General features: G+C 38.6%; 8 protein-coding genes and 1 non-coding gene across 17 annotated transcripts in view; 7 read left to right on the forward strand and 2 right to left on the reverse strand.

Moving 5' to 3' along the window:
- Nucleotides 1–4411: 4411 nt before the first annotated feature.
- LOC6586325 (midnolin homolog) lies at nt 4412–61247 on the reverse strand. Its single transcript, XM_002011905.4, has 4 exons — nt 59784–61247; nt 28558–28645; nt 11398–13449; nt 4412–5643 (listed from the first exon to the last, which is right to left on the reverse strand). The coding sequence occupies exons 1-4, from the start codon at nt 60260–60262 to the stop codon at nt 5002–5004; spliced, it is 3261 nt and encodes a 1086-aa protein (XP_002011941.3). The 5' UTR covers nt 60263–61247; the 3' UTR covers nt 4412–5001.
- A 593-nt stretch (nt 61248–61840) lies between these two features.
- Nucleotides 61841–62644, forward strand: LOC26527244. The gene is made up of 2 exons (XM_015160526.3): nt 61841–62172; nt 62229–62644. Exons 1-2 carry the CDS (start codon nt 62146–62148, stop codon nt 62595–62597), a joined length of 396 nt encoding a protein of 131 aa, XP_015016012.1. The 5' UTR covers nt 61841–62145; the 3' UTR covers nt 62598–62644.
- A 1507-nt stretch (nt 62645–64151) lies between these two features.
- On the forward strand, nt 64152–65190 carry LOC6586327 (60S acidic ribosomal protein P2). 2 transcript variants are annotated; one of them, XR_006357002.1, is made up of 3 exons: nt 64152–64263; nt 64396–64801; nt 65020–65190. XR_006357002.1 is itself a non-coding variant. In XM_044008449.1 (2 exons), the coding sequence occupies exon 2, from the start codon at nt 64397–64399 to the stop codon at nt 64739–64741; it is 345 nt and encodes a 114-aa protein (XP_043864384.1). In that variant the 5' UTR covers nt 64152–64263; nt 64396; the 3' UTR covers nt 64742–64802. The 2 variants fall into 2 exon arrangements, 1 of the variants encoding a protein (XP_043864384.1); XM_044008449.1 differs by lacking the exon at nt 65020–65190 and having other exon boundaries at nt 64396–64802.
- LOC116804665 lies at nt 64849–64928 on the forward strand. Its single transcript, XR_004364666.1, has one exon. It is a non-coding gene; the product is annotated as a small nucleolar RNA Me28S-Am982 (small nucleolar RNA).
- Nucleotides 65191–66129: 939 nt separating the features above from the next.
- On the forward strand, nt 66130–66432 carry LOC6586328 (thioredoxin-1). Its single transcript, XM_002011908.4, has one exon. The coding sequence runs from the start codon at nt 66130–66132 to the stop codon at nt 66430–66432; it is 303 nt and encodes a 100-aa protein (XP_002011944.2).
- Nucleotides 66433–67240: 808 nt separating this feature from the next.
- On the reverse strand, nt 67241–68740 carry LOC6586329. Its single transcript, XM_002011909.4, has one exon. The coding sequence runs from the start codon at nt 68536–68538 to the stop codon at nt 67405–67407; it is 1134 nt and encodes a 377-aa protein (XP_002011945.1). The 5' UTR covers nt 68539–68740; the 3' UTR covers nt 67241–67404.
- Nucleotides 68741–69130: 390 nt separating this feature from the next.
- Nucleotides 69131–154226, forward strand: LOC6586330 (inositol hexakisphosphate and diphosphoinositol-pentakisphosphate kinase). Of its 4 annotated transcripts, none has more exons than XM_044009794.1 (14): nt 69131–69646; nt 74590–75022; nt 75078–75320; nt 77184–77682; nt 86534–86805; nt 86851–87034; nt 87108–87305; nt 104808–105828; nt 105901–106234; nt 124945–125178; nt 125917–126339; nt 130587–130662; nt 130716–130938; nt 153186–154226. In XM_044009794.1, the coding sequence occupies exons 1-14, from the start codon at nt 69482–69484 to the stop codon at nt 154095–154097; spliced, it is 5217 nt and encodes a 1738-aa protein (XP_043865729.1). In that variant the 5' UTR covers nt 69131–69481; the 3' UTR covers nt 154098–154226. The 4 variants fall into 4 exon arrangements, with proteins under 4 accessions (XP_043865729.1, XP_043865731.1, XP_043865732.1 ...); XM_044009796.1 differs by having other exon boundaries at nt 86866–87034; XM_044009797.1 differs by having other exon boundaries at nt 86866–87034; nt 105901–106219.
- A 10974-nt stretch (nt 154227–165200) lies between these two features.
- The window catches only part of LOC6586334, a 72230-nt gene continuing 19808 nt past the window's right edge, over nt 165201–217622 (forward strand). Inside the window, exons 1-3 of one of the 3 annotated variants that reach the window (XM_032733199.2) lie at nt 165201–165425; nt 180772–181768; nt 181854–181975. In XM_032733199.2, the coding sequence (XP_032589090.1) occupies nt 180800–181768; nt 181854–181975 (1091 nt within the window). In that variant the 5' untranslated portion in view covers nt 165201–165425; nt 180772–180799. The remainder of the gene's footprint in view (nt 165426–180771; nt 181769–181853; nt 181976–217622) is intronic. The other 2 variants (XM_015160529.3, XM_015160528.3) reach the window with 2 other exon arrangements.
- Nucleotides 207912–213129, forward strand: LOC26527912 (ribosomal protein S6 kinase 2 beta). 3 transcript variants are annotated; one of them, XM_015160532.3, is made up of 3 exons: nt 207912–210225; nt 212058–212697; nt 212791–213129. In XM_015160532.3, exons 1-2 carry the CDS (start codon nt 208167–208169, stop codon nt 212657–212659), a joined length of 2661 nt encoding a protein of 886 aa, XP_015016018.1. In that variant the 5' UTR covers nt 207912–208166; the 3' UTR covers nt 212660–212697; nt 212791–213129. The 3 variants fall into 3 exon arrangements, with proteins under 3 accessions (XP_015016018.1, XP_015016017.1, XP_043865738.1); XM_015160531.3 differs by having other exon boundaries at nt 212058–213129; XM_044009803.1 differs by lacking the exon at nt 212791–213129 and having other exon boundaries at nt 212044–212185.

A 217622-nucleotide genomic window follows, 5' to 3' on the forward strand; every position in this document is an offset into this window, starting at 1 on the left:
CCCACCATTAGCAAACAGCCATGCAACCCAAAACAATAAGTCCACTGCCGCCGTTCTTAAGTTGTTTTTTTATACCCTGAACCCATTGAAAATGGGAAATCAGGGTATAATGGTTTTGTTGAAATGTATGTAACAGGCAGAAGGAGGCGTGGCAGACCCCACAAAGTATATATATTCTTGATCAGGGCGACGAGCTGAGTCGATTTGGCCCTGTCCGTCTGTCATTCCGTCCGTCCGTATGTATGAACGCGTCGATCTCAGAAGATATAAGAGCTAGAGACTTGAAATTTTTTCCTAGGTCCGTGTATATCATGCGCATATAAAGTTTTTCTCTAAATATCGATAAATACTCTCGATATTTTTATCGATTAAAAACCTTATCGAAAGCTAGTTATTTAATTATATCTCCTACACCTTTAGAGCTAGAGCTTCCAAATTTTGAATGTAGACTTATATATATTTTATATAATTTCGATTTTTGTTTTTGGCGAAAAGAAGTGCACAGTGATTAGAATGTCAGATTGGAGGGTTCAGGGTATCTCCTAGTCGAGCAGTCTCGACTAGAGTCTTCTTACTTGTTAGATACTAAGGTGCATGAAAAATGATGTGGACTTTTGTAATTTTTAATTATAATATAAAATTAAAAAAAATGGAAATAAAATATTATTTAAATGATATTGAGTAGATAATAGAGGGCTGCATGAGTGCCAAAAGAAAACGAATCCGAATGAATAATGCTCATATTGAGATGTGTGGCCAGTGTTGTCATTTTAGCCTATTTATGGCTGGAGCTAGCCTATTTGGAAATGATATAGCCTCGAAAATTGTCAAAATGCCTATAGCCCTAAAACTAGCCTTTTCACATTTTAGATTTCTTATTTCTGCTATTTTATATAATCTTGTTACCTGTAGAAGCAAATCAAACCAAACTAAACTTTTTTTGGCCTTTTTGTTTAATATGGTATTTACCATTATATACCATGGTAAATACCATAAATTAATTGCAAAATATAATGATTCTTTTTAATATATGGCATATTTTTGTTGACAAGTTTTGGTCATCCTTTGATTCGTCGATCGCGCTCAACATTTTTAATGACCGAAAATGTTTTCAGGACGTCTGGCCCAAAGGGGACGAGTTCAAGGAGTGGCTGGTAAAACTACCTGCCGATCAAAATACAGATGATACTGTTCAATTTTGATCTGAGGTATTTGCTAAGGATGCTGGCAAGAACAATTCGTTGAATACAATTGCTACATTTGCAATAGAAATTTTGTCACTTCCGTGGTCGAATGCGGTGATTGAACGATTTCTCAGCCAAATGAATGTCAGAGACCAAACTTAGAAACAAAATGCAATTTTGCATATAAGGTTTGTTTAAAAAAATATATATATAAGTGTTTGATGTATATAAACAATATTCCTTACATTTATACAGATATGGATTGCGCCGTCATGGCAAATATTGTTTTAACTACAAATTGCCTGAAAAATATTTGAATCTTATAAGTTCCAGTGACAAAACACCTTCAGACTGTGAATTAAATAAAATAATTTCACAAATATATACAGAAGGAAGCGTGGCAGACCCCATAAAGTATATATATTCTTGATCAGGGCGACAAGCTGAGTTGATTTAGTGTTGTCCGTCCGCCCGTGTGTCCATCTGTCCGACCGTCAGTATTTTTGAACACGTCGATTTCAGAAGATACAAGAGCTAGAGACCTCAACTTTTTTTTTGTAAAATGTCCGTGTATACCACGGGGATATCGAGTTTTGCTTTAAAAATCGACAACTACTCTCGATATTTTTTATGGATAAAAAACCTTATCGAGAATCAGTTATAAAATTATATCTCCTACAACTTAAGAGCTAAAGTCTCCAAACTTTTAATGGATATTTACATGCAACTTATACAATTTCGGTTTTTGTTAAAATTTACCCCCCACCCCTATATTCACCCATGCATGCATGCATAATCATAATCTGAAAGTTTCATGCAGATCCTATGCCCACAAGAAAAGTTAATAAGCAATTAAGTTCTCATAGTAAGCACACACTACAGCCCATGCGTGTTTAGGCGTGGGTGCTTGTGTGCGTGTACGTGTGTGTGTGTGCGTGTGTCTTGTGTAAGTAGAGAGACGCGAAAAATGATTGAAGTAGCTGTTACTCCAAGGGTTCAGGGTTTTTTTTTTTTTTTTTTTTAGAATTTTTAGTTTATTCTAGTTTAGTATATTTTTGAGCAATTTGGCCTATTTTGTCGATCAAAAATCGAAAATTGTATGAGTGTGTAAGTGCGCTTGTATATGACTTAGAGGGACAATATTGTATTGAAAGAGAAAGAGTCGGATATATGTATATGAGTTCGGAGGTATATGAGTTACTTCGCCGCGTGTATGAGTTGCTTCGCTACCTACAAAGCAAAAAAATTAAGAAAATCACGAAGGGCAACGTAATTGTGTGTGTGCAGACCTGACGGCCGACCAACGGCAAATTTATCAATACAATTTCGTAGCGAAAAAATATTCTTTATGCGTACGAACGCTTTCATACCCTTCCCATAAATAAAGAGCATACGAAAGTCAATGTAATTTTGTTATACAATATATATATATATATGTTTAATTAATATTGAAATTTAGAATCATTATTTTATTTAAGTTGTCAGGATTAGTCATAGATAATGTCATGAAAATGCTAACATTTTGCATGAGCATGGCAGACCCCTTTCAAGAACTCGATACATTCTCTAAAGGGAAAGGGCATAAAAAGAGACAGAGTAAGAAAAAACTGGCGCACAGTTCGGCTTCATATTAAGATGCGTGCTTTACGCTTGAACGCTCGAAGCGCACTAATCTTGGCGTGAGATTTGTTCACTGCTAGAGGCAGTGTTGGCATGAAGATATACATATGCATGCAAAAACTCGAGTGCCTCGACACCGAAATGCTTTGGTTAACTATTGTATTGCTCTTTACGTCTTATTTATTCTCATTCTTTTTACTTAAGCAGTGAGATATAAGATATTGAGTCCATGCGATCTCCCACACTGTCAGCACATTCTATGCCCACTCACTCACTCAGTCTCAATTTGAGTGCACTCTATTTTGCTAGGTTATTTATTATGTTATCAACCTACATGAAAGCCTATTTGTATTATATAAAAATTCGACGAAATTATAGTATGTTTCGAGGAAATGTATCAGGGGTACTATTACATATTATTATATTTATATATATATATATATATATATATATATATATATATATATATATATATATATATATATATATTTATTTATTTATTTATTTATTTATTTATTTATTTATTTATTTATTTATTTATTTATTTATTTATTTATTTATTTATTTATTTATTTATTTATTTATTTATTTATTTATTTATTTATTAATTTATTAATTTATATATATATATTTGAGCTATTTATAAAAAATACAATTAAGTGAACAGAAAATTTAAATAAAAGTCAAAATGGTGAACTAAACCATTAACTAATCATTTATTGTAATAAAATAAGCATAGTGTCAATTATATTGATTTGATAAAATTAATTAGAGATAATAAAATTTCATGGGTACAAAAAACAACAGTTTTTTCGACTTTGCCGAAACTAAAATGACCTTGCAGCGATTTATAGCATTGTATAGCATTTGCATTGATTGCTCGAATTTATAATATATACTGCTACGGTACTGATTACTTTACCAAATCAACTGTCTGTCAACTGTCAGAATTATAGTGTTTTCTCGGCACATATATACGTATTTAGATATACATATATTATTATACGTGTAGATGAGAATCCATTTTGATTCAAACTTGTTCTTAATTAGTTCAGTTCCTGCAAGGCTTTTGCTACATTTTGTTAGAGCTCTTGTTATTATAGTTAATAATCAATATACATATCGGATTGAAAGAAAATAAAGCAAATATTCTATTTAGACATCAGTTTATCTTCTGCAATACGCAACAAACGTTCTAACAAACGAAAAAGTTATTTACGTTTGAAATCTTAGAATTAATTTAATAGTGCGAAGATTTGAAAAGATCTCTAATCGCTGAAGTCTTCATATTTCTATTTCAGCCTAATTTCAGCTTGACAAAAAAATATTTGTATAGTAATAATAATAATAAAAAAATGTTAGTGTTGATGTTTATAATTATAGTGATAATAATGATAATGATAATATTGCGTAATTTTAACACAAATAAAAAGGTGACTTTCTATTAAGGCAAATCAAGTTTACAGCGCCCAGTTAACAGTGCTGTTGAAATTTAGCCCAAGCGCTGTCATAAAGTTAACATGATATAAAGCTGCAATAGGATAACTTTGTATGTGTGCGTCTAAAATTAAATTCTACATTTATCTAAGTTTATAGTGCTACAAAAGTTGCCGCCGTTTTGGCTTTTACCTCAGAAGCGTTCAATATGCTTTCCATTTTTATTAAATTTTTTTTTTTTCTTTTAGTTTTGCATTTCACATTTTAGACCTCATTTTACATTCAAAATTTGCACTAAACTAAGTTTACAATAATAAAAATAAAAGATAATGAACGCTATCTCAGCGGAAGAGTGGTTAGAGGATGGGGCGGAGAAGATGTTGTTTTGCGGTTCAGCCGACTGATAAATAGTTAACTATGTTGATCATTTTGTTAATTACGATATTGTTAATAAACATGTAAGTATCTTAAAATTATTTTAACAGCTCAACGACTTTCTCTCCTTTGGATGAACATGTGAATTGGATCGGGATCGATTTGTAGTAAGTAGCAGTTCATAAAGTATTTTAGTTGGGATGGCGTACAGGTGGCACTGCCGCATTTCACACCATTTTTTTGTATACACAAATAAAAATAAAAAGAAAAAACAAAGAACTTAGATACTAATTACATAAAGTTTCTTATTTTTTTTGTTATTGTTTTTGTGTAACTGCAACATTAAACTAATAAATGCTATAAGGGGTGCACATTGCAGTTGTACTTATGCTGCCGTATCTACCTCCTCTACTATATGATTGGGTGAGACCTCGCTGGGCGATGCAGTGGTTGCAGCCGCAGCAGCTGTTGTTGTGTTGTTGCTATTGCTGCTGTGCTTGGTCTTGACTGACGGCAGCGGCGTCGTCACTAGCGCGCTAACAGCGCTATATTGCGGCGTTGCGTCCACAGTTGCCGTTAGAATTCCTGCATTGGCATCGTACGGCGAGCTCTTGAGCTTGCGCGCTTCACGCTTCTGCTTGCGCTGCTGCATAACTAGACGTAGTTGGTCTAGTTTAGACTTGGTCTTTAGATTGGCCAGGTCGGCAACGCACTTTTGGCACATGTGATCCCGTTGGCCATCGTTCAGCCTAACGCCGCCACCGCGATTACGGCACATGCATGCATTCGAGCTGTCCATCGCTGTGGCATTGCTAGCGCTGCCGTTGCTGGATATATCCGCATGGGTACAGCAGCCGTGTGTAGATGACTTGAGACTACTAGCGATTGCAGTAGAAATACCTTCCTTAGCCAAATAGTGGCCATTGCATTCGCCATAAGCACAGTTGCCAGCACTCAAAACTGCTGCTGCCTGTTGCCGTTGGGCGCGAGAGTTACATTTGGCGCAATTGTAATGTTTGGTCGAGTACTGAAACGGAAAGAAAGAAGTTAAATACTCAATTGATTAACATCACAAATACAAGATTCAGATTAATTTCAGGTTGCAATTGTTTTCCCTGCTTGCTTAATATACAATGGAGGGCAAAAGTATTTTGACAACTCATTGAAAAAACTTAATCCGCTTATTATTGTATGCTGAGAGGCGGTACCCATTACATTTAAAAAAAAGAAGCAAATATTAAAAGATTTAAGAGCCCAAAATATTGCATTGATAACATAACTCATTATTTTTCTATAATTATGTGCATGACAGATTTTCAATAATTTTAACATTAATGTTTATTAAATAAAGTGAGAGAAAACTCATCAACTTACTTAACTGATAATAATAATAATATTAATAACAAGTAAGAAAACTCTAGTCGAGAGTGCTCGACTAGATGCTACCCTGAACCAAACTAATAAAAATGCCCATTTGGTATGGCTAAAATTTCAATTTCGATATACTCATACTATTAAAATATAAATATTTTGAAAAAATTAATATCAGCAGCACGCTCTGGAGCTTGAACCCGAGACTTCTCGGGAAGCTGCGCTGGCAAAACTGAAATAGATTCACTGCTGCAGCGCCATCTAGCAAAACTAAATTAAACTAACTGCTGATGTGATTCTCAGAATCTGCTCGAATAACCAAACTAATAAAAACGTACGTAGGTCTACGTTTTTTGAGAAACAATTGGCTTAACAGGTAGCAGAAGGCCATTCAGGCAAGCAAAAGAGAATGCTTCTTAGAGTTGTGCGACTCGGCCGAATATGACCCTTGGGGCAGAGCATTCAAGATAGTAGTTAAAAAAACTATACGCAGGTAAACAGGTGCAGCCTACGGATCGCTTGGAGCTTAAATCGATTGTGGAAACGCTCTTCCCAGAAAGATTAAGCTCCATTCATACCCCTGAGTCCGAGTCTGCTGATCAGGGCTCAACTAGCACTCAAATTGTTTTAGTTACAGACGAAGAAATTTTAGTAGCTCTCAGAGGTCTTAGATCTAATACAGCTCCAAGGCCGGACGGGATACCAAATCGTGCGCTAAAGCTAGCCCTCGCCTTGCACCCTAGTACGTTTGCCGAATTATACAACGAAAGTTTAATTCACGGGACGTTCCCTACAGCCTGGAAAACCCAGAGCTTGGTATTGCTACCCAAGGCTGGCACACCACCAGAGGAGCCATCTTCGTATAGACCAATCTGTCTCTTAGACATCATGGGAAAGGTGTTTGAGAAACTGATTGGCTCTAGACTAGAGACTTCTATTGCTAGCGCCGGAGGCCTGTCACCTAACCAATTTGGTTTTCGGAAGGCCCGGTCAACAGCTGATGCACTAGAAAAAGTTGTTGGCCTGGCAACTTCCGCCATCCAAGGCACCAGATGGAGGTACGGAACGAAGCAATACTGCATCATCGCGACCCTGGATGTAAAGAATGCCTTTAACACAGCTAGTTGTGATATGATACTGGATGCGCTATCACAATATAATATCTAAAAGCGATAATAAAGAGCTACTTCAGAGGAAGAACACTGGTATACATCACGAGTGAGGGTCCCCAAACTCACACAGTGTCAGCTGGCGTACCCCAAGGCTCAGTGCTGGGGCCTCTTCTATGGAATATCATGTACGACGGCGTACTGCGCTTGGAACTACCAGCAGGTGCGCACACCATTGGCTTTGCTGATGATGTAGCTGTCGTAGCCATAGGAAAAGAGCTCAAAGATACAGAGGATATGTGCAGCGAAAGTATCAATCGCATACGAAGCTGGTTGACAGAACTGAAGTTGTCCTAGTCAGCAGTCGCAAGAGTGGAAACTGCCAATATAAAGATCGGCAGCGTCACCATTGCGTCAAAGAGGGCGATAAGATATCTTGGCGTCATGATAGACACAAGATTAACTTTCCGCGAGCACCTAGAATATGTGCATAAAAAGGCAGCTGATTCTTGTAGAGCTCTCTCGAGAATTATGCTTAACACGCGGGGACCTAAACAGCAGCGACGTCTCCTTCTAATGAGCGTCATTAGGTCCGTCATCTTCTATGCTGCGCCAATATGGGCAAGAGCGATGGCAACGCCGAGCTACAGCCGGGGCATTTGCGCGATCTACAGACTGAGCGCAATCAGTCAGCTGCGCTTTCAGGACTATCTCCGACTATCAGGACTATCTCGTCATAGCCGGTATGGTGCCACTGGAGTATTTGGTCGCCGAAGCCGTGGAGCGGAATTCGCACGGGCCTACGCGACTCAACGCTGTCAGGGCGAACAGCATCGCACGATGGCAAAGAAAGTGGTATAGCTCAGCTAAAGGGCGGTGGACACATACTCTCATCAACCGCAAACACGGCGAGGTTAATTTTTATCTTTATAGAGCGGACAACATGGTCAACGTTATGCTGGAATCGGATGCAGCTTGAAAACTTATAAGCATCTTCGCGGCCACAATTATGATGGAGCTTCGCAGAATCGAGCAAAGACGAGCTGTGCCAGGCTAAGGGAGTGTAAAGTGCTTGCGAAGCAATGCTTTACGGCCGTCCCGCAAGCATCGTGCGCTACCCTTAGCCACCTAAACACATAATGTATAATATAAGTAAAGTTGTTAATAAACGAATATAAACAAGTAAGAAGGCTCCAGTCGAGACTGCTCGACTAGGAGATACCCTGAACCCTCTAAGCTGATATTCTACTCATTCTCCACTTCTTTTATGCACACATACATACACATGCATCCACACGCACGCATAAGCCTGCGCTCTGCTAACTGCGCAGTAAGCGGCGACTGCGCAGTGTGGGCAATATTATGAGAATTTATTTGTTGAATAATTTCTTTTGTAGACACACAATCTTAATGAAACTTTCAGAGCATAATCATATGGCTAAAATGTGTGTAAATTTCAAAGCACAAGTCTGTAGTACTTGAAATACGTTTCTTACAAATTGGGGGCGAAGGAGGCGTGGTATCCAAAATCTGTAAATTACAAAATCTTTATATCCATTAACTTTATATACAACGCAAATTTGACGACTCCAGGTCTGAAAGTGTTCAAATTAGACTGAAAAAACAAAATCAATTTTTCGATTATTCTCGATAAAAAAGTCATCGAATGAGTTATCGAAAAAATAAAGCAAACTCGTACTGCGTATGGTATACACGAGTATGCATGCCAAATTTCAGCTCTCTAGCTCTTATAAGCTCTTATCAGCTCGTCGTGCTGATCAAGAATATATGTACTTTATGGGGTCTACGATGATTCCTTCTGCCCGTTACATACTTTTTCACTAAACCATTATACCCTGATTTCCCATTTTCAATGGGTTCAGGGTATAAAAACAACACACACACACACGCACACAAGCACCCACGATATTTAAAGCAAAACTCGATATCCGCGTGGTATACACGGACATTTTACAAAAAAAATTGAGGTCTCTAGCTCTTGTATCTTCTGAAATCGACGCGTTCAAACATACTGACAGACGGACATACGGTCGGACGGGCAGACACAAAGGCGGACAGGGCTAAATCAACTCAGCTCGTCGCCCTGATCATGAATATATACACTTTATGGGGTCTGCCACGCCTCCTTCTGCCTGTTATATACATTTCAACAAAACCTGATTTCCCATTTTCAATGGGTTCAGGGTATAAAAAATAACATTTTTTACTTAATTAACATCAAGCACCTTCTGTAAGCGTCTAGCGATTGATCTAACCAAATTTTGTAATGTTTCTAATGAAACATTCTGCCAAAGTCCTCAACCCTCAGCAATCAGTCTCCTTGGTCGTTCTTGATAAGTCTAAGCTACGGTTTACTTTTGCGTAAGCCTACACATTCTCTATAATATTAAGATCAGGGCGCTGAGGTGGCCAATCTAGTGTATATTCAATATCCCTCTAAAATGCAGCTATAATATGGGCCTTGTGGCATGGAGCATTATCCTGCTGCAGTACAAATGATTTTGTCCTTCATCGTTAATTTATCAAATAGGAGAGCCTATTGACCCATACAAAACCCCAGAGCATTACCGATTCTTCACCATGTGTCACACTTTCGTACGAATATTCTTTGGCAACCTGCTATAAATCGCTTTTTGTATCCGTGATACTCAAAAGGACTATCGTCAATCCATAATACTTGTCGTTAGAATAATTGCTGGCCCTGTCCGTCTGTCTGTCCGTCCGTCTTTCCGTATGTATGAACGCGTCGAACTCAGAAGATATAAGAGCTAGAGACTTCAAATTTTTTAAATGTCCGTATATATAGCGCGGATATCGAGTTTATCTCCAAAAATTGATAGCTCATCACGTTGTTTTGTTATCGATTAAAAACATTATCGAAAACCAGTAATAAATTTATATCTGCTACATCTTTAAAGCTAGAGTCACCAAATTTTTAATGTAGATTATATGTACTTTATAAAATTTCGATTTTTGTCAAAATTTACCCCCCACCACTAATTCACCCCCTCACCATCAAATTTGTAAAAGGCGTATTTTAAATATTAGAGACTTGTGCTTCGGCAAATACGTGCATGCCTATGTTATATAACAGATAAGATAGTCCATCCACAAAAAAACTTATTAAACAATTAAGTTTCCATAGTAAGCCACTACTGCAGCCAATGCGTGTTTATGCGTGCGTGGGTATGCCTGTGATTGCGCATGTAGAAATAATTATTGAAATATCAGTTGCTCGCAGGGTTTAGGGGATCTCGAAGTCGAGCAATCTCGACTAGAGCTTTCTTACTTGTTTTGAATAATCTTCCCGATCTGGACTTTATTTTGAGTGAATCAGTTTTTCTTTTGTTAATTCAAAAGTAAATTCCTCATAGAGGTACATTTTATAAGCTTGTAACGTATTCCACGGAAATACCTGCATTATTCTTCGAGATCGATTGATTTTTTAAAGATTTCATCTTATCATATGGGTTGCTTAGAATTTATCAAAAACTATGATCAAATAATTACTATTAATTACGAGGATACGAAAAATAACTTATACAATTATAATACGTATTTTTTTTTTTTTTTTTTTTTTTTACCTTGAACCCATTGAAAATGGGAAATCAGGGTATATTGGTTTTGTTAAAAGTATGTAACAGGCAGAAAGAGGTGTGGCAGACCCCACAAAGTATATATATTCTTGATCAGGGCTGAGTCGATTTGGCCCTGTCCGTCTCTCTGTCTGTCCGTCCGTCTGTCCGTCCGTCCGTCTGTCTCTCTGTCCGTACTCTCGATATTTTATTATCGATTAAAAACCTTATCGAAAGCTAGTTATTTAATTATATCTCCTACACCTTGAGAGCTAGAGCTGTTAAAATTTACCCCCCACTCCTATTTCCACCCCCTCACCATCACCTTTGTAAAAAGCGTATTTCAAATACTAGAGACTTGCGCTTTAGAATGTACATACATTTGAACATTATGATTATGTTCTAAAAGTTTCATTAAGATTGTACGTCTGTAAATTAAATTATTTAACAAATAAATTCTTATAATGTTGCCCACACTGCAGCGCAGCCGCTGCTTACTGCGCAGTTAGCAGAGCGCGTCCTAATACGTGCGTGTGTATGTATGTGTGTCGAAAAGAAGTGCTGACTGATTAGAATATCAAATTAGAGGGTTTAGGGTATCTCCTAGTCGAGCAGTCTCGCCTAGAGTCTTCTTACTTGTTTATATTTATGCCGCTTTTACAATTTCAGCGTCATTTCTAAAAATGTATATAATTTATTGCTTACCGATTTGCTACGCACGTTATGATGTAGTGCGACGGGCACTGATGTTGGTGCTGCAGTTTTGGCCGCGCCGGCGTTGCCACAAGAAGTATTAATGGAGCTGGAAATTGACGAACCGTTGTTGCTGCTGCTGCTAATGCTGGAGTTGCTCTTCATGCTGGTGTTGCTACTGGATGGTGCCTCAAAACTGATACGCGCGCCACGACTGTATTGGGGCGTGGCACTTAACAGATCGTTAAGTATATGTATTACCGTTGATATGTCGCGCTTTGGCCGGCCAAAGCGATCCTGCAGCGCCGGATTTAAAGTGCCTGAGAATGTGCCAGAGTAGATGCCCTTGCCGTGATTCTTCATCGATTCAATGACAGCGCCGGAGCCACTTTTGCGTGGTGTTTCTTCACCGCCCCCAATGTCGGCGCCAACACCCATGTTTCCACCGCCAGACAAGTCAATCTTATTAGTGAAAACCTCTTTCGAGAGCTTCCTCAAAGTCTGGGTCAGATTACGCGATGCCTCGGCTAGAGTTCGGGTATCCGATAATGTCAAGCCGGCATCGTCTAACTCAGCGGTGCTACTAGTGCGGGTGGTCCCAGCCGCAGCTGCAGTTGGGGTTCCACTTTTCGCGAGATTTGCCTCTTGAGACTTGAGCCTTGCGGCTGCCGCAACTGCGGCATGATGATAATGGTGATGATGATGGTGGTGGTGATGGTGGTGTCTATGCTTGGAGCGTGTAACGGTAATCGGATTATTAACCGTCTTATGTAACAAATTGTCCCCAACACAGCCGGACCCGGAGTTGGAGACAGTACCAGAACAAATAGATGCACGACTGAAATCTCCAATATTGAGATTGGGTAAAGCTCTTGAAGCAGCTGTTGTTGGTGGTGGTGTCGATGTTGGTGGTGATGGTGGCGGTGGTGCTGGTGTTGTTGTTGTTGTTGTGGTTGTTGTTGGTGGTAGAGGCGGTGGTGTTGAAGCTGCTGTAGATTTTGTATCTTCAGATGCTGCTGATGCTGTTGCCAGGCGTGTGCACAAGCACGAGGTGAGCTTTGCGGATATCGGATCCTGCTGGCAGCCACCGCTAGTACAACTGGTTGGCGATGCACGGCCAACAATACTGGGAGGTAAGTAGCTGGTACTGTTAGAGCCATGGGCAATGTGTATGTTCTTGATGGCTGTCGTTTTGATGGGAGACGAAACGAGATTGGAGAGCGACTTGATTGGAGATTGCTCCAATAACGGCTTTGATTGTGCCGTTGATGGTTGCCTGGACGTCTGGTTAGTTACAGCGGCAGCGGCCGCAGCTGCAGCCCGTGGTGCTATACTCTTCACAATATTATGCAGACTCTCGTAGTCGCGCTTGCTAAGGAACGAGCTGAGATCGGAAGTCTTAATGGCATGGTGTCCGCGACCATTTCCGGCCGTAGTACCAGCTATTAGGCTACCTCCGGCAGCAGCACTCAACCTGCTGCTACTGTTGTCGCTGTCACTGCTGATGGTAGTGGTTTCGGTGGTGGTGCTCCTTCTGCTTTTGTTGTTACCCGAGCGCTCCAGATCGAGCTTTCGTAGGTGTGTGCCAGCGCTACCGGCGGCCATCGCCGTGGCATTGTGATGGTGATGATGATAATGGTGGTGATGGCTATGGGTGTGCTGCAGACTCGGATGCTGATGGCTGTGCACATGGCCGTTGCTAATGCGTCCGCTGGCCAGTCGATGGCTGGAGGAACGGGTGCGCGCATGCGACACATGGGAGCCAACGCTGCTGCTTGGATAAACGCAGCCCAGGGCTCCGCTTGATGCTGAATGGGAAGAGCTAGTACTGCCACTACAGCGCCCAACAGAGCTATTACCGCTCATCACAGGTGGCAGGGCAGCCGTTGAGGCAGTAGTGCCGCCAGCAGGATTAACAGTACTCAGTTGCAACTGAATAAGCATCATGTGATCGCCCAGACGCATACTAAGATTGAGTGGAGTCTTGCCACTGAGAAAATCATTCACCTGCGAGTCGTTAAGGGATTCCAGCGCTTGCATAACTGTATTCTCCGGACGCTGTGCCTAAAGAAACGAGAAAAAAATTATTTTAAATTAATATATTTAATAATTTATAGATATGAATTATATACAAGTAAGAAGACTCCAGTCGAGACTGCTCGACTAGGAGAACCCTGAACCCTCCAAGCTGATATTGTGCTCATTCCGCACTTCTTTCATGCACACATGCATACACACACAGGAAATTTGATGTAGTACGTGATTCAATGCAACGTCTTTGTGTTGAAATTACATCACATACAATATTTATCTTGGTAAGACATATACATGCACACAAATATTCTCATATAAAAATATATAATTTATGTAGAACAGCGAAGAGATAGAGCTCGAGCTGACCAAAAGTATTCGAGCAAATGCAACGCATTCAATGCAACTCACTCTTAACGCCATAACCGCTTAGCTATGAACGCTTCCAATGAACACGGATCTTTTAAATTCCATATAATGTGATTCTCAAGAGAGCCTCATAAAAACTATCTTGCACTTCATACTAGGGTTGTCGAATATTTTTAAAATATCGTATGGATGATATTTTAAGTTTTGTAAAAGTATAAATATGATACTTGATATTCAACTTTAAAAATGTCGATACATAGATGTTTTTATAACTTTTCCCCCACAATAATTTTATAATCCGTCCCAAAAAACAAGAATAATAAGTGTCCAGCATTCGGTACTCAAAACTATTATGCTTTTTAAACCCTGAACCCATTGAAAATGGGAAATCAGGGTATAATGGTTTTCTTGAAATGTATGTAACAGGCAGAAAGAGGCATGCCAGACCCCATATATATTATTGATCAGGGTAACGAGCTGAATCGATTTGGCCCTAACCGTCCGTCTTTCCGTTTGTGCGTATGTATGAAGGCGTCGATCTCAGAAGATATAAGAGCTAGAGACTTGAAATTTTTTTCCTAGGTCCGCGTATATCACGCGCATATCAAGTTTTTCTCTAAATATCGATAAATACTCTCGATACTTTATTATCGATTAAAAACCGTATCGAAAGCTAGTTATTTAATTATATCTCCTACACCTTGAGAGCTAGAGCTTCCAAATTTTAAATGTAGACTTATATATATTTTATACAATTTCTTATATTATAAGAGCAAGAGACTTCGATTTTTTTTAGATGTTCGTATATATAGCCCACATATCTACACACAGTCTATCACAAAAAATCGGTAGCTCATCTTGTTATTTGTTATCGATAAAAACCCTTATTGTGCTTTGGCAAATGCAATCATATCCATGTTATAATCATAATCTGAAAGTATCATGAAGAAAGTACATCCAAAAGAAAAGAAATTAGACAATTAGGTTCTCATAGTAAGCGCACACTGCAGCCCACGCGTGCTTAGGCGTGGATGCTTGTGTATGTGTATGTGTGTGTGTGTGTGCGTGTTTGTGTGTGTGTGTGTGTGCGTGTGTCTTGTGTAAGCAAAAAGACGCGAAAAATGATTGAAATAGCTATTGCTCGAAGGGTTCAGGGGATCTCGAAGTCGAGCAGTCTCGACTAGAGCTTTCTTACTTGTTTTAGCCTGTTTTTTATACCCTGAACCCATTTTCAATGGGAAATCAGGGTATAATGGTATTGTTGAAATGTATGTAACAGGCAGAAAACCAGTTATAAAATTATATCTTCTATACCTTTATTGCTAGAGTCTCCAAATTTTTAATGTATGCAATTTACACAATTTCGGTTTTTGTTAAAATTTACCCTCCACCCCTATATTCACCCCCTCACCCACACTTTTGTAAAAGACGTATTTCAAATACTAGAGACTTGTGCTTTTGCAAATACATGCATATCTACGTTATAATCATAATCTGAAAGTTTCATGAAGATCGTATATCCACAAAAAAAGTTATTAAACAATTAAGTTCTCATAGTAAGCGCACATTGCCGCCCATGCGTGTTTATGCTTGTGTGTGCAATCAAATTACCGAAAATGAATTTGAAAGGGTATGTCAAAATACTTTTGTCCACCCAAACAATGATAATCCGCCATGCAAATAATTATAGAAAAATAATGAGTTATGTCATCACTGCAATATTTTGGTCACTTAAAGCCTAGTATGCTTGCTCTCTAATGGGTACCGTTAGCTCTCTCAGCACGCAGAAATAAGCGGTTAAAGTTTTTGCAATGCGTTGTCAAAATACTTTTGTCCTCCATTGTATATATGCTAGGCTCTATGCTGATGCCGAGATTATCCATATGATTCAAAATGGTTGTTTATTGTTTCATCTGACCATATTAACAGTTTCAAGTCATATGGACAATTTTAACATTGGCTTAAGGCTCCCACAGTCCAGTCTGTTGACTGTAACAGAACAGTAAGGCAAACTCTCAATCGCGGTGGCTGCTGTCTTTTGGTTTAGCGGAGAATAAACAAAGATTGTCCTGAACTCTTGGTTTTAATCGATGAAATAACGTTTCATGAGCAATACCTGATCACTTTACAAAAGAATTTGGGAGAATCAAGTGAACATATGGGTTTTACTACTGAAAAATGCAGAACAATGACTCATACAACACGTCTAATTTGGTCAAAAAGTGGATAATATGGCAAGGATTCAAGTCCATGAAGTGTCCTGAATATTCTTCAGACATGAATATCATTGAAAATATAAAAAGTCATGTGAAATCGCAGCTTGCAAATTATGGGTGGCTCCAAGTGGAATGAAAGAGCTGTGGGAGAGGAACAAGGACATTTGGTGCGCGATTCTTCCTGAAATGATGCGAGGGTACACAAAATGGATGGCAAATGACATTAATGAACTAAAAGAATCAAAATGGCCATGTATTCATTATTAAACAAGTAAGAAAGCTCTAGTCGAGAGTGCCCGACTACAAGATCCCCTGAACCCTTCGAGCAATAGCTGTTTCAATCATTTTTCGCGTCTTTCTGCTTACACAAGACACACACACACTTACAGGCATATACACACACATCATACACACACACACACACGCACACACACAGAGATACGCACGCACGCATAAACACGCATTGGCTGCAGTGGTGGCTTACTAAAAGAACTTAATTTTTCAATAACTTTTCTTGTGGATGTAGTTTCTTCATTAAACTAGATTAGATTATGATTATATCATATATATGTATGTATTTGCCAAAGCACAAGTCTCTAGTATTTGAAATACGCCTTTTACAAATGTGAGGGTGAGGGGGTGAATTAGGGTTGGCGGGTAAATTTTGACAAACACCGAAATTGTATAAAATGCATATAAGTATACATAAAAAATTTGGAGACACTCGCTTAAAAGATGTAGGAGATATATATATATATATTATATTTTTACTGGTTATATATATATATTACTAGTTGTCCCGGCGAACTTCGTACCGCCTAACAGTCCCTATATATATAAAACAAAGTAGAGTTTGTTACAAAACTTATAATTCGAGATCTGCTGCACCAATTTTCATGGTTTTTGATTTGTTGGATTTGTCTCTGCCCCGAATTGGAAACAGGCATTGTATTTTTGAGTGCTCGCTAGAAAAGTAGGGAACGCAATGGCTCTGGTGGCGGGACCACTAATGGCAATGTCACTTTACCACTAAGGCAGCACAAACCGGGCGTTTCACCAGCAAACTTCAATGCGCCACAATGCTGGCAAACAACGTCCATTGGACCAATGCAAACTAAACGATTCAAGCTCAAGTCAATGGTGCAATCATATCGAAACGCTTCTCGATTCAAATCAATCCTTGAACCATTTCTTATTGCCATTTCACGGGCTGCCTCTCTTTGAGAAGCACGAATTAAGGCCCTTCTTTGCTGGGTACTAACGCGGAGCCTTTCTCGGGCGATTTCTCGCTCTTCGTCAGATAATTGACTCGCGATATTCCGTTGCCTAATTGCATTATGGGTCCGCCGGGAAAGATTAGATCTTCTAGGACGCGGCATTTTTAATAATAGTATATATAATAATAATAATAATAATATATAATAATATATAATAATACCCTCGCACAAAACCATATAAAACAATCGAGAAATATAAATATAAAAAATTTACACAAATTTATGTTTGAGACAAACAAATACCTGAACATTCGAGATATTTAGCTTTTGTACGCACGCGCACAATTATTATTTATAAAGTTTAAAAGTCCAAAAATATAAAAAGCCAAAAATACACTTTTTAATAATTAACTTTTTTTTTAATTTCGAATTTTGAATTTTTTATTTATTTTTTGAACAGTCAGGCTTTAATCTTTTGATTTTTTTGAATTTTTGCAGATTTTTGATTTGAAATATTTTTTTTTTTGATTTGGAATTTTTTTTTTTTTTTTTTATTTATTTTTTTTTTTTTTTTTTTTTTTTTTTTTTTTTTTTTTTTTTTTTTTTTTTTTTTTTTTTTGGTTGAATAGTCTTTTTTTTTTTTTTTGTTGAATAGTCAGGTCTGCTCGAGGCTGTGCCGTAGACTGACGGACTACATTTGTTTATTTACTTCTATACAGGACCGAAACTGTCACTGTTGTCAAGGCTACTGAGTATAAATGGAAATTTGAATCTTTAGGGAAAAAACCGCGTTTTTCAAGTATTCGTCAAATTTTTTCAGTATTTTAAAGATCTACTGATCCGCCTCGTGGCGGAGACAAATCCAACAAATCAAAAACCATGAAAATTGGTCCAGCAGATCTCGAGTTATAAGTGCTAAGACACTTTTACACAACTCTCTTTTATATATATAGATTACTGGTTTTCGATAATGTTTTTAATCGATAATAAAATAACGGGGCAAGTTATAGATATTTAAAGCAAAATTCGATATGCGCGTGCTATACACGGACCTAGGAAAAAATTTTTCAAGTCTCTAGCTCTTATATCTTCTGAGATCGACGCGTTCATACATACGGACGGACGGACGGACAGAGCTAAATCGACTCAGCTCGTCGTCCTGATCAAGAATATATATACTTTATGGGGTCTGCCACGCCTCCTTCTGCCTGTTACATACATTTAACAAAACCATTATACCCTGATTATACTCATTCACGAAAGTGAATTAGTATATTGGTTTTGTGCAATGTCCGTCATGCTGTCCGCGCTATATATACGGACATTAAAAAAAAATGTTTTCAAGACTCTAGCTCTTATATCTCCTGAGGTCAAAGCGTTCATGCATACGGACAGACAAACAGGCAGACGGACAAGGCTAAATAGACTCAGCTCGTTGCCCCGATCAATATGATATATACATTTTGGAGTCTGCCACGCCTCCTTTTATTACATGCATGTCAGAAAAACCATTATACCCTGATTTGAAATCAGTGATTTCCCACTCAAAATGAGTTCGGGGTATAAAAAGCAAAAGAAGACACGATACAAACCACAGATTTTGGAAATTTATTATAAGCGTCTCGTATAAGTGTAAGTAAGTATAGTCAGAAAGACAGAATACATGAGTGACTTTGCAACAAGCAAAGTGGTACGAATCGCGTCAACAGCTTATATTATTAGAAATTTGGGGCGTGGCAGTTGTTTGCGTCCTCATGACCCTGTTGCGATTCAACAAGACATGTCTGACTGCTCGTTTGCAACAGTCACTCATAGTTCGTATTACTAAAAATGTACTAAACGGTTAATGAAACGGTTTGAAAGCATAAAGTAGAGCAAATAGAAACAAGTAATAAAACTCTAATCGAGAGTGCTCGACTAGATACTACCCCGAACCCAACTAATAACAAGTAAGAACGTTGCAGTCGGGCGTTACCGACTGCGGAATACTCATTCACATCCCATCAACAATTTAGTAGTTAAGTTTCGCTCTAATACTGTAGAATATACAGTTTTTTCCGATTTGCCACGCCCCAACTGGGCGTAGACAACTCATTTTTGGTCAGTTTTTAGAACGAGATAACGGTACCCTAACTGCAAAGTTTGAATGCTTACCCTCAAAAAAAGTGAAAATTACAGGGTATTTTTCGATATGCCACGCCCCTAAAGAGGCGTAAAAACTATTTTTTGGGGAATCGATAGAGGGGGCTACCAATAACTCAACTATCCAAATTTGAAGCTTCTAGCTATTATACTTTAGGAGATATAAGCTTTTGCGGTTTGCCACGCCCCCTATGGGCGGACATATATCCGACAAAGCTTTTTGGGTGATCAGCCCGAGTATATATACAAAATTTGAGGTCTCTGGCCATCAATAGTGTCCAAAATATAGCAAATATAAAAAATCACTATATCTTCAGGTCCGATTTGCCACGCCCCTAATGGGCGTAGACTTATAATTTTGTCTTTAGACTTTATAGAATCATAACATTAGCTGACGTGCAAAATTTCAGCATTCTAGGTTTACAACTTTAAGAGATACAGTTTTATCCGATTTGCCACGCCCCAATGGGCGTAGATATATCCGCCATAGCTCGTGATTTTGGGAGGTCGACGCGGACCTACATACCAAATTTCAGCTTTCTAGCTCTTTAACTAACATGATTTCTGGTATATCGGAAAATGCATTTTCCGATTTGCCACGCGCTAGTGGGCGGATCGGGAAAATTTTAGCACTTTATAAATCGGAGATATACACGAGTATGTGTTCCAAATTTCAAGTCTCTAGCCTCAATAGCGCCGAAATAGATTGCGTTCATACGGACAGACGGACAGCAAGACGGACATTGCACAAAACCAATATACTGATTCATTTTCGTGAATGAGTATAAAAATGCCCATTTAGTATGGCTAAAATTTCAATTTCCATGTATTTAAAAATATAAATGAAATACAAAACTCATGTAATAAAATATAATATATAATATCATATAAATATAATATAAATATAATATAAATATAATATAATATAATAACATTTTGAAACAATTAAAAAAAATAACATCAGTCGCATCGCTTGGGACTCGAACCCGCGACTTCTCGATCGAGCGTCACGCAGCTACTCACTACGCCACCTCACTTTCGGAAGCCGCTTTGCCAAAACTGAAATAGATTCACTGCTACAGCGCCATCTACCAAAACTAAACCAAACTAACTGCTGATGTGATTCTAAGAATCTGCTAGAATAACCAAACTATTAAAAACGCATATTTAGTATGTTTAAAATTTCCATTTCGGTGTATTTGAAAATATAAATTAAATAGAAAACTCATTTATCAATATATAAAAATATTTTTTAAATATATATATATATATATATATATATATATATTTTTTTTTTTTTTTTTTAAAGAAGAAAAGACATGAAAGGTGTGAACTGAAGCACACGATTAAAAATACTATTCGGATGATATGAAGAGAAAAACGGAGATTTAAAGACTCATAGTAGCTTCATAGTAGTTTCATTCAATAAACAATCATTAACATAACTAGCAATTTAAATTTGCATGTTTTCATCGAATGGAAAAAGTAATTATTATAAAATTTGCAATTTGCACGAAAATGTCCTCATTATTAAGATAAGAACGTAAGAATAAAGTTAGAAGTTTTAGTTCAAATAATTAAAAACGCTCTAGTCGAGACCGCTCGCAGTATGAGAACTCTATTGTTTAATAAAATATCTCGGCCCCATAACAAACAAATAAGAAGGCTCTAGTCGAGAATATTCGACTAGGAGATACCCCGAACACACCAAGCTGATATCCAAGCATCCTGCACTTTTTTTATGTACACATACATACTCATACATACACACGCACGCATAACTACGCGCTCTGCTAACAGCGCAGTTGGCAGCGACTGCGCTTGGGCTGCGCTGCAGTATAAGCAATATTATGAGAATTTACTTGTTGAATAACGTCTCTTATAGAAAGATTATCTTTATGACTTTCAGAACGTGATCATAAGATTCAAATGTATGGACAAGCACAAGTCTCTAGTATTTAAAATACGTTTTTATAAATTGGAGGCGAGGGAGGCGTAGTATCCAAAATCTGTAAACTATAAAATCTTCGTATTCATCAAATGTATATACACAGTAAATCTGAAGACTCAAGGTCTAATAATGTGCAAATTACAAAATCAATTTATTATTATTCTTAATAAAATAGGTGTAAATGAGGTATCTAAAAAATATGGTAAACTCGTACTGCGTATGATATACACTAGTATGCATGCGATTTCAGCTCTCTAGCTCATAACTTCTGAGATCTAGCATTCATACACAAGACAGAGCTCGTCGACCTTATCAAGAATATATACATTTTGTGGTCTGTCACACCCCCTTCCGAATGTTACATACTTTTCACTGAAAATGGGAAATCATGCTATAATGGTTTTGTTGAAATAAATGTAACAGACAGAAGGAGGCGTAGCAGACCCCACAATGTATATATATTCGATTTAGCCCCGTCTGTCTGGCTGTCCGTCCATCTGTATGTTTGAACGTCCGTATGCTTGAAATTTTACTTTGACAAATTTGAATCTTATGCATGCGTAAAGAAGTAAAATGATTATTATCAGTTCATTATTATAGGTCATGCTGGTTTATTGTGACGTTGCAAGTTCGATTGATGCATTTAAACCAGAGCTTGCAAATGAGAGTTGAGCGTTTTTTCGTTTATTCTCTTTCTCGCATCATACCCAAAAAAAAAATTGTGTAGGCACGTCTCTCTCTGAGCGTCACTCTCTGTTTTCTTTAGCATCTGTTTTGCTCAGACGCAATGCGATCACTCATTCGTGTGACGCTCTCACATGAGTGTCGCGTAAAACTAACACGATTTTCCCTCACACAAAGCCTCTCAGCAAAAAACACTTTGACTAACAAACTCAGCAGAAAATGTTTTTGCCTTCGTGTGCATGTAAATACACGCATACATACATACAAAAAGAACGCAGCAATCGCGCGTGATTACCCATACAAACGCAACTTACCGTTACTTCTTTAACTCAAGCAAACGAACAGAAACAACTATCTCCCTCAGAGCGCGAGAGAGCTAAGCCAGACGCGACAAAAACAGTTTCTGTCTGAGTTTTTTTGACTGTGTCACTGAAAGACACTTTTTTGCAGACAACGAAAAAGTGTTAACAGTTATTTGCGAGCTATGATTTAAACGCATTTTGAATCGAACATATTTATAAGTTGATATATACACACATGTATACATGCATACAAGCATGTACAAATGTTAGCTATGAGTACTTTCTGCATCTATGTATAGCATAGTATATTAAGCTTGAGGGTATCACATAGTCGGGCACCCCTGACTACAGTTTTCATGCATGTGATTTATACTCATTCACGAAAGTGAATTAGTATATTGGTTTTGTGAAATGTCCGTCATGCTGTCCGTCTGTCTGTCCGTATGAACGCTGTTTATTTCGGCGCTATTGAAGCTAGAGACTTGAAGCTTGGAACACATACTCGTGTATATCTCCGATTATAATATAAACTTTTCCCGATCCGCCCACTATAAACGTGGAAAATCGGAAAGAAATCATATTGAAGAGCTAGAAAGCTGAAATTTGGAATGTAGATCCGCATCGACCACCCAAGATTACAAGCTATGGCGGATATATACAATGGAGGACAAAAGTATTTTGACAACACATTGCAAAAACTTTAACCGCTGCGTGCTGAAAGAGCTAATGGTACCCATTATATTTTTTTAGAGAGAGCAAAGATATTATGGCGGATTATCATTATTTGGGTGGACAAAAGTATTTTGACATTCCCTTTCAAATTCATTTTCGGTAATTTGCTTGGATTCAAAAATACATATTTTTCTTTTTAAGTTATTTTTGGTGTCCTCTTTAAAAATAGCCATTATTTGATCATAGTTTTCATAGTTATGGGCAAACAACGTGATTAAGTGAAATCATTAAAAAATTAGTCGCGAACGAAGAATAATGCAGGTACTTCCGTGGAAAACCTTACAAGCTTATTTAATAAAATATAAAAATATTTTGACATCAGTTGCACCGATCGGGACTCGAACCACAACTTCTCGATCGAGCATTATGCAGCTAACACATTAGGCCACTTCACTCCTGCTAGAGGCGCTGGCAAAACTCAAATAGATTCACTGCTGCAGCGCCATCTACCAAAACTAAACGAAACTAACTGCTGATGTGATTCTAAGAATCTGCTAGAATAACCAAACTATTAATACGCACATAAAGTATAGTTAAAATTTCAATTTCGGTGTATTTAAAAATATAAATTAAATAGAAAACTCATTTATGAAAATATAAAAATATTTTGAAACAATTAAAAAAAATTAACATCAGTTGCATCGATCGGAATTCGAACCGCGACTTCTCGATCGAGCGTCATGCAGCTAACACACTAGGCCACCCCACTCATGCTAGTGGCGCTGGCAAAACTCAAATAGATTCACTGCTGCTGCGCCATCTACCAAAACTAAACGAAACTAACAGCTGATGTGATTCAACGAATGTTTCTAGAAGAAGTTTGAATGTATGTGTGCACACGCATACGATGCTGTTGTAGCTGCTGCACGTGCGTTTGTTAATTGGCCAAATATTTGATTATTTTTTATTAATTTTTGACTGAACGGAATTAAATGAAACTTTCAGCATATGATCTACATATTATCTATATATATAAAAGAGAGTTGTGTAAAAGTGTCTTAGCACTTATAACTCGAGATCTGCTGGACCAATTTTCATGGTTTTTGATTTGTTGGATTTGTCTCCGCCACGAGGCGGATCAGTAGATCTTTAAAATACTGAAAAAATTTGACGAATACTTGAAAAACGCAGTTTTTTCCCTAAAGATTCAAATTTCCATTTATACTCAGTAGCCCTGACAACAGTGACAGTTTCGGTCCTGTATAGAAGTAAATAAACAAATGTAGTCCGTCAGTCTACGGCACAGCCTCGAGCAAACCTGACTATTCAACAAAAAAAAAAAAAGACTATTCAACAAAAAAAAAAAAAAAAAAAAAATATTACAAAAAAAAAAAAAAAAAAAAAAAAAAAAAAAAAAAAAAAAAAAATAAAAAAAAAAAAAAAAAAATTTCCAAATCAAAAAAAAAAAATATTTCAAATCAAAAATCTGCAAAAATTCAAAAAAATCAAAAGATTAAAGCCTGACTGTTCAAAAAATAAATAAAAAATTCAAAATTCGAAATTAAAAAAAAAAAGTTAATTATTAAAAAGTGTATTTTTGGCTTTTTATATTTTTGGACTTTTAAACTTTATAAATATTTCAAATCAAAAATCTGCAAAAATTAACAAAAAAATCAAAAGATTAAAACCTGACTAATCAAAAATAAATAAAAAATTCAAAATACGAAATTCAAAAAAAAAAAAAGTTAATTATTAAAAAGTGTATTTTTGGCGATTTATATTTTTGGACTTTTAAACTTTATAAATAATAATTGTGCGCGTGCGTACAAAAGCTAAATATCTCGAATGTTCAGGTATTTGTTTGTCTCAAACATAAATTTGTGTAAATTATTTCTATTTATATTTCTCGATTGTTTTATATGGTTTTGTGCGAGGGCAGTATTACTATTAATAACAAGTAAGAAAGCTCTAGTCGAGACTGCTCGACTACGAGATCCCCTGAACCCTTGGAGCAATAGATATTTCAATACTTTTTCGCGACTTTCAGCTTACACAAGAAACACGCACACACACACACACACACACACGCACGTACGCAAACACAGGCATACATACACACACACGCATACAGACACACATACACACACACACGCATACATACACAAACGCATACACACACACACATACACACACACACATACACAAACACATACACACACAAGCAACCATGCATAAACACGCATGGGCTGCAGTGTGCGCTTACTATGAGAACTTAATTGTTTAATAACTTTTTTTATGGACGTACGATCTTCATGAAACTTTTAGATTATGATTATAACATGAATATGCATGTAATTGCCAAAGCACAAGTCTCTAGTATTTGAAATACGCTTTTTACAAAAGTGAGGGTGAGGGGGTGAATTTAGAGGTGGGGGGTAAATTTTAACAAAAACCGAAATTGTATAAATTGCATATAAGCATACATTAAAAATTTGGAGACTCTAGCAATAAAGGTGTAGAAGATATAATTTTATAACTGGGTTTCGATAAGGGTTTTTATCGATAAAAAAATATCGAGATGAGTTATCGATTTTTAATGATAAACTTGATATGCGCGCTGTAATTACGGACATTTTAAAAAAAAATTTGAAGTCTCTAGCTCTTATATCTTCTGAAATCGACGCGTTCATACATACGGACAGACGGACAGACGGACAGACGGACAGACGGACAGACAGACGGACAGGGCCAAATCAACTCAGCTCGTCACCCTGATCAAGAATATATATACTTTGTGGGGTCTGCCACGCCTCCTTCTCCCTGTTACATACATTTCAACAAAACCATTATACCCTGATTTCCCATTGAAAATGGGTTCAGGGTATAAAAATACCGCGTCCTAGAAGATCTAATCTTTCCCGGCGGACCCATAATGCAATTAGGCAACGGAATATCGCGAGTCAATTATCTGACGAAGAGCGAGAAATCGCTCGAGAAACGAGAACGCGGAGGCGTTAGTACCCAGCAAAGAAGGGCCTTAATTCGTGCTTCTCAAAGAGAGGCAGACCGTGAAATGGCAATAAGAAATGGTTCAAGGATTGATTTGAATCGAGAAGCGTTTCGATATGATTGCACCATTGACTATAGCTTGAATCGTTTAGCTTGCATTGGTCCAATGGACGTTGTTTGCCAGCTTTGTGGCGCATTGAAGTTTGTTGGTGAAACGCCCGGTTTGTGCTGCCTTAGTGGTAAAGTGACATTGCCATTAGTGGTCCCGCCACCAGAGCCATTGCGTTCCCTACTTTTCTAGCGAGCACTCAAAAATACAATGCCTGTTTCCAATTCGGGGCAGAGACAAATCCAACAAATCAAAAACCATGAAAATTGGTGCAGCAGATCTCGAATTATAAGTTTTGTAACAAACTCTACTTTGTTTTATATATATAGAGACTGTTAGGCGGTACGAAGTTCGCCGGGACAACTAGTATTGAATATTTGAGAAATTTAAAAAAAAGAAAAATCATTCACAATTAGCTGTAGTGGCATCTGATTTGAACTTGAATGTTTTTACTCGATAAAAACATAACGAGATGATTTATCGAATTTTAAAAGCAAACTCGACGTCCGCGCTGTATATACGGTCATTTAAAAAAAAAATTCAAGTCTCTAGCTCTTATATCTTCGGAAATGGACGCGTTCAAACATATGGACAGACGGACAGACAGACAGACGGACAGGGCCGAATCGACTCAGCTCGTCGCCCTGATCAAGAATATATATACTTTGTGGGGTCTGCCACGCCTCTTTCTGCCTGTTACATACATTTCAACAAAACCATTATACCCTGATTTCCCATCGAAAATGGATTCAGGGTATAAAAATAATGAGTCATGTCATCAATGCAATATTTTGGTCACTTAAAGCCTAATATCTTTGCTCTCTCTAAAAATATAATGGGTACCGTTAGCTCTATCAGCACGCAGAAATAAGCGATTATAGTTTTTACAATGTGTTGTCAAAATACTTTTGTCCTCCATTGTATATACGGTCATTGGGGACGTGGCAAATCGGACCTGAAGATATAGTGATTTTTTAAATTCTACTATATTTTGGACACTAATAATGCTAGAGACCTAAAATTTGGTATGTATACTCGGGCTAACCACCCAAGGCCAAAAAGCTTTGACGGATATATGTCCGCCCACAGGGGGCGTGGCAAAGCGCAAAAGTTTATATCTCCTAAAGTATAATAGCTAGAAGCTTCAAATTTGAGCGTAAGCATTCAAATTTTGGGGTTTCGTTTGCTCGTTCTAAAAACTGACCAAAAATTAGGTGTCTATGCCTAGTAGGGGCGTGACAAATCGGGAAAACCCACATTTTCTACAGTATAAGAGCTAAACTTAGCTGCTAAATTGCTGATGGGATATGAATGAGTTTTCCGCAATCGGTAACGCCCGACTGCAACGTTGTACTATACTGCTTTCCGGACTCATATACTTTCCTGACCAACCATCTCCAGGCGTTTTCAATGATATTAAGGTCGAGTGAGTATGGTGGCCACTCCATGAGATCAATTTTTTGGCCCTGAATCCAGGACTTTACGGATCGGGCGGTCTGAATTGGAGCATTATCATGCTGGAACATGGTTTTCAGACAGGGTTTAGAAATGCGGAACAGCAGTTTTAAGCAAGGTGTTATAATCCTATGCGTTCATGCGCGATGTCAAAAATTGAAGCTTGCAAGTGCTGTAGTAAGATATTGCCACCCCCCGCCGCAGCGGCTTGGCAACTGTTCCAAATAATGTTCTTCTATGAGTAGGTCATGGATATAATAATTATAGCCATCAGTTCCTTCCAAATTCAATTTTTCTCATCAGAAAAGACAACATGCTTCCATTGGGTAGACCACGTCATGTTCGCCCGGTCAAAATTAATGCATATCGACTGGTGTCTTTTTTTATTTTTAATTCTGTCTCTATTAGTAATTAACTTTCTTAATTACTCTTTGGACCGCTGATAAGTTCGTCTTAACACCGATTTTACCCCTAATCTTGGTAGTCAATTCGTAGCTTCCCGAACTAATTCTCTTCTATCTGATAGTGAAATCACTTGATTATTGCGGCCTATATAGTTTTTTCCATAGTTTTCCTTATTTTTATTGGTTGTTTGTTTTTTCATGTCTTTTCAGCAATTTTATGGTAGCTTAGTCCAGAATCAAAGTAGCCTTCAATCTTTGATACTATATACTATATACTATATACTATATACTATATACTATATACTATATACTATATACTATATACTATATACTATATACTATATACTATATACTATATACTATATACTATATACTATATACTATATACTATATACTATATACTATATACTATATACTATATACTATATACTATATACTATATACTATATACTATATACTATATACTATATACTATATACTATATACTATATACTATATACTATATACTATATACTATATACTATATACTATATACTATACATACAGAGAGATTTTCATACATAAATATTTTGTTATACATATGTATTAATGGGCTATAAGCTGCCACTTACCAGCAAACCGGTTTCCACATTTGGTATTAAAATGATCTTAGAGCCATCCATTAAGTTGTGATCTCTGAGAGTTCCATCCTGTAGCTCCCTGTAATAATCAGGATCAGAAATCACAAATCTAGCTCTAAAGAAGTTATATCTAATTGTCGATAAAGCTTTTAATCGTTAGCAAAACAAATGCGTGCTGCATATACTGACTTTTACATTTTCAGAAATCGAAGCGTTCGACATTTACCTCAGGTCGTCACCCTAAATACACTTTAATACTCCTCCTCCTGCTGCCTAACAAAACCATTTTCAATGGGTTCACAGTATAACAAGTTAGAAGGCTCTATTCGAGACTGCTCAACTAAGATATACCCTAAACCCTCTAAGCTGATATTCTAATCATTCTGCACGGACGGACGGACAGGGCTATATTGACTTAGCTCGTCAAAATGAATTTATTCCAGTTAGTGGATCTGTAATAAGAAATATTTATTATAAACATCTTACTAGCAATTCCCCTTAGAAAATGGATCGTTATTACATGGCTCTGGATGTCTCCTCATTAAGATAATCAACTAAGACACTTCCAATTTGCAGTTGGTTTCCTTGAACCTGTTTAATTTAATGATTTACCTGGCGTAATGACACCTTATTTAAGAAAAAGAAATGACAGAAGACATAGCAAAGCAAGTAAGAGGGCTCTAGTCGAGAAGGCTCCACTAGCAGATACATTGAACCCTCCAAGATCTAGGCGTTCATACGTACGGACCAGAGAACTGCAACAAGCCACCGGTACTCAAGGTGCACCGCAAGCTGCAAAAGTGAGTAGGTATTTCTTTTGCATATGTGTGTGTAACATATGCCGACGCTTGAGCGTCGCAAGAAAGTTGGGTGAAAAGAGATACACAAAAATTGAGGCATACAATGTGTGTGTGTGTGGCCGATGTTGAGGTTTTTTTTATGCACGGCTTCGGTTGAGTTGTTTTTCACGTACTTGTTTACGTACGTGCTGATGGAAATGCGTGCACAATAGGAACAAATAGAAAACAAAAAACAATATTGAAATCAAAAATAACTTTTTTACATTCATTTAATATATTAAATAAACATTATAATGCTGCAGTGCATTCATTTAATTAACAAAATGAAACACGAAGTAAACTAGGAAGCTAAGAAAGGAGCTAGTGCAAAATCAAAACAACCGTTACTTTGACACACACACCATGCTGCCTGTAAAACACTTGGGTGTCATACATGTGTTTTGTCTACTTGTGTTTGTTACTCATTGCTCTTTTCCATAGCTTGCAAAAAACTGTTAACACTTTTTCGTTGTCTGCAAAAAAGTGTCTTTCAGTGACACAGTCAAAAAAACTCAGACAGAAAGTGTTTTTGTCGCGTCTGGCTTAGCTCTCTCGCGCTCTGAGGGAGATAGTTGTTTCTGTTTTCGTTTCCTCAAGTCAAACACTGATCGTTTGCTTGAGTTAAAGAAGTAACGGTAAGTTGCGTTTGTATGGGTAATCACGCGCGATTGCTGCGTTCTTTTTGTATGTATGTATGCGTGTATTTACATGCACACGAAGGCAAAAACATTTTCTGCTGAGTTTGTTAGTCAAAGTGTTTTTTGCTGAGAAGCTTTGTGTGAGGGAAAATCGTGTTAGTTTTACGCGACACTCATGTGAGAGCGTCACACGAATGAGTGATCGCATTGCGTCTGAGCGAAACAGATGCTAAAGAAAAAAGAGAGTGACGCTCAGAGAGAGACGTGTCTACACAATTTTTTTTTGGGTATGATGCGAGAAAGAGAATAAACGAAAAAACGCTCAACTCTCATTTGCAAGCTCTGCTCTTTTCACACTCTCGATTTTTTTCTACGTTCGCTGTAAGTGTAAGTGGGACCGGCAAGCGTTGACGAAAAATACTTGGGTGACAAGCAAAAAGAAAACGACACATTGCTGTGAGTGACAGCAAGATATTGCCTACATGAGCAGCACTCATACAATTTTTATAAGTGTGTGTTTATGATTTGCTTTTATTGAGTGTGAGTAAGGTGGCAAAAATTGACACACTTGCAGTTCTACGGACGGACTGGGCTATATGGATTCAGCTCATCGCCTTGATCAAGAATATATATACTTTATGGGGTCTGCGATGATTCCTCCTGCCTGTTACATACTTTTCATAAAATCATTATACCCTGATTTTCCATTTTCATTGGGTTCAGGGTATAAAAAAAGCAAAATCAAGAGTAAAACAAGTAAGAAAGCTCTAGTCGAGACTACTCGACTACGAGATCCCCTGAACCCTTGGAGTAATAGCTACTTCAATTTTTCGCGTCTTTCAGCTTACGCAAGAAACACGCACACACACACACACACACACACACGCACGCACGCACGCACACACAGGCATACACACACACACATACATACACACACACACACACACACACACACACACACACACACACATACACAAACAATTACATACATATACACACACAAGCATAAACACGCATGGGCGGCAGTGAGCGCTTACTATGAGAACTTAATTGCTTAATAACTTTTTTGTGGACGTACGATCTTCATGAAACTTTCAGATTATGATTATGACATAGATATGCATGTAATTGCCAAAGCACAAGTCTCTAGTATTTGAAATACGCTTTTTACAAAAGTGAGGGTGAGGGGGTGAATTTAAGGGCGGGGGGTAAATTTTAACAAAAACCGAAATTGTATAAATTGCATATAGGCATACATTAAAAATTTGGAGACTCTAGCAATAAAGGTGTAGAAGATATAATTTTATAACTGGTTTTCGATAAGGTTTTTTATCGATAAAAAAGATCGGGATGAGTTATCGATTTTTAATGATAAACTTGATATGCGCGCTGTAATTACGAACATTTTAAAAAAATTTGAAGTCTCTAGCTCTTATATCTTCTGAAATCGACGCGTTCATACATACGGACAGACGGACAGACGGACGGACGGACAGACGGACAGACAGACGGACAGGGCCAAATCGACTCAGCTCGTCGCCCTGATCAAGAATATATATATACTTTGTGGGGTCTGCCACGCCTCCTTCTGCCTGTTACATACATTTCAACAAAACCATTATACCCTGATTTCCCATTGAAAATGGGTTCAGGGTATAACAAGTATGAAAGCTCTAGTCGAGACTGCTCGACTACGAGATCCCCTGAACCCTTCGAGCAACTGATATTTTAATAATTATTCGCACATGCACACACACACGCACACATACAGACATACGCACGCACGCATAAACACGCATTGGCTGCAGTGCACTATGGGGAAAAATCCAAATTATCGGGTATTAATTAACGATCCAGATTTTTTGATGCGGTTTTTGTATTATTAATATATATACCATTAGAAATATATTTTAGAAAAATGGGCGTGTCATCGCCCACCAAAAAAAAAAATGACTTAAAATTTTTTATTAAAAAAAAATTTTTTTTTTTAAAGAATTTTGCTTGTTTATACTTTAAATTAATAATTTTAATTGAAAACAATCGAGCTTTCATAATCATCGAAATTAGTTTTCTACAGTTTCGAGTTCCAGATCAGCCAGAAATATTGATCCGCTAAAGAAACTTCGGGTTCTTCAACTGATTTAATTGTGCCTTCAACTTTACATAATACAAGACGTACAACTTCATTAGACAGCGACCTTTATGCTTTCAAACTCGTTTCTAAAGATTTGCCGAAGAAATAATCTGATCAGATGTATCCATTGCTCTATTACAACCAGCGAAATTTGTCCTATTTATAGACCTGGTTGTGCAAATTAGACCCTTCTTTGCCAAAAATGCCTACAGGATGAATAATATTTTCCATAATCTGCGACGACTGAACAATTATTTGATAAACATTTGCTGTCATAGGCAGTCACTCATAGTTGTCAGCTAGTTTTTGTTCCTGCTGCATTTCTTCCATTTGGCATTTATATTTTGGCAAAAAAGCGGCTTTTGCTTTTTTAATATGATTAATAAGTTGAATCAATATTAGTCTTATTTAGTTTCGCCTTAAAAAAAAAAGTTGCCCTTTTCACTGAGCCAAATATCACACAGGTCAGCTCGTAGTCACCTGCTAAAAATTGATTTGCAAAAGTGTACATTGAGACAAAGGCATTGAAATCACAATTAATTGTCCTATGACATGCAATTGAAATTATACTTATGCGTCCTTATGGCTGTTTTATATGTCTTTGCAAAGTTTAATTTTATTTACAAGAAATAGCATTTGACAACACTTGCTAATTTTAAAATAAATGAATAAAATGAATTCAAACATCAAATGTTATTTAAGCCAACGCATAGTAGAAACCCTAATAATTCATATCCTTTTTAAATTTCTCAAAAATTATGTCTGGTCATTGAATAACGACTATTTGAAAATCGGCTACCACAAATTGTAAGCTGAAGGCACATGCTTTTCGAAGATACCAGCTGACTTTAACAGTTGTTAGGCTTAATAGTGGACTGTTATTCAACATTTTGGATACAGTAACTTAAAGTTTGAAGTTTTATTAAGACTGTGGACTGTTATTCAACATTAACAAAAACCAAAATTGTATAAAATACATATAAGTCTACATTTAAACTTTGGAAGCTCTAGCTTTAAAGGTGTAGGAGATATAATTAAATAATTAGCTTTCGATAAGGGTTTTAATCGATAATAAAATATCGTGAGTAGTTACCGATATTTAGAGAAAAACGACGCGTTCATACATACGGACGGACGGACAGACAGACGGACAGTGCCAAATCGACTCAGTTCGTCGCCCTGATCAAGAATACATATACTTTATGGGGTCTGCCACGCCTCCTTCTGCCTTTTACATACATTTCAACAAAACCATTATACCCTGATTTCCCATTGAAAATGTGTTCAGGGTATAAAAAAAAAGAAGAACAGAAAGCAAAAATGTATGAGACTAAAAGCAAAGCGAAATTTGCACGCATATAAAAGTCAATGCGTTTTTAGCACTTCAACAAGAAAAGAAAAAGGAAGCTATATTCAGAATTTATTCAGGTATAATGTACAAGTAGATATAAAGGAGGAGCGACGGAAGAAGATAGAAGCTCTTTCTCTGTCTAAAGAGAAAGAGAGAGGAGGAGGGAGAGAGGGAGAGAGAGAGAGAGAGAGAGAGGGGACTTTGTTTCGATTTCTCGCAATTTTCGATTTAACGGGGTACGAATTATGGAGACTCGACTGTATATTATATTGCAATTTTGGATTTTTTTTTTTTTTTTTTAATTATTTACATTTCCTACAACTGTAGCATTTTCATTTATTTTTTCCACCTTTGTTGTTCGGACAACCCAAAAGTCAAAAGCTAAGTACGGCTGATATACAGTATGCCACTAAAGTCACCGTACTCTTGTTATATTTGCACGAATCACCCTGAAACTTGGCCAAATTTTTGTCATATTAAATAAATTTTAATGCAGTATTGTAAGCTAATATATTTTCTTCTAAATTATAAAAGAAAAACATTTACTTTTAATTTTAGTTCCATAATATTACAGCGAATGTAAACATACCCAAATATTTGCGTCAACAAAAGTCTACGTACTCTTATTTTCTTGCACTGTCTGGCGTCAGCGTTCTTCTTAGAAATAACGGGGGTTTTCGAAAAATGTATTCAATAATGAGTAAATTCTTAATAGTTGAAGCAAGTCTACTATACAGACTGTCATTGGTAGATTCAAATATGAAGGGCGCATCCAAAACAACAAGAGATCTGGTCGGCCACCTGTACTATCCGATCGTGACAAGCGCACAATAAAGCATCTGGTGGACAAGGATCCTTTTTGTAGCGCAGTGCAGATTGCGTCAGAGCTGGGTCGAACAATTGACAAGGAAGTTCACCCGGAAACAGTCCGTAGAGTCATTAAAACCTATAACTTTAGGTCCAACACGCCTCGCAAGACGCCTCTTGTAAATTTAACAAACAGGAGAAAGCGCTTAGAGTTTGCCAAAGCCTACGTGGACAAGCCAATGGACTTCTGGCGAAAGGTCATCTTCTCAGATGAGTCTAAATATAACATTTTTGGCTCAGATGGGCGTCTCCACGTCTGGAGGAGACCAGGATAAGCATTGAACCCCAAAAATACAATAAAAACCGAAAAAAACACTGCGGCGGAGGTATTATGGTTTGGGGTTGCATAGCTGCAGCAGGAGTCGGAAGTTTGGAATTCATCGACGGAGTGATGGGCCAATATGTGTACATTGATATTTTAAAAAAAAATTTAAAGATCAGCGCCGAGAAACTTGGAATTGGGTCTGATTTCTGGTTTCAACAGGACAATGACCCAAAACATAAAGCAATGAATACTAGGTTGTATCTCGCGTACAACACTCCCACACTTTTAGAGACGCCGCCATAGAGCCCGGATAACAATCCAATCGAGCATGTTTGGAATATGCTCGAAAAAAAATTAAGGAAGCACAAAATCAGCAACAAAAACCGCCTGCGAGAGGCATTACACTAGGAGTGGTGCGCGATAGATCCCAAATATATCGAAAAATTGGTGCTTTCAATGCCAAATCGCCTCAGAGATATGATTAAGATGAAGGGTTATCCCACAAGATATTAAATTTGAAGTTTAATTAAAAATATTGTTCCTTATAGTTAGTAAGTTTATATTAGTTTGTAAGAGTACGTAGACTTTTGTTGACGCAGACATTGGAGCTCCTTTTGTTCAAATCAATATTATTATGTTAAGTTTGAAATTTCACTGTTTTTCTTTTTCAGTTTAGAAGAAAATATATTAGTTTATAATCCTGCATTACAATTTTTAATTTAACAAAAATTTGGCCAAGTTTCAGGGTGATTCGCGCAAATATAACAAGAGTACGGTGACTTTAGTGGCACACTGTATTTCTCTTAAATTCAGTGCTTTTGTAATTTTCGCCACTGCATTATGCAGGTGTTAAAAACAAAAACATCAGCAACAACAATACATACAAGTTTATTTGAAAGAGCCTCCGCTTAGTACGTCTCCGCTCTTCCCGAAGATTTTTTTTTTTTTTATACCCTGAACCCATTTTCAATGGGAAATCAGGGTATAATGGTTTTGTTGAAATGTATGTAACAGGCAGAAGGAGGCGTGGCAGACCCCACAAAGTATATATATTCTTGATCAGGGCGACGAGCTGAGTCGATTTGGCCCTGTCCGTCTGTCCGTATGTTTGAACGCGTCGATTTCCGAAGATATAAGAGCTAGAGACTTGAATTTTTTAATACAGCGCGGACGTCGAGTTTGCTTTTAAAATTCAATAAATCATCCCGTTATGTTTTTATCGAGTAAAAACATTCAAGTTCTAATCAGATGCCACTATAGGTAATTGTGAATGATTTTTCTTTTTTTTAAATTTCTCAAATATTCAATATAATATGTAAATCATATGCTGAAAGTTTCATTTAATTCCGTTCAGTCAAAAATTAATAAAAAATAATCAAATATTTGGCCAATTAACAAACGCACGTGCAGCAGCTACAACAGCATCGTATGCGTGTGCACACATACATTCAAACTTCTTCTAGAAACATTCGTTGAATCACATCAGCTGTTAGTTTCGTTTAGTTTTGGTAGATGGCGCAGCAGCAGTGAATCTATTTGAGTTTTGCCAGCGCCATCAGCAGGAGTGGGGTGGCCTAGTGTGTTAGCTGCATGACGCTCGATCGAGAAGTCGCGGTTCGAGTCCCGATCGATGCAACTGATGTGAACTTTTTTAATTGTTTCAAAATATTTTTATATTTCCATAAATGAGTTTTCTATTTAATTTATATTTTTAAATACACCAAAATTGAAATTTTAACCATACTTTATGTGCGTTTTTAATAGTTTGGTTATTCTAGCAGATTCTTAGAATCACATCAGCAGTTAGTTTCGTTTAGTTTTGATAGATGGCGCTGCAGCAGTGAATCTATTTGAGTTTTGCCAGCGCCACTAGCAGGAGTGAAGTCGCCTAGTGTGTTAGCTGCATGACGCTCGATCGAGAAGTCGCGGTTCGAGTCCCGATCGATGCAACTGATGTGAACTTTTTTAATTGTTTCAAAATATTTTTATATTTTTTTATTAAATGAGTTTGGTATTTTATTTATATTTTTAAATACATCGAAATTGAAATTTCAGCCATACTAAATGGGCATTTTTATTTGTTGGGTCCAGGGTAGTATCTAGTCGAGCACTCTCGACTAGAGTTTTCTTACTTGTTTTTTCATATCTTTGAGTCATTCACAGTTATTACGACGTGCCGAAATAAATGCGAAACAATGACAACAAATTTCAGCATAAAAAGACGCTGTTAGAAATGTATATACATATGTATGTATTTATCAATTATCAGTACCCTCGCTTCTGTGCGTAGCAGCGACACAAATGTCGCTAAGACAGAGAGAGAGACAATCTGCAATGCCGACGTCACACATATGTTTCTATAGTATAGAGAATCTATACCATATTATTGAAATAAATACAGTGTACCAATAATGTCTTCGTACAGCAATGATTTTTTTCTTTGGCAACGAATAATTGATGCAAAATGGGCAAAATAAACTGCGAAAGAAGAATTTTTTTTAACATTAGTATTTTGTGGGGTAGCCCTTATTCTTTATAACTGCTTCTAGTCTTTTTGGCATCGACAAAACTAACTTTTCTGTGTATTTTTTGTAAATTTTCACCCACTCCTCTTTTAGTACTTCTATAAGTTTGGATTTTGAACTAATGTGGTGTGTTCTGACCCTTTTTTCTAACATATTCCAGCAATGCTCGATCGGATTAAGATCAGGACTCTGTGGTGGTGTCTTTAATAAATGGGGAGTGTTGAATGCCAAATACATTTTGGTGTTATGTGCCATATGTTTAGGATCATTGTCATGTTGAAAATAATAAGACCGTGATAAACCTTCAACACTTGGAGCCAAACTCTTTTTTAAAATGTCAATGTATTTAAGGTGGTCCATCACTCCATCAATTATTTCCAAATTTCCGACGCCACCAGCAGCCATACAACCTCATACCATCACACCACCACCACCATGCTTTACTGTCTTAATTGTGCTTTTGGATCTAGTGCCTCTCTAGCTCTTCTCCACACACGCAGTCGTCCATCTGATCCAAATATATTATATTTTGATTCGTCTGAGAATAATATATCACGCCAGAACTCAATTGGTGCATTTTTGTACTGATGAGCAAACTCCAAACGTTTTTTGCGATTAGCGCAAAAATTCGCTAAAAAACCGTTATCATTTTCGCTTTTTGTCTGCAGCTAAAGTTCAAGGAAAGTACGCTGTACGAAGACTTTATTGGAGGCAAAAACGCGTTTTTTGTATGGTTTTTAGCTATACCTTTTATGCTAAAATATTGAAATTATCTTTTTTCTAAATTGTTGTTAAAATATTAGTTAATAAATCTGTATATTAAAATTTTTAATTTTTGCCCATTTTGCATCAATTATTCGTTGCCAAAGAAAAAAAATCATTGCTGTACGAAGACATTATTGGTATACTGTATATTAAATCTTTTTGTTTTGAAGCGCCAGACATAAAACCCAGCACACAAAAAGGTAAATGAAAACTACAGCAACAAAGCGTCACAGCATAAGTTACTTAACTTTACACTTACGCCATACGGCGGCAGGCAGGCAGATACCACGGTAATACATATACATACACACTGGGATGTCGCTTTCGCAGTCGCCTTGATGCATCAGTTAAGACGGCAGCAGCATCGGGCTTGCTGGTTTTGTTGCGAGAGAGAGAGAGAGAGGGACAGCGGGAGAGAGAGAGAGACAGAGAGAGAGAGAGACAGAGAGAGAGAGAGAGAGAGAGAGAGAGAGAGAGAGAGAGAGAGAGAGAGAGAGAGAGAGAGAGAGAGAGAGAGAGAGAGAGAGAGAGAGAGAGAGAGAGAGAGAGAGAGAGAGAGAGCGTATTGCACCGAATGGCTGTTACATTAACCCAGGCAACAAAAACAGTAAATGTACGACCGAACAACCGAATAAACGAATGAACAGTAAAGGCTGCACGCATGATTGATGAATTGAGAATTGACCGACGCTGCTTGGATACGAAAACGCGAAGCATATTTGGGTCAGATTCAAGCCTGGCCACCGCTCCACACACAAATTGACACAAAACGTATTCATTTTCATTCATTGCTGCTTACGTCAACGTACGGCACGTTGCTCAACACTGTTATATCGCTAGTCGGTAGCATGTTCAGAGCCAAGGCCTTCGCGTAGGCTGCATAACAAAGCTGAGAGAAAAAGACAGAGTCTGTATGCCAAAATAATCATAGCCTAATGGCAAAAGAAAGCTTCGACTACTTCGTCATAGCAACAACACGCGCTCATGAATGTACACAATACATGAATATACATACATATATACGTGAATGTACCAACAGGCAGTGTTGCCAGGTTTTGAGACATGAAAATAGCTAAATCGCCTCTAAAAAGTAGCTGAAAATAGGTTTAAAAAAAAAATAGCTTACAAAATAGCTGAACTCTTTATGCATTATGCATTAACTTAAAATTTTATTTTTAATTGTTATTCAATAGTGATATAATTTGGTCCACATCTAAATCATCGGTAGAATTGTATTTTTGGTTAAGTGGAATCATGTTTAAAAATTTTGAAGGCACGGTATAATCATGACAGCCCTAAGCCGCCAACCGCACTTTTATGCTTTTTTGTCGCGGCATGCATTTTAATATCATGTAATTTTGCAAATATACTACATTTGCAGTATATGCAATATGCCCGTGTGTTGTCGGACTCGTCCTCCCTTATCCAGTCTTTAAATTATGTTATTTTGGTCCATGACTCACGAAATTTTTGCTCATATTTCTTTTCCATTCTTAGTGCACTCGTTCATTCAATCAATACCAACCAGTAAGAAAGCTCTAGTCGAGACTGCTCGACTACGAGATCCCCTGAACCCTTCGAGCAACTGATATTTCAATAATTTTTCGCATATGCACACATACACGCACACACACAGGCATACGCACGCACGCATAAACACGCATTGGCTGCAGTGGTGGCTTACTATAGGAAGTTAATTGTTTAATAACTTTTCATGTGGATGGACTAACTTCATGAAACTTTCAGATTATGAATATAATATAGATATGCATGTATTTGCCAACGCACAAGTCCCTAGTATTTGAAAAACGTCTTTTACAAATTTGAAGGTGAGGGGGTGAATTGTGGGTGGGGGGTAAAAATTTTGACAAAAACCGAAATTGGATAAAATGCATATAAGTATACAGATATAATTTGGAGACGCTAGCTTTAAAGATGAAGAAGATATAATTTTAAAATAGATTTTTCGATAATGTTTTAATCGATAACAAAATAACGGGGAAAGTTATCGATATTTAAAGCAAAACTCGATATGCGCGTGATATACACGGACCTAGGAAAAAAATTTCAAGTCTCTAGCTCTTATATCTTCTGAGATCGACGCGTTCATACATACGGACGGACGGACAGACAGACGAACAGGGCCAAATTGACTCAGCTCGGTGCCCTGATCAAGAATATATATACTTTGTGGGGCCTGCCACGCCTCCTTCTGCCTGTTACATACATTTCAACAAAACGATTTTACCCTGACTTGAAAATGGGTTCAGGGTATAAAAAGCGCGCAATTAGAGATGGTGTAAATTCACCACTAGTGATGATAAAAGTACGTTAAAGTAGTGGTGATAGTATCGCGCAGATCATTACGTACAATTTAGGATTTAATGGAACACTGTTTTTTCCTTTAATACTAAAATAAGTGAAACAATATTAATTTGTAAAATAGTTAGATTTATAGCTAATAGCATTTTCAAATTTTTCATAGCATTTACGATTTTAAAATAGCTAGAAATGCTATTAAATAGCTAATCTGGCAACACTGCCAACAGCAGGTACATGGTGAACAACATGGCACTGCCATGATGGCAGCAGTAATAGCAGTGAGAGTAGACTGCTCTGTCTGCGTCTAGACCTAAAGTAACTAAGCTTCAAGGGCGACACACATATATAAATACACTTGTATGTATTGCATAAAATTATGCATGTATACATATCTATACGTTCGTATTGAGCGTATGAGGTGCAGTGTTGCCAAATCAGCTTTTTTCCCGCCAAATCTGGCATTTTTGAAAATCCAATTGCGGAAAAAATTCCAAAAAGCGGACAGCGGGAATTCTGGACATTTTATACCCTGAACCCATTTTCAATGGGAAATCAGGGTATAATGGTTTTGTTGAAATGTTTGTAACAGGCAGAAGGAGGCGTGGCAGACCCCACAAAGTATATATGTATTTTCTTGATCAGGGCGACGGGCTGAGTTGATTTGGCCCTGTCCGTCTGGGTGTCTGTCCGTATGTTTGAACGCGTCGATTTCCGAAGATATAAGAGCTAGAGACTTGAATTTTTTCCAAATGACCGTATATACAGCGCGGATGTCGAGTTTGCTTTTAAAATTCGATAAATCATCCCGTTATGTTTTTATCGAATAAAAACATTCAAGTTCAAGTCAGATGCCACTACAGCTACTTGTGAATGATTTTTTATTTTTTTTAAATTTCTCAAATATTCAATATAATATGTAGATCATATGCTGAAAGTTTCATTAAATTCCGTTCAGTCAAAAATTAATAAAAAATAATCAAATATTTGGCCAATTAACAAACGCACTTGCAGCAGCTATAACAGCATCGTATGCGTGTGCACACATACATTCAAACTTCTTCTAGAAACATTCGTTGAATCACATCAGCTGTTAGTTTCGTTTAGTTTTGGTAGATGGCGCTGCAGCAGTGAATCTATTTGAGTTTTGCCAGCGTCACTTGGCGAAGTGAAGTGGCGTAGTGTGTTAGCTGCATGACGCTCGATCGAGAAGTCGCGGTTCGGATCCCGATCGGTGCAACTGATGTTAATTTTTTTAATTGTTTCAAACTATTTTTATATTTTCATGAGTTTTCTATTTAATTTACATTTTTAAATACACCGAAATTGAAACTTTAACCATACTAAATGTGCGTATTTAAAAGTTTGGTTATTCTAGCAGATTCTTAGAATCACATCAGCAGTTACTTTGGTTTAGTTTTGGTAGATGGCGCTGCAGCAGTGAATCTATTTCAGTTTTGCCACCGCAGCTTCCAAAAGTGAGGTGGCGTAGTGAGTAGCTGCGTGACGCTCGATCGAGAAGTCAAAATATTTTTATATTTTATTAAATGAGTTTTGTATTTCATTTATATTTTTAAATACATCGAAATCGAAATTTTAGCCATACTAAATGGGCATTTTTATTAGTTGGATTCAGGGTAGTATCTAGTCGAGCACTCTCGACTAGAGATTTCTTACCTGTTTTTGGCAGGCTTTGATCTTCTCATTTTTCTTCGTTCTATCAAAATTGCTAATATAGCAACAAGAGCAGCTTTCGATTTTTGTGCAGACATAATATAAACACGTCATTAATCCTTGACTTTTTCAAAGCAACAGAACTTGCAAATGAGTGTCACTTGCAAGCAATGCAAACAAAAACAAAAAATGAAAACACGTGTAGACATTAATGCAATATATTTCACGAAATAGCCATGCAAAAGTTTGCGTGTAAAATAAAAATTGATTGAAGCAAGTAATTTGCTTGCAATATTCGCATTGGTGTGAACATTTGTGCAAACCTTTGCTGCAAATTATTTTTAACTTTGCATCGTGTGTACCTAGCTTTAGCGTCGTGCTTTTACGCAATAGACAGTAAATGCTGACGCTGACGCTGAAGTCTGACACACGAAGGCTAAACGAGATTCGTAACCAGGCCCGGCGCAGTCAACGAACGCCCAGAGAGACCCAAAGAGCACACCACGACAAGTAACCACCCACCCAGCCAACATATAAAGCCCAAGATAAAATTAAATTTTTGAATTTTTATTTCTCATATTTTTTTCTTTTTGGTTTTCAGACTCCAGTTGCCTGAAAACTGTGTGCAGTCAGCTGCTACGCTAATGTGCTCAAACTGTACAGGGACACTTGGACCAGCACCAGACCAAGGCATGAATGTAGACGTGAAACTTCCCAGTGACAAATTCCACCACCAGGCAACGCTTTAAGAAAGCAACCACCAAAAGCCAGCTCAGTCGTCATCTTCACATGTGGATCGATTTCATGAATGAGGCAAAGTAGCACAGTGCAATAGTCACGTGGAAAACAACGCATCAAAACAAAGTAAAAGAAAAGGAAATTTAAAGATATCCGAGAAGACCTCTGACGCCTAACTGAGAGGCGATGGCGAGCAGCGACTGACCAAGCTGCTGTCAAATGCAAGGCAACTATGCCACTTACTCCACAATCCGATAGACGCATCTGTAATTAGTCGAGACAATTTTAAACTTTTGTCCCTTTCAAGCAAGGGAATTCAATTTGGACACTTTGAATATCCATTTATTGATTATTCTAAAGTTAAACGCATCTGTAAAGCCATAATAATTCCGCAAATAAATTTATATGAATTTAAAAGAATAATAGATACCATATTCAAATTCGACCAAACTCCACTTTGAAGGTCAGTTGCAATTGTAGCTAATGGTCAATGAGTTTGCATTTTTATAAAATGTCAAATATTGTATTTGTATTTCCCACTGTTTTAGTTTTTTATTTGATATAATTTTCGCTACTATTTTTCCAAAATAATGCTCACACTGCAGCGCAGCCCAAGCGCAGTCGCTGCTAACTGCGCAGTCAGCAGAGCGCGTGATTATACATGCGTGATGCGTGTGTATGCATGTGTGCATAAAAGAAATGCTGGAGGTTTCAGGGCATCTCCTAGTCGAGCAGTCTTGACTGGAGCCTTCTGACTTGTTTATACCCTGAACCCATTGAAAATGGGAAATCAGGGTATAATGGTTTTGTTGAAATGTATGTAATGGCAGGAGGAGGCGTGGCAGACCCCATAAAGTATATATATTCTTGATCAGGGCGACGAGTTGAGTCGGTTTAGCTCTGTCCGTCTGTCCGTCCGTCCATCCATCTGTCCGTCTGTCCGTATGTTTGAACGCGTCGACTTCAGAGAGCTAGAAACTTCAATTTTTTTTAAATGTCCCTATATACAGCGCGGATATCGAGTTTATCACAAAAAATTAATAACTCATCCCGTTATTTTTTATCGATAAAAAACATTATCGAAAATCAGTAATAAAATTATATCTCCTACATCTTTAAAGCTAGAGTCTCCAAATTTTAAATGTATACTTATATGCAGTTTTTACAATTTCGGTTTTTGTTAAAATTTACCCCCACTCCTATATCCACCCCCTCACCCACATATTTGTAAAATGCGTATTTCAAATGCTAGAGACTGGTATATGCATATCCATGTTATAATCATAATCTAAATGTTTCATGAAATTTGGAACAGATATTCATGTATGTCCTCATGTATATCCGACCACTAGAGACGTAGCAATTTGGAAAACGCATTTCCCGATACGCCAGAAATTATATTAGTTGAAGAGCTAGAGAGCTGAAATTCGGAGTTCAGGGGATCTCCAACTAGAGTCGGGTACCCCGACTTGAGTTTGCTTGGTTAAATATATTTTGTTTTCCAAACATATGATGAAATGTTCTTAGGTTTGCTTTTGTTTGTTTTACAGATACAGATACGCAGACTGGTAAAAATACTGTCAAAGATACAGATGCAGTGACTATAAACAACAGGTATAGCTGCTTGAATCTAAACACTTTGCCCATATTTTACACGAAACGATCTTATGAGGCGCTCTGTTGATGGATACAGCTCTAGACATATGTATTTCCCTGTAGAGACTTGCCAATAAAAATTTTCGGCGCACGATTCAATGATACACACGATAAATATACGCGCAAAAATGCATTTGCCTGTAAAATGTGTATGAACATTTAAAGATAGGATACATTCAATACTTTTCGCCCACCTATTATGGATACAACATTGATTCATAGGGGATGCTATGACAGTTATTATTAAGGGACTATAAATGTATGTATCCATGCATACTTACACACACACAGACAACCACGCCAAACAACTACTACCACCACTAAGTAGCAACCCTAAGTGGTTGTAAAAAACTGCTATAAACTGAAACCATCCTTGATTGCCGTACGCACAACGTAAAGAAATCCTTCCAAGGATGAACATCACTAAAAGCTAATGCCTGCCACAAGATGCGTTTGCCGAAGTCCATCGTCAACACCAACAGACGGCCAGCACCACCGGCCAGCAGCCAGTACCACCACCAGCACCATTTCTGTCTCTGGCGTACAGACTGACGCAAGAGCGACCTGCTAGGCTAAGCTTTTAATTGGGGTGGCTCCCAGCAACAGCAGCTACAGCAGCAATCACCCACAGATGATGTTGTTCAATGACTTTTATTAATTTCAGGCGCAAAAAGCTACAGGCGCTACCTTTAACCATACGGTCCCCATGTACATACATATGTGGATTGTGAATCAGCCAGGCTAAAGAGCAACTGTCCACATGGTCAACTCCGAGTTTAACAAGTAAGAAAGCTCTAGTCGAGACTGCTCGACTACGAGATCCCCTGAACCCTTGGAGTAATAGCAATTTCAATAATTTTTCGCGTCTTTCAGCTTACACAAGAAACACACGCACGCACGCACACACACACATACACACACACAGATACACAAACACTTACACACACAAGCATAAACACGCATGGGCACAGTGTGCGCTTACTATAAGAACTTAATTGTTTAATAACTTTTTTGTGGACATATGATCTTCATGAATCAGATTATGATTATAACATAAATATGCATGTATTTGCCAAAGCACAAGTCTCTAGTATTTGAAATACGCCTTTTACAAAAGTGAAGGTGAGGGGGTGCATATAGGGGTGGGGGGTAAATTTTAACAAAAATCGAAATTGTATAAATTGCATATAAGCATACATTAAAAATTTGGAGATTCTAGCAATAAAGGTGTAGAAGATATAATTTTATAACTGGTTGTCAATAAGGTTTTTTATCGATAAAAAAAGATCGGGATGAGGTATCGATTTTTAATGATAAACTTGATATCCGCGCTGTAATTACGGACATTTAAAAAAAAATTTGAAGTCTCTAGCTCTAATATCTTCTGAAATCGACGCGTTCATACATACGGACAGACGGACAGACAGACGGACAGGGCCAAATCAACTCAGCTCGTCGCCCTGATCAAGAATATATATACTTTGTGGGGTCAGCCACGCCTCCTTCTGCCTGTTACATACATTTCAACAAAACCATTATACCCTGATTTCCCATTGAAAATGGGTTCAGGGTATAAAAACAACGGTAATCAAAAGCCACCACCGTACGAAAAGAAAATTTCTCGAATAGGGTTGCAGAGAAAATCGATGAGCGGGTAACTAAACGTTTCTTCTTCTACTTCTTGTTAATGCTGTTAGCATTAACAAGTAAGAAGGCTCCAGTCGAGACTGCTCGATTAGGAGATACCCTGAACCCTCTAAGCTGGTATTCTACTCATTCTGCACTTCTTTTATGTATACATGCATACACACGCATCACGCACGTATATCAGGCGCTCTGCTGACTGCGCAGTTAGCAGCGACAGCGTTTGGGCTGCGCTGCAATGTGGGCCATATTATGAGAATTTATTACAGTCGACTCTCGTTATTTCGAAATTCAAGGGACTCTTAAAATATTTCGAATTATCGGATGTTTGAAATATTAAATGGTTCGAAATTTTAAGAGAAAATAAATAAAACTTCGAATTATCAAGGGTTTTAATTTAACGTAATGTACATATGTATGTTCAAATTAATTCAGCTTTATAAAGAACTCATTTATACGGGTTTGCTTCGAAGCACATTGCTTCTGCTCAGACTTTTCAATAATTTTTTTAAAGACAAAAAGTGCTTGATATGCTGTTTCATCAGTTTCGTTTTGTAGACAAAAGCTTTGTAAGTTATCCAATGAGGCTCTTGCTACCTTAACTGACACCGTTGCCAAAGGTTCTGATGTATCGTCTTCATCTTCATCGATGCTCTTTTCATTCGTATCTGTCGCAGGAAAAATTTCGTCATCGGTTAGGGATCCTGAAATATCCACTTGAACATAGTCTTTTGCAACTACGCTTTTCTTCTCACCTCCTTCAACTTTTCCAATTAGTTTCTTCTTTTCAGCAATCGTCAAACTTTTATACTTTTTAGGACTCATTTAATAAAAAATTTTAATATGTATACTAACGAAGCGATTCGTGCGGAAGCGAGTATCAAAATGTGCCTATGTTTTATGCGTAACACACAACCACGCACAGTATAGTTAGTTTCAGGGGAGTCCCAAAATTCAAAAATTATAACATAAACCGAAATTGTAAAACTGAATATAAGTATACATTTAAAATTTGGAGACTCTAGCTTTAAAGATGTAGGAGATATAATTTTATTACTGATTTTCGATAATGTTTTTATCGATAAAAAATAACGGGATGAGTTATCGATTTTTAGTGAGAAACTCGATATCCGCGCTGTAAATACGGACATTTTAAGATGGACAGACAGACGAACAGGGCCAAATCGACTCAGCTCGTCCCCCTGATCAAGAATATACACATATACTTTATGGGGTCTGCCACGCCTCCTTCTGCCGATACATACATTTCAACAAAACCATTATACCCTGAACCCATTGAAAATGGGAAATCAGCAGCAGCCAAGCCGAGCACCAGCTTGTTTATGTGTGCGTGTAAGCAATTTTATTGGTTGACTATCTGCTGCTATCATTCTGTTTCCAGCCGCTCAGTGAGCCTACCCACACAATTGCCTAGCATTCACAAAAGCAAATTAAACAAAGAAATCAACGAGGTAAGGGCAACGAACAAGAGCAAACAGCAACAGCAACAGCGACAACACTACTATAATTGACAGCTACAGCAGCAGCAGCACCAACAAACAACAATGAGAAATCAAAGAAAGCTGTTAAAAATAGCAAACACCTCCTCCGACACCGCCTACACATCTCGAAAATTGCCAACCACTTCCTACCCCACCAAACAGAAACGGCACCATACACGGCTAGCGACCACCTATCAGGGACAAATTAAATAAAACAGCAACGGCGGCAGCAAGAACTGCTTTTAATTTGAAGCTATCGATTCAGCGACGAGAGCGCCAGCAGCAGCAGCACCGCAGCTACCGGAAGGCGTTTCGCAAAAGGGCAAACATTGAAATGTAAATAATCAGCAAAAGCAGTGGCAGCGACGCAGCAGCTGGCGCGCGGCACAGACGCTCAATGCACAGCAAGCGTCGTCAGCAGAACGGCCGTAGACAGATAGCGAGAGAGAAGGAGAGGGGGATGAGGAGGAGGAGAGTGAGCAAGTGAGAGTATGTGTATGTGTATGACGCGCGAGCTTTTCACTCAGCAAACAGTTGCCGGCCGGCCCCTGGCGAGATCACAGCTAGAACAGAACCAACAAGTAAGAAGGCTCTAGTCGAGACTGCTCGATTAGGAGATACCCTGAACCCTCTAAGCTGATATTTTAATCATTCTGCACTTCTTCTATGCACACATACATACACATGCATCCAGACGCACGTATAATAACGCGCTCTGCTGACGGCGCAGTAAGCAGCGACTGCGCTTGGGCTGCGCTGCAATGTGGGCAATATTATACGAATTTATTTGTTGAATAATTTAATTTGTAGAAGGACAATCTTATTGAAACTTTTAGAACGTAAACATAATGTTCAAATGTATGTACATTCAAAAGCTCAAATCTCTACTTGAAATGCATTTTTTACAAATTGGGGGCAAAGGGGGCGTGGTATCCAAAATCTGTAAATTGTTTTTATTCATCATATGTATACACACAGTAAATCTGAAGTCTCCAGGTCTAATAGTATTCCAATGAGGCTGAAAAAACAAAAACTAATTTTCGATTATTCTCGATAAAAAAGTTATCGGATGATTTATCGAAAAAATAAAGCAAACTCGTACTGCGTATGGTACACACGAGTATGCATGCTCTCTAGCTCTTATAACTTCTGAGATCGACGCACTCATACGGACGGACAGGGCTATACGACTCAGCTCGTCGCTCTGATCAAGAATATATATACTTTGTGGGGTCTGCCACGCCTCCTTCTGCTCGTTACATACTTTTTCACAAAACCATTATACCCTGACTTCCCATTTTCAGTGGGTTCAGGGTATAAAAAGAGCGGGGCTGGAGGTGAAGGAGGTCGGACATGGCATGGTAGTACATGTGTGTTCATACATCAAAACATGCGACATTTGCGTGTGCACATTACCAGTGCACACTAGGCGGAATTGCCAAAAAAGTGGCATAAAATCGAAAAACGCAGATATCGAGCTGAAACTTGGCATATTTGATAATAATGGCAATTTAAATATGTATAGAAAAGTTTAAGTTAATTTGACTACGCCTACCCAAATAGCCCATATATGGGAACTAGGCGTAAAGCGATCTCAAATGAATTTGTAAAAGCTTTAAAAAATGTTTATGAAAGAGACCAACAATTTTTAATAAGCATGATACTTTTGAATTTCTTATGTAATAAGCTAGTAAGGGAATTCATTATTTAATTAAATAGATACTTAATTAGATATTAAATTATATATTTGGCGTTGAAACTCATTCGACCAATTTATTGTAAAATTACTACAACTAATTCAAAAGCAGATCGATTAATATCAACCATATCTGCATAATCATTACAACTGTAACAACAGTTAAATGTTTAATATTTGAGAGGATATTTTTGAGGATCTGTGGAATACATTCATCATATTATTTATCCGTGAATTGTGTCGAGCATGCAGTAACCGGTCACGCTTGTAAATTTTTTTTTTGGCTTCAGACACATTTTCCCCAAGACAGCCTACCAGTGTTGCCAACTTTTGTTGAGCAAACAAAGCTGTTTTTAGTGGGACGATACTTTAATAAAAAGCTGAAATTTTCTGAAAAAAATGGACAAAAAAGCTGATGGTTTTTGCTTTGATTTGATTGATATTTAAATATATTTTTATACCCTGAACCCATTTTCAATGGGAAATCAGGGTATAATGGTTTTGTTGAAATGTATGTAACAGGGAGAAGGAGGCGTGGCAGACCCCACAAAGTATATATATTCTTGATCAGGGTGACGAGCTGAGTCGATTTAGCCTTGTCCGTCTGTCAGTTCGTCCGTCTGTCCGTATGTATGAACGCGTCGATTTCAGAAGATATAAGAGCTAGAGACTTCAAATTTTTTTAAAATGTCCGTAATTACAGCGCGGATATCAAGTTTATCATTAAAAATCGATAACTCATCCCGATCTTTTTTTTATCGATAAAAAACCTTATTGACAACCACCTCTAAATTCACCCCCTCACCCTCACTTTTGTAAAAAACGTATTTCAAATACTAGAGACTTGTGCTTTTACAATTACATGCATATTCATGTTATAATCATAATCTAAAAGTTTCATGAAGATCGTACGTCCATAAAAAAAGTTATTAAACAATTAAGTTCTCATAGTAAGCGCACACTGCAGCCCATGCGTGTTTATGCGTGGTTGCTTGTGTGTGTATGTGTGTGTGTGTATGCGTTTTTGTATGTATGTATGTGTGTGTATGTATGCCTGTGTGTGCGTACGTGCGTGTGTGCGCGTGTGTGTAAAGTTTTACACTATATAGGTTTTACCTCACGCTTAAAATTGAGTAAGCATATCAATATTCATTCATTCATTTTATTGTCAGATTATGTAAGAGACGAACGCTGAGCATTACAACCTCAGCGATAGGATAAGAATAGCTAAAAGACCAACGCGGAGTTTTACAAACTCAGCGATAAGATAAGAATATGTAATAGACCATTACTGAGCCTTACACACTCAGCAATAGACGCACTAGATTTAAGGGTTGAAATTATGCCTGAGTCTGGGTATATAAACCCAGGCTTATATCGGAGAAACACACAGAAGGTACAGTTCTACTCTACAGAAGATTGACACAATGCACTGAATTTCTATCTTTTCGTACAAAAAAAAAAAAAAAAAAAAAAAAAAAAAAAAAAAAAACAATATAAATATAACATATAGCAACACAAATTTTTTCTTTGTTATTTATTCTACATACTCTGGCCCTCAAAATCCAATTTATTTAATTTTGGCAAAATTTGGTAAGCGCGCTAATTCAATAAAAATTTTCCCGACAATTTTTGTTTAGGTATCAGCTAACTGATTACCGGACTTTGAAGCTTGATCACAATGACAGGGTTGCATTTTTAGCAAAACATTTATTGATTTTTCATATAAAGGGAATCTACTTTAAATATATTGGAATAGAATTTTTATTGCAACAATGAAATTTTCTACTTTATGCCATTTATTTGGCAATTCCGACCAGTGCGCAGTGTAAGCGAGTGTGAGGCAATCGAATCAAAAGCTTAGCAGCAGATGAATCTCCTAAATTCACATATGCGAGCTGATGTATTTTTGGTATGTTGTCGATAGGATAGACAAATGACACACATTACGTACATACATATGTACATGTTTGTGGGTCTTTATATATTGTGTATGGCCCACGCAAACTTTAAGTCTATTTTTGGCTGATTTTGGGGTCCGCCACTTTATCGGGAATGCAAATAAACGGCATGTACTTAAGACAAATATGACAACCAAATGCCTGCCAAAGGCCAAGGTTATGCCTTGGAGCACAGCAGCTGACATCTAGCAACTTGAGATAGGGTTGGGGGACGAGCGTTTGGTGAGCTTAGACGAATGGCAGGGTTAACTTCAACGAGAAATGAATAAATTAAGTAAAGCGGAGTCTCATTCTCTTTTTCTGTCTGATTCGCTCTCTATCTCTCTATCGTTCGCTATCTCTATGCTTACTTTCCAAGTTGCAGCTAAACGAGTTTCTCTCGTATAAAATCCATTATTTCCGTCCATCACTTGCTTGCTCGTTCACCACCTCCCTCTCTCTCTTTATCTCGCTCACCATCTCCCTCTCTCTCTTTATCTCTCTATACACTCCCTTTCTCTCATGTGCCGCGTGTTGTGCAAGCGGCAAAGACGGCGACAGCGACAGCGCGTCGTCGTCGACATTTTTTAAACAAGATCTCAGACAACGGCAGCCTGGGGGTCGCCAAGGGGCAATGATGCAGAATGCCCTAATCAAGAACAACTAAAAATTGCGCAGCGAAAGCAACAAATCTTGTTAAACTGTATTTGTATTTCTATTTTTATTAAATTTTGTATTGCATTTACTTTTGCAGTTGCTGTTGTTTGTTTTTTTATGTTTACTGATTTTCGATAAGAATTTAATCGATAAAAATATCGGGATGACTTATCGATTTTTTGTGATAAACTCGCTATCCGCGCTCATCGCCCTGATCAAGAATATATATACTTTGTGGGGTCTGCCACGCCTCCTCTACCTGTTACATACATTTAACAAAACCATTATATCTAGATTTCCCATTTTCAATGGGTTCAGTGTATACAAATAATAATAATAAAACTAAAACGCAGCGTATTGAACACGGGGCCTCAAAGAAATTCAACACACGCGACCAAAGCAAAGAAAGTCAACACTGTAATGAAACTCAACATGCAAACAAAAAACATACGACGCTTAGTAGGTGACGATGGCATTGAATTGTTGCTTTGCTTTGCGCTGCGACGCTACCGCCATGTTGACCGTGACGCCGACTTAGCAGTCAAACATTGTTATTTTTTCGTTTTAAATAGAAACTCAAATAAATTAAAACAAATTAAATTTATCTCCCTCTCTATTTTTCTCTCTCTCTCTCTCAAACACTATTTCTCTTTTACTCTCTCTTTATATATTTCTCTATCTCCCAATTTTACGATCTCTCTTTGTCTCTCTGTCGCTCACAGTATACAAAAAATCGACACACAGACAGTGACTACATGTGACTAAGCAAGCTTATGTCATAGTCGTCGCTGTCAACGACGACGCCAGCGTCAACGCTAACGGCCACGGCGACGACGTTTTGTATGATGGCAAACACTAAAACCAAAGCACCTTGGTAAAGGGGCCAGAGTCGCAGCATTTTCATTTAACTGATATGCGCAATAATCAGAGGAATATGGACAAGAACGCACACATATGCAACAATAGGGCACATGTGCGTTTTGGTCACAAAACTAAGTGATAATGTATACATATAAATGTAAATATGTATATATATACACTCATGATGAAAATAATAGGTACACCCCTTAAAATTAAACTTTTTTTTGGTTTAGTTTAGCAAAACATTTTTTCTACTGCCCTAAACATGAAAATTAAAATGCAATTCTGTATTAAGTATATATTAATAAAAATAAGTAAATTTGGAAAACAAGACTTATTTTCTCTAAAGTTACAAACAAATAAACAAAATTGGAGCTTTTTGTGCTTGACGAAAATAATAAGTACACTTTACTTTGGTAAGTTGTATTTTATTTTTATACTCATTCACGAAAGTGAATCAGTATATTGGTTTTGTGCAATGTCCGTCTTGCTGTCCGTCCGTCCGTCTGTCCGTATGAACACAATCTATTTCGGCGCTATTGAAGCTAGAGACTTGAAATTTGGAACACATACTCGTGTATATCTCCAATTTATAAAGTGTTAAAATTTTCCCGATCCGCCCACTAGGGGCGTGGCAAATCGGAAAATGCATTTTCCGATATACTAGAAATCATGTTAGTTAAAGAGCTAGAAAGCTGAAATTTGGTATGTAGGTCCGCGATGACCACCCAAGATCACGAGCTATGGCGGATATATCTACGCCCATTGGGGGCGTGGCAAATCGGATAAAACTGTAGCTCCTAAAGTTGTAAGCCTAGAATGCTGAAATTTTGCATTTTTAATTTTAAGTCTACGCCTATTGGGGGCGTGGCAAATCGGACCTGAAGATATAGTGCTTTTTTAAATTCTCTTATATTTTGGACACTATTGATCGCAGAGACTTCAAATTTTGTATATATACTCGGACTGATCACCCACGACCAAACAGTTTTGTCGGATATATGTCCGCCCACAGGGGGCGTGGCAAACCGCAAAAGTTTATATCTCCTAAAGTATAATAGCTAGAAGCTTCAAATTTAGATAGTTGAGTTACTGGTAGCCTCCTCTATCGATTCCCTAAAAATAATTTTTACGCCTCTTTAGGGGCGTGGCATATCGAAAAATACCCTGTAATTTTCACTTTTTTTTTTGAGGGTAAGCATTCAAACTTTGCAGTTAGGGTACCGTTATCTCTTTCTAAAAACTGACCAATAATGAGGTGTCTACGCCCAGTTGGGGCAAATCGGAAAAACCTGTATATTCTACAGTATTAGAGCGAAACTTAACTACTAAATTGTTGATGGGATGTGAATGAGTATTCCGCAGTCGGTAACGCCCGACTGCAACGTTCTTACTTGTTTGATTTTCAAATCATTCAAAATTTGTTGCTATTCTATTTTTGGATCAATATCCTGTATATCCTCTTTTATTTTCAAAAAAGTTTTCTATCCGGTTGGACATACACCTAATTAAAGCTTGGCAGGTCTCATTCGTAATCTTCCTCCGTGTTTCTTGGACACAGTCCCCGTTACCGTTACCGTTTATTGTCACACTTTTTCTTTACCATCTGCTTTTTCAATATACTATACACGTTTTCGATTGGATTCAGGAGAATGACTGGGCCAAGCGAGAATGTCCACTTTACTAACCTCAAACCAAGTTTTTACTATTTTAGACGAGGGTTTCGGGCCGTTATCTTGTTTGACAACCCGAGAATATCCCTGTAGTCTGCTACTCTCATAACGTCAGATATTAGGAAAATCAGACGATACAGAAGCAGCCCCACACCATAATGTTTTCACCGCCACGCTAGACTATTTTTTTTTTTTTTTTTTTGTGTAGCGAGGATCAAATTCTGTACCTTCAGGGAGTCTTACATGCCTGGAATAGTCATTTCTATAAATGAAAATGTTGGTTTCGTCGTTAAATAGAACAATATTATATATATATTATAAAATTTAGCATCATCATAAAATTTTTGGTGCACATCAAAGAAACCTGCCATGCCTCCTTCTGCCTGTTACATACATTCCAACAAAACCATTATACCCTGATTTCCCATTTTCAATGGGATATAAAAATGACGCCGAAATAAACTGTGTTCATACGGACAGACGGACGGACAGTAAGACGGACAACTAGGCTAGCGCAAAGGCAATGGGAACGGAATAGGATCCTTTCACGCTTGACTCGCTTTTGGCTTGGTTGCTTCAGAAGGACCTTTTACAGCTATCTTCCTTTTTTTCTGGTGTGATGCCGCTGAAGTCTAGTAGTGGTGCGTTTTAGGGACGTTATCAGAGGACAACCCTCAGTGCTCCCCAAACCCCACCACCAATTCGATATGGGCACTCGGTTATATGGCTTCCGCGAGTTAAACAACATATGACATTTGGGTGGTCGTAGAACTTTCAACACACAAAGAAAAGCCCGGCTCGGTGCCCAAAGACAGGGACAGAGGCAGCGGCAGTTGCAATGGCAGCGACGCCGATAAGCGCAGCGACAACTGAAACGATTTTGATTGCAGCCAAGAACAAAGAGCAGCGCATCAGCCTCGGCAACTTTTTTTTTTTTTATTATTAAAATAAAAAAGAAGATAACATATAAGAGTTCACAACTAATAGATACTATGAGAAAGAACTTTTTAGATTCAATACAAATACCTACAGTATATAGAGCATGCTGTAAATCTCTTACACAAAGCACACACACATTCACAAATGAAAACGTCTGTAAACAAATACATATATGTACCTATATACACACATATATGTATGTTGCTACGCAACAAATGTCGTCAACGTCGTCACATCGCGTCGTCATCCTCTATTTTCAAGCCAATATAGCGAACGAAAATTAACCAACGGAAGCAATACAACAAAGCAAAATAAATTTAAGTCGGATCAAAGTGAGTTGTTGCAGTTTACATACTTGCAGCAAAACGGCAAAGCACAAAAAAAGATTCAGCAACTGAACTGAACTGACGAAATAAGAACAAATTTCTTATCAGCAGGGTTCTTTTTGTTTTATTATTATTATTATTATTTTTTTTTTTTTTTTATAATGACGCAAATAGAGTGGGGCAAACCTGCAAAACGCGGCAACAAAGTAAAAAATGCTACTAAATTTTACAACAACAAAAAATAAATAAAGGTTTATTGTTTGTCGTTGGGTTGGAATTGTATTCAGTTCAATTCGTTATTCACCACTATTCACATTTCAATATTATTTTTTGGAAGCCCTTTAACTGTGTTCGCCCTGCCCACAGCACGAATTCAGTGTAGTTTAACTGTTAACCTGCAGTAAGAGCTGCTCTGCATACACACGACGCGTAAAACAGGGAGATGGAAACAGAGAGAGGAAAAGGTAGACGCAGAAAGAGAGAGAGAGAGAGGGAGAGAGAGCAAAGGCCCTAAAAGGCTAGCCAAGTAGTGCTGCCAACATTTCCGGCAATATGCCAAATTACACTTTCAAACCTGCTAGAAACGGCTAGATCAAATTCAAGAATAGCCAGAAATATAGCCATTTCAGTTTTTATACCCTGAACCCATTGAAAATGGGAAATCAGGGTATGAAAGTATATACATATATTCTTGATCAGGGCGACGAGCTGAGTCGATTTAGCCTTGTCCGTCTGTCTGTCCTCCGTCTGTCCGTATGTATGAACGCGTTGATCTAAGAAGATATAAGAGCTAGAGTCCATCCAAAAGAAAAATGATTAAGCAATTTAGTTCCAATAGTAGGTACACACTGCAGCCAATGCGTCTTTTATCTGTGCGTGCGTATGTGTGTGGGTGTCTTGTGTAAGCAGAAATACACGAAGAATTATTGAAATATCAATTGCTCGAGGGCTTCAAGGGATGTCGTACTCGAGAAGTTTCGACTAGAACTTTCTTACTTGTTATGAATTATATTTTTATTCGAAAATTGACTCAATAAAATCAATGACTACGAATTGTTTGTGCCAATAATTTTCAAGTACTTTGGAGGCACTTTAAATAATCGATTTTAAACAAGTAAGAAAGCTCTAATCGAGACTGCTCGACTACGAGATCCCCTGAACCCTTGGAGCAATAGATATTTCAATAATTTTTCGCGTCTTTCACAAGAAACACGCACACACACACACACGCGCACACACAGGCATACATACATACACAAACGCATACACACACACACATACACACACAAGCAACCACGCATAAACACGCATGGGCTGCAGTGTGCGCTTACTATGAGAACTTAATTGTTTAATAACTTTTTTATGGACGTACGATCTTCATGAAACTTTCAGATTATGATTATAACATGAATATGCATGTAATTGCCAAAGCACAAGTCTCTAGTATTTGAAATACGCTTTTTACAAAAGTGAGGGTGAGGGGGTGAATTTAGAGGTGGGGGTACATTTTAACAAAAACCGAACTTGTATAAATTTCATATAAGCATACATTAAAAATTTGGAGACTCTAGCAATAAAGGTGTAGAAGATATAATTTTATAACTGGTTTTCGATAAGGGTTTTAATCGATAAAAAAAAGATCGGGATGAGTTATCGATTTTTAATGATAAACTTGATATGCGCGCTGTAATTACGGACATTTAAAAAAAAATTGAAGTCTCTAGCTCTTATATCTTCTGAAATCGACGCGTTCATACATACGGACAGACGGACGGACGGACAGGGCCAAATCAACTCAGCTCGTCGCCCTGATCAAGAATATATATACTTTGTGGGGTCTGCCACGCCTCCTTCTGCCTGTTACATACTTTTAACAAAACCATTACACCCTGATTTCCCATTGAAAATGGGTTCAGGGTATAAAAATTCCAAATTTCCCGCCAGCAGATAGATTACAATTTTCCTGCAATTTGCAGTTGAAAACAAAAAAGAACGTTGCAGTCGGGCGATACCGATTGCAGAAGACTCATTCACAGCCCAAACGCCGCCAACCAGAGTATATAGTGCAATTTCAAGTCTAGTGCGCAACAAAAAACAGGGCGTGATCCCATTAAAATTGGAAAATCATCCATAGCTATTGCTATGATCATTGCATCATTGCATTCAAATTACGTACATATATAATGTATACAATTTTGATTTTTATTAAATATTTATATCCATATATTGGATACCGGCTTCAAGCTAGCAGCAGATCAGCGCGATTTTCTTATACATGTGCACACACTCATCGTCTATTCAATGCCTACAGACAGAAGCGCGCCTTTTCTCACGTTCTTAGAATTTCGATTGATTACTGGACTTTCTAGCCGTTACTATAGTTTTGTCTGATGACGCTCTGTTATTAAGCTATTCTATTTTAGCAACTTGGTGGTCAAGCAAAGCAGTGGCGCGGGTGCTAAGGGTGACGCAAATTATGTTAGAGGTTCGAAACCTCTTCGATGTTATTATTTTTATTTTTTTTCATACATATTTCGTTTTTTATAAAATAGATATTTTATTGGGAAGGTGCGAGCTTGAATGAATGGAAATTAATACTTTTATTTTCTTAGTCGAATAATTTTATTTTTGTTTCTTCTTAAATAGCCCTCAAATACATATACGCATATACATCTTTATTTTAGATATTTTGACATGAACATGCTATTCGGCGAGTTCAAATCCCGCGGAAAACTCTTTTTTGTAAATTACAAATCTTTGTTATTTTAGTTTTTTTTTTTTTATATTTAATTAATTTTATAAAAATGTTTCCTTCCGTGTTATCAATACTTATTAAGCCTATTTATGTGTACAAATACAAAAATAGATGGCTGACGCATATAAATGCCTTTTTTGCCACGCCCCAAGTGGGCGGATCGGGAAAATTTTAACACTATAAATCGGAGATATACACGAGTATGTGTTCCAAATTTCAAGTCTCTAGCTTCAATAGCGCCGAAATAGATTGCGTTCATACGGACAGACGGACGGACAGCAAGACGGACATTGCACAAAACCAATATACCCATTTCACTTTCGTGAATGGGTCTAAAGACCACGTCTGGCCGGTAAAAGGCTAAGTTGGCAGCCCTGAAGCCAAGTCGTTTGGGTTTTGTTTTTATTTTTATATCTTCTTTCCTTCTTTTCTTTATTGTTCGTTTGATTTGCTGCGAGAGCTCAATTTTTTTTTTTTATGCTCCGTCAACGCTGACGATGCACTGCTGCTGTAGTGCAACAAGTTGTTGCCAGCTAACAGCGCTGCCCACATTTACATATTTTTTTAAACTAAATTATTGTTAATAAAATAACATAAAAGCTTTGGGTTTCCATTTTAGTTTCCTTCACATGTACACAACATGAAATAATACAGTCGAGTCTCGATAATTCGTACCACGTAAATCAAAAATCGAAATAAAAATAAATAAATCGAAAGAAAAATAAATAAATAAATAAAAATAAAAAATACTATCCCCTTAAAAAAAAAAAAAAGAAAAAAATGTTCTCAATAATGATTTGAATTTCTGTCTAAATTGAAAATCGTCGGGATTGTACTGTAGTATAATAATTGCTCTTACTCTCTTGGGTGACATGATTACGCTTTCAAACTGTCTCTGCTGCACAATTACTTGACTTTAGAAGTTATCGTTATAACAAAACGGGAACAATACGCAGTCGCATAGAATACTTCGCAACAAAACATAAAAAGGCCTCTTCTCATTGAACTAAACAAACTAAACTCGTGAGAAGCGATTGTTGCTTTTGTTGCTGTTCAGTTTGATGTAGTAAAAATGTTGCTTCATTGATTTTAGCAACAGCTTGCATCAACCCCTCACGATGTCACGCCTCTGAGCAACTAAAATTTGATCAATTCCATATGTTAAAGGGGGAGAGAGAAACGTCAAATATAACATAATATACATGCGTATTTTTAGTTAATAAATTATATTGATCTCACAATTCACTCAGCAGACGTAATTATAACTAGAGATTTGAATATACAATTAAACATGAGCATAAGCACATACATGTGCACCTATAAATTTTCATACACACATTGATGCCAATTAAATTGTAAATTAATCTATGGCAATCCTCTTCTTGGGTACCCACAGCAGCAGGATCACAACAAAGACATTTTAACAGTATATGTAGATATATGCAATACTCACTTCTCGCGATGCAGCAAACATATGCGATCCTTGGCAACTTTCAGTTTTTTGGCTATAATCTTCTTCAAGCTTTCGATGCTAATGTGGGGCTCGACGCAGACGCTGAAATTGCCGCCAGTTGTCGTACTAACATTGAGGTTAATCATCATATTATTACGTTCCATTCCAGTTCCCGTTCCCAATCCAGTTCTGTTGGCAACTGTTGTCGAATTGTTGGTACTACTGAGCAACGCACTTGTTGTGGCCATTGCGGCTGCCATGGCCGCAGCCTGCGCAAACGTTTGCCTGCCAGCATTGTTGCTTTTATTGTCATCGTTCTTGTTGTTGTTGTTGATGCTGGTGTTACCAATGTTGCTGCTGTCGATGGCTCCACTGCTGCCACACCCTGCCCCATTTGTTGCTGCTGCCTCGTTTTTAACGTTGGCGTCCGTTGTGGCTTTCGCATTTGCCGTGTTCGTTGTGGTTGATTTATCCATCATTAAACAAATATATCTCTTTCACGAAACAAAAACAAACAAAAAGCAACACACTCAATCGGTCAAGGAAAATATTTAAAACAAAATAAAGGAAATTAACAATCAGCAATTGAAAACCCTGCACACAAAAAATGCGTCGAAAATCGCGTAACGGAGGCTGCGACGTCGATGACGGCGACTGTAGCGTTGATTCAATCGATTTTGTATACACACCACACCTTATATGCACGTACGTACACACAGCTACGCATACGCACAACCACACAGAGGGATAACGAACGTATGCACGCACAGCACGAAGAGCGAGAAACATCAACGTTGATAGGTGACGGCGGCTGCGCTGCTTCTAAATTTTTCGTCTATTTGATGTGTGGCGACTGAGAAGTGTCGCTGCTACTGCTGCCACCAAAGTATGGGGATGGTTGCGAGAGTTACGTGTATTTGGAAACAAGCTCAACGTGGCGAACGATGCGTGGTAGGTTTTTGTCGACCGATTGCGAAACCGTTTAGAGTTTGACTTGCACTGCAGTTGCTGTTCCTTCATCTACGATCTCTTGCTGGCTAGGTTAAAATGTTCGGCTTATATGTATTTGTGTTTATTGGAAAAATTTATTCCAATGCGGCGTATCTGGGCATATGGATCACTTGCTTTGCTTATTCATTTAGGCGCGAACACGCGGCAATTGTTCAGAATCTGATTTTATTTACAGCTACGAAATTGTAACGGATTCATTGCTTTGCTGTTGAGGGCTTTTCTAAATATGTGCTGTTAGCGCACACACAGCCACAATTTACCTTTATCTTTTGTAGCAATGGTCAAAGAATCAAATTACAAGCGGAGGAAACGTTGATGACCAACAAAATTAAAAAAAAAAAAACCTCAGCACACACACACCAGGCGTCAACGCACAGTCAGAAAAGTAAATCTCGCGTACCGAGCGTCGCACGTCCGCCTCGACCGGCTTTGGGTTTGCTTCTAAATTATCGATGATAACATTTTATTGAAAGGCTTGCAATGTTATCGGAATGCATCTGTTCACATAACATAGTTATGTTACTCAAGCCATTAATACACGGTTGAGTGTGTCACTACGAGGGCTGCCAACCCTCCGTCTTTTCACGTAGATCTCCGTATTTTAAAGGAGATCTACGAGCCTACGTGTGATGAGACTAAAACTACGTACTTTTAAAAAATATTGCAAAATACCCTAATATCAATATATTATGAATTAAACAAAAAAGGTAATAAGATTTATATTGGGTTAGCAGCACTAAATTCCGTTTTCGATATGTTTACGAATGCCAATGGGTTAGCAGCGCTAAATTGCAAAAAGATTGGCATCGCTTACTTTAGAATTTGTGCTTGAAATTGGAGGGAAAAAAATGAATGTGAATCACTAACCAAAGAACACATAGACCGGACAAGTAGTGTAAAGCGTTTTGCACACTTTTTTCGGGAGTTATCTCCCAGACCACTTCGTATTTGCTCGGCTCATCACTTTTTGGGTTCGGGCTACGAAAAAATACGAACGCACAATCATTTCGCTTCATGCGCAGTGTGACCGAATATGGTATTTTAAATACTTTTAGGTATTTAGTAGCATTTTTCTTAGATTTTATGGTATTATATGGTATTTTCGGCTTGGTCACACTTTAAGTCTTAATGAATCGAATGCTTAATGCTTAAGACTTGCTTAATTTTAAAACAAATAAATAGAAAACATGAGCAATAAGCAAAAATATAGAGCTGAGTGGGAGACTATGCCGGAAAATGAAAAATGGCTGGGCAAATAATATTGATGCGCACTGCAAAGCGTGCCAGACTGACATTTTGAGTAGGCTGGCGTCACTTAAGCAGCACGCGGCTACACAAAAACAAAGATAATATGAAATACTTCTGTGGAAAATCAAAGGTGAGTTCTTTATATGCTTTTAAATTATATGTAAATAATAACTATTCTTTTTTCAGATTCAATCGTTTTTTAAAGAGTCGGACAACACTCTAGCTACCTCTATCAAAAAGGCAGAAATTTTGTTTGCTGCAGCGATTGCTGAACATAAGATATCTATGAGAGCAATGGACCATATTAGCGATGTGGTCAAGCATGCGTTTCCCGATAGTGCCATTGCGCAAGGGTTTTGCTGCAAACGCACCAAAACAGCTTCGCTTACGTACAATGGACTGGCACCTGTGATGAAGGAGCAACTGATCTCTAGCATGAAACGGTGCGTTTCTGCAGCGGGAAGGCCTGTGTTCTCCATAATCATTGATGAATCGACTGATGTTTCGTGTACAAAGGTCTTGGCGTGTGTTTACCCTTATTTTTTTTATATATAATAAGTCTGGTATTATTTTTACATATTATAATTTGAATTTCCAGACGATTTATTTGTTATTGTATTTATAGTGGTATTTTGTAAAATATGAAATAGTATTTTATAGTATATTTTTGAGACCAAATTGGTATTTCTCGTTTGGTCCGGCGCGGTCACGCTGCGACTGCTGCCACGAACAGTGTTGCCGAAACTTTTTCAGCAAAAGTAGCAAAACCGAAGGCTGAAAGTAGCTAGAAGTAGCCAACTTTCTTCTAAAATAGCTGAAAAAGTAGCAAAAAAGTAGCAAAAAAGAAAACAGTGCTGTTTTTTCATAAAAAGTCAACTTTATTAATTTAATTCTGATAATATCTCATCTATGACCACCAGCTCGTCATTTTCACCATTGTCGCTTTTATAATTTGCCTTTTTAAGGTAGTTGGGTGGAACGCTATACTCATAGCAACATTTGCCATATCGGCGTAATCCATATGTTTTGTGGACATACAATCTTAATGAAACTTTCAAAACGTGATCATATGGCTAAAATGTGTGTACATTCCAAAGCACAAGTCTCTAGTACTTGAAATGCGTTTTTTACAAAATGATGGCGTCAATGGGTCAGGGTATAAAAACTGATAAGAAATGAATTTTGCATAGCATATTAGAAAGCTTACCTATTCTTCAGTTGTAGTATTAATTCTACACAAAGCTCAGTACATTTAAATCATTTACATTTAAAAAGTATCGAAGCGAATTTTGTTATAAATTCGCTTGCATTTTAGCTAAATTTAATATTTGAAAATAGCCAGATTTGTAGCTAATAGCTGTTTGAAAATTTTTGTAGCAATCGGCCTTAAAAAGTAGCCAGATCTAGCTACAAAATAGCTGATTCGGCAACACAAAACATATGGATTACGCCGACATGGCAAATGTTGCTATGAGTATAGCGTTCCACCCAACTACCTTAAAAAGGCAAATTATAAAAGCGACAATGGTGAAAATGACGAGTTGGTGGTCATAGATGAGATATTATCAGAATTAATAAAGTTGACTTTTTATGAAAAAAAAACAGCACTGTTTTCTTTTTTGCTACTTTTTCAGCTATTTTAGAAGAAAGTTGGCTACTTCTAGCTACTTTCAGCCTTCGGTTTTGCTACTTTTGCTGAAAAAGTTTCGGCAACACTGGGTCTATGTGTTCTCTGGTTAGTGATTGCGCCGTCTTGGCAAATGTTGCCATAATAATGAACTGCCACAAAAAAAATATATTAATCTTATAAGTTGCATCGATAAATATGCAACTTCTTCAGATTGTGACTTAGATAAAATAAGTGCACAATTAGACATTTAATATTTATGCTTTATTTCATGTATGGCCTTTTTTAAGCCTGTTTTTTAGAATCTTTAGCCCATTCTAGCTTATATTTTTAAGAAATTTGGCCTATTTTGTCGTTCAAAATCTGGCACCACTGGTTAGTGATACGACGAATATTTATATGCAACTCTGAGACTAAAGCGCCACCTACTTGAAGCAACATGGTTGCATTCGTTGTCAGCTGTCAGTTTTGACAAACGGAAGTGACTTTCTTGTGTCAAAACGGTGTCGAGTTCTTTTCGTTTAAAGGTCTCTTGTGCGAAAGTTGTGTTTTTCCGTGCATTTCACGTTTCGTGTCAAAAACTATAGACTTAAAGTAAGAGGTCTTGCAAACTATAGTGATGCTTTATACAAATTATTAAATAAGATAAATAAATGAAAAGCGCAAGCGATGCCTTATATACAAGAAGATTAATATTCGTATTATAACATGTTTCTACTCTCATAGAATGCGTTACGTGGCTGCATACCTGTTGGCTGTTCTCGGTGGTCAAGATAGCCCCGCCAATGCTGATCTGGAGAAAATTCTTAGCTCTGTGGGTATTGAGGCCGATGCCGAGCGTCTGACCCGTGTCATCAAGGAGTTGAAGGGCAAGAGCATAGACGATCTGATCAAGGAGGGTCGTGAGAAGCTATCATCGATGCCCGTTGGCGGTAGTTGTGCTGCTGCTGCACCCGCAGCCGGTGCTCCAACGGCTGCTGCTGGTGGTGATAAGAAGGAAGCCAAAAAAGAAGAGAAGAAGGAAGAGTCTGAGTCTGAAGATGACGATATGGGCTTCGCTCTCTTCGAATAATCCAACTTCTTTCAACATTCGTATGTACTGCGTAAAACATTTACAACAGCAGTACTTAAGGTACGTCGTATATGCAATAAAAAACCAAAAAGCTGGGGGGATAGGCAAACACCTGATGAACCGAACTTACACCATCTTTCGACTGATCACACACGTTGATGCCATACAAGTTTCACTGATTCATTTGCCATCCCGCTTCCACAGTAGTTATTTTCGCTATTTTCAACGAAACGTACTGTTTCATACTTTACTAATGTTTTTTATTTCATCTCTTGCAGAACTGGGCAGCACAATCATCGACTGCTTACACAATGCCACACATTGCTTAAAATGACGTTCAAATCTTGTTACTACCACCCGACAAATATATTAAAAAAAAAAAAGGAAACTTTAAAACGTTTATTTCTATGAAATAAAAATTTGCAGTGTTTACGCATCGTTCATCGTCATCTTTTTTTTTTTTTTTTTTTTTTTATTATTATTATTTGAGATGTGTGAATATGTTTTCTTATTCGTTTAATTTAGTTTTCAAATAGAGCAATTTCTTGTAAGCAAGAATTATAAGCCGCAGTTGCTGGTACCGCAGACCGAGTTTATGGAGAATCATTAAAATAGCAACGTACCAATCTAGGTACACCTAAAATGGTTATTTTTATTTGCTTGCGATGTATCTTGTTTTTGTGTAGAGAAAATGAGTATTCACGTATTCATAGGCATTCGCTATTTCGCGGTTACAATTTCCGATCAATTGAAAAGTCTCCATTAAATGCAATAAATTCGACTTATAGCAAATTGATGACAAGTCAGTTCACTTAAATTTATGGAATTTACTCAATCAAATTAGATGTTAATATTGAAATGGTCACAAAGCAACATTTTAGTACACAGTTGCACTTCTATTTTTATAGCAGCAGCTGCATATATACATATGTATGTTCATATATACGCAGATAGGTTACATGATAAAATTTTAATTGAGACTAACTTCGTAAATCCTCATTCACATAAATGAGCGGGACTTTTAGTCAAAAAAGTTTAGAATACTTTCCTTTCGGCAGAGTTTCATATAATTATCGCAATCTTGGTCTTTCAGGTAAGATTTCGTTTTGTATTATATTTGAGCTGTGTACGCGCGCGCTGTAATCGATCAAAGATGGCAACGCTCGAGTTCTGGATAAGTACTGTTAGATCTCTAATGAACCGCTTATCCGCGTGAACTCTACAAATGTGCGGAAATGGGTCTGGATTGCATGGATAGCTGCAGTCTTTGAGCTCTGTTCATTCGTTGAAGTCGAAATATTCGTGTCTAATATCTGTTTTTTTTTTTTGCACTGTACTCTACCATTTTGTTTTTTATTAAAAAAAAAAAAATGACTGCCATCCGCAATATGTCTGAGTTCCACAAGCGCTTCGAGGCGGCCGAACATAAAGTGATTGTTCTGGACTTTTATGCTACCTGGTGCGCTCCGTGCAAGGACATTGACAAGGTGGTGAAAGCACTCGCGCGCCAGTACGCCAACAAGGTGGACGTAATTAAGATTAATGTGGACCGATTCGATGATTTGGTGGAAACCTACAAGGTGCGCAGCATGCCTACATTTGTGTTCATCAAGAACAATCGAAAAATTGGCCGAGTCATTGGAGCAGATGAGCACAAACTAAAGCAAACGTTATCTAAAGTCTGCAAATAATTAGTAATTTAGTGACGCAGGCGTCGTCTTTGATTAACTGATTGATTATATGTATAACTGTGTAGCTTGTAACATGCAACGCCAGCCATTTTGAAAAAAAATTTGTTCAGACATAACCTTTAAGTTCCAATCTGATATTATTTTTAACTTATCAAAACATGTAATAAATATGTAGCTTTAGATATAATTAAATACATATATATTTCATATACATAAGTAAAATGATTTAATGCCACGAAAAGCATATACATGTAAGTACATACTTGTTGTTCTGTATTAACCAAATATCTAAATATAACAAATTACATACATATGTATGTATATTCGCTTCTTTCCTTATTTTATATATGTATACATATACATATATGTATGTATGTAATCAGAACGATGAGCAGAGTCGATCCGTGTGTACCATGTATGCCATACCCATTTGATATCGTTTTGCAAGCGTAGAATCAATACCATATCAGTGAGAGACTATCTTCCCCTTTATATATAATTATATATAACACCATGTATAAAAGTAGAATGATTGGAATAGTAACTCTCTTGGAATAGTCCCAGTCGAGTACGTCCGACTACAGCTCACTACTTGTTATTGCTTGAATTGTTTGTTTATTTTCTACAATTCTGATTTTAAAGATTTATGCACAGTAGTTAGTCATATACTTCTTCAAAATTCTTCAATGTTATCAGCAGATGATCTACAATATAATTCACTATTTGATAATAATTGGATATTTTAGCAGCTTTAAAGTAAATTTTGAACTGCTTGTGCTAAGCCCTTATAGGTTCTGAGACTGACGTATAGACAGGCAGATGGATAAGGTTATATTGACTGAGGTGGTCGTATGCATATTACATTCATTTTAACGAAAACATTATACCAGTTTTTCCCATATTCAATGGGCTCGGAGTATACTAAGAAAAACAGTGTGAAACAACTTAAATTAAGGTCTAGGAACTGCAGTATTACTTGTGGTCTTCGAGAATGTAATCGCTCTGGGTATATCTTTGGCGCTGATCTGGCGTTAGCGCCTGTAAATCATCTTCGTCCGTTGTTGTTTCGGCTACGTAATCCTCTAACTCCCGTTGATGCTTCTTGCGCTCAGGCGTTTGCTTGCGTTCTCGTCGATTAGCTAGAAATTCTGCAAAATGGTTGCTCTTCAAAGTGACCACGTTGGCCTCAACCTCAGCTATTTTATGATGCATGCATACCAGCTCCGGGATTAGCTGATGTCGATCTATTTGTTTATGCTGCTCCCAAGCACTCTTTGATTTGCGCATTTTGACCAGAATCTTGTCCATGATGAGGCGATGATCCAGGCCGAGCACATCATGTCGCATCTCAGAAAGCTGCGTTGTAGGCGACAGCGTTGCAGCATTACCATAAAACTCTTGACGCATTGTCTGGGCGGCATCGAAGCTGTGTTTTAGCTGTTGCTCCACTTGCATGCCCTGGCCATCAAGTTCATATTCAACTGGCTTGCTTAAATTGAGTGAACGCAAAATCCCCTCCACATTATTGATGCTGCTTCCACTTTTGTCGCGCACGAATTTGATGCGCGGCACCTCACCCATGAGCCGCAGCTGAGAGAGCTCGTGGCGAAGCTGCCCGCTGCAGCGTTGTAGGTCCGCTTCCAGCGAAATATCGCTGCCCAACCAATAGACATTAATGCAGCTGAAATCAGAGCAGATTTTCACGCGCGACACCTGCAGTCCGCGTCCCAGTATTGACTCCGCGGCCTGGCCCGTAGCTAGCAGGTCGGTGATATGGGTCATGAACAGTTTATTCAGCACAGACATTCGTCTCGTATTGTTCCTAGAGCCGCGGAGCTTGCTCTTACCAAACTGAGATGACTGAAACATCACACTGACCGATTGGAAGGAGCCGCTGCTGCTATTGTTGTTAGAGCTATTGCCGTTGGTATTGTGGCAAGGATACCAGTGCTTTTTTGTGCCTGTCAAACGACTACCAAAGAGTTTACTTATAATGTTGCTCTGCCTCGTTGCATTTGTTCTGATTGCGTTGTTGCCCTTGGCGCGTCTGCACAATGAAATTGGTGGCAGCTGTGGCAGCTGTGGCAGCAACCGGTTACGCAACATTTCATATTTTCCTTTTTGTATGATATTGTCAATCCTTTTTATTTTATCTGCTTTTTTATAGTTCTTATACGAGAATACGTATATTACCCGTTATGAAAGGAAAATTGCAGCTTCTTTGTATCCTGTGCTTCCACACAATTATCGATAGTTCATACGAGCAACATGAATGAGAGCAACAGACTTTTTGGTACGTGTCAAAACTATGGACTAGTGCTGCAAATCCATCGATGGAAATATCGATAGTATCGATGGACTTTCTTTTGTTATATAGATCGATGGAATTTTCTCGATGTCGATAAATCGCTACAGACGCCAAGCACTAACCAGAGAACACATAGACCGGACAAGTAGTGTAAAGCGTTTTGCACACTTTTTTTCGGGAGTTATCTCGTATTTGCTCGGCTCCTCACTATGTCCGGTCTATGTGTTCTCTGGTTAGTGATACTACTCAAATTTCATAAAATGTTCTCCTTCAGCTTTTTAAATTTTCGATGGAACCATCGATATACTCGATAGTTTTTTCCATCGATGGAGAAATTCTCGAGTGGAGCCACCATCGATGGATGTGCAGCCCTAATGCTTAGGTATTCATGAGACGCGTTCAGACACTCCATTTGGGTCTTTCGTAATACGGATAGTTCATATATAAATAAACGCGTTCGCGGATGAAGATTTCTGCCGTTTTATTTAGTTGCTTTATCATTTTGCATTAAATACTTATTATTTTTATTACTTATTTATTAATTTATATGCCAAGTGAATTTCTTGAAAATAAACCGGGATTTATTTACGTATTTGCATACACCACAGGCTCCCGGTATTCGTAGAGCCATATGTGTGGGTGTGTGGTTTCGCCGCTTAATTTTTGCTTAAATCAACAATAACTGCTAAACTAACACACGCAGCAAAAACATTACTAGGAACAATTAAAAAGGGAATTGACATGTCATATACGGAGCTGGAGTCTGGCTACCAGGATCTGCGTCAGTCCTCGCAGAACAACGTCGTAGCTTCGCATCAGCTTCACCAACAGCAAAATCCGCATACGCAACATCCGCAGTCGTCGCATTCGCACCGCGTTGGCTTCTACCTGGGCCACGATGGCAATGTATGCAGCAATCGAACGTTTTAGCTACTTAGTACAGATACGTATATAAATCTATGTACATATAAACATTTACATTTATCAGGCCATATCCATTTTATTAAATCTCGAAGCTATGCACAAAATCAATAACCTGCCGCCTGCTGAATTCGTTGTTTTTGTCGTTGACCCTGACTTTGGCAACTTCTGGTGCAAATGACAGCAACAGAAGCCGTTTTCAACAGCTGTTTGCTACTCGCTCATTGTCACGTTGCTTTTACTTTAAATCAAAAACATGTCCATTTTGTCTGCAGCATCTTTTTAACAAAGACGCATTTGCTAAATTAAAAATATCGACACACACACACACGCTCTAGATATGTATGAGTATGTGTACGTATACATATATATATAAGTTAAGCGCTCCCACACTAGTGTACTAGTGATTGGGGACGCTGTGTTGGGTTCTTGTGAATATATAACAACTTTGAGTTCAATGAAATAATATATTTTATATAATTTGGAACAATAGGTCTAAACTCTCTCTAGTCCGAATATAAACTGAACTAAATCTGTTCCACTGGTTAGGTTCTCCCCTTGAATGTCTGACTGGACTCTCCAGCCTCCTTAGATTGTCGATAGTATATGCGTATATGTATTTGAGGGCTATTTAAGAAGAAACAAATTTAAGCTTATAAAATTATTCGACTAAGAAAAAGAAAAGTATTAGGTGCCATTCATTCAAGCTCGCACCTTCCCAATAAAATATCTATTTTATAAAAAACGAAATGTGTATGAAAAAAAAAAAAATTACAATAACAAGAGGTTTCGAACCTCCCCTACTCTAACATAATTTGCGTCGCCCTTGGCACCCGCGCCACTGCTTTGCTTGATCAGCTACTTGCTAAAATACAATAGCTTAATAAGAGAGCGTCATCAGACAAAACTAGAAAGTCCAGAAATCAATCGATATTCTAAGAATGTGAGAAAAGGCGCGCTTCTGTCTGTAGGCATAGAATAGACGATCGCGCTGATCTGCTGCTAGCTTGAAGCCGGTATCCGATATATGGATATACACTTGCCAGAAAAACTATGCGTACAGGCCTAATGTGCGACTTTGATAGAGAATAAATATCATAAATAAGAGTATTTTTATAAATATTATATTTTTTAGTGAAAAACTGTTTAATAACACACATTTATCAACCATTTAAAAAAAAAATAATATTAAACAGTTTTTTTTTATATTTTAAGTAAGAAAAAAACAACGAAAATTCACTTGGAAAAAGTATGCGTACAAACTAAAAAACAAAACAAAAATAACTTTTTTTCAATGAAAATTGGAAAATTAATATAAGGTTGGCTACCCCTTTCGCTTCTTGGTCTCTTCCAACCGTTTTGGCATCGATGCCATCAATTTCCGGGTGAAATCAGCCGGAATTTTGAGCCACTTCTCCATCAGAACCGATTAGAGCATGTCCTTTGAAGTAATTATTCACTCTCTGATCCTGCGCTCCAAAAAATCCCATAACTGCTCTATGGGATTAAGGTCGGGCGACTGAGGAGGCGATGAAGCTGGTGTCTAGTATTGTAAAGCAACCAGAGCTTGACATTGTGAGCTGTGTGTTTGGGGTCATTGTCATGTTGGAAGACAAAGTCCTCCCCAAGACCCAATTGTCTGGCGCTTTGGTGTAAATTGGTTTTTAGTATATGGAGATAATCCATATTATTCAGTATGGACTCAATAAAAGCCAAATTGCCCACTCCACTTGCTGCCATACACCCCTACACCATTACGCCACCTCCGCCGTGCTAAACGGTTGGAGCTAGATTTTGTACGTCGAATGCAGTGCCTCTCTTTCGCCACACAAGCATTCTCCCCTTGATACCAAATATACAGAATTTGCTCTCATTACTAAATATCACTTGGTTCCATTACTCTGGACTGACTTCTAAGTATTTTCTGGCGAAATCCATCTGTTTGATTTTATTTGCTTCAGAGATAAGGTGCTTCCTTCGAGCAACAGGGCATTTAATTCATTTTTCTTTAAAAATTTTCTTACGGTGTCTTTGTGAAGCTCTTTTTTGTATTTCTCTTTAACTTCCTGATTAATCTTGGCTGCAGTTAATGCGGGGCTTAACCGCACCGTCTTCAGCACATCCCTCTTCTCACTCGGTCAGCTTTGAGGGCCTCCCAGAGCGTGGCTTTGACTTTACTGAGCCAGTCAAATTAAAGTTATTCACTACTCTTTGGACAGAAGAATGCATTCTGCCAACAATTTCGCCAATTTCCCTAAAAGATTTCCCTTCATCGGGTAATTTCACGATGAGTTTCCTCAAATCGGGATCAATCTCTTTAGTTTTCCTGCCCATGACGAAATCTATCAACTTAATGACAAAATTTGCAAACCAACACGTGATTGACATTCTTTAATGCTTTTTTTTTTTACCGTAATATTCTGTTTAACGGTACTAAAAGCTTCACACGATTATTAAGAAATGTGGGTTATTAGTTTGTACGCATCAAAGTCGCACATTAGGCCTGTACGCATAGTTTTTCTGGCAAGTGTAAATATATAATAAAAATATAAATTTTATAAATTATATATGTATGTAACTTGAATGCAATGATGCAATGATCATAGCAATAGCTATCGATGATTTTCCAATTTTAATGGGATCACGCCCTGTTTTTTGTTGCGCACTAGACTTGAAAATTGCACTATATACTCTGGTTGACAGCGTTTGGGCTGTGAATGTGTCTTCTGCAATCGGTATCGCCCGACTGCAACGTTCTTACTTGTTTAATTTTTTTTTTTTTGGTGTGCCAATAATTTTGTTCAGCTAAATCGAGGTTTATTTTTGGTTATTAAAATTTAAAAAAATGTACGTTGAAGTTTTTCGCAATTCTATTTAGTGCCAATAATTTAGTTCGTCAGTCTATGTACATGTAAATGTATGTAAATACAGAATGGGAAACAGTTCCGATAAGATTTCCCAAAATAACGGCACAGATAATGAAAGCAGGCGTCGCAGATGGAGTCGTAGTCGACGTCGACTCACGGCAGCAGGAGCGTCTTCAGCATCAACTGAAGGTACCACAGCCGCACCAAGTGTAGCTATACCAATCCGCGGGGGATACAATGTCAATGCGCCTCCCGCTTTAACGCACGTCAGTTCGACGCCAAATTTAGGTGGTGCGTGATTTTAAATTCTTGTACGCTGATAGTCTGTCTAAATGATGCACTGTGGCTGTGCACACAAATATGTTCTTGCTTTTTTGAGTATCCTTCTTTCTTTCCCTATATAATATTAGAAACACCAGTAAATGAGGCTCAGGAGCCATGCTCTTCATCATTCTCTTATGCGGTGAACATTCATTTGTATTTATTTCTTGTATGCATTGTGATTACGTTGCGTTTGTTTTAGTTTCATTTTTTTATTTTCATGTACGTACGTATGTATGTCTCTTGGTCTGCCTGCGACACCATTATACCAATATTCTTATTAATTGCTTTTGCATTTGTTTGCTTATTTCAAGGCAAAACTAATTAGTATTTGGTACATCTGCATAAATATGTACATATACATATATATGTGTTTATTTAAATTATGAAATTTTATTTGCTTTAAATTTACATATTTAATCGCTGTTCAGTTCGTTTTTATACCGTGAACCCATTGAAAATGGGAAATCAGGGTATAATGGATTTGTTAAAAGTATGTAACAGGCAGAAGGAGGCGCGGCAGACCCCATAAAGTATATATATTCTTGATCAGGGCGTCGAGCTGAGTCGATTTAGCTTTGTCCGTCTGTCAGTATGTTTGAATGCGTCGATCTCAGAAGATATAAGAGCTAGAGATTTGAAATTTTTTTCCTAGGTCCGTGTATAGCACGCGCATATCAAGTTTTGCTTTAAATATCGATAAATTGCCCCGTTATTTTGTTATCGATTAAAAACATGATCGAAAATCAGTAATAAATTTATATCTCCTACATCTTTAAGGCTAGAGTCGCCAAATTTTTAATGTAGATTCATATGTACTTTATAGAATTTCGATTTTTGTCAAAATTTACCCCCCACCTTCTAATTCACATATTTGTAAAAGGCGTATTTCAAATACTAGAGACTTGTGATTTGGCAAATGCATGCATATCCATGTTATCATAATTTGGAAGTTTCATGAAGAAAGTACATCCACCAGAAAAGTTATTAAACAATTAAGTTCTCATAGTAAGCGCACACTGCAGCCCATACGTGTTTAGGCGTGGGTGCTTTTGGGCGTGTATGTGTGTGTGTATGTATGTGTGTGTATGTATGTATGTGTGTGTATGTATGTATGTGTGTGTGTGTATGTATGTGTGTGTGTGTATGTATATGTATGTGTGTGTATGCGATTGAAATAGCTATTGCTCCAAGTGTTCAGGGGACCTCGTAGTCGAGCAGTCTCGACTAGAGCTTTCTTACTTTTCTTTTTTTTTTTTTTGACAAGCATGTTTGATTTTAGTTCAAAATCGAGTGACAGGGTTTTTTTTTTTTTTTTTTTTTTTTTTGGCAAAAACTTTAAGTGCCAATATACTATCTTATTTGTAGCCATACATGTGTAAATAAAAAAAGCCAGATCACTCAGAGTTCAGGAGATCTCCTAGTCGGTTCCCCCCGTTAGGGTAAACTTACTTGTTAACTTAGGTATTTATTGCAAACTCAATATATGTATAACGAACGCCTATTATTCGCTATGCCGTCTGCTACTGCTCACTGTTTGTACTATGCTCATATCATATCATTATGATCACCATGAAAAACATGTGTAAATAAATTTCATTTCAAATAACACAAACTAATATAAATTATAATAAACTAAAATAACCAAATTTAGGATCGAAATATGTTGAATTTGTTTTAGTATTATATATGTTGGACAAATTTGCAGTAGTTAAAATATATATCCTTTCACTTGTATAGGGCGACACGGATTTTGGTGACAGCAATGACGGCATGGACTCAGATACGAGCACCTCTTCCAGTAATAGTAAACAGGTTGTTGTGGGCATCTGTGCAATGGCCAAGAAGACACAATCGAAGCCTATGAAGGAGATATTGACACGACTTGGCGAGTTTGAGTTCATCAAGCTGGTTACCTTTGAGGAAAATGTGATATTGAGAGAGCCTGTGCAAAATTGGCCCATATGCGATTGTCTTGTGTCTTTTCATTCCAAGGGCTTTCCACTGGAAAAGGCTATCGAGTATGCCCAGCTACGCAATCCCTTTGTGCTCAACAATTTGCATATGCAATACGATATACAGGACAGACGACGGGTTTATGCCATACTGGAAAAAGAGGGCATTGAGATACCGCGTTATGCTGTGCTCGATCGAGATTCTCCTGATCCGAAACGTAAGTGATAGATTATCTAACTCAACAGTTCGTTTCAATGTAGATCAATTTGCAGATCATGAACTTATTGAGTCCGAAGATCATGTGGAGGTCAATGGCATTACATTCAATAAACCATTCGTTGAAAAACCCGTTTCGGCCGAGGATCACAACATCTATATCTACTATCCGACATCTGCTGGCGGCGGTAGTCAGCGTTTATTTCGTAAAATCGGTAGCCGTAGCAGCGTCTACTCGCCGGAATCGCGTGTCCGTAAAACTGGATCATTCATCTACGAGGACTTTATGCCTACCGATGGTATGCTAACTTGTTATCTGTGTTCTTAATATATATATATATGGCATATATTAATAATGCTATACAGATATTCCAAAAAAGTCCTACCAATTAACTGAGAAATATACATGTTTCGTGAATCCCTTTGAGCAATATCTATACCAATCATTTTTCGCGTCGTTCTGCACACACACACAGACACACACACACACACACTCAGACACACACACACACACACACACACACACACACACACACACACACACACACACACACACACACACACACACACACACACACACACACACACACACACACACACACACACACAAAAACAAACAAACAAACACACACACTCACACACACACTTTCAGATTATGATAATAACATGGATATGCATGCATTTGCCAAAGCACAAGTCTCTAGTATTTGAAATACGCCTTTTACAAATATGTGGGTGAGTGGATATAGGGGTGGGGGTAAATTTTAACAAAAAATTTTGAGACTATCTTTAAAGATGTAGAAGATACAATTTTATTTGATTTTCGATAAAGTTTTCCATCGATAACAAAATAACGGGATGAGTGATCGATTTTTAGTAATAAACTCGATATCCGCGGTGTAAATACAGACATTTAGAAAGAAAGAAGTCTCTAGCTTATATATCTTCTGAAATCGACGGACAGACAGACGGACAAGCCAAACCAACTCAGCTCGTCGCCCTGATCAAGAATGCATATGGGCAATTCTCTAGTGGCGAATGTGACAGTCGTACGTATTTGGGTTAAAAAAAAAAGCCAAAACATTTTTTTATTTTGACGAATAGTGAATCTTTTAGCTCTTGATTAGCTCTATATTAGGTGTTAAATCTCATTTTAGGCAAATGTTAGTTTTCAAGATAATTACAAAAGCCAAGAGGTTCGCAGGCTACAAAAAATGTAAGTCGCTTTTTAAATGAACAGTTCAACCAGAGATTTTAGCGAAATCTTAAGTGACAATTTATTACAAATAATTTTAAATTATTAGAAATTGGCACATCTTGTTTTTTATTTGATTAAAAAATATTGAATAGTTTTTTTTTATTTTTTAGTTTTAATCAGGGTCGAAGGTGACGTGTCGAATGAGACATTTTTTCCACCATACGTTTTTTTTCTCTTAATTTTTTAGTAATTGTACATGAATAAAAGCATTAGAAATGATTTTCAATATATTCAATTTATTAATTATAATAAAATAGAGAAAATTCGAAGTATCATATATCATTGCATAGTGTCTCAATAATAAGAATAAAATGTGCAATAGAAATGCTCAAAACAGAACTTTTGCGCTTGTTCGGCTTTGTGTCTCAATATTTCGAGATGTAGTATGATAAAATATAAAATTGGTTTATATTAGTTAAATTTGATTTATTAGTTATAAAAAATATGTTAGCAAAACATGCTTTCATTGACTTTGAATGTTTTGGCTGTGGTTGACCTTTCTGGAGAAATGCCCATATACTTTATGGGGTCTGCCACGTCTCCTTCTGCCATTTCAACAAAATCATTGTACCTTGATTTCCATAGCTCGCAAATAACTGTTAAAAGTTTTTCGTTGTCACTGACACAATAAAAAAAACTCAGACAGAAACTGTTTTTGTCGCATCTGGCTTAGCTCGCTCGTTCAGAGCTGAAATTACTGTTCTGAAATTACAAATGAGCTGTTAATGAAAAAATACCCACATCACATAATTAAAAGCAAACAAATTTCATCATTACCCATTTGTCGTGCGTCTCGCTCGCTCGTTCGCCGATCGCTGCTCGCTGCTCTCATTGCCGAAATCTTTAAGAAAAAAAGTGGCCGCCAGTCGAACGCACTGAATCCAGCATTACCTTTACAACTTAGTATACTTTTCAGGCACTGATGTGAAGGTCTACACGGTTGGCCCAGACTATGCCCATGCGGAGGCACGCAAAAGCCCAGCGCTCGATGGCAAAGTAGAGCGCGATAGCGAAGGAAAAGAAATCCGCTATCCAGTTATACTCAATCACTCGGAGAAGCTTATCTCGCGAAAGGTGTGCCTTGCCTTTAAACAGACTGTTTGCGGCTTTGATCTGCTGCGCGCCAATGGCAAAAGCTATGTCTGTGATGTCAACGGATTTAGTTTCGTAAAGAACTCTAATAAGTACTACGATGACTGCGCTAAAATATTGGGCAACATGATACTGCGCGAGCTCACACCGACCCTTCACATACCTTGGTCTGTGCCATTTCAATTAGACGATCCTCCCATTGTGCCCACAACTTTTGGCAAAATGATGGAGTTGCGCTGCGTGGTGGCTGTCATACGCCATGGCGATCGCACGCCCAAACAGAAAATGAAGGTCGAAGTGCGACATCCCAAGTAAGTTAAACCAAGTAGCTAAAATTTCGATTAATTAAAAAAAAGCTTACAATGCACTATGAACTATGGGCAAAAATACCGATAGTGCGGCATTAACTGTAAATTTAAAGATAGAGCTTTGAAGTCTTGCGCACACGTTAGTAATACAAAATTTCGGATTTTTTTTTTTTTTTTTTTTGCCACGCCCTCACCCTTGTCTCCATACATGTGATTTATTTACCGATGAATATCGGTACGATTGCAAGCAATTTCATAAATATTATAAGTTTTAAATTTAATATACACTACATTTGCATTTTAGTTGGCTGATTTCTGAGAAGGGAGGTAAATGTCACATCCATGATTTTTATTTAATGCTTTTATGCAGAGATATTTTTGGTTAGATAGCCCGTTTTCAATTAAAAACGCTAATGCCACCTTCAGCAGTTATGGGTACTGAGCCATTCAATGATAGCTAATTATCCATATCTAATAAATTGTCACTGCTCATAGTTTTTTGTAACACATACATGTTATCGGTTTCTTTGATGAAACTCAATCAGCATATAGCAATATGAGTTTTGAATTATTGCTCTCTGAGGCAAGTTCAGAACCTAATTTCCTCTTTAATCGGGGTCCTGGTTCGTTATAGCGTAAGGTCCTCCGACCCCCCATATTCATATTGTTGCCGTGGCAGTGTATCGTAAGCTTAACACTAGATGCTAGCCAAGGCGTATGTTTTTGCTTAAATCAATTCAGATTACGATTACATTTGCGCAAATTATATCTAATAAATGATCTAAAATTTTAGACTTTTTGCATAATAATGTCCAGTTGCACATAAGATATATTTTCGCTGTTTACATTTTTCAATATAAAATTTCTTTTTTTTTTTATGCATTTTTTATTTGCAATCTGTCTTGTACAGAACAATAAGCAAATCTTTAAACTATAACTAAAAATAACCGGATGGTTTGAACTCCAACGAGATCAATACATATATATACATATTTACATATTTATAGCTTATCTACTAGTAACTCTAACTAACTCTCTACTAGTCTACTCTCTATTTGGCAAATCTAATACGTGGAATCTTTTTAAGCGTCGTCGCTGTTATTTGTGTTGTCGAGGAGTCCAGAAGCTAGAGCATTGCAGTGGTCATGTAGCCTGTTTAAATACCTCTCTGAGGTTTTTTGTATTTCCTCTTTGATAAGAGGAAGTTTGAGGTCTTTATGGATGTCAAAGTTTGTCATATACCATGGAGCTCCTGTTATTGTTCTTAGTGTTTTAGACTGGTAACGCTGAAGAATTTCAATGTTTGATTCACTGGCTGTTCCCCAAAGCTGCAACGCATAAGTCCATATTGGTTTGAGAACAGCCTTAGATAGCCATATTTTGTTTTCAAGGCTTAGCTGCGAGCGCGGTCCTAATAGCCAGTACATTTTTTTATAAACTGAACCCATTTTCAATGGGAAATCAAGGTATAAGGGTTTTGTTGAAATGTATGTAACAGGCAGAAGGAGCCGTGGCAGACCCCACAAAGTATATATATTCTTGATCAGGGCGATGAACTGAGTTGATTTGGCCCTGTCCGTCTGTCCGTATGTATGAACGCGTCGATTTCAGAAGATATAAGATCTAGAGACTTCAATTTTTTTTTTAAATGTCCGTAATTACAGAGCGGATATCAAGTTTATCATTAAAAATCGATAACTCAACCCGATCTTTTTTAATCGATAAAAAACCTTATCGAAAACCAGCTATAAAATTATATCTCCTATACCTTTATTGCTAGAGTCTCCAAATTTTATGTATGCTTATATGCAATTTATGCAATTTCGGTTTTTGTTAAAATTTACCCCCCACCCCTATATCCACCCCCTCACCACCTGTTTGTAAACAGCGTATTTCAAATACTAGAGACTTGTGCTTTAGCAAATACATTCATATCCATATTGTAATCATAATCTGAAAGTTTCATGAAGATCGTATGTCCACAAAAAAAGTTATTAAACAATTAACTTCTCAGAGTAAGCGCACACTGCAGCCCATGCGTGTTTATGCGTGGGTGCTTGTGTGTGTATGCGTGTGTGTATGTGTGTATATGTGAATGCGTGTGTATGTATGCGTGTATGTGCGTGTATGTGTGTGTATGCGTATGAGTGTATGTATGCCTGTGTGTGCGTGCGTGCGTGTGTGTGTGTGTGTGTGTGTTTCTTGTGTAAGCTGAAAGACGCGAAAAATTATTGAAATAGCTATTGCTCCAAGGGTTCAGGGGATCTCGTAGTCGAGCAGTCTCGACTATAGCTTTCTTACTTGTTATTAGTTGGGTTTCGGGTAGTATCTAGTCGAGCACTCTCGACTAGAGTTTTCTTACTTGTTTGTCTCGATTTTAGGTTGTAATTTCTTTGCATTTATATGCTGCCTCCAGGTAAACCTCCGATCCATATGCACTCCCAGGTATTTAACCGTTTCGGTAGCTGGAATGGTGGTTCCATTGAGTAAGACTGTAGGACAGTTCCCGGGTCTGAGAGCGAATGTTACTTGCACGGACTTTTGGGCGTTCACCAAAATTCTCCATTTGTTCAGCCAAACTTCAATCAGACCAAGTTCTTCTTGAATAAGATTGGATGCAACTGTTGGGTCAGTACTGGTAGCAACGACTGCGGTGTCGTCAGCATATGTTGCTAGTTCTACAGCATTGGTAGAAGGCAAGTCGGCTGTAAAAACAGTATAGAGGACTGGGCCTAATACACTGTCTTGAGGGACTCCAGCGTTTACAGTGCGTATACTGGACGATTCATCCTGCTCTTTGACGAAAAAACTCCTGTTTTCCAAATAGGACTTGATAATCAGGAAGTATGGTGCAGGCAACCATTTCTTAATTTTATACAGTAGACCTGCATGCCACACTTTGTCGAATATAAAATTTCTGACAGTGCTTTCTTGCCTATTGTTGCTGTTCCAAACTTCTAGCAAAATGACGTATGTATCTACAACATACGATATTTGGCCAAATGGAGCAAAAAGGAGCAAACATCTGTTATAGCATTTGATTAAGGAACGTTTAGTGAATACCTAGCCTCTTAAACATTTCACAACGGACTCTAACATTATAAGTTATCTTCCACGAAACACATAAATATTTTTGGGGTTACGGCTGAAAATTCAATTAGCAACATATTGGAGTATTTCACACTAAATCACAAGGCACAGTTAATCTTTTGAAACATATTATTTAGCATACCTTTGGACAAACTTTCCGTAATTAAACTTTTTCGTAAATTTTAATTGCAATGGTCATTTTTTACGCCGAAAGATGGGCACGGCAACAATATGAATATGGGGGGCCGGAAGAGGGGTCTGAACTTGCCTCAGAGAGCAATAATTCAAAACTCATATTGCTACATGCTGATTTGGTTTCATCAAAGAAATCCAAAGAAACCAATGAAACTTATGTGTTACAGAAAACTATGAGCAGTGACAATTTATGGGTTATGGAAAATAAGCTATCATTGAATAGCTCAGTACCCATAACTGCTGAAGGTGGCATTAGCGTTTTTAATTGAAAACGGGCTATCTAACCAAAAATATCTCAGCATAAAAGCATTGAATAACAAATAACAAGACTCTAGTCTAGACTGCTCGACTTGGAGATACCCTGAACCCTCTAATCTGATATTCTAATCACTCTATTCTATTCACGCACGTCTTAGAACGCGCTCTGCTAACTGCGCAGTCAGCAGCGACTGCGCTTGGGCTGCGCTGCAGTGTGGGCAACATTATAAGAATTAATTTGTTTAATAATTTAATTTCTTGACGTACAATCATAATGAAACTTTCAGAACATAATCATAATTTCAAGTCTCTAGACCTTATATCTTCTGAGATCGACGTGTTCATACATACATACGGACGGAGGGACAGACGGACAGGGCCAAATTGACTCAGCTCGTCATCCTAATCAGAAATATAAAAGTACACTTTAGTCGAGACTGCTCGACTACGGAATCCTCTGAGCCCTTCTAGGAATTTATATTTTAATAATTATTCGCGTATTTTTGCTTACTCAAGAAACACACATACAGACACACATAGGCACGCATAAACACGCATGGACTAAAGTGTGGGCTTACTATGGGAAACTAATTGTTTAATAACTTTTCTTGACGATAAACTATCTCCTTGAAACTTGTAAATCGTGATCATAACATTGAAATGCGTGCATGTGCTAAAGCACAAGTCTCTAGTATTTGAAATACGCCTTTTACAAAGGTAAGGGTGAGGGGTGGATATAGGGGTGGGGGTTAAATTACAACAAAAACCGAAATTATATAAAATAAATGTAAGTCTACATTCTAAAGGTGGAGGATATATAATTAAATAACTAGTTTTCGATAACAAAACATCAATTTTTGGAGATATGTGGGTGGTATACACGGACCTAGGAACAAAATTTCAAGTCTCTTAGATCTTCTGAGATCGACGCGTTCAAATATACGGACGGACGGACAGACGGACAGAGCTAAATCGACTCAGCTCTTCGCCCTGATCAAGAATATATATACTTTATGGGGTCTGCCACGCCTCCTTCTGCCTGTTACATACATTTAACAAAACCATTATACCCTGATTTCCCATTGAAAATGGGTTCAGGGTATAAAAATCCGAAATTTTGTATTAATATTACTAACGTGTGCGCAAAATTTCAAGGCTCTATCTTTAAATTTATACTTAATGCCGCACTATTGGTATTTTTGTCCATAGTGCAGTGTACGGTCAAAATGATTGATTATTTAGCATAAAACCATCATTTTTAGGTTTACAAAAATCTAATTTTGGTCTTATTTTATTAATTGTAAATTCAAAAGATAAGAAGAATAAAACCTTTTTGAAAGTATACTACAACTAAATAGACTTTTCATCTCGTAAAGCAATAATTTACTCTTGAATGTTAACATAACGACGGTATTAAAAGCTCTTTGAATTTACATATTTTTGTGTAATACGCCTTTTTAATGAGTTTTTACTGATTGCTTAATTTGCTCAGCTAAACTATTCAGTTTACCAAGGATCGTAACGATGATTATTTTTTATAGAAACAAGAAATAAGAGTAATTTTTCAGCTATTTAAAATAAAGTACATATTTTTAATTATTCAAAGTGATTTAGATGTCAAAAATAATAATTATTATTACTAGAAAATTTTGATATAGAAATTAAATCAAAACTTTTAAATTAAATTTTTATTGTACATATAAATTAAAAATAAAGCTTATCTCTTAAATTCTATTATAACAAGTAAGAACGTTGCAGTCGGGCGTTACCGACTGCGGAATACTCATTCACATCCCATCAACAATTTAGTAGTTAAGTTTCGCTCTAATACTGTAGAATATACAGGTTTTTCCGATTTGCCACGCCCCAACTGGACGTAGACACCTCATTTTTGGTCAGTTTTTAGAACGAGATAACGGTACCCTAACTGCAAAGTTTGAATGCTTACTCTCAAAAAAAGTGAAAATTACAGGGTATTTTTCGATATGCCACGCCCCTAAAGAGGCGTAAAAATACACTTCGCGTCATCAGGTTAGCGCCCCCCCTTACACTCATTTTCTTTTACGTTTTTCTCTTTGCCTATTGCACGTAACTTCTTGGTTTTTTTTTTATTTCATTATCATCATATGAGATGTCTCTCATACCAAAAAAAAGCGCGAGTGAAAACCCGTTATGTTTTATTTTCTATTCTGCTCTATTTTCGCAAAAAATGTGTGCACTTATTTTGCGTCATCAGATTAGCGCCCCCAAATGCAATTGTAATTATCTTGCTTATTTTGGCAATTACGCTCACCAAATTTTTTGTGAAGCTTAAAGTATTCAATATATTTATAGTATGGGTAAAGAAACAGTTTTATCTTTGGTTGAAAATCAAAGATTGAGGCATACTTTGAATCTAGACTATGCAACCAAAAAATTGCTGAAAAAACAGGAAAAAAAACAGAAATCTAAGTGGCAATTTTCTTACAAATAGGGAAAACTATGGAAAAAACTATATACGCGGCAATAATCAAGCGATTTCAGAAGGAAATAGAAGAGCATTAGTTCGGGAAGCTTCGAATTCCCATGAATCGACCACCAAGATTAGGGATAAAATCGGTGTTAAGACGAGCTTATCAACGGTCCAAAGAGCAATAAAGAAAGTTAATTACCTAAAGAAACAGAATGTAAAAAAAAGACACCAGTCGATATGCTGAGAAAAGAAATACGCATTAATTTTGGCAGGGCGAACATGACGTGGTCTACCCAATGGCAGCATGTAGTCTTTTCTGATGAGAAAAATTGAATTTGGAAGGAGCTGATGGCAAAATTTATTATATCCATGACCTACGCATAGAAGAACATTATTTGGAACGGTTTCCAAGCCGTTGCGGCGGGGGGTGGTGTGGCATTGATGTAGGGTGCAATATCTTACTACAGCGCTTGTAAGCTTCAATTTTTGACATCGCGCATGAACGCATAGGACTATAACATCGTGTTTAAAACTGCTGTTCCGCATTTCTATAACCTGTCTGAAAACCGGCATTAGATTTCCCAGCATGATAATGCTCCAAATCCAAATCCTAATCCCTGAAGTCCTGGATTCAGGGCCAAAAAATTGATCTCATGGAGTGGCCACCATATTCACTCGACCTTAATATCATTGAAAACGTCTGGGGATGGTTGATCAGGAAAGTATATGAGTCCGAAAAGCATTATTGTGCAAAGATAGAGTTGATCGAAGGTACTGAACACGCTTGGTCAACCATATCCTTGAATAATATTGAACAACTTTATAATTCCACTCCTAATCGAATTTTTGAAGTAATTTCAAACAAAAAACGGCACTACGCACTACTAATATTACTTAAAAATAATAATAGCTTAAAATACAGGTGTTATTTTTGGTCATTAACTTAAATAAATTGAATTTAGCGCAGGGGGCGCTAATCTGATGACCAAATTTTTGTTACATGTTTTTTGTACATTCTACAAAAAAAATTATTTAAAAATAATCCTTATTGTTACAGTAGCCATTCTTTTTGTATTTTAAAGAGAAATAAATTGAGTATAATGTAAAAAAAATTCAAAGATGGAGCTCTGATGGTTTAGATTTTATTTAGCTTTGAGGTTGAGTGTAAAGGGGGGCGCTAACCTGATGACGCGCAGTGTATATATATATAATATATACATATATATCAACTATCCAAATTTGAAGCTTCTAGCTATTGTACTTTAGGAGATATAAACTTTTGTGGTTTGCCACGCCCCCTGTGGGCGGACATATATCTACCATAGCTCGTTGGACTTAGGTGGTCAACCTGCGTAAATATACCAAATTTCAGGTCTCTAGCGTCAATAGTGCCTAAAATATAGCAGAATTCGAAAAATCACTATATCTTCAGGTCCGATTTGCCACGCCCCTAGTAAGCGTAGATATAAAATTCACCCATCTTTATAGAATTAAAACATCAGCTTACGTGCACGGAAGGAAACATTTTTATAAAATTAATAAAATATAAAAAAAAAACTAAAATAAAGATTTGCAATTTACAAAAAAGAGTTTTCCGCGGAATTTGAACTCGCATCCAAGCGGAATAGCATGTTCATGTCAAAATATCTAAAATAAAGATCGCCGGCGCTTCTGCCTACAGCACCAGCGCATCGTTTCGAACAAAAGTAGTTAAAACGAAATCACTTTATTGTTATGACGCCACATAGCAAAGAAAAGCCAGTGTAGCGGCTGGAAATTCAAAAACAATGCAAAGACAAATCAATCGCAACGAGGTTCTTAGAATATGCTAGAGTACGCATTAATGTGTACATACATACACACATGCAAATGAGCGCGAGTATAAGGCTGGAATGCTTGATGCTATGCGTGCAGACTTACATATATACATATGTATGTACATATATGCGTATATGTATTTGAGGGCTATTTAAGAAGAAACAAAAATAAAATTTTTCGACTAAGAAAATAAAAGTATTAATTTCCATTCATTCAAGCTCGCACCTTCCCAATAAAATATCTATTTTATAAAAAACGAAATATGTAAAAAAAAAAAAAAAAAAAACATCGAAGAGGTTTCGAACCTCTAACATAATTTGCGTCACCCTTAGCACCCGCGCCACTGCTTTGCTTGACCACCAAGTTGCTAAAATAGAATAGCTTAATAAGAGAGCGTCATCAGACAAAACTATAGTAACGGCTAGAAAGTCCAGCAATCAATCGAAATTCTAAGAACGTGAGAAAAGGCACGCTTCTGTCTGTAGGCATTGAATAGACGATGAGTGTGTGCACATGTATAGGAAAATCGCGCTGATCTGCTGCTAGCTTGAAGCCGGTATCCAATATATGGATATAAATACATACATATATAATAAAAATCAAAATTTTATAAATTATATATGTATGTATTTTGAATGCAATTATGCTCGATGATTTTCCAATTTTAATGGGATCACACCCTGTTTTTTGTTGCGCACTAGACTTGAAAATTGCACTATATACTCTGGTTAACAGCGTTTGGGCTGTGAATGAGTCTTCTCCAATCGGTATCGCCCGACTGCAACGTTCTTACTTGTTATAATAAAAATTGAAAAAAGGTTTTTGATTTTTATTTAAAAATTTACGAATAATAATTATTTGTATTTTGATCATATATATGAATTTAAATAATTAAAAATAAATTTAAAATGACGAATTGCAAATAAAAGTTTATCTTTTTATCTTGTCTATTTTCCCCACACATGGAGATTTATTTGTGCGTCCATTTTTTTTTTTAAATTCATAGCTTTTATTTCCGTTCCGTGATTTTTACTCTTGCAGATTTTTTGAGATATTTGAAAAATATGATGGATACAAGCTGGGTCATGTGAAGCTTAAGAGACCTAAGCAACTGCAAGAGATACTCGACATTGCACGATTTTTGCTCAGCGAGATACACACGAAGGCGCACGCGGAAATTGAGGAGAAGGAGAGTAAGCTGGAGCAGTTGAAGAATGTTCTTGAAATGTATGGCCATTTCTCGGGTATTAATCGCAAGGTGCAGATGAAGTATCAACCGAAGGGTCGACCCCGTGGCTCCAGCTCTGATGATGGTAGGTACTTGCCTGTTCTGTTAACTAATCTAACCACACGCTAAGTCCTATCCATTCCAGCCGAAACACCCGCCGAACCGTCGCTGGTTCTCATCCTTAAATGGGGCGGCGAACTAACGCCTGCAGGTCGCATTCAGGCTGAGGAATTGGGTCGCATATTCCGTTGTATGTATCCGGGCGGTCAGGGGCGTTCGGATTATTCAGGAACCCAGGGTTTGGGTTTGTTACGGTATGTTCTAACTATAACCAAATTTCAAATGCCTCTTCGCCCCAAATTTCAAATGCCGCTTTCATATTTTTAGTTTGCACTCAACTTTTCGTCACGACCTCAAGATTTATGCTTCGGACGAAGGACGAGTGCAAATGACCGCAGCTGCTTTTGCAAAGGGTCTACTCGCCCTGGAGGGCGAGCTGACACCCATTTTGGTTCAAATGGTGAAGAGCGCGAATACAAACGGACTGTTGGACAATGACTGCGATTCGAGCAAGTATCAGAATCTGTAAGTTATCCGCACGATCCAAATGAATAACATATGTACATATGTAGCCTTTACTTGTTAGACAATTGATCGCTTACAAAAATAGTATTTTGATTAAATTGAAATTTATGACGGAATGAATGTCACTTCTATAAGTGTGTGTGCAGAAGCCACGAATGGTTTTACAATTAGATTATAATTTTCGTAGAATTCCAACAGTCTTTAAATAATAGAGCAATTTATTCTACAACCCATTAAAAATAGGAAATCAGGCAATAATATTTTAGTGAAAAGTATGTAAGAGGCAGAAGGAATCATCGCAGACCCCATTAAATATATATATTCTTGATGAGGGCGACGAGCTGAGTCGATGCAGCCCTGTCCGTCTGTCCGTATGACCAAGTCGATCTCAGAAGATATAAGAGCTAGAGAGCTGAAATTTGGCATGCATACTCGTACGCAGTATGAGTTTATCATATTATTTCGATATCTCACCCTATAACATTTTTTATCGAGAATAATAGAAAAACAAGTAAGAAAGCTCTAGTCGAGAGTGCTCGACTACGATATCTCCTGAACCCTTCGAGCAACTGATATTTCAATAATTATTCGCATATGCAACTTAACTTTTCTTGTGGATGTACTTTTTTCATGAAACTTTCACATTATGATTATAACATTGATATGCATGCATTTGTGAAAGCACAAGTCTCTAGTTAATGAAACACGTATTTTACAAATATGTGGGTGAGGGGGTGAATTAGGAGTGGGGGTAGATTTTAACAAAAATCAAAATTGTATAAAATGCATATAAGTAAATATTTAAACTATATATTGGAAACTCTAGTTTTAAAGATGTAGGAAATACAGTAGAATCCGGTTATAGCGACACTCGAGGGACCGTCGATTTAACGTCGCTATACCCGGAGGACGCTTTAACCAGAAAGAGTAAAAAATATTTGTTTCCATTTTTACGGTTGTCATGTTCGTAATAGCTTTTACTATAAAACAATTTAAATTTTTAATCAAAACAACCATTTTGTATAAACTTCTTTCAATAACATGGTTTAGAAACATTTTTGTGACGTCGGCATTGTACTTTGTCTCTCTCCCTCTCTCTGTCTTAGCAGCATTTGTGGCGTTGCTACGAACACAAGCAAGGGTACTGATCACTGATCAATATATACATGTATACATTTCTAACAGAGTCTTTTTATGCTGAAATTTGTTGTCATTATTTCGCAATTTTTTTTATCACGTAGTAATAACCGGTGATTGAATTAAAAATATGAAAAAAATTGTCGGCATACGCGGATTGTCGTTAAAAGTGGTGACGTACTAAGCGGAGGCTCTTTCATATAAGTTTGTATGGGGACCAACGAAGACATCGAATTTTCGTCGACATAACCGGTTGGACGCTTTAAGCGGAGTCGTTATAACCGGATTCTACTGTATAATTTTAAAATTTATTTTCGATAAGGTTTTCTATCGATAAAAAAAATAGCGGGATGAGTTATCGATTTTTGGTGATAAACTCGATATCTGCACTGTATATACGGACATTTAAAAAAAATTTGAAGTCTTTAGCTCATATATCTTCTGAAATCGACGCCTTCATACATACGGGCAGACGGACGGACGGACAGGGCCAAATCAACTCAGCTGCTCGCCCTGATCAAGAATATATATACTTTGTTGAGTCTGCCCTGCCTCCTTCTGCCTGTTACATACATTTCAACAAAACCATTATACCCTGATTTCCCATTTTCAATGGGTTCAGGGTATAATTATATATATGTATATATATATATATATATATATATATATATATATATATATATATACAGTAGTATATATATATATATATAAATTAATTATATATATATAATTATATGTTTAAACAATGCGGTTAGTTAAATAGAAAGATGACTTTATTTTAATAGCATTGGAGTTGAACAAGTTTCTTCTTGTGATGCAGATTTACAACTAAACTCTAATTCTAAGCTTACTGTGCAATGCGTCGGCGTTGGCAGCTATAAAGTTCCAGCATCGGATGACATTGCTGTTACAAAGCTCTAGGTGGCCTGATCATGCAGTTACCTTTCTTGTAAAAGCTTTAAGTGGCGTGATCCTCCGTAACTTCGCTTGCAAGCTTTGAGAGTCGCAAGATTAAGTTACAGAGTGGCTTAAGAGAGATTATGTATGCATACGAAATACTCTAGTTTGTTGGAGTATGATGAATACGTAACTCTTCCAACCCGAGAATGTAGCCTGTCCTCAGGCGGTACACTTGAACTATTACCATTCTACATAGAACATTTTTGTATCTTGAATTAGTTAACAATTAAGTAAGTAATTTATGATTTTTTTTTTTTGCAAATATTGATTAACATACTTATTATAGTTGACTATATTATATAGTGTGACTAACAATTCGTTGTTTTTCACAATTTTGTTTGTTTGTATTCTTTGCTATTTTTCTAATATTAGATATTAATATTTCGGATTATTTTAGACGTTCAAATATCAATTCTGAAAAGCTGATGTTAGGCTAAATAAATTTTCCAAAATGTTTTAATAATAGTAATAATAATGATAGCTCAAAAAATTTTGGTGGAATCAATTGTCATCAGTATGAGTCATACGAACAAGTTCGGAGGCCTGGTGTGATAGTTAGAGTCATTAATAACCCTCTTACGCATAAATTGATTTTTATGATGAATAAACTCCCTTCCTCTGTTTAATTCGCTAAGTGTCAGTTCTCATCAGCAGCCTTAATTTTGGCAGTTTTCTTGAATGGGTTTTGAAGTTTGCCTTTCAATATTGGTGCTTTTTATACCCTGAACCCATTGAAAATGGGAAATCAGGGTATAATGGTTTTGTGAAAAGTATGTAACAGGCAGAAGGAATCATCGCAGACCCCATAAAGTATATATATTCTTGATCAGGACGACGAGCTGAGTCGATATAGCCCTGTCCGTCTGTCCGTCCGTCCGTCCGTCCCTCCGTCCGTCCGTCCGTCCGTATGAGCAAAAGGATCTCAGAAGATATAAGAGCTAGAGAGCTGAAATTTGGCATGCATACTCGTGTATACCATAGGCAGTACGAGTTTGCTTTATTTTTTCGATATCTCACCCGATAACTTTTTTATCGAGAATAATCGAAAAATCGACTTGGTTTTTTTAGCCTAGTTTGAACACTTTTAAACCTGGAGACTTCAAATTTGCGTTGTATATAGAGTTAATGGACACAAACATTTTGTAATTCACAGATTTTGGATACCACGCCCCCTTCGCCCCCAATTCGTAAAAAACGCATTTCAAGTACTAGAGACTTGTGCTTTGGAATGTACACACATTTTAACCATATGATTACGCTCTGAAAGTTTCATTAAGATTGTATGTCTACAAAAGAAATTATTCAACAAATAAATTGTCATAATATTGCCCACATTGCAGCGCAGCCCAAGCGCAGCCGCTGTTTAAAGCGCAGTTAGCAGAGCGCGTGCTTATAAGTGCATGTGTATGTATGTGTGCATAAAAGAAGTCCAGAATGATTAGAATATCAGCTTGGAGGGTTCAGGGTATCTCCTAGTCGAGCAGTCTCGACTGGAGCCTTCTTACTTGTTTATATTTCGTATTGACTTCAAAAGATTTATCTATTTTCATTGACTTTATTAATTTTTTGTGTTTTTAAGATTTGATTACTGTATGCAGGGGTACCTGCAAAAATAAACAAATGGGCTGGTGTTCTACCTGTGCTATTGTGTTTAATTTTATGATTATAAATGAATCATTAGTATTTATTATTTTAATACGCTCGTTTAAGGTTTTGTGAAATCGTTCAATGTCAGCAACCCCTGTCTTTGTTGATGCTAATTCTAATTTAACCTCCTCCGAAGTCAACCATTGTTTAAATGCGTTACTTGTGAAAGCTGAGTCTCTGTCTGCTTTGAGTGTTATCGGCTTGCCCATTTGAGTAAATACTTGTAACAGTGCACGTTTGGCTTCCAGCCAGTCACGGCTTTTCACTTGCACTAACATGACAAATTTTGAATATATGTCGATACATGTTAGATAAGTTTTATGCTTTGAAATATAAAAGTCTATCATAAATATTTCGCGCGGATTGAATACTTCTGGTGTTAATTCAAATGGGGCGTTAGTATTTCTGTGTTCTGTTTTTGACAATTGGTAAACATCACATTGATTAGTAATGTTTTGTATCAATTTACCAGAATCTGGGAAATAATAACTTTCTTTGAAAAGTCTTAACATTTTTTCTATGCCAGGGTGGATAAGCTTAATATGTTGTTATACCCTGAACCCATTAAAAATGGGAAATCAGGGTATAATGGTTTTGTGAAAAGTATGTAACAGGCAGAAGGAATCATCGCAGACCCCATAAAGTATATACATTCTTGATCAGGACGACGAGCTGAGTCGATATAGCCCTGTCCGTCCGTCCGTCCGTCCGTATGAGCAAAAGGATCTCAGAAGATATAAGAGCTAGAGAGCTGAAACTTGGCATGCATACTCGTGTATACCATAGGCAGTACGAGTTTGCTTTATTTTTTCGATATCTCACCCGATAACTTTTTTATCGAGAATAATCGAAAAATCGACTTGGTTTTTTTAGCCTAGTTTGAACACTTTTAAACCTGGAGACTTCAAATTTGCGTTGTATATAGAGTTAATGGACACAAACATTTTGTAATTCACAGATTTTGGATACCACGCCCCCTTCGCCCCCAATTCGTAAAAAACGCATTTCAAGTACTAGAGACTTGTGCTTTGGAATGTACACACATTTTAACCATATGATTACGCTCTGAAAGTTTCATTAAGATTGTATATCTACAAAAGAAATTATTCAACAAATAAATTGTCATAATATTGCCCACATTGCAGCGCAGCCCAAGCGCAGCCGCTGTTTAAAGCGCAGTTAGCAGAGCGCGTGCTTATAAGTGCATGTGTATGTATGTGTGCATAAAAGAAGTCCAGAATGATTAGAATATCAGCTTGGAGGGTTCAGGGTATCTCCTAGTCGAGCAGTCTCGACTGGAGCCTTCTTACTTGTTTTAATATAAATTCTTTAAATTCAGCGTAACTTTCTATATCTTTTAAATATAATAATGCTCTTACAATGGAAGTTTTTTGGTCATGGACTATCTCCTTGTAAGCTTTTTGGATGATGAGAAAGTCGGGATCACTTTCAATATAGAGTGCACTGGATTTAGCAAAAAAGTGGTCTATTAATAACTGCTTTGCAGATTCGAATGTTATCTCTTTATAATTTATTATAATTTTTTTTTTTTTTTTTTTAAATAATGTTCTATTTTAACTGAATTATTGTCTGTTCTAACCATGATTACTTGTCGAGAGTAGTGATTTAGAGGTTTTTCCGTTAAAAGGATTAAAAATGAACTATCCTCTTCCGCACTATGTACAGTTGCACAAGTACTTCCTAACATTACTTCTTCGTGCTGTGATTGACTACATAAGCTACATAATTGGTTTTTCCTTGGATGTATTTTATTGTCAAATCGTATTCTGACAGACGAATTTCCCACCTTTGGAGTTTTATGTTGGGATCTTGTATTGAGTGGAGCCAAACCAATGGCTTATGGTCACTTAATACCTCGAAAGTCCTACCAAATAAATAGGGACGAAAGTATTTTGTTGCCCAAACAATGGCCAACAATTCTCTCTCAATGGTGCAATAGTTTTGTTCGTGATCGTTTAGTGATCGACTAGCAAAACAAATCGCTTTACCTTCTTGTGACAAAACAGCACCTATTGCTACATTACTAGCGTCAGTTGTGGCTTGAAAAAATTTTTTGATATCAGGGCAAACAAGTATTGGGTCACTTGAAATTTGAATTTTTAATTTCTCAAAGGCCTGGAGATAAGCTACGTTTCTTAAATCAATTTTATTTCATTTTTTAAGACAATTGGTAATAGGTTTGGAAATTTGTGCGAAATTTGGGATAAATTTCTTATAGTAGCCACATAATCCAAGAAATGATATTATTTCTTTTGGACTCTTGGGGAAAGGAAACTATTTAATTGATTTTATTTTATCTTCATTGGGCTTGATGCCATATGGGCTTATAATATAACCTAAAAACTTTGTTTCCCTTTTAAGGAATTTGCACTTATCAAGCTGCAACTTTAGGTTGGCTTCTCTTAATTTGCTAAACACCTTTCTTAACGATTCCAAGTGCTCAGTTAATGGTGTCGAGAATACAATGACATCATCAAGACATACTAAACAACATTTATTTATTACCTCTTTCAAAACATTATTCATGCAACGCTGATGCGTTTTTCAGCCCAAATGGCATTAGTGTGTATTCATAATGTCCACAATCCATAAGGGGCTGCAATATGACGAATTACTTTCCCTGATAATCCCTTGCTGAAGCATTTCAACTTGAGCGTCTATTTCTTGCTCGGCGGCGAACGGATAACTGTAGGGTTTTTTGTAAACGGGATTATTGTGAATGGTTTCAATTCTATGTTTGATTAGTAATATTTGGCCTTCGCGATACTGAATGTCAATAAACTGTCTTAAAAGCTTCAGCAAGTTTGCCCGTTCTACTTTATTGAGGTGATCGAGTCGGTATTGAGGCTCCTCGTCTATTGGATTTTCAATTGCGTAAGTAAGCTCTGGAGTAATTGTGAAATATTTATTGCTGTCAGGAAAATCAAGTTGGTGAGAAAATGTTTTTTTGTTTATTATAATTTGATCTCTGGAATAATCGATAATTGAATTAGTTGCTTTTAGAAAATTGCGTCCTAATAATATGTCGTAATAGTGTGAAAATGGAAATATGTAACAAGAAGGCTCCAGTCGAGACTGCTCGACTAGGAGATACCCTGAACCCTCTAAGCTGATATTCTAATCATTCTGCACTTCTTTTATGCACACATACATACACATGCATCCACAAGCACACATAAGTCTGCGCTCTGCTAACTGCGCAGTAAGCAGCGACTGCGCTTGGGCTGCGCTGCAGTGTGGGCAATATTATGAGAATTTATTTGTTGAATAATTTCTTTTGTAGACATACGATCTTAATGAAACTTTTAGAGCGTAATCATATGGCTAAAATGTGTGTACATTCCAAAGCACAAGTCTTTAGTATTTTAAATGCGTTTTTTACAAATTAGTGGAGAAGGGGGCGTGGTATCCAAAATCTGTAAATTACAAAATTTTTGTATCAAATAACTTTATATACAACGCAAATTTGAAGACGCCAGGTCTAAAATTGTTCACGAGTATGCATGCCAAATTTCAGCTCTCTAGCTCTTATAACTTCTGAGATCGACGCACTCATACGGACGGACGGACGGACAGACGGACAGGGCTATATCGACTCAGCTCGTCGCGCTGATCAAGAATATATATATATATATATATATTCGGCGTTATCTTCATCTGGTTGTTGGTATGGATGACTAAGATTCTGATGGTCGGTTTCGCAATAAGGTTCGTCACTATTATTTTGATATTCGCAACTTTGATTATAGTATTGATCAATCGGCATTTCCATATGATGGTAATTATCAATTTCCATCTTTTGATGGCCACTTGTACTTTCACTTTGGCGCTTTTGAGATTGAGTTAAATTTGGTATCGAAAATAACCTTGACTTGACTTTCTATGGGCATCACTTTATTGAGCTTGTACGAGTTTTTGTTGAAATTCTTTAAATATTTGTGGATTTGGTGATGGTAAAGAGGGTGGTAAAGAAGGTCGTCCCTGATTAAATGTGTTCTGTCGGACATGGTGCGGTATAAGATATTGATTGTTGACAATTTCGTTAAGTTTTTGCTGGGATGAAGTGTTATTGTGTGAACTCATTTTAGTATTATTTATTTCTTTATTAGAAGGCCTATCAGGATTGATATTTGAATTTGATTTCTTACTATTTTGTACGAGATTTAAGTTAACATTATCTTCATACATGCCTTCTTGTTGGGCAACACATTTTAACTAAGAAATACTAGATATATCATGACGTGCTAAAATCATGAACATACGATCGGGCAATTTTTTATTTATTACATTTTTTACTGTTTCGTTCAAAGCTTGTGTATAATAAAAGTTGTTTACTTCGTCATTTTGTGATAATTTGTTTACATTTATGCTGGCTTTGATTTCGAGCTCTTCTACAAACTTACGCAAGCTACCCTGGAAATTAGTATTATAGAGACGACGAAGCAGCTCCTCGAAAGATATGTGCGGTTTATACTCGTTGATTAAAGCTGCCCTTAGGGATTTACAGTTGCTGACACCTTGAAGTCCTACTGCCCTTTGTGTTTGGATACCCAGCAACACTTCTGTCGCTCCCAAGATTATGCTTTGCTGCCTGAGATCATGTGTTGGATAGAGAGCAAGTAGATAATCCAGTCGACGAATAAACGGCCCCAGAGTATCTTCTTGACCCTCAAATGTTGGAATTTGTTTTAATTGCATTAACAATTGGTTGAGTTGGCCATCAGTAAGCAGTTGAAGTTGGTTATGGTTTTCAGTCAGCGACATAACTTATTTCTGTTTTTTGTTAGGTGGTCAAATTTTCACTCGCGATTTAAATATGGTTCTTATGCGGATACGGTGGTTTCCACTAAATAATTTTTGTAATGTTTGTGGCAGTTGATTATAATTTAAATAACGCAATTTTTCACTGTCTTTGATTCCGCACTATTGGGTGACGGTACTAGTATTTGACCAATCAAGTAAAATGACTTTATAGAGTTTATGTTTCCCACGCGTATCCTACCGGCTGCGCCAATTACATGTTTAAACAATGCGGTTAGTTAAATAGAAAGATAGCTTTATTTTAATAGCATTGGAGGTGAACAAGTTTCTTCCTGTGATGCAGATTTACAACTAAACTCTAATTCTAAGCTTACTGTGCAATGCGTCGGCGTTGGCAGCTATAAAGTTCCAGCATCGGATGACATTGCTGTTACAAAGCTCTAGGTGGCCTGATCATGCAGTTACCTTTCTTGTAAAAGCTTTAAGTGGCGTGATCCTCCGTAACTTCGCTTGCAAGCTTTGAGAGTCGCAAGATTAAGTTACAGAGTGGCTTAAGAGAGATTATGTATGCATACGAAATACTCTACTTTGTTGGAGTATGATGAATACGTAACTATATATATAAATGAATGAATGAATATATAAATGAATTCGAAGATTTCGTAATTTACAGATTTTGGATACCACTCCCCCTTCGCCCCCAATTTGTAAAAAATTTATTTCAAGTACTAGAGACTTGTGCTTCGGAATATACAGGGTTGTCCGTATTGTACTGAGCCATGAACCCATTTAAAAAGGGAAATCAGGGTATAGTGGATTTGTGAAAAGTAGGTAACAGGCAGAAGGAGTCATCGCAGACCCCATATATTCTTGATCAGGCCGACGAGCTGAATCGATATAGGCCTGCCCTGTCTGCCTGCCCGTTCGTCCGTCCGTATGAGCATGCCGATCTCAGAAAATTTAAGAGCTAGAGAGCGGAAGTTTTGCATGTATACTCGTGTATACCGTCCACAGTAAGAGTTTATCATATTTTTCGATATCTCACCCAATAACTTTTTTATCGAGAATAATCGAAAAATTAATTTTGTTTTTTTTTTTTTTCAGCCTAATTTGAACACTTTTAGACTTGAAGACATCAGATTTACTGTGTATTATACTTAAAGCAGCCCATTGATGTGCCAACTCACTCATTGGCTCACTGGCTCACTTGCTGATAGATCATGAGCCGATATTGATCGCAAGCAAAATGAACCAAAATGAGCGAGTGAGCCAAAACGAGCTAGTGAGCGAAAGCACTTACCATAGAACACATAGACATAGTGTAAAGCGTTTTGCACACTTTATTTCGGGAGTTATTTCCCAGACTATTTCGAAATGTTTGTGCTTTCGTATATTTTCGTAGCCCGAAACTAAAGGTGAAGCCGAGGAAATACGAAGTGGTCTAGGAGATAACGCCCCAAAAAAAGTGTGTAAAACGCTTAATACTACTTGTCCGATCTATGTGTTCTATGGTTAGTGGCCAAAATGAGCGGGTGAACCAAAACGAGCTAGTGAGCGAAAACGAGCTAGTGACCCATAGACACATAGACGAGACATCTAGAACAAATTTTTTCAACGACGAAAAAATGCGCTGAAGAGACCAGACAACCTCGGCTCGGTCTTTTGAGGCTCAAGCAGTGAAAATAAGGCACGACAAAATCAGTGCGCTGCGACCGCTGCCACGAAATGCACTCTTTTTCCCTTACTCACTCTCTCCCTCTCTTTATGCTCTCTCTCTCTCTCTCTATAGTCTCTCAAATAGCAGCAGCGACCGTTAGTCGGTCTCGTGAAGTGAGCACATACATTTGCATATGAGTATGTATGCATGAGGTGGGATGATATTTGTCTGGCGATTCAGTAGTTTGTCAAGTTTGTACGGTTTGAATTGTAGAGCGACTGTCAAATGAGCCTTCATGACTTAATCAGTAATCTTGGCAATAAATATCATTTCGACATGTGTATTTCATTTTCACTTGAAGTTTTTATAGTCCACTAGCCAATATATTGCATAGCATTTAATAAACTTATTAGTGTAATTATAATTATATAATAAAAGTTTTTATCAGTACACGCATTTATAAACATGATTAGATATAATAGCATATAAATATACGTAACTATGTACATATACATCTGCGTGAAGTGGAAAAAAAAACAAGTTAGAAGACTCTAGTCGAGATTGCTCGACTTGGAGATACCCTGAACCCTCTAATCTGATATTCTAATCACTCTGCACTTCTTTTCGGCATACATACATACATACGCACGTATTAGAACACGCTCTGCTAACTGCGTCGAGACCGCCCGACTACGAGATCCCCTGAACCCTTCGAGCAACTGAAATTTCAGTAATTATTCGCATATGCACACATACACGTACACAGACAGACATACGTACGCACGCATAAACACGCATTGGCTGCAGTGTTGGCTTACTATGGGAACTTAATTGTTTAATAACTTATCTTGTGGATGGACTATCTTCATGAAAGTTTCAGATTATGAATATAACATAGATATGCATGTTTTTGCCAAAGCACATTGGGCCAGCGAGCCGATTTTTCGACGAAAATTAAAGTTTTAAAGCTAGGTTCTTGAAATTAGGTACATATGATAGTGTCGATGCACATACAAATTTATCTAAGTTTCAGACCGATCTGACCATGCCTTCTCCAGCCGCTCTTACGATATTAGTTTCCTCTAATTGATACTTTACGGTAATTAATATTGCTACCACTCATTAAATTCAAGAAATGTTTTTAATTCATTTTCTTAACCCTTATCCTTAATATTAATAAGTTATAATAAAACAAGTAAGAAAACTCTAGTCGAGAGTGCTCGACTAGATACTACCCTGAACCCAACTAATTAAAATGCCCATTTAGTATGGCTAAAATTTTAATTTCGATGTATTTTAAAATATAAAAGAAATACAAAACTCATTTAATGAAATATAAAAATATTTTGAAACAATTAAAAAAATTAATATCAGTTGTACCGATCGGGATTCGAACCGCGACTTCTCGACCGAGCGTCACGCAGCTACTCCCTACGCCACCTCACTTTTGGAAGCTACGCTGGCAAAACTCAAATAGGTTCACTGCTGCAGCGTCATCTACCAAAACTAAACCAAACTAACAGCTGATGTGAATGTTATAGAAGAAGTTTGAATGTACGATACTGTTGTAGCTGCTACACGTCCGTTAGTTAATTGGCCAAATATTTGAGAAATTTAAAAAAATTAAAAATCATTCACAATTAGCTATAGTGGCTTCTGACTTGAGCTTGAATATTTTTAATCTATAAAAACATAACGGGATGATTTATCGAATTTTAAAAGCAAACTCGACATCCGCGCTGTATATACGGTCTCTAGCTCTTATATCTTCGGAAATCGACGCGTTCAAACATACGGACAGACGGACGGACGGACAGACGGGCAGACGGACAGGGCCAAATCAACTCAGCTCGTCGCCCTGGTCAGGAATATATATACTTTGTGGGGTCTTCCACGCCTCCTTCTGCGTGTTACATACATTTCAACAAAACTATTATACCCTGATTTCCCATTGAAAATGGGAACATTACCGAACATTATCGAAAACCAGTAATAAATTTATATCTCCTACATCTTTAAAGCTAGAGTCTTCAAATTTTGTATGTATGTGTGTGTGTGTGTGTGTGCCTGTATGATGTGTGTGTGTATGCTTGTGTGTGTGTGTGTGTGTGTGTGTGTGTGTGTGTGTGTGTGTGTGTGTGTGTGTGTGTGTGTGTCTTGTGTAAGCAGAAAGACGCGAAAAATGATTGAAACAGCTATTGCTCGAAGGGTTCAGGGGATCTCGTAGTCGGGCAGTCTCGACTAGAGGTTTTTTACTTGTTTTTACATTAGTTTATATACACTTGGAACTATAAGGACACATAATTCCTTTTTGGCACAACTTGGCACAAAATTAGTTATAATCCAAAACAGACGAGATGGCAGGTTCGCTTTTTTCTACTTTTGGACAGCTCAAATAAACGCTCACAAAAAACACATCAACAAACTTGAACAAAATCTTAAAAAAAAAAAAAAAACAATTTTCTACATACCCTGGACTTTCTTTTCCATAATTTTAGTGAAAATAGCTAAAATAAAATAGGGCTGCCAAAATTTCACGGATGCATCAAAACAATTAAAATCTTTTGATTCATCTCAGTCAAAGTATATACTATTCAAGTTTTTTAATTAAAATAGTTTTACTTTCCATAAAAAATTTGAATTTTCGTCGAAAAATCGGCTCGCTGGCCCAATATGCAAAGCAAAGTCTCTAGTACTTGAAATACGCCTTTTAAAAATGTAAATTTTTAACAAAACTGAAATTGTGTAAAATACACATAAGTCTACATTTAAAACTTGAAAGCTCTATATAGATATAATTAAAAAACTAGCTTTCGATAAGGCTTTTAATCATAGCTCGCAAATAACTGTTAACACTTTTTCGTTGTCCTCAAATAAGTGTCTTTCACTGACGCAGTCAAAAAAACTCAGACAGAAACTGTTTTTGTCGCGTCTGGCTTAGCTCGCTCGCACTCTTAGGGAGACAGTTATTTCTGTTTTCGTTTCCTCAAGTCAGACACTGATCGTTTGCTTGAGTTAAATGAAGCAAACTGTCAGTTGCGTTTGTATGGGTAATCACGCGCGATTGCAGCGTTCTTTTTGTATGTATGTATGCGTGTATTTACATGCACACGAAGGCAAAAACATTTTCTGCTGAGTTTGTTAGTCAAACTGTTTTTTGCTGAGAGTCTTTGTGTGAGGGAAGATCGTGTTAATCTTTACGCGACACTCATGTGAGAGCGTCACATGAATGAGTTATTGCATTGCGTCTGAGCGAAACTGATTCTAAAGAAAACAAAGAGTGACGCTCAGAGGGAGTCGTGTCTGCATATGCGATATGCGCGTGATATACACGGACCAAGGAACAAGGTCAAGTCTCTAGCTCCTATATCTTCTGAGATCGACGCGTTCATACGTACGAACGGACGGACAGACAGACGGACAGGGCCAAATCGACTCAGCTCGTCACCCTGATCAAGAGTATATATACTTTGTGGGGTCTGCCTTGCCTCCTTCTGCCTGTTACATACATTTCGACAAAACCATTATACCCTGATTTCCCATTAAAAATAGGCTCAGGGTATAAAAAGCGAACGTTAACTTTATTTATTTTATTTCTTTACTATCTTTATTTCTTTTTTTTTAACTTACATTACATTCCTATTACTACTGTGAAAATTATGAATGAATCTATTTTGAAGTTGCTTTGTTGTTTTTTCGCTTTATATAAATACTAGTTGACCCGGCGAGCTTCGTACCGCCTAACAGTCGCTATATATATGTATAAAACAAAGTCGGGTTTGTTACAACACTTATAACTCGAGACCTGCTGGACCCATTTTCATGTTTTTTTTTTTTTGATTTGTTGGATATGAGTCCGCCCCGAATAGCAGAATATATCTTAAAATACTGAAAAATTGACGATTACTTGAAAAATGCGTTATTTTCCCTAAAAGTTCTTTAATTTCGGAGCTGTCCAATAAGTAATGTCGTGTTACCTTGAAGCTGAAGTAATTTTGGCTTTGATGAACGTAATACAACAGTTCAAAAGAATATTAATATAGATATAAATATAAAAGTATTTTATTATGACGAATGATGATGAAAACATACAAAATGAGAATAAAAATTTGAAAAAAAAGAAATAATTAAGTTTTCCAAACATAAATAAATCAAGTTGAAAACTGTTTGGTGATAAACAGTAACGTAATATTGTATTCGATTGCCTATTATTTGGCTTACCTTTCATACTAATAAAACACGTATGTATTTTATTAATCACGTTCAGGTATTAATAAAATGTGCATCAATAATTGTTTTACATGAGAGCATGACCGAAAACTGTCACTGTTATCAAGCCTACTAAGTAAATTCTCAATGACAATGCAAAGATCCTCAAAAGCAATAGGGAAAACAACGCATTTTTCAAGTATTCGTCAATTTTTCAGTATTTTAAGATATATTCTGCTATTCGGGGCAGAGACAAATCCAACAAATCAAAAATCATGAAAATTGGTCCAGCAGATCTCGAGTTATAAGTATTTGAACAAACCCGTCTTTGTTTGATATATACATATAGATATAACAGTTATAAGTGATTCCTTCTGCCCGTTACATAATTTTTACAAAACCATTATACTCTGATTTCCCATTTTCAATGGGTCCGGGGGTGTTAAAAAAAAAACAAGTAGGAAAGATCTAGTCGAGACTGCTCGACTACGAGATCCCCTGAACCCTTCGAGCAACTAATATTTCAATAATTATTCGCATATGCACATACACAGACATACGTACGCACGTATGGGCTTTGTTAAATGTATGTAACAGGCAGAATGAGGCGTGGCAGACCACATCAAGTATATATATTCTTGATCAGGGCGACGAGCTGAGTTGATTTGGCCCTGTCCGTCTGTCTGTCCGTCTGTCCGTGTGTATGAACGCGTCGATTTCAGAAGATATAAGAGCTGGAGACTTCAAATTTTTTTTCAAAATGTCCGTAATTACAGCGCGCATATCAAGTTTATCATTAAAAATCGATAACTCATCCCGATCTCTTTTTTTTTTGGTAAAAAACCTTATCGAAAACCAGTTATAAAATTATATCTTCTACACCTTTATTGCTAGAGTCTCCAAATTTTTAATGTATGCTTATATGCAATTTATACAATTTGGGTTTTTGTTAAAATTTACCCCCCACCCTTAAATTCACCCCCTCTCCCTCACTTTTTTAAAAAGCGTATTTAAAATACTAAAGACTTGTGCTTTGGCAATTACATGCATATCCATGTTATAATCATAATCTAAAAGTTTCATGAAGATCGTACGTCCACAAAAAAAGTTATTAAACAATTAAGTTCTCATAGTAAGCTCACACTGCAGCCCATGCGTGTTTATGCGTGGGTGCTTGTGTGTGTATGTGTGTGTGTGTATGCGTTTATGTGTGTATGCGTTTATTTATGTATGCGTGTGTGTGTGGGTATGAGTGTGTATGTGTGTGTGTATGTATGCCTGTGTGTGCATGTATGCAGTCTCGACTATAGCTTTCTTACTTGTTTTTACCTAAAGTTTTCTATATTTTTTTAGTTAGGCCGAGTTCCGAGCATCGGCTTATATACACATGTTAAGGAAGATGTCCTCTTTGATATTAAAAAAAATTTTGCTTCCCCTAGATTTCCCTGTGGGTTTCTATAGCAAAAAACTAACCCCAAATCGCCATTAAAACGCACAAAATGTACTAAAAAAGGTCACATTTGTCTGTAGCTGCTTGCAAAGCGAAAACTTTGGGTTTTTGGTAAATTTTTTGTTTATACCCCGAACCCATTGAAAATGGGAAATCAGGGTATAATGGTTTTGTGAAAAGTATGTAACAGGCAGAAGGAATCATCGCAGATCCCATAAAGTATATATATTCTTGATCAGGACGACGAGCTGAGTCGATATAGCCCTGTCCGTCCGTCCGTCCGTCCGTCCGTATGAGCAAAAGGATGTCAGAAGATATAAGAGCTAGAGAGCTGATATTTGGCATGCATACTCGTGTATACCATAGGCAGTACGAGTTTGCTTTATTTTTTCGATAACTCATCCGATAACTTTTTTATCGAGAATAATCGAAAAATCGACTTGGTTTTTTCAGCCTAGTTTGAACACTTTTAAACCTGGAGATTTCAAATTTGCGTTGTATATAGAGTTAATGGACACAAAGATTTTGTAATTTACAGATTTTGGATACCACGCTCCCTTCGCCCCCAATTTGTAAAAAACGCATTTCAAATACTAGAGACTTGTGCTTTGGAATGTACACACATTTTAACCATATGATTACGCTCTGAAAGATTGTATGTCTAGAAAAGAAATTATTCAACAAATAAATTCTCATAATATTGCCCACATTGCAGCGCAGCCCAAGCGCAGCTGGACTGACAGACGGACAGGCCAAATCGACTCAGCTCGTCACCCTGATCAAGAATATATATACTTTGTGCGGTCTACCACGCCTCCTTCTGTCTGTTACATACATTTCAACAAAACCATTATACCCTGATTTCCCATTTTGCGGTTTCCCATTGGATGCGGCATGGGTGTAGGTAGCAATATCTTACTACGGCATTTGCAAGCTTCCATATTTGACATCGCGCATGAACGCATAGGATTATAACACCTTGTTTAAAACTGCTGTTCCGCATTTCTAAAACCTGTCTGAAAACCGGCATTAGATTTTCCAGCATGATAATGCTCAAATTCAGACCGACCGATCCGTGAAGTCCTGAATTCAGGGCCAAAAAGTTGATTTCATGGAGTGGCCACCATAGTCACCCGACCTTACTATAATTGAAAACGTCTGGGGATGGTTGGTCAGGAAAGTATATGAGTCCAGAAAGCAGTATAGTACAGAGACAGAGTTAATCGAAGGTATTAAACACGCTTGGTCAACCATATCCCTCCTAAGGCGGCACTACGCACTACTAATATTACTTCAAAATAAGAATAGCTGAATACACAGGTGTTATTTTTGGTCATCAACTTAAATAAATTGAATTTATCGCAGGGGGCGCTGATTAAATTAAAGATGGAACTCTGATGGTTTAGATTTTTTTTTTTAGCATTGAAGTTGAGTGTAAAGGGGGCGTTAACCTGATCACGCGCAGTGTACGTGCGTGTGGATGCGTGTGTATGCATGTGTGCAAAAAAGTAGTGCAGAATGATTAGAATATCAGCTTGAAGGGCTCGGGGTATCTATATAAACATAAACGTTAAATATCTATATCTATATATGTATATGTATATAGGCATCAGCACCTTTAATTACTAAAAGCAAGCTCTTAATTTTATGTTTAACGTAGTGCCAAGGGTCGACTGCACGAGCTTATGCAAAACGATCGGGAGTTTACACAAGAGGATCGTGAGCTGATTAATCCATGCAATAGCAAATCCATAACACAGGCTATGGACTTTGTTAAGAACCCTGTGGACTGCTGTCACCATGTGCATTTGCTGATAAGAGAATTGCTGCACATAATCAGCATCAAGAAGGATGATCCGAAGACAAAGGATGCCATTCTCTATCATGGTGAAACTTGGGACTTAATGCGCTGTCGCTGGGAGAAGATAGAGAAGGACTTTAGTACCAAATCAAAACTATTTGATATTTCAAAAATTCCAGATATTTACGATTGCATCAAATATGATTTGCAGCATAATCAACATACACTGCAATACGATCAGGCCGAGGAGCTATATATCTATGCTAAGAATCTGGCGGACATTGTCATACCGCAGGAATACGGATTGACTCCCCAAGAGAAATTGGCTATTGGCCAGGGCATTTGCTCGCCGTTGCTGCGCAAGATCAAAGGCGACCTGCAGCGCAATATTGACGAGATCGAGGATGAGTTCATGAATCGTTTGAATCCCCATTATAGTCACGGTGTCGCCAGCCCTCAGCGTCATGTGCGTACCCGCCTCTATTTCACAAGTGAATCGCATGTCCATTCCCTGCTAACGGTATTGCGTTACGGCGGATTGTTAAACGTTGTTACGGACGAGCAATGGCGACGTGCTATGGATTATATATCGATGGTATCGGAGCTCAATTATATGTCACAAATAGTTATAATGCTGTATGAGGATCCGACCAAAGATCCCACATCTGAGGAGCGCTTTCATGTTGAGCTTCACTTTAGTCCGGGCGTCAATTGCTGTGTGCAAAAGAATTTGCCGCCGGGTCCTGGTTTTCGTCCACATTCGCATGGTGACAACTCCTGCAGCGTGAGCGTGCAGTCTAACGAGGACTCGAATCCTTCACGCATCGAGGAAGAAAACGATTCAGTTTCTGGAGATGAACAACACGGCAAGAAGCGCACCGTATGAAACTCCATAAATATTACAAGCAAAACAGTTGATTCTCATAGCTAAACTCTTTCAAAACAATTTCAGTGTCCGCTACGCAGCTCTACAAATTCCTTTGGCTTTAATCGACTGGAATTGCGTTCCAAACAGGGCAAGTCTAAGCCCATTCCGATTGGCGCCCATCATACAGTAAGCGGTCATGAGGCAATGGATCTGGCCAAGCGACTAAATGAGGAGCTTGCTTCGCAGCATCAACAGCAGCTGCAGATCCAACATCAACACCATCATCAGCAGCAATTGCGACCTATTAGTCCCGATATACGAGCTGTGAGTCCAGACTGTGAGCCGCGGTCACGCAGCTTTGATCAGCGTGGATCGCCGTCGGCTAATCGTGACAAGGAGGCGGGTATGTATGTGGGCGGTACGTGCGTTGCAATATAATATCAAAATGTGTTCGCCACTGCCAAATTGCCCGGCTATATTTTCCATTTCGATTTGAAACTTAATTTAATTTCAATATTCGTTACTGCTTTTGTAGTTCTTTTTATTATTGATTTTATTTTTAAAATTAATTTTTGTAAATTTAATTTTCTAAATTTAGTTTAAATTCATTTTCTATTGGTTCTGTTAACATACTGACTAAATCAATTGGGTATCAACTAATATGTCCACGTTATTCGTCCTCTCAGGTGGTTGATCAAACTTTCAATTAATATGTTGACTATATTTTTAATTTGTTGCTCTCCTTTGCATGCCAGTTGTGTGCGTATTTTAAAAAACTCAGTTTTCTAACTTTCGCAATCTCCCGTAAAAAAAATAAATAAAACAAGTATGAAGGTTCTAGTCGAGACTGCTCGACTAGGAGATACCCTGAACCCTCTAAGCTGATATTCTAAACATTCTGCACTTCTTTTATGCACACATACATACACATGCATCGACACGCACGCATAAGCCTGCGCTCTGCTAACTGCGCAGTAAGCAGGACAGCGCTTGGGCTGCACTGCGGTATGGACAATATTTTGAGAATTTATTTGTTGAATAATTTCTTTTGTAGATAGATAGATTATGAAACTTTAAGAGCGAAATTATATGGTTAGAATGTGTGTACATTCCAAAGCATATGTCTCTATTACTTGAAATACGGTTTTCACAAATTGGGGGCGAATGGGGCGTGGTTTCAAAAATCTGTAAATTACAAAATCTTATTATATATATAATTAACTGTATATACACAGTAGATCTGAAGTCCCCAGGTCTAAAAGTTTTCAAATTAGGCTGAAAAAACAAAATCAATTCTCGATTTTTCTCCATAAAAACGTTATCGGACGAGTTATTGAAAAATATGAAAATTTTGTGCTGCGTATGGTATACACGAGTCTACATGCAAAATTTCAGCTCTCTAGTTCGTGTAACTTCTGAGATCTAGACGTTCAGACGTCGGAGGGACAGACAGACAGGGCTACATCGACGAAGCTCATCGCCCTGATCAAGAATATATATACTTAATGGGGTCTGCGATGACTCCTTCTGCCTGTTACATACTATTCACAAAACCATTATACCCTGATTTCCCATTTTCAATGGGTTCAGGGTATAAAATGAAACAGCTAAATGTAATTTGTGCCTTACAATAATAACAAGTAAGAAAGCTCTAGTCGAGACTACTCGACTACGAGATCCCCTGCACCCTTGGAGTAATAGCTATATCAATAATTTTTCGCGTCTTTCAGCTTACACAAGAAACACACACACACACACACACACACACACGCACGCACGCACGCACACACAGTCATACATACACACACATACATACACACACATACACACACACACACATACACACACACACATACACAAACATTTACATACATATACACACACAAGCATAAACACGCATGGGCGGCAGTGAGCGCTTACTATGAGAACTTAATTGCTTAATAACTTTTTTTGTGGACGTACGATCTTCATGAAACTTTTAGATTATGATTATAATATGTATATGCATGTAATTGCCAAAGCAAAGCACAAGTCTCTAGTATTCGAAATACGCCTTTTACAAATATGTGGGTGAGGGGGTGGATATAGGGGTGGGGGGTAAATTTTAACAAAAACCCAAATTGTATAAATTGCATATAAGCATACATTAAAAATTTGGAGACTCTAGCAATAAAGGTGTAGAAGATATAATTTTATAACTGGTTTTCGATAAGGTTTTTTACCAAAAAAAAAAAGAGATCGGGATGAGTTACCGATTTTTAATGATAAACTTGATATGCGCGCTGTAATTACGGACATTTAAAAAAAAAATTGAAGTCTCTAGCTCTTATATTTTCTGAAATCGACGCGTTCATACATACGGACAGACGGACAGGGCCAAATCAACTCAGCTCGTCGCCCTGATCAAGAATATATGTATTTTGTGGGGTCTGCCACGCCTCCTTCTGCCTGTTACATACATTTCAACAAAACCATTATACCCTGATTTCCCATTGAAAATCAGTTTTAAAATTATATCCTACATATTTAAAGCTAGAGTCTCCTAATTTTCAATATATACTTATATGCAGTTTATACAATTTCGGGCTATGTTAAAATTTAAATGCATGCATATCTATGTTATAATCATAATCCGAAAATCTCATGAGAAAAGTAGATTCACAAGAAAAGGTATTAAACAATGAAGTTCTCATAGTAAGCACACACTGCAGCCTATGCGTGTTTATGTGTGGGTCAGTGTTGCCAACTTTTGTTGAGCAAAAAAGCTGTTTTAGTGGGAAGATACTTAAAAAAAAAAAACTGAAATTTTGTGAAAAAAGTCGGACAAAAAAGCTGATGGTTTTTGCTTTACTTTGATTGATATTTACTTATATTTTTAGTAACTAGAAGTCATGGCAGCATTTCTTAAAGCGTGGCAAGCCGTATCTGTAAAGTTTTACACTATATAGGTTTTACCTGACGCTTAAAATTGAGTAAGCATATCAATATTCATTTTATTGCGTAGTTATGTTTTTACAGCATTGACCTGACTAAGACTTCTTACCACGTGCGTGTTCGACCATGGCAAGGAAAGTAATGCCATTGCAAAAGTGGCCAAGTCCCTACATTTTTTATTTCCTCCCGAATACTTATCAGCACACCTCCCACCCTAAACTATGTAGAGTCTTAAGAATTTCCCCACTGAATTGGGTGAATATTCTTATATTGATGTTCAATACTTTCAATGTTCTTTGAATAGAATAACTCTAGTATTGGAACGATACTATTTTTGTTTACTCGCAATATATATACATATGCCTTAAAACAAATCAACATTCTTCATTATTTGAAAATTTGCCGGAAACCTATTAATTAAAACATATTTAGTGAACACATACATTTTTGTACTACATGTTATCAAATGAGTTGCATACATACTTTTTAATTGCTTTATAAGCTCCGTTAGAGAATTTTTACTTTTTATTATACCCTGAACCCATTTTCAATGGGAAATCAGGGTATAATGGTTTTGTTAAAAGTATGTAACAGGCAGAAGGAGGCGTGGCAGATTATATATTCTTGATCAGGGCGACGAGCTGAGTTGATTTGGCTCTGTCCGTCTGTCTGTCCGTCCGTCCGTCCGTATGTATGAACGCGTCGATCTCAGAAGATATAAGAGCTAGAGACTTGAAATTTTTTCCCTAGGTCCGTGTATATCACGCGCATATCAAGTTTTTCTTTATATATCGATAACTACTCCCGATATTTTATTATCGATCACAAACCTTATCGAAAGCTAGTTATTTAATTATATCTCCTACACCTTTAGAGCTAGAGCTTCCAAATTTTAAATGTAGACTTATATGTCTTTTATGTAATTTCGGTTTTTATCAAAATTTACCCCCCACCCCTATATCCACCCCCTCAACCTCACCTTCGTAAAAGCCGTATTTCAAGTACTAGAGACGTGTGCTTTGGAATGTACATACATTTTCACCATATGATTATGCTCTCTTTATTAAGATTGTACGTCTAGAAATTAAATTATTCAACAAATAAATTCTTATAATGTTGCCCACACTGCAGCGCAGCACAAGCGCAGTCGCTGCTTACTGCGCAGTTAGCAGAGCGCGTTCTAATACGTGCGTGTGTATGTATGTGTGTCGAAATTAGAGGGTTCAGGGTATCTCCTAGTCGAGCAGTCTCGACTAGTCTTCTTACTTATTTACATACATAGAATCAAGAAGTTCGATTGCTCACAATAAGTTGTATAGAATACAATATAAATCATATTTTAATTTAGTTAGTTCCACTCTATTATTGATTGGATCATTCATATAAAATTGACCTAATGAACTATTTTGTTTTAATTGAACTGCAATGACATCGCTACAAATTATGATAAATTGATCAGTAAAGAAACAAGTAAGAAAGCTCTAGTCGAGACTACTCGACTACGAGATTCCCTGAACCCTTGGAGTAATAGCTATTTCAATAATTTTTCGCGTCTTTCAGCTTACACAAGAAACACACACACACACACACACGCACGCACGCACACACAGGCATACATACACACCCACATACACAAACAATTACATACATATACACACACAAGCACTCACCCATAAACACGCATGGGCGGCAGTGAGCGCTTACTATGAAAACTTAATTGCTTAATAACTTTTTTGTGGACATACGATCTTCATGAAACTTTCAGATTATGATTATAACATGGATATGCATGTAATTGCCAAAGCACAAGTCTCTAGTATTTGAAATACGCCTTTTACAAATATGTGGGTGAGGGGGTGAATTTAAGGGTGGGGTGTAAATTTTAACAAAAACCCAAATTGTATAAATTGCATATAAGCATACATTAAAAATTTGGAGACTCTAGCAATAAAGGTGTAGAAGATATAATTTTATAACTGGTTTTCGATAAGGTTTGATTTTTAATGATAAACTCTCTAGCTCTTATATCTTCTGAAATCGACGCGTTTATACATACGGACAGACGGACAGACAGACGGACAGGGCCAAATCAACTCAGCTCGTCGCCCTGATCAAGAATATATATACTTTGTGGGGTCTGCCACGCCTCCTTCTGCCTGTTACATACATTTCAACAAAACCATTATACCCTGATTTCCCATTGAAAATGGGTTCAGGGTATAAAAAACACATATACACACACATACATACACACACACACACATACACACACACCTACTCGCGTATTGAAAATGGGAAATCAGGGTATAATGGTTTTGTTAAAAGTATGTAACAGGCAGAAGGAGGCGTGGCAGATTATATATTCTTGATCAGGGCGACGAGCTGAGTTGATTTGGCCCTGTCCGTCTGTCTGTCCATCCGTCTGTCCGTATGTATGAACGCGTCGATTTCAGAAGATATAAGAGCTAGAGACTTCAAATTTTTTAAATGTCCGTAATTACAGCGCGGATATCGAGTTTATCACTAAAATTCTATAAATCATCCCGATATTTTTTTATCGATAAAAAACCTTATCGAAAATCAGTTATAATTCAGATGCGGCTGATAGCTATTCCACAGCGCTGAGATCGGATTGCAGCCGCCGGCCAGCACAAAGGCCGATTGATACGGATTCGTTGTGTAACCGGCGGTGGCGGCTGTCAGTCCGAGCATGTGTATATCAATGGGCTGGTAATCCTGGCTGCTGGGCTCGGTGGGCGGCGGGAGCAGCGCAGAGCTGAGCGGAGAGCTGGCGCGGCGTGGTATCACTGGCGTCTTTAATAGATTGAGCACATATTCACGCTTCGCCGGCAGCTCAAAATCCTCGAATTCAATGTCACAGGCCTTGCGCTTGAGCGACAGATCCTGTGGCTGCTCCTCCTGGTATTGTGGCTGCTGCACCGGGGCGAACTGTGAGGTCTTGGTCAATGCCAAGGCCTCCATTTGTGGCAGCTCCTCCACAAAGACGATGGCTTCTTCAGCGGGCAGCTCTTGTAGTTGGCGGCCCTGTCGTCGATTGTGTGAGTGGTTTTGTGTAAAGTTAATGTTTGAGTTGTGGATATGATCTTTTTCGTAGCACTAGAGAGAGAGATTGATGCGAGATCGAGCGAGTTGTTTACTCAACGAACGATGAGGTTGCTGTGACAGGTCGAGGGCCGAGCGAGCTCTTTTATATGCTCGGGGCTTATCTGCTGCTGCTGCTGTTGCTGCCTGCCATTTGGTGGTGGTTCTTCTTCAGTTCGCACACTCATACACGCACACTCACTCATGTGCCGACTCAGGGCGCACGTGTAGGTCTCTAGGTAGCAATAGCAGCAGCCTACATCTTTGGAGCTACAGTCTCAAAATTTTGAATGTTACTTATATGCATTTTGTACAATTTCGGTTTTTGTTGAAATCTACCCTCCACCCCTAAATCAACCCCCTCACCCTAACCTTTGTAAAGGCGTATTTCAAATACTAGAGACTTGTGCAAGTGCAAGGTGCAAGTGCACGCATATTATTGTTATAATTACGATCTAAAAGTTTCATGAAGATCGTATGTCCACAAAAAAGTTATTAAACAATTAAGTTCTCATAGTAAGCGCACACTGCAGCCCATGCGTGTTTATGCGTGGGTGCTTGTATGTGTATGTGTTTGTGTGTGTGCGTCTTACTTGTGCAAGCAGAAATACTCAAAAAATTATTGTAATGGCTATTGCTCGAAGGGTTCAGGGGATCTCGTAGTCGAGCAGTCTCGACTAGAGCTTTCTTACTTGTTTTCTTTTATATTCGTTTGTTTGCAACTTTAATACATTATGTGTTTAGGTGGCTAAGGATAGTGCACGATGCTTGTGGGGCGGCCGTAAAGCATTGCTTCGCAAGCACTATGCGCTACCTTAGCCTGGGACAGCTCGTTTTCGCTCGATTCTGCGAAGCTCCATCATAATTGTGGCCGCGAAGGTGCTTATAAGTTTCCCAGCTGTCTCCGATTCCAGCATAACGTTGACCATGTTGTCCGCTCTAAGGGAGCGGCCAACTGCTTCTTCCAAACAACACCTCTCCTCTAGGAAGCGTCCACATTCGAATAAGACGTGGTTGGCGTCCTCCACTAGACCTCGTCTGCACCAAGAGCATTCGTCAGTTTCTTCGTGGCCAAAGCGCTTTAAGTAGCTCGGAAAGCACCCATGTCCCGAAAGAATCTGTGAAAGAGAAATTAACCTCGCCGTGTTAGCGGTTTACCCATGGCTCAAGCTCCGGGATGAGAGTATGTGTCCACCGCCCTTTAGTTGAGCTGCTCCACCTTCTTTGCCATCGTGCAATGCTGTTCGCTCTGATATCGTTGCGTCGTAGAGGCTCGTGTGCATTCCGTTCCACGGCTTCGGCGACTAAGTCCTCCAAAGGCACCATACTGGCTATGACGAGCGCCGCGTCGTCAGAGACTGTTCTGAACGCGCAGCATACTCTGATTGCGCACAGTCTGTAGGTGGCGCAAATGCCCCGGCTGTAGCTCGGCGTTGCCATCGCTCTTACCCATATTGGCGCAGCATACGCACGTAATGACGGACCTAATGACGCTCATTAGAAGGAGACGTCGTTGCCGTTTTGGTCCCCGCGTGTTAAGCATAATTCTTGAGAGAGCTCTACAAGAATCAGCTGCCTTTTTATGCACATATTCTAGGTGCTCGTGGAAAGTTAATCTTGTGTCTATCATGACGCTAAGATACTTTATTGCCCTCTTTGACGCAATGGTGACGCTGCCGATCTTTATATTGGCAGTTTCCACTCTTTTGCGATTGCTTACTAAGACGACTTCGGTTTTGTGTGCTGCTAGCTCGAGCCCAGCTCCTGTCAACCAGTTTCGTATGCGATTGATACAATCGCTGCGCATATCCTTTGTATCTTTAAGCTCTTTGCCTATGGCGACGACAGCTACATCATCAGCAAAGCTTTTGGTGTGCGCACCTGCTGGAAGTTCCAAGCGCAATACGCCGTCGTACATAATATTCCATAGAAGAGGCCCCAGCACTGAGCCTTGGGGTACACCAGTTGACACTGTATGACTTTGGGGACCCTCACTCGTGTTGTATACCAGTGTTCTTCCTCTGAAGTAGCTCTTTATTATCTCTTTTAGATATTTAGGGATATTATATTGTGATAGCGCATCCAGTATCACATCCCAACTAGCTATGTTAAAAGCATTCTTTACATCCAGGGTCGCCAGGCCAGAAACTTTTTCTAGCGCATCTCTTGTTGACCGAGCCTTCTGGAAACTAAATTGGTTAGGTGACAGGCCTTCGGCGCTAGCAATAGAAGCCTCCAGTCTACAGCCAAACAGTTTCTCAAACACCTTTCCCATGGTGTCTAAGAGACAGATTGGTCTATACGAAGATGGCTCCAGATGGTGGTGTGCCAGCCTTGGGTAGCAATACCAAGCTCTGGGTTTTCCAGGCTGCAGAGAACGTCTCCTGAATTAAACATTCGTTGTATAATTCGGCAAATGTACTAGGGTGCAAGGCGAGGGCTAGCTTTAGCGCACGATTCGGGATCCCGTCCGGTCCTGGAGCTGTGTTAGATCTAAGACCTCTGAGAGCTACTAAGATTTCTTCGTCTGTAAGTAGAACAATTTGAGTGCAGCAGACTCGGACTCAGGGGCATGAGTGGAGCTTAGTCTTTCTGGGAAGAGCGTTTCCACAATCGATTTAAGCTCCAAGCGGTCCGTAGGCTGCACCTGTTTACCTGCGTATAGTTTCTTAACTACTACCTTGTATGCTCTGCCCCATATTCGGCTGAGTCGCACAACTCTAACAAACATTCATTTTTGCTTGCCCGAATGGCCTTCTTCAACTGTCATCTAGCTGCCTGGTAAGCTAATTGTTTCTCAAAAAACGTAGACCTACCGCGAGCCCGTTGATAGCTTTTCCTCGCCTGGATGCATTTGCGTCGAATGTCACCTATTTGTGCATTCCACCAATACGTATGCTCTTGTTGTCGCGTGAATTGCTTGGGACGTAACATGCTCCTATTGTAGGCACTCTTAATTTGGGCTGCCATTTGGCATGCTCTGGCCTCAGCATTACCAATTGTGCACAGAGACTGAGTGGCCTCTGAAAATGATTCAAATAGCTATTGCTCGAAGGGTTAAAGGGATCTCATAATCGAGCAGTCTCGACTAGAGCTTTCTTACTTGTTAATGTTCGAATAATTCATTTTCGCCTTATTACATTTTTATATCCTGAACCCATTTTCAATGGGAAATCAGGGTATAATGGTTTTGTTGAAATGTATGTAACAGGCAGAAGGAGGCGTGGCAGACCCCACAAAGTATATATATTCTTGATCAGGGCGACGAGCTGAGTCGATTTGGCCCTGTCCGTCAGTCTGTCTGTCCGTCTGTCCGTATGTTTGAACGCGCCGATTTCAAAAGATATAAGAGCTAGAGACTTGAATTAAATGACCGTATATACAGCGCGGATATCGAGTTTGCTTTTAAAATTCGATAAATCATCCCGTTATGTTTTTTATCGAATAAAAACATTCAAGTTCAAGTCAGATGCCACAATAGCTAATGGTGAATGGTTTTTCATTTTTTAAATTAGTCAAATATTTAATATAATATGTAGATCATATGCTGAAAGTTTCATTAAATTTCATTAGGTCCAAATTTAATAAAAAATAATTAAATATTTGGCCAATTAACAAACGCACGTGCAGTAGCTACAACAGTATCGTATACGTGTACACACATACATACATTCAAACTTCTTCTAGAACATTCACATCAGCTATTAGTTTGGTTTAGTTCTGCTAGTTGGCGCTGCAGCAGTGAATCTATTTGAGTTTTGCCAGCGCAGCTTCCAAAAGTGAGGTGGCGTAGTGAGTAGGGGCGTGACGCTCGATCGAGAAGTCGCGGGTTTAAATCCCGAGCGGTGCAACTGATGTTAGTTTTTTTAATTGTTTCAAAATATTTTTATATTTTATTAAATGAGTTTTGTATTTCATTTATATTTTTAAATACATCGAAATTGAAATTTTAACCATGCTAAATGAGCATTTTTATACTCATTCACGAAAGTGAATTAGTATATTGGTTTTGTGCAATGTCCGTCTTGCTGTCCGTCCGTCCGTCCGTATGAACGCAATCTATTTCTGCGCTATTGAAGCTAGAGACTTGAAATTCGGAACACATACTCGTGTATATCTCCAATTTATAGTGTTAAAATTTTCCCGATCCGTCCACTTGGGGCGTGGCAAATCGGAAAATGCATTTTCCGATATGCCCGAAATCATATTAATTAAAGAGCTAGAAAGCTGACATTTGGTATGTAGGTCCGCGTCGACCACTCAAGATCACGAGCTATGGCGGATATATCTCCGCCCATTGGGGGCGTGGCAAAAACTGATAAACGGATAAAACTGTATCTCCTAAAGTTGTGAACCTAGAATGCTGAAATTTTGATATTTCGATTCTATAAAGATAATAATAATAAATATATACCTACGCCTACTAGGGGCGTGGCAAACCGGACCTGAAGTTATAGTGATTTTTCGAATTCTGCTATATTTTAGGCACTATTCATGCTAGAGACCTGAAATTTGGTATATATACGTGGGTTGACCACCCAAGACCAAAAAGTTTTGTCGGATATATGTGCGCCCTCAGGGGGCGTGGCAAACCGCAAAAGTTTATATCTCCTAAAGTATAATAGCTAGAAGCTTCAAATTTAGATAGTTAAATTACTAGTAACCTCTTCTGATGATCCAAAATAGTTTTTACGCCTCTTTAGGGGCGTGGCATATCGAAAAATACTCTAATTTTCACATTTTTTTAGCGTAAGCATTCAAATTTGGCAGCTAGGGTACCGTTATCTCGTTCTAAGAACTGACCAAAAATGAGGTTTCTACGCCCAGTAGAGGCGTGGCAAATTAATTAGGAAAACTCCATTTTCTACAGAATCAGAGCGAAACTTTGCTACTAAATTGCTGATAGGATGTGTATGAGTATTTCGCAGTTGGTAACGCCTGACTGCAACGTTCTTACTTGTTGTACTCATTCACGAAAGTGACGGAGGGACGGACGGACGAACGGAGGGACAGGGCTATATCGACTCAGTTCGTCGTCCTGATCAAGAATATATATACTTTGTGGGGTCTGCGATGATTCCTTCTGCCTGCTCACACAAGAAATACGCACACACACACACACGCACACACAGGCATACATACGCACACACGCATACACACACACATACACACACACACATACACAAACACATACACAAACACATACACACACAAGCACCCACGCATAAACACTCATGGGCTGCAGTGTTGGCTTACTATGAGAACTTAATTGTTTAATAACTTTTTTTGTTGACATATATATGATATGATAGGATATGCATGTATTTGCCAAAGCACAAGTCTCTAGTATTCGAAATACGTTTTTTACAAAAGTGAGGGTGAGGGGGTGGATATAGGGGTGGGGGGTAAATTTTAACAAAAACCGAAATTGCATAAATTGCATATTAGCATACATAACAAATTTGGAGACTCTAGCAATAAAGGTGTAGGAGATATAATTTTATAACTGGTTTTCGATAAGGTTTTTTATCGATAAAAAAAAGATCGGGATGAGTTATCGATTTTTAATGATAAACTTGATATGCGCGCTGTAATTACGGACATTTAAAAAATTTGAAGTCTCTAGCTCTTATATCTTCTGAAATCGACGCGTTCATACATACGGACAGACGGATGGACAGACAGACGGACAGGGCCAAATCAACTCAACTCATAAATAAAAACAAGTAAGAAGACTCTAGTCGAGACTGCTCGTCTAGGAGATACCCTGAACCCTCTAATCTGATATTCTAATCAGTCTGCACTTCTTTTCGACACACATACATACACACGCACGTATTAGAACGCGCTCTGCTAACTGTGCAGTAAGCAGCGACTGCGCTTGGGCTGCGCTGTGGTGTGGGCAACATTATATGAATTTATTTGTTGAATAATTTAATTTCTACACGTACAATCTTAATGAAACTTTTAGAGCGTAATCACATGGTGAAAATGTATGTACATTCCAAAGCACACGTCTCTAGTACTTGAAATACGGCTTTTACAAAGGTGATGGTGAGGGGGTGGATATAAAGGTGGGGGGTAAATTACAACAAAAATCGAAATTATATAAAATACATAAAAGTCTACATTTAAAATTTGCAAGCTCTAGGTCTAAAAGTGTAGGAGATATAATTAAATAACTAGCTTTCGATAAGGTTTTTGATCGATAATAAAATATCGGGAGTAGTTATCGATATATAAAAAAACTCGATATGCGCGTGATATACACGGACCTAGGAAAAAAAGTTTCAAGTCTCTAGCTAGGGCGACGTGCTGAGTCGATTTGGCGCTGTCCGTCTGTCTGTCCGTCCGTCCGTCCCTCCGTATGTATGAACGCGTCGATCTCAGAAGATATAGGAGCTAGAGACTTGAAATTTTTTTTCTTAGGTCTGTGTATATCACGCGCATATCGAGTTTTTTTTATATATATCGATAACTACTCCCGATATTTTATCGTCGATCAAAAACCTTATCGAAAGCTAGTTATATAATTATATCTCCTATACCTTTAGAGCTAGAGCTTGCATATTTTAAATGTGGACTTATATGTACTTTATATAATTTCGAATTTTTTGTAATTTACCCCCCACCACTATATCTACCCCCTCACCCTCACCTTTGCAAATGGCGTATTTCAAGTACTACAGACTTGTGCGTTGGAATGTACACACACTTGAACATTATGATTATGTTTTAAAAGTTTTAGTAAGATTGTACGTCTAGAAATTAAATTATTTAACAAATAAATTCTTATAATGTTGGCCACACTGCAGTTAGCAGAGCGCGTTCTAATACGTGCGTGTGTATGTATGTGTGTCGAAAAGAAGTGCAGAGTGATTAGAATATCAGATTAGAGGGTTCAGGGTATCTTCTAGTCGAACAGTCTCGACTAGAGTCTTCTTACTTGTTTTATACTAACTATTTTCAATCATTCTCTATGATATTTAAGCCTGGCAACGTATGCAGGACCTCCGCGTTTTAGGGTGCGTCTTGTATAAACATCTGTTCGTCCTAAAATAAATACTTCAATTTAAATTATTTTCTATTGAGAGTATTAAAAAACGAAACAACCTAAATCTTACAATATTTTCGAGATAGGGCTCCAAATAAGTATTATTCAGTCGGTAGGTAGTGCCCGACTGTAACATTCTTATTTATTATACCCTGAACCCATTGAAAATGGGAAATCAGGGAATAATGGTTTTGTGAAAAGTATGTAACAGGCAGAAGGAATCTTCGCAGACCCCATAAAGTATATATATTCTTGATCAGGACGACGAGCTGAGTCGATATAGCCCTGTCCGTCTCTCCATCCGTCCGTCCGTCCGTCCGTATGAGCAAAAGGATCTCAGAAGATATAAGAGCTAGAGAGCTGAAATTTGGCATGCATACTCGTGTATACCATAGGCAGTATTATTTTTTCGATAACTCATCCGATAACTTTTTTATCGAAAATAATCGAAAAATCGACTTGGTTTTTTCAGCCTAGTTTGAACACTTTTAGACCTGGAGACTTCAAATTTGTGTTGTATATAAAGTAATCGGATACAAAGATTTTGTAATTTACAGATTTTGGATACCACGCCCCCTTCGCCCCCAATTTGTAAAAAACGCATTTCAAGTACTAGAGACTTGTGCTTTGGAATGTACACACATTTTGGCCATATTATTACGCTCTAAAAGTTTCATTAGGATCGTATGTCTACAAAAGAAATTATTCAACAAATAAATTGTCATAATATTGTCCACATTGCAGCGCAGCCCAAGCGCAGCCGCTACTTACAGCGCAGTTAGCAGAGGGCGTGCTTATAAGTGCATGTGTATGTATGTGTACATAGAATAAGTGCAGAATGATTAGAATATCAGCTTGGAGGGTTCAGGGTATCTCCTAGTCGAGGAGTCTCGACTGGAGCCTTCTTACTTGTTCTTGTATGTTGTATTTAATGGCATAGTTTTTTCATTAATAAATTTTTATTGCAATTAAAATGCACTGAAATGATTAAAAAAAATTTTAACTATATTTTTTAAGCATCACAAAGTGAAATTACCAGATATATGAAAACAGAACCCAACATTTTTAAATATATATATATAAAAAAAAAAAAAAAAAAAAATATATATATATATATATATATATATATATATATATATACATATATATATATATATACATATATATATATAAAGAGGCTTTAGTATCAACCACTGCGTGGGTTACTCAAGCTCTCTCACTCTCTGTCTCTATCTATCTATCTTTTCCTCTGTCGCTCCACCCCCATCTGGCCCTCCCCTCTCTTACACTCTGCCTTTTATATACTCCTCTTCTGTCACTTGACTCTAATGCAAAAGTGCGCTCCAGAAAATCTATAGGCATCTGGCCGCGGAATCCCGTGTATTTGGCAATGCAGCTAAGCTGAATTGAACAATATTCATTAGCTACATATATTCATTTTCATCATTAGCTACATATACTATATAGCACCCATCATTTAATCATCAGCCCGACACTCCAAACAATTGTCCATAACTTAATATCTAATGATACTTATAATTGGAACGGTTGTGTAACAATAAAGAAAAAAAAAATAAAAAGAAATATATATATACAGTGGAATCCGGTTATAACGACTCCGCTTAAAGCGTCCAACCGGTTATGTCGATGAAAATTCGATGTCTTGGTTGGTCCCCATACAAACTTATATGAAAGAGCCTCCGTTTAGTACATCTTCGCTTTTAATGACAATCCGCTTATAGCGACGATTTTTTCATATTTTTGAGTCATTCTCCGGATATTACGACGTGCCGAAAAAAAAAGAGAAATAATGACAACAAATTTAAGCATTAAAAGACGCTGCTAGAAATGTATATATGCTTCTATTTATCAATCATCCGTGTGTACGTAGGAACGACACAAATGCTGCTAAGACACTGAGAGAAAGACACAAGCTGCAATGCCGATGTCACACAAATGTTTCGATACCATGTTATTGAAATAATATATAATATACTAGTTGTCCCGGCGAACTTCGTACCGCCTAACAGTCTCTATATATATAAAACAAAGTAGAGTTTGTTACAAAACTTATAATTCGAGATCTGCTGCACCAATTTTCATGGTTTTTGATTTGTTGGATTTGTCTCTGCCCCGAATTGGAAACAGGCATTGTATTTTTGAGTGCTCGCTAGAAAAGTAGGGAACGCAATGGCTCTGGCGGCGGGACCACTAATGGCAATGTCACTTTACCACTAAGGCAGCACAAACCGGGCGTTTCACCAGCAAACTTCAATGCGCCACAATGCTGGCAAGCAACGTCCATTAGACCAATGCAAACTAAACGATTCAAGCTATAGTCAATGGTGCAATCATATCGAAACGCTTCTCGATTCAAATCAATCCTTGAACCATTTCTTATTGCCATTTCACGGTCTGCCTCTCTTTGAGAAGCACGAATTAAGGCCCTTCTTTGCTGGGTACTAACGCGGAGCCTTTCTCGGGCGATTTCTCGCTCTTCGTCAGATAATTGACTCGCGATATTCCGTTGCCGAATTGCATTATGGGTCCGCCGGGAAAGATTAGATCTTCTAGGACGCGGCATTTTTATTAATAGTAATACTGCCCTCGCACAAAACCATATAAAACAATCGAGAAATATAAATATAAATAATTTACACAAATTTATGTTTGAGACAAACAAATACCTGAACTTTCGAGATATTTAGCTTTTGTACGCACGCGCACAATTATTATTTATAAAGTTTAAAAGTCCAAAAATATAAAAAGCCAAAAATACACTTTTTAATAATTAACTTTTTTTTTTTTAATTTCGAATTTTGAATTTTTTATTTATTTTTGATTAGTCAGGTTTTAATCTTTTGATTTTTTTTTTAATTTTTGCAGATTTTTGATTTGAAATATTTATAAAGTTTAAAAGTCCAAAAATATAAAAAGCCAAAAATACACTTTTTAATAATTAACTTTTTTTTTTTTAATTTCGAATTTTGAATTTTTTATTTATTTTTTAACAGTCAGGTTTTAATCATTGGATTTTTTTGAATTTTTGCAGATTTTTGATTTGAAATATTTTTCTTTTTGATTTGGAAAAAGAAAATTTTTTTTTTGTTGATTTTTTTTTTCTTTTTGAATAGTCTTTTTCTTTTTTTTTTTTTGTTGAATAGTCTTTTTTTTTTTTTTTTTTTTTTTTTTGTTGAATGAGTGCCGTAGACTGACTGACTACATTTGTTTATTTACTTCTATACAGGACCGAAACTGTCACTGTTGTCAAGGCTACTGAGTATAAATGGAAATTTGAATCTTTAGGAAAAAAACCGCGTTTTTCAAGTATTCGTCAAATTTTTTCAGTATTTTAAAGATCTACTGACCTACTCGTTCCGGAGACAAATCCAACAAATCAAAAACCATGAAAATTGGTCCAGCAGATCTCGAGTTATAAGTGCTAAGACACTTTTACACAACTCTCTTTTATATATATATATATAATATATATATAAATAATTGTTGTTTTGATTACAAGGCTAAATTTTTTATGTTAAACCCCTTTACGAACATGGCAACCGTAAAAAAAATTTGTTTTTTTGTTCTTTCTGGTTAAAGCGTCCTCCGGGTATAGCGACGTAAAATCGTCGGTCCCTTGAATGTCGCTATAACCGGATTCCACTGTATATATATATATATATATATATCTACACATATTCCTCTCTTGTCTCTCTCTCTATCTCTCTCAGTCTCTGGCAAAATTTTATATATAGACTTGTAACATTCTTTAATAATGAGTATACTATGTTTGCTATTCTTGGTGTTTTATATCTGTTCATTGCTTTGACTGTTTCTTCCTTCATTCGTTTGTTTGGTGTGCGCGCCAGGTCCCACTAACTCTTATTTATGCCCTTAATTGCGTACCTCGATGCTAACTCAAAACTAACCGTAAATATTCGAAACGCCTACTGTGGGTCTGCGGCGTCGACGCTCTGCCTGTATCAAATTTTTTTTTTTACAAGGCAACTGCAAAGCTAAATGTTAAAAAGAATATGAGTTTTTTTTAACGATCCTTTCCATGTAATATGGCACTATTATAATATAAAAATTGATTTATCTACCTTATTGGAAATCAATCATCGACATAATGAAGTTTATTAGAATATAGAAAGATATATATATATATATATATATATATATATATATATATATATATATATATATCCTTAGCTAATACTTATAGTTCCACATAAGAGAACAGAATTAAAAATTAACGTAAAAGTTAATTTTCTTTTAAATCGTATGCACATATACGTTACATACTTTATGGCTGTTCCTATTTCTATTCCTTTTCTTTTGCTTATTGTCCATTGTCAAGCCTTTTAAAAATACTTCAACACTTGAATTAGTAAAGAATTTTAAACTAATATAAAATAAGCTGACAGAGTCGAGCAAATATATAAAAAAATATTTGAATATGTATATGCGGATATATTTATATATACATAGCCTTCCAAAGCTTGCAGGTGCATTTTGTTTTCGGCATACCGAAAGCACTTGTTTTCCTCTCGTTCTACTTCTACTTTGATAAGTATTTCGGCTAATTAGTTTTATGTTTATATATGTATTCTACGACTAAATACACGTACGCACACATATATACACATCTCTTTAAACGCACTTCAAACAATACCAAAACTATTTATTTCCTTTGGTTCCACCCGTTCTTTGCCGCTACTAATCATAATCAGCAGTTCCTGCATCCACCCTTGATGAGATTACCAATGCAGGCATAGACGTGGGCGTGACGGGGGGTGGCGGCAGTAGTACCAGCAACAGTAATCGTTCTGCCTTACAAATACGCGTGACAGACAGATTGTCTTTCTTTAAGATCGATTCTTCGACTAATGAATTGCCGCTTTCGGATATTGATTTTTCATTGACGCCGGGCACACCAAAGTACATGAATATGACTTTAGCTTGCTGCAATGGGATGCACAAACGACATAATTTACTAAGCATGCGTAGCATGGTTAGCGGCGAGGAGCCTGAACTTGAAGGTCTGCAATTTCCGCAAATTTCCCCGCTGGCAACAAACGAGCGGCCCTTAAGCTGCAACTGCAACAGCAATTTCAATTCATTGGCTGATACGCATGCCAAAAGTCTGATGAAGTTGACTATAGTAGAGCCTTTGGCTAGCAGCACCAGCAACATGGCTATTACAGGGGCTGCAGCATCAGTTACTGTAACTGTAGCAACTGCCGGTAGTTTTGGGTATAATTCTCAGTTATCGAACTCGGCGCCTGCGGTACTGCTCAGTGGTGTATTTCAACAGCGCCACTTGAGTAATGTTAATCTACAGCCACTGGCCAAGTATGGTACCAGCTTGCCCACAGCTTCCACGCTGCGCCTCTGTATGGACATGGAGATGCACCAGTCGCATCATCGCCAATTAGAACGTAGCCAACGTAAGGTCACTAGCCTTTCGTGTGGCCAGCTGTCAGTATTGTTGCCGCCGACTCCAGTCATAGTACCAGTCTTGTCAGATAGGTTTGGTTTGACGGTTGCAACAGCTGCACCAACTGGGAATAGTTTTATCAACTGCTTTGCACCTATTACAGAGCATGTCACGCCTACGACCATGCCCAGTCAATCCCTTTTTGAGCCACAGCAGATTTATAATATACCCACCGTGTTAATAACAGCAACAGTTAGTTCGACAGCAGCAACTACGGTCATCACTGAGACAATAAGCAGACAAGCAATTGTTGCAGCTGCAGCAGCAGCAAGAACAACAATCTTGACAACAAAAACAACAACAGCACCACCAAAAGCCATAACAACAACTACTTTGCCCAACAATACAATACAGACAATGTGTTCTAATCAATCCATTACTAATCAATTGAAACCAATCGATTCCCTCTCAATTGACGCACCAAAACTTCTACACACCACCACAAACATTCACCCAATCCTGACGTACACAACCACAATGAACAACAACAACGTCACCACAACGTCCCCGTCTTGTTGTACCAATACCATCGTCACAGATAGCAACGTTTCGGTCTCGGTATCGGCGTCGGTATCATCGGCCAATTCGTCCACATCATCGCGTCGCCAAAGACACAGTATTGCCGGCCAGATGTCATATATGAAAATGTTGGGTTTCGGTGGTTTTAGCAAAAAGATGACAACCAGCGCGAATAGCCTTTTCAGTACGGCAGTTATAAGCGGCAGCTCTTCGGCGCCAAATCTGCGCGATATGATACCGGTATCATCATCCGGTAAGTACACATGCACATGCATACATACACACATACTCACATATTCACATATATAAATACCGAGGTACATCTAAAATCACACCTCCACTCCTACATGCTCACATATTCCCACACACTTAACTAACCACACCCAATTTCACATACATATATACGCACGTATACGCACACCTAAACACAAATATTTAATCCTCAAGCATGGCCACACAGAACCATCCACACGTAGACACATCATCAATCAATTTTCGTTCAATCCTATCCCCACACACACAAAAGCAAAGTTTGATATATATTTACGGTGCTATGCATAACAATTGAAATATTTTATTTTAGTTTAGAAATTTTTTTTCTTTTCTTTATGTATACTTATACTTTATTACATTTAATCTATTGGAATACGAAAAGAAAATTGTACATCTTATAAAGTAAAATGCAAATTTTGGTAAAGGCATTAAATGTGAGCTTTAGCATTCAGAGATTTATTCAGGAACTATGTGCTTCTCTGGCAGGATACAAATAAAACACCTATGAAATTTACACACATAGGCCTACTCTTTGTCTGAGACGTACTATATATATACACATTCCACTAATATTCACATATTGATATGCCTTAATCCTGTAGCTTGAATCCGTTTTCATATTTGATCCCATTCCTCCTTCTCAATTTTCTAATATTATATTGAACCGAAGATGAGAAATGTATTATTGGCTTATATGGTTTATGTGCCCCGCGTTTAGGATTTGGAGATGTACCACCGATCCGACCCCTGGAGACACTGCACAATGCTCTATCGTTGCGCAAGTTGGACAGCTTCCTGCAGGATATGGTCTTGGCACAGATCTTTAAGACACCAACAGGGTCTCCACCACGCATCCATGAGGGAGCTGCAGGCAGTAATTCGGTGTCGCTGTTGACACCTGGTATTGGTCAGCATGTATCGGTATCTATGCCCTCGGATTCCATGGCTGCATTTTCCTCTATCATTGAGCCAAGAGATGACAGCGTTTCAGCAACTCAACTAATTGGTCGAACCGCTCCCATTTCTGGCAAATGCGACCAGTCTAGCACTATCGATCTAAATGATGATCAAACGCAGTCTTCTGATTTCGATGATGCCAACGATGTGGTCATGAAGCATATACTACCGGAAGCAAAACAGCGTAAGTTCTGTAGGCGTAAGTCAAGGACCAGCTGGCGCAACTGAGACCCGCATCAACGATAATTCTCCCTAAAATTTAGATTAGTGCGTTCCAACTTCAAGCTTGCCATGTTTTAGCCTTAAGCTTTTTTATGCTCTTAATTATTTAGCTTTTCGAAATATCTATGTTTCAAGTCTACTGAAATCAAATGATATATGTGTACATTTTTTTCTGATTTAATTGTTATATTTTCGTTTGCTTTGATTTTTCAGTGGATTAAACCGTCGCACGATTGTTTGTTGACTACGATTTGAGTGCTTTATCAATGATCTTTAATCGTAAAGATTTTAAACATTATTCTATTGTGGTGTGGCGTAAAAGCATATTTATGCGGCCAGTATAATTTGGTTTTGTTAATATTGTATTTAAAAACTCAAGTTTTAATAATTGTAAAAAGTTGCATTAAGCAACATACAAAAATAAATTTTGAATGGTTTATCCTACTTAGGCGTACTATATGCTACATTTTCTTGCACGCTTTTGCCGCTCTTATGGGTTAACGTTCACATTTTCACACACCCCTTCGGCACTTTCTGTTTATACCCTGAACCCTGAAAAGGAGGCGTGGCAGATTTTCTTGATCAGGGCGACGAGCTGAGTTGATTTGGCCCTGTCCATCTGTCTGTCTGTCCGTCTGTCCGCATGTTTGAAGAAGAATTTAGAAGATTTATCCAATAAAAACATTCAAGTTCAAGTCAGATGTCAGTATAGCTAATTGTGAATGATTTTTAATTTTTTTATTTGTCATTTATTTGTCAAATATTCAATAGAATATGTTGATCATATGCTGAAAGTTTCATTAAATTCCGTGAAGTCGATCGACGTTAAAAAATAATAAAATATTTGGCCAGTGCGCGTAACTGATGTTAATTTTTTTCAAGTTTCAAAATATTTATATTTTTAATTAAATGAGATTTCTATTTTATTTATATATTTGGATACACCGAAATTGAAATTTTAACCATACTAATTGTGCGTTTTTATTAGTTTGGTTATTCTAGAAGATTCTTAGAATCACATCAGCAGTTATACTCATTTACGAAAGTAAATTATTATTCTCACGAAAGTGAATTAGTATATTGGTTTTGTGCAATGTCCGTCTGTCCGTATGAACGCAATCTATTTCGGCGCTATTGAAGCTAGAGACTTGAAATCTGGAACACATACTCGTGTATATCTCCGATTTATAAAGTGTTAAAAAGTTGAAGAGCTAAAAAGCTGAAATTTGGTACGTAGGTCCGCGTCGACCACTCTAGATCACGAGCTTGGCGGATATATCTCTGCCCATTGGGGGCGTGGCAAATCGGATAAAACTGTATCTCCAAGAGTTTTACAGCTAGTGTTATGATTCTATAAAGACTAAAGACAAAATTATAAGTCTACACCCATTAGGGGCGTGGCAAATCGGACCTGAAGATATAGTGATTTTGTATATATACTCGGGCTGACTACCCAAGAACAAAAAGTTTTGTCGCATATATATGTCCGCCCACAGGAGGCGTGGCAAACCACAAAAGTTTATATCTCCTAAAGTATAATAGCTAGAAGCTTCAAATTTCGATAGTTAAGTTACCAGTAACCTCCTCTATCGATGACCTAAAAATAATTTTTACGCCTCTTTAGGGGCGTGGCATATCGAAAAATACTATAATTTTCACATTTTTTGAGGGTAAGCATTCAAACTTTGCAGTTAGGGTACCGTTATCTCGTTCTAAGAACTGACCCCAAATTAGGTTTCTACGCCCAGTTGGGGCGTGGCAAATCGGGAAAACTGTATTTTCTACAGTATTAGAGCGAAAATTAGCTACTAAATTGCTGATGGGGTGTGAATGAGTATTCCGCAGTCGGTGACGCCCGACTGCAACGTTCTTGTAATTCAGTTTTGCTAGATGGCGCTGCAGCAGTGTATCTATTTCAGTTTTGCCAACGGAGCTTGAAAAAGTGAGATGGTCAGGGAGTTGGAGCGTGACGCTCGATCGAGAAGTCTCGTGTTCGAGCCCCGGGCGCGCAATTGATGTTAATTTTTTTTAATTTTTTCAAAATATTTATATATTTAATTAAATGAGTTTTCTCTTTCATTTATATTTTTAAATACATCGAAATTGAAACTTTAGCCATACTAAATGCGCATTTTTATTATTAGTTTGGTTCAGGGTAGTAGTAGTCGAGCACTCTCGACTAGAGTTTTCTTACTTGTTTTGTTTTTTCTCTTTCTCGTCCTCTCTCTCTCTTCTTATGCTCTTTCTTAACGTTTGTCTGAAACCCAGTGGCGGAAATGCTTTGTCCATTACTCATGGATTACTTGTCGCCTATGTGCATGAAAGGATCGATTACAAGATCGATTACTTTCGTAACAATAGGTCCCGTTTTCTACCGGGTGCATGAAATAAGTGAATTTTGTAATGCAGAAAGTAATGAAGTGATGAAGTTTCATTCGGTTCTCCATTACCCAAGCGTATATTTTTATACCCTGAAGCCATTTTCAATAGGAAATCAGGGTATAATGGTTTTGTTAAATGTATGTAACAGGCAGAAGGAGGCGTATACAGTATATATATTCTTGATCAGGGCGACGAGCTGAGTTGATTTAGCCCTGCCCGTCTGTCTGTTCGTCCGTTTGTCCGTATATTTGAACGCGTCGATCTCAGAAGAAATAAGAGCTAGAGACTTGAATTTTTTTCCTAGGTCCGTGTATAGCACACGCATATCGAGTTTTGCTTTAAATATCGATAGCTTTCCCCGTTATTTTGTTATCGATTAAAAACATTATCAAAAATCAGTTTTAAAATTATATCTCCTTTATCTTTAAAGCTAGAGTCTCAAAATTTTATATGTATAGCTATATGCATTTTATCCAATTTCGGTTGTTGTCAAAATTTACCCCACCCCTAATTCACCCCCTCAACCTCACATTTGTAAAGGGCGTATTTCAAATACTAGGGACTTGTGCTTTGACAAATACATGCATATATATATTATATTCATAATCTGAAAGTTTCATGAAGATAATCCGTCCACAAGAAAAGTTATTAAACAATTAACTTCCTATAGTAAGCCACCACTGCAGCCAATGCGTGTTTATGCGTGCGCATGTATGTCTGTGTGTGGGTGTATGTGTGCATATGCGAATAATTCTTGAAATATCAGTTGCTCGAAGGGTTCAGGGGATCTCGTAGTCGAGCAGTCTCGACTAGAGCCTTCTTACTTGTTTTAATATTGTAATACAGAAATTCCGTACCCTGAAGAAAACGTGTGCGTACATTACAACACAATATTCCCGCAACCCATTTTCCCACTATATAATATGGCTTACATCTATGCAATGTAATTGCAGAAATAATTGATTACTAATGGAAATAAAGAAACGACTCAGTAATGTAGCATTGTTTATTTAAATTGATAATAATTATAATTTATTATGTCGTATTAGCTAAATATTATTTACATTCTTAAAATCTAAATTCACTCAGTCTATATTTACATAACTATATACATTTATTGTTTTATTTTTTTGTCGTCAAATTTTTGCTTCGCCAGCCGACCTTTCTGAGCCCGTCGGTTTTAATAGCATCTGTTAATTAAACATTATTAATTTTTTGTCGTTAAAGATAAAAGTAAGATGATTTATACATACCAGATAGAGCATATTCATATTTATAGCTCACTGCGAAAATTGAATATGAAGCGATTTATTGCAATCAGTCTCGACCTAATTTTAGGTACCCTTATTCTTTAATTGAAGCCAAAAAGCGGCCTCTCTCTCAAAATTACGTCCACACAGCACAATAAAATCTGAAAAGTGTTGTGTCACATACATTCATATGTATACATTAACACTACACGCACAAATGGAATAGGCATAGACAAAGAAACCAAACGAAGACGAAAATCGTTTGTTGATTAGAGGGGAAGGGGCATACAAAAACGAAGGTGACAACAGCAAGATTCTTTCGTACGAGTAGTCGTTTTAATTTTGGTCATTACAAATACGCTGAAAAAAAATCTCATAGGTAATGCATTACTTTACGTCTCGTATGTAATGCCTTATTTCGACCGACCTCATTCAGCTCGTCGCCACTAGGAAAGTCTCTGACTACTGCGTGCAATATCCTGCATTTGTTTTTACTCTCCCTTTCCTTAACACTATGTACTCAAAAAACTAACAACTTAAACAATTGAAAACACGACGCCAATGAATCGCAAACAAGTTTGGAAACAACAAACACAGGACAAAATGTTGACAACACCGCGGCCAGAGAAAGAAGATACGGAGCAGCTCAACAGGTGTGTACTTCTTTTTGATCTCACATATCTCAATGCTTGTATAATATTTAAAGAAATGTGGATATTCCACTGAATGAGTGGGATGAGCTGCGCTGTTTTGAACCGATGAACCAAGACACACTCCCGCTGTGCAGCACTATTGGCGACATTTATTTGAACGTCTGCGACGAAGCAGAGCCGGCAAGCACTTGCCTAACTCCTGTCAGCGTTGGCATGGATAAGGACATGGACTTGAGCATGGAGGCTAATAAAGGCTCCATGACAATTTCCGTGGATGTAAGTCAGAGTTTGTCTTAGTCTACACAGAAAATATTTTTTATAGAGTCTATTGGCCTTGGCTTTAAATTTTTCGATACCTAACCGTCCTATATCTTGAACTCACTAAAAATTCAAAAACTCAAAAATTCATTGTATAATGCTGGTGTGCAAATACATGAACCTAGAGAAGAATGTATAAACGCTCCTCTAGAGTATACAACTTATTAATGACAAATGACATGCCAACTCGACCAAGTCCGTCGGACGATTCATCTGGACGGGGTTTGCTATAACCACTAACCACAGAACACATAGACCGGACAAGAAGTGTAAAGCTTTTTCTTTCCGAGCATTAGTTCCCAGAGCACTTCGTATAGTCGTATAGATAGTCGAGTGTTGAACAAAAGATCCTTCTACGCTGAATGTTTCCCTTGCTCTCTCTCTCTCGATGCTTTCTCCTCTCTCAAATATGTATATGTATGTATGCATGTGAGCACAAGCTCATGAAAAATGAAATTTCTTCGCGTTAGACTCCCGTTTCTTCCCTTCTGTGTGAAGAGTATACCTAACTCTTCAAATCGTTTGCCATGCTCATGCAAAATGTTTGCGTTTTCGTTATTATTTGTGGAAAGGGTAAGAAATCGTTGGTGCTCATAAAAATATGATTTTGCGACGGGCATGCACACACACACTGTCCCTTGCTACATGTACCATGAGCATTTGTATGCCTGTGTGCGAAGCTCTGGCTGCCTGTAGCAATTTTGAAGCCCAGCATTTGCATTTGGTCGATCTTGTGAAGTGCTCACATATATATGTATGTATGTATGTATATACATTTGATTGTGTGCACGCATGGGATGCGCTGCTCATGCCTGTGTGCCTCTACATATGCGTGTGTGTATGTGTTTGTATGTATGCATGGGAGATGAAGATTGGCGTGTGCCTCCCTCAACTTAGAATGGTGTGAACGATTTTGGATTTTAATTGAAGAGGCGCGTTTATAGTTAAGTAGATGATTTTATTTCAATGATCGTGGGCTTGCCTATCAGAATGAATTTGTATACCCTGAACCCATTGAAAATGGGAAATCAGGGTATAATGGTTTTGTTGAAATGTATGTAACAGGAAGAAAGGCGTGGCAGACCCCACAAAGTATATATTCTTGATCAGGGCGACGAGCTGAGTGGATAATATAACTACTCCCTATATTTTTTATCGAGAAAAAACGTTATCGAAAATCAGTTATAAAATTATATCTCCTATAACTTTCAAGCTAAAGTCTCCAAATTTTTAATGTAGATTTATATGCAATTTATACAATTTCGGTTTTTGTTAAAATTTACCCTCCACCCCTACATCTACCCCACACCCACATATTTGTAAAAGGCGTATTTCAAATACTAGAGACTTGTGCTTTGGCAAATGCATGCATATCCATGTTATAATCATAATCTGAAAGTTTCATGAAGATTGTATGTCATATGTGTATGTGTGTAAATTAATGTTTTTTTCATTCCCGCGTCGTCGCTGAAGTTCGTAAGAATTCTCAGGCGTCGTCGTGATGATCTTGATAAAGTAATCTCCTAAGTCTTCTTAGGATGTTTACGGTGGAGGCTTGACTTCACCTCAATCACTGGCCTTCTGGCTCAGTAATATGTTTAATATATGAAAACGATTATTTACGGCTGTCGCCGGAGTAGTATAGTTTATTTTGAACCTTGTCAGTAAACATCAAATACAAAACTGAATTCAGACAAAAGCAGAATATTATGCTAAACCTAAGGCTGAATTCATACGCTAAAAAACTACAGAGCTACAGCCGGCAAGCCGACTCAGCAAAAATGATAACGCAAACACTTGCAACATAGTCAAGTGTCATGTTACCATGGTTGGTCAGTCCACTGAACTTATGTGTTAACTACTCCGCCTGGCCGTCCTCGGTCACCTTATAGCTATCGATGATCCCTCGTGCCTTCCTTGACGTTCGCCATCTTTTGACGATTAGCCAGACGATAATGAGACCACAGAATGTAAGGCTGACGACGATGCCGATGGTAAACAAGTTCTTCGATGTTTCCGCAGATGCCAATTCACTCTTAAAACTTCGGATGACTTGGAGGTTGTCATTGTTCATCCGGTGGAGTTGAGGTATACTTAAGACCGGGTCGTGGCCAATGATGTTAAGCAACGATGATCCTGCAATCCCTGTTGCCTTTCGTAGGATCTCACGCTGGTTCACGTACTTCGTGCCATTAACAGTTGCGGAGAATCGAAAAGTGTCCCCCGTTGATTACAATCTCTGGGTCCTCGTCTGTGCTGACCCATGCAGTATTTTCATTGATAATAATAATGCCGTCATCCACTTGAGTGATCGGCTTGAGGTGGCTTGGCTGCGTTCGGCAAGAGGCTGTGCTACTGGCGTGTAGCGCTTGTGCGCAGGACTCTTGCACTGCTAACTTGCAGACCGAGGTGTATGTTGTTGCCACGCACTCATCGACCGCTAATATCTCGTTGTTACATTCGGCTACGGTGCTGTCTTGAAGCTGTAGTATGATGTGGGATACTAGATAGATGATTGGTGATTTTTTGGCAGACGAGTTTTACTCTGGGATAAGCTATTTGGATATGGATTACATTTTCGGACTGTAGGACCTTAATTTTAGACGCTTCAGTGAGACTGACTATGGGGAATTCTATTGGATGTTCATTTAAAAGTGTTTTCAAATCATTATGTTCAAAAATTGTTGGATTTATTATTCCAGATTTGGCTAATGTAATTGTGAGGATTAGGTTTGATATCTGGTTAATTAGTATTCTATTCCTTGCCAATAGTGTTTCGTACAAATGGGATGTATCGACTAATTCGTTTATTATTTTATTAACTACATAAGTGAGTTCGTTAATTTGCCTTTACGTCTCTGAATTGATAACTCTCTGTTTCTTGTTTGCATCGATTGATTGCGATTCGGTCCACCTAACCTTTTCAAAGTCGGAGGCATCTGGTGTGCCTGCTATGACCTTTAGTACTGAGCCTAGAAAATCTAGACTTCTGGCAATCCTATGGTGTATCTCGATAACGGACAATAAGCTCCTAATATGATCTACATCTGCGACTAATAATTTCCGCATATGAGATTGTGGGAATAACTCTACTAACTTTTCAGTATCATCTACGATGCTGTTAAATTCTGTTAAGTTACTCGAATGCCTTAAATAATTCCTTTGTTCCCATACTAATACTTTCCCATCTTTTATTGGAATGCGATTTGTCGACAATCCGACTCTGTATTATCCCTAATATTAACAGTATTGCGTATTGCATCCTGTAAAGAGGCAAATGGGTTTGTTATGCGATTAGTGATAGCAAGATTATTCTGGGTAGTTTCTTCTGCCCGCTACTTGAGGTTGTCTTTATGGACCATCCTCCCCTTAATAAGAACAGACGTTCCTATGTCTGCTTGGATATTTTCCTCTTTGCAAACCTGTGTTAACTTATTTCCTATCCTTTTATTGTTCTTAATATATACTTCTTCGCTTACCTCAAAAATTCTGTGCTGTCTGTCTGCGTTAAATCTTTGGAGTACCGCTTGCTGTGCTTTTTCTATTTTTTCTTTATATCTTGTCTAGATTCGATTGATGTGGCATGGATAACGTCAATTGGTTTCTGATTCGTTACTGAGTGGATTGATCTATTCTATTCCACCGTTGCCCTAATAATTAGTTCCACTGTATCGCTAGCCTTCTTATCCATTTTTAGGCTTCTTGCTATATCTGCTAGAGTGCTATGGAATCTTTCTACCTGGCCAGTGGAAACACTGTGTAGTGGCAGCGCATTGACAATGTCTATATTATAATTGTTTTTCAAAACAGTGATACTATTGTTTCCGAATTAAAAACTGCTTCGTTATCGCAGTATATTGTTTTTGTTGCGGGAAAAAATTAATTATTTGAATGATGGGCATTTTTAGATCTATTATCGGTCGCGATCGAATTGGTTGTACGATAGCGAACTTAGAGAATTTGTCTATGCAGGTGAGAAAAGGTTTAGTATCTGTTGAGAAGATGTCAATATGCAGCATTTCGTCAGCATATGAGGGAATTGGCGAGGCTCTAAGCTCTTGTTTTTTGCGGATGCCTATCGTATTTTGCTTTGGTGCAAACCTTGCAATTTGTGACGATTTCTTTTGCCAAGTTATATATTTTAGGAAAATAGTAGTCACGATTGTATTCCGCTGTCACAATTTCCACTTGCTCATTTTTGTCAGTAGTGTCTGACACATAATTTTTGCAATACCGTAATTTGGTGGCTGGAAAATTAAACAAGAGCTCATGTTGAAAGCTGGCTAAGGTGGGAAGGTCGCAATGAATTGCGTTGACTGCACCTGGAATGATGAGTGGTTATAGTGTTTCTATTTATTTATTTCGTGCCATATAAGTAATTTTGTAATTTCTCTAGCGCCCATACGATAGCTAACAATTCTTTTTCGTTTGTAGCGTAATGAGCTTTGCTACCTTTTAGGGTTCTAGAGATAATGGTTATTGGTTTACGTCCTTGAGATAAAACAGCACCAATGCCGTCCATAGACGCGTTTGTGGTCAAATCAAAGGCCTGTTTAAAGTCCGGGTACATGAGGATAACATGTTCTGATGCTAAGATATTCCTCAGATTCTCGAAGGCCCTGGCCTGAGTTTCATTAAACTCAATTTGGATCTTTTTGGACCTGTGCTTACTCACGGAACCATTTTCTCCATTGAGTATATTGGTCAATGGCCTTGCTATTACTGCAAAATCTTTGATAAAGACTCTGTAATAGCTTGCTGGGCCCAGAAATGATCGCAAGCTGAACAAATTTTTTAGCTAGAGATATTTCCGAATGGCTTTCACTTTTTATACTCATTCACGAAAGTGAATCAGTATATTGGTTTTGTGCAATGTCCGTCTTGCTGTCCGTCCGTCTGTCCGTCTGTCCGTCCGTCCGTCTGTCCGTCTGTCCGTATGAACGCAATCTATTTCGGCGCTATTGAAGCTAGATACTTGAAATTTAAAACACATACTCGTGTATATCTCCGATTTATAAAGTGTTAACATTTTCCCGATCCGCCCTCTAGGGGCGTGGCAAATCGGAAAATGCATTTTCCGATATACCAAAAATCATGTTAGTTAAAGAGCTAGAAAGCTGAAATTTGGTATGTAGGTCCGCGTTGACCACCCAAGATCACGAGCTATGGCGGATATATCTACGCCCATTGGGGGCGTGGCAAATCGGATAAAACTGTATCTCCTAAAGTTGTAAACCTAGAATGCTGAAATTTTGCACGTCAGCTAATGGTATGACTCTATAAAGTCTAAACATAAAATTATAAGTCTATGCCCATTGGGGGCGTGGCAAATCGGACCTGAAGATATAGTGATTTTTTAAATTCTCCTATATTTTGGACACTACTGATGGCAGAGACCTCAAATTTTGTATATATACTCGGACTGATCACCCAAGACCAAAAAGTTTTGTCGGATATATGTCCGCCCACAGGAGGCGTGGCAAACCACAAAAGTTTATATCTCCTAAAGTATAATAGCTAGAAGCTTTAAATTTGGATAGTTGAGTTACTGGTAGCCTCCTCTATCGATTCCCCAAAAATAATTTTTACGCCTCTTTAGGGGCGTGGCATATCGAAAAATACCCTGTAATTTTCACATTTTTTGAGGTTAAGCATTCAAACTTTGCAGTTAGGGTACCGTTATCTCTTTCTAAAAACTGACCAAAAATGAGGTGTTTACGCCCAGTTGGGGCGTGGCAAATCGGAAAAACCTGTATAATCTACAGTATTAGAGCGAAACTTAACTACTAAATTGTTGATGGGATGTGAATGAGTATTCCGCAGTCGGTAACGCCCGACTGCAACGTTCTTACTTGTTTTTTGTTTACTATAAAACCCAAGAATTCAACGTTTTCTTTGAAAAACTTAGTTTTTTCTTATGCAACACGCATGTTTTAAGTCTAGGGTTGTGAAACATTTTGCCTGTCCTAGATTCGCTATAATCATCGGAATGCTAGGCATTGGGTATCGATCGGCTATAGTGCGCTCATTGAGTTGCCTGAAGTCAATTACTAACCGCTTGTTTCTGTTGCCGTTACTGTCGAGCCCTTTTTTGTCGACGACCCATGAGGGGCTGTTGTACGGGCATTTAGATGGTCTAATTATGCCATATTTTAGCAGTTGCCTGATTTCTTTGTTTACGAAGTCTGAGACTCCTACGGGGTGGGGGTATAATTTTGAATATACCGGCTCATTATCTATGGTCCGAATGGTGTCAATAACGGATGTATTAATGGGTAGGGCCTCGTTAGAGGTCGAAAATGCCTTTAATCTCTTTAAAATTATAGCCTTAAACTCTTTTTTAATAAGACTGGGTACCATGATATCATTTACAACTATGAAGTTTACACTATCACAGTTATGGTACTGCAATTTCGATAGTTGAGCGTACTCTCTTGTAAGTTCAATGCCACTCCTGCTTGCGTTAGCAAGTCGAAGCCTACAATGGCATCAAAAAAGGTGAGAGTGTCAAGCAGAAAAAATGGGGAGATTTTGCCAAATATTTTCATAAGGCATTTCTACTTAATCTCGCTCGAGCCATGTATCGAGCTTACGGTGAAGAGGATTCGACCGGAACTACACTTTTTAACTCCTTTATGGGTTTGACGTAGTTTTTTGCCGCCCCTGTGTCTATTAGGATTTTTATGGTTCTCCCACCCAGCTGCCGCGTGACGAAGAGCAGCCGGAAGCGTTCCCTAAAAATATTGAGTGAGTCATTGTCATAACTTGCCTCACTGTCTCCCTCAATGTCGGCTACAGCGGCTTCCGCCGTGTTTGCATAACTGGGCCTTTCCCCTCGAGGCTCGTTCTGAATGATGTTGTTTAAATGTTGGCGTCTTTGATCTGTGGCCCGATCAGAAGTATTTGATCTTTTTTGGCCTGTTCCGTTGTAGCCTTTGATTTCCCATAGTTGGTGTGCTGTCTAAATTTGGACGATGAATCAATATACATTGGTTCATGGTTTTCATTTGATTACTCCCTTTTGTTCTTTTCTTGACCTTTGTTGGCTTGCTGCGTTTTTGTGTAATGTGGATTTTTTTCATGTCCACGCCCTTATCTACTATTTCTTCCCTGCCTTGCGCCTTGAGGGCGATTTTTATTTTCTTCCCTAGCATGTTGTCTTTCGGCCATAGCTTTAGCGTACGAGGCCGAGAACATGCTTCTTTCGATGCATGCCTCAGCCTCTCTGGCAAGCGCCAAGGCGGATGGCAAGTCTTTCGGCTGTGCCGGGAAAACTACTGCTCTAAGTGATTTCTTCATACCAGAAATGAATGCGTGAAGCGCATCGGACCTCTCCTCTTCGTTAAGCAATGTAGCTTGCTCGGTCTCATGTATCATAACTATCTTGTTTGTAACGAGGGTTAATTTTTTTTCGACATCATTATAATATTCCATAAGGCTTAAATCGCCTTGTCTGAACATTTCTAGTGCTTGCCTTAAAAGTCGTAGCGATGTCGTGTCAGAACGGGAACGGACTTAATGATATCAAGTGGAATGTCACATCTCTTCTCAGGTTGGATTGAAATTCTTTGGAAACTTTTTACTTGTGGAGCTTCAATGCACAAGCTGTCTATCTTGGCTGTCATTGTATTTAGTGTAGACTGAAACCTTTCCTCTTGCTGTTCCAGAGCTTGGCTAACAGCACTCTGTATTAAGGCTTGTACCTGGTTTGGGTCTATGGTTACTTGGTTGTGTGCTTGGCTAAGGTTGTGGCTCTGAACTTTACTAATATATTCTCTTTCCCAACCTTTTTCACTATCACTAGGGTACTCTATTTTATACCCTGAGCCCATTTTCAATGGGAAATCAGGGTATAATGGTTTTGTTAAATGTATGTAACAGGGAGAAGGAGGCGTGGCAGACCCCACAAAGTATATATATTTTTGATCAGGGCGACGAGCTGAGTCGATTTAGCTCTGTCCGTCTGTCCGTTCGTCCGTCAGTCCGTATGTTTGAACGCGTCGATCTCAGAAGATATAAGAGCTAGAGATTTTTTTTCCTAGGTCTGTGTATAGCACGCGCATATTATTTTGTTTTAAATATCGATAAATTGCCCCGTTATTTTGTTATCGATTAAAAACATTATCGAAAATCAGTAATAAATTTATATCTCCTACATCTTAAAGCTAGAGCCTCCAAAATGTATACTTATATGCATTTTATACAATTTCGGTTTTTGTCAAAATTTATCCTCCCACCCCTAAATCACCCCCTCACCATCACATTTGTAAAAGGCGTATTTCAAATACTAGGGACTTGTGCTTTGGCAAATACATGCATATCTATGTTATATACTTATAATATAAAAGTTTCATCAAGATAGTCCATCCACAAGAAAAGTTATTGAACAATTAAATTCCCATAGTAAGCCACCACTGCAGCCCATGCGTGTTTAGGCGTGGGTGCTTGTGTGCGTGAATGTGTGTGTGTGTTTTTTTTTTTTTATATTCGTTTATTTACAATCTTATTATACTACAAGTTGCAAGTTGAGTGGTGGCTCGGATAGCGCGCGATGCTTGCGGAACGGCCGTAAAGCATTGCTTCGCAAGCACTATGCGCTACCTTAGCCTGGTACAGCTCGTCTTCTCATTTGCTCGACTCTGCGGAGCTCCATCATCACTGTCGCCGCGAAGGTGCTTGTTAGTTCCCAAGCTTCCTCCGATTCCAGCATGGCGTTGACAATGTTGTCCGCTCTGATGGAGCGGCCCAGTGCCTCTTCTAGACGACGCCTCTCCTCCAGGAACCGTCCACATACGAAAAGGATGTGGTTGGCGTCTTCCACATGCCCTCGCCCGCACCTGGGGCACTCGTCAGTTTCCTCGTGACCAAAGCGCTTCAAATAGCTCCGAAAGCATCCATGGCCCGAGAGGATCTGCGAAATATAGAAGTTACCCTCGCCGTGTTTGCGGTTAACCCATGGTTCGAGCTCCGGGATGAGCTTGTGCGTCCACCGCCCATTAGTTGAACTATTCCACTTCCTTTGCCATCGTGCAATGCTGTTCGCCCTGATAGCGTTGTGTCGCACAGGCGCGTGCGAATTCCGCTCCACGGCTTCGGCGACCAGGTACTCCAGTGGCACCATGCCGGCTATGACAAGCGCCGCATCATCGGAGATAGTCCTGAAAGCGCAGCTGACTCTGATTGCGCTCAGTCTGTATATCGCGCAAATGCCCCGGCTGTAGCTCGGCGTTGCCATCGCTCTTGACCATATTGGCGCAGCATAGAGGATGACAGACCTAATGACGCTCAGTAGAAGAAGAAGAAGAAGTTGCTGTTTAGGTCCCCGCGTGTTAAGCATAATTCTTGAGAGAACCCTACAAGAATCAGCTGCCTTTTTATGCACATATTCTAAGTGCTCGCGGAAAGTTAATCTTGTGTCTATCATGACGCCAAGATACTTAATCGCCCTTTTTGACGCGATGGTGACGCTGCCTATCCTTATATTGGCAGTCCCCGCTTTTTTGCGACTGCTTACTAGGACGACTTCCGTCTTGTGCGCCGCAAGCTCGAGCCCAGCTCCTGTCAGCCAGCTTCGTATGCGATTGATACTTTCGCTGCACATATCTTCTGTATCTTTAAGCTCCTTGCCTATGGCGACGACAGCCACATCATCAGCAAAGCCGATGGTGTGCGCACCTGCTGGTACTTCCAAGCGCAGTACGCCGTCGTACATGATATTCCATAGGAGAGGCCCCAGCACTGAGCCTTGGGGTACTCCAGCTGACACTGTATGAGTTTGGGGACCCTCACTCGTGTTGTATACCAGTGTTCTTCCTCTGAAGTAGCTCTTTATTATCTTTTTTAGATATTTTGGGATATTATATTGTGACAGCGCATTCAGTATCATATCCCAACTAGTTGTGTTGAAGGCGTTCTTAACGTCCAGGGTCGCGATGATGCAGTATTGCTTCGTCCTCTCCATCTGGTGCCTTGGATGGCGGAAGTTGCCAGGCCAGAAACTTTTTCTAGCGCATGTGTTGTTGACCGAGCCTTCCGGAAACCAAATTGGTTAGGTGACAGGCCTTCGGCGCTAGCAATAGAGGCCTCCAGTCTACAGCCAAACAGTTTCTCAAACACCTTTCCCATGGTGTCTAAGAGACAGATTGGTCTATACGAAGATGGCTCCTTTGGTGGTGTGCCAGCCTTGGGTAGCAATACCAAGCTCTGGGTTTTCCAGGCTGCAGGGAACATCTCCTGAATTAAACATTCGTTGTATAATTCGGCAAACGTACTAGGGTGCAAGGCGAGGGCTAGCTTTAGCGCACGATTTGGGATTCCGTCCAGTCCTGGAGCTGTGTTAGATCTAAGACCTCTGAGAGCTACTAAGATTTCTTCGTCTGTAAGTAGAACAATTTGAGTGCAGCAGACTCGGACTCAGGGGCATGAATGGAGCTTAATCTTTCTGGGAAGAGCGTTTCCACAATCGATTTAAGCTCCAAGTGATCCGTAGGCTGCATCTGCGTATAGTTTCTTAACTACTACCACTGACCAAACAAGACATAGACTAGACATGTAGAGCAACGTTTTTCCACGCCGCAACATCTGTCTAGCAGGTCCCGGCCATCTTCGTATTCGCTCGGCTTGGGATTGGATGGCTCGGGTAATGAAAGATAGCACGACGAAATCACTGCGCTCTGAGCACGCAAACGAAATGGTCATCTCTCTAACTCTCTCTCTCTTTCTCTGTGGGCTCTCAAATCATGAAGCTCAGCAGCGCACAAAAATTGAAATTTCTTCGCGACGGTCCCAGCTCTTTTGTTGTGAGTGAAGAGTATACCGAGATCTTAAAATCGTTTGCGACATTCATGCAAACAAAATGTTAGCGTTTCGATATATATATATATATGGGAAGGGTATGAATACGTTGGGGCGCATGAAGAACATGATCTCGCGACGGGCATGCACACACACACTTGTAGTCCCTTGCTACATGTATGAGCATTTGTGACGTGCGTGCGTTACTCTTGCTGTTTGTAGCAATTTTAAAGCCCAGAATTTGCATTTGGTCGGTCTTACGGACTGTCATAAACACTTTACACAGATGTACTATGTATGAACATACATATGTACATAAGTACATTTATATATTATTATTGCTAATCATGTTTATAAATGTGTTTATATCCGTAAATATATACAATTAAAATTATTTTCTACACATTTTCAACCGAAAAAATTATTGTAAAACACTACTACCTTTATTAAATGCTTTGCAATATATGAAATACACATGTCATATTATACTCAAGCTTTACTCACTATTGTCAAAAATTTCTAATTAAGTCATAATGGCCCATTTGATAGTCACCCTACGAATCAAATCATACAAAATTTACAAACAAATGTATGTATGCTCGCACAATTAAAAGCCCGTGGTAGGCACAAGCCAATGTTCACGTATTATGAACACACATACTTACAATATTCCACAGGCAGCGAGAATAGTTTCCCATACTAACACATAAGGGCTCATACATGCATGTAAAACGGGACTGTAACTGATGATTGACGAAAATACTGAGAAAGAATTGAGTTTCGCGACGCACGCACACAAAAGCACATACACGTAGCAAGGATGAAAATGTGTGTGTGTATGCTCGTCGCGAAAATGTATTCTTTCTGTGCACAACAGCGTGTGCAAATTGTAAATTCCAAAATTTGCCGTTGGTCTGCCTTGTGAAGTTAAAATCTCCTGCTATAATGGCCTTCCGACCCCTAGCATCCTCGGCAAGCTCGTCAAGCGCCGTTGTGAAATCACTGAGCTGCATGCTGGGGGCCAGGTAGCAGCTGTAGAGCCATAGGCTACCGTATTGGCCACGTACGAACCCATTAAATGACTTAACATTCGAACGAACATTCTTTGTGTTGCCACATACCCACAACACCGCTTTGCCATTAGCATCTGTTGCCCATGTCCTAGGGCAGCTGGTTCTACAGTGGTGAGGCTCGCTGAGAAATGCTACGTCTATACATTTTTCCCCTATGGTCTGCTCTAGAAGATCTTGGGCAGCAACACAATGATTTAAGTTAAGCTGAAGGAACCTTAACATTTCATTTTACGAGCAGCCTCGCGGTAGGATGGGAAACAGCGTTTAGGCTGATCCACGGCGCGGTTACGGAATACAACCCATCCAATTCTGATTTTGGACAGCTCGAGCAGAGTTTTGGCATTTCCAATTGGAAGAGCAACTGTAGCTCTTTGCTGTCCACCAAAAGCCGGTCGAAGCGACTTGATAGCCTCAATGAGGAGTGTGCTATCCTTCAACTCCGCCCCAATTGACTCCAAGATCTCCTCTTTGCTCGCTTACTCATCTAGGTCACGAATCTCAATTTGAGCCGGTTCGGTAAGTGTTTTAACTACCGCTCGGTCGCCCAAGGCCTTGCCTACAACTTCGTGAAGGGCCTCAGCGCTATGCTCCGGCTTTCTGCTCAATTGCAACAAAAGGTACCCCTTAGCTGTCTTCCTAATGCCTTGAACGTCGCCGCTCAGATGCTTTAGATTTGGGTCGGTCTTGACTACACGAAGCATGTCCACATAGCTGCAACCACTCAGGCTTGAAATCGCGATTGCGTCACTTCTGGGTCGTTTTTGCATGGGCTTGCGTCCTTTAACGACTGTCCAGCTGTTCGGGTTTGTCTGTCGACCTGCCTGATTTGAATTTTCAGCTGTAGCCCGTAGAGCCGCTTTCTGGAGCGGCATGGTCTGCACCTCGCAGTTTTTAACCCGTCGGTTGCAGAGCTTTCCGGCCGTCTTATGGAGATTGACCAGCCTAGCCAGCTCCTCTCTCATTAGGGCATTAATATGCCGCTGACCCCCAAATAAGGCAGTCAAGCCCTCTAGCGTAACTCCTATTTGGGCTAACGCTTCTTTTAGTGAGCTGGGTGCCTGGCACTCAGCCACTGCGGACTGATTAGAGGTCGACGGCTGCGGCAGCGCCCTCTGTTGTTGCTGCGGTGATCGCTGCAACGAGGAACGACGCACGAAAGCTTGCAGCTCGTCCTCCATCCTGGCATCCATTTTTTGCTCCGACTACAACGACGTGAAGCCTGTAGTGGGCAATGGCTACTAATATAATTTGAGTTTACAGACCGCAGTATCTTAAACTCAGCCTGACTAAAGCAATAGCCCGAAAGAATGCACTACTTTTAGTAACTGCGTCTTCACTCCAGATGTTAGGTTGCTGTCTTTGCTAAGACTTAGCAACTCACCAAAGTTAGTGAGCAGCTGATTGTCCGCTGTAATTCCCAGCACTACTAACAGCTGTTAGAGTGAATGCACCTGATTTTTATTAATTGCGCAAGTGTGACGCCTAGTGACAAAACTTTTCGCGCTTGAAAAAGAAAAAGAAAGAGAAAAGCCCTGACGCCAAAACAATGACGCTATTGCCCCCCTGTCTTGCACCACTGGATTCTACCACCGGGGTACTCCACGAACCGCCGCGCAGTAAGTCTCTGGTAGCTGGGTCGCTGGGTACGTTGCGTCCACAGCATACACGTTTTCTTTAGATATTTCCACTTTCGCAGGGAAAAACTCGGAACAAGCTATAGTCAACGATGGATCACAATAACATCGACCGCACTCCACGAAAACGCAACTCCTGTGTGTGTGTGTGTGTATGTGTGTGTTTGTGTGTGCCTGTGTGTGTTTGTGTGTGCCTGTGTGTGTTTGTGTATGTGCGTGTTTCTTGTGTAAGCTGAAAGACGCGAAAAATTATTATACCCTGAACGCATTGAAAATGGGAAATCAGGGTATAATGGTTTTGTTAAAAGTATGTAACAGGCAGAAGGAGGCGTGGCAGACCCCACAAAGTATATATATTCTAGATCAGGGCGACGAGCTAAGTCGATTTGGCCCTGTCCGTCTGTCTGTTTGTCCGTCCGTCCGTCCGTATGTATGAACGCGTCGATCTCAGAAGATATAAGAGCTAGAGACTTGAAATTCCTAGGTCTGGATATCACGCGCATATCGAGTTTTTCTTTATTTATCGATAACTACTCCTGATATTTTATTATCGATCAAAAACCTTATCAAAAGCTAGTTATTTAATTATATCTCCTATACCTTTGGAATGTACATACATTTGAACATTATGATTATGTTCTGAAAGTTTCATTAAGATTGTACGTCTAGAAATTAAATTATTCAACAAATAAATTCTTATAATGTTGGCCACACTGCAGCGCAGCCCAAGCGCAGTCGCTGCTTACTGCGCAGTTAGCAGATCGCATTCTAATATGTTCGTTTGTATGTATGTGTGCCGAAAAGAAGTGCAGAGTGATTAGAATATCAGATTAGAGGGTTCAGGGTATCTCCTAGTCGAGCAGTCTCAGCTAGAGTCTTCTTACTTTTTATCTGTCTTCCTATGTCGAAACTACTCGTATGCTCGTGATTTTAAATATAACAGCGCAAAATTCGAAACAACGATTAGCAATGATTAAAATGAATTTTGAACGTGTTAACGTTTATAAAATATGACTCAATAATTATAATTTTCACAATTACACTGTTATCAACGATTTGAAAACTTGAAAAATGTGAGAAAAAATTCTAAAGGTGTGAATTCTGTTGTGTTGGGCGCCAATTAATGTTTTTCTCATTCCCGCGTCGTCGCTGAAGTTCGTAAGAATTCTCAGGCGTCATCGTGATGATCTTGATAAAGTAATCTCCTAAGTCTTCTTAGGATGTTTACGGTGGAGGCTTGACTTCACCTTAGTCACTGGCCTTGTGGCTCAGTAATATGTTTAATATATGAAAACGATTATTTACGGCTGTCGCCGGAGTAGTATAGTTTATTTTGAACCTTGTCAGTAAACATCAAATACAAAACTGAATTCAGACAAAAGCAGAATATTATGCTAATCTAAGGCTGAATTCATACTGAGTACTTCATACTCAGCAAAAATGATAACGCAAACACTTGCAACATAGTCAAGTGTCATGTTACCATGGTTGGTCAGGCCACTGAACTCATGCGTCAGCGGAATGTATTTAGAGCGAATGGATTCGTATGAATAATATTACATAGTTATACAACATTGCTATAAGTTATTGTGTGCGATACTTATGTGTTATGCGTGTGTGTGTGTTTGTGAGTGCATGTGTGTGTTTGTGTGTGTGTGCGTGTGTCTTGTGTAAGTAGAAAGACGCGAAAAATGGTTGAAATAGATATTGCTCGAAGGGTTCAGGGGATCTCGTAGTCGAGCAGTCTCGACTAGAGCTTTCTTACTTGTTTCTTATTAAAATGAACACAAATTGATTAAGCAAGAATTTTCGATGGTTAAAGCAAGAGTGGGTAGGGGAAAACCATTTATTATGAGAGACTGACTTAGCTGTAGCGTGCATGCAATGCAAACCAACTTTTTGTTTAAGTTTTACTATGAATGGCTTTTTGTTGAAAATTTTCTTGAATATTTCAAAATGAAGTTTTATTAACTCATAAAAATGGTCGGTAGTGGCTTTCAACTTAAGGTATTGGTTTATGCAATAAAAATTTTTATTGAGTATTAAATACTCAGAAGAACACTGCATTTCATCCGATGACTTTAAAAGATTTGAACAAATTCCGCAATCAGTTTTTTGTAATAATTTATAGAGAAGATACCCAGCAAAATATCGTAATGCATTTTCATTAAAAACATTCTGAATATTTGCAATGGTTGCATCTAATGACAATTCAACCTGGACTCATCTGGATCTAAAGGATCTTGTTCTACAAATGAATTCGTGGCACAATGCTCATGAAATACTGATAGATTAGATCCTCTATCCTTTATTATATTAGCTAACATGAGATCTTCATCTGGAATACAGAAATAGAAGTAGATGTCAAAATTTTCATTGAGAGCAACAATCAAATTATGCAAAATGCTTTTGAAAACCATTTTTTTAATAGTGCTGAAAGGTTTCTCTCGCAAAATATTAATTTTTACTCTGCCAGAGCGTATGATTATCTTAGGGACGTTCTTCATTTAAGAAATCATTAAATCGATGGGCACTGTTTAAGAACATAACAACTGGATTTAATCCAGAGTTGTTAGAAAATCTGCAGGGCATCGTAAAAAAATGAGTGATAAGCGAAAATACGCAGTATTAGTTTTGATGGTCAAAATTAAGAAAGGTATAAGTATAATTCATCTCTTGACGAGATACAGGGGTTTGAAAATTATGGCGAGAAGAGAAGTAGGTTTTTAGGTCAACAGGTCTGTGTTTTCCTTATAAGGGGTCTCTTTGAAAATTAGTTGTATGTTTTAAGCTATACTGTTTCAGCTAATGGCATAAAATACTCTGATCTTAAGTCTAAAGTTGAGGCAAATATTGGACTGTCACGAGCATTGGGGCTTAAAGTCAAAGCCATTGTTTGTGATCAGGGTTCCAATAATAGATGGGGCAACCCTAGTTTTTCTGTTAATGAGGAAGAAATATATGCGACATTCGATGCACCACATCTTGTTAAATAGCTAAGAAATATTCTTTTAAGACATAATATTTCGACACCTCAGGGCACAGTTTCATGAAATATAATGAGAAAATTATATGAAATTAAAACTAACAAAACCATTATACCCTGATTTCCCATTGAAAATGGGTTCAGGGTATAAAAAAAAGACTATTCAAAAAAATAAAAATAAACAAAAAAAAAATTTTTTTCCAAATCAAAAAGAAAAATATTTCAAATCAAAAATCTGCAAAAATTCAAAAAAATCAAAAGATTAAAACCTGACTGTTCAAAAAATATATAAAAAATTCAAAATTCGAAATTAAAAACAAGTAAGAAAGCTCTAGTCGAGACTGCTCGACTACGAGATCCCCTGAACCCTTGGAGCAATAGATATTTCAATACTTTTTCGCGACTTTCAGCTTACACAAGAAACACGCACACACACACACACACGCACGTACGCACACACAGGTAAACATACACACACACGCATATAGACACACATACACACACACACGCATACAGACACAAACGCATACACACACACACACACACACACACACATACACATACAAGCAACCACGCATAAACACGCATGGGCTGCAGTGTGCGCTTACTATGAGAACTTAATTGTTTAATAACTTTTTTTATGGACGTACGATCTTCATGAAACTTTTAGATTATGATTATAACATGAATATGCATGTACTTGCCAAAGCACAAGTCTCTAGTATTTGAAATACGCTTTTTACAAAAGTGAGGGTGAGGGGGTGAATTTAGAGGTGGGGGGTAAATTTTAACAAAAACCGAAATTGTATAAATTGCATATAAGCATACATTAAAAATTTGGAGACTCTAGCAATAAAGGTGTAGAAGATATAATTTTATAACTGGGTTTCGATAAGGTTTTTTATCGATAAAAAAGATCGGGATGAGTTATCGATTTTTAATGATAAACTTGATATGCGCGCTGTAATTACGGACATTTTAAAAAAAAATTGAAGTCTCTAGCTCTTATATCTTCTGAAATCGACGCGTTCATACATACGGACAGACGGACAGACGGACGGACGGACAGACGGACAGACGGACAGACAGACGGACAGGGCCAAATCAACTCAGCTCGTCACCCTGATCAAGAATATATATACTTTGTGGGGTCTGCCACGCCTCCTTCTCCCTGTTACATACATTTCAACAAAACCATTATACCCTGATTTCCCATTGAAAATGGGTTCAGGGTATAAAAAAAAAAAGTTAATTATTAAAAATTGTATTTTTGGCTTTTTATATTTTTGGACTTTTAAACTTTATAAATATTTCAAATCAAAAATCTGCAAAAATTAAAAAAAAATCAAAAGATTAAAACCTGACTAATCAAAAATAAATAAAAAATTCAAAATTCGAAATTAAAAAAAAAGAAGTTAATTATTAAAAAGTGTATTTTTGGCTTTTTATACTTTTGGACTTTTAAACTTTATAAATAATAATTGTGCGCGTGCGTACAAAAGCTAAATATCTCGAATGTTCAGGTATTTGTTTGTCTCAAACATAAATTTGTGTAAATTATTTATATTTATATTTCTCGATTGTTTTTATATGGTTTTGTGCGAGGGCAGTATTACTATTAATAAAAATGCCGCGTCCTAGAAGATCTAATCTTTCCCGGCGGACCCATAATGCAATTCGGCAACGGAATATCGCGAGTCAATTATCTGACGAAGAGCGAGAAATCGCCCGAGAAAGGCTCCGCGTTAGTACCCAGCAAAGAAGGGCCTTAATTCGTGCTTCTCAAAGAGAGGCAGCCCGTGAAATGGCAATAAGAAATGGTTCAAGGATTGATTTGAATCGAGAAGCGTTTCGATATGATTGCACCATTGACTATAGCTTGAATCGTTTAGTTTGCATTGGTCCAATGGACGTTGTTTGCCAGCATTGTGGCGCATTGAAGTTTGCTGGTGAAACGCCCGGTTTGTGCTGCCTTAGTGGTAAAGTGACATTGCCATTAGTGGTCCCGCCACCAGACCCATTGCGTTCCCTACTTTTCTAGCGAGCACTCAAAAATACAATGCCTGTTTCCAATTCGGGGCAGAGACAAATCCAACAAATCAAAAACCATGAAAATTGGTGCAGCAGATCTCGAATTATAAGTTTTGTAAGAAACTCTACTTTGTTTTATATATATAGAGACTGTTGGGCGGTACGAAGTTCGCCGGGACAACTAGTATGTAAATATATATAAAACACAAAACCTATGAAACACATTTCTTGTATTTATTTATTATAAACAGTTATGACATGTAACGGATGCCTCTTTTTGAAAGGGTCAATTTGGACTGTTTACGTATGCAATTTTTGTAAAAAGGGTAATTTTGACATTTATATGTACATATGCATCTTTTAAAAAAGGGTCAAATTGACCTGCATATTTATGCACATGTGAAAGGGTTAAAAATTCTCATCCCATTTTGCCCACTGGGATTAATCGAGTACCACATTAAACAAGTAAGAAAGCTCTAGTCGAGACTGCTTGACTACGAGATCCCCTGAACCCTTCGAGCAATAGCTATTTCAATCATTTTTTGCGTCTTTCTGATTGCACAAGACACACGCACACACATACACACATGCATACACACACACGCATGCACACACACATACACATACACGCACACAAGCACCCACGCCTAATCACGCATGGGCTGCAGTGTGCACTTTCTATGAGAACTGAATTGTTTAATAACTTTTCTTGTGGATGTACTTTCTTCATGAAACTATTATTATTATGATAATAACATGGATATGCATGTATTTGCCAAAGCATAAGTCTCTAGTATTTGAAATACGCCTTTTACAAAGGTGATGGTGAGGGCGGTGGGGGTACATTTTAACAAAAACCGAAATTGTATAAAATACGTATGAGTCTACATTTAAAATTTGGAAGCTCTAAAGGTGTAGGAGATACAATTAAATAACTAGCGGTCGATAAAGTTTTTTAATCGATAATAAAATATCGGGCGTAGCTATTGATATTTATCAATATGCGCGTGATATACACGGACCTAGTCTCTAGCTCTTATATCTTCTGAGATCGACGCGTTCATACATACGGACGGACGGACAGACAGACAGGCGGACAGGGCCAATCGACTCAGCTCGTCGCCCTGATCAAGAATATATATACTTTATGGGGTCTGCCACGCCTCTTTCTGCCTGTTTCATACATTTCAACAAAACCATTATACTCTGATTTCCCATTGAAAATGGGTTCAGGGTATAAAAAAATAAATAAAAATACATCGATGCATCGAAATTTCAATCCGATGTATTAATCCAGCATTGATGCTTGATTTTGAAAACATTGATGGACATCGACATCGATGTTTTCATTCAAATTTACATCACTAGTTAGCAGAGCGCGTGATTATACGTACGATGCGTGTGTATGCATGTGTGCATAAAAGAAGTGCAGAATGATTAGAATATCAGCTTGGAGGGTTCAGGGTATCTCCTAGTCGAGCAGTCTCGAATAGAGCCTTCTTACTTGTAATACTCATTCAGGAAAGTGAAATGAGCATATTGTCCGTCGGTCCGTCCGTCCATCTGTCCGTCTTTCTGTATGAATTATTTTCGGCGTTATTGAAGCTAGAGAATTGAAATTTGGACACACATACTCGTGTATATCTTCGATTATAATATAAACCAGAGCTTGCAAATGAGAGTTGAGCGTTTTTTCGTTTATTCTCTTTCTCGCATCATAACCAAAAAAAATTGTGCAGACACGTCTCTCTCTGAGCGTCACTCTCTGTTTTCTTTAGCATCTGTTTCGCTCAGACGCAATGCGATCACTCATTCGTGTGACGCTCTCACATGAGTGTCGCGTAAAACTAACACGATTTTCCCTCACACAAAGACTCTCAGCAAAAAACACTTTGACTAACAAACTCAGCAGAAAATGTTTTTGCCTTCGTGTGCATGTAAATACACGCATACATACATACAAAAAGAACGCAGCAATCGCGCGTGATTACCCATACAAACGCAACTTACCGTTACTTCATTTAACTCAAGCAAACGATCAGTGTTTGACTTGAGGAAACGAAAACAGAAACAACTATCTCCCTCAGAGCGCGAGAGAGCTAAGCCAGACGCGACAAAAACAGTTTCTGTCTGAGTTTTTTTGACTGTGTCACTGAAAGACACTTTTTTGCAGACAACGAAAAAGTGTTAACAGTTATTTGCGAGCTATGATATAAACTTTTCCCGATCCGCCCACTATGACCGTGGGAAAATGTGAAAGTGTATTTTTCGATATGCCAGTAATCATATTAGTTGAAGAGCTAGAAAGCAGAAATTTAATATGTAGATCCGCGTCGACCACCCAAGATCACGAGCTAATGCGGATATATCTACGCCCATTGGGGCCGTGGCAAATTGGATGTATCTCCAAGAGTTTCACAGCAACATTCTAGTTGAAATTTTTTTTGCACGTAAGCTAATGTTATGATTCTATAAAGAACAAGTAAGAAAGCTCTAGTTGAGACTCCTCGACCATGAACCCTTATAAGAATTGATATTCCAATAATTATTCACTTTTCTTGTCGATGGATCTCCATGAAACTTGTAGATCGTGACATTGAAATGCGTGCATTTGCCAAAGCACAAGTCTCTAGTATTTGAAATAGGCCTTTTACAAATATATGAGTGAGGGATGGATATAAGAGTTGGCGGTGAATTTTAACAAAAACCGAAATTGTATAATAAGCATATAAATCTACATTAAAAATTTGGAGACTGTAGACATTTAAAAAAAAGGCTCGACGCGTTCATACGGACAGGGCCATATCGACTCAGCTCGTCACCATGATCAAGAATATATATACTTTGTGGGGTCTGCCACGCCTCCTTCTCTCTGTGACATACATATCAACATAACCATTATATCCTGATTTCCCATTTTCAATGGAGTCAGGGTATAAAAACAAGTAAGAACGTTGCAGTCGGACGTTACCAACTGCGAAATGCCACTCACATCCCATCAGCAATATAGTAAGTCTAGCTCTAATACTATAGAAAATTCAGTTTTTCCCGATTTGCCACGCCACTAATAGGCGTAGACTCCTCATTTTAAGCCAGTTCTTAGAACGAGCTAACGGTAACCTAACTGCATACTTTTGATGCATTTGGGGGTTATTTAAGAAGAACAAAATATTAGCTTATAAAAAGTAAGAAAGCTCTGGTCGACATTGCTCGACTACGAGATCCCCAGAACTCTTCGCACAATTTCTATTTCAATAATTCTTCGCGTCTTTCTACTTACGCAAGAAACGCACACACACAGGCATACACACGTACTTTTTTTTTAAATATTTACTATTTTTACTATTTTGTCCAAAAATGCTAATGTATACATACATATATGATCTGCGCATTAATACCTTGTTAAATAATATATATGTAAATACGTACATGTGAATGTACATATGTATGTACATATATATATTTAATCATCTGTTTAGGCATATGCCCGGACCAGCGGGTAATGAGAATGCGTAAATTGTTATACTCATTCACGAAAGTGAATGTATATGTGCGTATGTGCGAATGTGTGTGTGCCAGTATTTATGATTCTTAGAATGATTAATAGAACAGGTTCCTGCAAGATATCTGTTGTCGGGTATTTCTAAAGCACTCTTGCTTATTACAAAATTATATTACCTCTTGCAGGGATTTGATGATGATGAAGCAACACTGTCAGCAGCAACGATACCTTCGCTGCCCATCGACTTGGAGCCAAAATTGGAGACATGCTTCTGCTGTCCGACGCATTCTGTTATGCCACCCGATGTGGCCATGGATGATCCAATATTCCGCTTTGCAATGCCTGTGCACATTACCCAGGCATCACAGGAGCACAATCGGCAAAGCGCAAGACGTGCTCACGATCCAATTTCCCCCCGCATTCAGAAGCAGATCAGTTTGTTTGAAGGTGCTGGCACCAGTGTGGAAGCCAGCGTACTGCATGCATCGATCAACTTGCCGGCGGCAGCACAGCAACTACGCCAGGATGCGCGCCTACGTAAATTTGAAAATTTAACGCAGTCCACTTCCAATTCTAATTTCCCTTTTGAGAGTAACACACTAAAACGTGTACCATTGGTAAGCACTAAGGATGATTATGCGAATGTTTCGCATACACAAAGCTGTCTCAACTTGAAAAGTAGTGGTGGAGCCGGCTCCGGCTATGGCTCTCTCACTTATGGCTCTCCGAAACATAAGCCCAATGCCACACTCTTAAAAGAACGACAAGAAATACCAACAGGCGGCTGTTACAAAGCTGGCCCGGCCAATTATAATCCGTTGCCCAATGCACTGTCCGTTTGCTGTTCTTTGGACTTGGATGCTGGATGTAGTACATCGACTCCAAATACTTCGGTGACTATGGCAGCACCACATTCCGGCGCCTTAATTGTGAAGGAACGCTTTATTGAGCCCCCCAAGAGGGGAATTGTGCGTGGCTATCACGGCAAAACGCAGTCCATGGACGCCGACTTTCTGTTCAACGAGTTTTTATTGCTGCCTGCGGCTGTACCGCAAATAGATGTGGCACAGGAGGCGAAACTAGAGGCGTTGGAATAAATGGTCACTTAACTAATTAAATAAAATTGTGAAATTTGTCATATAGATCTCTATCTCTAACTTAAACTTGTTGTAGCAACTGAATTGTCGTTTGCCTACTTAAATAAAAATTCAACTATTTTAGTGTTATAGCGCTAGTCGATCAAATTATTGAACACAATAAAAATAACTAAGAAAGCTGTAGTCGAGACTGAACGACTTCGAAATCCCCTGAACCCTTCTAAGAATTGATATTCCAATAATTATTCGCGCCTTTCTGCTTACACAAGACACACACACATAAGCATGCACGCATAAACACTCATGGACTGCGCTTACTATGGGAACTTAATTGTTTAATAAGTTTTCTTGTCGATGGACTATCTCCATGAAATGCGTGCATTTGCCAAAGCACAAGTCTCTAGTATTTGAAATAGGCCTTTTACAAATACATACATATGTATATGAGTGAGGGGTGGATATAAGGGTTGGGGGTGAATTTTAAAAAAGTTATTAAACAATTAAGTTCTCATAGTAAGCGCACACTGCAGCCCATGCGTGTTTATGCGTGTTTTTTTGTTTTTTTAATTTTTTTATATTCGTTTATTTACAATCTTATTATACTACAAGTTGCAAGTTGAGTGGTGGCTCGGATAGCGCGCGATGCTTGCGGAACGGCCGTAAAGCATTGCTTCGCAAGCACTATACGCTACCTTAGCCTGGTACAGCTCGTCTTCTCATTCGCTCGACTCTGCGGAGCTCCATCATCACTGTGGCCGCGAAGGTGCTTGTTAGTTCCCAAGCTTCCTCCGATTCCAGCATGGCGTTGACTATGTTGTCCGCTCTGATGGAGCGGCCCAATGCCTCTTCTAGACGACGCCTCTCCTCCAGGAACCGTCCACATGCGAAAAGGATGTGGTTAGCGTCTTCCACATGCCCTCGCCCGCACCAGGGGCACTCGTCAGTTTCCTCGTGACCAAAGCGCTTCAAATAGCTCCGAAAGCATCCATGGCTCGAGAGGATCTGCGAAATATAGAAGTTACCCTCGCCGTGTTTGCGGTTAACCCATGGTTCGAGCTCCGGGATGAGCTTGTGCGTCCACCGCCCTTTAGCTGAGCTATTCTACTTCCTTTGCCATCGTGCAATGCTGTTCGCCCTGATAGCGTTGTGTCGCACAGGCGCGTGCGAATTCCGCTCCACGGCTTCGGCGACCAGGTACTCCAGTGGCACCATGCCGGCTATGACAAGCGCCGCATCATCAGAGATAGTCCTGAAAGCGCAGCTGACTCTGATTGCGCTCAGTCTGTATATCGCGCAAATGCCCCGGCTGTAGCTCGGCGTTGCCATCGTTCTTGACCATATTGGCGCAGCATAGAAGATGACAGACCTAATGACGCTCAGTGGAAGAAGACGTCGTTGCTGTTTAGGTCCCCGCGTGTTAAGCATAATTCTTGAGAGAGCCCTACAAGAATCAGCTGTCTTTTTACGCACATATTCTAAGTGTTCGCGGAAAGTTAATCTTGTGTCTAACATGACGCCAAGATACTTAATCGCCCTCTTTGACGCGATGGTGACGCTGCCTATCCTTATATTGGCAGTCTCCACTTTTTTGCGGCTGATTACTAGGACGACTTCCGTCTGGTGCACCGCAAGCTCGAGTCCAGCTCCTGTCAGTCAGCTTCGAATGCGATTTATACTTTCACTGCACATATCCTCTGTATCTTTAAGCTCTTTGCCTATGGCGACGACAGCCACATCATCAGCAAAGCCAATGGTGTGCGCACCTGCTGGTACTTCCAAACGCAGTACGCCGTCGTACATGATATTCCATAGGAGAGGCCCCAGCACTGAGCCTTGGGGTACTCCAGCTGACACTGTATGAGTTTGGGGACCCTCACTCGTGTTGTATACCAGTGTTCGTCCTCTGAAGTAGCTCTTTATTATCTTTTTTAGATATTTAGGGATATTATATTGTGACAGCGCATTCAGTATCATATCCCAACTAGCTGTGTTGAAGGCGTTCTTAACGTTCAGGGTCGCGATGATGCAGTATTGCTTCGTCCCGTGCCTCCATCTGGTGCCTTGGATGGCGGAAGTTGCCAGGCCAACAACTTTTTCTAGAGCATCCGTTGTTGACCGGGCCTTCCGGAATCCAAATTGATATGGTGATAGGCCTCCGGCGCTAGCAATAGCAGTCTCTAGTCTAGAGCAGATCAATTTCTCAAACACCTTTCCCATGGTGTCTAAGAGACAGATCGGTCTGTATGAAGATGGCTCGTCTGGTGGTTTGCCAGCCTTGGGTAGCAATACCAGGTTCTGGGTCTTCCATTTTGTAGGGAACGTCTCTTGTAGTAAGCATTCGTTGAATAATTCGGCGAACGCACTAGGGTGCAAGGCTAGGACTAGCTTTAGCGCACGATTTGGGATCCCGTCCGGCCCTGGAGCTGTGTTGGTTCTAAGACCTCTGAGAGCTACTAGGATTTCTTCGTCTGTAACTAAAACAATTTGAGTGCTCGTTGAGCCTTGATTAGCAGACTCGGACTCTGGGGCATGAATGGAGCTTAATCTTTCTGGAAAGAGCGTTTCCACAATCGATTTAAGCTCCAGACGATCCGTCGGCTGCACCTGTTTACCTGCGTATAGCCTTTTAACTACTATCTTATATGCCCTGCCCCAAGGGTCATATTCGGCTGAGTCGCACAGCTCTAGAAAGCTTTATCTTTTGCTTGCCCGAATGGCCTTCTTCAACTGACTTCTAGCTGCCTGGTAAGCTAATTGTTTTTTCGAAAAACGGAGACCTACCCCGAGCCCGTATTTGTGCATTCCACCAATACGTAGGCTCTTGTTGTCGCGTGAACTGCTTGCGGCGTAACATGCTGCTATTGCAGGCACTCTGTATTTGGGCCACCATTTGGCATGCTCTGGCCTCAGCATTACCAATTGTGCCCAGAGACTGAATGGCCTCTGAAAAAGCCGCGGGATTAAAGTATCCAGGCGATACGATTCCCTCCACAAGGTTGACGCCCTGGCAGGTGGCTCACCTATTGTGAACAGAAGTGCCGTATGATCGCTGCCCGTATAGCTATCGCAGTGGCTCCATGTTGCTTCCCGAACGAGGGATGAAGTGACAAAAGTAATGTCAATTACAGATCCGTATCCAGCCCGACTGAAGTTGAACTCGTGGCCAGTGTTGAGCAGTGCAACATCTAGTGTCGCGAAAATCTCCAGTAAGATACGGCCTCTGACATTTGTTGTGTAGCTACCCCATTCTAACGCCCAGGAGTTAAAATCTCCTGCTATAATGGCCTTCCGACCCCTAGCATCCTCGGCAAGCTCGTCAAGCGCCGCTGTGAAATCACTGAGCTGCATTCTGGGGGCCAGGTAGCAGCTGTAGAGCCATAGGCTACCGTATTGGCCACGTACGAACCCATTAAATGACTTAACATTCGAACGAACATTCTTTGTGTTGCCACATACCCACAACACCGCTTTGCCATTAGCATCTGTTGCCCATGTCCTAGGGCAGCTGGTTCTACAGTGGTGAGGCTCGCTGAGAAATGCTACGTCTATACATTTTTCCCCTATGGTCTGCTCTAGAAGATCTTGGGCAGCAACACAATGATTTAAGTTAAGCTGAAGGAACCTTAACATTTCATTTTACGAGCAGCCTCGCGGTAGGATGGGAAACAGCGTTTAGGCTGATCCACGGCGCGGTTACGGAATACAACCCATCCAATTCTGATTTTGGACAGCTCGAGCAGAGTTTTGGCATTTCCAATTGGAAGAGCAACTGTAGCTCTTTGCTGTCCACCAAAAGCCGGTCGAAGCGTCTTGATAGCCTCAATGGGGAGTGAGCTATCCAACTCCGCCCTAATTGCCTCCAAGATCTCTTCTTTGCTCGCTAACTCATCTAGGTCACGAATCTCAATTTGAGCCGATTCGGTAAGTGTTTTAACTACCGCTCGGTCACCCAAGGCCTTGCCTACAACTTCGTGAAGGGCCTCAGCGCTATGCTCCGGCTTTCTGCTCAGTTGCAACAAAAGGTGCCCCTTAGCTGTCTTCCTAATGCCTTGAACGTCGCCGCTCAGATGCTTTAGATTTGGGTCGGTCTTGACTACACGAAGCATGTCCGCATAGCTGCAACCACTCAGGCCTGAAATCGCGATTGCGTCACTTCTGGGTCGTTTTTGCATGGGCTTGCGTCCTTTAACGACTGTCCAGCTGTTCGGGTTTGTCTGTCGACCTGCCTGATTTGAATTTTCAGCTGTAGCCCGTAGAGCCATTGGTTCTTTTGGGTTCGCTGCGCCTTTATTGGGCCTCGGCTTTTCTGAGGGTGTTTTCCTCTGATCGGTGGCAACTTCCTTCGACCGCTTGGGCGTATTGCTAACTGAGATCGCGCTAGTGCTCGCATGGTCTGCACCTCGCAGTTTTTAACCGGTCGGTTGCAGAGCTTTTCGGCCGTCTTATGGAGATTTACCAGCCTAGCCAGCTCCTCTCTCATTAGGGCATTAATATGCCGCTGACCCCCAAATATGGCAGTCAAGCCGTCTAGCATAACTCCAATTTGGGATAACGCTTCTTTTAGTGAGCTGGGTGCCTGGCACTCAGCCACTGGGGACTGATTAAAGGTCGACGGCTGCGGCAGCGCCCTCTGTTGTTGCTGCGGTGATCGCTGCAACGAGGAACGACGCACGAAAGCTTGCAGCTCGTCCTCCATCCTGGCATCCATTTTTTGCTCCGACTACAACGACGTGAAGCCTGTAGTGGGCAATGGCTACTAATATAATTTGAGTTTACAGACCGCAGTATCTTAAACTCTGCTTAACTAAAGCAATAGCCCGAAAGTATGCACTACTTTTCGTAACTGCGTCTTCACTCCAGATGTTAGGTTGCTGTCTTTGCTAAGCCTTAGCAACTCACCAAAGTCAGTGAGTTTATGCGTGGGTGCTTGTGTGTGTATGTGTATGTGTTTGTGTATGTGTGTGTGTGTATGCGTGTGTGTGTATGCGTGTGTGTGTGTGTGTGTATGTGTGTGTATGCGTGCGTGAGTGTGTGTGTGTTTCTTGTTTCTGAAAGACGCGAAAAATTATTGAAATAGCTATTGCTCCAAGGGTTCAGGGGACCTCGTAGTCGAGCAGTCTCGACTATAGCTTTTTACTTGTTATACCCTGAACGCATTTTCAATGGGAAATGAGGGTATAATGGTTTTGTTGAAATGTATGTAACAGGCAGAAGGAGGCGTGGCAGACCCCACAAAATATATATATTCTTGATCAGGGCGACAAGCTGAGTCGATTTGGCCCTGTCCGTCTGTCTGTCCTTCCGTCCGTCCGTCCGTCCGTATGTATGAACGCGTCGATCTCAGAAGATATAAGAGTTAGAGACTTGACATTTTTTTTCCTAGGTCCGTGTGTATCACGCGCATATCAAGTTTTTCTTTTTATATCGATAACTACTCCCGATATTTTATTATCGATCAAAAACCTTATCGAAAGCTAGTTATTTAATTATATCTCCTACACCTTTAGACCTAGAGCTTGCAAATTTTCAATGTAGATTTTTATGTATTTTATATAATTTCGGTTTTTGTTGTAATTTACCCCCCACCCCAATATCCACCCCCTGACCCTCACCTTTGTAAAAGGCGTATTTCAAGTACTAGAGACTTGTGCTTTGGAATGTACATACATTTTGACCATATGATTACGCTTTTCATTAAGATTGTACGTCTAGAAATTAAATTATTCAACAAATAAATGCTTATAATGTTGCCCACACTGCAGCGCAGCCCAAGCGCAGTCGCTGCTTACTGCGCAGTTAGCAGAGTGAATGCATTTAATTTTCGTTGGCATTACCGGTTGGACGCTTTAAGCGGAGTCGTTATAACCGGATTCTACTGTACCTGTCAAATTAAATAAATTTTAATGCAGTATTGTAAGCTAATATATTTTCTTCTAAATTATAAAAGAAAAACATTTACTTTTAATTTTAGTTCCATAATATTACAGCGAATGTAAACATACCCAAATATTTGCGTCAACAAAAGTCTACATACTCTTATTTTCTTGCACTGTCTGGCGTCAGCGTTCTTCTTAGAAATAACGGGGGTTTTCGAAAAATGTATTCAATAATGAGTAAATTCTTAATAGTTGGCGTGTTTTGCTTGAGCTGGACAAAATATTTGAGTTTTGCAGTAAAAATGCCACGAAAAGAGTTATCGCTTGAAGATCGTGGAAGGATTTTGCATCTCCACACAAAGGAGCAAAAGTCGTATGCAGAGATAGCAGAAATCATGTCCAGAAGCAAGTCTACTATACAGACTGTCATTGGTAGATTCAAATATGAAGGGCGCATCAAAAACAACAAGAGATCTGGTTGGCCACCTGTACTATCCGATCGTGACAAGCGCACAATAAAGCATCTGGTGGACAAGGATCATTTTTGTAGCGCAATGCAGATTGCGTCAGAGCTGGGTCGAACAATTGACAAGCAAGTTCACCCGGAAACAGTCCGTAGAGCCATTAAAACCTATAACTTTAGGTCCAACACGCCTCGCAAGAAGCCTCTTGTAAATTTAACAAACAGGAGAAAGCGCTTAGAGTTTGCCAAAGCCTACGTGGACAAGCCAATGGACTTCTGGCGGAAGGTCATCTTCTCATAACATTTTTGGCTCAGATGGGCTTCTCCGCGTCTGGAGGAGACCAGGAGAAGCATTGAACCCCAAAAATACAATAAAAACCGTACAACACTGCGGAGGTATTAGGGTTTGGGGTTGCATAGCTGCAGCAGGAGTCGGAAATTTGGAATTCATCGACGGAGTGATGGACCAATATGTGTACATTGATATTAAAAAAAAAATTTAAAGATCAGCGCCGAGAAACTTGGAATTGGGTCTGATTTCTGGTTTCAACAGGACAATGACCCAAAACATAAAGCAATGAATACTAGGTTGTATCTTGCGTACAACACTCCACACCTTTTAGAGGCGCCGCCACAGAGCCAGGATATCAATCCAATCGAGCATGTTTGTAATATGCTCGAAAAAGAAATAAGGAAGCCCCAAATCAGCAACAAAAACAGCCTGCGAGAGGCATTACACCAGGAGTGGTGCGCGATAGATCCCAAATATATCGAAAAATTGGTGCTTTAAATGCCAAATCGCCTCAGAGAGGTGATTAAGATGAAGGTTATCCCACAAGATATTAAATTTGAAGTTTAATTAAAAAGATTGTTCCTTATAGTTAGTAAGTTTATACTAGTTTGTAAGAGTACGTAGACTTTTGTTGACGCAGACATTGGAGTTCCTTTTGTTTTTAATTAATATTATTATGTTAAGTTTGAAATTTCACTGTTTTTCTTTTTTAGTTTAGAAGAAAATATATTAGTTTATAATCCTGCATAAAAGATTTTTAATTTAACAAAAATTTGGCCAAGTTTCAGGGTGATTCGCGCAAATACAAAAAAGAGTACGGTGACTTTAGTGGCACACTGTATGTACATATGTACATATGTGCATATGTTTTACATGCTCGAAGGGTTAAGGGGAGCTCGTCGAGCAGTGTCGACTAGAGCTTTCTTACTTGTTTTATTTCCATATGTACATACAATAAATACAATATGTATTTCAAAAACTTGTTTGTTGAAGCAGACCCAGCACCCGCACAATAAAAATTCAATTCCAGTGGGGCAACTGCTTTTTTCTGCCGATTAGATGATGGCAATGATTTTTGCAAATGTGTGTGTGAGAGAGAGAAAGAGAGAATGAAAGACACAAAGTGAAAGACATAAATAAAGAAATGAAATATGTATGTAGATATGTAAATAAAGAGGAGACAATCGCTGACTGTTATCAGCGTGCAGCTACCCGCTTTTCTACATTTGCTTCGACACGAGCTTCTCATGTGTGAGGATCCTCTCCATAATTACTTAGACAATGTTCATTAGTCATCATATACAAGCAATTGTGTAACTTCTTACGGCTTGTTGCTTATGCCACTTGTTAACTAATTACATATGGAAAGACGATTTAAGCGTGTTTGATGGAGACTGCAAATCGAGAATATGTTCCATGTGCGATCGAAGAGAAAGAAAAGTCAAAGCTGTGTCGTTTCTTATGAGTTAACTTACTTTCTCTTTATTTATGTATGTACATATGTATGTATCTCTGTCTTTGGCTGTTAAACTGACCGTCTGCCCGTTTTGCGCTTGTGTGTAAAATATAATGAAGGAATCCAGTGAAGAGTGAAAGCAGATAAACGTACACAGTCAAAAGTGTAAGTCGTCTGTGGTGCTGCGTCAGCTAAAGATCATTGACATATTTACATGAATTACTAGCTCAATGTGCGCGTGTATGTATGTATGTAAATGAGTGTATTGTAAGTATGCGAGAGTGTGTTCCACTGCTTTCCGGTAGGGCTTGACTTGCCAATCGATTAATCAACATTAACTGAATTTGAGAGGGAGACATTTTTTCATAAGTAGAGATTGGATCATGATTAGTAAGCCGCATGTTTCATTGAATTAATTGACTTCTCAATAACAGGTCTATTACGACAGCTTGAATTTTTCTTCCTTATTTTAAGATTGAACTGTCACAAAGCATGACCAAGAGGTACGACGTACATACATATGTATGTATGAAAGTCAATATTTCGATACTGCCAGTTGTATGTGGAATCTTCGCCAATAGAAATTCCACTAAATCCTAGCAGTTTACTATATTACCACTATTATAATCACCCAACGAGGGTCTGATAACTACTATATGAAAGCAGATAATTTCCAGTTGCGATTGAGCTGACCAACTTTGCTTAACCTATGACTGGTAATATTTATACCCTGAACCCATTGAAAATGGGAATTCAGGGTATAATGGTTTTATTAAAAATATGTAACAGGCAGAAGGAGGCGTGGCAGACCCCACAAGTATATACATATATTCTTGATCAGGGCGACGAGCTGAATCGATTTGGCTCTGTCCGTCTGTCCGCATTTTGAACGCGTCAATTTCAGAAGATATAAGAGCTACAGAGTTCAATTTTTTTCAAATGTGCGTATATGTATGTAGTGCGGATATCGTTTATCTTCAAAAATCGATAACTCTTCCTATTATTTTGTTATCGATTAAAAAGATGATCAAAAATAAGCTATTTAATTATATCGCCAATATCATTAAAGCTAGAGTCGCCCAATTTTATATGTAAGTTCATATGTATTTTATAGAATTTCGACTTATGCTATAATTCATCCCCCACCCCTATATCCACCCCCTCACCCACATATTTGTAAAAGGAGTACTGGTATTTCTCGTATAACGTGGTCTTATACAAAGCGATTACGATATAACGCGATTTGGAAAAATTAGGTTTCAGTACAACTCGAAATTTAGGCTTATATAACGCGAAGAGGAAAATACATAATTATAACGTGCAAAGATCTTTGAAGACAGTGAAACAAATTCATACCGTATGAAGTTTGAAGAATAACAATAAAGTTTTTAATAAACCTTTAATTTGTTTTAGTTTGTTTTTAATTTTTTTAATGTTCACATAATTATTAAAATTTTGTTTTTTTGAATTTTGATATACATACAAATGTATTATTATTCATATCTTGTATTGAGTTGAAATATATGTGCATCTGTTATTTTGTATGTATTTTATTGAAAAAAAAAAAACCTATTGGAACCTAACCCCCAAATTTATATGAAAACTATGTTTTAGATAACGCGGATTTACATAACGCACAATTCTTCTGGAACGTAACTATCGCGTTATACGAGGGATACCTGTATTTCAAATACTAGGCACTTGTGCTTTGGCACATACACGCAACTTAATGTTATAATCACGATCTGAAAGCTTAAGTCTCCATGAATGATCATGATCATGATCATAAATGCGTCCATGTGCCAAAGCACAAGTCTCTAGTATTTGAAATACGCCTTTTACAAATATGTGGGTGAGAGGGTGGATATAGAAATTATATAAAATACATATATTTATATTTAAATTTTGGAGACTGTAGCTCTAAAGGTGTAGGAGATATACATAATTAAATAACTAGTTTTCGATAAGGTTTTTAATCGATAATAAAATATCGGGATTAGTTTTCGATTTGGGGAGAAAAGCTCGACATGCGCCTGATATTCAGGGACCCAGGAAACAAATTTGAAGTCTCTAGCTTTTATATCTTCTGAGATCAACGCGTACATACGGACGGACGGACGGACAGACGGACAGGGCTAAATCGACTCAGCTCATCGCCCTGATGAAGAATATGTATACTTTGTGGGGTCTGCCACGCCTCCTTCTGCCTGTTCAACCACTGCAGCCAATGCGTGTTTATGCGTGTTTGCGTATGGCTGTGTATGTGTGTGTGCTGAGCGAATAATTATTGAAATATCAGTTGCTCGAAGGGTTCAGGGGATCTCGTAGTCGGGTAGTCTCGACTAGAGCTATCTTACTTGTTCTAAGCTGCGAGTGTACCTGAAAACCACAGCATGGTGGAAATAATTTATTGATAAAGAAGAAGCGAATAAAAATAAGAGCCCAAAATATTAAATTCGAAATCAGACAATGTTTATGATACTTACTGTTGCTGTTGCTACACGCTCATAGCCGTTTGTTATCGACACTTTTTTAAACACAGTTTTCCGCGAACAGGTTATAAAGCCAACGTCAACATAAGTAGCAACAACAATGCGACCATATGCACATATACTCCAACATGTATGTATGTATATATGTGCGTATGCCGAAACCCAACTAAAGCTCAAAGCGCCAACTTCAATAGCGACCACGGCGACTAGGAAAAACCGAAAATTAACTACGTTCGCTCAGTCGCAGTTGCCGCCTCAGCTCAGTTACCGACGAATGCGCTAAGCGACCGCAACGATAAACGGTAAACGTTAAGACAGTGAACAAAGCAAGAAGAGAAAGAGCAAAGTTAAAGCGAACAAGTGTCGAGTGGGTATTGATGTCTTTGCATGTCTGACTGCTCGGCTTAACGGTAGTGTGTGTGTCTGTCGGTCTGCATCTCTTTCTCCCGTTCGGGTTTCATTGATCATCTCTGCGTGTGCTTACATGAGAGAGTTGATTTCTTTTACTTTTTTTTTTTTTTTTTTTTTTTTGTTGAGTGTATGGTAAAGTGAAATGGCATTTGTTGAATTTTAAAAGCACGTAGCTTTACCTGAGCGCAGAGCAACAAATCAGACAGCGGGCCAAACATTTCATTCAGCTTGCAAATAATAAAATACCGCAACAACAATCTGGAGAAAATATTTGATAAACAGGGAAGACAGCAATTCATCAAGAGCAAAGCAAAACAATAACTTTAATCAACAGAAATGTAAGTTTAAAGAAAAGAAATCCTTATAGATATAACATTTAAAACAAAAATTGAATTAGGCACAGTGACTGCCAAACAGTTATACCGGATCAGAAAGCACTGTGTACACACAGAAACCAAATTTGACAATATAGGAATAATAATTTACAATGATTTAATAATATTTATGGAATTTAACTATTAATTCAAATAAATAAATACAATTAAATACAATTTTTTGAATAACGAAAATGAAATAAAAAATTAATTTTATTATGTACAACAATTTTTTTTTACCGTGAAAATATGTAATATTAGAAATTTTATTAGCAATTTTGCTGGTCAATGTTTTAGTATTTACATATGTACATACATATGTATGTATGTACGCACTATTCTTTTTCAGATTCGCTCTATTTGAATTATCAAATCACATAACTTTATACATATGTACATATGTATTTATAATTAATGTTCTTTTTTCTTTAAAGACATTAAATGTTGATATTTTAAAAATTCTTCGCTTCTTTTCTGCCTACACAAGAAACAGTACATGCATATACGCGCACAGACAGAGAGACACACATTGGCACTGCACGGATAATACACGGACTTACTTATTGTCTGTCTGTCGGCATGATTTAGCGCGTCGATCTCAAAAGATATACATACATACATACATACGAACTAAAGACTTGACAATTTTTGTTGGAAAGTCCGAATATTCCTGCTTTTGGAGGTAATGTCCCGGTGTCCCGACCTAACACGGAATTTTCCAGGGTTTCTGCTGTTTTGATCAAAACAAGTAAGAACGTTGCAGTCGGGCGATACCGATTGCAGAATACTCATTCACAGTGTAAACGCTGTAAACCAGCGAAGATAGTGCAATTTTCAAGTCTAGTGCGCAACAAAAAAGCAGTGGTGCGGGTGCTAAGGGCCACGCAAATTATGTTAGAGTAGGGTGAATTGCAAATTTTTATAAATTTAAGCTTCTTTTATATTTTTTAAATTTCATAAAAATGTTTCTTTCCGTATTATGAATATTTATTAAGCTTATTTATATGTACAAATACATAAATAGATGGCTGACGCATATAAATGTGGCTATTCGGGCACTATAAATGCCGATTTGCCACGCCCCTAGTAGGCGTAGATATATATTTTTTCAGCCATCTTTATAGAATTAAAACATCAGCTTACATCCAAAATTTCAGCATTCTAGGTTTATAACTTTAGGAGATACAGTTTTATCCGATTTGCCATGCCCCCAATGGGCGGAGATATATCCGCCATAGCTTGTGATCTTGGGTGATCGACGCGGACCTACATACCATTCAGCTTTCTAGCTCTTCAACAAACATGATTTCTGGTATATCGGAAAATGCATTTTCCGACTTGCCACACCCCTAGCGGGTGGATCGGGAAAATTTTAACATTTTATAAATCGGAGATATACACGAGTGTGTGTTTCAAGTCTCTAGCTTCAATAGCGCCGAAATAGATTGCGTTCATACAAGCAGACGGACGGACGGACAGACGGACGGACAGCAAGACGGACATTGCACAAAACCACTATACTAATTCACTTTCGTGAATGAGTATAATAATTCATTTTCGTGAATGAGTATAATAAGCTTAATAGATATTCATAATACGGAATGAAACATTTTTATGAAATTGAAAAATATAAAAAAAAGCTAAAATAATAAAAATTTCCAATTTACAAAAAAGAGTTTTCCGCGGGATTTGAACTCGCATCCAAGCGGAATAGCATGTTCATGTAAAAATACATATCTAAAATAAAGATCGCCGGCGCTTCTGCCTACAGCACCACCGCATCGTTTCGAGCAACAGTAGTCAAAACGAAATCACATTTTGGTTATGACGCCATATAGCAAAGAAAATCCAGTGCAGCGGTTGGGAATTCAAAAACAATGCAAAGACAAATCAATCGCAACGGAGATTCTTAGAATATGCTAGAGTTCGCATTTATGTGTGCATACATACACACATACAAATGAGCGCGTGTTTAAGGCTGGAATGCTTGATGCTATGCGTGCAGACTTACATACATATATGTATATACATATATACATACATATGTATGTATTTGCGTATATGTATTTGAAGGCTTTTTAAGAAGAAACAAATTTAAACCTATAAAATTATTCGACTAAGAACAAGTAAGAAGACTCTAGTCGAGACTGCTCGACAAGGAGATACCCTGAACCCTCTAATCTGATATTCTAATCACTCTGCACTTCTTTTCGGCACACATGCACGCACGTATTAGAACGCGCTCTGCTAACTGCGCAATAAGCAGCGACTGCGCTTGGGCTGCGCTGCAATGTGGGCAACATTATAAGAATTTATTTGTTGAATAATTTAATTTTTAGACATACAATCTTAATGAAACTTTTAGAACATAATTATAATATTCAAATGTGTGTACATTCCAAAGCACAAGTCTCTAGTACTTGAAATACGCCTTTTACAAAGGTGAGGGTGAGGGGGTGGGGGGGTAAATTACAACAAAAATCGAAATTATATAAAATACATATAAGTCTACATTTAAAACTTGGAAGCTCTAGTTTTAAAGGTGTAGGAGATATAATTAAATAACTAGCTTTCGATAAGGTTTTTAATCGATAATAAAATATCGGAAGTAGATATCGATATATAGAGAACAACTTGATATGCGCGTGATATACACGGACCTAGGAAAAAAAAGTAAGAACGTTGCAGTCGGGCGTTACCGACTGCGGAATACTCATTCACATCCCATCAACAATTTAGTAGTTAAGTTTCGCTCTAATACTGTAGAATATACAGGTTTTTCCGATTTGCCACGCCCCAACTGGGCGTAGATACCTCATTTTTGGCCAGTTTTTAGAAAGAGATAACGGTACCCTAACTGCAAAGTTTGAATGCTTACCCTCAAAAAATGTGAAAATTACAGGGTATTTTTCGATATGCCACGCCCCTAAAAAAGCGTAAAAATTATTTTTGGGGAATCGATAGAGGAGGCTACCAGTAACTCAACTATCCAAATTTGAAGCTTCTAGCTATTATACTTTAGGAGATATAAACTTTTGCGGTTTGCCACGCCCCCTGTGGGCGGACATATATCCGACAAAACTTTTTGGTCTTGGGTGATCAGTCTGAGTATATATACAAAATTTGAGGTCTCTGCCATCAATAGTGTCCAAAATATAGGAGAATTTAAAAAATCACTATATCTTCAGGTCCGATTTACCACGCCCCCAATGGGCGTAGACTTATAATTTTATCTTTAGACTTTATAGAATCATACCATTAGCTGACGTGCAAAATTTCAGCATTCTAGCTGTAAAACTCTTGGAGATACAGTTTTATCCGATTTGCCACGCGCCCAATGGGCGTAGATATATCCGCCATAGCTCGTGATCTTGGGTGGTCAACGCGGACCTACATACCAAATTTCAGCTTTCTAGCTCTTTAACTAACATGATTTCTGAGATATCGCAAAATGCATTTTCCGATTTGCCATGCCCCTAGTGGGCGGATCGGGAAAATTTTAACACTTTATAAATCGGAGATATACACGAGTATGTGTTCCAAATTTCAAGTCTCTAGCTTCAATAGCGCCGAAATAGATTGCGTTTATACGGACAGACGGACGGACGGACGGACAGACGGACAGACGGACGGACAGCAAGACGGACATTGCACAAAACCAATATACTGATTCACTTTCATGAATGAGTATAAAAATTTCAAGTCTAGCTCTTATATCTTCTGAGATCGACGCGTTCATACATACGGACGGACGGACGGACAGACAGACGGATAGGGCCAAATCGACTTAGCTCGTCGCCCTGATCAAGAATATATATACTTTGTGGGGTCTGCCACGCCTCCTTCTGCCTGTTACATACATTTAACAAACCATTATACCCTGATTTCCCATTGAAAATGTGTTCAGGGTATAAAAAGAAAAGTATTAAGCTAGGTACACACGATGCAAACAATTTGCAGCAAGTTGATTGCTGCAATCAAATTTGCACGTTTGAACACGAGTGCAAACATTTTGCTGCAAACAAAAAATTTGCAATAACTGTTTGCGGCAACTTTTTTTGCTTATCGTCTGAACACAGAATTTTGCCGTTAGTTTGGTTGCGTCAGTTGTTTGCTTGTTTACATGTGCTGTTTGCTTTCAGCCGCAATATTGCAGCAAGCAAAGCAAAATGTGGGATCGTGAGAAAACGATTGAATTAATTGAATTGTACGAGAATTTTTTAGTTTTATAGGATGTTTCGTCAACAGACTTTAAAAATAACTATAAAAAGCAAAATGCTTATCGCGAAATTGCTAAAAAAAATGTACTTTTTCTAATAAAAAATTAAAATCACTGACTGGCATGCGTAAATTGTAATAGTTTTTTTCATCACCATATTGTTGCTCTTCTCAAAGGTTCTGATGCACTCCTTTTTCATCTCTTTTAGAAATCCACTCTTTCACCCAACACTTTTTTTTTTGGCAGACTTTGATCTTTTTAATTTTTTTTTTTTTTTTTTTTATCAAGCAGCAACTTTTGATTGTTGTGTCGACATAATATAAACACGTCGTTATTCCTTGAATTTTTCAATTCAACTGAACTTGCAAATGAGTGTCACTTGCAAGCAGTGCAAACAAAAACCAAAAATGAAAACACGTGTAGACATTAATGCAATTTATTGAACGAAATGGCCATGCAAAAGTTTGCGTGCAAAACAAAAATTGATTGCAGCAAGTAATTTGTATGCAATATTTGCATTGGTGTGAACATTTGTGCAAACTTTTGCTGCAAATTATTTTCAACTTGCTGCAAATTGTTTGCATCGTGTGTACCTAGCTTTAGGTGCCATTCATTCAAGATCGCACCTTCCCAATAAAATATCTATTTTATAAAGAACGAAATGTACATGAAAAAAAAGAACATCGAAGAAATTTCGAACCTCCCCTACTCTAACATATTTTGCGTCGCCCTTAGCACCCGCGCCATTGCTTTGCTTGAGCAGTTAGTTGCTAAAATATAATAGCTTAATAAGAGAGCTTCATCAGACAAAACTACAGTACGGGTAGAATGTCAAGAAATCAATCGAAATTCTAAGAATGTGAGAAACGGCGTGCTTCTGTCTGTGCGCATAGAATACACGATGAGTGTGTGCACATGTTTAGGAAAATCGCTGCTAGCTTGAAGCCGGTATCCAGTATATGGATACAAATCTATATATATAAAAGAGAGTTGTGTAAAAGTGCTCCTCCACTTATAACTCGAGATCTGCTGGACCAATTTTCATGGCTTTTGATTTGTTGGATTTGTCTCCGCTATGAGTAGGATAGTAGATCTTAAAAATACTGAAAAAATTTGACAAATACTTGAAAAACGCGGTTTTTCCCCTAAAGATTCAAATTTCCATTGATACTCAGTAGGCTTGATAACAGTGACAGTTTTCGGTCATGCAATAGTATATACAATAGTATAGAAGTAAATAAACAAATGTAGTCAGTCAGTCTACGGCACAGCCTCAGGCGAACCTGACTATTCATAAAAAAAGCACATTTGATAAAAATAATACGCGTGCGTACAGAAGCTAAATATCTCGAAAGTTCAGGTATTTGTTTGTCTCAAACATAAATTTGTGTAAATTATTTATATTTATATTTCTCGATTGTTTTATGTGGTTTTGTGAGAGGGCATATGCAGTATTACTATTAATAAAAATGCCGCGTCCTAGAAGATCTAATCTTTCCCGGCGGACCCATAATGCAATTAGGCATCGGAATATCGCGAGTCAATTATCTGACGAAGAACGAGAAATCGCCCGAGAAAGGCGCCGCGTTAGTACCCAGCAAAGAAGGGCCTTAATTCGTGCTTCTCAAAGAGAGGCAGCCCGTGAAACGGCAATAAGAAATGGTTCAAGGATTGATTTGAATCGAGCAGCGTTTCGATATGATTGCACCATTGACTACAGCTTGAATCGTTTAGTTTGCATTGGTCTAATGGACGTTGCTTGCCAGCATTGTGGCGCATTGAAGTTTGCTGGTGAAACGCCCGGTTTGTGCTGCCTTAGTGGTAAAGTGACATTGCCATTAGTGGTCCCGCCACCAGAGCCATTGCGTTCCCTGCTTAATGGCGAAACACTAGAATCACGACATTTTCTAGCGAACACTCAAAAATACAATGCCTGTTTCCAAATGACTTCTTTTGGGGCGGAAATTATTGGAGACGGATATAATCCGACATCAAAGGTAATTTACGTTAAAAATTTTATTTTCTGATTGTAAAAAAAAAAAAAAAAAAAAATGGAATAATGTAGTTTGTTAGATTCCTGTAAAAATTGTTTGTAAATCTAACTATAACTACTATGGCTTTGAATTTAAAGATTCAAGGCCAGATTTGCCATCGCACTGTAACATTTCAAAACACTCCGCAATGGCCAAAGTTTCAGTAGCATCACAAATTATATGGACGAATGTACAATGGCACTAGCACTAGACCGAACATTAAAAGATCTGCGCAATGACTCGAGATGTTTTGGTGGTTCAATGATTTTATTATCTGGCGATTTCCGACAAACACTACCAGTAATTCCAAGATCTATTGCTGCCGACGAAATAAACGCTTGCCTCAAAGCATCAAATCTGTGGCGATATGTAACCAAACTTCAACTGTCTGTAAATATGAGAGTTGCATTGTTCAACGATATATCTGCTGATGATTTCTCGAAGCAATTGCTGAATATAAAAATTTTTGCAATTTCGTCTCATCAAAAGATGAGCTTATCAACAAAGTATTTCCGAATATCATTGCTTTCCACAAAAATACTAAATAGTTAAGTGAGCGAGCAATTTTGGCGGCTAAAAATAAAGATGTGGATGACCTTAATTTTATAATTCAAAATAAAATAGTCGGTACTCTGTATTCATTCAAATCTATCGACTGTGTAACAAACGATGAATAAGCCACTAATTATCCAACTGAATTTTTGAACCCCTTGGATGTGCCTGGTTTACCACCGCACAATTTACAACTGAAGGTTGGCTCGGTAGTTATCATGCTTAGAAATTTAAACCAACCAAAACTGTGCAATGGAACGCGTTTGGTGATAAGAAAACTGATGAGCAATGTGATTCACGTGTCGATACTCAAAGGAAAATTTAAAGATGAGGAAGTTTTTATTCCTAGGATTCCGATGATCCCAACAGATATGCCCTTTGAGTTTAAACGAATTCAATTCCCGATTCGTCTTGCGTTCGCTATGACGACCAACAAATCACAGGGCCAATCTTTGACTATTTGTGGCCTCAATCTAGAAAATGCGTATTTTTCTCATGGTCAATTGTACGTGTTCTCATGCTCACGTGTTGGTAAACCATCCGCATTATTTGTTCTTGCGCCTAACCAAAAAACAAAGAATGTCGTTTACCACAAGGTGCTTGAATGAAAATCCAATAATAAATTAATCAGAGTGTATCCCAACCTGAACAACATAGCTTTCAACAATTGTTTACCTAGAAATAGTAGATAGGGCAATGCAACGTTTCCCGGGCCAGCTAGTATATAATAAAAATTAAAATTTTATAAATTACATATGTACATATGTAATTAGAATGCATTGATGCAATGATCATAGCAATAGCTATCGATGATTTTCCAATTTTAATGGGACCATGCCCTGTTTTTTGTTGCGCACTAGACTTGAAAATTGTCCTATATACTCTGGTTGAATGCGTTTGTGCTGTGAATGAGTTTTCTGCAATCGGTATCGCCCGACTGCAACGTTCTTGTTTTGTAATGAAAACAGCAATTATTTATATATATCATAGCTCGCAAATAACTGTTAACACTTTTTCGTTGTCTGCAAAAAAGTGTCTTTCACTGACACAGTCAAAAAAACTCAGACAGAAACTGTTTTTGTCGCGTCTGGCTTAGCTCGCTCGCGCTCTGAGGAAGACAGTTATTTCTGTTTTCGTTTCCCCAAGTCAAACACTGATCGTTTGCTTGAGTTAAATGAAGCAAACGGTAAGTTGCGTTTGTATGGGTAATCACGCGCGATTGCTGCGTTCTTTTTGTATGTATGTATGCGTGTATTTACATGCACACGAAGGCAACAACAATTTCTGCTGAGTTTTTTAGTCAAAGTGTTTTTTGCTGAGAGTCTTTGTGTGAGGGAAAATCGTGTTAGTTTTACGCGACACTCATGTGAGAGCGTCACACGAATGAGTCATTGCATTGCGTCTAAACGAAACAGATGCTAAAGAAAACAGAGAGTGACGCTCAGAGCGAGACGTGTCTGCACAATTTTTTTGGTTATGATGCGAGGAAGAGAATAAACGAAAAAACGATCAACTCTCATTTGCAAGCTCTGATATATATGTATATATTAAAGCAATTTTGTAATTGTTTTTTTATACCCTGAACCCATTTTCAATGCGAAATCAGGGTATAATGGTTTTGTTGAAATGTATGTAACAGGCAGAAGGAGGCAGGGCAGAACCCACAAAGTATATATATTCTTGATCAGGGTGACGAGCTGAGTCGATTTGGCCCTGTCCGTCTGTCTGTCCGTCTGTCCGTCCGTCCGTCTGTCCGTCTGTCCGTATGTATGAACGCGTCGATTTCAGAATTTAATTAAACTTTCAGCATATGATCTACATATTCTATTGAATATTTGACAAATTCCAAAAAATGAAAAAATCATTCACAACTAGCTATACTGCACTATAGGAAAAAAAACGAAATTTTGGCATAAATGCAATTTGTCTTTTTCTACTTTACCTAAGATTTTTATTATTGGAAAAAAAAAAAAAAAAAAAGTTTAAAAACAAGTAAGAAGACTCTAGTCGAGACTGCTCGACTAGGAGATACCCTGAACCCTCCAATCTGACATTCTAATCACTGTGCACTTCTTTTCGCCAAAAACAAAAATCGAAATTATATAAAATACCCTGATTTCCCATTGAAAATGGGTTCAGGGTATAATAAGAACGTTGCAGTCGGGCGTTACCGACTGCGTAATACTCATTCACATCCCATCAACAATATAGTAGTTAAGTTTCGCTCTAATACTGTAGAATATACAGGTTTTTCCGCCCCTACTGGGCGCAGACACCTCATTTTTGGTCAGTTTTTAGAACGTAATAACGGTACACTAACTGCAAAGTTTGAATGCTTACCTTCAAAAAATGTGAAAATTACAGGGTATTTTTCGATATGGCACGCCCCTAAAGAGGCGTAAAAATTATTTTTGGGTCATCGATAGAAGAGGTTACTGGTAACTTAACTCTCTAAATTTGAAGCTTTTAGCTATTATACTTTAGGAGATATCAACTTTTGCGGTTTGCCACGCCCCCTGTGGGCGGACATATATCCGACAAAACTTTTTGGTCTTGAGTGATCAGTCCGATTATATATACAAAATTTGAGGTCTCTGGCATCAATAGTGTCCAAAATAGAGCAGAATTTAAAAAATCACTATATCTTCAGGTCCAATTTGCCACGCCCCTAATAGGCGTAGACTTATAAATTGTCGTTTAACTTTATAGAATCATAACTTTAGCTGACGTGCAAAATTTCAGCATTCTAGGTTTACAACTTTAGGAGATACAGTTTTAGCCGATTTGCCACGCCCCCAATAGGCGGAGATATATCCGCCATAGTTCGTGATCTTGGGTGGTCGACGCGGACCTACGTACCAAATTTCAGCTTTCTAGCTCTTCAACTAACATGATTTCTGGTATATCGGAAAAGGCATTTTCCGATTTGTCACGCCCCTAGTGGGCGGATCGGGAAAATGTTAACATTTTATAAATCTGAGATATACACGAGTGTGTGTTTCAAGTCTCTAGCTTCAATAGCGCCGAAATAGATTGCGTTCATACGGACTGATGGACAGACGGACAGACGGACGGACAGCAAGACGGACATTGCACAAAACCAATATACTGATTCACTTTCGTGAATGAGTATAAATACTACATTACTCAAGCGTCAATTAGTAATCAATTATTTCTCCAATTACTTTGCATTAAGAAGTAAGCCATTTTATATAGTGCGAAAATGGGTTGCAGGTATATTGTGTTGTAATGTACGCACATTACTAACCCATAAGCAATTTTGATACCATATTATTGAAATAATATATAATATATACACTTCGCGTCATCAGGTTAGCGCCCCTCCTTACACTCATTATACCCTGAACCCATTGAAAATGGGAAATCAGGGTATAATGGTTTTGTTAAAAGTATGTAACAGACAGAAGGAGGCGTGGCAGACCCCACAAAGTATATATATTCTTGATCAGGGCGACGAGCTAAGTCGATTTGGCCCTGTCCGTCTGTCTGTCCGTCCGTCCGTCCGTCCGTCCGTATGTATGAACGCGTCGATTTCAGAAGATATAAGAGCTAGAGACTTGAAATTTTTTTTCCTAGGTCCGTGTATATCACGCGCATATCAAGTTTTTCTTTTTATATCGATAACTACTCCCGATAATTTATTATCGATCAAAAACCTTATCGAAAGCTAGTTATTTAATTATACCTCCTACACCTTTAGAGCTAGAGCTTCCAAATTTTATATGTAGACTTATATGCATTTTATATAATTTCGATTTTTGTTGTAATTTACCCCCACCCCTATATCCACCCCTTCACCCTCACCTTTGTAAAAGGCGTATTTCAAGTACTAGAGACTTGTGCTTTGGAATGTACATACATTTGAATATTATGATTATGTTCTGAAAGTTTCATTAAGATTGTACGTCTAGAAATTAAAATATTCAACAAATAAATCCTTATAATGTTGCCCACACTGCAGCGCAGCACAAGCGCAGTCGCTGCTTACTGCGCAGCTAGCAGAGCGCGTTCTAATACGTGGATGTGTATGTACGTGTGCCGAAAAGAAGTGCAGAGTGATTAGAATATCAGATTACAATCTTAATGAAAGTTTCAGGGCGAAATTATATAGTGAAAATGTATGTACATTCCAAAGCACAAGTCTCTAGTACTTGAAATACGTCTTTTACAAAGGTGAGGGTGAGGGGGTGGATATTGGGGTGGGGGGTAAATTACAACAAAAATCGAAATTATATAAAATACATATAAGTCTACATTTAAAATTTGGAAGCTCTAGCTCTAAAGGTGTAGGAGGTATAATTAAATAACTAGCTTTCGATAAGGTTTTTGATCGATAATAAATTATCGGGAGTAGTTATCGATATAAAAAGAAAAACTTGATATGCGCGTGATATACACGGACCTAGGAAAAAAAATTTCAAGTCTCTAGCTCTTATATCTTCTGAAATCGACGCGTTCATACATACGGACGGACGGACGGACGGACGGACGGACGGACAGACAGACGGACAGGGCCAAATCGACTTAGCTCGTCGCCCTGATCAAGAATATATATACTTTGTGGGGTCTGCCACGCCTCCTTCTGTCTGTTACATACTTTTAACAAAACCATTATACCCTGATTTCCCATTTTCAATGGGTTCAGGGTATAAACAGAAATCTAAGTGGCAATTTTCTTACAAATAGGGAAAACTATGGAAAAAACTATATACGCGGCAATAATCAAGCGATTTCAGAAGGAAATAGAAGAGCATTAGTTCGGGAAGCTTCGAATTCCCATGAATCGACCACCAAGATTAGGGATAAAATCGGTGTTAAGACGAGCTTATCAACGGTCCAAAGAGCAATAAAGAAAGTTAATTACCTAAAGAAACAGAATGTAAAAAAAAAGACACCAGTCGATATGCTGAGAAAAGAAATACGCATTAATTTTGGCCGGGCGAACATGACGTGGTCTACCCAATGGCAGCATGTTGTCTTTTCTGATGAGAAAAATTGAATTTGGAAGGAGCTTATGGCAAAATTTATTATATCCATGACCTACGCATAGAAGAACATTATTTGGAATGGTTTCCAAGCCGTTGCGGCGTGGGGGTGGTGTGGCATTGATGTAGGGTGCAATATCTTACTACAGCGCTTGTAAGCTTCAATTTTTGACATCACGCATGAACGCATAGGACTATAACATCGTGTTTAAAACTGCTGTTCCGCATTTCTATATCCTGTCTGAAAACCGGCATTAGATTTCCCAGCATGATAATGCTCCAAATCCAAATCCTAATCCCTGAAGTCCTGGATTCAGGGCCAAAAAATTGATCTCATGGAGTGGCCACTATATTCACTCGACCTTAATATCATTGAAAACGTCTGGGGATGGTTGATCAGGAAAGTATATGAGTCCGAAAAGCATTATTGTGCAAAGATAGAGTTGATCGAAGGTACTGAACACGCTTGGTAAACCATATCCTTGAATAATATTGAACAACTTTATAATTCCACTCCTAATCGAATTTTTGAGGTAATTTCAAACAAAAAACGGCACTACGCACTACTAATATTACTTAAAAATAATAATAGCTTAAAATACAGGTGTTATTTTTGGTCATTAACTTCAATAAATTGAATTTAGCGCAGGGGGCGCTAATCTGATGACCAAATTTTTGTTACATGTTTTTTGTACATTTTACAAAAAAAAATTATTTAAAAATAATCCTTATTGTTACAGTAGCCATTCTTTTTGTATTTTAAAGAGAAATAAATGGAGTATAATGTAAAAAAAATTCAAAGATGGAGCTCTGATGGCTTAGATTTTATTTAGCTTTGAGGTTGAGTGTAAAGGGGGGCGCTAACCTGATGACGCGCAGTGTATATATATATATATATATATATATATATATATATATCATATTACATTTCTATTTAGTAAATTTTTTGTTTCACTAAAATAACGTTAAACAAGTAAGAAAGCTCTAGTCGAGACTACTCGACTACGAGATCTCCTGAACCCTTGGAGCAATAGCTATTTCAATCATTTTTCGTGTCTTTCTGCTTACCCAAGAAAACACACACACACACACACACACACACACACACACACACACACACACACATACACACACACACACACACACACACACACACACACACACACACACACACGCACGCACGCACACACAGGCATACATACACACACATACATACACATACACACACACACACACACATACATACACACACACACATACAGAAACAATTACATACATATACACACACAAGCATAAACACGCATGGGCGGCAGTGAGCGCTTACTATGAGAACTTAATTGCTTAATAACTTTTTTTGTGGACATACGAACTTTCAGATTATGATTATAACATGGATATGCATGTAATTGCCAAAGCACAAGTCTCTAGTATTTGATATACGCCTTTTACAAATGTGAGGGTGAGGGGGTGAATATAGGGGTGGAGGGTAAATTTTAACGAAAACCTAAATTGCATAAATTGCATATTAGCATACATAAAAAATTTGGAGACTCTAGCAATAAAGGTGTAGGAGATATAATTTTATAACTGATGTTCGATAAGGTTTTTATCGATAAAAAAAGATCGGGATGAGCTATCGATTTTTAATGTAATTACGGACATTTAAAAAAAAATTTAAATCTCTAGCTCTTATATCTTCTGAAATCGACGCGTTCATACATACGGACAGACGGACGGACAGACAGACAGACGGACATGGCAAAATCAACTCAGTTCGTCGCCCTGATCAAGAATTTATATACTTTATGGGGTCTGCCACGCCTCCTTCTGCCTGTTACATACATTTCAACAAAACCATTATACCCTGATTTCCCATTGAAAATGGGTTCATGGTATAAAAAATCCAGAATTCCCGCTGCCCGCTGTTTTGGAATTTTTTCCGCAATCGGCTTTTCAAAAAAGCCAGATTTGACGGCTGATTTGGCAACACTGTTCTTTTGTTTAATATTTGACCATCTCGGTGGAGCGCATGAAGCGAAATGATTGTGCTTTCGTATATTTTCGTAGCCCGAATCTAAAAGTGAAGAGCCGAGCAAATACGAAGTGGTCTGGGAGACCACTGTTAAAAGACACAGTGGTTAGTGGTAGTATCTAGTCGAGCACTCTCGACTAGAGTTTTCTTACTTGTTATTTATCAGAACAGCAAAAACCCTGAAAAATTCCGTGTCCGGTCGGGACATCGGGACATTACCTCCAAAAGCAGGACATGTTCCAGAATTCCGGGACGGATGGCAACCCTAGATTTCATATATATTTTATTGTTTATTTACTTGTTACCCCGAATCCATTGAAAATGAGTAATTAGGTTTAATGGTTAAAATGTTTGTAACAGGTTAGACAGCTCATGTTTAAATGTCCACATGCAAAGCAGCTTCAGCACTGCAATGTATGTAGTTTTGTATATTCGTAATTCATATATTGACCTTATTAGAAACTGCACTTTAATTTAATGAGTTTTACAAAATAGTTGTGCCATCCAAAATATAACAACTATCAAAATTGTATAAAATACACATGAACATAAATGCAAAATTTAAAGAACAAAAATATAAAATCGACTTTTGAAGTCTCTTGCTCTTAATTTAATATTTATTTTTAAAATGTATGTATTATGTATTAAGTTCTCAAAGTAAGCGCACACTGCAGCCCATGCGTGTTTATGCTTGTGTGTGTGAATGTTTGTGTATGTGTGTGTGTGTGTGTATGTGTGTGTGTAAATGTTTGTGTATGTGTGTGTGTATGTGTGTGTGTGTGTGTGTGTGTGTGTGTGTGTGTGTGTGTGTGTGTGTGTGTGTGTGTGTGTGTGTGTGCATATGTGCGTGTTTCTTGTGTAAGCTGAAAGACACGAAAAATGATTGAAATAGCTATTGCTCCAAGGGTTCAGGGGATCTCGTAGTCGAGCAGTCTCGACTAGAGTTTTCTTACTTGTTTCCGTTGTCTACGGGCTTAGGATATACTAACATTGGAGCCTAGAAGTAGTTATTCCTTTGTTTGCTAATATGTATGTATAATATACATACATATATGTACATACATACATATGTATGTATATGTAAATAGTTTTCTGATCATTTTTGTTTGTACCTATTAGAGAAAGGCTTAATTCAATTTGCGCAAAGCGCTTGCGCAATATTAGTCGTTACCACTGACCAGAGAACACATAGACTAGACATAGAGCATAGAGGCATCTTCAACATTTGACCATCTCGGTCGAGCGCATGAAGCGAAATGATTGTGCTTTCGTATATTTTCGTAGCCCGTACCTAAAAGTGAAGAGCCGAGCAAATACGAAATTGATAGGCCCTACGAGAGAGATTTTTCGGTGTTGAAAAACTTTGTACTACATGTCTAGTCTATGTGTTCTCTGGTCAGTTTCGTTACGCACTTACCTAATTGGGAAAGTATTCCAAAAATTTTTTAGCATTAACCCATACTTTCAGCACAAGGCCAATGAGCCAGTGACATAGCATGGCTGAAGCAAACAACACGCAACAGGCGATGGTCAGCAGCAGTGAACAATTTAATGGTCGGCACTCGGCATCACCAGCACGTACTATAGACTCACATGACTCGACAACGGGCAGCATGGATACGATTGTGGATCGCAGTCTAAATCGAAATAATCTGTTGCAAGTGACCAATACCATTGAGCAAAACACCAATGCGACCAATGACGACAGTAGCTTGACTAACTCACAAATAGCGATTCTACGAAGGGATTCTCAGCAGGGTCAGCAGAAGCAGGAGCAAGTGGAACAGGATGAACGTCAGCATGTTGATGCTCAGAGCCATATATACTCCAGTCCTGTCTACGATGAGAAACCTTCGCCTCCATTGATGCTAACGGCTGCTACATTGCTGGCCAATGCGCTAAATGATAAGGATGATCAAACAAAGAAGTCAAAGCTCATAAGCCACGAAGAGTTTAAGCACCAACTGGAAGAGGCATCGATCCCACGTACCCCGGTCAAGAGTGTTAACAATACCATCGATTCTCGCATCAGCAAAAAGCAACGCTGTCCACCGGAATTTATCAAGTATAAGGGCAGCAGTGGCAATGGTACCAGTGATAATGAAGCCAATGGCTCCACATTATCAGCCAAGGCGCGGCACAAGCATCGGGCCAGCAATGAATGCTGCTCCGCATTTCCATTGCAAATCATGTTAGGTACTTTGCAACTGGTTTTGGCCATTTCATTGATGGCGCTCGGCTCCCTGTTAATAGTGCGCGACACGGCCTTGTCAATGGCCGGTATTTGGACAGGTTTGATTGCAGCCATCACCGGTTCGTTGGGCGTGGTCAGCATGCGCAAAACCCAGACGGCCTTTCTTGCGCTCAGTTTGGTATGCATTGCCAGCAGTACGTTGGCGCTGGCCATTTCTGGTGTGGGCCTGTCGCGTGACCTCAATCGCATGGCCGAACAAAAGAGTGAACAGGTAAAAATATAAATTAATGTAACTTTCCACTTTGTTTTTATTTACATAGGTATCTTGTTGCTATTGCTATTACTATTATTTGCAGTTTGACCTGATGAATGCCCATAGCGAGGTTCCAGCTGCTTGCGGACTAATATTTGTCATATTTTTACACTTTCTGATCAGCATTGTTTCGGTTTATCGCTGCGCTCTGCAGATTTGCACAAAGTGAGTAGTTTTTATAATTCAAACATATAATTTAAAATATGTAAGAAAGCTCTAGTCGAGACTGCTCGACTACGAGATCCCCTAAGCCTTTAAGGAACTGATCAGGGTGACCGCGCCGGACCAAACGAAAAATACCAATTTGGTCTCAAAAATATACTATAAAATACTATTTCATATTTTACAAAATACCACTATAAATACCATAACAAATAAATCGTCTGGAAATTCAAATTATAATAAAATAATAACTGACTTATTATATATAGAAAAAATAAGGGTTTTCCCATTGCAAACAATGTTTGTTGTTTATTTCATTTTAAAAAATTAATAATATTTCAGTCCAACATAAAACTAGAACAATATGCATTCGTATTTAATTCCATATTCCAATATATATTTAAAGTCTTAAAATTAATTAAATGCTTAAAATTCATTTTGTAAAATTTTCTTAAAATAAAATAATAAAGGAACTTCTTTGTTCAGTCTTGCTAGTTTCTCTTAAGATCATTTAATTATATTTACTAGCCTTCTTCGTCAGAGCAGCTTAAATTCAATTTGTTGAAATCTTTACATAACACTTGTTCACTGGGCTTAAAATGATTGCACCCATTTTCGCGCAATGATTATTGTACATGTAATATATGTGATATATTTACATTTTTAAAGCGGTTTCGATTTTTCGTTTTGATTAAATTAATTTGAGAGAATATGCGTTCACACGACGGATTAGAAACGGGCAAAATTATTAAATCTTTGTTTTTGTGTAGCTGCATGCTGCTTAAGTGACGCCAGCCTACTCAAAATGTTAGTCTGGCACGCTTTGCAGTGCGTATCCATATTATTAGCACTCATTCCCAGCCATTTTTCATTTTCCGGCATAGTCTCCCACTCAGCTCTATATTTTTGCTTATTGCTCATGTTTTCTATTTATTTGTTTTAAAATTAAGCAAATCTTAAGCATTAAGCATTCGATTCAGGGTGACCGCGCCGGACCAAACGAAAAATACCAATTTGGTCTCAAAAATATACTATAAAATACTATTTCATATTTTACAAAATACCACTATAAATACCATAACAAATAAATCGTCTGGAAATTCAAATTATAATAAAATAATAACTGACTTATTATATATAGAAAAAATAAGGGTTTTCCCATTGCAAAAAATGTTTGTTGTTTATTTCATTTTAAAAAATTAATAATATTTCAGTCCAACATAAAACTAGAACAATATGCATTCGCATTCAATTCCATATTCCAATATATATTTAAAGTCTTAAAATTAATTAAATGCTTAAAATTCATTTTGTAACATTTTCTTAAAATAAAATAGTAAAGGAACTTCTTTGTTCAGTCTTGCTAGTTTCTCTTAAGATCATTTAATTATCTTTACATAACACTTGTTCACTGGGCTTAAAATTATTGCACCCATTTTCGCGCAATGATTATTGTACATGTAATATATGTGATATATTTACATTTTTAAAGCGGTTTCGATTTTTCGTTTTGATTAAATTAATTTGAGAGAATATGCGTTCACACGATGGATTAGAAACGGGCAAAATTATTAAATCTTTGTTTTTGTGTAGCCGCATGCTGCTTAAGTGACGCCAGCCTACTCAAAATGTTAGTCTGGCACGCTTTGCAGTGCGCATCCATATTATTAGCGCTCCTTCCCAGCCATTTTTCATTTTCCGGCATAGTCTCCCACTCAGCTCTATATTTTTGCTTATTGCTCATATTTTCTATTTACTTGTTTTAAAATTAAGCAAGTCTTAAGCATTAAGCATTCGATTCATTAAGACTTAAAGAGTGACCAAACCGAAAATACCATAATACCATAAAATCGAAGAAAAATGCTACTAAATACCTATATACCATTAAAATACTTTTGAGCAAAATCGGAGCTGATAAAATACCAAAAAGTATTTAAGATACCATATTCGGTCACCCTGGTCTGTCGGTTTATACAGGCAACACCACCTACGCATTAGAGGTGCCAAACTATCGATGACACTATCGACGGTCGGGCAATATCGAGCGACTGAACTATCGATGGTTCAATGGCTCGATAGTGGACGATAATATCGTCAAAGGTGCGTGATTAATAATTATAATTTTTCTTAATTTTGTATCATAGCTTGCAAATGATGGTTGATCGTTTTTTCGAATATGTTCTGCTTTATAACATAACCGAAAAGATTGTGCAGACACAATCTCGCTATGAGCGGCTCTTTTTGTTTTGAATTGGTTTTGGTCAAGTGCTTCGCATTGACTCATTGGAGTGGCGATCTCAAATGAGTGTCGCGTAAAGAGTAATACGATTTTCGCTTACACAAAGACTCTCAGCAAAAGACAGTTTGATTAAAAAACTCAACAGAAATGATCTTTGCCTTCGTGTGCATGTAAATACATACATACATACGTACAAAAAGAACGCAACAATCGCGCGTGATTACCCATACAAACGCAACTGACAGTTTGCTTCATTTAACCCAAGCAAACGATCAGTGCTTGACTTGAGCGAAACGAAAACTGAAATAACTGTGTCGCTCAGAGCGCGAGCGAGCTAAACCATACGCGACATAAACCATTTCTGTCTGAGTCTTTTTTATTGTGTGAGTGAAAGCACTAACCACAGAACACATAGACCGGACAAGTAGTGTAAAGCGTTTTGCACACTTTTTTTCGAGCATTAGTTCCCAGACCACTTCGTATTTGCTCGGCTCCTCACTTTTAGGGTCGGGCTACGAAAATATGGGAACACAAAATCATTTCGTTTCATGCGGTCGGCCGAGATGGTCGACTGTTGAACAAAAGGTCCCTCTGTGCTCAATCCCAGTGGCGGAAATGCCCATTACTCATGGATTACTTGTCGCCTGTGTGCATGAAAAGATCGATTACAAGCTGCCTTACTTTTTTAAGGAATGGCCGCTTTTTCTCCCGGGTGCATGAAATTATTAAATTTTGTAATGCAGAAGTAATGAGGTGACGAAGTTTCCTTCGGCTCTCCATTACCCATGCGTATACTTTTTAAATATTGTAATGTAGAAATTCCGCAACCTGAAGAAAACGCCTTATACATTTTCAAAATCGCTTATGGGTTAGTAATGTGCGTACATTACAACACAATATACCTGCAACCCATTTTCCCACTATATAAAATGGCTTACTTCTTAATGCAATGTAATTGGAGAAATAATTGATTACTAATTGAAAGATAGAAACGCTTGAGTAATGTAGTATTTTTTGTTTTAATTTTTAAATATTATTATTTATTATTTCTTAATATCTATAAATAAATGTATCTAAAGCTATGTCTTATTATCTAGTTTGTCCTTATTATCGAACTTCTGCTTTGCCAGTCGACCTTTCTGGACCCGAAAGCAGTTTCTTATTGTACTTATATAGGTCTTCTTAGTGGACCCTTCGGTTTTTATAGCATCTGTAAATTAAACAATATTAATTTTGTTGTCATTAAAAATACATGTAAGATGATCCCTTTAAATTTACGTCCGCACGGCTCAACAATAGCAGAAAAGTGACGCGCCGCGGCGGGTAAAACGAAAACAGAAATCATCACACATATGCATTTTTGAACTTGTATTTACACTCATTAACACTATACACACAAAAGAAATTGGCATAGACAAAGAAACCAAACAAAAGAAGGCACGCATTCCATGCAAAAAACGGTAAAGTCCAAAACGAAATTCGGCGATTTCGTCGCGACGCAACGAATGACGAAAATCGTTTGTTGGTTAGCGGGGACGGGGCATACAGAAACGAAGTTAACAAGAGCTCGATTCTGTCGTATGAGTAGCACTTTTTATTTTGTACATTACAAATGCGCTGAAAAAAATGTTCATAGGTAATGCATTACTTTTTTGTCGTATGTAATGCATTATTTCAACAGACCTCATTCAGGTCGTCGCCACTGGGCAGCAGCTCACCCATGTCTTCCCTTCTGAGTGAAGAGTATTCCGAACTCTTCAAGCCGTTTGCCATGCGTTTTCGTTATTATTTGTGGGAAGGGTATGAAAGCGTTGGTGCGCATAATGAAACTGTTTTCACGACGAGCACGCACACACACCCTTACAGTATGCTGCATGTACTATGAACATTTTGTGCGAAGCTCTTGCTGCCTGTAGCAATTTTAAATCCCAGCATTTGCATTTGGTCGATCTTGTGAAGTGCTCACATACATATGTATGTATGTATGTATATACATTTGATTGTGTGTACGCATGGGATGCGATGCTCACAATTATGGGATATAACTTGTAGAATAGACGTCTGCATGATTACATTCATAACAAAGCCACATTGAGTACATTCGAATTGAGTAGAATATGAGCGAGTGAAAAGGACAGAATGAGACGAATGTGTATACTACTGTTTCGCAAGACGAACATGTTGTGTCTCATGCCGAATGACTGAGTATAACGAAAGAAGAGCAAAGTGAAATGAAAACTTCGAAAACACTCGAACTACTCAAGTAGTTCGAAGAATATTTTGTGTATTCATTTTGCGCTTTGAGAAATTGTGAGCAGACGTGCGAAATGGAAGCGGAACCTGCAGGAAAAAATGTATGTATTTTTCGGCAAATACCAGCGTGTTGTTTTTGTGTTTTGTTTTGTTTAAAGCTTGTGTTTTAGTTTTACTAACAAAATGTGTAGTTGTGACCGTCTATATATGTTTTCTGTGTTGATATTTGCAGATTTAATATTTATTTAATTTAATTATTTAATTACAGAAAAGCAATGTTCAATAGCTTCCAACCCTGATAGAATTAATAAAATTATGTTTTTAAATTCGAATATTATTAATTAATTATTTGAAATAAATATATAAGTTAAAAATTCCACAACAAAAAATACATTGCACACATATTTCTTTATTTTTTCCTCTTTCTTTTAACAGATACACACAGCAGAAAACAGCTGACAATATCGAATGTATTCAATATACAACATTTAATAGCTTCTGCTGCTCACTCACTTCGTTTCTTTTCGGCTATATTTTTGTGCAGCCGAGAGAAACACGACTTCAGTCGCTCACTCATTCTCATTTCGTTTTGTACAAGTTTTCACTCAATTCAATGATGACTTTGTACATTTGAATGTGCTTTTTTTGCCATTCATGCAGACGTCTATTGTAGAAGCACTTGTATGCCTGTGTGCCTTTACATGTCCGTGTGTGTATATCTTTGTTTGTATGCTTGGGAGATGAACATTGGCGTGTGCCTCCCTCAACTTAGAATGGTGTGAACTATTTTGGGTTTTAATCATAGCTCGCAAATAACTGTTAACACTTTTTCGTTGTCTGCAAAAAAGTGTCTTTCACTGACACAGTCAAAAAAAACTCAGACAGAAACTGTTTTTGTCGCGTCTGGCTTAGCTCTCTCGCGCTCTGAGGGAGACAGTTGTTTCTGTTTTCGTTTCCTCAAGTCAAACACTGATCGTTTGCTTGAGTTAAATGAGGCAAAAAGTTAAAAAGGCAAAAACATTTTCTGCTGAGTTTTTTAGTCAAAGTGTTTTTTGCTGAGAGTCTTTGTGTGAGGGAAAATTGTGTTAGTTTTACGCGACACTCATGTGAGAGCGTCACACGAATGAGTCATTGCATTGCGTCTAAACGAAACAGATGCTAAAGAAAACAGAGAGTGACGCTGAGAGCGAGACGTGTCTGCACAATTTTTTTGGTTATGATGCGAGGAAGAGAATAAACGAAAAAACGATCAACTCTCATTTGCAAGCTCTGGTTTTAATTGAAGAAGCGCGCTTATGTTTAAGTACCTGATTTCATTCAATGATCGTGGGTTTGCCTATCAGAATGAATGTTTTTTTAAAATGTGGTACCTGATTAATACCAGTGGGCAAAATGGGATGTGTTTTTTGAACCCTTGCACTTGTGCATACATATGCAGGTCAATTTGACAACTTTTTAAAAAGATGAATACGTAAACAGGTCAAATTGACCCTTTTTACAAAAATTGGGATTACCACATTTTAAAACAAGTAAGAAGACTCTAGTAAGAAGAAGACCCAGCGACCTCAAAAAAACTACCAGAGACTTACTGCGCGGCGGCTCGTGGAATTCCCAAGCGGTACAATTCGGGGTGCAAGAGAGGGGGGGGCGATAGCGTCGTTGTTTTGGCGTCAGGGCTTCTTTCCTTTCCTTGTCTTTTGTGGGCGCGTAAATTTTGTTACTTTAGGCGTCAAATCGATTGTGGAAACACTCTTTCCAGAAAGTTTAAGCTCCATTCACGCTCCTGAGTCCGAGTCTGCTGATCGGGGCTCAACGAGCACTCAAATTGTTTTAGTTATAGAGGAAGAAATATCATTAGTTCTCCGAGGTCTTAGAACCAACACAGCTCCAGGGCCGGACGGGATCCCAAATCGTGCGCTAAAGCTAGCCCTCTAAGAGAGATAATAAAGAGCTCAGAGTCAGCTGCGCTTTCAGGACTATCTCCGATGACGCGGCGCTCGTCATAGCCGGTATGGTGCCACTGGAGTATTTGGTCGCCGAAGCCGTGGAGCGGAATTCGCACGGGCCTACGCGACTCAACGCTGTCAGGGCGAACAGCATCGCACGATGGCAAAGAAGGTGGAATAGCTCAGCTAAAGGGCGGTGGAGGCACAAGCTCATCCCGGAGCTTGAACCATGGGTTAACCGCAAACATGGCGAGGTTAACTTCTACCTTACGCAGATCCTCTCGGGTCATGGATGCTTTCGGAGCTATTTGAAGAGCTTTGGCCACGAGGAATCTGACGAGTGCCCCTGGTGCGAGCGAGGGCATGTGGAAGACACCAACCACATTCTTTTCGAATGTGGACGGTTCCTGGAGGGGAGGCGTCGTCTGGAAGAGGCAGTGGGCCGCTCCATCAGAGCGGACAACTTAGTCAACGCCATGCTGGAATCGGAGGAAGCTTGGGAACTAACAAGCACCTTCGCGGCCACGGTGATGATGGAGCTCCGCAGAGTCGAGTGACTGAGAATACGAGCTGTCCCAGGCTAAGGTAGCGCATAGTGCTTGCGAAGCAATGCTTTACGGCCGTCCCGCAAGCACCGCGCGCTATCCTAGTCACCACGCAACTTGCAATTTGTTATATAATTTTGTCAATAAATGAAAAAAAAAAAAAAAAAAAACACACACAAACATGCACACACACATACACGCACACAAGCACTCACGCCTAAGCACGCATGGGCTGTAATGTGCGCTTACTATCAGAACTTAATTGTTTAATAACTTTTTTTGTGAACATACGATCTTCATAAAACTTTAACTTTAAGTTACATACATTTCAACAAAACCATTATACCCTAATTTCCCATATTCAATGGGTTCAGGGTATAACAAGTAAAAAAGCTCTAGCCGAGACTGCTCGACTACGAGATCCCCTGAATCCTTCGAGCAATAGCTATTTCAATAATTTTTCGCGTCTTTCTGCTTACACAAGACACACGCACACACACACAAAAACACACACACACACACACACACACACACACACAAACACACACACACACACACACACACACCCACTAAAAGAAGCGTTAGCTCAAATAGGAGCTACACTAGAGGGTCTGTCTGCCTTATTTGGGGGTCAGCGGCATATAAATGCCTTAATGAGAGAGGAGCTGGCTAGGCTGGTCAGCCTTCACAAGACGGCCGAAGCGTTCTGCAACCGTTCGGTTAAAAACTGTGAGGTGCAGACCACGCCACTCAAAAAAGTAGGCGAAAACGTTAAGGCAGCGAGCATTAGTGCTACAGTAGGTAGCAATACTCCCAAGCGGTCGAGGGAAGTTGCCTCCGAACAGAGGAAAACTCCCTCAAAAAAGCCGAGGCCCAATAGAAGTGCAGCGAACCCAAAAGAACCAATGGCTCTACGGGCTACAGCTGAATCTGAAACTTCAAACCAGGCCGCCCGACAGACAAACCAGAGCAGCTGGACAGTCGTCAAAGGGCGAAAGCCTATGCAAAAACGTCCCAGGACTGACGCGATTGCGATTTCAGGCGTAGGGGGCTGCAGCTACGCGGACATGCTTCGTGTAGTTAAAAACGACCCAAATTTGAAGCATCTGAGCAGCGACGTTCAAGGCATTAGGAAGACAGCTAAGGGGGACCTTTTACTGCAACTGAGTAGGAAGCCGGAGCATAGCGCTGAGGCTCTGCACGAAGCTGTAGGCAAGGCCTTGGGAGACCGAGCGGTAGTTAAAACACTTACCGAATCGGCGCAAGTTGAGATTCGCGATCTAGATGAGTTAGCGACCAAAGAGGAGATCTTGGAGGCAATTAGGGTGGAGTTGAAGGATAGCTCACTCCCCATTGAGGCTATCAAATCGCTTCGGCCAGCTTTTGGTGGACAGCAAAGAGCTACGGTTGCTCTTCCAATTGGGAAAGCTAAAACTCTGCTCGAGCTGTCCAAAATTAGAATAGGATGGGTAGTTTGCCGTATCCGAGCCGTGGATCAGCCTAAACGCTGTTTCAAGTGCCTCGATTACGGTCATATGGCAGCAAACTGCGGCAGCGACTGTGACTTAAAGGGCGCCTGTTTCAGGTGTGGAGAAATGGGTCACAGTGCCAAAGCATGCACCAAGCCACCAAAATGTAGCCTCTGCATCCGGAAAGGTGAAAAGCAGACGGACCATTCAGCAGGCAGCTTCAAGTGCCCATCTTACCGTGAAGCTGCTCGTAAAATGAAATGTTAAGGTTTTTGCAGCTTAACTTAAATCATTGTGTTGCTGCCCAAGATCTTCTAGAGCAGACCATTAGGGAAAAATGTATAGATGTAGCTTTTCTCAGTGAGCCTCACCACTGTAGAACCAGCTGCCCTAGGACATGGTCAACAGACGTTAATGGCAAAGCTGCGTTGTGGGTATGCGGCAACTCAACGAACTTACTTTCGAATGTTAAGTCATTCAATGGGTTCGTACGTGGCCGATATGGTAGCTTGTGGCTTTACAGTTGCTATCTGGCCCCCCAGCATGCAGCTCAGCGAATTCACGACGGTGCTCGACGAGCTTGCCGAGGATGCTAGGGGTCGGAAGGCCATTATAGCTGGAGATTTTAACTCCTGGGCGCTAGAATGGGGTAGCCCAACAACAAATGCCAGAGGTCGTATCCTACTGGAGATCTTCGCGACACTAGATGTTGCACTGCTCAACACTGGCCATGAGTACACCTTCAGTCGGGCGGGATACGGGTCTGTTATCGACATTACTTTTGTCACTTCATCCCTCTTTCGGGGAGCAACATGGAGCCATTGCGATAGCTATACAGGCAGCGATCATACGGCACTTCTGTTCACAATAGGTGAGCCACCTGCCAGGGCGTCAACATTGTGGAGGGAGTCGAATCGGCTAGATACTTTTGATCCCGCGGTCTTTTCAGAGGCCATTCAGTCTCTAGGGTACAATTGGCAATGCTGAGGCCAGAGCATGCCAAATGGTAGCCCAAATACAGTGTGCCTGCAATAGCAGCATGTTACGTCGCAAGCAGTTCACGCGACAACATGATCCTACGTATTGGTGGAACACGCAAATAGGTGACATTCGTCGCAAATGCATCCAGGCGAGAAGAAGCTACCAACGGGCTCGCGGTAGGTCAACGTTTTTTGAGAAACAGTTAGCTTACCAGGCAGCTAGAAGACAGCTGAAGAAGGCCATTCGGGCAAGCAAAAGAGAATGTTTTTTACAGTTGTGCGACTCAGCCGAATATGACCCTTGGGGCAGGGCATATAAGATAGTAGTTAAAAGACTATACGCAGGTAGACAGGTGCAGCCTACGGATCGTCTGGAGCTTAAATCGATTGTGGAAACACTCTTTCCAGAAAGGTTAAGCTCCATTCACGCCCCTGAGTCCGAGTATGCTGATCAGGGCTCAACGAGCACTGAAATTGTTTTAGTTACAGATGAAGAAATATCAGTAGTTCTCCGAGGTCTTAGAACCAACACAGCTCCAGGGCCGGACGGGATCCCAAATCGCGCGCTAAAGCTAGCCCTCGCCTTGCACCCAAGTACGTTCGCCGAATTATTTAACGAATGCCTCATCCAAGAGACGTTCCCGGCAAAATGGAAAGCCCAGAATCTGGTATTGCTACCCAAGGCTGGCAAACCACCGGATGAGCCATCTTCGTACAGACCGATCTGTCTCTTAGACACCATGGGAAAGGTGTTTGAGAAACTGATCTGCTCTAGGCTGGAGACTGCGATTGCAAGCGCCGGAGGCCTGTCACCAAACCAATTTGGTTTCCGGAAGGCCCGGTCAACAACGGACGCGCTTAACAAAGTTGTCGGTCTGGCCACTTCCGCTATTCAAGGCACCAGATGGAGGCACGGGACGAAGGAATACTGCATCATCGCAACCCTGGATGTAAGGAATGCCTTCAACACAGCTAGTTGGGATATGATACTGAATGCGCTGTCACAATATAATATCCCTAAATATCTAAGAGAGATAATAAAGAGCTACTTCAGAGGAAGAACACTTGTATACAACACGAGTGAGGGTCCCCAAACTCATACAGTGTCAGCTGGAGTACCCCAAGGCTCAGTGCTGGGGCCTCTCCTATGGAACATCATGTACGACGGCGTACTGCGCTTGGAACTACCAGCAGGCGCGCGCACCATTGGCTTTGCTGATGATGTAGCTGTCGTAGCCATAGGAAAGGAGCTCAAAGATACAGAGGATATGTGCAGCGAAAGTATCAATCGCATACGAAGCTGGTTGACAGGAGCTGGGCTCGAGCTAGCGGCACACAGGACCGAAGTGGTACTAGTCAGCAGTCGCAAAGAGTGGAAACTGCCAATATAAAGATCGGCAGCGTCACCATTGCGTCAAAGAGGGCGATAAGATATCTTGGTGTCATGATAGACACAAGATTAACTTTCCGCGAGCACTTAGAATATGTGCATAAAAAGGCAGCTGATTCTTGTAGAGCTCTCTCGAGAATCATGCTTAACACGCGGGGACCTAAACAGCAACGACGTCTCCTCCCTAATGAGCGTCATTAGGTCTGTCATCCTCTATGCTGCGCCAATATGGGCAAGAGCGATGGCAACGCCGAGCTACAGCCGAGGCATTTGCGCGATCTACAGGCTGAGCGCAATCAGAGTCAGCTGCGCTTTCAGGACTATCTCCGATGACGCGGCGCTCGTCATAGCCGGTATGGTGCCACTGGAGTATTTGGTCGCCGAAGCCGTGGAGCGGAATTCGCACGGGCCTACGCGACTCAACGCTGTCAGGGCGAACAGCATCGCACGATGGCAAAGAAGGTGGAATAGCTCAGCTAAAGGGCGGTGGACGCACAAGCTCATCCCGGAGCTTGAACCATGGGTTAACCGCAAACATGGCGAGGTTAACTTCTACCTTACGCAGATCCTCTCGGGTCATGGATGCTTTCGGAGCTATTTGAAGCGCTTTGGCCACGAGGAATCTGACGAGTGCCCCTGGTGCGAGCGAGGGCATGTGGAAGACGCCAACCACATTCTTTTCGAATGTGGACGGTTCCTGGAGGAGAGGCGTCGTCTGGAAGAGGCAGTGGGCCGCTCCATCAGAGCGGACAACTTAGTCAACGCCATGCTGGAATCGGAGGAAGCTTGGGAACTAACAAGCACCTTCGCGGCCACAGTGATGATGGAGCTCCGCAGAGTCGAGCGACTGAGAAGACGAGCTGTCCCAGGCTAAGGTAGCGCATAGTGCTTGCGAAGCAATGCTTTACGGCCGTCCCGCAAGCACCGCGCGCTATCCTAGCCACCACACAACTTGCAATTTTTTATTTTGTCAATAAATGAATATAAAAAAAAAAAAAAAAAAAAAAAAAAAAAACACACACACACACACACCCATGACTAAACACGCATTGGCTGCAGTGTGCGCTTACTATGAGAGTTTGATTGTTTAATATACTTTTTTGTGGACATACGATCTTCATAAAACTTTTAGATTATGATTATAACACGGATATACATGTATTTGCCAAAGCACAAGTCTGTAGCATTTGAAATACGCTGAGTTATCAATATTTAGATAAAAACTCGATGTGCGCGTGATATACACGGACCTGGGAAAAAATTTCAAGTGTCTAGCTCTTATATCTTCTGAGATCGACGCGTTCATACATACGAACAGACAGACGGACAGGGCCAAATTGACTCAGCTCGTCGCCCTGATCAAGAATATATATACTTTGTGGGGTCTTATAACATGGATATGCAAGCATTTGCCAAAGCATAAGTCTCTAGTATTTAAAATACGCCTTTTACAATAATGTGGCTTAGGGAAGGATATAGGGGTGGGAGTAAATTTTAACAAAACCCGAAATTGCATAAATTGTATAAAAATCTACATTAAAAATTTGGAGACTTTAGCTTTAAAGTTGTAGGAGATATATACTGATTTTCGATACGGTTTTTATCGATAAAAATATCGGGAGTAGTTATCGATTTTTAAAGCAAAACTCGGTATCCGCGTGGTATACACGGACATTAAAAAAAAAAAGAGGTCTCTAGCTCTTGTATCTTCTGAAATCGACGCGTTCAAACATACTGACAGACGGACGAACGGACAGACAGACAGACGGGCAGGGCCAAATCAACTAAGCTCGTCACCCTGATCAAGAATATATATACCATGTGAGGTCTGCCACGCCTCTTTCTGCCTGTTACATACATTTCAACAAAACCATTATACCCTGATTTCCCATTTTCAATGGGTTCAGGGTATAACAAGTAAGAAAGCTCTAGTCGGGACTGCTCGCTACGAGATCCCCTGAACCCTTCGAGCAACTGATATTTCAATAATTATTCGCATATGCACAAATACACTTACTATGGGAACTTAATTGTTTAATAACTTTTCTTGTGGATGGACTTTCTTCAAGAAACTTTCAGATTATGAATATAACATAGATATGCATGTATTTGCCAAAGCAGAATTAGAGGTGGGGGGTAAGTTTTGACAAAAACCGAAATTGTATATTATTATTATATTGAGTCACTAACCAGAGAACACATAGACTAGACAACTAGTGGAAAGCTTTTTGCACGCTTTTTTGAGGCTTTAGAACCCCTGACAGCTTTGGACTCGCTCGGCTCCTTACTTTTAGGCTCGAGCTACGAAAAAATACGAACGCACAATCATTTCGCTTCATGCGCTCGACCGAGATGGTCAACTTTTGAACAAAAGATCCCTCTATGCTCAATGTTCCCTTGCTCTCTCTCTCTCTCGATGCTCTCTGCTCTCTCGAATGTGTATATGTATGTATGCATGTGAGCACAAGCAGCAGCTCACGAAAATTGAAATTTCTTCGCAGCAAGAACCCATGCCTTCCCTTCTGTGTGAAGAGTATACCGAGCTTTTCAAAGCGTTTGCCATGCGTTTTCGTTATTATTTGTGGGAAGGGTATGAAAGCGTTGGTGCGCATAATTAAATTTTTTCGCGACGAGCATGCACACACACACTGTTCTTGCTACATGTACTATGTACTGCATGTGAGCACAAGTAGCGCTCACAAGAATTGAAATTTCTTCGCAGCAAGAACCCATGTCTTCCCTTCTGAGTGAAGTGTATTCCGAACTCTTCAAGCCGTTTGCCATGCGTTTGCGTTATTATTTGTGGGAAGAGTATGAAAGCGTTGGTGCGCATAATGAAAATGTTTTCGCGACGAGCATGCACACACACACTTACAGTATGCTACATGTACTATGAGCATTTGTAAGCCTGTGTGCAAAGCCCTTGCTGGCTATAGCAATTTGAAATCCTAGCATTTGCATTTGGTCGATCTTGTGAAGTGCTCACACTTACATAAATATGTTTGATTGTGTGTACGCAGGGGCCGCGATGCTCACAAATGATGGGGTTATCATTGTAGAAGGAGTTCAGTGCCTTTATATGTATGTGCGTGTGTGTATGTTTATAAGTATATGCATGCGACATGAGCATTGACGTGTGCCTACGACAACTTAGAATTGTGTGAACGATTTTGGGTTTGACCGGAAGAGGCGCGCTTATATTTAAGTAGATGATTAACTAAAGTAACAAGTGCACTTCCTATTACTTTTATAGGTATTTTTTAATTGCATGATTTTTATGACATCTAACAGATGCACTCTTTAAAATGGGTCCATTTAGCCAGTATATGTATGTATGTACATACATATGCTTCTTATTAAAAAGGTAAATTTCACCTGTATATGTGCAGGTACAAGGGATCGAAAATCGCATTCCAATTTGGCCACTGGGATTGATCAGGTACTACATTTATAGCAAAAATCATTCTGATAGGCAAACCCACGATCATTGAAATAAAATCATCTACTTAAATATAAGCGCGCCTCTTCCGGTCAAACCCAAAATCGTTCACACAATTCTAAGTTGTCGTAGGCACACGTCAATGCTCATGTCGCATGCATATACTTATAAACATACACACACGCACATACATATAAAGGCACTGAACTCCTTCTACAATGATAACCCCATCATTTGTGAGCATCGCGGCCCCTGCGTACACACAATCAAACATATTTATGTAAGTGTGAGCACTTCACAAGATCGACCAAATGCAAATGCTAGGATTTCAAATTGCTATAGCCAGCAAGGGCTTTGCACACAGGCTTACAAATGCTCATAGTACATGTAGCATACTGTAAGTGTGTGTGTGCATGCTCGTCGCGAAAACATTTTCATTATGCGCACCAACGCTTTCATACTCTTCCCACAAATAATAACGCAAACGCATGGCAAACGGTTTGAAAAGTTCGGAATACACTTCACTCAGAAGGGAAGACATGGGTTCTTGCTGCGAAGAAATTTCAATTCTTGTGAGCGCTACTTGTGCTCACATGCAGTACATAGTACATGTAGCAAGAACAGTGTGTGTGTGCATGCTCGTCGCGAAAAAATTTAATTATGCGCACCAACGCTTTCATACCCTTCCCACAAATAATAACGAAAACGCATGGCAAACGCTTTGAAAAGCTCGGTATACTCTTCACACAGAAGGGAAGGCATGGGTTCTTGCTGCGAAGAAATTTCAATTTTCGTGAGCTGCTGCTTGTGCTCACATGCATACATACATATACACATTCGAGAGAGCAGAGAGCATCGAGAGAGAGAGAGAGCAAGGGAACATTGAGCATAGAGGGATCTTTTGTTCAAAAGTTGACCATCTCGGTCGAGCGCATGAAGCGAAATGATTGTGCGTTCGTATTTTTTCGTAGCTCGAGCCTAAAAGTAAGGAGCCGAGCGAGTCCAAAGCTGTCAGGGGTTCTAAAGCCTCAAAAAAGCGTGCAAAAAGCTTTCCACTAGTTGTCTAGTCTATGTGTTCTCTGGTTAGTGATTGAGTCTAGCTTTAAAGATGTAGCAGATATAAATTTATTACTGGTTTTCGATAATGTTTTAAGCGATAACAAAATAACGGGGTAAGTTATCAATATTTAAAGCAAAACTCGATATGCGCGTGGTATACACGGACCTAGGAAAAAAAATTCAAGTCTCTAGCTCTTATATCTTCTGAGATCGACGCGTTCAAACATACGGACAGCCGGACGGACGGACAGACGGACAGGGCCAAATCGACTCAGCTCGTCGCCCTGATCAAGAATTTATATACTTTATGAGCTCTGCCATGCTTCCTTCTGCCTGTTACATACATTTAACAAAATCATTATACCCTGATTTCCCATTGAAAATTGGTTCAGGGTATAAAAATTGCGACACTTTAACAATAAGCTTATTTCTTAACCAAATTTCTATCTCGAGTTTTTGACAACAGGAATGTTGCAACATTTTTCAAAATCACCATAACTATCGATAGATCGGGGGAAACTATCGCTATTGCCACAAACAAGCAAAAATTCAATATCTCGATAGTCCCATCGATATTATGCCAGCCCTACCTATGCCACTGACCAAACAGCACATAGACTAGACATGTAGAGCAACGTTTTTCCACGCCGCAACATCTGTCCAGCAAGTCCCGGCCAACTTCGTATTCGCTCGGCTTGGTATTGGATGGCTCGGGTAATGAAAGATAGCACGACGAAATCAGTGCGCTCTAAACACGCAAACGAAATGGTCATGTATGCGCTTTGCGTTTTTTGTCTTACTCTCCCTCTCTCTCTCTAACTCTCTCTCTCTCTCTCTCTCTCTCTGTGGGCTCTCAAATCATGAAGCTCAGCAGCGCACAAAAATTGAAATTTCTTCGCGACGGAGTATACCGAAATCTTGAAATCGTTTGCGACAAAATGTTAGCGTGTCGATATATGTATATTTATGGGAAGGGTATGAATGCGTTGAGGCGCATAAAGTATATGATCTCGCGACGGGCATGCACACACACACTTGTAGTCCCTTGCTACATGTATGAGCATTTGTGACCTGCGTGCCTTACTCTTGCTGCTTGTAGCAATGTTTCCGGATGTTTCCCCCAATGTTTCTCTTTCTGTTACTCGGAATGTACGTCCTTCGAGAAAGATCTTTATAAGCTAGAACAGTTGCGGTAGTAGGGCGCTTGGCTTTATGAAGAAACATGAAGTACGGCACCAACCTCATCTCTGGTTCTTTAAAGCTGAGTTTGTATGGCCTGTGACTTGTACCCCTGTGTGATGCGCCAATGAGAGAAGTTTGTGGAAGCTGCAGTGCCTAAATTTTTCAGCATGATTTCTATTTCTATTTGCTTTTTTGGGCAAGCAATACAATTTGCAAGCCATTTATGGATCTGTTGAATTCGTGAAGTGCACGAAATAAGCTGTGACATGGAAGAAGCCAGTTATTTTAATTTTCTTTAGTTTTAAATTTTATTAATTATAATAGCAAAATAATGAAGTGCGTTAATACATAATGAATAACCAATAAACAAGACCTCATTTAAATTTTTGGGATATCTTTACTGGTTTAGCGGGAATACGGTTTCAGAGTTTTACTATGCTGCTGCACAAAATAAGGTGTGGGCCACTGTAGCTTGTGTTGCTGCTTGTTTCCGCTTATCCGTAAAGCTGTTAATAGCGTCGGCAATGTCATCTGCATATTGGATGTGTTGCATTATATTCCATTATAATTGTTTGCGTCATTTAGACATCCTTGTGATCAGAACCTGCACCAGTTCTCTGAATGTCTTGTTTGAATCTTGAATCTTGAATTTCTAGAGTTTTTGGACAAAAATCAACCAAAAACAAGTAAGAAAGCTCTAGTCGAGACTGCTCGACTACGAGATCCCCTGAACCCTTGGAGCAATTGCTATTTCAATAATTTTTCGCGACTTTCAGCTTACACAAGAAAATACGCACACACACACACACACACACACACACACACACACGCACGCACACATACATACACAAACGTATACACACACACACACACATACACACACACATACACAAACACACACGCATACACACACAAGCAACCACGCATAAACACGCATAGGCTGCAGTGTTGGCTTACTATGAGAACTTAATTGTTTAATAACTTTTTTTATGGACATACGATCTTCATGAAACTTTTAGATTATGATAACAACATGGCTATGCATGTATTTGCCAAAGCACAAGTCTCTAGTATTTGAAATACGTTTTTTTACAAAAGTGAGGGTGAGGGGGTTAATATAGGGGTGGGAAGTAAATTTTATCAAAAACCGAAATTGTATAAATTGCATATAAGCAAAAATTTGGAGACTCTAGCAATTAAGGTGTAGGAGATATAATTTTATAACTGCTTTTCGATAATGTTTTTTATCAATAAAAAAATAACGGGATGAGTTGTCGGTTTTTAGTGATAAACTCGATATCCGCGCTGTAAATACGGACATTTAAAAAAAAATTGGTGCCGTACTTCATGTTTCTCTTATATCTTCTGAAATCGACGCGTTCAAGCATACGGACAGACGGACAGACAGACGGACGGACGGACAGACGGACAGGGCTAAATCGACTCAGCTCGTCGTCCTGATCAAGAATATATATACTTAATGGGGTCTGCCACGCCTCTTTCTGCCTGTTACATACATTTAACAAAACCATTATACCCTGATTTCCCATTGAAAATGGGTTCAGGGTATAAAAAAGAAAACTTGACGAACCTGGCAAAAATGCAATTGACTTAGAAATTGATAAATATTATGCCACACGCTATAATTCAAACTGTTCAATCTTAGATTTTTGGCAGGAGGCAACGGACCTTAAATTGTGGCAAAAAAATATTTTATGTATACCGGTAAGCTGTGCAACAAGCGAGCGAGTATTCTCCTCTTCTGGAAAAATTTTAAATGAAAGGCTATTAAGCGCAAATCTTGATATGCTCTTTTTTAGACTCATTCACGAAAGTGAAATGAGTATATTGGTTTTGTGCAATGTCCGTCTTGCTGTCCGTCCGTCTGTCCGTATGAACGCAATCTATTTCGGCGCTATTGAAGCTAGAGACTTGAAATTTGGAACACATACTCGTGTATATCTCCGATTTATAAAGTGTTAAAATTTTCCCGATCCGCCCACTAGGGGCGTGGCAAATCGGAAAATGCATTTTCCGATATACCAGAAATCATGTTTGTTGAAGAGCTAGAAAGCTGAAATTTGGTATGTAGGTCCGCGCCGACCACCCAAGATCACAAGCTATGGCGGATATATCTCCGCCCATTAGGGGCGTGGCAAATCGGATAAAACTGTATCTCCTAAAGTTATAAACTTAGAATGCTGAAATTTTGCATGTAAGCTGATGTTTTAATTCTATGAAGATAGGTGATAGGTGAAAAATTATATATATACGCCCACTAGGGGCGTGGCAAATCGGACCTGAACATATAGTGATTTTTCGAATTCTGTTATATTTTAGGCACTATTGATGCTAGAGACCTGAAATTTTGTATTTTTACGCGGGTTGACCACCCACGTCCAACGAGCTATGGTAGATATATGTCCGCCCATAGGGGGCGTGGCAAACCGCAAAAGCTTATATCTCCTACAGTTTTAGAGCTAGAAGCTTCAAATTTGGATAGTTAAGTTACTGGTAGCCTCCTCTATCGATGCCCCAAAAATAATTTTTAAGTCTCTTTAGGGGCGTGGCATATCGAAAAATACCCTGTAATTTTCACATTTTTTGAGCGTAAGAATTCAAATTTTGCATTTAGGTAACCGGTTGCTCGTTCTAAGAACTGGATAAAATTGAGGAATCTACGGCCACTAGGGGCGTGGCAATCGGCATTTACAGTGCCCGAATTGCGACATTTATATGCGTCAGCCATCTATTTATGTATATGTACACATAAGTAGGCTTAATAGGCATTGATAGCGCGGAAGGAAACATTTTTATAAAATTAATAAAATTTAAAAAAGCTAAAATAACAAAAAAATTTGCAATTTACAAAAAAGAGTTTTCCGCGGAATTTGAACTCGCACCCAACCCAAACAGCAGGTTTGTCAAAATAGCTAAAATAAAGATCGTCGGCGCTTCAGCCTACAGCACCACCGCGTCGTTTCTATCAACAATAGTTACAACGAAATCACATTATTGTTATGATGCCACATAGCAAAGAAAGGCCAGTGTAGCGGCTGGAAATTAAAAAACAATGCAAAGACAAATCAATCGCAACGGGATTCTTAGAATATGCTAGAGCACGCATTTATGTGTACATACATACACACATACAAATGAATGCGTGAAGGCTGGAATGCTTGATGCTATGCGTGCAGACTTACATACATATATACATATGTATGTATTTGCGTATATGTATTTGAGGGCTATTTAAGAAGAAACAAATTTAAACTTATAAAATTATTCGACTAAGAAAATGAAAAGTATTAAGTGCCATTCAGTCAAGCTCGCACCTTCCCAATAAAATATCTATTTTATAAAAAACGAAATATGTATGAAAAAAAAAAAAATAATAACATATTAAAGGTTCGAACCTCCTCTGCTCTAACATTACTTGCGTCGCCCTTAGCACCCGCGCCACTGCTTTGCTCGAGCAGTCAGTTGCTAAAATAGAATAGCTTAATAAGAGAGCGCCATCAGACAAAACTACAGTAACGGCTAGAAAGTCCAGAAATCAATCGAAATTCTAAGAATGTGAGAAAAGGCGCGCTTCTGTCTGTACGCATAGAATAGACGATGAGTGTGTGCACAAGCATAGGAAAATCGCGCTGATCTGCTGTTAGCTTGAAGCCGGTATCCAATGTATGGATATAAATATATAATAACAAGTAAGAAAGCTCTAGTCGAGACTGCTCGACTACGAGATCCCCTGAACCCTTGGAGCAATAGATATTTCAATACTTTTTCGCGACTTTCAGCTTACACAAGAAACACGCACACACACACACACACACACACGCACGTACGCAAACACAGGCATACATACACACACACGCATACATACACAAACGCATACACACACACACACACACACACACACATACACACACACATACACACACACATACACAAACACATACACACACAAGCAACCACGCATAAACACGCATGGGCTGCAGTGTGCGCTTACTATGAGAACTTAATTGTTTAATAACTTTTTTTATGGACATACGATCTTCATGAAACTTAGATTTGTGGGGTCTGCCACGCCTCCTTCTGCCTGTTACATACTTTTAACAAAACCATTATACCCTGATTTCCCATTGAAAATGGGTTCAGGTTATAAAAATCAAAATTGTATAAATTATATATGTATGTAATATGAATGCAATAGCTATCGATGATTTTCCAATTTTAATGGCATCATGCCGTGTTTTTTGCTGGGCACTAGACTTGAAAATTGCACTATATACTCTGCTTGACTGCGTTTGGGCTGTGAATGAGTCTTCTGCAATCGGTATCGCCCGACTGCAACGTTCTTACTTGTTTATACCCTGAACCCTGAAAATGGGAAATCAGGGTATAATGGTTTTGTTAAAAGTATGTAACAGGCAGAAGGAGGCGTGGCAGACCCCACAAACTATATATATTCTTGATCAGGGCGACGAGCTGAGTCGATTTGGCCCTGTCCGTCTGTCTGTCCGTCCGTCCGTCCGTCCATCCGTATGTATGAACGCGTCGATCTCAGAAGATATAAGAGTTAGAGACTTGATATTTTTTTTCCTAGGTCCGTGTATATCACCCGCATATCAAGTTTTTCTTTTTATATCGATAACTACTCCCGATATTTTATTATCGATTAAAAACCTTATCGAAAGCTAAATATTTAATTATATCTCCTACACCTTTAAAGCTAGAGCTTCCAAATTTTAAATGTAGACTTATATGTATTTTATATAATTTCGATTTTTTTTGTAATTTACCCCCACCCCTATATCCACCCCCTCACCATCACCTTTGTAAAAGACGTATTTCAAGTACTAAAGACGTGTGCTTTGGAATGTACATACATTTTCACCATATGATTACGCTCTAAAAGTTTCATTAAGATTGTACGTCTAGAAATTAAATTATTCAACAAATAAATTCTTATAATGTTGCCCACACTACAGCGCAGCACAAGCGCAGTCGCTGCTTACTGCGCAGTTAGCAGAGCGCGTTCTAATACGTGCGTGTGTATGTATGTGTGCCGAAAAGAAGTGCAGAGTGATTAGAATATCAGATTAGAGGGTTCAGGGTATCTCCTAGTCGAGCAGTCTCGACTAGAGTCTTCTTACTTGTTTAGAATTAAATTGTTGTTATGTTTGAGAACAAAAAAATTGATGTAATTTTTGAGAATTAAATTTTTTGTAAGTGTTTCGGGCGGAACTTTGAACTTTTGACCGTGGGCGGATCGGGACGGGTGCAAAAAAGTCGGCCCGTGCCCACCTCTAGTCCATAGTCGATTGTACCAATTTGAGCAGCTGGTTCCATTATGGAGTTAATAGCTGTAATAGCATACAGTATTTGGAACCCTTTGCCAGACTCTAGGTCATCTTTTACGTTGGATTGTGTGGTACCAGTTGCTCTTGCAGGCAGCAAGAGTTACGCACACAGGCCACAAATGCTCACACATGTTTCCAGAGACTGCAAGTGTGTGCGTGCTTGCCCGTTGCGAAATCATATTCTTTATGCGCATCAAGGCCTTCCCACGAATAACCATCGAAACGCTTACATTTTATTTGCATGAGCGTGACAAACGCTTTTATGATTTCGGTATACCCTTCACTCAAAAGGAGAGAGCTGGGATCGTCGCGAACAATTTTCAATTTCTGTGCGCTGCTGCTATTTGAGAGACCATAGAGAGAGAGAGAGCATAAAGAGAGGGAGAGAGTAAGTAAGGGAAAACGAGCGCATAACCGTGCTTCATTTGATAATGTGTGCATTTCGTGGCAGCAGTCGCAGCGCACTGATTTTGTCGTGCCTTATTTTCGCTGCATGAGCCTCAAAAGACCGAGCCGAGCAAATACGCAGTTGTCTGGTCTCTTCAGCGAATTTTTTCGTCATTGAGAAAATTTGTTCTAGATGTCTAGCACTGACCAAAGAACACATAGATGAGACATGTAGAACAAACTTTTTCACCACCGAAAAAATGTGCATTAGGTACTACTCAACTTCGTATTTGCTCGGCTCTGTCTCTTAAGGCTCGAGCAGTAAAAATACAACACTACAAAGTCGGTTCGTTGTAGTGATGTAAATTTGAATGAAAACATCGATGTCGATGTCGATGGATTAATACATCGGATTGAAAATTCGATGCATCGATGTATTTATACCCTGAACCCATTTTCAATGGGAAATCAGGGTATAATGGTTTTGTTAAAAGTATGTAACAGGCAGAAGGAGGCGTGGCAGACCCCATAAAGTATATATATTCTTGATCAGGGCGACGAGCTTAGTCGATTTGGCCCTGTCCGTCTGTCCGTCAATCTGTCCGTATGTTTGAACGCGTCGATCTCAGAAGATATAAGAGCTAGAGAATTTTTTTTCCTTGGTCCGTGTATACCACGCGCATATCGAGCTTTGCTTTAAGTATCGATAACTTACCCCGTTATTTTGTTATCGATTAAAAACATTATCGAAAACCAGTAATAAATTTATATCTGCTACATCTTTAAAGCTAGACTCAATATAATAATAATATACAATTTCGGTTTTTGTCAAAATTTACCCCCCACCTCTAATTCACCCCCTCACCTTCACATTTGTAAAAGGCGTATTTCAAATACTAGGGACTTCTGCTTTGGCAAATACATGCATATCTATGTTATATTCATAATCTAAAAGAATCTTGAAGAAAGTCCACCCACAAGAAAATTTATTAAACAATTAAGTTCCCATAGTAAGCAGCCAATGCGTATTTATGCGTGCGTCGTATGTCTATGTGTGTGCGTGTATGTGTGCATATGCGAATAATTATTGAAATATCAGTTGCTCGAAGGGTTCAGGGGATCTCGTAGTCGAGCAGTCCCGACTAGAGCTTTCTTACTTGTTTTTATTTATTTTTTTTTTTTACTTTTTTATTGGTTCTCTCATGGCGTTTTTATTATTAAAAAAAAAAAATTAACAGTATTCAACATTATTTAACAAAAATACAAAATAAAATTGGGCTTTCATAGCAGTATTTTGCTTAAGGTCTAACTTTAAAATTTTTAATATAGGACAGATATCTTTTGCTTTCATAGCAGTCTTATACATTTCACTAAAATTAAACTGAATTACATATTATTTTAGAAGGAACAGAAGATACCATCATAAGAAAAAAATGTGATTGCAATTTTGAATAAATTAGGATAGGTCTTTTCATACCTTCCCAAAAAGAAACAAGGTTGCGATGTTTTGCAAAACATCGATGCTTCATTCAACATCGGTATCAGCGAAACATCGGAAAACATCGGTAAAAATTGGTAATAAAACATTGATGCTCGATGCATCGATGATTTTTTACATCACTAGTTCGTTGCGAGCGCTCAAACGAAATGGTCCCATTCTTATATGAAGCACAGCTATACGCTATTTGTCCTACTCTCTCTCACTCTATCTCTCTCTTTGGTCTCTCAAATCACCGAACTCAGCAGCGCACAAAAATTGAATTTTGTTCGCGATGATCCCAGCTCTTTCCCTTTGAAGTGAAGGGTATACCTAAATCATAAAAATGTTTGTCACGCTCATACAAACAAAATGTAAGCGTTTATATGGTTATTCGTGGGAAGGGTATGAAAGCGTTGATACGCATAAAGAATATGAATTGGCGACGAGCATGCACACACACACCAGTGTTGCCGAATCAGCTATTTTGTAGCTAGATCTGGCTACTTTTTAAGGCCAATTGCTACAAAAATTTTCAAACAGCTATTAGCTACAAATCTGGCTATTTTCAAATATTAAATTTAGCTAAAATGCAAGCGAACTTATAACAAAATTCGCTTCGATACTTTTTAAATGTAAATGATTTAAATGTACTGAGCTTTGTGTAGAATTAATACTACAACTGAAGAATAGGTAAGCTTTCTAATATGCTATGCAAAATTCATTTCTTATCAGTTTTTATACGCCATCATTTTGTAAAAAACGCATTTCAAGTACTAGAGACTTGTGCTTTGGAATGTACACACATTTTAGCCATATGATCACGTTTTGAAAGTTTCATTAAGATTGTATGTCCACAAAACATATGGATTACGCCGATATGGGAAATGTTGCTATGAGTATAGCGTTCCACCCAACTACCTTGAAAAGGAAAATTATAAAAGCGACAATGGTGAAAATGACGAGCTGGTGGTCATAGATGAGATATTATCAGAATTAAATTAATAAAGTTGACTTTTTATGAAAAAACAGCACTGTTTTCTTTTTTGCTACTTTTTCAGCTATTTTAGAAGAAAGTTGGCTACTTCTAGCTACTTTCAACCTTCGGTTTTGCTACTTTTGCTGAAAAAGTTTCGGCAACACTGACACACACACTGTCCCTTGCTACATGTACTATGAGCATTTGTATGCCTGTGTGTGAAGAGCCAGAGCTTGTAGCAATAAAAGCGCCTCTTCAATTAAAAACCAAAATCGTTCACACCATTTTAAGTTGAGGTAGGCACACGCCAATGTTCATCTCTCAAACATACAAACAAAAATATACACATACGCACATGTAAAGGCACAGAGGCATACAAATGCATCTCATGCATACACACAATCAAATGTACATATGTATATACATGTATGTAGTATGTTTGTGAGCACTTCACAAAATCGACCAAATGCAAATGCTGGGCTTTAAAATTACTACAAGCAGCAAGAGTTACGCACACAGGCCACAAATGCTCACACATGTTTCCAGAGACTGCAAGTGTGTGTGTGCTTGCCCGTCGCGAAATCATATTCTTTATGCGCATCAAGGCCTTCTCACGAATAACCATCGAAACGCTTACATTTTGTTTGCATGAGCGTGACAAACGCTTTTATGATTTCGGTATACCCTTCACTCAAAAGGAGAGAGCTGCTATTTGAGAGACCATAGAGAGAGAGAGAGAGCATAAAGAGAGGGAGAGAGTGAGTAAGGGAAAACGAGCGCATAACCGTGCTTCATTTGATAATGTGTGCATTTCGTGGCAGCAGTCGCAGCGCACTGATTTTGTCGTGCCTTTTTTTCACTGCTTGAGCCTCAAACGATCGAGCCGACCAAATACGAAGTTGTCCGGTCGCTTCAGCGCATTTTTTCGGTGTTGAAAAAGTTTGTTCTACATGTCTAGTCTATGTGTTCTCTGGTTAGTGATATTAGCCAATTGGATTCATAAATAAGCCAGATTTTCCGCTGTCCACAATTCCAAAATTTTTTCCGTAATTCCACTTAAAGTAAGCCAGATCTGTACGAAAATAAGCCAAAACGGCAACACTGGTTCTATAGTTAGTGTAACAAATTCGTCTGTGGATACCCCCCTTAAACTATATCTTCGATGCTTATCGATACCTATTGTTAGGACTAATCGTTATGCAATCGGAAAGATGCAATAATGATGCGATGTTATTTCACATCACTAGCAAGTGTTTTTTCTAATAGAGGAAGAAAAAGAAAATAATACGTGAAAAGCGTAACCAGAAACGTAGCAGGAGGGAGCAGCGCAACGCTAATGCCTCTGCTTTCCCAGTTTGACGCGCCTGTTGTTTAGACATAACATCAACAGTTATACAAAAAGCTGCAGTTTGGTCAAATTTAAATCATCAAAACGCTCACAAACGTGTACGTACAATTGAACACCAACAAGGCAGCGACAGTCATGCCACTGGCTGACTCTAATAGAGATCTGAGACACCTACAGCAGCAGCAACATCAAGTGGAAGTCAACAGCAGCAGAATTAGCAATAGCAACGATGCTGAGCACGCTCGGTTGGATAATGCCAGTACTGCAGCTGCGACAACGGCAACAAAGACAGCAAGGGCAGCGGCAACAACAACGATGGGCCTGCAACTGCGGCAACGTATGCAAATTACCTCTTCTAGCTGCAGTAGTCTTGCGGTGACACCGATGGAGCACACGCCCACCGATGAGGAGAGCGGCGCCGTGACAACAGTGACGTCATGTCAGCGTCGTCAACAACATCAGCAACAACAACAGCAACTGCAAACAGCACTCGAACAACATCATATAACACCAAGCAAAGTCTCCGAGCAGATGGAGCTAAGCGACTCGGAATCGTATGGTGCAGCAAGCTATAATGAATTCGAATTGCGCGAAGTGGTAAAAGAGGGTCACGATAAGGCGGATCCTTCTCAATTTGAGCTGTTGCGCGTACTTGGTGAGGGCAGCTTTGGCAAAGTGTTTTTGGTGCGCAAGATTCTAGGAAAAGATGCGGGCACTCTGTACGCCATGAAGGTTTTAAAGAAGGCCACACTTAAAATTAAAGATCGCGTGCGGAGCACCAACGAGCGAAAAATTCTTGCTGATGTGGGACACGCATTTATCGTGCGCCTACACTATGCATTCCAAACACCTGGTAAATTGTATTTAATACTGGATTTTTTGCGCGGAGGTGATTTATTTACACGACTCTCTAAAGAAGTCATGTTCACTGAGGAAGATGTGAAGTTCTATCTGGCAGAGCTGGCATTAGCGCTCAATCATCTGCACACTCTCGGGATCATCTATCGCGACTTGAAACCAGAAAACATTCTCCTCGATGAACATGGACACATTGCTTTGACTGACTTTGGTTTGTCTAAGCAACCGCTAGATGGCTCTAAGACGTATAGTTTTTGTGGCACCGTTGAATACATGGCTCCCGAGATTGTAAATCGCAAGGGTCATGACTTTGCTGCCGACTGGTGGTCATTCGGTGTCCTTATGTACGAAATGCTGACCGGGAATCTGCCTTTTCATGGACAGACACGCCAAGAGACGATGAATCAGATATTACGCTCCAAGTTAGGCATGCCCGAGAATCTGTCCCCAGAAGCACAGTCGTTGCTGCGTGCGCTCTTCAAACGCAACCCATTAAATCGATTAGGCGCTGGCGCGCAAGGCATTTTAGACATTAAAGCGCATGGTTTTTTTTCCACCATTGATTGGGTACGTCTGGAACGTAAACTGGTGCGCCCTCCATTTATACCGGCAGTTAGTCGTGATGATGCCTTCTACTTTGATGTGGAGTACACTTCCAAGTCGCCACGGGATTCGCCAGGTGGTCCAATATCTGCATCTGCACACGAAATATTTCGTGGCTTTAGCTTCGTGGCACCCATCCTACTAGAGAATAATGCTAATATCAGCTGCTCCAATAATGTTAGTCCTATGCACGCTACTCTACCGGCCGCCTCAGTACCGTCTGTGGTGGCGACACCAGGGCCACGCAGCTTGCCTGGTGTCCTACCTGGTAATTTCTTGTCCGAATATAATTTGCTGCATGAACTGGGGCGTGGCACGTTCTCTGTGTGTCGCCTGTGCGAGCATCGCGCTTCCAAAAAACACTACGCTGTGAAGATCATTGAAAAGGCGGCTGTTGCTGCAGCCTCCTCTTCTACAGCGGATTGCTGGGAGGAGGTAGAGATAATGCTGCGCTACGGTAATCATCCGAATATTGTGACATTATATTCAGTGTACGAAGATGCCAGCTCTGCGTATTTAGTGATGGAGCTGCTCAAGGGCGGCGAACTGCTCGATCGCATCCTGGCAGTTCAACAAATGTGCGAGAGTGAGGCTAGTGCAGTCTTGCGTACGATTGCCGCTGCAGTCGCTTATTTACACGAGCACGGAGTCGTGCACCGAGATCTGAAACCCTCGAATATGATCTACGCAAGCATGCGACAAACGCCCGAAACGCTTAAGCTCTGTGATTTAGGTAAGTCTTGATACTATCGAGGAGACTGGCTAAGTAGAACATTGTTGTAACGTCCCATTTCTATACTCAGATAAAATTTATATTAATTAGAATTCGTTTAATGCTTTATCCTTGGCTTAGAGCTCATATTCTCATCAAGCTAAAATCTTTAAAGGAAAAGCTGTAATTTTAAACGGTTTTATAACCTGACTTTGATGCCTTCTTTCATAGATCAAAAAAATGGATAGATAAAATTATTGACAAAAGAGAAACATGTCAGCATAGTAAAAAATCCTATATATATATACACTCATGATAAAAATAATAGGTACACCCTTAAAATTAAACTTTTTGGAGTATAGTTTAGCAAAACATTTGTTCTACTGCCCTAAACATGAAAATTTAAATGCACATTTCTGTATTATGTATATATTAATAAAAAAAGTAAATTTTGAAACAAATTTATTTTTTCAAAAGTTACAAACAAATAAACAAAAATGGAGCTTTTTGTGCTTTACGAAAATAATAGGTACACTTTACTTTGGTAACCTGTATTATATTTTTTTATTTGCAAATCATTCAAAATCTTTTGCTATTCTATTTTTGGATCAATATCCTGTATATCCTCTTTTATTTTCAAAAATGTTTCTATCCGATTGGACATACTCCTAATTAAAGTTTGGCAGGTCTCATTCGTAATCTTCCTCCAGGTTTCTTGGACACAGTCCCCTATTTGGCGTTTATTGTCATACTTTTTCTTTACCATCTGCTTTTTCAATGCACTAAACACGTTTTCAATTAGATTCAGATCAGGAGAATGAGTGGGCCAAGCGAGAGTGTCCACTTTATTAACCTCAAACCGAGTTATACATAACACAACAAAATGTTGCCACCGCCATGCTTCAGTATTTTATTGTGTAGCGAAGATAAAATTCTTTACCTTTAAGCAGTTTTATAAGTGTGGAATAGTGATTTCTATAAAGGCAATTCTAGGCTCGTCGTTAAATAGGATAATACGCCGCTTTTTTTGACTTTCAGTTCCTTCCCAGGTGAAGTGGTCGTTAGCAAAATTTTGCATCATCATAAAATTTTTGGTGCGCATCAAAGGAACCAGTTTTTCGATACGACCTGGTAGTTTAGCCATATGTAGTCATCTCCTAATTGAAGAAGCACTAATAATATTATCCATTACAGATGAAATGACCTTTGAAAATTTGAAAGGGTCGGATCTTGCAATCCTTATAATGCGTCGGCCCAGTTCTAGCGTCGGTTCAGTTCGATGGACTTCCACGTGTTCCCTTTTTATTGTGCATCTTTAAAGTATTTTGCACAACGTTTAAAGATCTGTTCATCAGTTTCGCAATTTCACGCAAAGATTTGCCACTCCTTCTAAGGTTTTTAGCAATTCTGCGTTCCTCACTAGAATAATTATTATTTCGACCCATCTACATATGATATTGATCATTTTTTTTGCTTTAAACATCTTTAGGAAGGTAACTTACTATTTTATAACAATAAAAGAAACTTTCTTTCAGGCTGAAGAAATGGAGTGTACCTATTATTTTCAGCAGGTCATTATCAATGAATTGTGACTACTATGAATTTAGGGGGAAATACAATTTTTTTTTTGGCATGCCTTATTGCCAGGTTGCTTTTTTAAAGTTACCATCCAGTTTTTTTTTTTTTCAAAAATATCAAAAATTAATTAGTTATGACAGAACAGAACAGATATATATGTATATATATATATATATATATATATATATATATATATATATATTTTTTTTTTTTTTTCTTTCTCTTTTGTTGTTTTCTTTATATATATTTATGGCTAATAAGAACTCGATTTGCAGGCTTTGCGAAGCAACTGCGCGCCGACAACGGCCTGCTTATGACACCCTGCTACACAGCCAACTTTGTAGCACCGGAAGTACTGAAAAGGCAGGGATATGATTTGGCTTGTGACATTTGGTCGTTGGGCGTGCTGCTTTATATAATGCTATCGGGGCGGACACCATTTGCTAGCACGCCCAATGACTCTCCGGATGTAATACTGAAGCGAATTGGATCAGGACATATTGATTTTAGCAGCACTCGATGGTCACTAATCAGTGCACCAGTTAAAGATCTGTTGCGTCAGATGCTGCACATTGTGCCTGAGAATCGGCCAACGGTGGCACAGATCATGGAACACAGTTGGGTGCGGGACCAATTTGCTGGCAATGTACAGCTTACAGAATATTCACAAAATGCAACCATCGGTAACTGCGCTGCACGGCAATTGTCATTGGGGGCACAACAACAGCAGCATAGCCACATTTCAATGGCGCTTCGAGGTGCTGTGGATGCAACTTTTCGTGCTATTGCCATACCGCAAGCAGCGAACGTGGGTCCTGTTGAGCTCTCGATGTTGGCTAAACGACGAGCCAAAGATCGCGCTAATCTTCATTCCTAATTATGGGCAGTTCTGTGCTCGAGACGACAGGCCAAGAGGTAGCTAATACAATTAATACCTAATCTGTAAAATATTCTGTATAATATTGAATTGAATATAATACATTGAATTTACGCAACGCCTTTGGGAAGGTATGCCGCCACCAATCCTCACCAGGAGCAGAGACAGCATCACAATAATAATTGCCATTTGAGACGGTACCGCTACCCCAGCACCAAGGTGCGTCTGATTTAGGATTAAGCACACTATAACGGACAATGATAGTGAGGCAGTGTCCTCTCACCTACTCTTAATTTTGTTATATCCCCCTCTCTCCCCTAATTTGTATTTTATTTCCTTATCTTCCACGCAACATGGCAATTATATAGTATTTGAAGTGTTATTTATTTATTTTATAACAATAATTAATGACTCATGTAAATGTGCGTTTATTGAAAGTATATACATATGTAAAAATCCATTACACAAAATTCAATCTTCCTGCTGACCTCAAAGCCATTTGTCGACTATACAAGGCATACTCGCAATAAATGAATAACTTGCGTTTATGTATTAAAAGAGAGTAAAGAAAAACGTGAAATTTATATTATCTTAGCGAAAATTTTACACATCACGTGGTATTGTTATTAAAGAAATTCAATAATTATAAATAAAACCAGCAAAAAGTAAATAAATATAAATGAAAAAAAAAAAAAAAAAACAACCTTGTACGCAAAAAAGTTACAAAAATTCAAATTAACAGTCGGGATAATTTTAAATTTTAGTTTGATTTCTTTTTGTTTTTTCGCAAAATTTTTATTACTTACTATCTTATACAGTGGACCAATAATGTCTTCGTACAGCAATGATTGGCTTGCAATCACATAGTTCTTCGGTTAGTTAATGAATTACGCGCACATCAATTTTTTTAGTCTTGTGTTAAAAAGTGTAGCTGATGGCAAGGTAATAACGTAAAATTAAAAAATCAATCATTTTTAAGTGATATTAATTGGCACGTCAAAAGTAGACTTCTTCCACACACAGGAGCTGTCTTGCAAAAATATTGCCGAAAAGATAAAACGCAGCTTCCAGCTAAAATTAAGGAATCTGCCTTTCAACTGTTCCGCGTATAAGTAGAAACGTAAAACTTTGAATCGTGGGAAAATTATGAAAAAAACAAGTTAGAACGTTGCAGTCGGGCGTTACCGACTGCGGAATACTCATTCACATCCCATCAACAATTTAGTAGTTAAGTTTAGCTCTAATACTGTAGAAAATGCAGTTTTCCCCGATTTGCCACGCCCCTACTAGGCGTAGACACCTCATTTTTGGTGGGCGGATCGGGAAATTTTAACACTTTATAAATCGGAGAAATACACGAGTATGTGTTCTAAATTTCAAGTCTCTAACTTCAATAGCGGCGAAATAGATTGCGTTCATATGGACAGACGGACATTGCACAAAACCAATACTACTGTTGGTCAAAACGACGCGGTGGTGCTGTAGGCTGAAGCGCCGGCGATCTTTATTTTAGATATTTTGACATGAACATGCTATTCGGCTTGGGTGCGAGTTCAAATTCCGCGGAAAACTCTTTTTTGTAAATTGCAAATTTTTTTGTTATTTTAGCTTTTTTATATTTTATTAATTTTATAAAAATGTTTCCTTCCGTGCTATCAATGCCTATTAAGCCTATTTATGTGTACAAATACATAAATAGATGGCTGACGCATATAAATGCCGCAATATGGGCACTATAAATGCCGATTGCCACGCCCCTAGCGGCCGTAGACTCCTCAGTTCCTTGAACGAGCAACCGATAACCTAAAAGCAAAATTTGAATTCTTACGCTCAAAAAATGTGAAAATTACAGGGTATTTTTCGATATGCCACGCTTAAAAATTATTTTTGGGGCATCGATAAAGGAGGCTACCAATAACTTAACTATCTAAATTTGAAGCTTCTAGCTATTATACTTTTAGAGGTATAAACTTTTGCGGTTTGCCACGCCCCCTATGGGCGGACATATATCTACCATAGCTCGTTGGACCTGGGTGGTCAACCCGCGTATACATACCAAATTTCAGGTCTCTAGCATCAATAGTGTCCAAAATATAGCCGAAAAATCACTATATCTTCAGGTCCGATTTGCCACGCCCCTAGTAGGCGTAGATATATAATTTTTTCACCCATCTTTATAGAATTAAAACATCAGCTTACGTGCAAAATTTCAGTATTCTAGGTTTATAACTTTAGGAGATACAGCGGAGATATATCCGCCATAGCTCGTTATCTTGGGTGGGCGTTATCTTATAGTGGGCGGATCGGGAAAATTTTAACACTTTATAAATCGGAGATATACACGAGTATGTGTTCCGAATTTCAAGTCTCTAGCTTCAATAGCGCCGAAATAGATTGCGTTCATACGGACAGACGGACAGCAAGACGGACATTGCACAAAACCAATACTACTGTTGGTCAAAACGACGCGGTGGTGCTGTAGGCTGAAGCGCCGGCGATCTTTATTTTAGATATTTTGACATGAACATGCTATTCGGCTTGGATGCGAGTTCAAATTCCGCGGAAAACTCTTTTTTGTAAATTGCAAATCTTTGTTATTTTAGTTTTTTTTTTTTATATTTTATTAATTTTATAAAAATGTTTCCTTCCGTGCACGTAAGCTGATGTTTTAATTCTATAAAGATGGGTGAATTTTATATCTACGCTTACTAGGGGCGTGGCAAATCGGACCTGACGATATAGTGATTTTTCGAATTCTGCTATATTTTAGGCACTATTGATGCTAGAGACCTAAATTTTGTATATATACGCGGGTTGACCACCCACGTCCAACGAGCTATGGTAGATATATGTCCGCCCACAGGGGGCGTGGCAAACCACAAAAGTTTATATCTCCTAAAGTATAATAGCTAGAAGCCTCCTCTATCGATTCCCCAAAAATAATTTTTAAGCCTCTTTAGGGGCGTGGCATATCGGAAAATACCCTGTAATTTTCACATTTTTTGAGGTTAAGCATTCAAACTTTGCAGTTAGGGTACCGTTATCTCGTTCTAAAAACTGACCAAAAATGAGGTGTCTACGCCCAGTTGGGGCGTGGCAAATCGGAAAAACCTGCCCGACTGCAACGTTCTTACTTGTTTATGTATGCTTATATGCAATTTATGCAATTTCGGTTTTTGTTAAAAATTCGGTTAAAAATTTACCCCCCCTGTCAGCCTGTCCGTCCGTCCGTCCGTCCGTATGAGCAAAAGGATCTCAGAAGATATAAGAGCTAGAGAGCTGAAATTTGGCATGCATACTCGTGTATACCATAGGCAGTACAAGTTTGCTTTATTTTTTCGATAATTTGTCCGATAACTTTTTTATCGAGAATAATCGAAAAATCGACATTGTTTTTTCAGCTTAATTTGAACACTTTTAGACCTGGAGACTTCAAATTTGCGTTGTATATAAAGTTAATAGATACAAAGATTTTGTAATTTACAGATTTTGGATACCACGCCTCCTTCGCCCCCAATTTGTAAAAAACGCATTTCAAGTACTAGAGACTTGTGCTTTGGAATGTACACACATTTTAGCCATATGATTACGCTCTAAAAGTTTCAGTTTAGGATCGTATGTCTACAAAAGAAATTATTCAACAAATAAATTCTCATAATATTGCCCACACTGCAGTGCAGCCCAAGCGCAGCCGCTGCTAGCTGCGCAGTTTGCAGAGCGCGTGCTTATACGTGCATGTGTATGTATGTGTGCATAAAAGAAGTCCAGAATGATTAGAATATCAGCTTGGAGGGTGCAGGGTATCTCCTAGTCGAGCAGTCTCGACTGGAGCCTTCTTACTTGTCTATGATTGTAAAAAAAACAAGTAAGAAGGCTCCAGTCGAGACTGCTCGACTAGGAGATACCCTGAACCCTCCAAGCTGATATTCTAATCGTTCTGGACTTCTTTTATGCACACATACATACACATGCACTTATAAGCACGCGCTCTGCTAACTGTGCAGTAGGCAGCGGCTGCGCTTGGGCTGCGCTGCAATGTGGGCAATATTATGGGAATTTATTTGTTGAATAATTTCTTTTGTAGACGTACAATCCTAATGAAACGTTCAGAACGTAATCATAATGTTCAAATGTATGTACATTCTAAAGCACAAGTCTCTAGTACTTGAAATGCGTTTTTTTCAAATTGGTGGCGAAGGGGGCGTGGTATCCAAAATCTGTAAATGACAAAATCTATGTATCCATTAACTTTATATATAACGCAAATTTGAAGTCTCCAGGTCTAAAAGTGTTCAAACTAGGCTGAAAAAACCATGTCGATTTTTCGATTATTCTCGATAAAAAAGTTATCGGATGAGTTATCGAAAAAATAAAGCAAACTTGTACTGCCTATGGTATACACGAGTATGCATGCCAAATTTCAGCTCTCTAGTTCTTATATCTTCTGAGATCCTTTTGCTCATACGGACGGACGGACGGACGGACAGACGGACAGGGCTATATCGACTCAGCTCGTCGTCCTGATCAAGAATATATATACTTTATGGGGTCTGCGATGATTCCTTCTGCCTGTTACATACTTTTCACAAAACCATTATACCCTGATTTCCCATTTTCAATGGGTTCAGGGTATAAAAAAAAAAATTGGAATGATGTAGTTTGCTAGATTTCTGTAAAAAGTGTTTGTAAATCTAACTATAACTATGGCTTTGAATTTAAAGATTCAAGGCCAGATTTGCCATCGCATTGGATCATTGCAACCTATTGAAGATGCACAGCACTAATTCTTGCAAATATACTTCATGGGCAATATAGAAGAACAACTTGACCGGCGTCAAGAAATCAACACAGCTATGAAAAGAGCAATTCTCCAAGATTTGCAGCGAATGCTTCACGAACATCATGCATTGGTCAATCTGTTCAAGACTGCTTTAGAGTGCATGCCAAGAGATGACTATAAAGC

The sequence above is a fragment of the Drosophila mojavensis genome, unplaced genomic scaffold, assembly GCF_018153725.1.
Source record: "Drosophila mojavensis isolate 15081-1352.22 unplaced genomic scaffold, ASM1815372v1 contig_136, whole genome shotgun sequence".
Classification (NCBI taxonomy): Eukaryota; Metazoa; Arthropoda; class Insecta; order Diptera; family Drosophilidae; genus Drosophila; species Drosophila mojavensis.

What these genes read in the sequence shown, in the direction of transcription:
- LOC6586325 (XM_002011905.4), bottom strand. Translation starts at nt 60,262, where the DNA reads ATGATGGATAAATCAACCACAACGAACACGGCAAATGCGAAAGCCACA. An exon ending in TGTTTGCTGCATCGCGAGAA is followed by an intron (nt 28,646 to 59,783) that starts GTGAGTATTGCA and finishes TGATTATTACAG; the next exon opens with GGAGCTACAGGATGGAACTC. An exon ending in ATAACGTGCGTAGCAAATCG is followed by an intron (nt 5,644 to 11,397) that starts GTAAGCAATAAA and finishes TTTCCGTTTCAG; the next exon opens with TACTCGACCAAACATTACAA.
- LOC26527244 (XM_015160526.3), top strand. Translation starts at nt 62,146, where the DNA reads ATGAAATACTTCTGTGGAAAATCAAAG. An exon ending in ACTTCTGTGGAAAATCAAAG is followed by an intron (nt 62,173 to 62,228) that starts GTGAGTTCTTTA and finishes TTCTTTTTTCAG; the next exon opens with ATTCAATCGTTTTTTAAAGA.
- LOC6586327 (XM_044008449.1), top strand. Translation starts at nt 64,397, where the DNA reads ATGCGTTACGTGGCTGCATACCTGTTGGCTGTTCTCGGTGGTCAAGAT.
- LOC6586328 (XM_002011908.4), top strand. Translation starts at nt 66,130, where the DNA reads ATGTCTGAGTTCCACAAGCGCTTCGAGGCGGCCGAACATAAAGTGATT.
- LOC6586329 (XM_002011909.4), bottom strand. Translation starts at nt 68,538, where the DNA reads ATGTTGCGTAACCGGTTGCTGCCACAGCTGCCACAGCTGCCACCAATT.
- LOC6586330 (XM_044009794.1), top strand. Translation starts at nt 69,482, where the DNA reads ATGTCATATACGGAGCTGGAGTCTGGCTACCAGGATCTGCGTCAGTCC. An exon ending in GGACTTTATGCCTACCGATG is followed by an intron (nt 75,321 to 77,183) that starts GTATGCTAACTT and finishes TTTACAACTTAG; the next exon opens with TATACTTTTCAGGCACTGAT. An exon ending in AACACGGCAAGAAGCGCACC is followed by an intron (nt 105,829 to 105,900) that starts GTATGAAACTCC and finishes AAACAATTTCAG; the next exon opens with TGTCCGCTACGCAGCTCTAC.
- LOC26527912 (XM_015160531.3), top strand. Translation starts at nt 208,167, where the DNA reads ATGCCACTGGCTGACTCTAATAGAGATCTGAGACACCTACAGCAGCAG. An exon ending in GCTTAAGCTCTGTGATTTAG is followed by an intron (nt 210,226 to 212,057) that starts GTAAGTCTTGAT and finishes CTCGATTTGCAG; the next exon opens with GCTTTGCGAAGCAACTGCGC.